We start from the raw sequence: 288,358 nt of genomic DNA on the forward strand, positions 1-288,358 counted from the left end.
TGTTCAGAGATACAGCGAGATAGACTGGTACATGGATAGGGTAGGTTTAAAGGGATATGGGCCAAAAGCAGGCAGGTAGGACTATTTTAGATGAGGCATGTTGGTCAGTATGGGCTAATTGGGCCAAAGGGCCTGTTTCCATGCAGTGTGACTCGATGATTCTAATACAGCTTGGAAACAGGCCCTTCGGCCCACTGAGTCAACGCTGAACATCGATCACCCATTCACACTAGTTCTACGTCTGTCTGATCAGTCTGAAAAAGGGTCTCGACCCGAAACGTAACTCATTCCTTCCCTCCAGAGATGCTGCCTGTCCTGCTGAGTTACTCCAGCATTTTGTGTCTACCTTCGATTTAAATCAGCATCTGTGCTGGGGGAACTCATCAGGTCAGGCAGCATCTGTGGAGGAAAATGGATGTGACATTAAACTCTAATTTAGACTCTAAACTCTAGCCTGAAGAAAGGACTCTACCAAATACATCACCTATGCAACTTGCCCACACGGCCAACATGTCCCAGCTACACTAGTCCCACCTACCTGCGTTTGGTCCATATCCCTCCAACCTGTCCTATCTATGTACCTATCTAAATGTTTCTTAAATGTTGTGATAGTCCCACCCTCAACTGCTTCCTCTGGCAACTTGTTCCATACATCCACCACCCTTTGTGTGAAAAAGATACCCCTCAGATTCCTATTAAATCTTTTCTCCTTCAGCAAGTACCTATGTCCTCTGGTTTTGATTCCCTCACTCTGGGCAAGAGATTCTGTGCATCTACCCGATTTATTCCTCATGATTTTATACATCTCTGTAAGATCACCCCTCATCATCCTGCGCTCCAAGGAATAGAGACCCTGCCTACTCATCCTCTCCCTATAACTCAGACCCTCTAGTCCTGACAACATCCTCGTAAATCTTCTCTGAACCTTTTCAAGCTTGACATTATATCTTCTATACTGTAACATGGTGCCCAGAACTGAACACACTACTCTAAATTCGGTCTCACCAACGTCTTATACAACTGTAACATGACCTCCCAACTTCCATACTCAATACCCTGACTGATGAAGGCTGATGTGCCAAAGGCCATTTGACCACCTTATCTACCTACAACTTGACCAAGGGAACCATGCACCTGGACTCCTAGATCCCTCTGCTCTTCAACACTCCCCAGAGGCCCACCATTCACTGTGAAGGTTCTTCCCTTGTTAGACGTCCCAAAATGCAACAACTCACATTTCTCTGTATGAAATCCCATCAACCATTCCTCAGCCCACCTTGCCAATCGATCCAGATCCTGCTGCAATCTTTCACAACCATCTTCACTATCTGCAAAACCACCCACTTTTGTATCATCAGTAAGCTTGCTAATCTTGCCCTGTATGTTCTCATCCAAATCATTAATGTAGATGACAAACATTAACGGGCCCAACACCGAACCCTGAGGCACACCACTAGTCACAAGGCCTCCAGTCCGAGAAGCAACCTTTTATCATCATCGACCTCTTCCTTCCATGAAGCCAATTTGCTATTGGCTTCATGGCCAAGCCATTCAGCTATCTCTCCTTGGTTCCCATGCGATCTAACCTTCCAGAGCAGCCTACCATGCGGAACCTTGTCGAACGCCTTACTGAAATCCATGTATACAACATCTACAGCTCTACCCTCATCGACCGTTTTTGTTACGTCTTCGAAAAACTCAATAAGATTTGTGAGACACGACCTTCCACATACAAACCCATGCCGACTATCTCTAATCGGCCCTTGCCCATCCAAATGCCTGTATAAACCTATCTCTCAGAATATTCTCTGGTAACATTCCAACTACAGATGTTAAGCTCACCGGCCTATAGTTCCCAGCATTTTCCCTGCAGCCCTTCTTGAATAGAGGCACAACATCTGCCACCCTCCAGTCTTCTGGCATCTCTCCTGTAGTTAAGGATGACTCGTAAATTTCAACGCAATTTCCTCTCTAGTTTCCCACAATGTCCTCGGGTGTATCTGATCAGGCCCTGGAGAATTGTCTACCTTCATACATGATAGTACCTTCAGTACTTCTTTGACAGTAACACTGACTGCTCTCAAGACACTTCCATTGACTGCCCCAAGTTCTTCCGTCCTACTGTCTTTCTCCTCGGTAAATACAGAGGAGAACATACTCATTGATTTTTACTATTCGTATTTACTACATTAAGGTTTAAAGGGATATGGGCCGGGGGCACTAGTACAGATGGGGCATGTTGGTAGGTGTGGGCAAGTTGGGCTGAAGGGCCTGTCTCCACGTTGTATGACTCTAATTAGTTTGTTCCTAATGCCATTAATTTTTCCACTGTTACTTCTTCTCCAAACGTAGACTTTAGACTTTAGAGAAACGGCACGGAAAAAAGGTCCTTGAGGCCCACCGCGTCCGTGCCGACCAGCAATGCCCCTGAACTAACACTACCCTACACACTCGGGACAAATTACAATTTACCGGAACCAATTAACCTACAAATCTGTGCGTCTTTGGAGTGCGGGTGGAAACCGGAGCACCCGGAGAAAACCCACACAGTCACAGGGAGAACGTACAAACTCCATGTAGACAGCACCTGTAGTCAGGGTTGAACCCGGGTCACTGGTAGCAACTCTACTGCTGTGCCACTGTGCCACCCTGAATTTTAAAATGTTTGTGCCTTCTACTGTGAAGACCGATCAATGTATTTCCATGCCTCTGCTCTGTCATTTCTTTATCCCTTCCAGAGATTGTTCATGCCAGTGCAAGGCTCCCACTTTAACATCCTCAATCTTTTTTCCATTTAAGATTTTACAATTTCCTGGTAGCTTATTCTCATTTCATCTTTACTCTTTCATCGTACATTGCTGGCTTCTAAAATCCAAAGTTGATTACTCTTGTGGTTTAAGATTATATACCTTCTCCTTAAATGTTATACTATCTTTAACTTGTTAGCCCACAGTTCAACTACTTGCTTGGACTTCTACTCCATAAGGAATTGTTTGTGAATTGTGAATAATTTATTATTTAAAAAAAAAAAGTGTGCTGTTAATTATCTGCCCTGATATGTTTTAACTTCAGTTTTTCAATCTACCCAACTGACTCATCTCTTCCAATCAGTATAATTGATTCAGACGTCAGACTGAGAGAATTCCTTGATAGCTAATCTAATATCCTTTTTTTAAATTTCGGAAACAAGGAACTGCAGATGCTAATTTGCAAAAAGAAAAGGACACAAGTACTGGAGTAACAGCAGATCCGCCAACATCCCTGGAGAAGTTGGATAGGTGATGTTTACGGTCGAGACCCTTCCTCAGATTGTGGGGGGGTGAGGGAGAAAAAGCTGGGAGAGAGGGAGAGATGAGGGTCAGGACAAAGTGTGGCAGGCGATAGGTGGACAAAGGTGAGACGGCGGGGGGGTTGATAGGAAGATGGTTGGAATGAAGGCCAGAGATTAAAACTGAAGCTGTGAGACAAAAGGATTGAAGAGTTCCGAATTGTGAAACCAGAGGAAGGAATGTGGGTGGAGGGGGAGAGGAAGGGGAGAAATAGATGTCAGCCCAGATGGGGTGTGGGGGAAGGGGTGGAAGGGGAGGACAGGTTATTATTCTGTTCACTTCAACACACCAAAGCATATTGTTCACCAGCAAAATCTTCCAAATTATATATTAAGCTTTTTTGGAGTATTTTTAACAAAAAGCACTTCCGACGGCTGGCATCAACCGCCTATGAAATATTTAAAATTAATTCAACTTTTTTTTTAACTCTTTGCTTTTTAGAAATCTACATAATGAAAGGTAGGTCAAAGCTGGCAGTGTTATCTTCCTGAGTCTGGCTACTTATTATGTAAACAGATGGGCTTTATTTCTAATAAAAGACTCAAAGTGCTGGAGTAACTCATCGGTTCAGGCAGTATCTCTGGAGAACATGGATAGGTGACGTTTCAGGTCAGGACACTTTTTCGGACTGATTGTAGGAGTTAGGGGAGTGAAACCTGGAAGAGAGGATGGGGTGGGACAAAGCCTGGCAGATGGTAGGTTAATGAGTTTGAAGAAGGGTCCCGACCTGAAAAGTCACCCATCCCTTTTCTCCAGAGATGCTGCCTGACCCGCTGAGTTACTCCAGCACTTTGTATCTAACTTTGGTAAGTAAATAAGTTTATTGGCCAAGTATTCACATGCAAGGAATTTGCCTTGGTGCTCCGCCCACAACTAACAACATGACATACAGTGACAGTTACGAATGACTCAGAAAACACTAAACATTAATAATAATAAAACCTTAATGATAAAACACCATTGATCAAGCATGTGAACCAACAAAATAGCAGATCAAAGGGAGGCTACAGATTTTTGGCTGTTGAGTAGAGCAACTACTCGTGGGTAAAAACTGTTTTTAAACCAGCATCTGCAGTTCTTTTCTATGCAGGTTGATATAGCTATCCACATTTAACTGACCTTTTTTCTCAACTTGGCTCAAGTCGGGCTTTCTCAATGATTTTGCTTACTCTTGTTGATGTGTGACTTTGACGTCCCCTGTAAATCTCTTCCCCTTATGTTTTATTTAAGTCATTCTGCACATCAACATTCAGTTCCGACGGGGAATGTCCCAACCCAATTCCACGTCCACATTTAATGACTCAATTCTCTCTTGATGTTTGATGTTCAGTGTCCATTTTACAATGCACTTCCACCCTGACATTTTAGCTTGGCTGCAGAACGATTGTTTACTTTGGTTTGGGGACTTTGGTTTACAGAAGTTTATTTATGCTTGTTTCCAATTTTGTGGCTTTATTCATAGTGTCAACATGTTTCATGGATTGCCAGCCTTCTTTGCATCCACCACCACTGCCTTTTCACCTTTCCACAACTTCCTCTGGCAGCTCATTCCAGATACGGACTATCCTCTGAGCATAAAATATGCTGTCCCCGAGGCCCCTCATAAATCACTCCCCTCTCACCTTAAACCTATGCCTTCTAGTACTAGCAAAGAAAAACGCTGCTGAAATCACCATGTACTGCCTTTTAAAGACTAAAGTCAGAGTGATACAGCGTGGAAACAGGCACTTTGGCCCAACTTGCCCACACCAGCCAACATGTCCCAGCTACACTAGTCCCACCTGCCAGCATTTGGTCGATGGGATATGATAGAATTTTATTTATCCCAGGAGGGAAATTGATCTGCCAACAGTCATAAAACACAAGATACATGAAACATGTCGAGTGGAAAGTTTGGGGATGTGCAACAGGGAGAAAGGATGTCCCTGTGGCGTTCTGTTCTGCATCTTGGTGGAACCAGTCTGGAACCATATCCCTCCAAACCTGTCCCATCCATGTACCTGTCTGACTGCTTCTTAAATGTTGGGATAGTCTCTGCCTCAACTACCTCCTCTGGCACCTTGTTCCATACACCCACTACCCATTGTGTGAAAAAAGTCAGGTTTGGTGTCACATGTACCGAGTTACAGTAGAGCAAAGGGGAAGATACAGAGTGCAGAATATAGTTCTCAGCATTTGTAGTACATCAGTTCCATAGACTAAGTTCACAATGGGATCGGGCAATATGTTTATTGAAGGACCCTATAACGGAGGGGAAGAAGCTATTCTGGAGTCCGGTGGTACACACTTTCAAGCTCCTGTACCTTCTGCCGGACAGGAGCAGGAAGAAGAAGGAATGACTGGGGTGGGAGAAGTCTTTGATTTTGTTGGTTGCTTTTCCAAGGCAGCATGAAGTGTAGATGGAGTCAATGGTGAGGATCAATGTGATGGACTGGGCAACGTCCACAACACTCTGCAATTTCTTGGGGTCTTTGCCAGAGCTGTTCCCAAACCAAGCTGCGATGCAACGTGACAGTGGGCTTTCATTTGTAAATCTAACCTGCTCATTCGACCGCCTTTGCAAATTCAGGGAAATTAAGAAGACATGGAGGAATTTTTCAATGGGGAATTGAACTGAAATGATCGACCTATAGGTGGGAATGGAAGGAGTTTTATAGCTCAGTGCATTATCTTAAGCTCACAACACAGGCAGACAACTATATCTCCAATCACCGTAAGATATGATCCACTCTATTTTATCTGATATTTTATTGGCGTAAGCTATAAAATCACATCTCAAGAGGCTATGTCAGAATGCAACGCAAAGAAGCAGTTATCCTCCTGAATCTGGGGGAATAAGAGGAAGCCTTCAGCTTTGCAGGCTGGTGTTAATGCATCAATGCCCTACACCGATTTGAAGGCTCCAATTACCTCTGCCCCAGCAGTGCTCAGATCTTGGTTTTATTATAGGGAAAGTGATCATGACTCGGGCTGATGCTGACAGGGTGACATCTTCCTAGAGAACGGATCAGAGTGTGATCAGATCAAAATGAAAACAGCAACAGAAAGCACACTTCAAGAACTCTTCATTGGCCATAAATCTCCTTTGAGGTTTCCTGGGATTATCAAGGAGTCATAGAATTGTCGAGCACAGAAACAAGCCCTTCGGCCCATCATTCATGCTAAGCTAATTGGCATACTGATCTAGTCCCATTTGCTTGCATTTATCACACATCCCTCTGAGCCCTTCCCATTCTTACATATGTCCAAATGTCTTAAAAGTCACCATTGTATCTGCTTCTATAGCTTGTATCTATAGATTCTCCTGGCATTCCAGATACAGACTACTCTCTGAAGAAGAAAAAAATCTCCCTGAGGTCCCTCCGAAAACTCTATCCTCTCATCTTAAGCCTCACCTCGCCTACCCTCTCACCTCTCTGCCCTGGGAAAAGAGTTTTGATTTATTACACCTCAATAAGGTCACCCCTCAGCCTTCTACGCGACAAAGAAAAAGTCCTAGCTGTCTAACCTCTCCCTATAATTCAAGCCCACAAGCCCAGGCAACATACTGAACCCATATAAATGTGATTTAGTTTTTCATATCATTCCTCATCTCCTCTTGGACACAAGTCAAGCATTGGACAAACAAAGTCAGTGGAATGAGGTCGAGGAACACATGCCTTGCATGAGAACTTCAAAATCAATTTGACAGTCACAGTTTAGCAGGATATGGGCAAAACGCTGATAGGTGGGACTCATGTAGATGGGGCATTTTGGCCAGTATGGGCAAGTTTTGCCAGTATGGGCAAGTTCGGCCAAAGGGCCTGTTTCCGTTCTGTATGATAGTACAACTTGGTGTCACCGCCAAACCTACAAACCAGCCCATCTATGTTTACATCCAAATCATTTATATATATCACACACCCAAAGAATTGTGGCTTTACAGGTTAATTAGCCTCTGTAAAATTACATTTAAGGTGTAGGGAGTGGATGATACAATGGGCGGCACGATGGCATAGCGGTAGAGCTGCTGCCTTACAGCACCAGAGACCTGGGTTTGATTCTGACTATGGGTACTGTCTATACGGAGTTTGTACGTTATCCCTGCGACCTCATGGGTTTTCTCTGGGTGCTCTGGTTTCCTCCCACACTCCGAAGACGTACAGGTTTGTAGGTTGATTGGCTTCAGTAAAATTGTAAATTTTCACTGGTGTGTGGGATAGTGTTGGTGTACGGGGTGATTGCTGGTTGGCACGGTGGGCCGAAGGGCCTGTTTCCGCATTGTATCTCTAAAGTCTAAAAGTCGAATGGTCTAGTGTGATCGATGGTCAGCTTGGGCTCAGTGGACCGAAGTGCTTATTTCCGTGCTGTATCTCTAAACATACTGCCAGCCATTTAATATCTCCTTAAATTATCTGCATTGAAGTCAAATAAATGAAATGGGAACCACGGGAGACATAATACCAGCTGCTGTCAGGCTCATAACTACCACTGTCACATTTAAACCCTTCCCCTATCAAATCATTTAAAATAATGCAGCAGCACAGTACACTTACAGTATTCACAGAACCGTTTATTATACATATTTTGTTTAAGGATTTTCATGGATCTATGTCAATTTACTTCAAACCTTACAGCTTTCAGTGGTTTGAAAAAAGTTATGGTGAATTCTTTACCTCTTTGAAAATCTCACTTGAAGATCGGTAGTTAAGCAAACCTTTATATTCAGCTTCATACAAATCACAAATTAAATGTTAGATCTGCTAACACCTGCACAGCTGATACGCAACATTTATATTGAATTGGCAGCTTACATTGTCTAAGTTTGCAATCACTAACAAACAATCAAATAGAGTAATAGAGTATCTGTCGTTAGCAGACTTTCAATATGGGTTTCGGTTTAAGTTCATTACTGCCACGTGTGTTGAGGTACAGTGAAAAGCTTGGTTTTGCATGCTGTCCAAACAGATCAGATAACACTATACATAAATACAATCAAGTCAAACTCAACTACAATAGGTAGAGCAAAGGGGAAGATACAGAGTGCAGAATATAGTTCTCAGCATTGTACTGCTTCAGTTCCAGGGACAAAGTCTAAAGCTGGCAATGGGGTAGAGGTGAATCGGACAGTGCCCCAGCTTATGGAAGGTAGGGTGCTGTCAGAAGCCTGATAACAGAGGGGGAGAAGCTGCTCCTGAGTTTGGTGGTGCACGTTTCATGCTTCTGTGCCTTCTGCCAGATGGGAGCAGGATGAAGCAGGAATGACCAGGGTGGGACAAGTCTTTGATTACGTTGGCTGCTTTTCCGAGGCAGCGTGAAGTGTAGATGGTGTCAATGGTGGTAATGGGGGTCTGCGTGCAGTTCTCAGCATGTAGCTCACCAGTTCCACAGATAAAGTCCAGTGCCTGCATTGGGATAGAGGTGAATTTGACAGTACCCTACCTTATGGAAGGAAGCCCTGCCTGTGTAGGGCTGTGCTCACCTTATGCTCTTCCTGCAAGGGTACAATCAGACTAAGGAATTGCCCAGTCTGTACCACCGCTCCTGGTCCAACGTTACCTCCCTGAGGGGAATATTCACAGCGCCCAGTAGAGTCTGCCTGCACCACACACTCAGCTGGATGACTCGGTTTGCTAGGTCTGTATTCCCAACGTACTCCAGCTGTAAACGGTAAAGATGACATGTGCCATTACGGTCCAATCCCACTCATTTCTAAATCTTCCAGATGTTTTGGCTCAGCGCGAGTTCTTGTCTGAAGAAGTAATTTGCTCTGTTCACCTGCTTTAAAGGTGTTTCGAGTTGGAGACACCAGCTGGAGCCTTGAGCAACACCCAAAATGCTGGAGAAACCCAGCGGCTCAGGACCCTTGCCTCATTAGCAAGGGGGTCAAAGGTCCTGGGGAGAAGGCAGGAGAATGGGGTTGAGAGGGAAAATGGGTCATCCATGATCATATGGTGGAGCAACCCGACGGGCCGAATGGCCTAATTATGTTCCTATGTCGTATGGTCTTGCGGTCTTCAGATTGATTTTAGCAAAGGGGACAAAGCTGGGAAAAGGGTGGGGTGGGAGAAACCTTGGCACGTGATAGGTGGGTACAGGTAAGGGGGGGGGTGGTCAAATTACATTTTGTGCCCAACCCTGGAATCAAGGTGAAGGGTCCCCACACATCCGGACAGAACCCTCAGCCCTGATGATACTTTCTGCATGAGCCATGTTTAGGAACTTGTTGATTATTGAGTAGTTTTCGTTTTTAGTTTTAGAGATACAGCGCGGAAACAAGCCCTCTGAGTCCACACTGACCAGCGATCGGCGCACACTTACACTACCCGACACACTAGGGACAATTTACAATTACATCAAGCCAATTAACCTACAAACCTGTACGTCTTTGGAGTGTGGGAGGAAACCGAGTGCGTGTAGGATAGGAGAAGTATGTGGGGATCACTGGTCGGTGCAGACTAGGTGGGCCAAAAGGCCTCAAAACTAAAAACTAAACAATGCAATAGTGTATCCAGCTAGAAGAAATGCATGGCATCTATAACTGGCTAGTTTGTGCATGCTAATTGTACCCAGAACATCAATTGATTCCTCCAGATATATTCAGTAGAAAATTGCTTGAAAACGGGAAAACAGCTGTAGCATCCTGACATTACCCACTGCTCTGGACAGGAAGGCTCTGCAGAGAGTAGTGCGTTCGGCTGAACGCACTATGGGAACTACACTCATCCCCCTGCAGGACCTATACACCAGGAGGTGCAGATCCAGAGCCATTAACATTATGGGGGACCCCTACCACCCCAGCAATGGACTGTTCCAGCTGCTATGGTCAGGCAAATGCCTCCGCTGTCATGCTGTGAAAACAGAGAGGATGAAACGGAGTTTCTTCCCACAGGCCATTAGGACTGTAAACTCTTATCTCACCAGGGACTAATTTACTGTACTCATTTACTGTTGTGTTGTGTCTTTTGTAAAACAATTATTTTCTAACATGTAAATACTGATTCTGTTCTATTCTGTTCTGTAGTTTTTGCACAAACCGCAGGCATTGCCACTTTCATTTCACTGCACAACTTGTGACAAATAAAGTTGACTTGACTTGATGACTTGTTTCATTTGGTTTCCTTCCCCATTAAGTCACAAGCTGAGGAGCAGCATAGGAGCTGAGGGGATTGGAATCCTAGAGGCAAACAGCATGGAAGCAGGGCCTTCAGCCCAACTAGTCCATTCGTCTGCATTTGGTCCATATCCCTCTAAACATTTCCTATTCACGTACCTGTCCAAGTGTCTTTTAAATGCTGTTCTGGTAACCTGCCTCAACTATCTCCTCTAGCAGCTCGTTCCATATACCCACCACCTTCTGAGTGCACAAATCTTTCCTATCCATGTACTTGTCCAAATCGACCTGACCTTTGTCTATCCGTCACAAACTTAAGGCCATGTAACACTGCCTTTGTTTCTTCTCACACCAGGTACTCTACTGCACCAATCTGACCGTCACCCCCCCTCCCCCCCACCGCTCCCTCCCCTCACCTGTATCTCACCTATCACTCACGAGGCTTTGTCCCACCCCCACCTCTCTTTTCCAGCCTTCTCCGCCTACTCCATAAATCCAAAGAAGGGTCCCAACCCAAACGTCACCTGTACATTTCCCAGCACAGATGCTGCCTGACCCACTGAGTTCCTCCAGCACTTGGTGTTTTGCTCGAGATTCCAGCATCTGCATCTCCTTGTGACAGATATGGAGAGACGAGGAGGAGTGAAATGTAAAGCTGGGGGAAGGGTTATAGGTGGACAGGGGGAGAGGCCAAGGGGGATACATGGGGAAATGAGGGATGTTACTTGGATAAGCAGCATGAGCAAGAACCTAGCCACACTCAGGTGATCAGAAAAGTTTTCTCCAACTTTGTAACGTGTTGGACTTCAACTGGTAGTAGTAGTCTTTAAGGTACTAAAATATACTCAAAATGACTTTAGGACATAGCCAAGGCTCCACTCTTCCTTGGTCATCTGTTGCCAGCCCCACTTTGTTCTGGCCTTTTTGTACCTCTAGTTCCCTCCTCCCTACTTTCAGTCTGAAGAAGAGCCCCCACCCGAAACATCGCCAATCCATGTTCTCCAGACATGCTGCCTGACCCGCTGAGTTACTCCAGCACTCTGCGTCCTTTTGTGTATTAACCAGCATCTGCAGTTCCTTGTATCCACCTCAAAATGACCACTTGTTTGGCAGAATTGGTGTATGGAAAACCAGTCACAATCGAGAGGGGTTTATAGGCTTGCGAGGCACCTGCAGTTGGCAGCTTTGCAGCGTCTACAGAGCAGTACTGCTACAATCCCCTCCAGCCAATTTGGCCGATCCAAATTTGCTGAGCCGGTAATCCAATAAACTCCGGCTGCAAATGCTAAACCCATTTCGTAGCAGCGCGGCTGATCTCCTGCCCCAGTCCATAAAAACGACTTACAAGAGATTTATTAATTTTACTCATGAACTCCGTGGACTTTGAGATTCACACTGTGTACAATGTAATTGTCTAGAATGGCAGCCAAGTGTACTAAAAATAGTTATGCACGGGGGAGTATGGAATAATCTATCTGATCGTTGTAATTTGAGCAATTTCAGAATTATGTCTTTAAGGATAATTTTTTTAATCTATCGTATAATTTTGTAACTCTTCCAAGGCACTTTTGTTTTGTTATTTATCAGTGAAGATTGATCATTAGGTCCAGGAGGACTGGATTTAAATGATCTTTAATATTTCTGCCGGCCTCCAACATGATGCTAAGTGTTAATAGCATATCAGAGGGAGCTTCAATGCTTTAACACAATGGGTATTCTTCTAAGTCAGTTGTTCTCCCGATAGTTTCCTCCAAAGATTTACCAGAATGATGCCTGGATTAAGAGGTTCAGTTCAGTTCAGTTCGGCGTAGTTAATTTAGCATGGAAACAGGCCCTCAGACTACTGAATCCGCACCGATCTGCGTTCCCCGCACATTAACATGGTCCTACACACACTAGTGACATTTTTACAATTTTACCAAAGCTTACAAACCTGCACGCCTTTGGAGTGTGGGAGGAAAACGGAGGATTTCGGAGAAAACCCACGCGGTCCCTGGGAGAATGGGAGGTGTTTCGGGTCAAGACTCTTGTCTGAAGAAGGGTCTCGACCCGAAAACGTCACCCATGGTTCTTTAACACATATTTTCTGGCTCTGTCCTCATATACAAATACACTGGTCTAAAATATTTAAGTGGTTTTCTGGGGTCTATGGAAAAGATATTCTCCCTGATCCAGAACTGGCACTTTTTGGATGCTCAGAGACTGCTTTGTACTTCACGTCTGAAGAACAACAAGCACTGATGCTTGGTATGGTGGCAGCCAAGAAAATGATCCTAACAGACTGGAAATCATCTACACCCCCCTGCTTCGAAAAATGGCTCAATGAAATGATAATAATCATACAGATGGAAAGGATACGCTTCTACAACTCCAAGGTACCAAACAACTTTTTAAGTGTTTGGGGACCATTTATCAACCATCTCAAAGTCCAATAATTTCATAATTTCATATTATCTGCAGTGATGTAGTCCTGTGACCTTTACTTCTGCTTTTGCAATGAATGACTGTGTAGCACCATGTGGATTGTACCAATACTGTTATGTCTGGCGGCTTTGTTTTATTTATTTATTTATTTATTTTTAAAAAAAAATTATAATTATTTGTTTTTCCTTCCTTTTTTGTTTTTCCTTCCTTTTTTTTTCCTGTTGTCTTTTTCAGTTTTTATTTATTTATTTATTTATTTTTGTTGTTTGTTTTGTTCTGTTTTGATAGTGGCATTTAAGAGGCTTTTGAAATGGCTTATGGATACACAGGGAACAGAGGAATATGGATCATGTGCCGGTAGATAAGAGATGGTCTTGGCATTATGTCCAGCACAGATATTATGGGCCGATGGGTCCGTTCTTTTGCTGTAATGTTCCATTTTCTATGTTATTTTCATTAATACTCGGCCCTGGTGAATAGTACGGGTGTCAGGGGTTATGGGGAGAAGGTAGGAGAATGGGGTTAGGAGGGAGAGATAGATCAGCCATGATTGAATGGCGGAGTAGACTTGATGGGACGAATGGCCTAATTCTACTCCTATCACTTGTGACATGCCCTTATGGTGCGGCACAGTTCGGGTGATTCTGCAACCCCGCGTTCCTTGTAGAAGATTCTTCAGTAGCAAGTGCTGGAGTCAGACCCACATCACTAAAGGCGTGACTCTATACTCTGAGCTGCGTCCACCTCTGACGCAGCTCAGAGCTGAGAGGAAGCACCCCAGTGTCAAAGACCCAACAAATAAAAATCACACTCTTTCCATTATATCAGACTACACATTCCCTCATAAATCATCACAGCCTCCAATAATTAGACCTCCACATTTTGCTGCAATTATGTTCATAAATGATAGGAGCGGAATTAGGCCATCCACCCATCAAGTCTACTCCACCATTCAATCATGGCTGATCTATCTCAAACCCATTCTCCTGCCTTCTCCTCCTAAGGTTTCAAGATGCCTTAGTTTAGTTTAAGTTTAGAGATACAGCATGGAAACTGGCCCTTTGGCCCGCCGAGTCCACGCCGACCAGTGGTCAGCAGTCAGCGGTCATCTAGCTCTATCGTACACACTAACCTACAAACCTGCATGTCTTTGGAGTGTAGGAGGAACCAGTGGAAACCTATGTGGTCACAGGGAAAACGTGCAAACTCCACACAAACAGTACCCGTGGTCAAGATCAAACCAGGGTCTCTGATCAAGGTCAGGATCAAACCAGGGTCCCCAGATGTGGGGAATCAACAGGTATATGGTCCTAAGATTATCATATTAAACATGGAAACATAGACAATAGGTGCAGGAGTAGGCCATTCGGCCCTTCGAGCCTGCACCGCCATTCAATATGATCATGGCTGATCATCCAACTCAGTATCCTGTACCTGCCTTCTGTGGCAGAGAATTCCAGAGATTCACCATTCTCTGTGTGAAAAATGTTTTTCTCATCTCGGTCCTAAAAGATTTCCCCCTTATCCTTAAACTGTGACCCCTAGCGAGTACAAACCGAGTCTATCCAGTCTTTCTTCCTATGAAAGTCCTGACATCCCAGGGATCAGTCTGGTGAATCTTCTCTGTACTCCCTCTATGGCAAGAATGTCTTTCCTCAGATTAGGAGACCAAAGCTGTACGCAATACTATTGAATGGTAGTGCTTAGTGATGGGCCGAGTGGCCTACTTCCATTCTTATTTTCCTGCTTCTACCCTAATACGTCACAAAGAATTATCTGCAGAGTACTTACAATCTGATTAAACGTTGGATTGCTGTTTTTTGGCACCACGTCTGTTTTCCTTTTGGTCACCCGCTCTGCATCTGGTAGGAGATAGATCTTTACATATGCATCTGGTGCAGAACCATCTGGCAAATACTAGAAGAGAGAGAGAACGGGTCAATTAAAATGCAAGTCACAAAGCCAAGCTTCCATCTTGCAGTACTTGAACTCGACAGTGGGAATATTCACTGGCTTCTAATATTGTCCACTTAACAACTCTATATTACAAGCTAGAAAAATATTCTGATTAAAATCCGTATTCTGGTTGAGCGGCACAGTGGGAGAGCTGCTGCCTCACAGTGCCAGAGACCCGGGTTTGACCCTGACTACGGGTGCTGTCTGTATGGAGATCGTACTTTCTCCCTGTCAGCGTGTGGGTTTTCTCCGGGTGTTCCAGTTTACTCCCACACTTCAAAAGCATGCAGGTTTGTAGGTTAATTAGCTTCCGTAAATTGTAAATTATTCCTAGTAGGATAGTGGCCAGTGAATGGGGTAATCGATAGCAGCGTGGAATCGGTGGGCCGAAGGGTGCTTCAGTTTCCTCCCACATTCCAAAGCCGTGCAGGTTTGTAAGTTAATCGGCCTCTGTAACTTGTCTCTCGTGTGTCGGTTGCGAAAGTGGGACAACAAAACTAATGTACAGCCGACCAATGGTCAGCGTGGACTCGATGGGCTGAAGGGCCTGTTACCACACTGTATCTCAAAACTAAACTAAAGCAGTTCATCAAATGCAATAGTGAATCCCAGATGTTAGGCAGCATCTCTGGAGGACATGGATAGGCGACGGTTTGGGTCGGGTGAATATCTTCTTTGAAATATCTGTTCTTATGATTAAAATGAAGGTGACCTGTATCCAAATGTAACAGTTTTATACACAATGAGTCCCTGAGATGATTACCTGTCAGATTAACCTGATCTTGACCAAATAGGTTTAGGTTTACGTGTAGGAAAGAACTGCAGATGCTGGTTTAAACTGAAGACAGATACAAAATGCTGGAGTAACCCAGCGGGTCAGGCAGCATCTCTGGAGAAGAGGAATAGGTGATGTTTCGGGTCGAGTGAATGACTGAATGAATGAGTTTTTTGGCCAAGTATTCACATACAAGGAATTTGCCTTGGTGCTCCGCCCGCAAGTGACAACATGACATACATTGGCAGTTAAGAATGATTTTTAAAACATTAAATATTAATAATAAAACATTATTGATTAAGCATGTGAATTAAATGAAATACCAGAGCAAAAGGAGGCTACAGATTTTTGGTTATTGAGTAGAGCTACTACTCGTGGAAAAAAGCTGTTTTCTCCACGAGTAGTAGAGTGAAGAAGAAGGGTCTCGACACGAAACGTCACCTATTCCTTTTCTCCAAGTTTAGGTTTATTATTGTCATGTGAAAAGGTTTGTTTTGCACACTATACAATTAGATCATCAGATCAGATATACGATACATAAATACAAACGAGCCAAACTCATTGTATTTATGTGTGGGATTATCTAATCTGTTTGGATAGCACACAATACAAAGCTTTTCACTGTACACATGACATTAATAAAACTAAACCTAAACGTAAAAAAAACATATTTTCATTTTCGAAGCTATTTGTTTTTAAAATTCCATCATACAACGGGCAGGTTGTTTACAGAATTAGCGCAGAATGTCAGATCCGGCAAACTGCAGAAATTGCTGGTGCAACAATTAGTTCCAATGTGTTGGCAACAGGGGTGTTGATGTTAGCAGGGGGAAGAGGTCTGCGCAAATAACAGCTGGTCTCAGCGTGAAGAGGGGCTGTAACACTGCAGGCAGCTGAGGGAGGATAATGCCCAGCTCTGAAGTCATTCGAAAGGTCATGGTTGGAGAATACACAGGAAATAAAAGACAGGGGATCAGTTTGGCTGGAGTACAGCAGGCGCGATTCAACGCAGCTATAAACCTCGCTGGCCGAGCAGCTCTGAAGTAAACATTGGAGAATAATAACCAGGTCTCTACGGCTCACTGCACTGCAGGATTACACAGCAACGTTCAATTCCTGCCCCGTCTGAACAGTATGAATGATTTAGCGTGATCTGCACCCATTCATCTTGTCTCACAGGGCTCGCTTAATTACTTCTGAGAAAACAATTCAGCCCATGAGCAGACGACATGGTTTCTGGGTGTGGTAAAGTGTTGGCTGTTTGTTTGCAGACACACAGTTGCTCCTTTGGCTGATTTATTGCCTCTGTCCAGCCTAACATACAACCCGAAATATTCCCAAATATATCCACAGTCAGTCTGAAATAAAAAAAAGACACAAAGCATTGGTGTAACTCAGCATTCAGGCAGCATCTCTGGGGAATATCAATAGGTTACATTTTAGTCACCCCCTACTACAATCAGCCTGAGGAAGGGTCCTGACCTGAAACGTCACCTCCCATCTTCTCCAGAGATGCTGCCTGACCCATTGAGTTACTCCAGCATTTTCGGTTTAAACCAGCATCTGCAGTTCCTTCCTGCACATAAGAAACATTTAGGCAGGTACATGGATAGGACAGGCTTAGTGTGATATGGGCCAAACGCAGGTAAGTGGGACTGGTGTTAATGGGGGCATGTTGGTTGATGTGGGCATGTTGGGTCGAAGGGCCTGTTTCCACACTGTATGATTCTATGATTCTCTGCAGGAACACAATGAAGTTGGGGGAAATGGGATCATTTTGTGCACCAATTCACAATCCATTGGCTAAATATAATTCCCTGCACTAAAGTACAAAAACCTGTACTGGGTTTAAAAAAATACTCTGGGCGTTAGAATCTGGCAGGCGTCAGAGTGCAGCTCTTGGCATGCTGTGAGAATCTGGCTGGGTTAGTTTAGAAAAGGAAGCCTGTGGCTTGACCCACAGGTGACTCCTACTCATATTGACATGGGTTTGTCTCGTAATTATCTTTAGATCAGTCTGGGAAAACAGAAGGCAGATCTGTAAAACTCTATCTACTGCAGTCTCCTGAAATGCTTCAGTATTAAACGCTTCTGCACATTCAATACTTTGTTGCTCTTATACCTGCCCAGTGCTTGTATTAATCCCTGATTCTGGCACAGATCATTCAACTACTGAATGTTATTCAGTGGTCACTGCTGACACGCACACCTCCAGATGCAGAGACAGTATCTTTCCGGCTGTTATCAGGCTACTGAACCATCCTATCACCAACTACAGAGCTGTCATAACCTCCCCTCTACCTCATCGGAGATCCCTGGACTGTCATTAATTGGACTTTATAGACTTCATCCTGCACTGAACATTATTTAACTAACCCTTTATTCTGCTTCTGTACACTTCGGACGGCTTGTTTGTAATCATGTATTGTCTTCTCACTGACTGGAAAGCACGCAACAAAAAGCTTTTCACTGTAACATGGTACACGTGACAATAAACTAAAATAAACCAATGGAATTCTAACAATAGAAAGCGAGACTCAGCGACCGTTTTGTCAAACACTTACACCTCAGGGTTCAGTGCTGGGCCCATTGCTGTTTGTCATCTATATACGAATGATTTGGATCAGAACCTGCAATGTTGTAGAGCAGAGAGATCAAGGAGTCCGGGTACATAGATCATTGAAAGTGGTGTCACGGGTAGATTGGTGGTCAAGAAGGCATTCGGCACATTGGCCTACATCAGTCAGAGTATTGAGTATAGAAGTTAGAAGGTCATGTTATAGCTGTACAAGATATTGGTGAGGCCACATTTCGTCTTTTGTTCAGTTGTGATCACTCTGTTGCAGGAAAGATGTTGTGAAACTGGAAAGGGTGCGGAGAAGATTTACAAGGATGCTGCCAGCCACGAGGGTCTGAGCTATAGGGAGAGGTTGAGCAAGCTAGGATTTTATTCCTTGGAGTGCAGGAGGATAGAGGATCTTTTTGAAATGTACGAGATCATGAGAGGACTAGATTGGATAGACGCATAGAGCCATTTACCCAGTGGAGGAATCAAGAACCAGAGGACATCGATTTAAGGTGAGGGTGGAAAGATTTACTAGGAGCCTGAGGGGTGACTATTTTATACAAAGGGTGGCACGAATATGCAATGAGCTTCTAGAAGAGGTAGTTGAAGCAGGTACACACAACATTTAAAAACATCCGGAGAGGTACATAGATAGGATAGGTTTGGAGAAATATGGGTCAAGTACAGACAAGTGGGACTAGTGTAGATGGGGCTTTTGGTCGACGAAGCCAAGTTGGATTGAAGGGCCTGTTTCCACGCTACATGAGTCTATGACATTATGAGGCAAATTGTAACAGCTATGCTGGTGATTACAGAGTGGTGAATTTCTGCTTCAATTCTGGTCACTTGTTGCCCCAATCATTCAACGAAGTGCAGAAAACAAGAATGCAGCAACAGTTTTTTTTATTCATACAATGCTCCAAGGCGCTTAAAAAGGCAGCGGTCTAAACACTTGGTGTAGTTGGTCTCTAGTGGACTGACATGTTGGATGTCAAAAAATGACACAAAGTGTTGGAGTAACTCAGTGGCTCAGGCAGCATTTCTGGAGGACATGGACAGTTGACGTTTCAGACCGGGAACCTTCTTCAGTCAGTCTGATTGGAGTTGGGAGGGGGGGGAGGAGAAAGGTGGAAGAGAGGAGGAGGCGGGACAAAGTCTGGCAAGCGATGGGTGACATCAGCCTGTCCCGACCTGAAACGTCACTTGTCCATGTTCACCAGAGATGCTGCCTGACCCGCTGATTTACTCCGGCACTTTGTGTCCTTAAGTGATAGGTGGATGCAGGTGATGGGAGGTTGATTGTCAATTGGAAGAACAAAGGCCAGAGATGACAAAACAAAAAAGTGTGAATCAAGAATAGAAGAGGTGCGAATTGTGAAGCCAGAGGAAGGAATATAGGTGGAAGGGAATGTGAGTGTGTGTGGGGGGGAGGGAAGATTGAATGCAAATCCATCTCCCTGCTACCTTCAGGTAGAAGGTACAGGAGCCTGAAGACTGCAATGACCAGGTTCAGGAATAGCTACTTCCCCACAGCCATCAGGCTATTAAACCTGACTCGGACAAAACATTGAACATTAATAGCCCATTATCTGTTATTTGCACTTTATCAGTTTATTTATCCATGTGTGTATTTACGTATATAATGGTATATGGACACACTGATCTGTTTTGTAGTCAATGCCTACTATGTTCTATTGTGCTGAAGCAAAGCAAGAATTTAATTGTCCTATCAGGGACACACAACAATAAACTCTCTTGACTTGACTTGACTTGAGGAGGGGAGGGAAAAAGGGGAGGGCACAAGAGAAGTGAGGTGGGAGTGTTTCTGTTCGTAGATCAGTTGCCCATGTTTTTACTGTTGGGTCGTGAACTATCCAGCCGGAGTATGAGGTGCTGTTTCTCCAGTTTATTTAGATGGCAAGTCAATTTACATTCCAGGGCCTCTTTTCAATGATACACCTGTTTTTCCTCTATATGTGAGACGCAGCAGATGAACATATTTAACGTAGTTTATCACTGCAGTTTAATCAAGCTGCCTTTGAGTTTTATGGAGGATATATGCGCTTGCTGTGCAGGATTGACGCATATGAAGACTTTGTACCAGGTTTGTTAATGTTTCCTGGGGCTAACGTGGGCTTGTTGCCAATGTCTGGGCGAGGAGGCAGACTGAAAGAAGAAAAGATTTACCACTTGTGGAGATGTTTTTGGCCCCGGCAGCCATTTGCATGGTGATCTTTTCACGGTCCTCCAATCGTTAATCAGCGCGGTGCTAGAATAGCTATTCATCCCCCCTTTTTCAAGCACAACAAAAGACCTAATCCTTCTCTTCGAAAATCTCAACCTCCTTTGTTATTTCATGGGTGGACAGGAGAACATTGTCACTGGTTCAGAATGAGTTGTGGCAGAGTTCTGTGTACACAGTGTGCCACAATTTCCGAGCAGTTGTTCCTATTTGTTCGCTGACTGTCTGACAGCCGTGACTCATATTGGATCACAGGCCGGCTTGGGAATGTTTACCGATGTTTTATGTGGCACCGGAGATTGTTCAGGAGGATTAGCTTTGCAGACATTTTAAATGAGATGAGGTTTTTTTTGTTTTTTTGTTTGGTGGGTGCCTGGAACGAGCAGCCGGGGGTGGTGGGGGAGATTAAAAGACTTTTCAGACCATCGCGCAAACCAACCTCCCTTCCATTGACTCCACCTGCACTTCAGGCTGCCTCGGCAAGGCCAGCAGCATAATCAAGGGCCAGTAGCACCCTGTTCACTCCCCACTTCTCTCTCCCATCAGGCAAGTGGTGTAGGTGTGTGAAAACACACACCTCCAGATTCAGGGAGAGTTTCTTCCCAGCCGTTACCTGGCAACTGAACCGTCTCACCAACTAGAGAGCGGTACTGAGCTACTATCTACCTCACTGGAGACCCTCGGACTAACATGAATCGTACTTTCCTGGGCTTTATCCTGTACTAAACGTTGCAGAGGGTGGTGAAAATTGCCCAACGCATCACCGGTTCCTCGCTCCCCTCCAATGAGTCTGTCCAAAGCAAGCGTTGTCTGCGAAGGGCGCTCAGCATCGCCAAGGACTGCTCTCACCCCAACCACAGACTGTTTACCCTCCTCCCATCCAGGAGGCGCTACAGGTCTCTCCATTGCCGGACCAGCAGGTCCAGGAACAGCTTCTTCCCTGCGGCTGTCACTCTACTCAACACTGTACCTCGGTGACTGCCAATCACCCCCCCCCCCCCCCCCCCGGACACTCCTCCCACAGGAAAAACACTATGACTGTATGCATGTAAATAGATTTATTTATTGAAATCATATTCTATGTCGCTCTTCCAGGGAGATGCTAACTGCATTTCGTTGTCTCTGTACTGTACAGTGACAATGACAATTGAATCTGAATCTGAATCTGAATCTGAATTTCCTTTATCCTGTACGGTACACTGTGGATGGCCTGATTGTAATCATGTATAGTCTTTCCGTCGACTGGATAGTGCACAACAAAATAGCTTTTCACTCGACCTTAGTACATATGACAATAAACTGAACTAAACTAAACCAGACAGGCATGTGGATATTTGTTCCACAGGTTATAAACCAGACAGGCACTTGTTCCTGTCTACAGAGGCACATGGATACGCATTGAATGGTGGGATATGGATTATATGCAAGCAGATAAGAGTTGGTCGTGGTATCATGTTGGCACAGACATTGTGGGCTGAAGGGCTTGTTCCTCTGCTGTACTGTTCTATGTTTTATGTTTAAGGTGAGAGGGGAAAGAATCAGTCGGAACCCGAGGGGCAGTTTTCACTCAGCGGGTCGTGGATATATGGGATAAACTACCAGAGGAGGTAGTTGAGGCAGGTACAATAACAACATTTAAAAGACAATTGGACAGGTACATGGATAGGAAAGGTTTAGAGGAATATAGGCCAAATGGGTCTAGCTTAGATGGGTCAGCAGGGGCGAGTTGGGCTGAAGGGCCTGTTTCTGTACTATACAACTGTGATTTTGCAGCTTTGTTTAGTTTAGTTTAGTGTCGAGCTACAGGGTGGGAATAGGCCCTTCAGCCCACCGTGCCAACCAGCGATCCCCGCACATTAACAGTATCCTAAGTACACTAGGGACAATTTACAATTTATACCGAGGCCAATGAGCCTGCAAACCTGTACGTCTTTGGATTGTGGGAGGAAACCGGGGCACCTGGAGAAAACCCACGCAGGCCATGGGGTGAACGTACAAACTCCATACAGATGGTACCTGCAGTTCGGATCAACCCCGGGTCTCTGGCGCTGTGAGGCAGCAACTTGGCTTTGTGTCTGATGGTAAAGGGATTTCTTGTACTAAACGTTGCAGAGGGTGGTGAAAATTGCCCAATTGTGTCTGATGGTACAGCACTTGTGGCAGGGATTTCATACCATCACTGACTACAAGCCCCTCCCCCTCCCCCGCTGCGGATATGCCAAAACGACCCCTCTCTACCAGATGAACTGAACGAGTTCTACGCACGGTTTGAAGTTAAAAACAGCACCCAGACACGTGCACTACTGCCATCTCCCAGTGACCAGTCGCTCAGGCTGTCCGCAGCCGGAGTTAAAAAGGCCTTTGCCAGCATCAACCCACGCAAAATTGCAGGGCCGGACAACATTCCTGGATGCGTTTTAAGAGACTGCGCCGAGCAACTGAAAGATGTCTTCACAGACATTTTTAACATCTCACTCAGCCAGGCAGTAGTACCCAACTGTCTTAAGAGTGCCATCATTGTCCCTGTCCCGAAGAAACCAAACCCAGCCTGCCATAATGACTTTCGACCAGTGGCCCTAACACCCATAGTCATGAATTGTTTTGAGCGACTGGTTATGCAGCATATCAAAAATAGTCTACCTGCCGACCTAGACTCACTGCAGTTCGCCTACAGAGCCAACCGATCCACAGAGGACGCAGTCTCAACAACACTGAACCTCGTACTGTCACACCTTGATCGGAAAAATACTTATGCCAGGATCCTCTTCATAGACTTCAGCTCTGCTTTTAACACAATCATTCCGTAGCAGCTGGTGGAGAAGTTGGAGCTATTGGGGGTTGATGCTGGCACATGTAACTGGGTCCTGAACTTTCTATCGCAACGGCAGCAGACAGTCAGGGTGGGCAGTAGGACATCAAAAACCATAGCCGTGAGCACTGGCTCACCCCAAGGCTGTGTCCTAAGCTCCCTGCTGTTTAGTCTGCTTACACACGACTGTACTGCTAGACTCAACAACAACTTCATCAACAAGTTCGCTGATGACACAACAGTAGTGGGTCTCATCAGTGACAATGATGAATCGGCGTACAGGATGGAGGTGGAGCTGCTCACAGGTTGGTGCAAATCCCACAACCTCATTCTTAACGTGGGAAAAACTAAGGAGATGGTGGTTGACTTCAGGAGGGCAGGAAAACAACACCATACACCTCTGCACATCGATGGAGCTGATGTGGAAAGGGTCAGCAGCGTGAAGTTCCTAGGACTCCACCTGTCAGATGACCTGACGTCCACGACCAACACCACAGCACTGGTCAAGAGAGCCCAGCAGCGACTACACCCTCTCCGAAGACTACGTAAAGCAGGTCTCCCCACTACACACCTACGAACTTTTTATAGGGGGACAATCGAGAGCACATTAACCTACGGCATCACTTCCTGGTTCGGGAGCTGCAAGGCTTACGAACGGCACCAACTAGACAGGATTGTGAAGGCCATCAGCAGGATTATTGGTGCTCCACTCCCTTTCCTGCTGGACATATACAGGAAGAGATGTATCAGCAGAGCCATCTCCATCATCAAAGACCCCTACCACCCATCGCATCACATATTCTCCATCCTGCCATCTGGGAAGAGGTACAGGAGCATTAGCTGCAAAACCAGCAGGATGCTCCTCGGCTTCTTCCCACAGGCTATAAGACTGATAAACGGACTTTGCGCCCTGCCAAAGTATCGCGCACCAACCATCAACCTGGACACACTGCAGCAGAGCCACTGTCGTGCCGCTGCCGATCGGAACGCCTGCTGATGTTTAGTAGAGAGTAGAGTGTTTAATTTGTTCATGATATATGTATTTTTATTTCTATTTATTTTTTACTGCACACTGAATGGACACTGGTTGAGTAATGTTTTTTTGTTTCCTCTGGGTATGTGAGTACTCAGGAAAATGAAAATAAAGATATACTATACTGTACTATACTATACTATAAGGTCAGCAGCATGGTGGCTTTGAATGTTCAGTGTGCGTGTGTGTGTGGGTGTATGTGTGAACTGTGTTCTTACAATATTTGTGACGTGCTTCACCATGACGGAGAGCTTGCCATTTTCCAAGGAGATGTGGAGCTGAGCGCTTGCTGGCAGCCTTGCAGGGTGAAGGACAGGCTCTGAAAAACAAACAGGTGCTTCAGATCATTCAACCCTGACTTCAAAGCATACACTGCTTCCTCGGGCATTTTCTCGTGTGTATTGCATGTAGCGAGCGGCAGTAAACGTGACGATGAACAGGAGTAGATGCTGCCCCAGTACCTGATGATGGCGAAGCAGAAGGCCTTTCATTGTTTGGAGAAGAATGAAAAAATGTGTAGACAAGATCACTCTGCAAAAGGTGGAAAAGAAACACGTGTTAGTTACAGTGGCGCAGCGGGTAGAGCCGCTGCCTCACAGCGCCAGAGACTCGGTTCAATCCCGACCTCGGGTGCTGTCTGTGTGTGGAGTTTGCATGTTCTCCCTGTAACCGTGTGTGTGTTTCCTCCGGGTGCTCCGGTTTCCTCTCACATTCCAAAGACGTGTGGGTTTGTAGGTTAATTGACCCTCTGCAAATTGCCCCTTAAAAGCCTCTTAAACGCCACCATCCTATCTGCCTCCATCCACCACCACCCCAGGCAGCGTGTTCCAGGTGGTGTAAAAAACTTGACCTGCATATCTCCTTGAAACTTTGTCACTCTTGTCTTTGACATTCCCACTCTGGGGGAAAAATAGATTTGAACCGTCTATCCCATCTGTTCCTCTCACAATTTTATATACTTCATCAGGTCTCCCCTCAGGCTTCGACAATCCGGAGTAAACAATCCAAGTCTGTCCAACCTCTCGTTATAAGTTTGTTCTCTCGTGTGTCAGACGACGCTGTTGGCTTCCGTCGTCGTCCAACTTGTCGATAGAAATGGTCGCCCGACACGTCACTGAGTGCATCGTGTCGTCGTTTCCGGGGATCGCCACAAGGAGGCTTCAGCCATGATCCCCTCCTGATAGGTAATACCCCCTAATCCTGGCAACATTCTGTTAAAACTCCTCACTACCCTTTCCAAAACCTCCTCATCCTTTCAGTGGTAGACAAAAGCGCTGGAGAAACTCAGCGGGTGCAGCAGCATCTTTGGAGCGAGTGAAATAGGCAACGTTTCGGGCTGATACCCTTCTTCAGACTGATGGAGGGTGAGGGGGGGGCGGGGGCAAGAAAGGGGGAAGAAAGGAAAAAGGAGGAGGAGGAGCCCGAGGGCTGAGGGAGAGGTAGGAATGGGAGGAGACAGCAAGGCCTAACGGAATTGGGAGAATATTCAATGTTTATACCACTAGGGTGCAGACTGCCCAAGTGGAATGTGAGGTGCTGTTCCTCCAATTTCCGGTGGTCCTCACTCTGGCCATGGAGGAGGCCCAGGACAGAGAGGTCGGATACGGAATGGGAGGGGGAGTTGAAGTGCTGAGCCACCAGTTTCACAACCTCCCCTCAAGTTCTCATCCTTTCAGTAATGGGTGACCAGAACTGCCTAGATACTGTATCTGGCCCAACCAAGGTTTTCTAAAGCTGCATCATGACTTTCTGACTTTTATACTTAATGCCTCGACCGTTGAAGACAAGCCTTCTTTACCACTCTATCTATTTGTGTTGCTGCTTTCAGGAAGCTATGGATGTGGACCCCAAAGTCTCTCTGTACACCAGTACTCAATCCACTGAGGAAATGACTCAGTCACTGGGATTTCTGAACAATCAGGTACTGGTTTATAGTTTTACTGCACTTGGCTCCTTAAATCAGGTATAAGGCCGTGTGACCCCAATTCCATTGGAGCCCGAGTCTCTTAGAAGCACAAAACTGATAGATTAGATCTGCGGCCCTACACTCTGCCCTGACCCACCTGGACAAGAACAACTCCTACATCAGGTTGTTGTTCATCGACTTCAGCTCCGCATTTAATACTGTCATCCCCGCCAGCTTGATCACCAAACTCAGCGGACTTGGCATCACCACCTCCCTCTGCAATTGGACACTGGATTTCCTCACCAACAGACCACAGTCTGTTAGGATCAACAACATCACCTCCTCCACTCTAACACTGAACACCGGCGTGCCACAGGGCTGTGTGCTCAGCCCTCTCCTCTACTGCCTCTTCACCCATGACTGAGTTCCATAGTATGGCTCCAACGCCATCATAAAATTTGCCGATGACACCACGGTGGTGGGGCTGATCAGGGACAACAATGAATCAGCCTATAGGGAGGAGGACCAGAACCTGGCAGCCTGGTGTCCCAATAATAACCTTGTCCTCAACTCTAAGAAGACGAAGGAAATCATCGTTGACTTCAGGAAGACCAGAGGTGGCAGACATACCGCCATCCACATAAACGGGACTGAGGTGCAGCGCGTCTCCAACTACAAATTCCACGGGGTACACATATCAGAGGATCTGTCCTGGTCCCTCAATACCACCAAACTGATCAAAAAGGCGCAGCAGCGCCTTTACTTTCTGAGGAGGCTTAAGAAAGCTCACCTGTCCCCCCAGATCCTGTCCAACTTCTACCGCTGTACCATCAAAAGCACCCTGACCACCTGCTTCACGATATGGTACAGCAGCTGCACCACAGCTGACAGGAAGGCACTGCAACGGGTGGTGAAAGCCGCTCAGCACATCATCGGTGCCCCGCTCCCTGCCATGGATGCCCTCCACCGCAAACGGTGTCTGAGACGGGCCGGGAAAATCATCAAGGACCCCTCTCACCCTAACCATGGACTATTTACCCTCCTCCCATCAGGGAGGCGGTACAGGAGCCTCAGGTCTCGCACAAGCAGGCTGAGGAACAGCTTTTTCAATAACACCATTACACTGCTGAACTCACAGTTCCGTCGCTAGCTATCTTTAGACTCTCCCATTTGTATACATTTATTGGCCTATGTACCAGTTTAATTCATCCACAGTCCACACAATGTTACCAGTATCTTTATTTCTACTATCTTGCATTATGACCAGACGCTAAACTGCATTTCGTTGTACCTGTACTCGTATTTGTGCAATGACAATAAAGTTGAATTGAATTGAATTGAATTGAATTGAATTAAGGAAATAATATCATAGGAGTTCTTGTGAGTCATTGTGAGTTTAAGAAAATATAAGATTTTCTTTGACTCATTTCTTTGACATTTTATATGAAATATGCACTCCAATTCCCAAATGTACCACATTCCTTGGAGTTAACTCTTTGATATGGTGATATGGAAAGGAAGATTGTGTTAGTGTAACCATACATAACCATAATCATACATGTACTCCAGTGCAGAGCCTTAGTGGTCTGACATACATCTTCCCTTGGTCGTTGCTAATTTTCTGTGGAAATTAAGCTGAATGCTCCTAGCAGTTTACACAGCCCAAATCACTGCAGATCTGGACTATTTTACATTGCAGAGAAAATTGAAATTGATTGAAAGATGCAGCATGGTCTCGACCCGAGGCGTCACCTATCCATGTTCTCCAAAGATGCTGCCTGACCCGCTGATTTATACAGAACTTTGTGTCTTTTTATGGAAACATGCACTTCGGCCTACCGAGTCCATGCCGACCATTGATCACCTGTTCTGTTCACAATAGTTGAATATTTGAAAGATCCAGCAGGGAAACAGGCCCTTCGGCCCACCGAGTCCATGCCGACCCATCGATCACCCGTTCACACTGGTTCTACGTTATCGCACTTCCGCATCCACCCCCGAAGCAGCAGGGGCAATTTACAGAGGGCCAATTAACCTACAAACCTTTGGGATGTGGAAGGAAACCGGAGCACCCAGAGGACACTCACTCGGTCACGGGGAGAATGTGTAAATCCTACACACACACACACACACACACACACACACACACACACACACACACACACACACACACACACACACACACACACACACACACACACACACACACACACACACACACACACACACACACACACACACACACACACACACACACACACACACACACACACACACAGCACCCAAGACCTGGATCTAAGCTAGTTTTAGTTTAGGGATAGAGCATGGAAACAGGCCCTTTGACCCACCGAGTTCACACTGACCATTGATCACCCGTTCACACTATTTCCATGCACATTCACTCCCTACACACTAGAGGCAATGGGGCAATTTGCAGAGGCTGATTAACCTACAAACCTGCACGCCTTTGGGATGTGAGAGGAAAGCAGAGTACATGGAGGAAATCCATGCGATCACAACGAGAACACGCAAACTCCATACAGACAGCGCCCAAGGTCAGGATTGAACCTGGGCCTCTGCCGCTGTGAGCCAGCGGCTCTATCAGCGGTGCCATGGACTTCATCACTGGTCAAAGAAACTAAACTCTGACTTATGTGATCTGAATAATGTCATCTCTGTTTTTCACCTATGAGGTGCGGACAAATGGACTCACGTACTGAGCATTAAGCTTAGTTTCTTTCTTGGAACACAAAGTGCTGGAGTAATTCAGCGGCTCAGGCATCATCTCTGGAGAAAATGAATAGGTGACGTTTTGGGTTGGGACCCTTCTTTAGTCTAATTGTGGGTGGGGGGGGTAGGAGGGGGGGTAGAGAGTGGGGCACAACTGGATACAAGAAAAGACCAGGACAAATCAAAGTTGGCAACTGATGACCTCAGGCAGGGAGGATCCCTTCTGGCCGATTGTTGGCTCGGGACAGTGTGATCCCAAGAAGGATTCTGTATATTGTTATGAAGTGTGGAACTGGTTAACAGACCTTTAGTGGAGGAAGTGGGGACAAGGCAGGGGGGCAAGGAAAGGGAGTGTTTGTAGAATATACCTAAAATTAGAGAATTCAACATTTATACAGTTGGGGTGTAAGTTTAGAATCTGAAGAAGGGTCTCGACCCGAAATGTCACCCATTCATTCTCTCCAGAGATGCTGCCTGTCCTGCTGCGTTACTCCAGCATTTTGTGTCTGACTTGGGTTGTAAGTTTGCCAGACTTGCAAAATTGCCAGTGTGAGGCCACACATAAATTGGATGAACCGCTCCTCATATTCAGCTTGGGTAGCTTACGTAGGTATGAGCGTTGAATTCTCTAATTGTAGGTAACTTCGACAAACACTCCCCTCCCCCTCCCCTCCCTCATCCCCCATCTTGCCTCCCCCTTCCTCCACTGGAAGTCGATTAACCAGTCCCTCAGTTTGCAATGATGCATCCCTCCCGGCATCACACCATTCTGAGTGTTCAAGACATCCATTGGGTGGTTGGCATGAGGCATAAACTATAATGCATTATTTTAGAGGCCAGGGAGTTGTAGAGTGCTGTTAAAAGTTAATTAGCATTGAGCCTACGTATCAAACTCTGAACATATGTTTATTCTGTACATATTATTCTAGTCTTGTTGGCCAGGAGCAATTTGTTTTGGATTGTTTTCTCCGGAATATCGAAGGCTGAGGGAGACCTGATGGATGTTTATATAATCATGAAAGATATAAGTAGGTAGATAGTCTGAATCTTTTACTTAGAGGGAAATATCAAAGACAAGAGGCCTTTAAAAGGTGAGAGGGACAAAGTTTGAAGGAGATGTGCAGGGCAAGTGGTGGTGGGTGCCTGGAACACATTGCCAGGTGTGATGTGAATGCGAATACAATAGAGCCATTTGAAGAGGCTTTTAGAAAGGCACGTGGATATGCAGTGAATGGAGGGATATGGATCACGGGTTTAAGAAGGAACTGCAGATGCTGGAAAATCGACGGTAGACAAAAGTGCTGGAAAAACTCAGCGGGTGCAGCAGCATCTATGGAGCCAAGGAAATAGGCAACGTTTCTGGCCAAAACCCTTCTTCAGATATGGATCACGTGCAGGCAGAGGAGGCTTGTTTATCGTGGCTGCTTGTTTGGTACAAACATTGTTCCTGTGTTGCACCATTCTTTATTCTTCTCTGACATATCTTCACTAGTAACGCTTTGAATAAAACTTTCACAGTTTTAGACTGTTAAAGGTAATTATAGCTGAAACATATTTGGATCAATATTAATACAGATGACATAATTTCAATTAAAGAGGTTAAAACTGCGAACAATGAAATCAATAAAGACAATGATTTTTTTTGTTAGTTACGCATTTGGATGTGATGAACAGGGACAAAGGTCATGCATCTAATTATAGGTAAATTGTGAAAGATTGTTTCCAAAGGCTGGTAAATTGTAAACTGGACACAAAAGATTGAGGATAATTATAAGGAGAATGACGTGGAAGATGAGATTTTCATCACAGGAGATTATTAGGGCATGAAATATATACGATGAGCAACTGTTGGAGCAGAGACTATTATAACTAGAAAGGGAATTATGTACATATTGTGTATGCAAGAAATTGTAGAGTTGTGGATGTAGCCCAGTCCATCACACAAACCAGACTTGCCACCATTGACTCCATCTGCACTTCACGTTGCCTCAGAAAAACAGCCAACATTATCAAAGACTTGTCCCAAAAGGACCCAAAGTGCAGGAATAGCTCAGTGGGACAAGCGGCATCTCTGGAGAACATGGATAGGTGACATTTCGGGTCATGCCCTTCTAAGACACGGAGAAAATTCCAGACCATAGATTGTCCCACCCCAGTCATTCCTCATTCTCTCTACTCCTGTTGAAAGTGCGCACCACCAGATTCAGGAACAGCTTCTTCCACTCTGTTGTCAGGCTTCTGAACGGTCCTTCCATAAGCTAGGCTACGGTCTGATTCACCTCTACTCCATTGCGTTCATTGGACTTTGTCTCTGGAACTGAAGCACTACAATGATGAGAACTATATTTGGCACTCTGTGTCTTCCCCTTTGCTTTACCTAGTGCACATGAGTTTGACTTGGTTGTATTTATGAATAGTATTATTTGATTTTGATTGGACACCATGCAAAATATAGCTTTTCACTGCACCTCGGTACACGTGCCTATAATAAACATAAACGTAAGGCGGGAATTCAGATGAAAATCGCAGACCAGACTTCCCATGTTTGACGTTGGAGGACGTAAAGGAATGTGTGATGGGACCGGGAGGGGTCACAACGTTTGACATGAAGATGTGATTGTCATTTACTCTGCTGTAATTTCCAGTTTGCTCCGCTACCATAGAAGATAGAACAGTACAGCATAGGAACAGGCCCTATGGCCCACAATGTCCATGCCGGACATGATGCCGGGTTAAACTAAACGTTTCTGCCTACAAGTGACCCATATCCCTCCATTCCCTGCATATCTATGCGCCTATCCAAAAGTTAAAGACCACTAAGGTTTCTGCCTCCACCACCACCCCTGGCAACGTGTTCAAGGGACACACCGCTATCTACGTAAAAAGCTTTCCACGCACATCTCCTTTAAACCTTGCCCTTTTCACCTTAAAGATGTGCCCTCTAGTATTTGATTTTTTTCCCCCATCCGGGCTAAAAGGTTCTGACTGTTTACCCTATCTATGCCTAAAATGATATGACCCCTCCCCCTCCCATCGTACATTCTTTCCTATCCTCCAACTTCATACATGGGAAGTCTGGCCTGAGTGATTTTCAGCTGAATTCCAGGTTTAGGTTTATTATAGTCACGTGTACTGAGGTACAGTGAAAAGCGAATGTTTTGCATGTTATATGATCAAAATAAAAATAATACTATTCACAATTAATTTTATACGGCTCATATATCCCTCCATTCCCTGCATATCTAAAAGCCTCTTAAATGCCACCGTTGTGTCTGTTTCCACTGCCTGTCAGCAATTTTCCAGGCATCCCCCACACTCTGTGACTTGCATATCTCCTTTAAACATTACCCCTCTCATTGTAAAGCTGTGCCCTTTTGTCTTTCCCACGCATCTCCGTTAAACATTGACACTCTCACCTTATCACTGATATTTTGCATGCCTCACCTTTGCAAGTTGAGGCGATCCATTCAGCAAATACCTCACGTACGTGTTCAGTTCATCCTTTCTCTTCCTCGCCAGTTCCCTCCCCGTTGACAGTCCCAGCAGAGGCTTGTGAGGAAATCTGGAACACAGACGTTTACATCGGTCATTCTTTAGTTTAGTTTAGTTTAGAAATACAGCGCGGAAGCAGGCCCTTCGGCCCACCGAGTCCGTGCCGACCAGCAATCCCCGCATACTAGCTGCGTCACTGTAGGAATAATTTACAATCCAAGCCATTACCTCGAAACCTTTCTTTGGAGTGTGGGAAAATGCATATTCTCTCACCCATGAAACATGTAGAGTGGAACACAGGCCTCTGGTGCTTGCAAAACTGTTGTGCCATCCTATTCGATTTTTTTCAAGATGCACATTCTACTGAAACATGTTAGTGGGAAGGCTTGCAAATGTTAATATAAGAACTGAAAATGCAGGAAATGGTATGTGGGTGAGATACCCAGTGAATTTAAGCAAATGATTTTTTATCAGAATGACGTCAGCATTTCAGTTTGAACAATACAGCAAAGGAACAGGCCCTTTGGCCCACAATGTCCATGCCGTAAATGATGCCAAGGTAAAGTATTCTCATCTGCCTGCATGTGATCACTACCCCTGCATACCCATGTGGGGATCTAAAAGCCCCTTAAACACCACTATCGTATCTGCCTCCACCACCACCTCTGGCAGCGCGTTCCAGGCATTCACCAGTCTCTGTCTAAAGAAACTTGCCCCACACATCTCCTTTTAACTTTGTCCCTCTCAACTTAAAGCTATGCCCTCTCATCTTTGACATTTCCACTCTGGGAAAAGGGTTCTGACTATTGTCCCTATCTCAGCCTGTCCCTGTCATCATTTTATATACTTCTATCAGTTCCCCGCTCAACCACTGGCAAGCTCAGAAAACAATCCAAGTCTGTCCAACCTCTCTTTGTAGCTAATACCCTCTAATCCAGGCATCATTCTGGTAAACCTCTTCTGAACCCTCTCCAAAGCCTCCACATCCTTCTTGTAATGGGGCGACCACAACTGCACGCAATACACTGTATGTGACCGAACCAAAGTCTTATAAGGTTGTTAGACACAAGATGTTGGAGTAACTCAGCAGGACAGGCAGCATCTCTGGAAAGAAGGAACGGGTGATGGGGAAACTAGAGGTATGAAAAAATACAGAACAAATCAGTGCCCACACCGATGACCCAGGAGCCCACAATGGTCCATTGTTGGCTGTGGAGAAGGTGCTGACGAAGAGACACGACGAACAGTGAAACTAGTAGAACGACTAGGGTGGAGAAGAGACCGAGAGAGAGGGAATGAAAATGCTACTTGAAATTAGAGATGTTGCATTTGACAGAGCAATTAATAGACTGCCAGGCAATGGAATGTTTACTTTAATTTAGAGACACAGCACAAAATCAGGGCCTTCAGCCCACCGAGTCCGCGCCAACCAGCGATCCCCGCACACTAACACTGTCCAACATACACTAGGGACAATTTACAGTGATACTGTTTATACCGATTAATCTAAACCTGCACGTCTTTGGAGTGTGGGAAGAAACTGGAGATCTCGGAGAAAACCCAGGCAGGTCATAGGGAGAACGTATAACCTCCATACAGACAGCACCCGTAGTCAAGATCGAACCCGGGTCTCTGACTACCGTGCCGCAGCTGAATGTGTTGAAAATAAAATAGGATTCATGTAAATGGGTTCTGGATGATTAGTAGGGGCTCGATGGGCCGAAAGGCCTGTTTCCATTCTGTATGGCTTCATGGCAATACAGAATTATTGTTATTTATTCATTGGGTATGGTGATGTGAACTCAGATGATCGTTTCTCCTTAATGATAATACGCGACAGGGAACTGCTACAGAATAACTACACAAACAATCACCACTGTGGCCTCCAAGTTATTACTAAATCATTAAAACTTGCAACGCAGATGTTGATCTTTAAGCCTGACTTGTTCGTGATTCATCCCACTTCCCCTGGGCCTAATGACGACGAGGGGCTCTGCTTCCAACATCGTTTCAGCCCACAAACAGCAAGCTGCTGGAGGTGCTCAGCTGTCCAGGCAGCATCTGTGGAGGAACGTGGACAGTCAAAGTTTTTGGGTTGGGACCCTCCAATATGGACTGCTTCATCTTGGTCCAGATGAAGGGTCATGACCAGAAACATCATCTGTCCATTGCCACCCCAGGTGCTGCCTGACCCACTGAGCAACAGAGTGTTACAGTGTGGAAACAGTCCCTTCGACCCACACTGACCAACATATCACACCTACATTAGTCCCACATGCCTGTGTTTGGTCCTACCCATGCACAGGCCTAAATGTTTCTTAAACATTGTAATAGTGCCTGCCTCAACTACCTCATTTCATACACCCACCACCCTTTGTGTGGAAATGTTACCCCCCAGATTCCTATTACAGTAAATCTTTCCCCTTCACCTTAAAAATATGTCCTCTGGTTCTCAATTTCCCTTCTCTGGGCAAGAGATTCGACCCGATCAATTCCTCTCGTGATTTTGTCCACCCCTATCAGATCACTCCTCATCCTCCTGCACGCCAAGGAATAGAGTCCAAGCCTGCTCCACCTCTCCCTATAACTCAGGCCCTAGAGTCCTGGAAACATCCTCGTAAATCTTCTCTGCACCCTTTCCAGCTTGAGTTACTCCAGCATTTTGTAACGTGGTTCTGATTCCAGCATCTGCAGTCTCTTGTGTTAGCCTTTCAGATAAATGCCCTGACACAATGGACCAGTGTGTCTATTCCAAGCAGCAAGCTTGCTGATGTCAGGAGGAAATGTGCTGAAATGTGGAATCATACTCTGGCTTTGTTCAGCCTCATTGCGGTGTAAGACGAAGGAGAATTCCACCTTGTTATCGTGGCTGGAATAGATCATGCACGTGAATCAATCAAAGGTAAAACCTCTTTGTCATCGATCTCTGCATGAGAGAAATTAATTATTTGACTGAAATTTATGTTTGCTTTGAGCAACATCACAAGCATTTGAACTGCGATTATCCCTCTTGAAATACAATCGTTTAGTTTGTAGATACAGCATGGAAAGTGGCTCATCGAGCCCATGCCGACCATCGATCACCCGTTCACACTAGTTCCATGTTATCACACTTTCCTCAAGTGCTGTCTGTGTGTGGAGTTTGCACGTTCTCCTTGTGACCACAGGGGTTTCCTCCGGGTGCTCTGGTTTCTTCCCACATCCCAAAGACGTGCGGGTTTGTAGGTTAATTGGCCCTCTGTAAATTGCCCCCTAGTGTGTAGGAGTGGACGCGAAAGTTGGATTACATGGAACGGGTGATCGATGGTCAGTGTGGACTCATTGGGCCGAAGGGCCTGTTTCCATGCTGTATTTCTAAAGTAAACTGATGTGAAGTGGGATAACTAGTGTGAGCAGGAGATCGATGGTCAGCATGGACACGATGGGCCGAAGGGCTTGATTCCATGCTGTATTTTTCAATCAATTCAGTCAATTCATTCTCAGGTCTGACCAGGCAGACCCCTGTAAATTACTGCCTAGTTCTGCAGGAACAGATCACACTATACCTGTAGTCTGTGTAGCAGCTGAGATTCTCACAAGAGTTGACCAAGGCACACATTCATCTCAATGATCCTTCTGTACACGCATGGATGCCTTGTCTACTAGTGCAGAAGACTGAGATACGAACCTCAACAACCAATGCAATAAATGCCACTGATGTTCTTGAAACAAATCTATCGAGTGGTGCATATAAATGTTGCAGTACATGAGAAAATGTATAGGTCAAGATGCTTACAACTACTCTGAGTTTTTCCTCAAGAGACTGATGGCAACCTATTTTTTTTAGTTTAGAGATACAGCGTGGAACCAAGTCCTTCGGTCCACCGAGTCCGCACCGACCATCGATCCCTGGACATTAACACTACCCTACACACTCTAGGGACAATTTTACACATACACCAAGCCAATTAACCTACAAACCTGTACGTCTTTGGAGTGTGAGAGGAAACCGAAGATCTTGGAGAAAATCCACGCAGGTCACGGAGAGAACGTAAAACTCTACATAGACAGCACACGTAGCCAGGGGCGCCGTGCGCGACCGCGCGTCACTGCCGACATCACCACGTCTCACCACGCGCCATGCACGAGTAATGCACGCCATGCGCATATCACGTGCGCGTAAATGATGCCGCATCGTGCGTCGTGACACGTAAATGATGCGCAAATAACACCCAAGTGGGACAGGCCCTTTAAACTCCTATTTCTGACCTGCTTCCTGCAAGGGTTGGGAAGCTTGAAACAGTTGCTTTGGATAACCATATTTTACTTTGCCAGTGGAGGTTTAGGTTTTCAAAACACGTTTAATTTGACCAAGAATTAGTTTATTTGTCTATTGACAGTGGGGCAGTATTTAGCTTAGGGATTGAGTGTGGAAACAGGCCCTTCGGCCTTCTGTGTCCGTACTGACCTACGATCATTCGTACACTTGATCTATCCTACACACTAGGGACAATTTACAGAGGCCAATTAACTTGCAAATCTTTGGAGTGTGGGAGGAAACCAGAGCAACCAGAGGAAACCCACGCAGTCACAGGGAGAATGTTCAAACTCCTTTCAGTCAGCACCTGAGGTCAGTATCAAACCCAGGTCTCTGGCGCTGTGAGGCAGCAACTCTACTATTGCGCCACTGTGCCTCCCCACATTTAATTTTTAGCAGGCCAGGTGGAGGTGGTGATTTAAGAACATTTGGAGTATTGAGTTCTGTTTTGGTCACTCCACTATAGGAAGGATATTATTAAGCTGGAAAGATTCCAGAGAAGATCTATGAAGATGTTGCCGGGACTCAGGAGCCTGAGATAAAGGGAGAGGTTGAGCAGGCTAGGACTTTATTCCTGGGAGCGCAGGAGGATGAGGGGTGTACATGAGAGGATATAGAGGTGTACAAAATCATGAGAAGAATAAATAGGGTAAATGCACAGAGTCCCTTGCCCAGAGTAGGGGAATTGTGAAGCAGAGGACATACTGTAGGTTTAAGGTGAGGGGGGAAAGATTTAATAGGAACTTGAAGGGCAACTATTTCACACAAAGGGTGGTCGTTGTATAGAACGAGCTGCCGGAGGATGTAGTTGAGGCAGGTACTATCACAACATTTAAGAAACATTTGGACAGGTACATGGATGGTACAGGTTTAAAGGGATGTGGGCCAAATGCAGACATGTGGTACTAGTCTAGATGAGGCATGTTGGTTGGCAAGGGCAAGTTGAGCCAAAGGTCATTTTTCTGTTACTCTATGAGGAGGAATCTTTTCACACAGAGGGTGGCGGGTATAAGGAAAAAGCTGCCAGAGGAGTTAGTGAGGCAAGTACACTTACTACATTTAAAATACATTTGATAGACAAAATGCTGGAGTAACTCAACGGGTCAGACAGCATCTCTGGAGAGAAGGAGTAGGTGACCTTTCGGGTTGAAACCCTTCTTCAGACCGAGACACTTGGGCAGGCACATGGATAGAAGTTTAGAGAGATATGGACCAAATGGGACTAGATCTTCTTCTTGCGTATGGCGTGCACAGCCTAAAGTTGTGGGACAACTTGTTCTATTTGATCATATTTCATTGTGCACGTCGAGTTGATTGCATTAGTCAAAAACAGGGCGGACCATGTGAAGGTTGCGATCTCCCACCCCAATGGGACTAGATTAGTTTGGGTATCTTGGTCGGCATGTACGACTTGGGTTGAAGGGCCTGTTTCTGTGCTGTGTGACTATGACAACACTAGCTTGCCCGTGTCACAGCCTTGAGTTCTCACAGACTGGAGAACTTGGCTGCAAATGGTCAAGCAGTGCCGGAGACCCAGAATGAATCCTGACCTCGGGTGCTGTCTGCGTGTCGTTTGCATGTTCTCCCTGTAGCAGCGCGAGTTTCCTTCGGGTGCCACAGTTTCCTCCAACATCCAAAGGACGTGCGGGTCAGTGGTTCAGTTCAGTTTAGTTTAGAGATACAGCACAGAAACAGGACCTTCAGCCCACCGAGTCTACGCTGACCAGCAATCCCCACACGCAAACACTATCGTACACTCACTGGGGACAATTACAATTATACCAAGCCAATTAACCTAAACCTATACGTCTTTGGAGTGTGGGAAGAAACTGTAGATCATGGAGAAAAAGTCACGTGGTCATGGGGAGAACTTACAAACTCTGTACAGACAGCACCCATAGTTGGGATCGAACCCAGGTCTCTGGCGCTGTAAGTGCTGTAAGGCAGCAATTCTACCGCTGCGCCATCGTGTTAAATTGCCTTCTGTTAATTGCCCCTAGAGTGCAGGAGTGTGGTAGAGTCCGTGGGGAGATGATGTGAATGAGGGGAGAATGAGGAAAGGATCAATGTAGAATTAGTGTAAATACATAGTTGATGGTCGGTATTGACTAGATGGGCCGAAGAACCTATTTCCGTGCTGCTTCACTGTGCTTTCCTTGTGGACAAAATGTGCTGTTGGCAAATCAATTAAAAGTGAAGTGCCATTTATCAGCAATTTTCTTTCCATCAATATACTTATGTTGCTGATACTTTAACTTGTAATATAATAGCTGAACTACACGTCTATATTAATAAATGTTCTACCTCATTTCCTTAAGGTGTCCATTAGCTAAGAATTATTAATTAATGTATGTGCTTATTAATCAAGACAATGGTGAGGCCACATTTGGAGTATTGATTACGAAAGAACTGCAGATGCTGGAAAAATCGAAGGTAGACAAAAATGCTGGAGAAACTCAGCGGGTGAGGCAGCATCTATGGAGCGAAGGAATAGGTGACGTTTCGGGTCGAGATCCATCTTCAGACTGAGTATTGTGTTCAGTTTTGGTCACCCTTCTATAGGAAAGAGGGTGTTCAGCTGGAAAGAGTGCAGAGAAGATTCATAAGGTTATTGCCAGAACTTGTGGAATTCCCTGCCACAGAGGGCAGTGGAGGCCAAATCACTGGATGGATTTAAGAGAGTTAGATAGAGCTCTAGGGCCTAGTGGAATCAAGGGATATGGGGAGAAGGCAGGCACGGGTTATTGATAGGGGACGATCAGCCATGATCACAATGAATGGCGGTGCTGGCTCGAAGGGCCGAATGGCCTCCTCCTGCACCTATTTTCCATGTTTCTATGAACTATAGGTCGAGGTTGAGCAGGCTAGAACGTTATTCTTTGGAGTGTAGGGGACTGAGGAGTGATCTTATAGAGGTGTATAAAATCATGAGGGGGATAGATAGGGTGAAGGCACAGAATCCTTTACTCAGAGAAGGGAAATGAAGAATGAGAGGACATAGGTTTAAGATGTGCGGGGAAAGATTTAATAGGAACCCGAGGAGCAACTTTTCCACCTGGAGGGTGGTGGGTATATGGAACGAGCTGCCAGAGGAGGTAGTTGAGGCAGATACTATAACAACATTTAAAAGACACTCAGACAGGTACAATGATAGGAAAGGTTTGGAGGGATATGGACCAAAGGTGGGAAGGTAGGGCTAGCGTAGATGGGGCATCTTAGTCAACATGGACAAGTTGTGCTGAAGGGCCTGTTTCCGTGTTGTAAGATTCTATGACTCTAGTTGTGAGTCCGTGGAATTCTCTGCCTCAGAGGGCAGTAGAGGCCGGTTCTCTGGATACTTTCAAGAGAGAGCTAGATAGGGCTCTTAAAGATAGCGGAGTCAGGGGATATGGGGTGATGGCAGGAACGGGGTTCTGATTGAGGATGATCAGCTACGATCACATTGAATGGCGGTGCTGGCTTGAAGGGCCAAATGGCCTACTCCTGCACGTATTGTCTATTGTCTATTGTCATACTAAAGGCACTGACCTGAACTTCATCTCAAGTTATCCCAGTGCTAGTGTCACTGTTCATATGCCTGGGCATTACATCCCCAGGTGGTGGTGGCCAGCATATTAAAGTGCTTCTTGGACAATTCCTGGATCTTATTTATATCCTAAACCTAAAATAATGTAGGTAATTCATGTGAAAGATGTTTCCGACATGGGCAGGAGATACTGTGTACTTACCGTTTCAACACTGGTTGGATTGACATTCCAACAGATAGTTGTTGCAACCCGACAGTATGAACATTGAATTCCCCAATTCCCCCCCAACCTCACTTTTACTCTCTTTCTTTCCGGTTTTCCCGCCATCAGTGGTTTCAACGGTGGTTGGATGGAAGTAGTTTAGATTAGTCTAGTTTAGAAATACAGCGTGGAAACAGGCTCTTTGGCTCACCGAGTCCACACCAATCAGACACACTAGTTCTATGCCCTCTACACCAGGGTCGATTTACGGAGATCAATTAATCTGGATGTTATCGGAATGTGGGAGGAAACCGGAGCACCCGGAGGAAACCCATGAGGTCACAGGGAGAACGTGCAAACTCCACGCAGAGAGGTCAGGGTCGAACCCGGGTCTCTGGTGCTGTGAGGAAACAGATCTACCAGCTGTACCTCATGACTCTTCATACACCTCTGTAAGATCACCCCTCTGCCCCCTTGCATTCCATCCAAGGAATTAAGCAAACATTTTTAGCTAGTGTTCAGTTTCTCTGTCAGCTAATTATACATTATAAAAAAGCAATAACTGGTTGGAAACCTGCATGGAAAACTTCCAATTAAGTGATGGCTTGAATTGTGTTTGAGTAATTAACTCCCACGTACTAACACTGCAAGTCAAAGGTGTCTCATTGACATCCCTGTCACAGTGGCAATCAAGAGAAAAGCTGGGGCCAAACCAGTTGGCTGTTAGGTCCATTAATTTAGAGTTTGAGTTAATTAACCTGTAAAAATGAAATATTAAAGTGGGAACCTTGCGCTAAGAAGTTGTCACATCAGATGGAGTAGGGCACACAGCCCTCCAAGCTGCCTACGCCTGTAAAATACGATCGAAGTGCTGCTGACATAAATGGAGAGCATCATTTCAGTTTATGATTTGTCTCACAGCTCGACCTCTGCATCAGTACAGACACTCAGAGCTCGAGGAAGATTCATAACCTTTTTTCATTCAGTTTCGGAGCAAACATTAGCCTGCTTCAATAGCTGGGATGGAAGCCAAGTGTAAGTGATGGGTGTATATATCTACGCCTTGTTCAAGAGACAAGCTGCCTGATAAGTCAACAGTGCCCTGGAGTACTGTAAAGTCGCCTGGCTTCGGCATTGGATTACCAAGGTTTCCATAGCACCAACACTGAGTAACTGTTTCTACGGCATGAAACCCACAATTAACCTGCGGAGAAGATTTGCAGCAGCTTCCGAAAGCAAACATCCCCTTTCCATTTCAGGAATGTGTGAAGACAACCCTTTCATCTTCCCTCCATGGGGGGAAGGAGGTTAAAGTGAGGACGAGGAATGGAGGCCCGGAGCTGAGGGGGAGTGTGGGCAACCGAGGATCAGCCGGTGATTGGAGCACAGGGAACGGAAACCCAATGAGTGATTGGATGGCGGGCTCGAGAGACACAGTGGGTGATTGGACGGTGGGAAATAGCACCCCGGTGTGTGATTGGACGGTGGGAAACAAGCTCAATGATTGGTCGGAGAGAACAGGCCCAGTGCCTGATTGGTTGGTGGGAAACAAGGTCAGTGCGTGATTGGTGGCGGTGGCGGCGCCACTTCCGGTGGCGCTGGTGCCAGCAGCCTCCACCTTCAGCCGGGTATCTTTTTGTTTTTTTGTTTTTTTAGTGATGTTGTGTGTTTTTTATGATTTTTTAAATGTCTTTATGTGGGGGAAGAGGGCACGGTGCGGGGGATACCGTCCTTCAGCCGCTTCCTGGTGAGGACGCGACTATTATTCGAGTCGCGTCCTCGCCCCCCACCCCCACCCCCCCCAGCGGCCTACCTATCTGAATTGGCGCGGCCTTTCCTGCCGGGATCGACCAGAGCTCCAGCAGCGGCGGGACAGCGCTGTAACATCGCGGGGTTGGCGATGCCTTACCGGGGGTTGCCGTCTGGAGCCCGGAGTGCTGGACCTGCTGCACCGACATCATGGAGCTGCGGTTTGCGGAGCTCCCAACGCGGGCGGCGCTGATCAACAACGCGGGGTCCTGTGACTCTGCCCGGCTCGACCTGCGGACTCGGGAGCTGCGGACTCCGGCTGCGGGAGGCGGCTGATCAGGAGGTCCGGGCCGCTAAGGAGGAGGATGTTCACTGTCGGGGATCGGCGTCGGCGTTCCACCAGCCCGGCGTGAGGGCCTGAACATCGGGCCAACCGGGACGGCGACTGCGGGTGCTCGGAAGGCCCCCGACCACGGATGAACATCTGGGAAGATCGGAGGGGAGGCTGGCTGGACTATGGTACCTTCCTCACCTTGGTGCCACTGTGTTGTGTTGTGTCGTGGACTTTCTGTGTTTGTGCTGTTTTTTTAATTTCTATTTTATTTTTTTAATATGTTTTAATATTTATTATTTATTTATTTTTAAGATACTGACTGTAAAGGGAAATTCATTTTGTTGTCTCTAATTGAGACAATGACAATAAATTTGAATGCAATACAATACAATTGGACTGTGTGACACGGAGCCCCTGTGCATGATTGGACAGTGAGACAAAAGCTCTGAGAATTTGACATGAACAAGGAGGCTGGGAATTAAACAGTTTCTTCAGTGTCACCAAAACAATAAACTATCAAAGCCCAGAGAGTGATAGGTGGATAGATGCAAAACGCTGGAGTAACTCAGCAGTTCAGGCAGCATCTCTGGAGTGAAGCAATAGGTGATGTTTTGGATTGAGACCCTTCTTCAGACTCAGAGTGATAGGTGGATACAGGTGAAGGTGGGGGGGGGGGGGGGGGGGGGGGGGGGGGGGGGGGGATAGGTACATGGTTGAACAAAGGCCAGAGATTAAGGGAAACAAAAGTGAGAAACGGATGGAAGAAGTGCAAATTGTGAAGCCAGAAGAAGGAATATAGGTGGAAGGGGAGGGGAAAGGGGACAAATGGGTGTGAATCCAGGTGTGGCAAAGGGAAAAGAGAAGGGGGGAAGGGAGGGGGGAGGGGGGGGAGGTGTTGGTTAGTTATAGGAATTTGGAGAATTCAATGTTCATACCGTTGGGTTGTAAGCTACCCAATCTACCCAATATGAGGAGATGTGCCTCCAGTTTGTGTGTGGCCTCACTCTGGCAATGCAGGAGGCCCAGGACAGAAAGGTCAGTGTAGGAATGGGGAGAGGAGTTGAAATGATTAGCAACTTTGAGATCCAGTAGGCCTTAGCTGGACCGAGCGTAAATGTTCGGCAAAATGGCCGCCAAGTCTAATGTTGATCTCGCCGATGTACGGGAGGCCACATTGAAAACACTGATGCAGTAGATGAGGTCTCACACGCACCTCCTCTAATCTCAGCCCTTCCCAAGTTGTATCACTCAACTAAATGAAACTAAAATTTAAATAATATATTACACATATGTTATCTGACCCAATGAGGTTGTTATGGGAATCTGAGATTTGGATAGGAGTAGAAATGGTTGCAAAGAGAAGTATTTGGATGACATTACTGTCCATTTTTCTTTAACCCCCCAGTTTTAAAATGAAGGTCCAGAGTACAGGTATTGATAAGATCCATAAATCTTTCAGAGAACAACACACAGCTATAGTGGTGCAGCGGTAGACATCCATATTCATTCCTGACCTCGGGTGCTGTCTGTATGTGGAGTTTGCACGTTCTCCCTGTGACCGCGTGGGTTTCCTCCAGGTGCTCCGGTTTCCTCCCACATCCCAAAGATGTGCGGGTTTACAGGTTAACTGGCCCTCGGCAAATTGCCCCTAGCGCGTAGGGAGTGGATGAGGAAGTGGGATAGCATAGAACTGGTGTGAACGGACGTGGACTCGATGGGCCGAAGGGCCTGTTTCCACGCCATATCTCTAAACTAACACTAAATAAAACTAAAACTACGAGACACTAATTGGAGAAATGAAAACAGACTAATATCGAGCACCATTTATTCTTTAAATGCTAAGAGGTTTAAAAGCGTGTTAATCTTGCTCAAAAAACTCTTCTCTTCTGTCGTATTTTCGCTATAAAATAAACGAATGTTTTGCTTTGCAAATTGTTCCTTCTCTGCACCACTTAGCTGTTTGTGCTTACTCATGGAAAAATAGAAGTCTCCAGATTGTAATGCTCACATACATCATTGCAAGCTCAGGAACACGAAATTAATTCAATATAAGCATTTCAATACACTGCCAAATAACTATTTGTATCCCGTAGGTTTTTTTAAATTTTGTGTTACAGAGTGGAAACATGCCGACCAGCAATCACCCCGTACACTAGCAATATCCTACGCACTGGGGACAATTTATAATTTACAGAAGCCAATTAACCCACAAACCTGTACGACTTTGGAGTGTGGGTGGAAACCGGAGCGCCTGGATAAAACCCACGCAGGTCACGGGGAGAACGTGCAAACTCCATACAGACAGCACCCATAGTCAGGATTGAACCCAGTTCTCCGGCGCTGTAAGGCTGCAATATTACCACTGTGCCTCCCCAAGAATTCCAAAGTCCAACCATACCAATGAAGGGTAAAAGGCACTGGAGATTTTATTGAGGCAGCACCTTTTGATTTAATGGTGGCACAGCCTCAGAATAAAGAGGCAGGTACTATAACAACATGTAGAACATAGAACAGTATTGATTAGTACAGGTGTCAAGGGTTATGGGGAAAAGGCAGGTGAATAGAATTATGAAGGAGAGATAGATCAGCCATGATTGAATGGTGGAGCAGACTTGATGGGGCGGATGGCCTAATTCTGCTCCTAACACTTATGACCTCTGATCTTAGTAACAGGGATATCCCTCCATTCTCTGAACATCATTGTCCCTACCCAAAAGTCCCATAAATGCCGCTGTCATATTTAAAAAACATGGATAGGCAAATTAATAGGAAAGGCTTAGAGGCAGCGTGGGTAGATTGGACTGACTTAGTTGGTGCAAATGGTCGGCATGGATGGGTTGGGCCGAATGGCCTGTTTCCGTGCTGTGTGACTCTGTGCCTCTATGTGACACACTGGAACAAAAAATAGTACTTGCCTCAACTACCTCCTCCGGCAGCTTGGTCCATACACCTACCACCCGTTGCGTGAAAAGATTACCCCTCAGGTTCCTATTAAATCTTTGGCCGCTCACCTTAAACATTCCTGTGGTCCTCGATTCCCCCTACTCTGGGCAAAAGACTCTGTGCATCTTCCCAATCTATTCCTCTCATGTCAGTTCTAGTGTCAGTGGAGTGGGAGGGAGCCCAATTGCAGGAAGGAAAGTCTGATATTTAAAGAGGTCCCCTCACCTTGGTATCTCTGACGCTGGAAAGCAGCAGTGAAGATGTTTGTTGAGTTCAACAAACTGGCTGTAACTCCTTTCCACAAAGGTCGACTCTGCCTGCCCTTCTCGTTCCACTTGCACCTTGTAAAACTGGAACGAGATCGGAAGCGTGAATAGCGGGAAAATCACATGGATTATTCCTGGAAATTTTCAAACGGAACAATTATGCAACAGGTGCCTTGCACTAAACATTCCAAGAGTCACAACACAATGCCCGTTACTGAATCTATAGCATATAACAAGCCGCAAACTTCCAGCTATTTAAAAGCTGATCAAATGCAACCTCCCAGGCCTTTGGCGTCTACCACAGAGTAATCAGCAGCTTCCAGCTTGCTGATTGAAGTTTCTTTGCAAAATAACTGCATTTCCAGGAACTTGCAGATATAACAAAGGCAAATCGCATTTGTGAGAACACTGCACTGGAGCATACAGCGCCTCATCTGCAGCTAATTAATTTACTGGATCAAATGGAAAACCAAGGCCAAAAGCTTTAAGATTTGCCTGCAGCGCAAAATAGGTCTTTTTATGAAATATTCAGAACGGTTCAATTAGAATATGCGATTATGTGAGTGGAATTAGTGTGCTTCAAGTCCGCTTACTTCAATCGTGTGGGGTTATAATATTGCCATACTAATCAGTATTAACTTTATCCCTGAAGGATTTGCAAAGAACTCGGGAGAAATCCAAAGAGAGCAAATTCCTTCAGAGCCAATTCAGTTGATTTTAACTGGTGTTCACACAGGTCAGTTTTCTCCCCCCCCCCCCCCCCCCCCCCCCCCCCCCCCCCCCCCCCCCCCATTTTTTTACCACTAATAAATCAATTTGTTTAAAGAAGATGGAGAGAGCATCTTATGAGTCGCTTGCAGTTTCTTCACGAAGTTAATTGTCACTTTGGGGCGATTTAAGGATCTTGGAAGGAATGCTATTCCACATGTGACCGTTCAAGGATATAAATTAGTAATGCATCAGATGCGGTGAATTATGCAGATTAAACGCTGCTCTGGGTTCGATTTGCAACCCAGGTTATGTTGGCTTGTTTCAGTGACAGCTATGGTGCACTCGCCTTCAGCGCTCCTTACTCAAACTCTATTCTCGGCATAAACTTGCCCCCGATAAAGTCACGGTGCAAAAATCAGCAGTGGCTAATTTGGGATAAGGGCCACTGGAATCTGCACTCTTACAGTGATTCAGTGTCCAAAGAACATAACTTCAAAATCCTTCTCAGTCCAGAAACTGATGCCAACCCACAAGCATAGTTTGAGGTGAGAGGGGCAAAATTTAAAAGGAGATGTGCGGGGCATGTTATTTTATACAGAGGCTGGGAAGTTCCCGGAACATGCTTCCAGGGGTAGTGGTTGAAGCAGATACATTGGTAGACTTTTGTATAGGCATATGGATATGCAGGAAATGGAAGGATATAGGCTATGTGCATGGAGATAGGTGATGGTCTTGGTATGTTCAGCACAGACATTGTGGGCTGAATGACCTGCTCTTGTGCTGTACTGTTCTATGTTCACTGTCACCTATCCATGTTCTCCAGAGATGCCGCCTGACCCGCTGAGTTACTCCAGCACTTTGTGTCAGTCTGATCCGAGGGGGAGCCGTCGAGTATGGCTGCCCAGCCTGCAGCTGTCCGTCTTTACCTGGTTGGAGATGCGGCTTTCCTCCGAGCCGCATCTTCGCCCCTTCCTCGCGGCCTACCAGCGGGACTGGAGCAGCGTTTCCTGCCGGGACCGGCCAGAACCTCAGCTTCGGCGGCGGCACAGCGCTGAAGCACCATCACGGAGCCGCCGATGCCTTATGGCCCTGTCCCACTTAGGAAACCTGAACGGAAACCTCTGGAGACTTTGCGCCCCACCCAAGGTTTCCGTGCGGTTCCCGGAGGTTTTTGTCAGTCTCCCTACCTGCTTCCACTACCTGCAACCTCCGGCAACCACCTGCAACCTCCGGGAACCGCCATCAGTTCTTGGACTGACCCGTAAAAACCCTAATCCTACCTCAAACAACAGAAAACAATGGACCATCCCTTGACCATTATTATCATAATCATAGTCATACAGTGTGGAAACAGGCCCTTTGGCCCAACTTGCCCACACCGACCGACATGTCCCATCTACACTAGTCCCAACTGTCTGCATTTGGCCCACATCCCTCTAAACCTCTCCTATTCATGTACCTGTCTAAACGTTTCTTGAACGTTGCAATATTACTTGCAAATTGACTATTTTGCTCTAATATCTTGATTTTTTGCACAGACACCTTTCTTTTGATTTGTATGTATAATTTGTTGTTGTGTGTTGTCTGAGTGTCTGTGCCTGGGATGCTGCTACAAGCAAGGTTTTCACAAGACCAGTATCTTACCATAAACATTCTTATGCTAATAAACTTGTACTTGAATTCTCAGAGTTGTCGTCCAAGATTCCAACCTTACTTAAGCCTTACATGGATACAAAGAACTGCAGATGCAGGTTTACAAAAAAATGACACAAAGTGCTGGAGTAACTCGGAGGGTGACATTGCTGGAGAACATGGATAGTTGATATTTTGGGCTGAGATCCTTCTTCAGACTGGTTGTAGTGGGGGGGGAGGAGAGAGGAGGGGCGAGACATAGCCTGGCAGGTGGCAGCTGGACAAAGGCCATAGATGAAAAGACGCAAGGTGTGAGACAAAAGGATTGAAAAATTGCAAATTATGAAGCTAGAAGAAGGAATGTAGGTGAAAGGGGAGAAATAGGTGTGAGTCCAGTTGAGGCACATGGGAGGAGGGAGAGTGGGAGGAGAGGGAGAGGAGGAGGGCTGTGTAGTTACCTCTTATTTTGCTTCCAAGATGGCGCCTATCCCAGACGACTATTTGCATGCTAGCCACAGAAGCAGATCTACAATCACTTATTACAACCGCTCCACACATTTATTCCCATTATCATGTATCTGTACACTGCGAATGGCTCAATTGTTATCATGCATTGTCTTTCTGCTGACTGGTTAGCCCACAACAAAAGCTTCTCACTGTACCTCGGCACACGTGACAATAAACTAATCGGACTGAACTTGATTTGTTCACTCTGTTTCAGTTTCCACAGATGCTGCCTGACCTGCTGTGTTTTTCCAGCATTTCTTTGTGTGTACATTCATACTTTTACTGAAAATTTGAGAATTCAATCTGTATAGTGGGTGTTGTTTGAATTGCCATCGTACTTACATACTCCTTATGAGGGGATACTTTCTTCTCAAAACCACACACCAACAAAGACCTTATCAGTCCCTCTGTCTGTAATGAGTATGTTTCTGATACAAAGGAGAGTCTTGGCTGGATTTGTGCACCTGCAACTTTCTTCTGTGCCATAATATGGGCGAAAAAATTAATTTTCACTGGTAGACTTTTGAGGCTTTCTTTTATAAGGCTGTAAAAAATAAAATCAATTTTACAGGTCAGTGTCAAAGGAAGCTAAACATGACAAACACCTTCAAGGCTACGGGAAGAACATTTCTCACAACAATGATTTACTTCCAAGCTTAACGTGTTTTGTCTTTAGTTCCGTTTTATATATTCTGTTCAATGTTGTCAATGGAAAATAAATATTGACCTTTTAGGTTGACCTCTGTGCAGAGAAAGGCTTTAAGTTGCACATGGCCTTCCATGGGCCATTATAAATCTGAAGAAGGATCTCAACCCATTCCTTCTCTCCAGAGATGCTGCCTGTCCCGCTGAGTTACTCCAGCTTTTGGTGTCTACCTTCGGTTTAAACCAGCATCTGCAGTTCCTTCTTACATAAATTGAATGCAGACAGTTGTTGTACTTGTTGTTGATCTTAATTCTCAGGCACAAGTTATGAGAAAGCTCAGGATAACACCACTTATTACAGTGGGAGGGTAATACAGCACAGAAACAGGCCCTTCGGCCCAAATCCCCATGCTGGCCAATATGCCCTATCTAAGCTAGTCCCGTTAGGCCTATATCCCTCTCAACCATTCCTATCCAAAGACGCAAAGCCTGGAAGGGTGTACCTGTCCCTGTGCCTATTAAGGGCTGTTTAGTTTAGAGATACAGCATGGAAACAGGCCCTTCGGACCACCGAGTTTGCGCCGATCAGCGATCACCCGTACACTAGTTCTATCCTGCACACTAGGATAAATTTACAGAAGCCATTTAACCAACAAACCAACACTCGAGGGCAGAGCATTAAGGTGAGAGGGGAAATGTTTAATGGAGATGTTCTGGGCAAGTCTTTCTACATGGAGAGTGTTGGAGACCTGGAACATGCTGCCAGGGGTGGTGGTGGAGGCAGATATGAATCGGCTTTTAAGAGGCATTTAAATAGATGCATGGAAATGCAGGGAATAAAGGGATATGGATCATGTATAGGCATATAACCCAACTGGGCATCATGTTTGGCACAGACATTGTGGACTGAAGGGCCCATTCCTGTGCTGCAGTGTTTTATGTAACTCATCGTGTCAGGCATCATCTCTTAGGAAAAATTTACAGAAGCCAATTAACACACAAACTTACAAATGAATAGGTGATGTTTCAGGTCGACACCCTTCTTTAGACCCGAATTGCCATCTATTCCTTTTCTCCAGAGTTACTGACTGACCCGCTGAGTTACTCCAGCATTCTGAGTCTATCTTCGGTGTAAACCATCATCTGCAGTTCCTTCCTATGTTCTAAATGAGCATTTCAGTTTGGGAAGAGTTACTAATAGTACCTCGCCCTGGCTCTTAAATAGATGGACATGTCCCCTGCAACGTACACCACATTAAAATGCATTGATCAGGACTGAAGCGCTGATGGGAATGTAACATTTAGCCTTGGGTTGTCAGTGTATTTTGGCTGTTTATTCTCAGGCAGAGGGCTCCACTTATTAACATAATGCTGCACATTCATTTATTGCACCTGAATTCCAATGAATCCGTTTTTGCCGAGTCAGTCCTCCATACCCAAAGCGAAGAATGATATTACAGAGACGGTGGCAATTTGTGCCATCTTTACCTCCGCAAGGTCAATTCATGCCACATTTCAGGCGAGGGGGGGAAAGATTGAATAGGAACTTGAGGGGAAACTTTTTGACACATAGGGTGATGGGTGGGTATTATCACAACTTTTTAACGAACATTAGGACAGGTGCATGGTTAGGACAGGTTTAAAGAGATATGGGCCAAATGCAGGCAGGTGGGACTAGTGTAGATGGGGCATCTTGGTCGGCATGGGCAACTTGAGCTGAAGGGCCTGTATCCACGCTGTATGACTCCACATTTTATTATTTTCACTTGGTTAACTTACACCCCAGTGGAATGGACATTAAATTCTCCAATTTTAGATAAATAACCTACGAGCAATTTACCTCACCTTCCCCCTTTTGGCTCTTCCCTCTGTCCCACCTGGATTCACACCCATTTCTCCCCCTCCCCCTGAGCCCTTTTCCTGTATTGCATCCCATACAGAGGAGGGAGAAAGGGAAGCTTGTTTACAGTTAGTTACCTAAAATTGGAGAATTCAATGTTCACACCATTAGGCTGTAAGCTACCCAAGCAGTAATATTGACGAAATTGATATTTATATCAAGAGGACTGAAATACAAAAACAGAGATGTAATGCTGACCCTCTCTAAGGCGCTGGTCAGGCCGCGTTTGGAGTACTGTGAGCAAATTTGGGCCCCATATCTGAGGAAGGATGTGCTGACTCTGGACAGGATCCAGAGGAGGTTTACAAGAATGATTTCAGGACTCAGTGGGTTAGCATATGAAGAGTGTTTGACAACATTGGGTCTCTACTCGCTGGAGTTTAGAAGTTTGAGGGGGGACCTCTTTGAAACATACAGAATAATGAAAGGCATAGATAGAGTGGATGTGGAAAGGAGGTCATAGCCCTAGAATTAAAGGGTGCTCTTTCAGAAAGAAGGTGAGGAGAAACTTTTTTTGTCAGAGGATAGTTAATCTGTGGAACTCATTGCCACAGAGGGCTGAGGAGGCCAAGTCACTTCAAGAGAGAGATAGACACATTCTTGATTAGAACGGGCGTCAAGGGTCATGGGGAGAAGGCAGGAAAATGGGGTTCGGAGCCACAGATCAGCCTTGATTGAATGGCGGAGTGGACCCGATGGGCCGAATGGCCTAATTCTACTCCTATAACTTGTGAACATGTGAACTTGTGACCTCGTGGGTGTAAGATGGCAGTAGTGGCCACCTCTGGAAAATAATTTTCATTTTGTGTATGGAGGACTGACTTGATAAAACTGATCAATTGGAATGTACCCGACAATCACAGCACTCTTGTACTTATGTATGATCGTGCTTATGTATCACATGATATTACTGGACTGTATGAAAAACAATGCATTTCACTGTATCCAGGTACGTGTGACAAAGTACTACAAGTTTAGTTTTGTTTAGCTTAGTTTAGAGATACAGCATTTCGGCCCATCGAGTAACAACCACTGGGGCCAAGTTACATTTACAGAAACCAAAATTAACCTACAACCTGTATGTGTACCTCACCCGGAGAAAACCCAGGTGGTCAAGGGGAGAACGTATAAACTCTGTACAGACAGCATCCATATTCAGGATCAAACCCAAGTCTCTGGTACTGTAAGGCAGCAATTCTACCGCTGTGCCACCGTGCTGCTCTAAACTATATAATTTGTAGGGATTTGTTGGAAGTGTTCAACTACTGCCTTTATCTATTTTTCTTTATTTATCTGTACTTTTTTGCATTAAAATTACAGTAGAGCATCTCCATAACTTCCTCAGAAGAAACTAATTTATTTAATGGTTCAGAATTTAGTTACAGGACACTGCAGTGGTTCAATGGCACAGCTGGTAGAACTGTGCCAGAGACACAGGTTTGAGAAAGTGGATAACATAGAACTAGTGTAAACTGGGGATCGATGGTCGGCATGGATTTGGTGGGCCAAAGGGTCTGTTTCCTTGCTGTGTCTCAAGCTACGGAGAGAAAATACTCAAACGGAAAAATAATTCAGAGCTTTAACCTTGTAAAGTATGAGGTGGCTTGTACATCAGAGTCCATTGGTCGCAGGTTGTTGTAGACATGCTTCAGGTCCTGGACCTCAGACAGCTCAGGAAGTCCGGCTGACAACATCTAAAGCAGACAAGGACGGGAGGTCTGTGATTATCAAGTTACAGCAGCAACCATAAGCACTAATTGCAGACAGACTGAGACACTCTTGTACGCACAGTGGACTGTGGGATGTTGGAGTTGAGCCACAATCTTCTCTCTCAGTTTGTTTGCCCCTTGATCCATTATTCCTATAACTCCTTGCGTTACAAACAATCTAAGATAAATAGACCCAAAGTGCTGGAAAGTATCCCGCGTCTCTGTGCTGGTGGTGACACACATGCTGTGAGTCTGGTTCGTGGCCACAAGCTGAGGACTTGACTTACTTTAGATGAGTTTTCCCACTCAGGGAAAATCCCACAAGTAAATGTCTTCAGAGTTTTTGTTTGGATGCTGACAAAGAAAAATATTACTGACACTCTTATAACTGAATGAGAACATTGTGATATGCGGGTGCTGAATGAAGAATAAGAAGCAAATGGTTCTTTCAATAGGGAGGCATTGATCACTGCTAAAGTCCAGAGGACATAGCTTTGTGAGAGTAACAAAGTTTGAAGGAGCTATAGTCATTGAGTCATAGAGCGTGAACAGGCTCTCCAGCCCAACTTGCTCACACCGACCAACATGCCCCTTCCACACTAGTCTCACTTGCTTGTATTTGACCCATATTCCTCTAAACCTACCCTGCCCATGTACCTGTCTAAATGTTTCTTACACATGATAGTACCAGCCTCAACTACTTCCTACGGCCACTCATTCTATACACCTACCACCCCTTGTGTAAAAAAAGTTGTCTTTCAGGGTCCCTTCTCTTCATAAACCTGTCTTCTGATTCTCAATTCCCCTACTCTTGTTAAAAGTCTCTGTGCATTTATGCTATCTATTCCCCCCATGAACTTGTACACCTCTATAAGATCCTGCACTCCAAGGAGTAAAGTCCTAGCCCACTCAACCTCTCCCTATACCTCAGGCCCTTGAGTCCTGGCACCATCCTCCTAAATCTTTCCTGCACCCTTCCCAGCTTAACAACATGAGAGATGTGTGCGGGGCAGGTTTTTTTGCACAGTGTGGTGGGTATCTGGCACCTGATCCATATCCCGAGTGATTAAAAGCCTCTTAAACTCCACTATCATATCTGCCTCCACCCCACCCCTGGCAGCACGATCCAAACACCCACCACCCTCAGTGCAAACAACTTGCCCCTTCTTCAAGCTATGTCCTCCAGTCTTTCACATTTCTACCCTGGTGAAAGATTCGGACTGTCTACTCTGTTTATGACAATAATCATATTTTCAACATGTGGAGATTTGATAACTTCATGAAGTCAACATGTCCAACTTACCAGTTCCATGAGATTCATCAGGAGTTGAGTGTGCTGGCGGATGATGTTGTAAGCCTGGCAGCTGAGGTCTACAAACCTGTGGAACTGAGCCCCATTTTTCCCACCTTCTGTGATGAAGTGCTCCATTTCAGCAGTAAATATAAACGGAACGCGATCCCTGGTCAAAGTCAAGGACATCCATTAATACAGGGCTTGGCTGCTGAGCCAAATATCTCTGTGGCCGAACACAAGACCTGGACTAAGTCTAAATCATTTAGATCTTCAGCCCACCGAGTCCACGCCGGCCATCGATCACCCGTTCACACTAGTTCTATGTAACCCCACTTCCTCATCCACTCCCTACACACTAGGGGCAATTTACAGAGGGCCAATTAACCTGCAACGCCGCTTGCCTTTGGGATGTGGGAGGAAACTGGAGCGCCCGGAGGAAACCCACGCGGTCACAGGGAGCACGTGCAAACTTGTACAGACAGCGGCCGAGGTCGGGATCGAACTCGGGCCCCTGGCCCTGTAAGGCAGCGACTCTAACACTGCCCCACTGTGCTAGCCCAGTATGAAATATTCAGTCCACACACTGCAATTTAAGAACACTGACCTCTTCATGTTCATGATCATCTGGGAGTGCCCCAAAAACTTTCCGAAGTCGATGTGGAACATGTGGCCAGTGGTTCTCAGCATGATGTTGTCATTGTGGCGATCGCAGATGCCCAGGACAAAGGTAGCCACACACCATCCAGCGCAGGAGTTGACAAAGTTCTCCACGGCCTAGTCATCAAATTAGAAGACACCAACTATATGACACAAGTAAAGGAAGCTGAACAATTCCCAATTGATGCAGGTACATTTCCTGTATGAGGTTCTTGCCTATCCATCCTCAGATCCCAATGCAGCTAGTCCCAATGTCACTTCACCCATGTTTAGTTTAGTTTATTTTAGAGATACAGCGTGGAAACAGGCCCTTCGATCCACTGAGTATATGCCGACTAGCGATCCACTCTACTACACACTAGGGACAATTTACAATCTTTACCAAAGCCAATAAACCTACAAGCCTGTAAGTCTTTGGAGTGCGAGAGGAAATCAGAGCAGCAGGGGGAGACCCATGCAGTCATGGGGAGAACGTACAGACATGACCCATAGTCAGGATCAAACCCGGGTCTCTGCACTTGCTTGTACTTCGGAAAAGCAGCCAACACTATCAAAGACTTGTCCCACCCCGGCCATTCTTTATTCTCTTTGTTCCCGTTGGGCAGAAGGTACAGAAGCTTGAAAGTGCGCATCACCAGACTCAGGAAAAAGCTTCTTCCCCTCTGTATCAGGCTTCTGAACGATCCTTCCATAACCTAGGGTACTGTCCGATTCACCTCTACCCTGTTGCAGACATTGGACTTTGTCTCTGGAACTGATGTGCTACAATGCTGAGAACTATGTTCTGCACTCTGTATCTTCCCCTTTGCTCTACCTATTGTACTTGAGTTTGACTTGATTGTATTTGTGTATAGAGTAATGGAGAGGAGAGTGTACGCAGCCTTGCACCTCCACAGAGTCATCTGTCAAGCTTCTCAAGTTTGCGGACGACACAACCCTGATTGGACTGATCCAGGATGGGGAGGAATCTGCCTACAGCCAGGAAGTGACACACCGAGCTAGCGTACTGGTGTCTTCATAACAACCTGGAGCTCAATGCTCTTAAGACAGTGGAATTGATAATAGACTTTAGGAGAGCTCCCCTCCCCCCACTCACCATCAACAACACCCCAGTCTCATCTGTGGAGTCTTTTAAGTTCCTTGGAACTATCATCTTCAAGGCCACCATCGACTCTACTGCGGCACGGTTTCGCAACGGTAGAATTGCTGCCATACAGCAAATGCAGCACCGGAGACCCGGGTTGGATCCTGCCTACGGGTGCTGTCTATACGGCAACTCCCACACTCCAGACGTCACACACTCCAGTCCGGGTATAGGGGGGGGGCCAACCTTCGGGGGACAGGGGTGGGAATGATAAGGGGGGGGAGCCTTTTTTCCCCCCCCATCCCCTGGGGGGGGGGGGGGGGGGGGGGGGGGGGGGGGGGGGGGGGGGGGGGGGGGGGGGGGGGGGGGGGGGGGGGGGGGGGGGGGGGGGGGGGGGGGGGGGGGGGGGGGACATGGCCGTGCAGCAAAATTAGGTGCCAGGAGTGGAGCCTCCTGATCTCCAACTCAGTAGGTGCTGTCTATACTATACGGAGTTTGTACGTTCTCCCTGTGACCTGCGTGGGTTTTCTCCGAGATCTTCGGTTTACTCCCACACTCCAGACGTACAGGTTTGTAGGTTAATTGGTTGGTAAATGTAGAAATTGTCCCTAGTGGGTATAGGATAGTGTTAATGTGCGGGGATCGCTGGTCGGCACGGACTCGGTGGGCCGAAAGGGCCTGTTTCCACGCTGTATCTCTAAACCAACCAAAACTTTAAAAAAGGCCCAACAGAGGATGTACTTCCTGCGGCAGCTGAGGAAATACAATCTGCCACAGGCAATGATGGTCCAATTCTATACGGCCAACCTTCCCCCCATTGAAGAACTGTACACTGCAAGGGCCAGGAAGCGAGCGGGCAAGATCATCTCTGACCCCTTTCACCCTGGCCACAAACTCTTTGAATCACTTCCCTCTGGAAGGCGACTCCGGACTGTCAAAGCCCCCACAGCCGGACATAAAAACAGATTTTTTTCCATCAGTAGGTCTACTCAATAACCAAAAGTCTGTAGCCTCCTTTTGCTTTGGTATTTTATTTTATTCACATGTTTAATCAATAATGTTTTATTATTAATTTTTAATGTTTTATGTGTCATTCTTAATTGCTGCTGTATGTCGTGTTGTTACTTGCGAGCGGAGCACCAAGGCAAATTCCTTGTATGTGTACATACTTGGCCAATAAACGTATTCATTCGCATAGTATTATCTGATCTGATTGGATTGCATGCAAAACAAAGCTCTTCACTGCACTTCAGTACATATGACAATAATAAACATAAAAGTAGACCAGGGGAGCAGAAGAAAATCACATTGGCCAGACTTCCCACCATTGACTCCATCTATGGAACAAAGCTTTTCACTGTGCCTCACTACACATGATAATAATAATAATAATAATAATGTGAATTTCCTTGCTTGCTCAACATCCAACAAATGGTAAGTTCAGAAGTTTATGTCGTAGGAGCAGAATTAGACCATTCTGCACATTGAGTCCACTCTGCCATTCAAACATGGGTGATCTATCTTTCCCTCTCAACCCACATTCTCCTGCCTTCTCCCCATTCCCAAGAGATGGAATGAGAGAGAAAGAGAGAGAGAGGGAGAGAGAGAGCGCAGTGGGGCGAGGCATTAGTGATCTGAGTGGATTGTGGCTGACTCTCTGATCCCTTGAGATATTATGGGAAGATACTTTGCAAAAAGTGAGGGAGATGGATTGATCCTTGCATGAGATGATGTTTTAGTTAAAGCTCACCTTCTCGTGCTGCTCCTTGGTTGGGTTGTGCTCTTGGAACCAGTTTGAGAGTGTGTTGTCCTTGAATGGCCCAGTGATACCATACTTCATGTGGATCTTGGCAAGAGTCGTAGCACCAGGTATTATCTCCACCATTCCTGTAAGAAGTCCCATGTCTTGAGTGAGGTTACACAAAAAAGCCATCAACATTTTGAATAACATTGAGGATATGTGAGAAGAGCCCAGACTCGAACATTTGTCTACCTACCTTCTCCAGAGATGCTGCCTGACCTGTTGAGTTATTCCAGCACTTTGTATCTTTTTTCGTAACCCAGCGTCTGCAGTTCCTTGTTTCTACTTTCAAATAACTTTAAGTGGATTGACTTCTACAAAATGGTAGTCAATTAAGGTAACATATTTCTATCATGGCTTTTCCTTTTAATTGACTCCACACCGAACGTCAATCACCCATTTACACGCGTTCTATGTTATCTCACTTTTTCATCTACTCCCTACGTATTAGATGCACTTTACAGAGGGCCAATTAGCATACACGTCTGCACGTCTTTAGGATGCAGGAGAAAACTGGAACACTTGGAGGAAACCCATGTGGTCACAGGGAGAACGTACAAACTCCCCACACAGTCAACACCCAAAGTCAGGATTGAAACCAGGTCTCTGGCACTATGAGGGAGCAGCTCTACCTGCTGTGCCACAGTGCCAATCATTTTATAATCGTTTTTTATTGCTTATGGAAAGATGGTACAGTCAATAAATAGTGGCTTATCTTCTTACACATAAACTTGATCTAAGCAACTTCAACCTTTTGGAATATAATGCTTAATATGTGTCCACTGTTGTATTCATTGCCTGATCTTTGGCTCCAATGTCCAACATGTGAGGTTGTGTCCAATCTGCCAATTTTTCTTTTGCAAACATTGAACACAAGCACAAGATGTTGCTGAGGTTACACTTGGAGCATTCCGTGTTCAGTTCTGTTCACCTGCTCTGTAGAATATGCCATTAAGCTGGAAAGGCTGCAGAGAAGATTTAGAACGGTGTTGCCATGGCTGAGCTACAGTATGGGGAGAGTTTGGGCAGACTATGACTTTATACTGATGCATGGACTTGATGGGCCGAAAGGCTTGTTTCCATGCTGTATCTTTCAATAAAACTAGTATGAATGTGATCGATGGTTGGTGCGGACTCAATGGGCCGGAAGGCCTGTTTCCATGCTGCGCCTTTCAGACATTCAAAACTGGATGGATGGAATGGTCTGCTATTCGTGTGAGAAGTATGATGTGGTGAATATGATATAACCTCTTCATCATTGTAACTTTGGGGGTTAAACTCTGAACATAATCCCTCGTGGTGGGAGGAGAGCACACAGTAGCACTGACCTCTCATTCCTCCGGTCGAGATGCACCTGTAGATGATCATGCTCATGTCCAGGCCCTCCTGGCACCAGATGCGGTCCATGAGTTTCACAATCTGCAGAACCAACATGTCCTGTCGTAGGTCATCTCCTGTCTGGCAAGAGGCAAAGGTCAAAACCAATTAGTTCAACAAACCATTAGAACTAGTGATCACCTTCCCCCATCCCCCACCCTCATCCCACCATGGGATTGTCCTTGGGGAAAACTTGCAAAAGTGTACATAAATAACAATACAGGTCATCAATAAGATCAGGAATGTGTTGTGGGACGGTTAGATTGCAGGGGATCCAGGGAGAGCTAGCCGACAGGCTTGAGAATTGGCTTCATGGAAGGCAGCAGGGGATAATGTTGGGGGGTTGGTTTTCAGACTGGAGGCCTGTGATGAGTGGCGTGCCTCAGTGATCGGTGTTAGGCCCATTGTTGTGTGTGGTGTATGTCAACAATTTGGATGAGGATGAACAAGGCATGATCAGTAGACCTTGTCTCCATGGACTTCAGCAAGACCTTTGATCAGGTTCGGCAAGGTCCGGCTTCTCTTGAAGGTTAGATCGCACGGCATCCAGGAAGTGTTAGCTTACTGTGTAGAGAATTGGCTTCTTGGTAGAAAGTGGAGGGTGATGGTGGAAGGTTGTTACTGGAAGTCTGTGACTAGTGGTGTGCCTTAGGGATCGGTCTGAGCCCATTGCTGTTTATGGTTTATATCAGCTTTCTGGATGAGAATGTACAATGTACAGCCATTATTGAATGGTGGAGTAGTCTTGATGGGCCGAATAGCCTAATTCTTGTGCTATCACGTATGACCTGGGGATCATGAATGTAGCCTTCTCGTGGTGATCCCTGGAAGCGACAACACGATGCACTCTGTGACGCGTCGGGCGACAATTCTGTCAACATGTTGGACGATGACAGAAGCCAACAGCGAGCTCCATCGTCTGACACACACGCGAACGAACTTATGACCTTAAGACCTTAAGACCTTATGACCATTACAGGAAAGATTTGGAGGCTTTGGGGAGGATGCAGAAGAGGTTTACCAGAACTGCAGATTCTGGTTTACACAAAAGATAGACATAAAGTACTAGAGTAACTCAGCGAGTCACCCATCCGTTTTCTCCAGAGATGCTGCCTGACCCGCTGAGCTACTCCATCATTTTGTGCCTACCTTTACCAGAGTGATGCTTGGATTGGAGAGTATTAGTTATAAGGGGTGATTGGACAAACTTGGATTGGTTTCTTTGGAATGTCAAAGGCTGAGGAAAGACCCGATAGCAGTATGTAAAATTATGAGAGGCGTTGATTAGGAAGGCAGTCAGAAGCACTCTTCCAGGGTGGAAATGACAAAGACTACAGGCCATAGCGTTAAGATGAGAGAGGCAAAGTTTAAAGAAGGTGTGTGTGGTACAAGTATTTTTTTATGCAGGTAGTGGGTGCCTTGAACGCGCTGCCAGGGCTGGTGGTTCAGGCAGATATGATAGTGGTATTGAGCAGGTTTTTCGATAGGCGCATGGATATGCAGGGAACGGAGATATGTGGATCACGTGCTGGCAGAGGCAATAGTTTACTTAGGCATTATGTTTAGCACAACCATTGTGGGCCGAAGGGCCTGTTCCTATTCTGCACTGTTCCATATTCTATGCTCTATGTTCTATGCTCTATCTTCTATGAAGTAGGTGTTACATCTGCAAGGAATGAACACTGGCTTCATAGCTTTACCTTTACAAGTAGATCTCTTGGTACACGAGTTGATGGAGATGCTATTTAGTCATAGAGTCATATAACGTGGAAACAGGCTCATCAGCTCAACTTGCCCACACCAACCAACGTATCGCATCTACACTAGTCTCACTAGCTTGTATTTGGCCCATATCCCTCTCAACCTGTCCTATCCATGTACCTGTCTAATTGCTTCTTAAACGTTGTGATAGTCCCAACATCAACCACTTCCTGCGGAAGCTTGTTCCGTACACCCACCATCCTTTGCGTGAATAAGTTACCCCTCAGATTCCGATAAAATCATTCCACCTTTACAAACCTATGCCCTCTGGTCCTCCATTTCCCCCTCTGGGCAAGAGTCTCTATGCGTCCACTCGATCTATTCCTCTCATGATGTTCTACATCTCTATAAGATCATCCCTCATTCTCCTGTGCTCCAGGGAATGGAGTCCCAACCTGCTCAATCTCTCCCTATAGCTCAGATTCTCAAGTCCTGGCAACATCTTTGTAAATCTTCTCTGCACCCTTTTCAACAATTTGGTTGCAATTAAGATGTTATTAGTCTTCAGATTAGCCCACAGTCCCATGAAATGAATGTCATACAGGGAATGTATGCAAACAGAAGAATTTTCTTGGTATTTTATATATTTAAAGGTTTCAAAGGTTTCAAAGGTCTTTCATTGTCATGTGTACCAATTAAGGTACAGCGATATTCGTATTACCATACAGCCATACTAAAAAAATCAACAAGACACACAACTACATAAAAGTTAACATCAACATCCACCACAGCAGATTCCCCACATTCCTCACTGTGATGGAATCTTCTTCGCTCATTTTTCTTCCGCGGTCGGGGCAGTCGAACCATCCGTTGAGGTGGTCGATGCTCCCGCAGCTGGCGGGAAGAAACCGGAGCACCCGGAGAAAACCCACGTGGTCACAGGGGAGAATGTAAAGCTTCCCGTAGTCAGGATCAAACCTGGGTCACGGGCGCTGTGAGGCAGCAGCTCTACCGCTGCGCCACCGTGACGCCCCATCATTCTAACCCACCCTCACACTTTGGGCCTGTTGCTGTGATCAACTTGCATAAATTGTCAGCAGAACAACACAGCTGTTATTTTACAACTAATTATCTTTGAATTAGTAGTTGTTTCAAATGTGGCATCATTAAAACTTAACGAACGCCATTCATGTCCTACCTTGCATATCACATTGATATTTTTCCCCAAAGGTTCGGCATTGATAAAAGAAATTTTCAAAGGAACAGCATTTGATGTGAAATACGAACAAACCTGTTCACAAACAAAAACAGGTGAGAATATTAATATTGCATGGAAAACTTGTTACAGATTAATTTTTGACGCTGTTGAAGGTATCATTTGGAAATAGAAAATATACCAGTGCTGGATTACTTTAACAACCAACTAAGATAAATTGTGTAGAACGGGACTGCAGATGCTGGTATATAACGAAGCTAGACACAAAATGCTGGAGTAACTCAGCGGGTCAGGTAGCATCCATGGGGAAAAAGGATGGGTGACTTTTCTGGTTGCGACCCTTCTTCAAAGGGAGAGATTGAAGAAGGTTATGGACCCGAAATATCACCCTTTAATCTCTCCCTGCACGGGAGACCCGACCTTTTCTTTGTCGGGTCTCCGTTGTCGTTGGGGCTGCAACGAGGAGCGGCCTCCAACAGGAGAAGACCGGGGGCTCTGGTGCCGACGACACACCTCACCGTCGCGGAGCTGGCCGAGTCCAGAGCGGTACTTGGAGCCTGCGGCCCACCCGCTTCGAGTTAACTGCGGCACCGGGAGCCCGCGGGTCCCTGGATTTTTTCAGGGCTCTCGCTACGATTCTCCCGCCCGAACGGGGTAAGAGCTCCTGGAGCGGGGCCTGACATCAGCCCCGGCGGCTTGGAATGGCCACGGGACTCTGCGAGCGCACGCCGGGGGCTCTAACATCAAGACCCGGTGTACGTTGCATCACCCATCGTGGCTTTAATGGCCGCGGGACAATCGCCATCGCCAGACGGGGCTTGACTTTGACTCTGACATCGCAGTGGAGATAAGTTTTTTGGCCTATCAAAGCGATGTGATGATGTTTTATGTAAATTATTGTTGTGTCTTGGGTCTATTTGTTTGTAATGTATGGCTGCAGAAACGTCATTTCGTTTGGACCTCAAGGGGTCCAAATGACAAATAAATTGAATCTAATCTAATCTAAACCACACATCTCTGTCCTCCTGTTCCTGCGGACTTCCGCCGCTGGAAGTATAGGATTTTGGTGTGTGTGCTTTATCATCATTCCTTACAATGCTGTGTATGACAGTGATCACAACTTCTACTGAAGTGTGGATGGCCGTTGGCTCGCTAGAAGCTCATCTGCTCTTTGACGGGTCTTGTTTTTGGTCCTGCTGGGGGTCCACAGCCCCCTCCTCACCTGACAAAGTAGGTGCGGGAGATGGTTTAGTCACCGACTATCCGACCATGGAGCAGGCAGCACAGGATTACATGGTACCTGTGTGAGGGGGAGCTCCCCCCGACCTGACCTGACCTAACACAATAATTAAATTGGTGTTATACCTCTTCCATCTAACTTAATAGCTCAGTGGTTTAAACTCTTGTCGGAGATAGTACTTTGAAGGGCCTGTCCCACTAGGCCGTCATTTGCGTGTAATTTACGTGACATCATTTACGCGTCACGACACACGACGCGCGCGATGTGACCTGCACGTGATGCGCGCACGGTGCACATTACGCACGCACGGAGCGCGATGAGATAGGCAGTGACGTGCGGCGTTGCAGGATTTTGTGATGTACAAAATCTTCGGGCACCATCTGCGTGCGACAGGCTCTTTACTCTCTCAGACAAGTGTTCTGCAAACCCTCTCTCCCTGCACCCCCTCTGCACTTTGTACCTTGTCATACCTCTAGTTTCCCCCTCCCCTAACTCCCAGTCTGAGGAAGGGTCTTTGACCCAAAACATCACCTATTCCTTTTCTGCAGAGATGCTGCCTGACAACGCTGAGTTACTCCAGCACATTGTGTCTATCTTGGTTTTATTTATCACTGCATCAAGTTAATCTCAAGTTAATCTCAGAAAAGGCACCTCATTTCACCCACTAACAAATTAATTCTAGCATCTCCTTTCAACTCAGCATCAAGAGCAAAGGCTGTGAAACTGAAGTAATTTTGTTTTAAGCTCGGCCTTAAAAGCTATTACAGTGTTATAATTTATTTCCCCTGTGACCTCTGCCAGACATCAGAGAATGTGAATCATTGCAATCACCGCACGCTGCAGTGGCTTTCGATGTATGTTTAGATTTATAAATTCAGCAATCAACTCCATGGAGTTAATATGGACACTTAACCCTTACGGTAAACAGAGTCATAGAGTCAAACAGTAATACAGTGTGGAAGCAGGCCCTCACGCCCAACCTGCTGACACCGGCCAACATGCCCCAGCTACAGTAGTCCCACCTGCCAGCATTTGTTCCATATCCCTCCTAACCTGTCCTATCCATGTGCCTGTCTAACTGCTTCTTAAATGTTGCGATAGTCCCTGCATCAACTACCTCCTCTGGCAGCTCGTTCCATAAGTGTGAAATAGTACTTTTGTTGCAATCATTTCCCATCTGTTGGGTTCCAGCGGGAGATTAGTTTAGTTTATTATTGTCACGTACAGCGACAAGCTTTTATTAGACGACACATGAATCCAATCTTGTCGTCCACGGTGCACAGATAAAGAATAAATGGGACAGCATTTAGTGCAAGATAAAGTCTAATAAAGTCTGATTAAAGATAGTTCAAAGGTTCTCTAATGAGTGTAGGTGGGAGGTCGGGGCCGCACTCTAGCTGAAGAGCGGACGGTTTAGTTGACTGATAGCAGCTTGGAAGAAACTGTCCCTGAATCAGGAGGTGTGAGTTTTCACATTTCTCTACATCTTGCCAGATGGGAGAGGGGAGAAGAGGGAGTGACCTGGATGAGATGAGCAGGGTCCTTGATTATGCTGGTGGCCTTGCCGAGGCAGCGCGAAGTGTAGATGGAGACAATGGAAGGGAGGTTGGTTTGCGTGATAGTCTGTGCTGCGTCTACAACTCCCTGCAATTTCTTGTGGTCTTGGATGGAGCTTTACCCAAGCCAGTGTGTGATGCATCCCGGTAAAATGCTTTCTACGGCATATCCGCAGAGGATGTCATTGCCCTTACTGCAGACCGGGAAGCTGGCAAGTTTTGATCCAGCTAAACTTTAGACAAATTGTAAAAAATGACTAGATCAAAGTAAGATAAATCTGTTCATTTTTAGCTTGGCTCATTTCATATTCCACTCGCCAGAGTCAGATAAGACTCAAATCCAAAATCTCTGGTGCTGATTTAATACAGTTCAGTGGGGTGCTACCTTGTTTTGGTTACAGACTCTCTTAATGCTGGTCCCAGAAGCAGATCTGCAATCAGTTATTACATTGCGGAATTATTGCCACCATGGAGGCCAAGTCAATTGATTTTTTAAAATGCAGAAATGGATAGATTATTGATTGATAAGGGTGTCAATGGTTATGGGGAGAAGGCAGGAGAATGGGGTTGAGAGGGAATGCCTGATCAGCCATGTGTGAATGGTGGAGTAGCTTTAATGGGCCAAATGGCCTCATTCTGATTCTATCACATATGTATTTACAATCACTCAACTCTTTTTTACAGGACTTTATCTTGCACTAAACATTATTCACTTTATTCTCTATCTGTGCACTGTGGACAGTTTGAGACTTTAGACTTTAACGATACTGAGCGGAACAGGCCTTTTGGCCCACTGAGTCCATGCCGACCAGTGATCACCTTGTACACTAGCCACCCCACACATTAGGGATATACAGGTTTGTAGGTTAATTGGCAATGGTAAAATTGTAATTACAATTCTACCAATGCCAATTAGCCTACAAACCTGTATATCCTTGTACTTTACTCTCTCAGACAAGTGTTCTGCAAACCCTCTCTCCCTGCACCCCCTCTGCACTTTGTACCTTGTCATACCTCTAGTTTCCCCCTCCCCAGACTCTCAGTCTGAAGAAGGGTCTCGACCCGAAATGTCACCTATTCCTTTTCTGCAGAGATGCTGCCTGACCACGCTGAGTTACTCCAGCACTTTGTGTCTATCTTGGTTTTATTTATCACTGCATCAAGTTAATCTCAAGTTAATCTCAGAAAAGGCACCTCATTTCACCCACTAACAAATTAATTCTAGCATCTCCTTTCAACTCAGCATCAAGAGCAAAGGCTGTGAAACTGAAGTAATTTTGTTTTAAGCTCGGCCTTAAAAGCTATTACAGTGTTATAATTTATTTCCCCTGTGACCTCTGCCAGACATCAGAGAATGTGAATCATTGCAATCACCGCACGCTGCAGTGGCTTTCGATGTATGTTTAGATTTATAAATTCAGCAATCAACTCCATGGAGTTAATATGGACACTTAACCCTTACGGTAAACAGAGTCATAGAGTCAAACAGTAATGCAGTGTGGAAACAGGCCCTCACACCCAACCTGCTGACACTGGCCAACATGCCCCAGCTACAGTAGTCCCACCTGCCAGCATTTGTTCCATATCCCTCCTAACCTGTCCTATCCATGTGCCTGTCTAACTGCTTCTTAAATGTTGTGATAGTCCCTGCATCAACTGCCTCCTCTGGCAGCTCGTTCCATAAGTGTGAAATAGTACTTTTGTTGCAATCATTTCCCATCTGTTGGGTTCCAGCGGGAGATTAGTTTAGTTTATTATTGTCACGTACAGCGACAAGCTTTTATTAGACGACACATGAATCCAATCTTGTCGTCCACGGTGCCCAGATAAAAAATAAATGGGACAGCATTTAGTGCAAGATAAAGTCTAATAAAGTCTGATTAAAGATAGTTCAAAGGTTCTCTAATGAGTGTAGGTGGGAGGTCGGGGCCGCACTCTAGCTGAAGAGCGGACGGTTTAGTTGACTGATAGCAGCTTGGAAGAAACTGTCCCTGAATCAGGAGGTGTGAGTTTTCACATTTCTCTACATCTTGCCAGATGGGAGAGGGGAGAAGAGGGAGTGGCCAGGATGAGATGAGCAGGGTCCTTGATTATGCTGGTGGCCTTGCCGAGGCAGCGCGAAGTGTAGATGGAGACAATGGAAGGGAAGTTGGTTTGCGTGATAGTCTGTGCTGCGTCTACAACTCCCTGCAATTTCTTGTGGTCTTGGATGGAGCTTTACCCAAACCAGTGTGTGATGCATCCCGGTAAAATGCTTTCTACGGCATATCCGCAGAGGATGTCATTGCCCTTACTGCAGACCGGGAAGCTGGCAAGTTTTGATCCAGCTAAACTTTAGACAAATTGCAAAAAACGACTAGATCAAAGTAAGATAAATCTGTTCATTTTTAGCTTGGCTCATTTCATATTCCACTCGCCAGAGTCAGATAAGACTCAAATCCAAAATCTCTGGTGCTGATTTAATACAGTTCAGTGGGGTGCTACCTTGTTTTGGTTACAGACTCTCTTAATGCTGGTCCCAGAAGCAGATCTGCAATCAGTTATTACATTGCGGAATTATTGCCACCATGGAGGCCAAGTCAATTGATTTTTTAAAATGCAGAAATGGATAGATTATTGATTGATAAGGGTGTCAATGGTTATGGGGAGAAGGCAGGAGAATGGGGTTGAGAGGGAATGCTTGATCAGCCATGTTTGAATGGTGGAGTAGCTTTAATGGGCGAAATGGCCTCATTCTGATTATGTCACATATGAATTTACAATCGCTCCACTCTTTTTTACAGGACTTTATCTTGCACTAAACATTATTCACTTTATTCTCTATCTGTGCACTGTGGACAGTTTGAGACTTTAGACTTTAACGATACTGAGCGGAAACAGGCCTTTTGGCCCACTGAGTCCATGCCGACCAGTGATCACCTTGTACACTAGCCACCCCACACATTAGGGATATACAGGTTTGTAGGTTAATTGGCAATGGTAAAATTGTAATTACAATTCTACCAATGCCAATTAGCCTACAAACCTGTATATCCTTGTAATGTGGAAGAGAAAAATCAGAGCTCCCAGAGAGAGCCTGCGATCTCCACACACAGTTCAAGATTGAACCCGGATCTCTGGCACTGTAAGGCATCAACTCTACCGCTGCACTCTTTAATCATGAACAGCCTTTCCGCTGACTGGACAGCACAAAACAAAAATGACTTTTCACATTATTTGGTACATGTGACAATAAACTAAACTAAATTAAACGTTGATAAATGCACAATGTAAATGATACCCGGTTAATTTGTAATAGTAATATTTGTAAAAAACACTGAATATTTTACATGGTTTCGTTTGGTTGGTGATGGAACATTGGAACGGTATCTTGGACAGCTTTTTTCTCCCCCTATTCATCTGAATTAGGAATTGAACTTGCCATCACACATCATGATCAGACAGTGCAACTTCCGGCAGCCCCTCACCCTAACTTTGCATCAGCCCATTTGGTGCAGCGAAACTCACAAGTGGTGGAGTCTTTTTTTTGTAAACCAGCATCTGCAGTTCCTTGTTTCTACATTCTGACTGCCCCAGTGCAAAATCTCCTCAAGGTATGCTCGCTTCGAAGACGTTCTCATCCTCTCTCTGACAGGAGTACTGTGAGACCCCCCTCTCACTGCTCCAACTACCAGCTGTCCAGCCTCTCCACTATACAAGCTTTCTCCCCTCTCCTCACCTCCCACAATCAGTCTGAAGAAGGGTCCCGACCCGAAACATCGCCTGTTCATTCCTTCTGCAGATGCTACCTGACCCCTTGTGCATGGTGCCCACCATTTTGTATTTAGTTCCAGATTCCAAAATCTGCAGTTCTTGTGCCTTAGCAGATGTCTATTCACTTCTGAATCGGCAGCCGTGAGTTCAAATCCCAACCCAGGACTTCAGTCGCTAAGCCAGGCCAATGTTTCAATGCAGTAATGAGTGAGGGTTGTATTGCCTGAGGGCTGGGTATGTTACAGCAGGAATCCCAATGTACAATTAACCTAGATGCACATAAAATTGATGCTGCAGCTTAATGATCATGCTACAATCTCCTGACTGCAGCAATCATGCTGTTTACTGTTTTGCTGAATGTCTACAGGGTTCAATTAAAGATGATCGTGTACTTGTGGCGTAGTGCTTTCTCAAATCCCACCGCCTGCTTCTCCCACAGTCTTTAGTGATTCACAAGTGTCAATTGGCATACACCTGCAGTGTTTCCAATCTTCCTTGTATATTTGGGCTAAGATGCAAAAGAATGAAGGGAAAGACAGCCCAGTTTAAATAAAGACATGTTCTCCAGGGACATATTATGTTTTGGTATATTTAACATTACAATGAGATATTCATTGTGATTGAATCGCACCCTGCTTTCACATTCACTCCTCTTCTTTCCCTGGCACCATTTTGTCTCCTTTACACCTCCAGTCTTTGTCACCTCATCTACCCATCTGTGAAACAAGACTACTCCCACCTGTATCCACCTATCACTTGCCAGGCTTTGGCTCGCCCCCACCTCTCTTCCAGCTTTCCTCCCCTCACTACGATCAGAATGAAGAAGAGTTTTGACCCAAAACATTGTCTATCCGTGTTCTCCAGATGTGCTGCCTGGCCCATTGAATTACTCCAGCGCTTTGTCTGTTTTGCTCACGATTCCAGCATCTGCAGTTCCTCGTGTCTCCAAATACTCAGTGTCTGGGTCAAACAATTGAATCAGTGATCTTGTCTCCCAGGAGACATGTGGAGCCTCTCTAACAACCCTTCCTTTTTCCAGTGGTCAGATATAGTATCTGCACTGGTCCAACCAACAACCAAAGACAAGTTATTGGGCAAAGAGAACACAAAAGTGCTGGAGTAACTCAGCGGGTTAGCCAGCATCCCTGGAGAACACGGATAGCTAACATTTCAAGTCGAGATCCTACTTCAGACTCAAAATCCAGGTTGGTCTGAACTGGGAGGTCTGGAACTGGAGCTGGAACCCATCAGGTACAACATACCCTGGCTGTGGAATCGCAGAGGGGGAGCAGTGAGCGAGGCTCTCACAGAGCCACCATCATGGGGAGGAGAGCTTCATAGGCATACGTTGACGAGATTGCACAGTAGAGCAGACAAAATGAAGGAACAAAGAACTGCAAATGCTGGTTTATACCATAGCTAGACCCAAAGTGCTGAAGGAACTCAGCAGGTCAGGCAACATCTCTGGAGAAAGACACAAAATACTGGAGAAACTCAACGGGACAGGCAGCATCTCTGGAGAGAAGGATTGGGTGACGATTCCGGTCGAGACCCTGCCTCGGGTAGGTTGATGTTTTTTGGGTCTGAAGAAGGGTCTCGATGCAAAGCATCACCTATCCACGATCTCCAGAGATGCTGCCTGACCCGCTGAGTTACCCCAGAGTTGTGTGTCCTTTTGTCCCAGCATCTGCAGCTCTTCATTTCTCCAAGTTAATGGCTGTCTGGTTTCTGATCTGATTTCCTGTTCCCGTAACATTCAAAAATAAGAAATTTAAAAGAACATGAGATATAGAAAGCGAAAGACCGTGCAGTTATTTCAAGGTTTCGACGACCACTGTTATCACTCTGAAGCAGCAGCGGTTTGTTAGCAAGAGAACGTACGCTAACATCAATTCCTTTCACGGCAAATGTAGGGTTCAATGGAAGATGACAAACTTGCTCTTGGTAGAAGAATTTCTCTATTTCTTCAAGTTCTTTTGCCAATACAGTCTGCAACGTAAGAAAGGAGATTTAAACATTTGTCATCCTTTTTATTTAAGGCTAAAGAAAAAAAAACGAAAAAAAAAAACGAATAGACACAATATGCTAAAGAAGTGCTGGAGTGACTCAACGGGTCAGGCATCATCTCTGGAGAACATGGACAGATGATGTTTCTGGTCATGACCCTTCTTCATTCTGTGAACAATCAATGTTCTCCAGAGGTCCTGGCCTGACCCACTGAGTTACTCCAGCATTTTTAGTTTAATTTAGAGATAAGGCATAGCAACAGGCCCTTCGGCCCAACGAGTCCACTCTGACCACCGATCACCCGTTCACACTAGTTTTATGTAATCCCACACACTAGGAACAATTTCGGAGGCCAATTAGCCTACAAGCCTGCATATCTTTGGGATGTGGAATGAAACCAGAACCCCCAGAGGAAACCCACGCAGTCACAGGGAGAAAGTGCAAACTTCACATCCAGGCGGCCCCTAGTTCCTGACCTCCCATCTTCCTTATTGGAGACCATCGAGCTATCTTTAATTGGACTTTACATCACACTAAACGTTATTCCCTTTATCCTGTATCTGTACACTGTGGATGGCTTCATGTATAGTCTTTCCACTGACTGGGTAGCGCGCAACAAAAACGCTTTTCACTGTACCTCAGTACACGTGATTATAAGGTAAACTAAATCAATCTGAGTTCAAGAACGAAGCTGGGTCTCTGTTGCTGTGAGTTCAGCGACTCTACCATTGTGTTTTGGTCAACCTTCCAGCATCTTCAGTTCCCATTGAAAATGGTTTCCTTGGTACATTACATTACAGAGGTAGAGTCAGCATTTACAAAAGATGTCATGTCACATATCCGCTTGCACTCACCATGCGTTTAGAAGGTTCCGCTGTCCGGACTTTATCAGCAACCTCCCCCAGCTTTGCAACGAGCTTGGTTTCTTTGTCAAATTCCTCTTGCATGGCCTGTCCCGAGCAATGGAGAACAGCTGCTAACAGCTGGCTGTACCTGCCCTTGAACTGAGAGTCGGCTAAGCCATCCTTCAGTAACCTGGAGAGAGACTTTAGACTTTAGAGATACAGCATGGAAACAGGCCCTTCGGCCCACCGAGTCCGCGCTGACCAGCGATCACCCCGTACACTAATACTATCCTACACACGCGGGATAATTTACATATCACAGAAGCCAACTAACCTACAAACCTTGTTCGGCTTTGGAGTGTGGGAAACCGGAGCACCCGGAGAAAACCCGCGCAGATCATGGGGAGAACATACAAACCCATGGTCAGGATCGAACCCGGGTATCTGGCACTGTAAGGCAGCAACTCTAATGCCCAGTGACACAGAGAACAATCTTAACGCAAAACTGCACCCGACCCGTTTCATTAATAGAATTACTCTGAAAATCAACCATACTGGAACATTGAACACAGAACAATACAGTATAAGACAGGCTCTTCGGCCCATAATGTCCATGATGAACATAATGCCATGACCAACTCTAATCTGCCTGCACATAATCATGTTCCCTGCACATCCACAAGCCTGTCCAAAAGCCTCTTAAACGGCACCATCATATCTGCCTCCACCACCACCCCTGGCAGCACATTCCAGGCACTCATCACCCTCTGTGTGTAAAGACCAGCTCTGTTCATCACCTTTAAGCTTTGCCCCTCTTTCCTTAAACGCTCCTTTCTAAAGCATCAGTACTGAACATTTGCTGCCAAATTTCATGATCGGCATTAAAATAAGATTGAACTCTCAAACACTTCAAAACAATGATCCCTAGAGTCACAGTCATACAGTATGGTAACAAGCCTTTCAGCCCAACTTGCCCATCCCAACCAAAACGCCCCATCTACACTAGTCCCAACCACCCGCATGTGGCCCATATCCTTCTAAACCTTTCCTAACCATGTCTCCAGCTTTCTCCCCCCATCACAATCACTATCACAATCACAAATGTCACTATCCATGTTCTCCAGAGATGCTGCCTGACCTGGTAGATTACTCCAGCACTTTGTGGCTGTTTTTGAAAAAACTGCATCCACAGTTCCTCATGTTTCCATCTTCAGAAATACAAGTAATTTTAATAATAACAACTACAAACAGGCTTCGCATTAACGCAGTGAAGCTGTGGACTAAATGCATTGCAAAAAACAAAGTGCCGCAGGAACTCAGCAGGACAGGCAGCATCTGGGGTAGGAATGGACAGATAACGTTTCACGCCAGGACACTTCTTCCCATACCCGAAATGTCGTCTGTCCATTCCCTCCACAGATGCTGCCTGACCCGCTGAGTTCCTCCAGCACTTTCTTTGTTGATCGGGATTCCAGCATCTGCAGTTTCTTGCGTCCTGACTAAATGCTATGTTTATTTTACAATGGTATTTAAAATCCTCTTTCAATCCTGCACCCTATTTAACTTCTCAACCCAAGCTATTCTGTAATTACACAGACAGGGTAGTTCAACTAAAGGCAATTACTCACACTAGGGATCATTGGCCTTTTATCAACAAGTAGCTGAAGGCTCAAAGAGACTTGGCACTAATAACAATGAGTAATTAAGATGACACATGGCCAATTGGCAGAATAACCCTTGAAAGGAAAAATTGAAAGTTGAAAGAATGACGAAGTGATTGCATCACCTAGTGTAAAGGTTAATTATGTTTTTGGACTGGTTTTCCGTTAAAATTCAACTTGTTGAAAATGCAGGGGTATTTAGTGAAACAAAAACTGTAAAAATCATCAGAGAGTCATAGAGTTGTACAACACGGAAACAGACCCTTTGGCCCAACTCGCCCATGCTGACCAAAGTGCAAAATCTAAGCTAGCCCCAACTGCCTATGTTTGGCCTATATCCCACTTGATTAGTAAGGGTCAGGGGTTATGGGGAGAGGGCAGGAGAATAGGGTTAGAGGGAAAGGTATATCAGCCACGATTGAATGGCGGTGCAGACATGATGGGCCAAATGGTCTCCTTCGAGAACCTATGAACTTACAAACTTGGATATTTTCTATCCATGTATCTGTCAAATGTATTTTAAATGGTGTTATAGTACCTGCCTCAACTACCTCCTCTGGTAGCTTGTTCTAAATACCCACTGAGTGTAAAAGTTGCCCCCCAGGTTCCTATTAAATCTCTTCCCCATCACCTTAAACCTGTGTCCTCTTGTTTTTGAAACCCATTCTCTGGATAAAAGATTTTACCAGCATCTGCAGTTCTTTCTTACTCCCTATGACCTTATTTGGGTTTGTGAATTAATTTTTTTCTACCTTCATCTAAAATTTAAGAAGTTCACCCCATCTATTCCTCTCATGATTTTATACATCTCCATAAGGTCACCCCATCAGCCTCCTACCCTCCGAGGAATAACATCCTAGCTTGGCCAAACTCTCCCCATAGCTCAGGCCCTCGAGTCCTGGCACCATCCTTGTAAATCCTCTCTGAATTCTTTCCACCGTAACAACTTCCTACCGCAGGGTGACCAAAACTGAACATAACACTCCAAATGTGGCTTGTGTAACAGTAACACCCCAACTTTTACGCCTTAGCCTCCTACGCTCCAAAGAATAAAGTCATAGCTTGCCCAACCGCTCCCTATATCACAGGCCCTGGAGTCCCGACAACATCCTCGTAAATCATCTCTGCACCCTTTCCAGCTTTCTGCTCAGACACCATCAGAGGAAGAGTTAATGTTTTGAGGTCTGTGATTATTTGTATTTGCTGAGTTATTTTCTGCACAGTGCAATCTGGGCAGGGTGCCATGTGTACAGTGGCAATCCAGGATGTACAGTGGCAAGCCAGGATGGCAATTCCTCAACTCTCACTGCACACGGATCCTCTCGAGTGGCATGGTTCGCACCTGTAGCTTTCAGCGCCAGCAAGACTTTAAAAGTCCTGGAGGACGAGGAAATTTGGCATGTCTCCAATGACTCTTACAAAAACCTCCACAGATGCATCATAGAGAGATTACTGTCTGATTCATCACAGTTTGGTTTTGGAACAGCTCTGCCCAAGACCGCAAGAAATTGCACTGAGTTGTGGATGTAGCCCAGTCCATCCCACAGAGCAGACTCCCCACCATCGACTCCGTCTACACTTCACGCTGCCTCGGGAAAGCAGCCAACATAATCAAAATCTTGTCCAACCCCAGTCATTCCTTCTTCACCCCGCTCCTGTGGGCAGAAGATACAGAAGCTTGAAACCGCCCACCACCAGACTCAGGAACAGTTTCTTGCCCCCTGTTATCAGGCTTCTGAACGGTCCTTACTTAAGCTAGGGTACTATCTAATTCACCTCTGCCCCATTTAGGGCATTGGACTTTGTCTCTGGAACTGATGCGCTACAATTCTGCACTCTGTTTCTTTCCCCTTTGCTCTACCTATTGTACTTGAGTTTGGTTTGGATTTTCCCACTACTCTCTGTGTAAAAATCTTGCCCCGCATTATCTTCCTTAGTAGAAACCTGAGAGGCAACTTTTTCACACAGGTGGGTATATAGAATGAGCTGCCAGAGGAGGTAGTTGAGGTAGGTACGCTAACAGTATTTTAACAAAATGCTTGGGCAGGTACATGGATAGTGAAGGTTTCGAGGGATTTGGGCTAAACATGGGCAGGTGGGACTAGTGTAGATGCAGCATCTTGGTCGGCATGGATAAAGTTGGTCAAAGGTGTCTCTGGGGTGCATGACTCTATGACTCTTTGAATAGAATATCTACCAAGTCCTGAGTCAGTCTGCAGAAGGGTTCTGACCCAAACATGGCCTGTACACTTCCATCCTAGATGCTGCCTGACCCGTTGAGTTCCTCTGGCACTTTGGGTTTTGTTGACGATTCTAGCATTTACCGTTCCATGTGTCTGCATCTTCCAAGACCCCCATATTGTAGAACCTGAGTGGTTATCTGTGACCTTCATTGGGAGAACGGACTGAACAAATGTCTGAGGTTTTGTCTGAAGAAAGATTTGCTTTTCTTAATCTTCCCTGCCTTATGTTCCTGTGCATCCAACAGGAGAATAAAATGATCTGTTGTGACAGATGACATTCCCACCCTTCTACTGATCTATCTGCTTCTGACAACGTCCAAACCCCAGTGAATAATGCCACACTACGTCATCTTAAAGAACCATCAGCATAGGGCGGCGCAGTGACGCAGCGGTAGAGTTGCTGCCTTACAGCGTCAGAGACCTGGGTTCGATCCTGGCTGCGGGTGCTGTCTGTATGGAGTTCGCACCTTCTCCCCGTGACCTGCGTGGGACCCCCACGCTCCAGAGATGCACGGGTTTGTACAGGTTTGTAGGCTAATTGTCTTCAGTAATGATGGTAAATTGTCCCTGCTGTTTGGGGATCGCTGGTCATCGCAGACTCGGCGGGCTGCAACTCTAAATATAGAATGACAATGTTGCCATTTCATCTGCATCCACTTTTCGCTTCTCTAACCATCTGCCCCTGCCTTTGTTTGAGTTATCTCCTTCCCTGCTGCTGCCTATCTTTGGGGATTCCCCCATTTTGGTCCTTCCCTTCTTTTTCCCAGATTAGGGAAAGCTACTGAACAGCACAGATCTTGTGTAAAAGTATAAATGTACGATGAGCGTTTGACGGCGCTGGGCCTGTACTCGCTGGAGTTTAGAAGGATGAAGGGGAACCTCATTGAAACTCGGAAAGTGAAAGGCCTGGATAGAGTGGATGTGGAGAGGATCTTATTGAAACATATAAGATGGTGAAGGGTTTGGACACGCTAGAGGCAGGAACCATGTTCCCAATGTTGGGGGAGTCCAGAACCAGGGGCCACAGTTTAAGAATAAGGGGTAAGCCATTGAGAACGGAGACGAGGAAACACTTTTTCTCACAGAGAGTTGTGAGTCTGTGGAATTCTCTACCTCAACACGCGATCTTAAAGAGGTGGAGGCCGGTTCTCTGGATACTTTCAAGAGAGAGCTAGATAGGGCTCTTAAAGATAGCAGAGTCAGGGGATATGGCAAGAAGGCAGGAACGGGGTACTGATTTGGGATGATCAGCCATGATCACATTGAATGGCGGTGTTAGTTCGCAGAGCCGAATGGCCTACTCCTGCACCTATTGTCTATTGTCAGTGGGAGTCTGAGACCAGAGGGCATAGCCTCAAAATAAAAGGAGGTACCTTTAGAAAGGAGATGAGGACGAATTTCTTTAGTTAGAGGGTGGTGAATCTGTGGAATTCATTGCCACAGATGGCTATGGAGGCCATTATTGTTTTTTTTTTGGCAGATTCTTGATTTAGGGTGTCAAGTGTTATGGAAGGGAGGCAGGAGATTGTGGTTGAGAGGGAAAGATAGATCTGCCATGATGGAATGGTGGAGTAAACTCGATAGGGCCAAATGGCCTACTCCTGCACTTATTAAAGGGATCAGGGGGTATGGAGAGAAAGCAGGTACAGGATACCGAGTTGGATGATCAGCCATGATCATATTGAATGGCGGTACAGGCTCGAAGGGCCGAATGGCCTACTCCTGCACCTATTTTCTGTTTCTATGTTTCTATGATAGGCTGAATGGCCTAATTCTGCTCCTATGAGTTATGTACTTATGAAAAGCAGAAACTGCTGGAAGTAGTCAGCAGCTCAGGCAGTGAATGTGCAGAGAGAACCAGGGCAATTTGTTTAGGTCAGTGGCCTTTCTTCATAAAGCAAATGTGCTGGAGTAACTCAGCAGGTCAGGCAGCATCTCTGGAGAAGGTGGAGAGGTGACGTTTGGGGTCGAGACACCTTCTTCAGACTGCCAGTGTTGTTTCCCCATTGATGCGCTGACTGTAGAATATAACTAAGCAAATGAAACAGCATCTGGGATCATTGCCAGCATAGAAACGAAATACAATTTTACTGTCTGGGATCTGTTACAAGCTGATGCAAAGCTCGGAAGCCAGTGGAGCAAATAGCACTGTGTTTTCCAAGTGTAAAGCACCCCAGTTTGCCAACTCAAGCCTGCACAGGCACAGTTTTGCTGCAGCAGTAAATAGAGACACAATGAACTGCAGATGCTGGAGTCTTGGGCAAAGCAGAAAGTGCTGGAAGAACTCAATGGATCAGGCAGCAACTCTACAGGTGACGTTTCAGAGGTACACAAAAAAGCTGGAGAAACTCAGCGGGTGCAGCAGCATCTATGGAGCGAAGGAAATAGGCAACGTTTCGGGCCGAAACCCTTCTTCAGTCTGAAGAAGGGTTTCGGCCCGAAACGTTGCCTATTTCCTTCGCTCCATAGATGCTGCTGCACCCGCTGAGTTTCTCAAGCTTTTTTGTGTACCTTCGATTCTCCAGCATCTGCAGTTCCTTCTTAAACACATGTGACATTTCAGGTTGGGAACCTTCTTCAGATTCGGATGCTAAACATTTTAACTCCCGTTCCCATTCCCACACTGACCTTTCTGTCCTGGGCCTCCTCCATTGTCAGAGTGAGGCCACACGCAAACTGGGGCAATAGCACCTTGTATTCGTGCTGGGGCAGCTAACAACCCAGCGGTATGAACGTTGAATTCTCCAAGTGTAGGTAACTTCTAACCCCTCCCCCAAACCTCCCCTCATTTCTCCCCACATGCCCCCACATTTCACCTATCCACGTTCTCCAGAGATGTTGCTTGACCGGCTGAGTAATCCCAGCAGTTTGTGTCCTTTTAGTCATTTGAGATGGGGAGCATTTGAGGTTTTTAGATTTTTTTATTTTTAGATTTTGGAGATACAGCATGGCAACAGGCCCTTCAGCCCACTGAGTCTGCGCTAACCAGCGATCACCACATACGCCAGCACAATCCTACAACTAGGGATAATTCATAATTAACAGAGGAACAATTAAACCTCTTAGTCTTTGGAGTATGGGAGGAAACCAGATGAAACCCATGTGGTAACAGGGAGAACAGGCAAACTCCATACAGACAGCTTCTGAGGGCAGGATCAAACCCGGGTCTCTTGCGCTGTGGGGCAGCAACTCTACCCGCTGTGCCACTGTGTCGTCCAGCATCTCTGGAGGACAAGGACAGGCAATGTTTTTGGTTGGGAGAAGGGGTCGGCATTTAGTGAGTGCAACACTTCCCTGTCGGCGGGTTTGACTAACACACCAGGTACTGAGGGACAAGTGTGCTCAGATCACACCTCACCCCAGACACTTTCCATTTGTGACCAGTCGATCGTGAAGCTATTTCTTTGTTATCTGGACTTGAATTTGACAGGATGAATTTTCGAAACTGTTCTAATTTTCAAATCTACCACAAACCTGTCTGTCACATTCTGCTGGCAGTCTGCTGATCTGGATGGTAATTTATGTGATACATGAGACTACATCTGCTGTGAGGATTTAGTAACCAGAAGAAAAAAATGCGCTTCATCTGTCTCATCTCGAATTCTACCAACGTTCACATAATCATCATTTGGAGGTGATTCCATTACATCTCCCAAACGACCATTACATTTGGGTTCGAGGATTAAATGACCAGATAAATTGGGTGATAATGAATAATTTGCTTTAGTTTAGTTTAGTTTAGTTTGGTTTAGTTTAGATATACAGCATGGAACAGGCCATTTGGCTCGCTGAGTCTGCGCCAACCAGCGGTCACCCTCCCACTAGTTTGTATCCTACACAATGGGAACAATATATAGAAATCAATTCACCTACAAACCAGAACATCATTGAAATGTGGGAGAAAACCGGAGCACCCGGAGTAAACCCACATGGTCACGGGGAGAACGTGCAAACTCCACACAGAGTTAGGATTGAACCCGGGTCACTGGCTCTGTGAGGCATGTCTTCCATTGATCTCAAAGCAAGTGGGAACTGAAGGAGATGCGTTACAGAGAATCGAGGAAGTGTAGGTACTGGAATCTTGAGCAAAACACAAAGTGCTGGAGGAACTCAGTGGGTCAGGCAGCATCTGTGGAGGGAATGGGCAGGTGATGTTTCCGGTCGTGACCCTAATTCAGACTCATGTGTGAAGCTGACAGGAGATGTCTACCATGCAGTCAGTTATCTTGGGTGGCCCAGTCCATCCAGAAGCAGTGCCGAGTTTATGATCTGCATGTATCTAGGCTGAAGTAGAATCCTGATCTGTGGTGTCCAGTTTGCAGCAGCATGCCCCTTCCCCCTCTCTCTAGGGGAATAGACAGAGGCGCAGCTTTAAATTAACATCAAGGTTCAGGAACAGCTTCTTCCCAGCAACCATCAAGCTCTCAAATACCACAAACACTAACTAAACTGCGAACAATGAACTGTCTTGGTTGCACAAGGGGCAGCACAGTGGCGCAGCGGTAGAGTTGCTGCCATACAGCGCCAGAGACCCAGATTCGATCCTGACTCTGGGTACTGTCTGTGTAGAGTTTGTACATTTCCCCTGTGACCTTGTGGGTTTGCTCCGGATGCTACGGTTTCCTCCCACACTCCAAAGACGTACAGGTTTGTAGGTTAATTGGTTTCAGTAAACTGTCCCAAGAGTGTAGGAAAGAACTAGTGTATGGGCTGATCACTGGTTGGTACGGAACAGTGAGTCAAACTCTAAAGTTCATAAGTCATAGGAGCGGGAGTAGTCGCGGTCAGGATCGAACCCGTATTTTTGGAGCTGTAAGGCAGCAACTCTACCGCTGTGCCACCATGCTGCCCTTCATGTCTACTCTAAAGTCTAAAGTCAAGTCAAGTTTATCCAATGCCCCCCCCATTTCAAAAGGTATCTAATAGCGAAAATCCAAATGATATGGGTAAAGAAACAGACTAATGTAGGACCAACCTCATTTGCTCGCTAGATGGGAGAACAGATAGCTGTGTTCCAGCAGAGTGTAACAACTCAAAATGTCTCGATGTCAAGTCAATGGCAATGATAACCCATTCAATGGCGTGTTACTGCCGAAATTAACTGGTCTTATTTCCCCTGTACATACTGAATAGAGGACAATTCTACTTGAGTTAATTCAAAATAAACTAATTCAATTAGTTGAATACTTTCTTTAGCATAATTGACAACTTTGTATTATCGCAAACAACATAATTCTACAATGCAACTGTGTTCGATAACCCTTACACTGCACTAACAAACCCATTTAAGCAATTGTGGCTACATAGAATCTTCAAAAGGACAATCTAATTACACCATTACTCACTTTTGTCTCTTTTAATGTATATCCGAATGACTTACAGTAGACTGGTTACAATTGCTACACAAATACAATCCACAGCCATCACAACAACGCAACATTTAATCAGGATCCCAACCAAACTTTTTTTGAAAAGTTGCAACGTGGAAACAGGCCCTTCGACTAACCGAGTCCACGCCGACCATATGTTATCCCACTTTCTCATCCACTCCCTGCACACTAGGGGGCAATTTGCAGCGGGCCAATTATCCCACAAACCTGCGCGCCTTTGGGACGTGGAAGGAGACTGGAGCACCTGGTGAAACCCACATGGTCACAAGAAGAACGTGCAAACTCCATACAGACAGCACTTAAAATCAGAATCAAAATGGGTCTCTGGCGCTGTGAGGCAGCATCTCCACCTGCTGTGCTGTTCTTACTAATTATTTAAATTTGAAATCTCTTTTGAAACTGATAACAGACCGATAGAATAATATGGCATGGCAACAAATCATTTGTTCTATATCTCTCTACATCAACTATATCTATTGTTTCCCTTTCCCCTGAAGAAGGCTGTCGACCCAAAACGTCACTCATTCCTTTTCACCAGAGATGCTGCCTGACCCGCGGAGTTACTCCAGCTTTTTGTGTCTATCTTCGGTTTAAACCAGCATCTGCAGTTCCTTCCTACACATTTGGCCCAACTTGCCTATGCTAAGCAGTGGATACCCTTTTCCATATTAACCCTATATTTCAACAATTGATCAATAGCCTTCCATGCCTCAGTGATTTAAGTGTAAGAGGAAAATCTACTATTAACAGCATTGATGTACAGTGAGATCTTGGGATCCAAGACCATAGCTCCTTGAAAGTTGCAGTACAAGTTAATAAAGTGGTAAAGAAGGCATATTGTCCACTTCGAAGATGGACACAAAATGCTGGAGTATCTCAGCGGGACAGCCAGCATCTCTGGCGAGAAGGAATGGGTCATAGATATTGTCTGCTTGCCTTCTTAAGTTGGGCATTGAGTATAAGAGTCAGGAAGTCTTGATGCAGCTTAAGAGGACATTGGTTAGGATGCATTTGGAGTATTGCATGCAGTTCTGGTCACCCTATTACAGGAAGGATGTGGAGGCTTCTGAAAGGGTGCAGAGGTGGTTTACTAGAATAATGCCTAGTTTAGGAAGTATAAGGATATCAGCTTCAGGAAGAGGTTAAACAGATTTGGATTGTTTCTCTGAAACACTGGAAGCTGAGGGAAAACCTGACAGAAGTATAGACAATTCTGGAAGTATAGATAGGGTAGACAGTCAGAACCAGAATGGAAATATCAAAAATTAGAGGACATATCTTTAAGGTGAGAGGGGAAAAGTTTAAAGGAGATGTGCGGGGCAAGTTCTTTACACAGAGGGTGCTAGGTGCTTGGAACGTGCTGATGAAAGGTGGTGATGGAGGCAGATACAATGGTGGTGTTTAAGAGGCTTTTGGATAGGCACATGGGACTAACGTAGCTGGAACTCTGGGTCAGCATTGATGAGTTGGGCTAAAGGGCATGTGTCGATGCTGTATGACTCCAGGACCCAATAAAGATCCCAGAGTGGGAAGAATATCACTGAAAGTGCCGAAGGATTTTAATGGTTAGTTTAGTATAGTTTAGAGATACAGTGCGGAAAAGGGCCCTTCGGCCCACCGACCAGCGATCCCCGCACAGTAACACTATCCTACGGACACCAGGGACAATTTTACCATTATACCAAGTCAAATAACCTATAAACCTGTCTGTCTTTGAAGTGTGGGAGGAAACTGAAGATCTTGGAGAAAACCCATGTGGTCACAGGGAGAATGTACAAACTCCATACAGGCAGCACATGTGGTCAGGATCAAACCTGGGTCTCTGACATTGTAAAGGGCCTGTCCCACTTGGGCGATTTTTTAGGCGACTGCCAGCGACTGTCATAGTTGTAGCAGGTCGCCGAAAAACTGGCGACTGGACCCCCATACGACAATGTCTACGACAAGCTATAACTACCTCCCATATAGCCGATGGCAAGCTACGGCAAGCTGCCGACAACCGGCGACCCGTTAGGACGTCCATCTACGACCACACCTGCGACAACCTACGACCACACAGGCGACAACCTATGACAACCGAAGTCAACCTGCGTCCACCCGTGACAAGCTACAACTAGCAGTGACCTTGTCGGCAACAACTAAAGACAACTGAAGACAATTCAGTCGCCGGTTGACGTACGTAGGTTGACGTAGGAAGTCGCAATGGAATTCACCGAAGTCAGCACCGGCGACAACCCACGTCACCCGCCGACAACCCACGACACCACCTACGTCAGGAGAAGTCAAGCTACGCCCATTGGGGTCAAGCCACTGTTGCCGAAAACTTTTTGAACATGTTGAAAATCCAGCTGCGACCAGAAAGACGCTACAAATGTTTGGGCGACTGAGAGGAATACTCACGACCATACAGGCGATACCCCGGCGACCATGTGGCGATAGCCTAATCGCCTGTAGTCGCCTAAAAAAATTGCCTAAGTGGGACAGACCCTTAAGGCAGCAACTCTACCGCTGCCCCACTGTGCCACCCTGTCTGGTTTAAAATTTGCGTCTGTACTTCTCTCGTGACCTTGCTCTGCTGAGAAGATGGAATTGATAACTTTGGACTTACCAACACAACTGATGGGCAACTCGTATGCTCCCGATTGCACGAACCAGTAAGAATTCTACGAGTGGGCTATTAAGGTGCCATTCAAACTTTATTGCCTATTGAAAATAAAACGGTCTTTTATAAGCGTTGAACAGGGAATTTATCTGCATACATTTCCATTTGTTCTATTACCACAACCCAATGCTATTAAATTTTATGATTCATTCTATGCATCTGTACAATAATTGAGTCCTACAGCATGGAAACAGGCCCTTCAGCCCACAGACAGATACAGTGCTTCCGCGCTGTAAACTAAAATAATGTTAAGAAGGTCAGATATGGATGTGCATGCAGACGTCAGTAAACTTTCAACAAGCATCTCAACAGAAATTATTCATACAGTCAACAAATTAAAAGATATTAAACTTAAAACACAACACTGGAGGCGACCTGTACAATTGTATTGAGGCATACATAGTCTTGTTATTGAACATCTAGTGCTGCTGGAAGACTTGATGTCATTCTGCATTTCCTGCATGGTAGCATTTGGTAGTGAATGCTAGCCTGATTCCCACTCTGCTTCAGTAGACATTGGCTTGATGGAATGTATGCTGGAGGCCCAAGGAACTGCAGGCGCTGGAATCATGATCAAAATACAATGTGCCGGAGGAACTCAGCAGGTCAGCCAGTTTCCATTGAGGGGATGGAAAGACAGATGACATTTCGGGTCAGGTCCCTTCTTTCGGCTTCACAAAGGGGGAGCAGTGAGAGGGGGTCTCAAAAAACTTCCGACAGAGTGAGGGAGGAGAACTATTTGAAAGTGGGAATACTTTGAGGAGAAAGAGACACAAAGTGCTGGAGTAACTTAGCAGCTCAGGCTGGGGAACATGAACATGTGATGTTTTGGGAGGACTCTTCGAGAGGTAACCATATAACCATATAACATATAACATATAACAATCACAGCACGGAAACAGGACATCTCGGCACTTCAAGTCCGTGCCGAACACTTATTTTCCCTTAGTCCCATCTACCTGTAACGTTTCAAGTCATGTCCCAAAGGGACCCAAACGGGTCCCGACCTGAAATGTCATCTCTCCGTGTTCTCCAAAGATGCTGCCTGACCTGCTCGTTACCCCGGCACTTTGTGTCTATTTTTTGTAGGCCAGTATCTGCAATTCCTTGTTTGTACTCTGTACTTTGAGGAGGTTTTGCAGTGGGGCAGTGAAGTGGAGACACAAGGAGCTGCAGGCGCTGGAATCTTGATCAAAATACAAAGCGCTGGAAGAACTCAGCAGGTCAGGCAGCATCTGTGGAGGGAATGGACTGGCAATGTTTTGGGTGGAGATGGTGTGGTGTAATACTTAATGTGTTTAAATGACTTTTATTTTGACAGATCCATATTCGGTAACAGCTCCATCCAAGACTACGAGAAATTTCAGAGAAAATAAAGAACCAAAGAACTAATGTAGAAACTGTAGCCCAGACCATCACGCAAACCAATGTCCCTTCCATTGACTCCATCTACACTAGGCAGCCTCATCAAGGCCACCAGCATAACCAAGGACTAGTCTCACCTCTTTCCTTCTTCTCCTCTCTCCCATCAGGCAACAGGCACAGAAGTGTGAAAGCTCACACCTCCAGATTCAGGGACAGTTTCTTCCCAGCTGTTATCAAGCAACTGAACCATCCCATCACCAACTAGAGTGCAGGCCTGATCTCCCTACTACTTCATTGGAGACCCTTGGACTATCTTTAATCGGAGTTTACTGGACTTTATCTTACACTAAACGTTAATTCCTTCATCCTGTGTCTGTACACTGTGGATGGCTCGATTGTAATCATGTATAGTCTTTCCACTGACTGGATAGCACACAACAAAAAAGCTTTTCACTGTCCCCCAGTACACGTGACAATAGTAAACTAAACTAAACTAAATTATATTGTTTCATTTTCCTAAATGACGTAGTCCATCCAAGACCACAAGAAATTTCAGAGAAAATAAAGAACCAAAGAACTGTGTCTACCTAGTCTTGTATCAAGGTACTTTTCCATCAAATGCTCACTGCCAGCAAAGCCAGCATCTATTGTCTCACCATGAATGAATGGGGAGATTCATTGATTAATCTCACTCATTGCCCTATGAAGGTGGTGGTCGTTCAGGACAAGAGGTTTTTTTGCACTGGGAGCTCCAAGATTTAGATGAACTACTGCCGATATACATACATATTTTAGATGTGCTCAGAAATCATGTACAAAATATAATCGCTGGAAGTTTTATTTTGCTTTAGGTCAATTTAGTTTTTATCATCAGGGCTTCTGGAAGATATTTTAATACCAATGAAAGCTTTGAATGTACTGTATCTGAGAGATGTTTTAATATCAGTGAGAGGTTGAATATATTGTTCTGCTGTTATGATGTATGTTCTCATCCTTCGTAAGTGTTGAAAGCAGCAGGACACACCATGAACTAAACACCTCCCTACCATGTCAAACAATGTTTGTGTAGGAAAAAACTGCAGATGTTGGCAGCAGCTTTGGATAGAAGGAATGGGTGACGTTTCGGGTCGAGACCTACAGACGGAACGTCAGGGAGAGGGAGACACAGAGATAAGGAAGTGTAAGAGGTCAAAAGAGATGCAGATTAAGGAAAATGCAGAATAGACCATTGTTAACTAGGAGAAGGTGACAACAAAGCAAACAGAGATACAATATAATCAGAGGGACAGTCAGACTGGTCGGAGAATATTTGTGCTCTCTGTGAGTGGGTCTATGGTTTTCACAGTGGTTACCTCAGAACCCACAAAACTGAGTGTGAGCAAGTTAACCTTGATCCCAAGTGACTGCTCATAAGAAGGTATTAATGTGATAAGTGCATAGAGTCATAAAGTCATAGAGTTTTGACTCTATAGAGTGTGAAAACAGGCCCTTCGGCCCAACTTGCCCACACTGGCCAACTTGCCTCATCTACACTAGTCCCACCTGCCTGCATTTGGCCCATAATCCTCTAAACATGTCCTATCCATGTACCTGTCTAAATGGTTCTTAAATATTGCGATAGTCCCTGCCTCCTCCAGCAGCTCGTTCTATACACCCACCACCCTTTGGGTGAAAAAGTTTGATTGACGAGTGGGGAATAGATGGAGACGGGAATAGGGAAGATGCACGTATTTAGAAATTCTTTGCGATTCTCAATGTTTCACATCGTAGTGGTGGCAGAGTGGTGCAGCGGGCAGAGCAATTGCCTCACAGCACCAGACACCCAGGGTTGATCCTAACCTTGGGTGCTGTCTGTGTGGAGTTTGCACGTTTTCCCCGTGACCGCGTGAGTTTCCTCCGGATGCTCCGGTTTCCTCCCACATCCCGAAGGTGTGCGGGTTTGCAGGTTAATTGGCCCTCTGTAAATTGCTGCTCGTGTGTAGGGAGTGGATGAGAAAGTGGGATAACATTACTAGTGTGAACAAGTGATTGATTGGTGGCCTGTGTGGATTCAGTGGCCCAAAATGTTTCCACGCTATATTGCCAAAATGAAAAAAAAAAAATTTTGCAGTTGGAATAAAAATAAACATATCTATGTTATAACCTTGCTTCAATTTTCAATTTACAAAGAGGGTCCCGACTGAAAAGTCACCTATCCATGTTCCCCACATATCCTGCATGGCCCGTTGAGTTACTCCAGAATTTCATGTCTTATTTTGTAAACCAGCATCTGCAGTTCCATGTGTCTTTAATTTATTCCTTGTCTTAAGGAAAACAACGGCACCATCCTGATTACGGCGTCATCAATGAATCGTGTCCCTCCGGAACATTCCATGGTGTCTGACTCATGACTAATTAATTCACGGCTGTAGATTTAGATATCAGCAAGACCAAGCGTAGACTAGGCGAGCCTTTAGCTGAAAATTTGCGCCGGGTCCACCAGGGCCTGCTGGATCACCCGGTTGCCAACCATTTTAACTCCCCTTCCCATTCCCACATTGACCTTTCTGTCATTGCGACACGCAAACTAGAGGAACAGCACCTTGTATTCTGACGGTATGAACATTAAATTCTCCATCTTTAGGTGATACTCCCAATTCCCCCCTCTCTTCCCCATGTATCCTGCAACCTCCTTGATAACCAATTCTCCCACTCTCCCGCTGCTCTCCCCCCCCCACACCCACACCCCCAAACACTACATCTCCTTCCACCAATATTCTTCCCTCTTGCTTTACATGTCACTCCCCTTCTCCTCTTATCTGACACCCTTTGTCTCCTTTTCATCTCTAGCCTCTTTCACATTCTACCCATCTACCAACCCCCCCTCACTTGCATCCAGCTACCACTTGCCAAGCTTAGTGCCCTTGCTCCCACCTCTTTCCATTTCTCTCCCCCCCCTCCAACCCCCAACTACGATGAATCTGAAGATGTGGTCCAACCTGAAAGGTGGCCCATCCATGTCCTCCAGCGATGCTGCCTGACCCCGTTGAGTTACCTTGGCACTTTGTATCTTGCTCAGGATCCCAGCATCTGCAGTTGCTGGTGTCTCCAGGCTTAGACTCGCTGCCCCTAAATTGTTTCTATTCAAGGCCACCTTTTCTGAGCCACATCTCCGCATCTTAGCACAATTATAGTTCTCCGACGGTGGTTCTTTAAAGTTGGCGGATAAGCTAAAAAAAATGGCACAAAGTGACAGAGTAACTCAGCCGGTCAGGCAGCATCTCGAGAAGAGGTGGATGGGTGATGTTTTGGGTTGGGACAATTCGGAATGATTGGGGGGGAGGGGAGGGGAGGTGGAGAAAGTTAGATGAGGGCAGGTTAAACGTGGCAGGTAATAAGTACGCACAGAAATTATTATTTTTTTTGATATGCTGATGGCTGGACAAATGCCAGAGATGACAAAGAAGGTGTGAGACAAAATAACTGCAGAGTTGCAAATTTGTTTTACACTTTTTTCTTCACTGGCCTTTGTCCAACTATCTGCCAATCAACCCCTTTGCCTGTGTTCACCTGCCCCACTTTGTCCTGCCTTTTCCAGCTTTCTTCCTCCCCTCTGACAATCAGACTAGAGAAGGGTCCCGTACCAAACGTCACCTATCCAAGTTCTCCGCTGATCCGCTGAGTTACTCCAGCACTTTGTGTCTTTCTTTGGTATAAACCAACATCTATTTTTTTGTAAGCCAGCATCTGCAGTTCTAGATAAGCTAAAAAAAAAAAAATAAGATTTGCAGGCAGGTTTAGCATTTCAGGTCCCCGGAGGCAGTAACAACGAGAGCTGGCTATAATTCTCTGCTTAATGCTATACTTTATCAAAGACTATTTACCTGAACCAGCTGTGGCAGATAGTCCAGCAATTCGTCATTGAGAATGGTTCCAATCTGGTGGACTGCAGCCCGGCGAAGCTCTTGATCTGAGAAACTTAACAAGTAGAAAACAAAAGGAACAGTGAGTGAACCCACTGGTGCAGGAGAATATTATAAAATATAGAACAGTACAGCACGGGCACAGGCCCTTCAGCCCACAATGTCTGTGCCAAACATGATGCCATGACCAACCCTTATCTGCCTGAACGTGATCCATATCCATATCCCTCCATTCCCTGTGCCTATCCAAACGCCTCTTAAATGCCACTATCGCATCTGGGCTCGGTTGTAATCATGTATTGTCTTTCTGCTGACTGGATAGCACGCAATAAAAGCTTTTCACTGTACCTCGGTACACGTGACAATGAACTAAACAGAACTGCCTCCACCACCAACCCCAGCAGCACGTTCCAGGCTCCCACCACTCTCTGTGTCAAAACGTGCCCGGCACATCTCCTATCAACTTTGCCCTCTTATCTTAAAGCTATGCCCCCTAGTATTTGATATTTGCAACCCAGGAAATAAGGGTTGTGACTGTTATGTTATAAGCAAATTTAATTCTATGAGGGAATTAATTTGAAAATACCAAGCATATCTACTATTCCAAATTAATCTGAACCATCCAACAATGTGAGAATGTTGAGTGGTTTGGAGGAGCAGCGGATCTTGGAATAATAAAGATGAATTTGTTGCCTGAAAGTGGTGTTGCAGGTAGATATGGTGGTGAAGAAGAATTTTGGCTCATGGGCCTTCATCAGTCAGGGAACTGAATATAGAATGTGTTTAAGAAGGAACTGCAGATGCTGGAAAACTCAGCGGGTGCATGCAGCAGCATCTATGGAGCGAAGGAAATAGGCAACGTTTCGGGCCAAAGCTGGTCTGAAGAAGGGTTTCGGCCCGAAACATTGCCTATTTCCTTCGCTCCATAGATGCTGCTGCACCCGCTGAGTTTCTCCAGCTTTTTTGTGTACCAACTGAATATAGAAGTTGGAACATTATGTGACAGTTGTATAAAACGTTGGTGAGGGGGAATGTGGAGCATTGTGCTGAGTTTTGGTCACCGTGCTTGGGAAGGATGCTATTAAGCTGGAAAGAGTGCAGAAAAGAATTACGAGGATGTTGCCTGGACCTGAGGGCCTGAGATAAAGGGAGAGGTTGGGCAGGCTAGGACTTTATTCCTTGGCATGAGGATGAGGGGTGATCTATAGAGGTGTATAAAATCATAAAGGAAATAGATTGTGTGTATAGAATCTTTTACCCAAGTTAGAGAAATCAAGAACAGGAGGACATACATTTAAGGGTGGCAAGATTTAACATGAACCTAAGGAGCAACCTTTTCACATGTAGCTTGGTGGGCATTTGGAATGATCTGCCAGAGGAGGTATCTGTAATTGAGGTAGGTACAATAACAACATTTAAAATATATTTGGACAGGAAAGATTTTGAAGAATATGGGCCAAATCCGGGCAAACGGGACTAGTTTAGATGGGGCATCTTGGTTAGCATAGAAGAGTTGGGCAGAAGGGCCTGTTTCTGTGCTGTACAACTCTATGACTAAAGTAGGACAGATCAAAAAGGACACAAAGTGCTAGTGTAACTCAGCAAGTCAGACAGTATCTCTGGACAACATGGATAGGTGACGTTTTGGGTCGGAAAACGTCACCTATCCATGTTCACAGATGCTGCCTGACCTGCTGGGTTACTCCGGCACATTGTGGCCTTTTGTATAATAACCAGCATCTGCAGTTCCATCTTTTTATAGGGCAGATCAATAAGACGGTTAAAAAAGGAATATAGGTATTTTCCTTTATTATCTGACACATTACATGTTGGAGCAGCAAGGTTGTTGTTCCATAACTATATATAATACTAAGTAGGTCAGTGCTAATGCACTGTGTACACTTCTGGTCATCAAACTGCAGAAAGAACAGGATTGCTCTAGGAAGGATGTCATGGGGATTTACAAGGATATTGCCTACGATTCAAAATATTGTGACAAATACAAAAGAGTGTATAATCAAGGTTTATTTCCTTTGGAACAGAGGAAGCTAAGAGAAATGTGCATGAAGTTATGGTGCCGGGGATCCATGAACCTGTCTTCATCGATGGGATGGTGGTGGGCAAAGTAAGCAGCCTCAGGTTCCTGGGCGTACATATCTCTGAAGATCTGTCCTGGGCCCAGCACATTGATACAATCGTAAAGAAAGCCTCTACTTCCTCAGAAGTTTGAGAAGATTCAGCATGATGCTGAATACTCATAAGCTTCTACTAGACATTTATGAGCAGCACGGTGGCGCAGTGGTAGAGTTCCTGCCTTACAGCGCCAGAGACTCAGGTTCGATCCTGATTATGGATGCTTGTCTGTACAGAGTATGGATGTTCTTCCTGTACCCTGCGTGAGTTTTCTCCGGGATCTCCGGTGTCCTCCCACACTCCAAAGACGTACAGGTTTGTAGGTTAATTGCCACGGTATATTTGTAAATTATCCATAGTGTGTGTAGGATAGCGTAAGTGTGCAGGGATCGCTGGTCGGCGTGGACAGGGTTGGCCGAAGGTTTTTGTTTCCGCGCTGTATCTCCGAACCAAACTAAACAAGATCATTGCAACTGGTTGCATCACAGGTAGCCAATACCATCACAGACCCACACCACACTGGCCACATTCTCATCTCACCAATACCATCGGGAAGAAGGTACAGGAGCCCGAGAAACGTGGATAGGTGACCGAGCCCGAGCTTTTTCTTCCAGGCAACCATCAGGCTCGTGAACCACCAACTTGACCTCAGCAACGATCTACTGTGGGCGTTGTTTAAGGCTGCTTTAAGTGTGCTTAAGTTTGCACTGCTATCGTCTGGTTACTCGGTATCACTGAAACTCTTATTGATTTGTTGATGATTGTGTATTTATTTGTTGTGTTGTTGCGTTACTGTGCCCGTAAAGGGCGGCACAGTGGTGTTGCGGTAGAGTTGCTGCCTTACTGCGCCAGAGACCCGGGTTCAATCCTGACCTGTCTCTACGGTTTGTACGCTCTCCCTGTGACTGTGTGGGTTTCCTCTGGTGCTCCGGTTTCCTCCCACATCCCAGACATGCAGGTTTGTAGGTTAATTGGCCACTGTAAATTGCTCCTAGTGTGTAGAGAGTGGACGAGAAAGTGGGATTTTCCAATAGACCAACAAACTATCTTTAATCGATGTTAGTGGACTTTACCTTGTACTAAACATTATTCCCTTTATCCTGTATCTGTACACTGTGGACGGCTTGATAGTAATAATCTCTAGTTTTTTCACTGACTAGATAGCACACAACAAAAAGCTTTTCACTGTACCTCAGTACATGTGACTATAATAAACGAAACTAAACTAGAGTGAACAGGTGATTGATGTGCAGTATGCACTCGGTGGGCCGAAGGGCCTGTTTCCATGCTGTATATTTAAACAGAACTAAACTAACTTAGCTGAAATATGATTTTGCTTAATTAAAACAAGTGATCTCATCTTTATGCAAATTTTTCACAAGTGCCAATCTAGATCCTGTTTCCTCCGCATTGCTTCTTCGCAGCTGGTTTTGTTGGCGTGGAGCCCCATAAGGGATAAGTTAGGTTGCATCTGTGAAGTGTTAAACCTGTTCGACTTGGTGTGGTTATACATTCATCTGCAAGCCAGAGACAACGGGGAAAAAGCTTTGATGGTAGAACATTGCCTGAAGTTGATTAGCCTGTGCTGACTGGATTCTCAAATTTCCATTGACAGACTTTAGAGATACAGCGCAGAAACAGGCCCTTTGTCCTACTGAGTCTGCGCCGACCAGCGATCACCCCGTACACCTGCACTATCCTAGACGCTAGACAATGAAGAATTTACAGAGGCCAATTAACCTTCAACTTGTACGCCTTTGGAGTGTGGGAGGAAATCGGAGCACCCGGAGAAAACCCATGCGGTCACAGGGAGAAGGTACAAACTCCATACAGACAACACCCGTATTCAGGATCAAACCCGGGACTGGTGCTCTAAGGTAGCAAATCTAATGCAGCACCACTGTGCTGCCCTATTGGGGCTCTATTTAGACAGGAATTTGAAAAGATAATCTCAGTTTTGTTCTGGAATTTTAGGACGCTCAGGAGTGAAGGAGTTAACAACAACTGGTGAACACAACCCGCCCGGTCCATCACAGCTACTGACCTTCTCACCATCAAAGGGATCTACAGGAGGCGCTGTCTCAAAAAGGCAAGCTAGCATCATCAAGAACCCACACCACACCACACTGGCCACGCTCTCGTTTCACTCCTTCCATCGGGAAGAAAACCATGACCACCAGGTTCATTAACAGTTCTTCCCAATAACGTTTAGGCTTTTGAACACTACAAACTGACTAAACCATGAACTGTCTTGGTTGGACTCAGGATTTTGCCCTTTTGATTTCCCCTAATATTGTTTTTTTTTTTTTTAAATATATCAAATTTTCCTTTGTTTACGGTGAGAGCTGTTATGTTTATTGTTCCGTTTTCAGTACGAATGACAATTAAACATCTTGGCTCTTATCTCATGACTTGATATTTGAGAGACTGCCTACTGAATCTTCCTTCCACACCCGTATCTGTTGGTGATGGTGATATATATTCCTGGACCATATTGGAAATTCACAAAAACCATACGGTAGGCGGCGCGGCTCTGGCCAGCAGCGGCCTCTGCAGCCTGCCCGCGTTTTATTATTTTTTTTGTCTGCGTTTTTATGTAGTTTTTGTTATTTTATGTTGGGGTGTGTGTGTGGGGGATGGGGGTGGGGTGGGAGGAGGGGGGGAAACTTTTGAATCTCTCCCTGCACTGGAGACCCGACCTTTTCTCGTCGGGTCTCAGGTGTCGTTGAGGCCGCAACGAGGAGCGGCCTCCAACGGGAAGAAGCCGGGGACTCTGGTGCCGACTCACCGTTGCCGTCGCGGAGCTGGCCGAGACCGGAGCGGGTGGAGCGGTGGAGGAGCGTTGCCGCTGCCGCTGCTGCTGCTGCGGCCCGACCGGAGAGTCGGAGGCCCCAACGACAGGTCTGTGGACGGCGGTACCGGGAGCCCGCGGCTCTCCGGAGGGAGACCGCTTTTCGGGGCTCCTGCAACGGCGAATTCTCCCGCCCGTGTTGCGGGGTTGAAGAACTCCTGGAGCGGGGCCTGACATCACTGCCCCGCGCGGCTGGAATGGCCGCGGGACTTTGCGAGCGCACGCCGGGGGCTCCAACACCAAGACCCGGTGTGCGACCTCGCACCACCCGGCGTGGCTTTAATGGCCGCGGGACAATCGCCATCGCCAGCCGGGGGCTTTGACTTTGACTCTGACATCGGGGGGGGGGGGGGGGGTGAGTGCAGTGGAGAGATAAGTTTTTTTGGCCTTCCATCACAGCTATGTGATGGATGTTTATGTAAAATGTAATTATGTTGTGTCTGGGGTCTATTTGTGTGTAATGTATGGCTGCAGAAACGGCATTTCGTTTGGACCTCCAGGGGTCCAAATGACAATTAAATTGACTCTTGACTCTTGACTCTTGACTCATAGTTACCAGTGGCAGGTTTACTTCTTTTTGTAGGTTCTTCGCTGCTGTTGTTGCGCTGGTGTCTGGATTTGTGGTTTGGTTGGCGTTGGAAGTCCGCGCATCTTCCAAGAAGGCCAGCCTGGGCCATGGCCTAAAAAAGACTCATGTTTTGAGTACCGGGCCTTCGAGCTTTCACCAGTCATTCTTGTTCTGCTGGTGGGTTCGTAGGGGTGCTGTCTTTGGCTGTAGTGGGTTTTTGATGGAGTCCCTATTATTAGTCCTAGGGTTTTTGCTTCCTCATCGAGCTCCTTGACTTGCTTCGATAGGTTGCCTCCAAATAATAGTATTGGTGGTTTTGTGGTGCCAGGTTTGCACAGTCCCGCGAATTTTGGGTTTAGTGTGGGTTGAATGGCACTCTTCCTGATGTTGTTTATCTCATGTTGAGTGTTGCAGAGTAGTGCCAGTGCATCTTGTTGGTCCTGGGACATGTCCTTGTCATCCACTGTGCGGGCAAATGCTGTTATCCCTGCTGTTAGGAGTTTCAGTACTTTTTGTAATTTGACGTCCATACTTCTGACTCCTATTCCAATGTGTTTCCATATACTGGTGTTTACTATTGGAACATTCAGGGATATGCAGTTGCCCGGTGCCAGGTGTCTTGATGTGGTGTCCAGTACAGCCTGTTCTTGTAACTGGTTTAGACACATGTAGTCTATACTGGCAGCTAGCTTTGGCTCCAGATTTTGACCAGTCTGGTCTGGCTGTATAAAATTGGACACCATGTCCAGTAGGTTCTCTCGTTCCTGCACCCCTTGCACACTTGTCTTTCCTTCTGCGGACCCCTCTTCCAGGTCAGCCCAGAACTGACCCGCAGTGCTCCCCTCTGATGAGGTAGAAGCACTGTGCAGCCCTTCAAGAGGTACTGCTGTGGGTTTATCATAGGGCCCACTGTGACCCGACTCCATCTCCCGGAGTCTGTCACGTTGGAGCAAATGCTCCCCACACCGCTCCATCCGGCTCCAGCGCTCACGGTCGCTGGCCGCCCGCGGTTGTTCAAAGTCGGACTCCTCTGAGTCCACAACCTTGTTTGTTTTTTGTCTAGCCTTACCGCCCGGCCGCGTGGATCTGGCCAGTGCGGAGGCGACATCGGGCGCAGCTGATCCCACTATCGGTGATCCAAGTGCCGCTGGCTGCTGCTGGCTGCCCGCTGCTCCGCGGTCCTCCCTCACCAGCTTTGTCGCAGACCTTGTCTTCTTTGCTTTGTCCATGTTCCCACCTGTAGCTGGAAATGGAAACAAAAAAGACCGCAGAGTAAACTCTTACCTGCAAGTTGCGGCTTTCAAACTGCCGCTGCGGGGGAACGTTGTTCCACCGCGTCTGACGTTTCGCAATGCGTGTAACGATATGACACGCATGCGTCCTGGCGGGCTTCTTCACGTAGTCACTCACGTGACTCCGAAATAAAATTAACAAGCAAATCACGGTGCAAACCACAAAGTGGAGGCTTCCGCCCACACGCCAAAGATTTGTAGTTTAATTGGCCTCTGTAAATTGTCCCTAGTGTGTAGGATAAAACTAGTGTACGGGTGATCGCTGGCCGATGCGGACTCAGAGGGTCGAATGGGCCTGTTTCCACACACTAAACTAAACTAAACTAAACTAAACTAAACTAAACTAAACTAAACTAAACTAAACTAAACTAAACTAAACTAAATACTGCCCCACTGCCAATAGACAAATAAACTCCTTCTTGGTCACGTTAAACGTGTTTTTGAAAACCTAAGCCTCCACTGGAAAACTAAAATATGGTATTCCAAAGCAGCTGTTTCAAGCTGGCCGACCCTTGCAGGAAGCGGGTTAGAAATAGGAGTTTAAAAATCTCAACTCTGAGAGAAATGGAGGAGCCCATGTCTTAAACAAACATTTATTTGTGTATCCAGTGTATCCAATCTCCTAGCTTATCTCAGCCCTGGATACATGCAGCCCTGGAGTCGATCCTGGCTACGGGTGCTGTCTGTATGGAGTTTGGATGTTATCTTTGTGACTTGCGTGGTTTTTTCCGAGATCATCAGTTTCCTCCCACATTCCAAGGACTAACAGGCTAGTAGGTTAATTGACTAGGGTTTGTATACATGGCATAAGTGTAAATTGTCCCTAGTGTGCGTGGGCTTGTGTTAATGTGCTGGGATCGCTGGTTAGTGCAGACTAGGTAGGCCGAAGGGCCTGTTTCCGCGCTGAATCGCTAAAGTCTAAAGTCTGCCAATGGAAATTTGAGAAGCCAGTCACAGCAAGCTAATCAACCAGGCAATGTTCTACCAGTAGGTCATGCTGCATCAGGAGTGAATGGACAGACAATGTTTTGGGTCAGGACCCTTCTTGACACTGGTTGGATTAGGGGGAAGAAAACTGGAAAAGGAGACAAAAGGGTTTCAGACAAGGAGAGAAGAGGAGGAGTGAAATGTTAAGCCAGACGGAGTGACATGGGTGGAAGGGGACATGGAACTTGTGAAGGAAGGAACTACAGATGCTGGGTTAAACCGAAGATAGACACAAAATGTAAGTCAGCGGGACAGGCAGCACCTCTGGAGGGAAGGAACGAGTGACACTTCAGGTCAAGACTCTTGTCTGAAGGAGGGTCTTGACCCGAAAAGTCACCCATTACTTGTCTCCAGAGATGCTGCCTGTCCCGCTGAGTTACTTCAGCATTTTGTGTCTGGCTAAGGGATTTGTAGCATAACAGTAGAGAGGATAGAGAGAGTTTTATAAAGGAGTAAAGAATAAGAGGACTGTGCCTTAAAATTGCAGTTTTGTTATTCAGGGTGTTGTCAGACAGAATGCTCTCTGACATAAGTGCAGTGGAACTTTAGAACTACTTTTCCAAAGTGTGAATGGTGCCAGGGCCTGTTAAAACTTTCAGAGCTGACGTGCGTCATCAAGGGTATTGAGGATTACATTACCAAAGTGAACAGAACGGGCAGAATCTAACTAGTGAAACAAAGGCTGGAGAGGTCTATTGCTGTTTCCAAGGGCAAAGTTTAAACAAAGGATCTAATTCATTTTCACGCTGACGTGCACAGGTCTTGCCGTTCTTTTTTGGAATTTATCCCTTATTGGTTACAGAGAAGATGGAACAGCATAGAAAAGGCCCACAATATGTATGTTGAACATGATTACAAGATAAACCAATCTCAGACAGTATCCGTGGTCAGGATCGAACCTGGGTCTCTGTTGCTGTAAGGCTGCGACATTACTGCTGCTCCATTTTGCTGCCCCTTCATCAGAATCTTTTCTTGTGTAGAGTGGCCCCAGGGTGGAAATGTCAAAGAAGAAAGGGCATAGGTATAAGGTGAGAGGGGCAAAGGTTAAAGGAGATGTACAGGGCAAGTTTTTTTCCCACAGAAGGCAGTGGGATCATGGAACTTGCTGCCTAGGGTGGTGGTGGAGGCAGATACGAAAGTGGCATTTAAGAAGCTTCTACATAGGCACATGGATTGGTAAGGGTGACAGGGGTGACGGGGCAAAGGCAGGAGAAATGGGTTGAGAGGGAAAGATAGAACAGCCATGATTGAATGGAGGAGTGGACTCAATGGGCTGAATGACCTTATTCTGCACCTAAAACATATAAATTGATGCAGGGGATTGAGGGATACAGATCCCGTGTAGGCGAAGGGATTAGTTTAATTTGGCATCCTGTCCGGCACAGACATTGCGGGCCGAACGGCCTGTCCCTGTGCTGTACCGTTCCTGGATCTATGAAATGGACCAAATGGGATTTGTGTTGTTGGGAATAAAATAGTTGGCATGGTCAAGACGGGCTGAATGGCCTGTTTCTGTGCTGTAGAACGCTTTGATTTTACTTCCCAGCTGAAAGCCTCTCCAGGTCGAGGTTCTTGCAAAACTCAAGGACTGTAGGCACAAATGTAAGTAAGCATAACGAGGTTAGATGTATGAGATTTGATGGGCTAATTGAGAAAGCTTGAGATCTGGGTGCTGCACAGTAGACTCACAGATCCAAATGATCAGCCTGTAACCAACTGCAAGGTCGACCTGGGCATAAAAGTTAACAGCCCTGCTCAAGGAAAATAAAATGGCAAAACGCAAAGCCTGTAGAGAAATCTGGGTGCTGCACAAAAATAGAAGTTAAAGAATTATCAAAATGATAAAATTTGAGGAGCTGTAATGGGCCAAATGAAAAGCTTTACTCAGATCTGAAACATATGATGGCAAAGTAAAAAAAAAAAAAAAATGCATGTGTTCAGGTCGACCTGGGCATAAAAGTTAACAGCCCTGCTCAAGGAAAATAAAATGGCAAAATGCAAAGCCTGTAGAAATGCCCCCCTCATAGAAATTATTGATGTGAGGAGCTGCATAAAACACTGAAAATATTAGATTAATATGAAGTTAAAGTAATCTAAAATTATCAAAAATATTCAATTATGAGATATAAAATTGTAAAGTTATGAGATGTAAAATTATGAGAGGCACAGGGAGGAGACAGTCAGAGCCTTTACTCAGTGTGGAAATGGGCAACACTAGAGGGCATACGTAGCTTTCAGGTGAGATGGGGGAAAATATAATGGAGATGTGCGGGCAGGTTTTATACACAAGAGTGGTGGGTGTTTGGAACCCACTGCCAGGGGTGGTGGTGAAGGCAGATATGATAGCGGCATGGAAGAGGCTTTTAGATAGACACAAGGATATGCAGGGAATGGAGGGATATGGATCATGTGCAGGCAGATGAGATCATAGAAACATAGAAAATAGGTGCAGGAGTAGGCCATTTGGTCCTTCGAGCCTGCACCGCCATTCAATATGATCATGGCTGATCATCGAACTCAGTATCCTGTACCTTGTATACTTGCATACTTTATATTCACTGTATGAAAATGCTTAATGCCTTTTGAAATTTTGTAATTAAAAAAAAAAAAGAAATCTTGAACTTACTGAGAGGGAGGAGGGTGGTAGCTTTTGGACTTCTCTCCATACCCCCTGATCCATTTAGCCACAAGGGCCACATCTAACTCCCTCTTAAATATAGCCAATGAACTGGCCTCAACTACCTTCTGTGGCAGAGAGTTTCAGGGATTCACCACTCTCTGTGTGAAAAATGTTTTTCTCATCTCGGTCCTAAAGGATTTCCCCTTTATCCTTAAACTGTGACCCCTTGTCCTGGACTTCCCCAACATCGGGAACAATCTTCCTGCATCTAGCCTGTCCAACCCCTTAAGAATTTTGTAAGTTTCTATAAGATCCCCCCTCAATCTTCTAAATTCTAGCGTGTACGAGCCGAGTCTATCCAGTCTTTCTTCATATGAAAGTCCTGACATCCCAGGAATCAGTCTGGTGAACCTTCTCTGTACTCCCTCTATGGCAAGAATGTCTTTCCACAGATTTGGAGACCAAAACTGTACACAATACTCCAGGTGTGGTCTCACCAATACCCTGTACAACTGCAGTAGAACCTCCCTGCTCCTATACTCAAAACCTTTTGCTATGAATGCTAACATACCATTCACTTTCTTCACTGCCTGCTGCACCTGCGTGCCTACTTTCAATGACTGGTGTACCATGGCACCCAGGTCTCGTTGCATCTCCCCTTTTCCTAATCGGCAACCATTCAGATAATAGTCTACTTTCCTGTTTTTGCCACCAAAGTGGATAACCTCACATTTATTCACATTATACTGCATCTGCCATGCATTTGCCCAATCATCCAGCCTATCCAAGTCACCTTGCAGCCTCCTAGCATCCTCCTCACAGCTAACACTGCCCCCAGCTTCATGTCATCCGCAAACTTGGAGATGCTGCATTCAATTCCCTCGTCCAAATCATTAATATATATTGTAAATAGCTGGGGTCCCAGCACTAAGCCTTGCGGTACCCCACTAGTCACTGCCTGCCATTGTGACAAGGACCCGTTTACTCCTACTCTTTGCTTCCTGTTTGCTAGCCAGTTCTCTATCCACATCAATACTGAACCCACAATGCCGTGTGCTTTAAGTTTGTATACTAATCTCTTATGTGGGACCTTGTCGAAAGCCTTCTGGAAGTCCAGATATAACACATCCACTGGTTCTCCCTTATCCACTCTACTAGTTACATCCTCAGATTAACTCAGCATCATGTTTGGCATGGACATTGTGGGCCGAAAGGCCGAACACCTGCATTGTACTGTTCTAGGTTTGTAAAATAATTTAAAATCTTTATTCTTACCTCCCGTGTCTTTGACCCTACAACCGCCATTGGAATCGGAGGGATTGTGAACTTAGCATTGTGTCGTCAGAAGCTTGGTCAGTGAGATGACACTGAGAGACAAACCTGCCGCTGGACTTCAGGAGACCTCTCACGACCATACAGGTGACCCCTGGCGACATGTCTCGGGGTGTCACCAGGGGGTCACCTGTATGGTTGTGAGGGGTCCCCTAGTCACCCAAAGAATTGTAGCGTCTTTCTGGTCACGCTGAATTTTCAACATGTTGAAAATTTTCAGCGACCTATGACGGCAAGCGGCAGTCGCCGAAAAGGTTGTGTAAGTGGGACAGATCAATCAATCAATGCTTGCCAGCTTTCTACAATTCAGAGTGCATGCATGAAAGCGTTGGACTCACACTGAATAACTGAATAGGAGATGGCAGAGAGTACAAGAGAGTGGCGGACACTGCCGTCCATCGCAGGTTCTGATCTCCCCGCCATCTTTTAATTTCCTGGGAACTATCATCTCCAAGGACCTTAAATGGGGGGCTACCATCGACTCCACAGTCAAAAAGGCACAACAGAGGAAGTACTTCCTGCGGCAGCTGAGGAAGCACAATCTGCCACAGGCAATGATGGGCCAATTCTATACGGCCATCGTAGAGTCTGTTCTCATCTTCTCCATCATGGTGTGGTTTGGCTCAGCCACCAAGCACGACATCCAGAGGCTGCAGCAAATCGTCCAATCAGCTGAGAAGGTTATTGGCTGTAACCTTCCCTCCATTGACGAACTGTACACTGCAAGGGCCAGGAAGATCATCTCTGACCCTTCTCACCCTGGCCACAAACTCTTTGAATCACTTCCCTCTGGAAGGCAACTCCGGACTGTCAAAGCTGCTACAGCCCGACATAAAAACAGCTTTTTTCCATGAGTAGTAGCTCTACTCAATAAACAAAAATCTGTAGCCTCCGTTTGCTCTGGTTTTTTATTTAATTCACTTGTTTAATCGATAGTGTTTTATTATTAATGTTTAATGTTTTATGTGTCATTCCTAACTGTCACTGTATGTCATGTTGCTACTTACGCGCGGAGCACCAAGGCAAATCCCTTGTATGTGAATACTTGGCCAATAAACGTATTCATTCATTCATCAAAGGGATCTATAGGAGGCTCTGCCTCAAACGCCAGCCAGCATCATCAAAGACCCACACAACTTCATTATGTTTGGCACAGACACTGTGGGCCGAAGGACCTGTTCCTGAGCTGTATTGTTCTATGAAAATTTGACTCCTACCATCGGGAAGAAGCAACAGGAGACTGAAATCCGTGACCACCAAGTTTAAGTACAGTTTTTTCCCCACAACCATCAAGCTCTTGAACACTACCCAACATTAACCTGAACTATGAACTTCTATGGAGTGTTTTTGGTTGCACCAAGGGACTTCAGATATTTTGCGCTAGTGTTACGGTTATTAATCTATTGATTTTTTGTGTTCATTACATCATCTCTGTGTATTTAATTTACTCTCCTGTTAAGTTGCTGCAAATACTAATTTCTTGTTCCATTGTTGATACATACAATACATCAATTAAATCTAGACTCTATTTACAACCACAAGACCCAGCTGACCTGGGTTGGTCTAATCAAAAGGATCATATGTTTATGTTACTCCAAGCATCAAACTGATGACGATAATCTAATGGATTTCATCGGTCGGGGCATTGACTGTAAGTGACAGGAAATCATGATGCAGCTCTATAGGACTTTGGTTCGGGTCATCATCATCATTTAAAACATTAACGACGCAGTGGTGCTGGTTTCCAACGGGAAAGGTGACGGACGCACCACACATCTCTGTCCTCCAGTTCCTGCGGACTTCCGCCGCTGGGAGTACAGGATTTTGGTGTGGGTGTGTGTGCTTTGTCATCATTCCTCACAATGCTGTGTACGACAGTGATCGCAACTTCAACTGAAGTGTGGATAGCCATTGGTTCGCTAGGAGCTCATCTGCCCTTTGACAGGTCTTGTTTTTGGTCCTGCTGGGGGTCCACAGCCCCCTTCCTCACCTGGCAAACTAGAGAAAGTTTAGTCGACGACCATCTGACCAAGGAGCAGGTAGCACGGGATTACATGGTACCCGTGGGCGGGGGGAACTCCCAACCTGACCTGATAGGCTGCATTTGAAGTATTGCGTGCAGTTCTAGTCGTCCCTTTACAGGAAGGATGTGGAGGCTTTGGAGAGGGTGCAGAGGAAGTTCACCAGAATGCTGCTTGATTTAGAGGTTATTAATGACAGGGAGAGGTTGGATTGTTTCTGTGGAACACTGGAGATTGAGGGGAGCGCTGGTAGAAGTATATAAAATTATGAGAGGCAGAGATACAGAAGGCCCAGAACCTCAGACCAAGCTTGAAGCTAAGGTGGGCAAAGTTTAAAGCAGATGTGTGGAGCAAGTTTTTACACAAAGGGTGGTGGGTGCCTGGAACGTGTTGCCAGTGTTGGCGGTCGAGGCAGATACGATAGTGATGTTTCAGAGACTTTACGATGGGCTCATAGATATGAAGGGAATGGATTATGTGCGGGCAGATAAGAGTTGATATTGGCATCATGCTCGGCACAGGCATTGTGGGCCGAAGGGGCTGTTCCTGTGCCGTTCTATGAAAATGCGTTTAAAATAAAGGCAAGCGGTTTGTGTAAGACGTCAACCCTTGCGGGAGGAAAATTCACCGGGAGGTACACCAGACCCCTACCTTGAAAGTAGCAGTCCCAGTGACTCCAATGGGTTTGCTGAGAAGCTCCACCTCTCGAGGACAGCATAGACCTCAGGCAGAGAGACCGTGCCCAGGCTAAGTCCGCTGCCCAGTAACAGAGGAAGGAAGCAGTTTGAGTTGTTGCAGAAGGAGCGCTTCGTCCAAAGCAAGTTCTTTTCACCTGCCCCAATCCTGGAAAACACAAATTGACATTTCTAACGTTCAAAATGTAGAAACATTTTCCAGCAGTGGTAAATGGTTCAAAGGTACTTTATGATTCAATAGTATCATAATTCAACAGACTATGTGGCCAAGAGGATAAGGCTTCAGACTGTAAATCCATTCCGCTTTGCACGCCTGGGTTTGAATCCCACCCTTGTGATTAAGCAACTTTTCATATATTGAGGTCAATACTGTGACCTTTTAGGGGCGACATGGTGGTGGAGTTGCTGCCTTACAGCGCTAGAGACTCCGGTTCGATCCTGACTATGTGTGCTGTCTGTACGGAGAACTGTACGTTCTCCTCGTGACCGTGTGGGTTTTCCCTGAGTGCCCCGGTTCCCTCCCACACTCCAAAGACGTACAGGTTTGTAATTTAATTGGTATCGGTAAAGATTGGAAATTATTCCTATTGTGTCGGATACTGCTCGTGTGTGGGGATCGCTGGTTGGGCCGAAGGGCCTGTTTCCTGCTGTGTCTCCAAAGAAACAAGCTAAACTACTTTATTGTCCATGTACCTAGGTAGAGTGAAATCTTTTTGGCATACAGTTCAGTAAAAATCTTACTATACATTGGCACAATCATACCTAAATACAAGGGTGTAAACGGCCTGTCCCGCTTTCACGACCTAATTCAAAACCTTTTTTACTCGTGGACATTTTTCATCAGGCTAGAAAAACGCCCCGACCTACTTGATGCCACGAGTACCTACGACTAGCATCACGACCTACCTCCTACGACCTCGTGATGACTATGCTGCGAGTATGAGTCAAGGGCAAACTTGGCAGAGGTCGTGAAGAATAGTAGATTACACTGAGGCAGTACACAAGAGTTGTCACATTTTTGGCGACATCTTGTACCCTTCAAGTTCAAAGTTGTTAAAAATGTTTGAGTCCTAACTTGGCCTTAGTGCATGTTGTCCTGACGATGGCATTGGGTCGGAGTTACAGGGGTCAGCCTGGCCTGGCGATGCTGTCGATGTTACGGATGACAACTGAAAACTTTCACTGACAGCGTAAAACTCAGTTGCACATTATCTTTCTTAGTTTAGTTTAGAGATACAGCACGGAAACAGGACCTTCAGACCAATGAGTCCCCACCGACCATTGATCTCCGTACATTAGCACAATCCTACACACTAAGGACAGTTTACATACCTACCGAAGCCAATTAACCTACAAACCTATACGTCTTTGGAGTGTGGGAGGAAACCTGGAGACAATCCACGTGGTCATGGGCAGAGCGTACAAACTCCGTACCCGTAGTCAGGATCGAACCCCGGTCTCCGGTGCTGAAAGGCAGCAACCGTGCCGTCCCTACAAAAAATAGTCTTCACAATCTAATTTTTCTGTGACGTACACAAGACCCCCACACGTGACTTCCAAAATCAAGCTCCAGAAACCTTTCAAATGCTATTGCTGCATCTACATCAACCACCACCACTCACAGTGTGTTCCAGACACTCACCACTCTCTGCTAAATCAACTTTTAGATGTTTGCCAGCATGTTGCCTGGATTGGAGGGCAATAGCTACAAGGGGTGACAAGCTTGGATTGTTTTCCCTGGAGCATCAAAGGCAGAGTGAAGGCCTAATTTAAGTTTTGGGTGGACAGTTAGAATCTTTTGTTCCCCAGAGAGGAAATGTCAAAGACTAGAGGGCATAGCTTTAAGGTGAGAGGGGTTAAGTTTAAAGGAGATGTGTGGGGCAGGTTTTGTAACACAGAGCGGGGTGGGTGCCTTGAACGTTCCACCAGGGGTGGTGGTGGAAACAGATACAATAGTGGCTTTTACGAGACTTTTGCATAGAGACATGGAGACCACCGGGTGGCGCCAGTAATGGCTGCCTCGCCAACAGTCTGCCTGTCTCTTCCTTCTTTGTGTTTTAATAGTGTGTGTTAAATGTATGTTTTTAGTATTATTTAGCTTGTTTTATGCAGGAGGGGAGTAGGGTTGGGGGAAATTTTTTCTAATCTCTTACCTCGACGGAGATGCAATTTTTATCCGTATCGTATCTCCGTCCGCACTGCGGCCTAACATCGAGGAGTTGGCGGCCTTTGCTGGAGACCGACTTTTGAGAGCTCCACCGCGGGTGCCTGTGGGAGTTTAACATCGTGGAGCCTGCGTTCCCTTTGCCAGGGATCGACCTCGGAGGTGCAACCATGGGTGCTTGTGGACTTAACATCACGGAGCTCATGGTATCTGGTCAGAGACCGACTGCTGGAACTCCTAACCGCGGGAGCTCCGACCTCCCCAACGCGGGAGCTTCGACCGTCCCGACGTGGGAGCATCGTACGCCCCAACTGCGGATGGTTTGACAGCCCAGACCACAGTAGAATAAAAGGGAAGAAGGTTGGACTTTTTTGCCTTCCATCACAGCGAGGAATGTGGGGAATCTGCTGTGGTGGATGTTTATGTTAACTTTTAAGTAGTTGTGTGTCTTGTTGCTTTTTTTTTCATATAGCTGTATGGTAATTCGCATATCACTGCACCTTAATTGGTACATGTCACATTAAAAGACCTGTGAAACATTTGAAATCTTTGATGTGCAGGGAATGGAGCGATATGGATCATGTGCAGGCAGAGATTGATTGATTTATCATGATATCATGTTCAGCATGGGCATTGTGGGCCAAAGGGCCTGTTCCTGTGCTGTACTGTTCCATGTTCTATGTTCCAAGATGACCACCTTCTTAGAGGCAACTAGGAAGTAAACACCAGTCTCAGCAACGAAAAAAGGCCTGCCCCTAGAATGTTTGGAATGAAATGAATTGTGTTCTGATCTGGGCAAAGTTTAACCTGTTCAGTGCCACCCCCAAGTATACTCTGGTCATGGCCAATAGTGAAAAAAAAAAAACTTGGCAGTGACAAGGTTGAAGGGGACGACCCTGTTTCTGATGGGATGATGTTACATTTATAACCCCTTTGACTTCCATGGAGGTTGTAGGCCAAAAAGACATGAGAGGTAAGGAGAGCTCTAAAATCAAGCTCATTTGATAATGTTTGAACATGTTTGACACTGGCATTGTGATTTTACTTTGGAGTCACGTGAGTGACTACGTGAAGAAGCCCGCCACGACGCATGCGTGTCATATCGCTTTCACGCTTGCAAAACGACAGGCGGGGTGGAGCGTTCCCCCGCAGCGGTAAGTTTGAAACCGCGACCTGCAGGTAAGTGATTTACTCTGCAATAGTGTATGTCCCCGCGCTGTTTTTACACAGGGAGGGAAGCTGGACAAAATAGTGTCCACAAGTGCTGCGAGTGAAGTTGGCTGAGGAGGACCGCGAAGTTGCGGGAGCCAGCAGCAGCTGAAGGCACAAGCCCCGTAAGGGATCAGCTTTGCCAAATTCTGATCCCGCGCCGGCCAGAACACCACGGCCGGGCGGGAGACTATTCAGAATGGGGCCGTCGACTTTTGACAAGTCGATAACGGCAGGAGGCGGGGTGGAACGACGTTCCCCCGTGGCGACAATTTAAACCAGGACCTGCAGGTAAGAACTGCGGTCTTTTTGTGTTTTCCCATGCTGATTACAGGTGGAGAAGACAAAGCTGCTGAGAGTGGACCGCGGAGCAGCGGGCAGCCTGCAGCAGCCAGCAGCACTTGGATCACCGATAGTGGGATCAGCTGTGCCCGATGTCGCCTCCGCACCGGCAAGATCCACGCGGCCCGGCGGTAAGGCTAGACACAAAAACAAACAAGGTCGTGGGCTCAGAGGAGTCCGACTTTGAACAACCGCGGGCAGCCAGCGACCGAGAGCGCTGGAGCCGGATGGAGCGGTGTATGGAGCATTTGCTCCAACGTGACAGACTCCGGGAGATGGAGTCGCGTCACTGTGGGCCCTATGATAAACCCACAGCAGTACCTCTTGAAGGGTTGCACAGTGCTTCTACCTCATCAGAGGGGAGCACTGCGGGTCAGTTCTGGGCTGACCTGGAAGAGGGGTCCGCAGAAGGATAGACAAGTGTGCAAGGGGTGCAGGAACGAGAGAACCTACTGGACTAATAAAATGGACTCCAGCAAAAACCCACTACAGCCAAAGACAGCACCCCTACGCACCCACCAGCAGAACTGGTGAAAGCTCGAAGGCCCGGTATTCAAAACATGAGTCTTTTTCAGGCCATGGCCCAGGCCGGCCTTCTTGGAAGATGCGGGGACTTCCAACGCCAACCAAACCGAAAATCCAGACACCAGCGCAACAACAGCAGCGAAGAACCTACAAAAAGAAGTAAATCTGCCACTGGTAACTATGGAGGTAGGTGGGTCTGGTTCCCTACAAAATACAAGGAGCATGGAGGTTGGGGGGAGATTACACTCTTTTCTGAATGCATGGAGCATGTTAACAACCGATACTTACATCTTAAGCAGTATCCAGGGATATACAATAGAGTTTATACACAAGTACAGCCCTCCAGTTCAACATATACCGAACCGAATGTTCGTGCTTTCTGATAAAGAAAAATCAGAAGCGCAAGCTGAACTGGAGCGGCTTTACGTAAAAGGTGTAATTGAGCAAACTCAACACAAACCATTAGAATTCGTGTCCAATATATTTACCAAAAACAAAAAAGATGGTGGTTGTCACATCATCATAGATCTGACAAAATTGAATACATTTGTACAATATATTCACGATGAGGGATTACGTGCCCTCCGCTCCCACCCTTGATCATATACTTAACTGGTATCTCTTCTCTAATCTTACTATGTTTAGTCATTACAGTTATCTGTGATTTCACACTGCTGCTTTGAAGAATGACACGCATGCGTCCTGGTGGGGTTCTTCACGTAATCCCTCATCGTAACTCCTCATAAAATACAGATCAAACTTCAAACTGGTAAGTTCTCGTTTAATCTTACTATTTTCTTTGGTAACTTTCCGGGAGTTTCTGGCACAGGACTAGAGCATTGCTTTTAAAACACCAGAGAAAGCAATAGGATTTGGATTAAGGCTCAGAATGGAGAGGTAAATGTTGTAAAACACCACTTGGGAAGGATTACATAAAGAAGCTGTTTCATTCAGTTAAAACCAATAATAATGCTTCAAAAGTACTGTGGATAATTGTCTGGAAATGTAATCCCAAAATGTTGTGTTTACAGTTGTTTTGCAGGATTTTTTAGAGAGACCGCATGAAAACAGGCCCTTCGGCCCAACCAGTCCATGCTGACCAGCGATCACCCTGTACACTAGTACCATCCTACACACTAGGGACAATTTACAAATTTAATGTAGCCAATTTACCTAAAAACCTATATCACTTTGTAGTGTGGGAAGAAACCGGAGCACCCAGAGAAAACACATGGGGTGATGGTGACAAAGTACAAACTCGGGACAGACTGCACCCATAGTCAGGATCGAACCTGGGTCTCTGGAGCTGTAAGGCAGTAACTCTACCACTGCGCCACCGTGCCGCCTAGTTGAGAACATTTTTCCGGAGTAAAATGCAACAACAATTCCAACTCCAATCAGACCTCACCACCAGCCACATCTTCCGCTCTTCCCCCCCCCCCCTCTCCCCCCACTCCACAGGGACCTCTTTTCCGTGACTCCCATCCTCTCCCACGTTACCCTGCAGCCATAGATGGTGTAACACTTACCCCAACACCTCCATTTTCACCAACATCCGGGGACCTAAGTGGCCATTCCACAACATTGAAAGCCCACCCATGTACATCAATTCCACCCTCTCCTTCTCTCTGAAACGGTCTCCTTGCAACACTTGTGGCAAACACTGTTGTATCTGCCTCATCCCCCACCCCTGGCAACACGTTCCTCTGTGTTACAAACTGACCCTGCACATCTCCTTTAAACTTAGCCCCTCTCACCTTAAAGCTGTGCCCTTTAGTCTTTGACATTTCCTCCTCGGGGAAGATGAGATTCTGACTGTCTATCCAACACTCCAGTCAGTTCTTCCCTCAGCCTTTGACGCTCCAAGGAAAATAATTACCCCTTCTACCTAATGCCCTCCAGTCCAGCAACATGCTGGCAAACTTCTAAAAGTTGATTTTGCAGGGAGGGGTGGGTGTCTGGAACGTGCTGCCGGGATTGGTGGTGGAGGTCCGACCCTTAATTATTCAGCCGATTCCGTTTGGAAAAGTTACTGTGGTAAGTGATAAAGTCAGCTCTCTCGGCAGTGTCTTTTTTACTGGCAGAGTCAGCTGTGCCTCTGCTCTCAAGCATGAGTTGGATATTGAAGAGCTCGGGTCCCAGCGCAGATGCTTGATAATAACTATTGAGCTGTTCCGCCAAGAACGATGTTGAGGGAGTACAGTGGTGGCAAACGTAACACCTTTCAACCAGGATGCTAAATGAAGTCCCTTCCTGTAATTCCAGCTGGAATAACAGGAGGGTCCTGAGATGGGCTACATGTCCCAGATCATATGCACCTCTACCAACCTGGTCTACTGCCCATAGAGCATCTGATGTGGCCTCCTCTATCTTGGTGCTATCAAGCGTAGACTGAGCATTTGTTATGTAGAGAGCCTCAGCTCTGCCCACAACGGTGATCTTGAGCTTCTGGTTATGTCCCATTACAACTCTCGTAACAATCCCACACTGATCTCTTTCTCTCCAGGCTTCTCCACCAAGACGGTGAGGCCTAATACAAACTAGAAGCACAACATGGTGGGTGGCATGGTGGGGCAGTGGTAGAGTTGCTGTTTTACAGAGCTTACAGCACCAGGGACCCAGGTTCATTCCCGACCATGGATGTTGGCTGCAAGGAGTTTGTAACGTTCCCCCCGTGACTGCGAGGGTTTTCTCCAATATCTTTGGTTTCCTCTCACACTCCAAAGACATACAGGTTGTAGGTTAATTGGCTTGTTATAATTGTAAATTGGCCCTAGTGTGTGAAGGACAAAGGATAGTGGGGATTGCTGGTCAGTGCGGACTCCGTGGGCTGACGGGTCTGTTTCTGCGCTGTATCTCTAAACTAAACTCATATTCTGCTTGGATAGCCTACAACTCAATTATGGTGACTTTTCTAATTTCAGCTGACCACTCCCTCTGTAGAAACAAGGAACTGCAAATGTTGGTTTTGGGTCAGTACCCTTCATCAGATGTTCCAATCCAAAATGACATGTATCCCCCATTCTCCAAAGATGCTGCCTGACCAACTGAGTTACTCCAGCACTTTGTATCTGTTTTTGCAAACCACTTCCCCTAGCTCTTAGGGCTAACGGAATCAAGGGATATGGGGAGAAAGCAGGAACGGGGTACTGATTTTGGATGATCAGCCATGATCACATTGAATGCTGGTGCTGGCTCGAAAGGCCAAATGGCCTACCGCTGCACTTATTTTCTATGATTCTGTTTCTAAAATCATGAGGGGCATAGATGTGGTAAATGCAATGTTTTTTTATCCAGAGTAGGAGACTCAGGAACCAAAGGGCATAGGTTTAAGGTGAGAGGGGAAAAATTGAATATGAAGTTTTTCACTCTCAGAGTGGAACAAACTACCAGAGGAAGTGTGGAACAGCATCCCGCTTCCCATCAGAACTGCCCCCTCCATCGACTCTTTTAAATCGAGACTTAAAACTCATCTTTACTCTCAAGCCTTTCTTGATGTCCTCTGAGTGAGGGTTTTATGTATGTATTTATGTATGTACTTAATCTATGAACCACTGTTATATAAACTTAGTACCTCCACCAATGTAAAGCACTTTGGTCAACGAGAGTTGTTTTTTAAATGTGCTATAGAAATAAAAGTGTCTAGACTTGACGTGACTAGTTAAAGCAGGTACAATAACACCATTTGAAAGACATTTGGACAGGTACATGGATAGTAAAGGGTTAGAGGGATATGGGCCATGCGGGCAGGTGGGACTAGCTTAGATGGAGCATCTTGGTCAGCATGGCCAAGTTGGGCTGAAGGGCCTGTTTCCATGCTGTATAACTCTATGACCCTAACTCAAACCTGCAAGCCCAGGTAACATCCTGGTGAATCTCTTCTGCACCATTTCCACTCCAGAAAAGAACACTGATTTTTAATTGCAATCTGCTTTAAGAAGCAACCTGACCAACAGTACCTGAATTTCTAGACGCAGTTCGTTTGATGCACGACTATTGTGTTAATCATCGCAGGGGCTCTCACACCTGTCACGTCTTTCTCTGACATGTCAGCTTTACAGAGTGAACAATCTGACCTGAATATCATTGCATTCAATTATCACCTTGGATATAATAATGATTCTTATCTCAAGCTTCCAACTATAAAGAAATATGAAGATGCTGAAAATATTCAGCAGATGAAGCAGTGCCGAGATTTACAGGAGACTCTGACCCTATCCTCAATTCCCCCTGATTTATCCATGTCAAGGAGTTATTCAGCACGGAAACAGGCCATTCAGCCCAACTCATCTATGCTGACCGAGATGCTCCATCCAGGCTAGTCCCTTTTGCCAGCATTTGGCCCATATGCCGCTGAACCTTTCCTATCCATGTACCTGTCCAAATGCGTTTTAAATGCTGCTATGGTGCCTGCCTCAACTAAATCCTCTGACATCTCATTCCATATACCCACCACCCTTAAACCTATGTTTTCTAGTCCTCGATTCACCTACTCTGAACAAGAGCCTCTGTGCGTCCACTGACCTATTCTTCTCATGAGTTTGCACACCTCAATAGGATCACCCCTCAACCTCCTGTCCTTTAAGGAATAAAGTCCTAGCCAAACCAACCTTTTCCTGTAGCTCAGGCCCTCAAGTCCTGGCAATATCCTCGTAAATCTTCTCCGTACTTTATCCAGCTTGATAACATCGTTTTATAGTAGGGTGACTTAAACTGAACACAATACTCCAAGTGCAGCTCACCAATGTCCCGTACAAGTGGAACATAATGTCCTAACTCCCGTACACAATTCCCTAACAGATGAAGGCCAGTCATTAAGCTTTCATGCAGATTCTGCGACTTAGTTTAGTTAGTTTGGTTTAGTTTAGATTAGAAACACAACATGGAAACAAGCCCTTCGGCCCATCGAGTTCACGCTGACCATCGATCACATGTTCATACTAGTTCTATATTATCCCAATTGCCCGCTCCCCACACAGTTTACAGAAGGCCAATTAACCAACAAACCTGCATGTCTTTGGGATGTGGGAGGAAACTGGAGCACCTGGAGGAATCCACCGCGCGGGGAGACGCCTGTATGGTCGTGAGTAGTCGCCCAAATAATGGTACCTTTTTCTGGCCGCCACTGGATTTTCAACATGTTGAACATTTTCGGCGACCTGCTGTGACCAGTCGCCGAAAATATCGGGTAAGTGGGACAGGCCCGTAAGGGACAATTTTTACACACAGAATGTTGATGGGTATGTGGAACGAGCTACCAGAAGAGGTAGTTGAGGAAGGTACTATAACAACATTTAAAAGGCATTTGAACACTTTAAATAGATACTTGTACAGGTTACATGGATAGGAAAGGTTTAGTGGGATATAGGCCAAATGTGGGCAGGTGGGACTAGCGTTTATGGGGCATCAGGGTCAACATGGGCAAGTTGGGCTGAAGGGCCTGTTTTCATGCCGTATAACTCCATGGCACTATGATTCAATTACTTAAGCACGCACCACCAGTCTCAGGAGGAGCCTCTTCCCCTCTGTTGTCAGGCTTATGAATGAATACTGTCCGATTCACCTCTACACCATTGCAGACATTGGACTTTGTCTCTGGAATTGATCACAATGTTGTGATCTATATTATGTACCCTGTTATACATGACAATAACAAACCTAAACTTGTTGTGCCTGGTTTTATCTAGCAGTGAATCTAAACCTAGAGCAATTTACAAATGATTCCTATGGAACTGATGCGCTACAATGCTGAGAACTACATTCTGCACTCTCTATCTTCCCCTTTGCTCGACCAGTTGTACTTGAGTTTGTATTGATTATATTTATGCATAGCATTATCTCATCTAATCGGATAGCTTGCAAAACAAAGCTTTTCACTGTACCTCGGTACGCGTGACGGTAATAAACCCAAACTACACCTAAAGCTAAGCCTGCTTCCATTTCTCACGTTCCACAATTCAAAACCTTTGCTACAATGAAACACATCCACAAGGCACCCAGTGTTGCATTGTTTTTGTGGAGTGAACTTTTCACCAGGCAGTCCTGAAACTTCTGCGAGAGATGAAGCCAGGAATGTGATGTTGGCACGTACTGAATGTTTCTGAAACAACATAGTAAACAGATGTTTTAACCCTCCACCCAAGAAACCTTGGGTGTTGTTACTACAGAGAGAGTATCTCATTACTAGGATTAATTGTGAGCTAAAACTGCGAATAAAAGCTGCACTGTGTCAGAACGTAATTATCTGGAGGTGTTGGCCACCACATGATTAAAAATGGACTAAAGATGCAGCCGTTTTGAATTACACTGCATGGAGCAGTTTTGGAGTGTAGGTTGGGTCTGATCTATCATGTAATCAAAAGGAGTCTAAATTCATAATGTAACAGAAAAGAACCGCAGATGCTGGTTTACACCGAAGATAGACACAAACTGCTTGAGTAACTCAGTGGATCAGGCAGCATCTCTGGAGAAAATAGTTAGGTGACGTTTCGGGTCGGACTGATTGTGGAGGGATGGAGAGATCACACAGTCTTTAGCCAACAATCAGCCTATCAGGGAATCACCTTGCCTGCGATCATCTGTTGCCGGCTTGCCGCCTCCCAAATATGTCCTGGTTTATTTCTCGGTTGCAGTTTCTCCCCTTCTCCTACCACCCCCACCCCACTACAATCAGTCTGAAGAACGGTCCCGACCCAAAACGTTGCCTATCCATTTCCCCCAGAGAAGCTGCCTAACCTGCTGAATTACTCCAGCATTAGGTGTCTATCTTGAGTTTAAATTTATATTTGTGAGGGCTTGCCAAAGTAAACTTCATTGACCTGTGACTTCCTCTTCATCAAATGTCAATAAATGTATATTTCATAGATGATGTAGCGGAGCCTACTGGCGCACGCAGGTATCGAACCTGGCGTTCGGAAGCCGCGGTCACGTGACTCAGGAGGGGCTGCTTGATTTCGCGCGGTTTTGCTTTCGCACGTGTGTTCAGCACTGACCACCGATGTGGCCAGACGTGTCGAGAGAACCTGTTTACTAAAAAGTGAATTTTCGAATAAAGATTTGTTTAAAAGTTCAGTTGTCGTTCTTCAGACTGCCAAAATGCCACGGTTTTTCTTATAATTACTTTCTTTGGTAAATCATTCCACATCTAACAACTGGTCGATGCCAGAGGCATAGATAGAGTAAACAGACAGAACCTTTATTTCATTGGATGGATATATCAAATACTTCAGAGCATGGCTTTAGACTTTAGACATTAGACTTGAGATGCAGCGCGGAAACAGGCCCTTCGGCACACTGAGACCGCGCCGACCAGTGATTACCTCTCACACGACTAACACTATCCTACACACTAGGGACAATTTACAATTTTACCAAATCCAATTAACCTACAACATTGCATGCCTTTGAATTGTGGGAGGAGACGGGAGCACCCGGAGAAAACCCACGCGGTCAAGGGGGGAACGTGCAAACTCTGTACAGACAGCACCCATGGTCAGGATCGAACCTGGGTCTCTGGCGCTGTGTAGGGCCTGTCCCACTTTCATGACCTAATTCATGACCTCTGCCGAGTTTGCCCTTGACTCATACTCGCAGCATGGTCGTCACGAGGTCGTAGGAGGTCGTAGATAGGTTGTGATGTTAGTCGTAGGTACTCGTGGCATTGAGTAGGTTGGGCTGTTTTTCTAGCCTGATGAAAAATGTCCACGAGTAAAAAAAGTTGTGAATTAGGTCGTGAAAGTGGGACTGGACCTTAAGGCAGCAACTCTACAGCTGCACCACCGTGCCGCCCTTCAGGATAGAGGGGCAAAGTTTAAAGGAGGTGTGAAGGGCAACGGTTTTTACACAGAAGGGTGATGGGTGTCTGGAACGCGCTGCCACAGATGGTGGCGGGGGCAGATACGATAGTGACGTTTATGAGAGGTTTGGATAGGTACATGGATGTGCTGGGTTTGGAGGGATATAGATCATAGGCAGTCAGATAAGAGTTGGCCTTGGTATTATGTTCGCCACAGACATTGTGTTCCTGTGGTGTACGGTTTTCTGTTAACTTCCTGTGACAACTATTGACAATATTCCTCAGCCTGGCAAAGCTGTCCTTCTGACATTCTCCCTTCACCTTGCACGGTTCAAGAAAAAAAAATATTCCCTGATAGTCTCCTCAGTTTAGTAAAAAATGGGCCTCATTTAGCTCACTGCTATTACTTCTGCTATCATTTCATTGAATCTGCAGCATATGGTTGCAAAGGTCCAGTTGCCTTATCTACGACTGATAATTAAAATCCATTGCATCTGCCCTACACCTATTGACTTTTTAAAAATGTATTGACAACTCTTTGCTCCTCTGTGTTCAAATCCACATTTTGTCGGCCAACTTTTTTGCTTGATCAACTTCATTGAAAAAAAAAATTCCACCTCTTTCTCTGAAGAACAGCAGACGCTAGAGCCTTGCGCTATAAACACTCTTGGTGGAAGTACACAGGTGATGTTTTGGGTCGGCATTCTTCTTTAGAATCAGAGTGTCTCTCCCCTCCTTTCTCCCCCTCCCCCCCCCACTCTCTCTGCCTCACCCCTCCTCTCTTCTCCTCCCTCTTTATAATTCACTATCTCCCTTCTTTACCCCTGCCGCGCCCCTCTCCACCTCTCCCCCTCTCTGTCACCCTCTTCCCTCCTCTCTCACTTGAGGGGAATAGATTGGGTGAATGCACAGTATTTTGCCCAACCTAGTGGGATCAAGAATCAGAGGGCATAGATTTAAGGTGAGAGGAGCAAGATTTAATCACTCAGAGGGTGGTACTTACAAAAGTAGGGAATGTTTTTGCTGAATGTTCGCAATCTGTTTCCTGGAAACTTCATCCAAAAAGTTGACATACTGGCTGTTTGCTGCCAGAACAGGTCGAGTAAATCTGACCAGGTGAGTGTCTGGGAAATCTATCTGCAATTAAAATAAAACCAGTTGTGCTTACCATACTCTGTGCCGTCAAACCAAAATGACAATAAATTGTTTTGACGTTCAATGCTATTGTCTTACTGCAAAGGAAAATAGTTTAGTTGAATAAACAGTAACACGTACAGATATGTGCGGAGTAATTAGTTCATTTCAGTACAATACAAAGAGACTCAGGCGGACAGGCGGCATCTATGGAGGGGATGGACAGATGACATTTCGGGTCAGGATGGTGGCACGGTGGTGCAGCGGTAGAGTTGCTGCCTAACAACGCCAGGCTATGGGTGCTGTCTGTACGGAGTTTGTACATGTTCTCTGTGACTGTGTGGGTTTTCTCCAGGAGCTCCGGTTTCCTACCAAACTCCAAAGATGTACAGGTTTGTAGGCTAATTGGCTTTGGTTAAATTGTAAATTGCCACCAGTGTGTGCAGGGTAGTGTTAATGTGCGGGGATCGCCGGTTGGCGCGGACTTGGTGGGCCGAATGCCCGGTTTCCACGTTGTATCTCTAAACCATTCATTCAGAAGTTTGGACGTTTTCTCAGCAGTTGCTGCCTGACCCACTGAGTTCCTCCAGCACTTTGTGCTTTACTCAGGACTCCAGCAACTGCAGTTCCTTGTGTCACCACTCTTCCTGACAGTTATTTTCCATTGGGTTGGGTATTATCAAGTGTTCCCCCTCCTGGGCACAACAGTTGGTGAAGTCCATTTTGTTATCTAATAACAAAGACATGCAGATGCTGGTTTATACCAAAGTTGGACGCAAAATGCTGGAGTTACTCCGTGGATCAGGCAGCATCTCTGGAGAGCAAGATAGGTGATGTCTTGGGTTGGGACTCTTCTTCAGATGAATGCAGGGGGGCGAAAGAAATGGGGGGTGAGAGGTGAGGCAGGATCAAGCATAGATGGGAATAGATGAACACAGGCGTGGGGGGGAGAGGGGGGGGGGGTTTGAATGGCAGCTTGTTGGACAAAGGCCAGGAATGAAAAGATGGGTGTGAGGCCGAGATGATAAAGAATTATGAAACGCGAGCGCAGAAAAGTTGGGAATTGTGTAGCCATTGGAAGGGTTGGAGATGGAGGTGGAAGGGGGAAGGAGGAGGGGAGAAACTCCCCTTTAGTCAACAAAATAGAGAGAGTGCAGAGGAGATTTACTAGAATGTTGCCTGGGTTTCAACAACTAAGTTACAGAGATAGGTTGAATAAGTTAGGTCTTTATTCTCTGGAGCGCAGAAGGTTAAGGGGGGACCTGATAGAGGTCTTTAAAATGATGAGAGGGATGGACAGAGTTGATGTGGACAAGCTTTCCCCTTTGAGAATAGGGAAGATTCAAACAAGAGGACATGACTTCAGAATTAAGGGACAGAAGTTTAGGGGTAATATGAGGGGGAACTTCTTTACGCAGAGAGTGGTAGCAGTGTGGAATGAGCTCCCAGTGGAACTGGTGGAGGCAGGTTCATTGGTATCATTTAAAAATAAATTGGATAGGCATATGGGTGAGAAGGGAATGGAGGGTTATGGCATGAGTGCAGGCAGGTGGGACTAAGGGGAAAAAAAATGTGTTCGGCACGGACTTGTAGGGCCAAGATGGCCTGTTTCCGTGCTGTAATTGTTATATGGTTAAACTGGCACATGGTCATCAAGAAATCTGAGGAAGGACATTCTTGCCATAGAGAGAGTACAGAGAAGGTTCACCAGACTGATTCCTGGGATGTCAGGACTTTCATATGAAGAAAGACTGGATAGACTCGGTTTGTACTCGCTAGAATTTAGAAGATTGAGGGGGGATCTTATAGAAACTTACAAAATTCTTAAGGGGTTGGACAGGCTAGATGCAGGAAGATTGTTCCCGATGTTGGGGAAGTCCAGAACAAGGGGTCACAGTTTAAGGATAAGGGGGAAATCTTTTTTAGGACCGAGATGAGAAAAAACATTTTTCACCCAGAGAGTGGTAAATCTCTGGAATTCTCTGCCACAGAAGGTAGTTGAGGCCAGTTCATTGGCAATATTTAAGAGGGAGTTAGATGTGGCCCTTGTGGCTAAAGGTATCAAGGGGTATGGAGAGAAGGCAGGTACAGGATACCGAGTTGGATGATCAGCCATGATCATATTGAATGGTGGTGCAGGCTCGAAGGGCCGAATGGCCTACTCCTGCTCCTGTTTTCTATGTTTCTATGTTTCTAAGGGTTCGAGGGAGGAGTGGGGAAGTGGGATGAACAAAGGGGGGGGGGGACTTCAGGGAGAAAGGGGTGAGAGGGCTGTTTATAGGTTAGGTTAGTTTTGAGATACATCATGGAAACCCGTTCTCAAGCAGTTAAAGGCTCTTTAAATAAACTAACCCCGTCAATTCTAGACTAACCCCATCAATCAACCCCATCGATAAGTGAAAGGCCTGGATAGAGTGGATGTGACAAGGATGTTTCCACTAGTGGGAGTGTCTAGGACCAGAGGTCATATTCTCCGAATTAAAGGACGTTCCTTTAGGAAGGAGATGAGAAGGAATTTCTTTAGTCAGAGGGTGGTGAATCTGTAGAATTCTTTGCCACAGAAGGCTGTGGAGGCCTCTTTTTGTCGACTCTTGCATACGTACTATGTGCAATCAAAAAATCTCACCAAGTACACGTGACACTAAAATATCAATCAATCATCCATCCATTTTGGCTCGTTGCCAATTGATGCAGACAACATTACAGAACATTTAAAATTGGTAAAGAGTTCAGATTAACCACGCTTGTTATTTAATCGTTTAAGACCACATGTGCACTGCCCAAACCTTGAATACAGTCACTATCTAAAATGCAAAGGAAGCTTCAAAGATCCCAATGTGACAAGATCCTTTTCAACATCACTAGCCTAGCAATATGTTGCATTATGTGATCTAGCACTGTTACAACTTGATATTTGATTGTACTTGGTGCTAGGCTGCTTACCTGTAAGACTAATGTATCTGGTTTGCTGGTATTAACGGGACAAAGGCAGAGTAGTTTTGTACCATGGACCAATATTCTGTTTTGAAATGAAGAACATGTCATTTTTAGTAGTTGTATCGAACAAACACAAGTCATGTTTTATTCTGTATAAAGCAATTTGATTTAATGAAGGATAAGCATGGAAACAGGCCCTTCGGCCCACCAATTGATTGTATTTGTTCTATGTTTCCCCACTTTCTCATCCACTCCCTATAAACTGGGGGCAATTTACAGAGGGCCAATTAACCTACAAACCTACATGTCTTTGGGATGTGGGAGGAAACCAGGGCACCTGATCACAGAGAGAACGTACAAACTCCAGGTACACACAGCACCCGAGGTCAGGATCGAACCCGGGTCTCTGGCGCTGTAAGGCAGCAAAGCTGCCGCCGTGTCACACTGCCACCCTGGGGAAAAAGGTTCTGATTGTCTACCCTATCGATGCCTTTCATAATTTTATATATTTCTATCAAGTCTCCCCTCAAACTCCGACTCAGCCATGATCATATTGAATGGCGGTGCTGGCTCGAAGGGCTGAATGGCCTACTCTTGCACCTATTTTCTATGTCTATGTTTCTATCTTCCAGACGAGCTAATTTGCTCAGACATTATGCCAAGAATATATCCTCAACAGAAAGGAAAATGAGTCAAAGATGTGACTCACTTACCTGTGGGTTGAATGTCAAGTGTTTCTGTCTCATGCATTGAACTACTGGTTAGGAGTCCAGAATCACTAAGTGTCAGCATATTTAGCTTTCGGTAGGTACAATGAAAAGCTTTGTTTTACCTGCTATCCACCTGTTCAGATGATATTATCCATCAACACAATCAAGTGGAAACTCAAGTAGAACAGGTGGAGCAAAGGGGGAGATACGGAGTACAGAATATAGTTCTCAGAATTGTAGCGCAGCAGTCCAATGTCCACAATGGTGGTAGTGGTGAATGGGACAGTACCCTAGCTTATGGCAGGACCGTTCAGAAGCCTGGTAACAGAAGGGGAAAAAGCTGTTCCTGAGTCTTTCAAAGATAGACACGGGAATAGCGTGAGTCTGAAGAGGGGTCTCGACCCGAAACGTCACCCATTCCCTCACTCCAGAGATGCTACCTGTGCCCCTGAGTTACTCCAGCATTTTGTGCCTATCCCCGTTTTAAACAGCATCCAGCATTCTGCCCACTTGTCCACCCTGAGTCCTGGTTCGAGTTTCTGAGAGTAAAATTTTGTCTTTTCGCTAGGTTCTTATTGACTCTTGTTAGCCGAAGTTAAATCCTCAACAGAAAGGAAAATGAGTCAAAGATGTGACTCACTTACCTGTGGGTTGAATGTCAAGTGTTTCTGTCTCATGCATTGAACTACTGGTTAGGAGTCCAGAATCACTAAGTGTCAGCATATTTAGCTTTCGGTAGGTACAATGAAAAGCTTTGTTTTACCTGCTATCCACCTGTTCAGATGATATTATCCATCAACACAATCAAGTGGAAACTCAAGTAGAACAGGTGGAGCAAAGGGGGAGATACGGAGTACAGAATATAGTTCTCAGAGTTGTAGCGCATCAGTCCAATGTCCACAATGGTGGTAGTGGTGAATGGGACAGTACCCTAGCTTATGGCAGGACCGTTCAGAAGCCTGGTAACAGAAGGGGAAAAAGCTGTTCCTGAGTCTTTCAAAGATAGACACGGGAATAGCGTGAGTCTGAAGAGGGGTCTCGACCCGAAACGTCACCCATTCCCTCACTCCAGAGATGCTACCTGTGCCCCTGAGTTACTCCAGCATTTTGTGCCTATCCCCGGTTTAAACCAGCATCTGCAGCTCCTTCATACACACCCTGAGTCTTTCGAGTTAGATTGAAACATTTTGTTTTAGGCTGCTTTTCTTTGGCGAAAATCTTGTTTACAAAGTTAAATCGTGTTTTGAAATAAATCGATGGTGATTACTGGGAGTTTCTAAGAGGATATTTTCTGACCGCCAGGGTGGTTGGAAGCAGATTAAATAATTGAAAAGAGGGTCAGATATCTACTTGGAAAGGAAGAGGTTGCAGGGCGAGCATGCCTTTACCCATCCGTGTAAACATCAAGCAGATTACTTAAATGTGGAAGATTTAGTAATCGCATTATATTATTGTGATGTGGTAATAGTGAAAATAATTAACTATGACGCCATTAAATCAAGTAGGGAGTAATTATTTTGGCAAAGGCAAGTGTCCCAGAAATTGAACTCCACCCTGGGATATTGTTATGAGACAGAATATGAGGAAACAATTACTTGTGCAACTCAAAAATAAATCTCAGCATTGGAGTCATAGCCATTTAGTATGGAAACAGGCCCTTTGGTCCAACTTGTCTATGCCGACCAAGATGGCCCCATTTACCCACATTTGGCCCATATCTCTCCAAACTTTTCCTATCCATCTACCTCTTCAAGTATCTTTTAAATATTGTTGGAGAATCTGACTCAACTACCTCCTCTGGCAGCTCGGCCCATTTACCCAGTGAAGAAGTTGTCCCTCAGATTCCTATCAAATCTCTCCCCTTAAACCTATGTCCACTGGTTTTTCATTCCCCTCCCCTGGGAATAAGACTCTGCGTATTCACCCTATCTGCTTAAATTGTCGATAGGAACAACTGCAGTTGCTGGTTGATACACAGAAGAACACAAAGTGCCAGAGTAACACAGCGGGTCAAGCAACATATCTGGAGAACGTGGATAGATGATGTTTCAGGTCGAGACCCTTCTGCAGACTCTCAGTTCGAAACTGGGCCTGGAATAGAGGTGAGCTGACAGGTCCTGGGCTGCTGGGGGCCGGGGCAGAGGTGGGGATCGGCGGAGTCGATGGTCGCGGCCCGCGGGCGGCTGGAGTGGAGGCGAGGGTCCGGTGGCGGCGGTGGCTGGCGCGGCCTGGAAGTGACCGAGGAGCCGGTGACAATGGAGTGGCGGTAGAGGGTCCTGTCTGGGAGGTGAAGGTCGGTGAGTCCATCCGCTATAACCAAAATCCGTTATAAGGAGGTTTGAAAAACCAGCCTCTGTCTGATATGTGTGTCTGAACTGACAGGAACATTGTAATAATACTGAACACCTAACCTACGAATGGATACAACCCACAGTGCATCCTAATCATCCTCCATTTTGGTGAACTTACTGTTGTGAGCTGTAGAGAGCCATGGACACACTTGCTAAGGTGTCAGTGTCCATGGATTGCCTGCTGCTGCCGTCAGGATGGTTGCCACTGGTTGTGTGATGTCCATGCAACTCCAGGCTCAGTGTCACCTCACAAGGCAATCGCCTCACCTCGATGGGCATGTGTATTCTGAAACAGAGAGAGCTCCTTGTTCAGCCCACATCAGAACATCAGTTTCAGGGAATGTGTCTTCCCAGCTGTTATCAGGCAACTGAACCGTCCTATCAATAACTAGACCTCCCATTGGAGACCCTTGGACTATCTTTAATTGGACTTTCCTGGACTTTATCTGGCACTAAACGTTATTCCCATTATCCTGTATCAGTACACTGTGGACGGCTCGATTATAAGCATATATAGTCTGTTAGCTTTAGTGTTGTCTTGTGTACAGAGCTTTGACAATGGTTTAATGGCTCAAAGGTTCAATGTTGCTTTTATGTGAGAAGTGCAAAAGCACAGTGAAATTATTTTTCTTACAAACAGTCCAGTCGAGTATTCTTAAGCTAGAACTGTTCCCAAACCAAGCTGTGATGCAATCCGGTAGTATGGTGCATCTGTAGAAGTTTGTGATGAGCCTGTCCCACTTCGGCGATTTTTCAGCGGACTGCCAGTGACTGTCAAGTTGCTGGCAGTCGTCTGAAAAACTGGGAACTGGAACCGTGACTGTCAGAGTGGAACACACACACACACACACACACACACACACACACACACACACACACACACACACACACACACACACACACACACACACACACACACACACACACACACACACACACACACACACACACACACACACACACACACACACACACACACACATGATAAAGATGGGGACCAGGGCAAGCGGGGGGTAGCGCTGTCTGAAATTCACACGGTGCAAAGCCAAGGTGATATAGACACACACCGCGATGAACAGGAAGGTTGGCGCTACCATTAAGACGGCTAGCACAGTGTACGGTAAGTCGTTTAAAAGAGGGGGTGAGAGGGGGAAGAAGGGGGGAGAGGGGGGAGAAGGAGTGGAGACAACTTTTAAGAAACCAGACAACTTTTAAGAAGTCAGAGATACACAGCTGTGAAGTTTGGCAGACATTTAAAATTACCGGTCGGTTATCCTTGGTTCTGAAAACACCTGCTCACGTTTTTTTTCCCCCAATGAGCCAATGAAATTCACCGGTCAGCAAAGGCGATTAACTAAAACTACCTACGACTACCTTCACTACCCATAACTACATGGCGACCCCACTACAACTGCACCTATGACTACAGGATTATCGATTATCTCCATGGCGACCAATTTTTGGTCGCAGAAAATGTTTCAACATGTTAAAAAATTTGCCGCGACCATATTGAGGCCGCGACTAGTTCCCAGAATGCGGGAACCCCTCGCGACCATGAAGGAGAATCACCAGAGACCACCAGCGAACATATGGTAGGTATGTTACAAAACCTACCTGAATCGTGGCTGAGCATCTGCCCTACCCCGTGTGCGCGATTTTGCCGCTGTTTAGAGGGGGTGGGTTTAAAATGCGATTTTTACTAGGCTGTTCCAATCGAAAATGTTCAGCTTAGTAAATCATTAACGGAAAATCGCTGAAAGACCCCGTCGCAAAAGGTATTATTAGTTTTTATGGCCTTGTATAATAGTTATAGTAGTTTAAAAATCACTCTCTAATCCCGCGACCTCTAGCAGCCCCAGGGTTTTATAAAGCAAACAATTAAAGATATGTACCTTATTTTTACATGAAATGGGGCTTGTATATAACCCTGTGTATAAAATTTTCTATAGCGAGTAGTTCATTTTGGGCTCTTTATATCCCGCAGTATTTTTCTGGGCACTTGAGGGCACAAATCCAGCGCAATGTGAACATTCTAAACCAGCGCATTCACAGGAACCCACTAGAAAGCTGATTTAAATTGACTTTAATTTACAGCAATTGAACACTAAATTCCTCCCATTTGGCCTATAAATTGATGTAAATGAGATTTTAAAATCATGTTTTATTGTGAATTATTTGTGAATATTATTTGGACACTTGGGCTATTTAAAAATGTTAATCATTTATTAAGAAATGGATAGGTGTTTAGATCTAGTAATTGAAGTTTGAAATTAGCTACATGTGGTAACTAACTAATTATATGCTTTAATTTCAGGTCATCCAAGTAAGATTATTTTATATTTGTTTCAGAATGCTTCAATCTATGATAACTGAAAATTTCATTCAGTTCTCTTAATTTTTAAGAAGGTTATGGGCTTTTGACTGTCCACGATCACAGCTTTTTTGTTATGTCCATAGAAAATCAATAGGGAACAAGATGCTAAATTCCGAGTATGAAAATGGCCATAACTTTTTTATTACTTGAGATATGAAAGTGAATTAGGTGTCAAATTAAACTTATTGTTATGCTGGGATAAATTGCAGACTTGATTTTTTAAATCTCAAAATTTTGTAACATTGCTACATATGGCGACTATGTGGCGAGCACAGAGTCTCCTGCACTCACCTAATAAGTCGCCTAAGTGAGACAGGCCCATAAGAGTCATTGAGGACATGCTGAAATTCCTCAGTCTCCTGACGAAGTCGAGGTGTTGGTGTCCCATCTTGGCTGCTGTATAATTGTGGTTAATCCACGACAGATCATTGGTAACGTTAACACCAAGAAACTTGAACCTCTCTCAACCATTTCTACTTGAATGCAAGTGCTCAGGCTGCCACTTGTAAGGATGTAGAGATTCATCATCTATTACCTACCTCTGGTTCCATCTGGCCAAGTGGAAAAGGGAAGGTTTTGTGATGCCTATTTCCCCCGTCTTAACCGGTGAACACAACTCCTCCCCTCCGTACTTTAGTGAGCAAGATACAGAGAGGTTTTCATAGCTGCATCGGGAGAGACAAACAAAATGTGAGTCCAAGAGATCTCTGATTTGGCAATTTACCAAAATTCAACTGTCATCGGCAATAACTCAATTAAATTAAGGATGAAAAATATTAAGGCCAAGTGCATTAAGGAACCCGACATTGTGATTGACAGTGTTGACAGCATCAGTGCACATTTCACATTAAATCACAGATTAAATATTGAAGATGGTTTTCCATATCCATGGAAAATAATAGGCTCTCGTAGAATATGGGCCAAACATGGGCAAATGGAACTATTGTAGATGGAGCATCTTGGTACAGCATGGACAAATTATGCCAAGTGGCCTGTTTCTGTGCTGTATGAATCTGTGATAATAATATTTTGGACTGGCTTTAAATACAAATGCAAGAAGAAAGGCAAAAAGATTAACTGAGAATGTTAGAAACACTCAGCAGGCCAGGCAGCATCTGTGGGATTGAGAGGCTGGTAATGTTCCAGATCTGGGTCCATGAAGGATCGTGGAATTGAGATGTTAAGTCCGTTTCTCCTTCCACAGATGCTGCCCGACCTGCTGTGTTTTGTAAATCAGATTTCCAGCATCTGCAGTTTTAGTTTGGTTTACAGATAGAGCATGGGAACAGGCCCATGGGCCCACCAAGTCCACACCGACCATCGATCACCCGTTCACACTAGTTTGATGTTTTTCCCACATTTCTCATCCACTCCTTCACACACTAAGTGCAATTTACAGAGGGCCAATTAACCTACAAACCCGCAGTTCTTTGGGAGGTGGGAGGAAACCAGAGCACCCGGAAGAAGCTGAACGCGGTCACAGGGAGAATGAGTAAACTCCACACACAGACAGGACCCCGAGGTTCAGATTCCTGACCCTGGACGTTACAGTTTTCAGGCTCCTATATATCTTCTTCCCGGAGACAGGAGTGAAATGAGTGGGTGGCCAGGGTGGTGCTCTGATGATGCTAGCTACCTTTTTTTGAGGCAACGACGCAAAAACGTTATTCCCATTATCCTGTATCATGTACACTGTGGACGGTTTGATTGTAATCATGTTTGGTCTTTTCACTGACTGGATGGCACGCAACAAAAAAGCTTTTCACTGTCTCCATGTGACAATAATGAGCAACCCAGTGGTACGAATATTGATTTCTATAACTTCAAGTGACCCTTGCACCCCCTATCTCTCCGTCCCTCCCCTGCCCTAGTCGCCATGCTAGTTTCACTGTCATAGTGTTGAGTTTCACTGTCTGTGTAGCTCATTATCACATGGCCCAAGCCGACAATGTGGGCTCTATCTTTTCTTGATCATCGCTACTTTTTACATATCTTTCATCCGTTTGTTCCATACAGTATATCTCTCTTGCTATTACTGTCTCTATCGCACGTTTCTCTTTCCCCTGACTCTCAGTCTAAAGAAGGGTCTCGACACGAAACATCACCTATTCCTTTTCTTCAGAGATGCTGCCTGATCCGCTGAGTTGCTCCAGTTTTTTGTGTCTATCTTCTAAAAGTAAACCATAGACAGCTCCAACTCACCTCCCAGCCCAGAGCCCAGGGACTCCGTGCATGGCATAAATATTGAAGCTGAAGCTCTCATGGACGAGCTGGGCCTGAACTTCTGGCGCAGATTCTGTGTCATCTACATCAGCAACTTGGTAATCAATGTCAAAGTTGTTGCAGTAGATGTGTATCTGTCGGGAAATGGCAGCCGTCAATGCATTGATTGCTGTTGTAAGCAAATCTGTTGGAATGAAGAAGAAACCTCATTTAAAATACTTATTTGTTAAGATGCAAGCCTCACTAGAAATGGATGCATTACCTACCGGATAATGAAATGCCTAGATAGAGCGGACATGGAATGGTTTCCAATAGTGGGAGAGTTTCGAACCAGTGGGCACAGCATCAGAATAAAAGGACGTACCCTTACAAAGGAGGTGAGGAGGAATTTCTTTAGCCCCAGCGTGGTGAATCTGTGGAATTAATTGCCACAGACGGCGGTGGAGGCAAAGTCCTTGGGTACTTTTAAAGCGGACATTGACAGGTTCATGTTTAGTAAAGGCATTAAGAGTTATGGGGAGAAGGCAGGAGAATTGGGTTGAGAGGAAAAAATAGATCAGCCATAATTGGATGGGCCGAATGGCTTAATTCTGCTCCTATGACTTGTGGTTTTATGGATTTATTTATCGTCCATTGCTTAGGTTTATGTTTACGTTTAGAGATACATTGTGGAAACAGGCCCTTCAGCCCACTGAGTCCACACCAACCAGTGATCCACGCATATTCACACTATCCAACACACATTAGGGACAATAAAAAAAAAACATTTTATACCAAGCCAAATAACCTACAACACTGTACGTCATTGAACTATGGGAGGAAACTGAAGATCTCGGAGAAACCCATGCAGATCACGGGGAGAAAGTAATACTCTGTACAGACAGCACCCATAGTCAGGATTGAACACGGCTCTCTGGTGCTGTAAGCGCTCAAAGGCAGCAACTCTACCACTGCACCACCGTGCCACCCCACAGAGCTGACTAATTCGCTTTGATGAAATTAAGAAGACTGACTGGTCATTTCAGAGGGCAATTACGTGGTAGTGACATCAGTGAGGGATTGGAGTCTCATACAGGCCATGGGTAGTTCAGGCTTCCTGCCCCGAACAACATTGTGAACCAGAAGGGTCTTTTACCTGTGATAAACCATCATTTTTTACTGATCTAAACTGAAGTTCACAATCACCATGAACACAAAGTGTGGATTTACTCAGCAGGTCAGGCAGCATCAGTGGAGTCATAACCTCATAGAGTCGTGCAGCACGGAAATAGGCCCTACAGCCCAACTTGCCCATGCTGACCAAGATGCCACTTCTACACTCTATTTATCCGTCTGAAGAAGGTTCCGACATGAAACATGACCTATTCCTTTGCTCCAGAGTTGCTGCCTGACCCGCTGAGTTATTCCAGCATTTTGTGTCCAGCCCCATTTGCACTAGTCCCACCTGCCCATGTTTGGCCATATCTCCTCTAAACCTTTCTTATACATGTACCGGTCCAAATGTTCTTTAAATGTTGTTATTGTACCTACTAAGTTGTTCTATACTCATCAGCCTCTGTGCAAATAAGTTTCACCCTCATGTTCCCATTACATCTTTACCCTCTCACTTGATACCTATACTATCAACTTTTTGATTCCACTTCCATGGGAAAAAAGAGTTGTTATAATACCTGCCTCAACTACCTCCTCTGGCAGCTTGTTCCATACACCCACCAGCCTCCGTGTGAAAAAGTTGCCCCTCAGGTTCCCGTTACATTGTTCCCCTCTCAACTTAAGACTATGTCTTCTCTTAAGTTCTTGATTCCCCAACCTCGGGTAAAAGACTCTATAGAAACATAGAAAATAGGTGCAGGAGGAGGCCATTCGGCCCTTCAAGCCAGCACCACCATTCATTGTGATCATGGCTGATTGTCCCCAATCAATTACCTGTGCCTGCCTTCTCCCCATATCCCTTGATTCCACTAGCCCCTAGAGCTCTATCTAACTCTCTCTTAATTCCATCCAGTGATTTGGCCTCCACTGCCCTCTGTGGCAGGGAATTCCACAAATTCACAACTTTCTGTGTGAAAAGGTTTTTAAATGGCCCCCACTTTATTCTAAGACTGGTTCTGGACTTGCCCAACATTGGGAACATTTTTCCTGCTTGTCCCGTCCTTTTATAATTTTATATGTTTCTATAAGATCCTCTAGCAATTGCCTTTATGATATTATACATCTCTATATGATCACCCCTCAGCATCCTGTGGTCCAAACTCCTAGTCTGCTCCCTATAGATCAGGCCATTGGGTCCTAGTAACATCCTCGTAAATCTTCTCTGCACTCTTTCCAGCCCAATGACATTGAAAAGTCCTGACCCAAAACGTGGCCTATCCATAATAATAATAATAAATTTAATAACAATAAATTTTATTTGCGGGCGCCTTTCAAAGTCTCAAGGACACCTTACAGAAATTAACAAGAGTTTAAAAAAAAACATACAGTCGGAGTAAAATAAATAATAAGGACATCACCAATACACAAATTAAAGACACAATTCGCTCCAAAGACAAAAAAATCAAAAACACAATGTGAAGAGAGAGCAGCGGCAGCTAAAACACGCCAGCGTACTCTCTCCCTTCCGGCAGCCATCATGGACACAAACTAATATATTCACTTACACACAAAAAATCATCCCCCCACAATGGTTACCACTGTGGGGGAAGGCACAATGTCCTCCTGAGATGCTATCTGACCCGTTGAGTTACTCCAGTACTTTGTGTTTTTGCTCATGATTCCAGCATCTACAGTGTTTTATGTCTCCATTTTACTGCTCCACTGCATACTCTCCTCACCATATGCTTACTTTGAAGAAGTCCTCCTCCTCCCTCTGATGGGAGTTCTGTGAGACCCTCATTCACTGCTCCCCCTCTGTGATTCCGGCTGCTCTCCTGCCATTTGACCATGTTCTCACCCTTACAGAAGGATCCTGACCCGAAGTGTCACGTATCCATGTTCTCCAGAGATAGAGTCATAGAGTCATCCACTTCTCCGTGGATTGTCACCTTGTTGTGGTGGAGAAGCTTGTGTGGTCCTGAGATCCTGAGAGCGATGCCGTCTGGAGCTGTGCTCCTGGTGGGGCCACCCATGGTGGTAAGGTCTCTGACAAAGAGCAATCCAACCAAGACCTCAACGGTGGAACAGGCGGAGGATGATGGCTGACCTTAGTGGAGCATCACAACGGCTGAGAAGGCGGATGAAGGCTGCAGCAGAAACGGGTCTCCGATCGTCTTCGACTCCATGCCACTGGTTCCTGACCCAGATCTGTCAAGGACAATGTGGTGGCTGTCTGTCTCTCCAAGTTAAATAAAGTCACGCACAGGCGTCCTCCATGAGAAGACAGTCATACTCGTTTCGAGTGACTGCCGATGATAATGATGAGAGTCATACAGTGTTGAAACAGGTCCTTTGGCCCAACTTGCCTACACTGGCCAATATGTCCCATCTACACTCGTCCCACCTTCCTATATCTCTAAACCTGTCCCATCATGTACCTCACTAAATCTTTATTAAACATTGCGATAGACTCTGCTTCAACTACCTCCTCTGGCAGCTCGTTCCATACGACCGCCACCCTTTGCGTGAAAAAGTTACGGATGCTGCCTAATCTACTGAATTACTCCAGCACTTTGTGTTCCATGCAAGACTGTAGCATCTGCTGTTCATTCTGTCTCTGCACAACTGCCATGGTGGGTAGTGAATCCAATTCCTCTTGGAATGTTGGATCAGACCGCTGGTTTACTAATTCAGTAACATAAATTATAATTAATAAGGGCTGTCAGCTTCATGCTGTCAGAAATGTAACAGTGGTTGGCTTTAGAGAATGGACTGTCTGAATGAATTAGTTTTAGTTTAGTTTAGTTTAGAGATACAGTGCGGAAACAGGCCCTGCAGCCCACCGAGTCTGTGCCGACCAATGTGAAAAATATACATCTTCTCGATGCGCTGGGACGTATCCTCAGTGACGTGATCTGGGGTCATCGGGAGTTTCGGGTCTCACAACATCAGACAGCCTCGCCCAGGCAACCCAGCCGGGGTTGATCAGGCCCCGACTTGCGTCCCAGCGGCTTTTAGATAGACACGTGATTACGTAGGGAATGGAGGGATATGGCTCACGTGCAGGCTGGGGAAATTAGTTTAAGCTGGCATCATGTTCGGCACAGACATTGTGGGCTGAAAGATCTGGTCCTGTGCTGTATGTAGTGTCTATGTACTATGCAAATGTTCAGTTTTGTTGCTGCAATAGTTTTATGGAATGAAAATAATCTTGGAACCACTTGCACAAATTGCAGCCTGGCATGTTATCAGCAGTTTGATTGATATGAGACTACGACGTGTTTTACATGCTGGGTAAAAACAGTATTAAGTTGTCTTTGTGGACTTTTCTTCTCAACGTGAACAAACTATCTTCAGGAGACACAGCAAGAAAATGAACCAATGCAGGTAATCACCCCACCCAACATTGACCCTCATCAGAAATCTCTGCAAGGAAACAGCAAGTTTGCAGACATCCAACAAGAGATATTGACAGGTTAATGCTTGGTATCGAATTCACATTAAGGATTAATTCCTCTCCGCCATTTCCAGCTGCTGATTTTACTGTTTACTCTGCTTTTAATGGTTTAGAGTTTGAAGATGCAGCATGAAAACAGACCGTCTATGCCGACTATCAATCATGCACGGTGGCGCGGCGGTAGATTTTCAGCCTTACAGCGCCAGACCCAGGTTCGATCCTGACTACGGGTGCTTTTCTGTACGGAGATTGTACGTTCTCCCCATGATCTGCGTGGGTTTTCTCTGGGATCTCCGTTTTCCTCCCATGCTCCAAAGGCGTACAGGTATGTAGGTTAATTGGCTTGGTATAATTGTAAATTGTCCCTAGTGTGTGTAGGACCAGCATTAGTGTGCGGGGATCGCTGGCCAGCGCGGACTCGGTGGTATCTCTAAACTAAACTAAACTCAATTCTTTGGGATGTGGTAGGAAACCGGAGCACCCGGAGGAAACCCACACAGTCATGGAGACCGTGCAAACACTACGCAGACAACACCCGAGGTCTGGATCGAACCCGGGTCTCTGGCGCCGCGAGGCAGCGGCTCTACCAGCCATCCCTGCAATGTTTGTTTATCTTGTTTAGGATATTTGTAGGTTAAACATGCAGAATACCAAAGGAGACTTTCTAATTACAACTATAGTAAGAAGTGTCAAGCTGAATGAATGATGTATTAAAGATCAAATTGACTGTATAACCTTGCTGCCAAACCTAGACATGTCCTTGAAGAACCTGGAACAAGCTTCTAATTTACTTAGAAATAGTGTGAAGTCAGAGAAAGGAAAGGAGAAAATGTAATTTACTATATCTCCGAAAATAGCAGCGTTGGCTAAGCTCAACTGGTCAAACAGCTTTTGTGGAGAACATGGACAGGTGGCGTTTTGTGCCTGGACCCTTCTTCAGACAGATTGTAGCAGGGGGAGAAAGCTGGAAAAGAGAGGTTGGGGCTGTGCTAAGTCTGGCAAGTGATGGGTGGATACAGGTGAGGAGGGGAGGTTCGATTGGCAGATGGGTGAGGAATCCATCAGTGAATGTTGCCGACTGGCCAGCTCCAAACAGCAGGAGTACGTGCTGAGGGATGCATTGAAGCTCGGTGCAGCCAAGGCCAAGCCTCTGTGGGGCAGGACCACAGTCTAGCCTCCTTCTGCTGTTGGACATTGAGGGGCACCCACAAGCAAGGGACGGGATATCACCTCACGGGGCCACATGAATGGTAAGAGTGCATTGTTTAAAGGAGATACAAAGAAATACATATGCTGGTTTACAAAAAAAAATTCTTGGGCCTCCTCCATTGCCAGAGTAAGGCCACACCCAAAACAGCACCAGTAGGTTACAACCCAACAGTATGAACATTGTATTCTCGAATTTTAGGTAACTAACTTACAAACAAACCCCTTTTCCTCCTCTCTTCCCTGTGCCTCAACTGGACTTGCACTTATTTCTCCCTTTCTCCCTCCCCCTCCAACTATATTTCTTCATCTGGTTCCACAATTTTCTCCTCTTATTTCCTTATCTTACACATTTGTCCTGTCATCGCTGGCCTTGGTGCAACCCGAGCTGTGGTTTTGGAACAGCTCCAACCAAGACTGCAAGGAATTGCAGAGAATTGTGGACGCAGCCCAGACCATCACACAAACCAACCTCCCTTCCATTGACTCCATCTAAACTTCACGCTGCCTCGGCAAGGCCAGCAGCATAATCAAGGATGAGGCACACCCTGGCTCCCACTTCTCCCCTCTCCCATCAGGCAAAATGTATAAAAGTGTGAAAGCACACACCTTCAGATTCAGGGACAGTTTATTTCCAGCTGTTATCAGGCAACTGAACCATCCTACCAATAACTCGAGATCAGTCCTGAGTTACTATCTTCCTCAATGTAGACTCTTGGACTGTCTATGATCGGACTTTACTAGACTTTATCTTGCATTAAACGTTATTCATTTTATTCCCTTTATCCCACCCTACTGTCATAAGTTTGAAGATGTCTCCACCACAAATGACACCTATCCATGCTCTCCAGAGATGCTTTCTGATGAAAGAATTACTCCAGCACTTTGTCTTTTGATCAAAAATAAGTGTGAACACACTATGCATGACACTAGTTAACGTATTGAGGATTAAGTTTTTTTGCACAGATTTTGATTTGTATCTATTTTTTATTTTGAAAATTTTTGAATAGAATTAAAAATGAATTTTAATTTCGAATAAACTAAAAATATCCCGTGAAAAACTAAAAGCCCAACAGAGTCCTACTCAGGTAAGTAAGATGTAGTTTACAGCTGCTAATTTTTCTCTTTGCTCTGCTTTTAATGCCGATTATAGTTTAGAGTTTAGTGTTTAGATAGAGCATGGAAACCGACCCTTGGGCCCACTGAGTCCAGAGCGACCATCGATCACACTAATTCAATGTTTTCCCATTATCTCATCTACTCCCTATACAGTCGGGCCATTTTCAGAAGGCCAGTTAACCTACAAACCCGCAGTTTTTGGATATGGGAGGAAACCAGAGCACCCGGTGGAAACCCACGCGGACACAGGGAGAACATGCAAACTCCACGCAGACAGCACCAAAGGTCAGGATCAAACCTGGGTCTCTGGCACTGTGAGGCTACAGCTCTACTAGCTGCGCCACCATGCCATCCATGCAAGGTGTGTTTTTCTTCTAGAGGATATCTGTTAAACATGCAGAATAGCAAAGGTGACATTCTAATCACAACTACACTGAGAACTGTCAAGCTGAATGAGTGATACATTAAAGATCAAATAGACTGTACATCCTAGTTTAGTTTCGTTTAGTTGAGAGATAGAGTGTGGAAAAAGGCCCTCGGCCCACCGAGTCTGCACCGACCAACGATCTCCCATGCACCAGTTTTATCCAGCACACTGGGGACAATTTACAAAAGCTAATTAATCTATAATCCTGCACATCTTCAGGCTGTGGGGGGAAACCAGAGCACCCGGAGGAAACCCACGCGGTCTCAGGGAGAACGTACAAATGCCTCTAAGACGGCACCCGTAGCCAGGATCGAACCCGGGTCTCTGGTGCTGTGAGGCAGCAACTCTGCCGTTTTTTTAGATGCCAGTTCACACATTCAATGAACCATGTTTTTACCTTGTGGCTTCGGCAATTGCGAAGATCGCCGTGAAGTCTGAAAGTAGAAAAACATAACATCTAATTAGTCACTGCAAAAATAAATCAATTTTCAATTAATTAAAACATTTTGTTTAGAATTTCGCTTCTAAAAATTTAGACTAATTCATGAACCCACTGCAGGTGATGTCTGGTTGAATATCTTGTTGTCTCGTTAATTGATGTCCTGATCAACTTTTTAAATTAGATTTCACTTTATACGCATCGTTTTTAAAAATGATCAGATTAATCCGCAAGTGGTTTCATTGACCAAGCAAAATACAGTCTCAGAAAAAAAATCGTTAATAAAGTGCAGTGAACATTATCACTCAAGGGGCAGATAAGGCATCTCTATAAACCTTTCTGCCAGATGAAAAATGTCCCTTGTGGAATGGAACGGAACGGATGTAGATTGTAAATTAATTTGATATTCACCCATTAGGCCCGCAAGTGTTTCTGCCCCTTTGTGGGGAGTGTTCACAATTTCTCCCTGGTTACGCACCCCACTCTAATGGGACTGCCGATTGGTTCCCCGGTGAATCGGACAAAAGCACTAATTTGTCATTCTACACCAGATATTCTTGTTATTCCAAATGCCATATTTACTTAGCATCAGGCCATGATGTAAGCAGGAGCTGGTGCTTTAATGTCTCAAGTGATTTATAAAAAAAACAATCTTTATGTAAGTTGGCATTTAACCCAGTGCCGGCGTAGTTCTGTACCTGGTAACATCCTCTAGGCAAAATTACTCCCCCACGCCCCATCCCCCACCCCACTACATTAGTCTGACTTAAAAATAGCTCAGACCCAAAATTCAAATGATCTGAGCTGTTTAGCCACGTGCCGCCTGAGAATCAAACAGAGCATGAAATAGAACATGGGGTCTGGATGGAGTGGATGTGGAGAGGATGTTTCCACTAGTGGGAGAGTCCAGGACCAGAGGCCACAGCCTCAGACTAAAATGACGTGCCTTTAGAAAGGAGATGAGGAAGAATTTCTTTAGTCAGAGGGTGGTGAATCTGTGGAATTCATAGCCACAGAACGCTGTGGAGGCTGTCATTGCACATTTTGAAGGCGGAGGGTTATATTGTCACAATTGACAGATCCTTGATTAGTGCGGGTGTCAGGGGTTGTGGGGAGAAGGTAGGAGAATGGTGTTGAGAGGGAGAGATAGATCAGCCATTATTGAATGGCGGAGTAGACTTGATGGGCCAAATGGCCTGATTCTGCCCCGATAACCTATGACCTTATGAATATAGGGTCCTTCAGCCCACAATGTCTGTGCTGAGCATGATGTCAGTTAAACTAATCTCCTCAAGCCTGCACATGATCCATATCCCTCCATTGCCTGATGGTGTTTACTTCCCAATCACCTCTGAGAATGTGGTCATCTTGGAACATAGGACATGGAACATTAAGGCACAGGAACAGGTCCTTCGGCCCACAGCATCATGATATAATTTTATATAATAAATCTTCTCAACCTCTGGCAAAGAGTTTGATTATATTGAACCAGAAACACACACTAGCAATACCCATCCTCATCAGGTAAAGGAATATGGACTTTGTTATTTTTAACCTTGTTGCAAATACTTCCACATTTAGACAAAACATGATTGGGATCCTCACGAATAATCATTAAAGTCATCACTTTGTAATCGGCCTACAACTTTTGTCTGAAAAAAATATTCCACTTTCCCGGGGCGGCAGGGTGGCACGGCAGTAGAGTTGCTGCCTTGCAGCGCCAGAGACCCAGGTTCAATCCTGACTACAGGCGCTTTCTGTACGGAGTTTGTACGTTCTCCCTGCGATAGCATGGGTTTTCTCCGGGTGTGCCGGTTCCTTTCCAAAGATGTACAGGTTTTTCGGTTAATTGTGTTCGGTAAAATTGTAAATTGTCCCTAGTGTGTAAGATAGTGCTAGTGTACAGGGTGATCACGGGTTGGCATGGACACAGTGGGCTGAAGGGCCTGTTTCCTTGCTGTATCTCTAAAGACTAAAGTCTAAATTCATTGGACTTGTGAATTGAATCCCCACATGTGATTACAGAGATATCATCTTCAATTTCTAAGGAGAAATTTACATTTATAGATGGAGGATATTTATCTGACCGGCCTCAAGGCCTGCTCTCCAAGTGGGCTTATCTACCAAGATTTCACATCCGACTGGATTTCTTGAATCATTTTTTAAATACTTCCTTTTAAAATATTTATCCTATCAAATTTGAAAATGATGTTATAATCTTTGCTTTAGTGTAATCTCTGTGGTAAGGAGTCCAAATTCTAATAACAGTCCATAAATTCCTCATTTCCTCTTTCATTCACTTGGTAGAAACCCATCTGGAAATTCTCAAGCATGACAAAGAACTGCCTTCAAATCGCATAATGTCTTTAAAAGTGCCTATATCAGGATCTCTCTCTCTCTCTCGAAGATATTGGTGGATGGTCTGCATAATAAACTAATCAAGCACTTTATTAAAATTCATAGTCACAGACAGCACAGAAACAGGCCCTTCAGCCCAACATAACCATGCCGACCACAATGCCAATATACGTTAGTGCCCCCTGCCCGCGTTTGGCCCATATCCCTCTACACCTTTCCGATCCATGTACCTGTCCTAATGTGTTTTAAATATTGTGATAGTACTTGCCTTAATTACCTCCTCTGGCTGCTCGTTCCATACACTCACCGCCCTCTGGGAAAAATGTTCAGTGGTTCAATGGTTCGATGGTTCTTTATTATCATGTATGCACAGCACTGTGAAATTCCTTTGCACAACCCACAAATCCAATCAAATCACATAAGATACAGCGTGCAGAATATAGCTCTCAGTATTGTAGCACTTCAGTTGCAGAGACAAAGTCCAATGTCCACAATGGGATAGAGGTGAATCAGACTGCTCCTAGCTTATGGAAGGACCGTTCAAAAGTCCGATAACAGAGGGGAAGAAAGTGTTCCCAGATCTGGTGGTGCGCACTTTGAAGCTTTTGTGCTTGCTTTGTATTTTACCCTTTGTCTTAGCCTTGGTCAGTACTGTGTTTGCCGATTTTGAAGACACACTATGTTTAAATGAATGCAAACTATAAAATGGTAGCTCAGTGGTAATGTTGCTGCCTTACAGCGCCAAAGACCCAGGTTTGACCTCGATTGCAGTTGCTGTCTGAACGGAGTTTGTACGTTCTCCCTGTGGTTTGCGTGGGTAACTTCAGGATCTCAGTTTTCCCCCCACAATCCAAAGACAGGTAGGTTTGTAGATTAATTGGTGTGGTATAAGTGTAAATTAACATATAATATATAACATATAACAATTACAGCACGGAAACAGGCCATCCTGGCCCTACAAGTCCGTGCCGAACAATTATTTTCCCTTAGTCCCACCTGCCTGCACTCATACCATAACCCTCCATTCCCTTCTCATCCATATGCCTATCCAATTTATTTTTTAATTATACCAACGAACCTGCCTCCACCACTTCCACTGGAAGCTCATTCCACACAGCTACCACTCTCTGAAACACTCTCAAAAGAAGTTTCCCCTGTATTAAGATATATGTGTTGTGTAAGATTGTAATTTACCGTACTTCTAATAAAAATAAAATAAAAAAATAAATAAATAATAAAAAAATAAAAAATAAAAAGAAGTTTCCCCTCATGTTACCCCTAAACTTCTGTCCCTTAATTCTGAAGTCATGTCCTCTTGTTTGAATCTTCCCTATTCTCAAAGTTGTCCACATCAGCTCTGTCTATCCCTCTCATCATTTTAAAGACCTCTATCAAGTCCCCCTTAACCTTCTGCGCTCCAGAGAATAAATACCTAACTTATTCAACCTTTCTCTGTAACTTAATTGTTGAAACCCAGGCAACATTCTAGTAAATCTCCTCTGTACTCTCTCTATTTTGTTGAAATCCATGTTGACTGTTCCTAATCAGACCCTGTTTATCCAGATGCTTATATATATTATCTCTAAGTATCTTTTCCATTAATTTGTCCACCACTGAAGTCAAACTAACAGGTCTATAATTGCTAGGTTTACTCTTAGAACCCTTTTTAAACAATGGAACAACATGCACAGTATGCCAATCCTCGGGGACTATTCCCGTTTCTAATGACATTTGAAATATTTCTGTCATAGCCCCGGCTATTTCTACACTAACTTCCCTCAATGTCCTAGGGAATATCCTGTCAGGACCTGGAGACTTATCCACTTTTATATTTTTCAAAAGTGTCAGTACTTCTTTTACTTTGAAACTCATAGTATCCATAGCTACTCTACTAGTTTCTCTTACCTCACATAATTTAATATCCTTCTCCTTGGTGAATACCGAAGAAAATAAATTGTTCAATATCTCCCCCATCTATTTTGGTTCTGCAGATAGCTGTCCACTCTGTCTCTCCAATGGACCAATTTTATCCCTCGTTATCCTTTTGCTATTAATATAGCTGTAAAAACCCTTTGGATTTACTTTCACCTTACTTGCCAAAGCAACATCATGTCTTCTGTTAGCTTCTCTAATTTCTTTCTTAAGATTCTTTTTACATTCCTTATACTCCTCAAGCACCTCATTTACTTCATGCTGTCTATAATTATTGTAGATCTCCCTCTTTTTCCAAACAAGATGTCCAATTTCCCTTGAAAACCAGGGCTCTTTCCAATTTTTACTGTTTCCTTTCAACCAAACAGGAACATAAAGATTCTGTACTCTTAAAATTTCCCCTTTAAATGTCCTCCATTTCTCTTCTACATCTTTCCCATAACAAAATGTCCCAGTTCACTCCTTTTAAATCATTTCGCATCTCATCAAAGTTAGCCTTTCTCCAATCAAAAATCTCAACCCTAGGTCCAGTTCTGACCCTCTCCATAATTATATTGAAACTAATGGTATTGTGATCACTGGACCTGAAGTGCTCCCCAACGCATACCTCTGCCACCTGTCCCGTCTCATTTCCTAACAGGAGGTCCAGCACTGCCCCTCCTCTAGTAGGTACCTCTATGTATTGCTGCAAAAAACTACCCTGCACACATTTTACAAACTCCAAACCATCCAGCCCATTTACAGAATGTGTTTCCCAGTCTATGTGTGGAAAGTTGAAATCTCCCACAATCACTACCTTGTGCTTACTACTAATATCTGCTATCTCCTTACATATTTGCTCTTCCAATTCTCGATCCCCATTTGGTGGTCTATAATACACCCCTATAAGTGTTGCTACACCTTTCCCACTTCTCAGTTCCTCCCAAATAGCCTCCCTAGATGAGCCCTCCAATCTATCCTGCCAAAGCACTGCTGTAATATCTTCCCTGACTAGCAATGCAACACCTCCACCTCTTGCCCCTCCAATTCTATCACACCTGAAGCTACGAAATCCTGGAATATTTAGTTTCCAATCACACCCCTCCTGCAACCATGTTTCACTGATCGCCACAACATCATACTTCCAGGTGTCTATCCAGACTCTAAGCTCATCCACCTTTCTTACAATGCTCCTAGCATTAAAATATGCCCATTTAAGAAACCCCCCGCCTCTTATTCTCTGTTTATTTCCTTTTTCTTCTTTCTCCTCTTGTGTCCGAGTGCTTCCCTTTTCTGCTTCCTGCCTCCCATTCTGTCTACTAGCTTTCTTTATTTGAGTCCCTCGCCCCAACCATTCTAGTTTAAAGTCTCCCCAGTAGCCTTTGCAAATTTCCCCGCCAGGATATTAGTTCCCCTTCGGGTTCAAGTGCAACCCATCCTTTCTGTACAGGTCCCACCTTCCCCAAAAGAAGTCCAAACGATCCAGAAACTTGAATCCCTGCCCTCTGCACCAGTCTTTCAGCCACGCATTTATCCTCCACCTCGCTCCATTCCTACTCTCACTGTCGCGTGGCACAGGCAGTAATCCTGAGATTGTTACCTTTTGGGCCCTTTTCCTTAACTCTCCTCCCAACTCCCTAAATCCTCCCTTCAGGACCTCTTCCCTTTTTTTACCTATGTCATTTGTACCTATTTGTACCACGACCTCAGGCTCCTCTCCCTCTGATTTCAGGATATCTTGGACGCGTTGAGACATGTCCGAGACCTTGGCACCAGGGAGGCAGACCACCATCCTGGTCTCCCGACTGCATCCACAGAATCGCCTATCCGACCCCCTAACAATAGAGTCCCCAATTACTATTGCCCTCTTCTTTTTGTCCCTACCTTTTGGAGCAACAGGACCAGTCTCTGTGCTGGAGGCCCGTCCGCTGTCACTACCCCCGGGGTAGGCTGTCACCCCCATCCGTACTCAAACAGGAGTACTTATTTGCAAGGTGTACCGACATTGGAGTACTCACTCGTCCCTGCCTCTGCCCCTTGCCCTTCCCTAGCGTGACCCACATGTCTCTCTCCCGTGGTTTTGGAATGACCACCTCCCTATAACTCCTCTCTATGACCTCCTCACTCTCCCTGACCAGACAGAGGTCATTGAGCTGCTGCTCCAGGATCCTAATACGGTCCCTAGGAGCCCCATCTCGATGCATCTGGTGCAGATGTGGACGTCTGGAGGGCCATCCGACACCATGACCTCCCACATCTGACATCCAGAACAGTACACTGCTCTGACTGTCATTCTCCCGCCTTACCCTGGATCCGATACAAGTACAGTACAATGGAAACTGCTGGGAGAAATCAGCAGGTATCTGACTCACAACAGCTGCTCCCTCTTGACCTTTAAACTGTACCTTTATTATATAAACAAAAAGCACTGTACCTTTACTAAAGCACTGTACCCTTAGCCCACTGTACCTTTACTAAAGCACTGTACCCTTAGCTCACTGTACCTTTACTAAAGCACTGTACCTTTACTAAAGCACTGTACCTTTAGCCCACTGTACCCTTAGCTCACTGTACCTTTACTAAAGCTCACTGTACCTTTACTAAAGCACTGTACCTTTAACCAGAAAGCAGAAATGCTAACCTGAGGTTGCACCCAATCAGCTGCTTCCTCTAGTCTGCTTCCACCAATCAGCGGCTTCCACCAGAACCCTCCCTATGGAGTGTGGAACGTTACAGATTTCAGATGCCCTGACCCTCCTCCACTCGCTCCAACGGTTCCCGGGCCTCTATTGTCCCTATTGTGTGTAGATTAGCATTGATGTGCGGGAATCGTTGGTTTGGGCAGACTCGGTGGGCTGAAGGGCCTGTTTCCGTGCTGTACAGCATCTCGAAAAAAACTATAAATTCTGCAGGGTTGGAATTTCACACTGGTATGCTGAATAAAGAATGGCTTTTCCTACTGGATATTTTGGGTATTCATTTCAACTTGAAACAGTTAAAACTGAAAGCTTTAAGACTCAGCGTATTGGGATATCCATATTCTGTGAAGGAGACAACAAAAATGCTAGACTTTCTGGGTGTACAATTGGTGAGAGTGATCCGTACAGATTAGGACATTGATTTCATGTCAGGCTTGCTTTGGCGGAGAGATTGTCATTGGTGCAGGGCTGAAATGCACTGATTAACAGGCTGGTTTAGTCGTTAAGTGGGAAGATTGCAACCCTCGGCAAGTTTTAAAGTTGTAGATGATGCCGGTGGACATCCATCTCCTGACATGACACGCAAGCAGGAAATACCACCAGGTGCCTTCCACAGAGGTGGCATCTGATATAGACCGCTTCTGTAGACACTCGGTGGCATCAAAGCAGAAACAACGGGAATTTATGTGGACACAAGGAACTGCAGAAGCTTGAATTTTGCGCAGAACACAAAGTGCAGGACTAATTCAGCGGGTCAGGCAGCATCTCTGGAGGAAAGGAATACGTGACGTTTCAGTCTGAAGAAATGTCTCGACCCGAAACATCACCTTTTCCTTTGCTCTAGAGACCCTGCCTGTCTGACTGAGTTACTCCAGCTTTTTTGTGTCAATCTTTGGTTTAAACCAGCATCTGCTGTTCCTTTCTGCACATCTCTGGAGGACATGGGTAAGTGATGCTAGAGGTCGGACTGGAATTATGTAACAACTCTGCACAATACCCTTCAATTCAGTACACACACAAGATAGATTAACTTGGAAACTGAACTGCATAAAGCTAGCTTTTTATTTTATCTTATGTGATTAAGATTTGACTTTGCCAAGCGCAGACTAAAGGGCCTGTCCCACTTGCCGATATTTTCGGCGACTGCCGGCATCATTGACTGACGTATCTGGTCACCGAAATATACGCGGTGCGTTGACGTATGACGCGGTGGTGACGCACGGTGTTTTTTCAAGTGTCGCAACATTTTTGTTTGTCACGGCTGGATTTTGAAATGTTCAAAACCTTTTGCCGGCGTCATATCAGTGTCGCCTTGAGCTCTTGGTTGATGCCATTTCACCCCCTTCCCAGTCTCACACTGACCTATCTGTCCTCGGCCTCCTCCACTGCCAGAGTCAAACCCAATGCAAAGTCGAAGAACAACACTTCATATTCCACCTGGGTAGTCCACAACCAAGTAAGAATGTCATTGTTCGGTCTGGGACATATGACAATAAAACACTCTTGACTCTTGAATCTCATCATTTAATTTTCCCCAGGTTACCCTTACCTCTGATGCTCCCCCATCCCCTCTCTCTCTCTCTCTCTCTCTCTCTCTCTCTCTCTCTCTTTTCTCTCCCCTTCTGATCCGCCACTGGCCCTGACATTGCCGTTCCATAAGACAAATGTCATAGGAGCAGAATTAGGCCATTCGCCCCATCAAGTCCATTCTGCCATTCAAACATGGCTGATCTAATTTTCCATCTCAACCCCATTCTCCAGCCTTTCCCCCGTAACCTTTGACACCCTTATTAATCATGAACCTATCATTCTCCGCTTTAAAAATACCCAATGACTTGGCCTCCAAAGCCATCTGCGGCATTTAATTCCACAGATTCACCAGCCTCTGACTCATCTCCATTGTAAAGGTACGGGTACATCTTATTATTACTCTCCCACGACTGGAAACATCCTCCTCACATCACTCAATCTGGGCCTGTAATTATTCAGTTGGTTTCTATGAGATCCCCTCCTCACCCCTCTAAACTGCAGCAAATAAAGACCCAGCGATGTCCAAATGCCCCTCGTTCATTAATCCAACAATTCCCGGCATTATTCTCCCCTTCCCATATCTCCTCCACTACAGCCCACCACCCAATGCCCACCACCACCCTATAAACCATTTTCATCCCGTTCACCTGCCTGTTTGCATCCAGTTACCACACACTTCACCCACTGAATCCCCTTCTCCATCTGCTTCCATCTGTCCTTCACCTCTCACAGAATATCAAACAGCATATCACAGGGACAGGCCCTTCAGCCCACAATGTCCGAGCCGGACTTGATGCCAAGTTAAACTAATCACTTCCGCCTGCACGTATTCCCTATCCCTTCATTCCCTGCATATCCATGTGCCTACCTAAAAGACTTTTAAACACCACTTATCGTATCTGCCTCCAGCACTACCCCAGCAGTGGGTTCCAGGCACCCACCACCCTCTGTGCAAAAAAACTTGTCCCGCACATCACCTTTAAACTTAAAGCTATGCCCTCTAGTCTTTGACATTTCCACCCTGGGAAAAAGGTTCTGAGTGTCTACCCTACGTATGCCTCTCAACTTTTTATACACTTCCATCAGGTCTCCCTCTCCCTGACTCTCAGTCTGAAAAAGGGTCTTGACCTGAAACGTCACCTGTTCCTTTTCTCTAGAGATGCGGCCTGACCCGCTGAGTTACTCCAGCATTTTGTGTCGATCATTGAGCCAAAACCAATTTGCTCCCTCCCATATCTTGTCTGATCAGCATCTGCAGATGCCGGTTTACAAAAAGGACACAAAGTGCTGGAGCAGCAAGTCAGGCAGCATCTCTGGAGAACATGGATAGGTGACGTTTTGGGTTGGGACCCTTCTTCAAACTGATTATAGTATAGGGGAGAAGAATGGAAGAGACAAGGAGGTGGAGTAAACCCTGGTGTGTGATAGGTGGATACAATTTAATTTAGTTTACTTTAGTTTAAGAGATACAGCGTGGAAACAGGACCTTCGGCCCACCGAGTCCAAACCAACCAGCGATCCCCGAACATTAACACTATCCTACCCACACACTAGGGATAATTTGCAATTTAAGCTAATTAACCCAAGCTAATTAACCTACTAACCTATACATCTTTGCAGTGTGGGGGGGAAACGAGAGCACCGGGAAAAAACCCTCGCAGGTCACGACGAGGAATGTGCAAACTCTGCACAGACAGCACCCTTAGTCAGGATCGAACACAGATCTTGGCTTTGTAAGGCAGCAACTCTACCACTGTGCCACTGTGGGGATTGAGTGGGTTGTAAATCATTCTGGTTAAATTCCTCTGGTTGTAAATTAATCTGTGTATCTGACACGGTGTCAAGCGGTGAGAGGGTAACGTTGCAGCAGTCTGCTCTAGTGCAGGCACATTCAGACATGTTAGTGGTGGGGTGAGCCTCCGGTGTCTCTCACACATCCTGCCGCTCCTTCAGGTTCACCGACACACCTCCCCAGTGTAGCCAAATCGAGCAATGTTTACTCATTGAAGTGGAGAAGGCGAGACAAAGACAAGACAGCAGTCATTTGTAATAGCACTGTCCCACGGTGCGAGTTCATTCCAAGAGCTCTCCCAAGTTTAAAAAAAATCAAACTAGTGGTAAGCACGGAGAATGAACATAGCAGGCACGTCAGAGCTCGGGGACGTCTCTTAGCGCTAACGGCAGGTACTCGGGAAGACTCGCTAACGGCAGGTCAGCATGGGAAGACTCGTGAAGATTTTTCAACATGATGAAAAATGTCCACGAGAGCCCCGAGTACCGACGAGTGGCCATTACCGTAAATCTCCAAGTTCGAATCAGGGCTAAACTCGGGAGAACTTGGAATGAACTCGTACTGTGAGACAGGGATTTAAGGGTCCAGACCCGAAACATTGCTGGTCTGAAGAAGGGTTCAATCCCCAAAGGTCACCAGCCTGAAGAAGGATGCTCCCCTGAAACATCATTAGTCCAAGCAAGGATCCCAAGCCAAAATGCCGTTAATCTGAATCCCAACCCGAAACATAACCAGTCTGAAGAAGGGTCCTGACGCACAACATCAACAGTCTGAAGAAGGGTCCTGACCTCAAACCGCCAATCTGAAGCAGATATCAGGATAAGCTGGTAGGCACCTGGAATCCACCATCTGAAGATTTCCTTCCAAGGTACAAATCATTTAAGGGCGGCACAACTAGTAAAGTTGCTGCCTCACAGAGCCAGAGACCCGGGTTCAATCTTGACCTCGGGCGCTCTCTGTGTGTGGAGTTTGCACGTTCTCCCTGTGAATGCGTGGGTTTCCTCCGGGTGCTCCGGTTTGCTCCCACATCCCAAAGACGTGTGGGTTTGTAGGTCAATTGGCCCTCTGTAAATTGCCCCCTTGTGTGTAGGGAGTGGATGAGGAAGTGGGATAACATAGAACTATTGTGAACGGGAGATTGGTGGCCAGCACGATCATGGTGGGCCGAAGGGCCCTGTTCCATGCTTTATCTCTAAATCGATCAAAAATATATAAATGCAGATCACCATCTGGTGGCTACACTGAGATGTTCATGCATAAAATTATCTGCCATTTTGACTTAATTTAGTTGACTAATCATTATCTGTCAAGTTGCAGCAGGCCAGTCCATGCAGGAGAATATTTGACAATAGTCTTTTGTTAATCGTATTTGTAACTACTTTACAGGCATGTGTCATGTATAAGTCACTATTACAGTTAAGAAACAATACTGAAACAAAACACAAAGTGCTGAAGGAACTACGTGAGTCAGGCAGCATCAGTGGATGGAATGGACTGATGCCATTTTGGGTCAGGACCCTTCTTTAGACTTCAATCTGACTTTAAACGTTGTTGGTCTATTCCTTGTCTCCTGACCTGTTGTGTTACTCTAGCACTTTGTGGTTTTTGATGAATCACTCAAACACCTGCAGTTTCTTCAAATCCCACTATCCCCATCCACTCCTTACAAACCTGCGTCAATTCGCATTTTACTGGTCCCTTGCGAAATCTCCTCATAGTCTGCCTCAAGTATTGTGACACCCTTGCTCACTGCTCCCCCTCTGTGATTCCAGCTGCCCCCCCCCCCCCCCCCCGCCCTTTGGCCATGTTCCTTGTGTCAGCCACCCACTCCCCATCTGACAACAGAGGTCGGGCATTTCTCTTTGCAGAGGAGATCTACCAGAATGCTGCATGGATTATTAGGAGGCCTTTAGCTATAGGGAATTTATGGAAGAATAGTGAAACTAGGAAGATTTAGCGTCTTCATCCAAACCATTCCGGCTTTCTTGGTTGGTTGTACCTCCCCCCCAAAGGGCACCCGGTGTACTGTCTCGACCATGATTCTTTGACGTCACTTGAAACATGTTTCCCTCCAGAGATGCTGCCTGACCTGCTGAGTTACTCCAGCACTTGGCGTTTTTGCTCTGGACAAACATAAGATTGTTTTCTATGGAGTGTCGGAGGTCGAGAGAGGACCTGACAGGAGTATATCACATTATGAGATGCATGGATAGGGTAGACAACCGGAACCTGCTTCTTCAGGGTGGAAATCTCAAGGACTGAAGGGCAACAGAAGGTGAGTGAAATAAAGTTTACATAGACACAAAAGGCTGGAGTAACTCAGCGGGACATGCAGCATCTCTAGAGAGAAGGAATTGGTGACCCAGTCGAGTGCCTTGACCCAAAACGTCACCCATTCCTTCTCTCCCGAGATGCTGCCTGTCCTGCCGAGTTACTCCAGCATTTTGTGTCCACCTTTGGTTTAAACCAGCATCTGCAGTTCCTTCCTACACTTAAAGTTAAAAGCAGAGACGTGGGGGGTAAGTCTTTTATACAGGTGGTGGGTGCGTGGAACGTGCTATTCCTGGGGTGGTGGTAGAAGCAGGCAGGATAATGCCATTTTAGAGGATTTTAAGTAGAGTGGTGGGTGTCTGGAATGCATTTTGATCGGCACATGGATATGCAGGGTTCCTGTGCTGCACTGACTATAATTTGCGGAGCTAATGGAGTTCCGTGGGGCAGGACTCATCTTCACCTCCAGGAAACCTCAGGTCTGTCGACATAGAGAATTGACAAAGAATACTTGATAAGAGCTGCCAGAAGAAGCGGTGGAGGCTGAGACAAATATAGTGTCCAAAGACAACATGGACTGGGATTTGGATGGGAAAGGTGTGGAGGATGTGGACCTAATATTGGCAAATAGGATTAACGTTGATAGGCAAAGTGGTCAGCATGGATGGATTTAGTTTAGTGTATTGTCAAGTCTACCGCAGGCTTTTGTTGCGCGCTAACCAGTCAACGGAAATATTATACACGATTACCATTGCGCCATCCAGGTTCAGCTACAGGATAAAGGGAATAACGTTTGGAGCAAGATATAGTCTGATTATTAAAAATAGTCCGAGGGTCTCCAGAGAGGAGATGGTAGCTCAGGGCTGCTCTCTTGTTGTTGATAGGTTGGTTAAGTTCAGCCAAAGGGCTTGTTTCTGTGCAATGCAACTCTGTAATAATGCAATAGTTAATAGCTCCAAAATACTCGCAATTCTTTAACAGCCCTCTAAAGCACCCGTACTGCTGCATTTATTAAATAGTTCATGCCAGATCTGCAGTACAGGCCATCAACACAGATTAAGCCGTCTTCTCGAGTCTTCTAAAGACAGCTTTACCTGCAGGGTGCAGAAGGCTTCGGGGATCCTCTGAGAAAAATATGAAGACGCTCATGTTTGTTGCTCCTTGTTACATCTCTTGCTCCAACCCAGACAGTGCATTGGTTGGTGCATGGATGTGTCAATGGCTTTAAGGGCCTGTCCCACTTGGGTGTCATTTGCGTGTCATTTACACAACATCATTTAAGCATTACGAGGCACGACGCATGCATTGCGCGCGTGGTGGTGTATGCAGTGACGCGCAGTAGCCCGCGGTGCCCCAGGATTTTGGGATTATCAAAATCCTCACGCGCTACCTGTGTGACACGCAAATGACGCCCAGGTGGGACACATTAGGTGCAGTACTGGTTCATTTCAATGTGGGGAAAGTGTAACATTCCTCAGTGGTTTAGATTCCACTAGCGCAGCTGGTAGACCTAGTGCCTCACAGCACCACTCCTCTCTCTCACCGACACCCTCGTATAGCTCCCGCACATTCCATCTCTCTCCTTCTCACTGGGACTATTTCTCTCACGCGCTCCATCTCTCTCTCGCTGACTCACCATCTCTCTCTCTCTCTCTCTCTCTCTCACAGTGACACCATCTATCACTCACATACACCATTCTCTCACCATCTCTCGCTTTCACACCATTGGCTCCATTTCCCATTACTGCTGCTCTGCACCGATTCACCATTACTGGTGCTCTCGCCTAAGTCCCCATTAGCCCCTTTATTAAAGTTTATCTCCTTTAAACTGCTCCTCTTAAAGCTAAGCCCTCCTCCAGTCTTTGATTTTCCACCCTGGGAAACTATGGGTGACTTTCAGATCAGCTCAGTCAGATTTGAAGACCTGCTTTGTTTTCACTTTGCCAGAATGCTATTGAACCAGATTTATATTTTGACTCGTTACATGCCAGAGTCACTGATACATTGGGAAGTGTGGAGGAAACCGGAGCACCCGGACATCCATGCGATCACAGGGAGAACATACGAACTCCACATGGACAGCACCCGAGGTCGGGATCGAACCGGGGTCTCTGGCGCTGGAGGTAGCGGCTCTACCAGCTGTGCCACCTGTTGCTACCAGCTGCTGCAACTGTGCTGTCATTTTATCACCGTGCTTTGACCCAATAAAGATTTACGATGGAGTTGGGACTTAGTGACGTCGGATCCTAGCCACTACAATACACTTTGATCTGTTCTCTCTCCCTCTGTACCTGTTGCTGTGGTGAGACAAGCGAATTCAGGTGCTGGATGGCAGTTGTTATCTCCCTGGTTTCTACTGACAGAAGCAAGTAGCAAATGGCTTTAACCTCCTCCACAAGGCGACACGTACTTTTCTGTAAAAGACCAACAGAGAGAGAGAGAGAGAGAGAGAGAGAGATGCTTTTAAACGTTCTGTCTTCAGGCATTACCACAAAGCTCATAAATAGTCAGGACATAAACATTTAGAGAGGCCCATGGAAAGGACACTTTTACTGGGATATTGACCAAATGCAGGCAATGGGATTGTCTTAGATGAGCTATCTTGGTTGCAATGGACAAGTTAAACAAGATGCAGCAGCATCTATGGAGCGAAGGAAATAGGCAACGTTTCGGGCCGAAACCCTTTCAACTCGACCATGTCGACCAAGATACCCCATCTAAGCCCATTCCAGCAGAGAAACAGGCTGTTCAGTCCCATTGCTGTATGACTCTATGACTCTACCAACTGAGAAAATTTGAGATGTGTGGGGCAGGTTTTTTAAACAGATCGATGAGTGCCCGGAGCATGCTGCCAGGGGTGGTGGTGGAGGCAGATATGATAGTTTCATGGCATGATGTGATAGATTCAGGGGCAGTTTCTTCCCAGCTTTTATCAAGCAATGGAACAGTCCTCTCACCATCTAGACTGTGGTCCTGGCCTCCCATCTACCTCAGTGAAGACTCTTTGAACTATCTTGAATGTAATCACGGATAGTCTTTTCTCTGACTGGATGGCACGCGATAAAATATTTTCACTGTACCTCGCTACATGTGACAATAATAAACTAAACTAGTAATAAACTAGAGGCATTTAAGGGGCTTTTAGATAAACTCATGGATATGCAAGGAATAGAGGGATGTGGACCACGTATAGGCAGAGGGCGTTAATTTAACGTGGCATCATGTTCAGCACAGACATTGTATGGTAAAGGGCCTGTTCCTGTGTTGTGCTCTTCCATATTAAATTGTGCTTGTAAACGAACAAAAACCAGATTCCCAATAGATGTGCTCACTTCGCATTTCTGATTCATCCCAATATTTTCAATGAAAACTCTGAATTTTTATATTACATACCACATAACACAAACCATTTTAGAATGCACTATTCTTTCAGATATTTAAACTTTAGACTTTAGAGATACAGCATGGAAATAGGCCATTTGGGCCACCGAATCCTCAGCCACTTACACTATCCTACACAGCAGGGACAACTTTACAATTACAGAAGCCAATTAACCTACAAACCCGCACGTCTTTGGGGTGTAGGAGGAAACCGGAGCACCCGGAGAGAACATACAAACTAAAGCAAACAGCGCCCATGGTCAGGATTGAACCCAGGTCCCTGGCGCTGAAAGGTAGAAAACTTTACTGCTGTGCCACTGTGCAGCCACAAAAAGTAGTCTATTTTTAATTCCTGTCGGAAAGTTACTAGCGTTGTGATCTCTGCTGATTGCTACTTATATTAACGATTTGGATGAGAAGATAGGTGGCAAGGTTTACAGATACGACATGTATACATACCGACATCCGTGTCCATGCCGACCATCGCACAACTGTTTACACCAGTTCTATATTATACCATATTTTCATCCATTCCCGACACACTAGGAGCAATTTACAGAAGCCAATTAACCTACAGTACATGCCCGCATGCCTCCGGGGTGTGGGAGAAAACTGGAACACCCGGAGGAAACCCACTCGTTCACAGGGAGATGGTGCAAATTCCACACACAGACAACACCCGGGTGGTGTGAAGCAGCAGCTCTGTGCCTCTGTGCTGCCCCTGGATGGAGGTTAAATCGTACACTCTCTAGCAGCTTAATGTTCAATCAGAATAAAAAGGCTGTCGATCAAGTTATGGTCTCCATTACCCAGGGGCAACAGGCTTTCCAAAGAGCTTGGTTTGACGTTAAGATGTTTGTGTCTGAATAGAACAGACCATCCACTTCACAGTATTAATCTCCTACACCAATTGACTCTTTAGTCTCACACCAGCACACCTCACTGACTGGCCGGTCCCAGGCTTAGGTGAATAATGCTGTTCGAGCAAGCGTGAAGTGAAAAAGACCTAGTTAACTTCTTGTGTGGGAAGTGAACTGCAGATGCTGGTTTAAACCGAAGATAGACACTAAATGTTGGGGTAGTCAGCGGGACAGGCAGCATCTCTGGATAGAAGATAGAGGAATGGATGATGTTTCTGAAGGAAAGGTCTCGACCCGAAACGTCACCCATTCCTTCACTCCAGAAATGCTGCCTGTCCCGCTGAGTTACTCCAGCTTTTTGTGTCTATCTTTGGTTAGCTTCATATTTCCCCTCACACACTCCATTAACTTTTAGCTTGCCCCCTATCTCATACAGATTTGGAACTCCCCATATCAAGACAATGGGGTCAAATAGAATTTGCAACGTTTTTTTAATTATTGACGTAGGAATCCGGATCCATTCAGATCGGGGTGAGGCCACCCTCAAACGTGGGCTGGGTATTGGCCCCAGGAGGGGGCGCTGCCCCAGGTATAGATTAATTCCGTGAACCACAACTTGAACATGTCAGTTCACCTGCTGCCTCATAGCGTACAGTGGTCATTTGTGTGTGAGCAAAATGCAACGCAGAGTGAAAATACACTGAAATATTGGGTGCATTCGGCCGAGTCAGTACTAAATTGAAATTAAGCCTTGCCCACTCCTTAACCTTCAAGGTGCTGCAGCCGCTTAAATGTCAGTATCTTCTAGGGAGTGGATATTTGTATTTGAGTCTCCGTATATGCTAATTCTAGGTTCCCTGCATTACTTTGACCGACCATTTCATTAGATGCTAGATTATTCCTAATGGATACAATGAGGGAAGAATCCTGTTTCATAGAACATAGAACAGGGAGCAGGACAGCACAGGAACAGGCCCTTCAGCCCACAATGTCTGTGTCGAACATGATGCCGGTTTAAAATAATCTCTTCCACCTGCACGTGATTCATATCCCTCTCATTCCATTCCCTGCATGTACACGTGCCCCTCTGAAAACCTCTGAAACACCACTATCATATATCTGCCTCCACCACCACTCCCAGGCACCCTCCACCCTCTGTGTAAAGAACTTTCTCCGCACATCTCCTTTAAACTTTGCTGCGAAATAGGTTCTGAGTGTCTACCCTATCTATGACTCTCCTGGTTTGAATCGTGAATCTTTTCCATACATTGCATTCCCTGGAACATCAGGTGTTTCCTCGTCCTCTGATGTTGCAGGGAATGCAATCCAAGCTTGTCCATCCTCTCCTTATTATAGCTAATACCCTCTAATCCAGGCAGCATTCTGGTAAACCTCATCTTCATGCTCTTCAAAACCTCCACATCCTTGAACATCGCTCCTTGATGTTTCCACCTAAGGAAGCTGGGTCTGGCTGTCTATTTCATTGACCACAGAACAGAAACAGGCCTTTCGGCCCATAATATCCATGTGGAACATCGGGCGAGTTTAAACTATTGTTTCTGCCTGCACATGATCCATGTCCCTAATCCCTCCATTCCCTGCATGTCCATGTGCCTTTCCGAAAGCCTCTTAAACACCACTATCAAGATGTGTTGAATTGTGACTTCAATGGGGTTGGAGATTGCAACCTTCACGTGGTCCGCCCTGTTTCGACGAATGCAATCAACCTGACATGCACAATCAAATAAGATCAAATAGAACAAGTTGTCCTACAACTTTAGGCTGTGCACGCCACACACAAGAAGAAGAAGAAGTGACTTTAATTTCAGGGTTACCACAAATCATTTTAGCAACTGCAGATTAAATTTTATTTGCACATTTCACCACCTTACCTGACTGGATAATAAATTCCTCACTTCATCATGATAACTGTTAAGTTTTGCATTCAGAACTTTTCTGTGGAATTAAAATTTGGGTCGTTAAACAGAGCAAACTGAGGACATTTTATTAAATCCCATTAAATCTAAATTTCTTAATATTAAGAAAAAGAGTCTCCACAAAATATTAGATATAAAATAGCTGCTGAACCTTTTAATCATGACGTGTGGGGTTTGTAGGGTAAATGGCCTCTCTAAATTGCCCCTAGTGCGTAGGGATGCAAAAGGGAGATAACATAGAACTGGTCTGAACGGGTGATCGATGGTCAGCGTGGACTCGCTGGGCCGAAGGGCCTGTTTCCATGCTGTATCTTTGAACTGAATTAAATACAATGTGTATGTTCATGAGAAACAGGGGGCTTTGTAGTGACATGAAACCTCAAACTCCCCCTCTCCTCATTCCCCCTCTCTTCCCTGAACCCATTCCCCCTTCCCCCCAATCCCCATCCCCTTCCACCTATATTCTTCCCTCTGACTCTTCACGACACTTTAATCCTTATCTCCTTATCTCATACTTTTCGACATAGAGTCAGGTAGCATGGAAACAGGCCCTTCAGCCCAACTTTCCCATGCTGACCAAGATGCCCCATCTATGCTAGAACCATTAGCCCGTTTATCTTCTGTATAAATCAGCATCTTCAGTTCCTTCCCACATACGATGAAAGTAAGCATACCATCTGCCTTCATTACCAATCTATCTGAAGAAGGGTTTTGGCCCCAAACGTTGCCTTTTTCCTACGCTCCATAGATGCTGCCTCACCCGCTGAGTTTCTCCAGCAATTTTGTCTATCTACTTGTATTGCCACTCTCAGGGAGCTATGGACTTGGACCCCAAGATCCCTCTGTACATCAATGCTATCAAGCAGCTTGCCATTAAATATAGATTGGAAAGGGAGAGAAAGGAAAAGTTCATAATCCTGCTTTTAACCTTCTCTCCAAAGGCATTGTCAAGTCTCCACCTCAATGTGCCAGTGTTCAGAATTTCATCTCCATCTTTCCTGGGCATTGATTTAAACTCTGATTTCTCACCTACATTGCGAGGAGGATCTATCGTCATCAGATCCAATCACCCTACTCTTTTAAATCACTTTTCCGCTGGTAAATCTGGCACTATTTCTAAAGGTGCAAAGTGCTGGAGTAACTCAGCAGGTCATCTCCAGAGAACATGGATAGGCAACGTTTTGAGTCGGACGTTTTTGAGGACTAATTGAAGTGGGGAGAGAAAGCTGGGAAAGAGGTGGAAGTGGGTCAAAGCCTGGCGAGTGATGGGTGGATACAGGTGGGGGAGGGTTGATTGGCAAATGGGTCAACATAGACTAGAGAAGAAAAAACAAAAGGTTTTGCATAAGATCATTAAGGGCCTGTCCCACTTTCACGACCTAATTCACGACCTTTTTTACTCGTACTTTTATCATCAGGCTAGAAAAACGCCCCAACCTACTTGATGCCACGAGTACCTACGACTAGTATCACGGCCTGGTACGACCTGCCTATGATCTCCTGACGACCATGCTGAGAGTTTGAGTCAAGCGCAAACTCGGCAGAGGTCGTGAATTAGGTCGTGAAAGTGACACAGGCCCTTAAGTGCAATAGATAGGGTGAATGCACAGATTCTTTTGCCCAGAGTAGGGGAATCACGAACCAGAGGACATAGGTTAAGGGTGAAAAGGGAAAGGTTTATTAGGAATCTGAGGGTGTATGGAACAAGTTGCCAGAGGAGGTAGTTGAGGCAGGTACTATAACAACATTTAAAAGACATGGATTGCAACATGGATAAGTTTTAGAGGGATATGGGTCAAACGCGGGCAGATAGGACTCATGTAGATGGGGAATCTTGATCAGCATGGAGGTGTTGGGCTGAAGGGCCTGTTTCCATGCTGTACGACATAGATTGACTCCATGGTGCCAATCCAGAAAAACAGAAGTACAAATCAGCTACCAATGTATTTATCACAATATTTTGGACATCGTGCTGCAAATTGAGGATTCACATTTCGACTAAGGGACAGAGTTTTCATGCATCACCTCATACCTGGACAGGCCCACTCTACGTACACCGGTATCCATGACAACAGATTGGAGAGCCGTTAAATCCTGGTCATCCTTAATCTGTGGAGTAATTTGTAGGGTGTGGTTACATTGGAGCCAATTGTCCCTATTAGACACAAGGAACTGTAGAAGCTGGTTTACAAAAAAAGACACAAAGTGCTGGAATAACTCAGCGGCTCAGGCAGCATCCCTGGAGAACATGGATGGGTGACGTTTAGGGTTGTGACCCTTCTACAGGCTCATTCGACTAGGGTGGAGAAAGCTGGAAAGAGTGGTGGGAGCGGGGCAAAGCCTGCCAAGTGATAGGTGGATACAGGTGAGGGAAGGTTTCTTAGACAGATGGGTGGAATAAGTGACTCAATCAGTACAAACTGTACCACCATCAAATTAATCGAAAGGAAAAAAATCCTACATATGCCAGTCTGAAAAAGGGTCCCAACCCGAAATGTCACCTATCCATGTTTAAGAAAGAACTGCAGATGCTGGAAAAATGGAGGTAGATAAAAAATGCTGGAGAACCTCAGCGGGTGAGGCAGCATCTACGGAGAGAAGGAATTGGCAACGTTTCGGGTCGAGACCCTTCTTCAGACTCTTCAGTCGACCGAAACGTCACCAATTCCTTCTCTCCATAGATGCTGCCTCACCCGCTAAGTTTCTCCAGCATTTTTTGTCACCTATCCATGTTCTCCAGAGATGCCTGAGTCACTGTTACTCCAGCACTTTGTGTCTTTTTTTTTGTCAATCAGCATCTGTAGTTCCTTGTGTTTACATTAAACTAACCTCCTCTGCCTACAGATGATTCATTACCCCTCTGCTCTCTCCATATCCTGGCATATGAGAGATGGGGACACAAGGAACTGCAGATACTGATTACAACTAAAAAAGTGCATGTGTTGGAGTAACTCAATGGGCCAGCATCTCTGGAGAACATTTATAGGTGACATTTCAGGTCGGAGTTTGAGACTGATTATAGTAGGGTAGAGAAAGTTGGAAACAATGTTGGGGCAGGCCAACGCCTGCCAAGTAATACGTGAATACAGATGAGGGATACATCAATCAATACCCTCCTCACCTGTATCCACCTATCACTCGTCAGACTTTATCGCGCCTCACCTCTTTTCCAGCTTTCTTCCCTCTAGTCCATCAGTCTGAAGATGGGTCCCGACCCAAAATGTTGTCTATTCACGTTCTACAGAGATGCTGCCTGACCCTGCTGAGTTACTCCAGCACGTTGTGCCTTTCTCTGGTCATATGAGGGTGGGTTATTCCATCACATTCTGGGTATTAATCTCAAAGTAATGTGCATAAAGTGCAGAATAAAATCGTCACTCACAGTTCGAATCCACACTCGTTGAAGGTCCTTCTGTCGAATGAGTTGAAGCCTGATATCGTTTCCAAGTTTCAGGTAATACTGTAGACTCTCGTGACTTCCTAAAGTACAGGCACTGCAACAACAAGGTTACACTATGTACAGTCACCACACACTCTCATCAGAACAAAAGAGGCCATTCAATCACACAAATCCCTGAAGCTACTGGCAATATGAGCCCAACAACACTACTTTCCCAATCAGAAGGTGGAATGTTGAATGTTCCAATTCCAAATAAACATTTGATTGAAAACACACAGTCACTTTATTTTAGTGTTGCAGCCAAACACTAAGAACTCGTAGGATGCTCATATATTTTTAAAGATACAGCATGGAAACAGGCCCTTCAGCGCAACGAGCCTACACCGACCACCGATCACCTGTCCCACCTCACCAGTATCCACCTATCACTTATCAGGTTTTGACCCGCCCACCCCTTTCTTCCAGCTTTCTCAATCACAATCAGTCTGAGGATGAGAGTATGGAGGAGGAGAGGGAGGCAGGCTAACTGGAGGTGGGGGTTGAAAAACGATGGGAGAGATGGGGGGGGGGGGCACTGTTTTGGAGGGGGAGGGAAAGGTGGCGTGAGAAAGGAGGGTGAGGGGGGTATTCTTTGAAGTTGGAGAATTCAATGTTCATACCGTTTGCTTGTAAGCTACCCAAGCGGGATACAAGGTGCTATTCTTCCAGTTTGCATGTGGCCTCACACTGGCAATGAAGGAGGCCCAGGACAGTGGCACAGCGGTAGAGTTGCTGCCTTACAGCGCCAGAGACGCAGGTTCGATCCTGACTACGGTTGTTATCTGTACGTTCACCCTGTGACTGCGTGGGTTTTACTCCGGGTGCATCGGTTTCCTCCCACATTGCAGTGACGTGTCGTCTGAAGAAGGGTTCCGACCCAAAACATCACCTATTCTTATCCTCCAGAGATGTTGTCTGATCCGCTGAGTTACTCCAGCATTTTGTGCCTATCTTCGAGTTTGTAGGTTAGTTGGCTTCTGTCCCTAGTGTGTAGGATAGAAGTAGGGTAGGGGGTGATCACTGATTAGTGCAGACTCAGTGGGCTGAAGGGCCTGTTTCCATGCTGTATCTCTAAGCCAAACTAAACCAAATGAAGATAGACACAAAGTGCTGGAGTAACTCAGTGGGACAGGCAACATCTCTGGAGATTTGGAATGGGTGACGTTTCGGGTCGAGGGCCTTCCTCTGACTCCTTGGCTTAAACCAGCATCTGCAGTTCCATCATAAACTAAAGTAGGCCTGTTTACGAATGGGAAGGGGAGTTAAATCTTGTGCAAAGCTTGAAGTGCCGCCAGATAGTGGCTGAGCAAGCCACTTGGTTGTACCCTCGCATGGAATAACCGCTGGCCTTGTTAGTGAAAAACACAGCTTGAAAATAAATTATCAGGAGCATTTTGGAAAGCTGCACTTGTCGAAACCACAAAATTAAACGAGCTCCAATAAACCAAATCCAGGATTAATCCGGCAGGGGAGGAGAGAAAGCAATAAAACTTGATAGTTTCACACGTGGTTCTTGCTTCATAGAAATGATCAATTCACAAACACAAACCACTCTGCTATACGTTGTTCCCTGGAGTCCAAACACAAATCACTGCAGGTCAGAAATATTGGACTTGAATTATCTTTGATAATTTTGGGATCTTTGAGCTTCATCCCAAATTAGACGCAACACCTTTCCAACTAGATTTACGGGTAACTTAGTTAGAGGTTTGTGCAACTGGAAAATGAAATGTTAATTGGATCAGGCAATGAGGCATTGGTTCATGGTCTTTCAAGTTCTACAGGTGCAGTAACTAGTTTGCAGATTCAAGATGCAGACAGCGCACTGTTTAATCTCATCAATTTCGAGTTTCTTGCCTGCATGGGACCATTTGCCTTACTTGCCTCTGTACTGTAACTCATTATCCCCGGTCTCTGATATAATCCATTGGTCTCGGTCTAAAAAATTCCCAATCCATCCATTACATTGGGTACATTGTTTTAACTCTCCTCTATGGGAATGTCAGACCGACATGCATATCCATTTTCTTTGGTTCAGTTTAGTTCAGTTTAGTTTATTGACACGAGTACCGAGGTACAGTGAAATGCCTTTGTTGCGTGCTAACCAGTCAGCAGAAAGACAATACGTGATTACAATCGATCCATTTACAGTGTGTAGATACACGATAAGGGAATAACATTTAGTGCAAGGTAAGGCCAGCAAGGTAAGGCCATTCAAGGATAGTCCGAGGGCCACCAAAGAGGCAGATAGTAGTTTGGGATTGCTCTCTGGTTGTGGGAGGATGATTCAGTTGCCTGACACCAGCTGGGAAGAAACTTTCATTTTAGTTTAGAGATACATCGCAGAGGCAGGACCTTCGGTCCGCACCGACCAGCTATCCCCACACATTAACTCTATCCTACACACACTAGGGACCATTTATACTTGACACTTATTCCAATTTACACTTATTCCAATTAACCTACAAACCTGTACATCTTTGGACTGTGGGATGAAACCGTACAAACTCTGTTCGGACAGCACCCGTAGTCGGGATCGAACCCGGGTCTCCGGCGCTGCACGTGCTGTAATGCGGCAACTCTACTGCTGCGCCACCGTGTCGCCCTGTCCATGAATTTTATTTTATACTTTAATTCATTCGGCAAAAACAAATCAATTCCAATCAACTTACTTCTGCAAAACTTCCTTAGTATCGCAGAGCTTTAAAACATAATCGTTGCTGTCCTCAGCACTTTGTTGGGCATCGCACAGCGTGGCACGAATCAGTTCCTCGACCGTAGAGCCAGCTGGAAAGATTAAAGAGGATCAACGTGTTTAAAAGCTTCTCAGTTTTTGGCAGTACTCTCAACCATTGATACAAATCATTATTATAAAGTCAACCGAAGAAAGAAAATAAGCAGCTGGAGGAGGAATTCAGTGGGTCAGGCAGCAGGTGGAGGGAACAGACGTCCCGACCCGAAACGTCACCTATCCATGTTCTCCAAAGATAAACACAAAATGCTGGAGTAACTCAGCGGGTCAGGCATCATCGCTGGAGAAAAGGAATAGATGACGTTTTGGGCCCCATTTTCTGCCTGACCCGCTGAGTTACCCCAGGATTTTGTGTCTATCTTCAGTGTAAACCAGCATCTGCAGTTCCTTCGTACACATGTTCTCCAGAGGTGCTGCCTGACCTGCTGCGTTACTCCAGCAATTTCTGTCACTTTGTGCATTAACCAGCCTCTGCTGTTCTTTGTTTCCACAGTCAGATGATGTTTCAGCTTGGGATCCTTCTTCAGACTGTATCTACCACCAATGCAGTTTGTTTCCTGCTTAAGATTTCAGCATCTGCTGCCGTTTGTGTCTCCAACAAAATTATGGACATGCACACCCACTATCTTTCCCCTACCCTCCATCCCTTTCCACCTGGCATGGAAACAGACCCTTTGGCCCACCGAGTCCACACCGACAATCGATTACCCGTTCACACAAATTCTATGTTATCCCACTTTCACATCCACTCCCTACACAGTCGGGGTGAATTCACAGAGGTAAATTAACCTACAAATTCAGACGTCTTTGGGATGTGTGTGGCAATATCCCTGAAACTTATGCATATGAGCTGTGCTCATTCTCGCACATGCTCAGTAAATCAGTCAGTGACCTTTGACTTGGAAATAAATCATTCCTGTGTTTGATTCCAACACAAGTGTGTGCGCAGCCATCTTTCTCTGTACATTATGTACTAGCTTACTTATTTTATAAGCAGACAGATATCAAAACAGTGTGGGAGGAAACCGGAGCGCCCGGAGGAAACCCACGCGGTTGCAGGGAGAACGTGTAAACTCCACAGAGATCAGGATCAAACACGGGTCTATGATGCTGTGAGGTAGCAGCTCTACCATCTGCAACACTGCGATGAGGTAGTTGAGACAGGTGCAGTAACAATATTTATAAGTCTTTGACAGGTACATGTATACAAATCTAAACCTAGGGCTTAGATAGGACATTTTGATCAGCATGGGCGAGTTGGGCTGAAGGGCCAGTTTCCATGCTGTAATAGTGGAAATACATTTACTTTTGAGATACCGCGTGGAACCAGGCCCTTTGGCCCACTAAGTCCTCGCCAACTGGCGATCACCCCCATAAACTAGCCCTCTCCGTCTCACCAGGGCCAATTTGCAATTTTACAGATGTCCATTAACCTACAAACCTGTACGTCATTGGAATGTGGAAGGAAACCAGAGCACCCGAAGAAAACCCACATGACCACGGGGAGAACGTGCAAACTCCCCACGGGCAGGTCAGGATCGAACCCGGGTCTGTGGCCCTGTGAGGTAACAGCTCTACCCGCTGCACCATTGGGCCATCCTATTCCTATTCACTTCAAGCTGAAGTGGGATTTGAAGACCAGCTGCGGTCAAACAATTCACCACGCACGTTGAAACGTCAGATCGATTTTAAATTAACATTGTGAGAGGGCTGAAAATACACACGTTAATTTTTAGCTCAAAATGAACGACAGTATTGGGCCACTAACGCTGAAATAGCATCCCATGGGAAGGTCATTTCTTCACACTTAATTGCCTTCTGCACAGTGTTCTATTTATAACTCACTTGCTGGGCCAGAGCAAAGAGAATTTGCTTTGCATTTGGCCTGCTTTAGGGGTTCTTACTTTAATATATGTGTCGGCTCAACTGAGGTAGCTACATGCTTGTCTAACAGAAAGTGCAGCTCAGGAACAGGCCCTTCACCCCGCTAAGGGGTTTACCAGAATGCTGAAACAAGGAACTCCAGATGCTGTTATACCCAAAAATACACAAAGTGCAGGAGTAACTCATCTGGTCAGGCAGTATCTCTGGAGAACATGGATAGGTGACATTCTTCAGTCTTGATATAGTTCCGTGTCTCTGGATATGCTGTCTGACCTGCCGAGTGACTCCAGCAATTTGTGTCCTTTTGTGTAATAAACAGCATCTGCAGTTCTTTGTGTCTCCAATAGATTTGTCTAAATAGTTTAAATAGTTACTCCAGCATTTTATGCCCTTTACCAGAATGCTGCCTGGAATAAAGGGCATTAGATAGGGACTTTGTTTTTGATGTTTTTGTATTTATTGAACATTTTTTTTAACTATATCATCTATTAAGTACTGTGTTACTGTGTTTTCAGATCTGTTGGGCTGCTGCAAATAAGAACTTCATTGTTCCATTTAGGTACATCATATCATATACTTATTAAAACGCTGATCTTGTGTACATGTGTGTTTCTTTACATCTTCACGAAAACACTACACGGTAACGATAACATTTTTACATAGTCCGGTTGACATTTTTCCCGTCGAGGCCGGAATCACCTTATCTGAACATTTCATGCTTTATTACTCGACATAACTGAAAATGTTTCAAAATATCAAAAGACTTTGAATTTAAAACCATTTTTACTGTTAAAATCATTCCTCACAGCTTCCAACACACTTTGATACAAAATTGCAAGACAGGAACACTCTGAACTTTTCAGCTCAATGGCATATCACAGCAAGTGCACCTGACATTTGCAACAATGTTGCCATCATAGCTCCTGGCAGAACAGGAGGGGGAGGGTCAATTGGTATTGCAATTGGGGAAGTGCAAGTGAGATTTTTTTTCCAAGTCCAGTGCTGGGGGAGGCAGGTGAATGCTGGAATCTTATGTTTGGCAATGGGTTGAGTTGTGGGACCACTTCTCCCGTGGGGGCTACGGGTAGGGAATGGATGCGTTGGGAGCAGACTCAACGGGTCTGCACTGGGTCTAGTATGACAGTAAAACACTCTTGACTAGTTGTATGGAGAGGTTGGACAAACTTGGATTCTTTTCCCCTGTAGTTTCAGATGTTGAGGGGAGACCTGATGGAAGTATCCAGATTTATGAGAGGCATAGATAGGCTAGACGTTCAGAACCTTTTTCCCAGGCAAAAATGTCCAACACGAGAAGGCATAAATTAAAAATGGGAGGGGCCAAGTTTAAAGGAGATGGGACTTGTTGGTTGGTGTGGACAAGTTGGGCCAAAGGTTCAGTTTACATGCTGTATGACTATGACTATGAGATTTGCAGGACGTTTTTTTACACAGAGGATGTTGGGTGCCTGGAACATGCTGCCTGGGGTGGAGACAGATACGATAGTGGTGTTTAAGAGGCTTTTGGATAGGCGCATCATAAGTGAATCTGTAAAATTCTTTGCCACAGAAGGCTGTGTAGGCCAAGTCAATGGATATTTTTACCGCAGAGATTGAAAGATTCTTGATTAGCACGGGTGTCAGGGGTTATGGAGAGAAGGCAGAAGAATGGGGTTATAAGGGAGAGATAGATCAGCCATGATTGAATGGCGGTGTAGATGTGATGGGCCGAATGGGCTAATACTGCTCCTTTCACTTGTGACCTTATGTTCTATAAGAGAGTATGGCCTTTGGCGTTTGTAAAATAAGATTAATTGTATGTAAAACAGGCACCAACCGTATGGGAATGCTTGCATTGGCTCTGTAAAAGCCTCTGACACGATGGTTAGGGGGATACCGCAGACCCAGAGTAGCTCGTCGCGAAATGGGGAGATAATGCTGGGCATCAGACCGGAGTTGGACTGGGTCTCGGAACTCGGGTATTTAGCCGCCAACCTGAGCAAGAAAAAACACAACAATAAATACGAGAAAGAGAGACAGAGGAAAACCTGAATTTGTTGTCATTCAACCAGTAAAATACTTGAAAAGACACAAGGTGCTGGGGTAACTGAACGGGTCAGGCAGCTTCTCTGGAGAACATGGATAGGTGACGTTTCGGGTCGGTTCCCTAAAGAAGAGTCCCAACCCGAAATATTGCAACCCAATTTATTGAAGAAAGGTACACAAAAAAGCTGGAGAACCTCAGCGGGTGCAGCAGCATCTATGGAGCGATGGAAATAGGCAACGTTTCGGGCCGAAACCCTTCTTCAGACTGATCGGGGTGGGGGGAGGCGGGGAGAAGAAAGGAAAAAGGAGGAGGAGCCCGAAGGCTGGGGGATGGGTGGAGACAGCAGGAGGGCTGAGGAAGGGGAGGACGCAGCAAGGACTAACAAAATTGGGAGAATTCAATGTTCATGCCCCCAGGATGCAGACTCCCTAAGTTCCTCCAATTTCCGGTGTTACTCGCTCTGGCCATGGAGGAGACCCAGGACAGAGAGGTCGGATACGAAGTGGGAGGGGGAGTTGAGTGCTGAGCCACCGGGAGGTCATGTTGAAGAAATTATTGAAGAAAGGTCCTGGGCCGAAACTCCCTTCTATCCACGTTTTCCAGAGATGTTGCCCGACCCACATAGTTACTCCAGCACTTTGTGTCTTTCTTTGTAAACCAGCATCGACTGTTCCTTGTGTCCTCAATAAAATACTTGACTCTGTTTTGTGGCCCACTAACTATGTCAAAGAAATAAACCAGATATTTAAACAAAAGATAAACATGACTTAGGTTTATTATTGTCAAGTGTCCGGAGTTACGATGTAAAGCTTTGCTGTACGAGCTATGTAATCAGATCAGAAATACATGACATACATGAATACAATGAAGCCTAACGCAAAACAGGTCGAGTGAAGGGAAAGATACAGAGTGTCAAATATAGTTTTCAGCATTGTAGTGCATGTGTTCCTGAAAAAAAGGCCAATGTCAATCAGATAGACTGGAGCATCAGGACAGTACCCTAGTTTACAGGAAAGACAGTTCAGAAGCCTGATAACAGGGGGGAAGAAGCTGCTCCTGAATCTGCCGGACTCTGGTGGCACATTTCAAGCCTCTGTATCTTTAGTTTAGTTCAGAGATACATCATGGTTGCAGGCCCTTCGAACTGCCGTGTCCGCGCCGACCATCGATCACCCGTTCACACTAGTTCTATGTTGTCCCACTTCCACAAAGAGTCCCTACACAAATTTACAGAGACCAAATTAAACGACGAACCCTGATTTCATTGGGATGTCGGGGGAAAGCAGTGCACTCGGAGGAAACCCACACGGCCACAGAGAGAAGGTGCAAACTCCACACACACGGACAGACAGACAGCGCCTGAGGTCAGGATCGAACCCATGTCTCTGGCGCTGTGAGGCAGCGGCTCTACCAGCTGCGCTACTGTGCAGCGCCAACAGATTTGTTTGAAGCGCTGTCTTTTGCAGATTCCTTTCACCTTGTCCAACATGGGACAACATTGGTTTGTAGTTTCAGTTTAGTTTAGAGATAAAGCCAGGAGACAGGCTCTTCGGCCCACCGAGCCCGTGCTACCCATCTTCTGTGTGACGGGAGTGGGGAGAAGGAAAAGTACGACAGAGTTAACAGTATCGGTAAAATGAAAAGACTGGACATCTTTCATAGCTTTCATAACCGGAGAAACTTGGCAGCTGCTCAGATGGAAGATCAGTGGCCAGAAATGTCAGCTCGGTTCTCCTGTCCACAGATGGTATCTAATCTCCCTGGTGACCTCAGCATTTTCAATATTTACTCCTGATTTTCAGCAACTGCAATTTTTTTTTTTTGATTTTTAAATATGTTCATGGTTATCTTTTCTGAGAACTGCAAGCCACCTGGACAGGCTCTGAGGTCAGTACTGAGCACAGCTCAATAAGGCTTTCATGCGTTAAAAGCCTCTTGAATCAATCCATTTGACTGAAAGGTTTTAAGTGCTGATCCACGTGATTAGGTTTTGCTGACTTTGTAACGATTTCTCCCCAATTTAGGTTAGTTTAGTTTAGAGATACAGCACAGAAACAGGCCCTTCGGCCCACTGTGTCCATGCTGACCATTCCACATCCCAAGGACATGCAGGTTAGTGAGTTATTTCACCTAGTCATAGATTCACACAGCATGGAAATAGGCCCTTTGCTGCCATCAAGTCCATGCCGACCATTGATCACCCATTCACATGAGTTCTCTGTTATCCCACTTTCTCATCCACTCCCTACTCATACTGATGGCAGGAAAGGTTTAGAGGGATATTGGCCAAATATAGGAAGGATGTCAACAAAATAGAGGGAGTACAGAGGAGATTTACTAGAATGTTGCCTGGGTTTCAACAACTAAGTTACAGAGATAGGTTGAATAAGTTAGGTCTTTGTTCTCTGGAGCGCAGAAGGTTAAGGGGGGACTTGATAGAACTTTAAAATGATGAGAGGGATAGACAGAGTTGATGTGGACAAGCTTTTCCCTTTGAGAATAGGGAAGATTCAAACAAGAGGACATGACTTCAGAATTAAGGGACAGAAGTTTACTGGTAATATGAGGGGGAACTTCTTTACTCAGAGAGTGGTAGCGGTGTGGAATGAGCTTCCAGTGGAAGTGGTGGAGGCAGGTTCATTGGTATCATTTAAAAATAAATTGGATAGGCATATGGATGAGAAGGGAATGGAGGGTTATGGTATGAGTGCAGGCAGGTGGGACTAAGGGGAAAAAAAAGTTGTTCGGCACGGACTTGTAGGGCCGAGATGGCCTGTTTCCATGCTGTAATTGTTATATGGTTATATGGTTATAAATACAGGTGGGACTAGTGTAGAGGAGGCATTTTACTCAGCGTGGACCAGTGGGGCCATGGGGCAAGACTGCGTGACTGTGTGACTCCAGGCCAAATACCCTGCCAACTTGTACGCCTCAGGGATGTGGGAGAAAACTGGATCACCCAGAGGAATCCCACATGGCCACAACGTGTAAACTCCACACACTGACAGCACCGGAGGTCAGGGTTGAACCCAGGATCTCTGGCACGGTGAGGCAGCGGCTCTACCAGCTGCATCGGATGTGTTTGAAGAACAATCCTTTGAAGATTCCTTTCCCCTTCCCCTGTGCAACTTATGAACAAAGTTAGACAATATTGGTTTGTAGTTTTAGTATCGTTAAGAGACAGAGCGTAGAAACAGGCCCTTCGGCCAACCGAGTCCGCACCAGCCAGCGATCACCCTTTCAATAGTTCTATCCTACACACTAGGGACAATTTACAGAAGCCAATTAACCTTCAAACCTGTACGTCTTTGGAACGTGGAAGGAATCCGGAGCACCCTGAGAAAACCCAGGCAGTCACAGGGAGAACGCACAAAGTCCATGCAGACTGCTCCCGTAGTCTATGACCTTGAGTATTCCTGAACTGGAGGGATGAATCCTGGAAATCTATTCCCGAGAGAGCAGAATGCTGGGGAGAGGATGAAGATTGGAGTGAAACGGATATACATTAAATGCTCGCAATAACGGACCTTTATATAGTGGACAAAATGTGTAGGAAAGAACTGCACATGCTGCTTTAAATCAAAGGCAAACACAAAATGCTGGAGTAACTCAGCGGGACAGGCTGCATCTCTGGAGAGAAGGAATGGGTGACGTTTCATGTCAGGTCTGAAGAAGGGTCTCGACCCGAAACGACACCCATTCCTTCTCTCCAGAGATGTTGCCTGTCCCGCTGAGTTACTCCAGCATTTTGTGTCTACCTTTATACTGTATATAGCGAATTTCAATTATAGCGGACCGAGGCTCCCGTTTGCACCCCCTCTCCACTTCCCCTACCACCGCTAGTTCCCCAGTGAGCTGGTGCCGCGCGGTGGGAGCCACCTGTTGTGGGGCGGGAGAGAGGGAGTGGCATGAAGATGGCGTGAGTACCGGGCCCGTCCCTGGTGCATCGCGTGTGGTGCCGGGGACTCTGCGGCCCACCGGATGTGAATCCCCCCCCTGGGTTAACCCATCACTACACTTCTTCCCTTGGGTTAAACTGTATCCCAAGCGACTGCGGGTGCTCAGAAGGCCCCGACCACGGATGAACACGGAGGGGAGGCTGGCTGGACTATGGTGCCATCCTCACCTTGGTGCCATTTATGTTATGTTGTGTCGTGGACTTTCTGTGTATGTGCTTTTTTTTTTTTTTTTTTTTTTATTCAATTTCAATTTTATTTTTAATATGTTTTTTATTATTTATTATTATTATTTTTATTTTTTTTGTGATTTTTTTTATGATACTGCCTGTAAGGGAAATTCATTTCGTTGTCTCAAATTGAGACAATGACAATAAATTTGAATACAATACAATACAAAACAATACATTATCCCCCCCCCCCCCCCCCCTTCTTCCCCCCTCACTCAGTTACAGTGGACAATTGATAATAATGGGCACTTCCTCCACCCGTGATCTAATGACAAATCTTGTGGCTTGGCCTCACAGCTCATTGAAAATAGAGGACAGAATCTTCCCAAGGTGGAGTGAATGATGAAGATCATTTGCAGACTGATTGAAAGTGAACAAGCAAAGCAAAATAATAGATAGCTGCGAACACTTCGGTAAACATGGACCAGGATAGTAAATGCTGAAACAGCTTAAAGCACTCAAAGAAACATATAAACAAGGCCAGGAAATGAGAGCAGAGGGTCATTAACAAAACTAAATTAAATTTAAAGATTTCTTGATTGGTGGCGATTAGCTGCCGGAGTTGAGATTAGGATAGATTTTACAAACTAGTGCTCCTGAGTTGTGCTAATATATGCAGAGGTCAGCTAATCCTTTCGTTCTGGAGGTACTCATTTATAAAATCTACCCAGCGCATATACCTGGCCTGATGGCAGTGTTCAAAACTCTGAATGCTTTGTCCATTAATCCAATGATATTTTTTAAGTTAAATTATTTTATTGCCTAGGATAAACACAAAATGCTGGAGTAAACCAGCGGGACAGGCAGCATCTCTGGAGAGATGGGATAGGTGATGTTTTGGGTCGTGATTCTTCTTCAGACTGAAGAACAAAAGAAGGGTCTCGACCTGAAATGTCATCCATTCCTTCTCTCCAGAGATGCTGCCTGTCTCGCTGGGTTACTCCAGCTTTTTTCTGTCCGTCTTCGGTTTAATCCAGCATCTGCAGTTCCTTCCTACATGCTTATTGAATTGCCTGTTTGTGGAACGGGGTTCTCCTGTGGTAATAGTGAGGAGGGGCAACAACACCTCCTCCACAGTAATTCTCAACACCACAAGGATGCATTCTCAGTCCACGACTGTACTCCCTAACACACTCACGACTGTGCAGTCAACGTCTCCTCTAACCCCATCTACATGTTTGAGGACGACACCACTGTGGCGGGCCGGATCACGAACAACAGCGAGGCAGGAATACACAAGAGAAATAGAGAGCATAGTGACATGGTGTCAGGACCACACTGTATTACTTTATGACTCCAAAGGAAATGGTTGAGAACTTGGTATTAATATTACCAACGATCTATCGTGGACCCACCACATAGATGCCACATCCAGCAAAGTACACAAATGCCTCTACTTTCTCAGGAGACTGAGGAAATTCAGCATGTCTCCAATGAGTCTTACAAACTTCTACAGATGCACCATTGAAAGTATACAGTCCAGTTGTATCACAACTTGGAACAGCTCTGCCCAAGACCACAAGAAATTGCAGAATGCTTTGGATGTAGCCCAGTCCATCACCCGTACCAGACGCCCCACCATCGACTCCATCTACACTTCACGCTACCAAGCACCAAACGAAGACTTGTCACAGCCAGGTCATTCCTTCTTTTTCCCCGCTCCCAACGAGCAGAAGATACAGAAGCATGATAGTGCATGCCACCAGACTCAGCAATAGCTTCTTCCCTTCAGTGACCGGGCTTCTGAATGGTCCTTCCATAAACTAGGGTACTGTCCGATTCACCTCTACCCCTTTGGGAACATTGGACTTTGTCTCTGGAACTGATGCGCTACAATGTTGAGAACTATATTCAGTAGTGTATCTTCTCCTTTGCTCTACCTATTGTACTTGAGTTTGACTATTTATGCATGGTTATATCAGATTTGATTGGATAGCATGCAAAACAAAGGTTGTGACATAATAAACCTATGCGTGAACCATTATACAATTATTATGCAATTTATTTATTGTCATTTGACCCTCAAATGAAGTTCAAACGAAATTTGGTTTCTGCAGTCATACAACAAGAAAAGAACCAAGACACACAACCACACAATTAACACCAACATCCATCTCAGTGGATCTCCTCCTCACTGTGATGGAAGGCAAAGTCTTTTCTCTCCCCTGTGTTCAATTCTTCTCCCGAGTATTGATATATAAAGGGTATGCTTAAAGATCAGAGAGTTAAAAAAACGGAAATGGAACCCAATGAGGAAACTGTGAGATGGAATTCACGAGATAGCCCCTCAAATAACTCAGCCTCAGAATAAAAGGTGAATGTGTGGAATTCATTGCCACAGCCGGCTGTGGAGGCTGTCATTGGGTATTTTTCAAGCGGAGATTGATCGGTCCTTGATTTGTACGGGTGTCAAAGGTTATGGGGAGAAGGCAGGAGAATGTGGTTGAGAGGGCAAAATAGGTCAACCATGATTGAATGGCGGAGCAGACTCGATGGGCCGAATTGCCTAATGGTCTTATGGTCTTATATCCCCATTTAAGTCTCGATGTTCAAAGAAACAAGATGCGTCACAATTTCTGTTCTTGTCAACATAATGTAAAGTATTTATTGTCTGGTATTTATCCCTATCCAGTAATGTTCACGTTTAGACAACTGAACTCAAGGAAGGTCTAACATACAGGTACACCACCACTTTTACAGCAACTTAGTGGTCTGGCCCTCTCTTTGAACCGAACAAAATCCCCCCTCCCCCCCCTTTCCCACTCCCCCCTCCCCCCACAGAAATCCCTCCAAAAATGCAGTGCCTAGGCAGGGTAAGCCCGTTGATCTCGACCTCATCGGAACTTCTGCTCTGATCGCCATGTCGAATTTGCTGCCTACAACTGGGGCTCTGGAGTTCCAGCCTGGCTGGAGCCGGCAGGTCTGTTCTGATAGCCGACTTCCGCGGTCGATCGGCGGGGTCAATACCTCAAACCCTCCCCCCCCCCCCCAGGCCGTGACCTCTGTTGATCCAACAAAACAGATAATCCAGAAAGGCCCTGGAACCAAGGGTGCCGGAAAATCGATGGTGGACCTGTACTTCCCGAGGAGGCCTTCCTGAGGTGTCACTCCCGCGGTGCCCGCCCGGAAGGTTCATCGGTCAACGGGACCAAGAACCCGCCCGAAGGCTTGGTGGTCGGCGTAACAGGGAGGGGGCTAAAGTCGTCGGATGTGAGGAACATGGGTCGGCGGGAAGGTGATCCGGAGTAATGCCTCCAGTACCTTCAAGGTCGACTGTCGGAGGCGCCCCCGGGACACAAAGATGGCCGGATGGGCCGACCAGACTTTGGACTTTGAATAATGGCGCCATAAATGCCAGTGCCCACGTGTGCAATACATGCAAAAAGAGTTTCACTGTACAGTGTATGTGATAAATATAGCACTATTGACTTTGTATAACTAACAGCGTGGGATTCGAGGACCGGAGCCTAGGGTGTCATATCCCCGCCGAACATCATCATCTCCATCATCATCAGCCATCACTCATCATCGTGGGATTGTCCTCCTGGTGGGTCCTCTCTGTCGGTCCAGAAACAGCTGAAGAGGCCGATCCTGGAGCCATGCACTTTATCAGACTGCGGGCGGGCATGGCTGGGCGGTGTGGGTGGTGGGATGTGGTTGGGCATTCAAGACTTACAGCTTTATGAAGTCGCAGAAGATGGCAGACTCCTTGTTGCTCCCCTCGTGTTTGTGCAGCAGCGACACCTGGCGACACTTTGAAGCCTCGTCTTTCGAATCGAAGGAAGTAGAGGACTGTGAGCAGGAATAAAGGACAACATGGAATTAGTGACAAAGACAGACCCAAAGTGCTGGGGTAACTCAGCTGGTCAGGCAGCTTCCCCGGAGATAAAGGATGGGTGATGTTTCGGGTCAACCGTCTCAAGACCCAGAAAAAGGTGCCACCAGGAGGACAATCACACTCCACTGCGTGATGGCCGATGATGTTGGTGTTCGGGAGGGGTGTGACGAACCCAACAGGCTACATGTACGGGGAAGGAATCTCAAGAAGGGTCTCGAACTGAAACGTTGCCTGTCCATACCCCTCCACAGATGCTGCCTGACCAGCTGAGTTACTCCAGCAGTTTGTGTCTTGCTCAAGATTCCAGCATCTGCAGTTCCTTGTGACTCCAGTTATACATATATGCTAGAACTTCCTTGAGTTTAGTTATGCTATCCAGAACATTATTGAACAAGTGTAACTACACGTTGAAATACTATTACTTAATGTCCACCAAAGGATTAGAGATATTAGACAATTTACAGAAGCCAATTAACCTACAAACCTGTACGTCTTTGGAGCGTGGGAGGAATCCGGAGCACCCTGAGAAAACCCATGCAGTCACAGGGAGAACGCACAAACTCCATGCATCTATGGAGCGAAGAAAATAGGCAACGTTTCGGATCAAAACCCTTCTTCAGACTGAAAGCAAACATGGCTGTGGTATCGGGTCTGGGTTAGGATGTAGTCGTAGATTTGGAGGGAAGGGGGAATCACAGAGGGGGGGGGCAGTGAGAGAGGAGGTTGTTAAACTGTCTTCGGAGAGAGGAGACAGAGTAGGCATACCTTGAGGAGATTTCGCAGTGGAGTAGACAAAATGTTTAAGAAAGAACTGCAGATGCTGGAAAATCGAAGGTAGACAAAAATGCTGGAGAAGCTCAGCGGGTGAGGCAGCATCTATGGAGCGAAGGAAATAGGGAACGTTTTGGGTTGAAACCCTTCTTCAGATATATATGTTCTCCAGATTAGAGAGATGGAGACACAAGTAACTGCAGATGCTGGGGTCTTGAGCAAAACACAAAGTGCTGGAGGAACTCAGGGGGTCAGGCAGCATCTGTACACGTAATGAACAGACAAAGTTTTGGCTCGGGGCCATTCTCCAGACTGATTGTAGTGGGGGGGGACGAAAGTTGGAAAAGAGAGGTGGGGGAGTGAGAAAGCCTGGTAAGTGATAGGTGGATACAGGTGAGGCAGGGGTTTAGTTGGCTTGTGAATAGAAGATTGGCTCTTTAAAAACTAAAAAAACGTCATTATTGGTGAAGTCAGCATCGTAAAGATTGCAATAACCGTCTCTGTTAGTTAATTACACCTTTCAAGCAGGATTAAAATCGGGGAGGAGGGATTGGGAGGCGTTTGGGTAGCAACGAAGAAAGGTCCTGACCAAAAGCTTCTGTTATCCATGTTCTCCACAGATGCTGCCTGACCCGCCGAGTTACTCCAGCACTCTGTGTCTTTTTTAACCAGCGTCGCTGGTTAATTTGGTCCACATCGCTGCCTCATCCTATGGAGGATAATCCAGCCCAACAAATCACTGGCTCAATAGCACCGCTTGTTCACATTGTCAACACTTTCATGTTACTGCACGGACTAGAGAGATAACCAAAGATTTTGGATGGGGTCTGTGTTTCCACGGTAACACAGAGTGCCTCAAGCCTAAAATCCCACGTATCAACCTTGTTTTCAACACGCTTTCTCTCAACCATCTCTCTGTACTTCACTTGCTAATCAGTTTCATTTGCAGGCTGCATTCATCAGAGCATCCACACTGATTTCATAATGATCTTGTCATCAAGCCATGTGTATCCGTGCTCCTCGCTCCTATTCGCCCCTCTCCTCCCTTCCTCTCTCCTCCTCTACCCTCACCTCCCCTCTCCTCTCCTCCCCTACCCTCTCCTTCTTCCCTCTCATCTCCTCCCCTTTCCCCCCTCCACTCCCCTCCTCTCCTCTCCACTCCCCTCCCAGCTCCTCCCATCTCCTCTCCTCACTTCCTCTCCTCTCTCCCCTTTCCCTCTTCTCTCCTTTCCTCCTCTCCTCTCTTCTCTCCTCTCTGCTTCCTCACCTCTCTCTCCTTTCCTCTCTTCCCTCCCCTCCCCGCCTACCATCTCCTCTCCTCCCCTCTCCTTCCCTCCCCTCCCCTCCCATACCCTCCGCTCCTTCCCTCTCCTCCACTTCCCCCCCTCCCCTCCCATCCTCTCCTCACCTCTCCCCCTCCTCTCCCATCTCCTCCCATCTCCTCTCCTCACTTCCCCTCCTCTCCTCTCTCCCCTTCCCTCCTCACCTCTCTCCCTTCCCCTCTTGTCTCCTTTCCTCCTCTTCTCTCTTCTCTTCTCTCCCCTTCCCTCCTCACCTCTCTCTCCCTTCCCCTCTTCCCTCTCCTCCCCCCTCCTCTCCTGCCCTCTTCTCTCCTCTCTGTTTCCTCTCCTCTCTGTTTCCTCTCCTTTCCTCTCCTCCGCTCTCCCCTCCTCTCTCCTCCTGTGCTCTCCTCTCTCCTCTCCCCTCTATTCTCCTATCATCTCCTGCTAGTACTCCCCCCCACTAGCTACTCAGCTCCTTCGTTCCCTCCTGTGCCAATGGTCATTGTCGAGCTGCTCTCTCTTTATTCTGCTCGCCGCAGTGAAGCAAGGCTCCAGATTCAGTCCCCCAGTGAAGTATTCATCTTGCAAGTCACCCCTTCAGTACACTGGCCATCATTAGAAGTACAGTGGCGTATTGTGCCCAATTAATCTACTTTATGGACACATTATGGTGTTTGGGTTTTAATAAAAGTGCAAATGAAAAATGTATTACAAAGCGGAATAATTTGTTATCTTCCCTTGCCCAGTTGATGCTGTTTGACTTATCTACAAGAGAGGCCCGTTTAGAATTTAAAGCTGGAAATTTATTTTTCAGTCCCAACTTTCCCAGCTGAAACTATTTGAGTACACAGAGCATAGAACATAGAACAGTGCTGCACAGGAATGGGCCATTCGGCCCTCAATGTCCGTACAATTTACAATTGTTACCAAAGCCAATTAAACTGCACACCTGTACATATTTGGTGTGGGAGGAAACCTGAGCACCTGGAGAAAACCCATGCAGGTCACAGGGAAAACGTACAAAGTCCATACAGACAGCACCCGTAGTCAGGATTGAACCAGGTACTCTGGTGCTGTAAAGCAGCAACTCTACCGCTGTGCCACTGTTTGTTTACATTGATGCCAAGCTAGACGATTCTCATCTGCCTGCCTTTGATCCATGTCCCCCCACTGCCTGCATATCCATGTGCCGATCTAAAAGCCTCTTAAGCGCCTCTATAGTATCTGCCTCCACCATCACCCGTGGCAACGTGTTCCAGGCACCCTCCACCCTCTGTGTAAAACATTTTCCCCATGCATCTCCTTCCAACATTGGTATTCACACCTTAAAGCTATGCCTTCTGGTCTTTGACATTTCCACTCTGGGGAGAGGAGTTCTGACTGTCTAGCCTATTTCTGGATCTCTAGATAGTAGGAGAAGCAGTGATTGATTTTAATACATATGGATTTCAATTCAACATCACCATCTTGTTCTTGGAGACCCAAGACACTGCAAATATTGTAATCAAGAGCAACAAACAGCGACACAATGATATTACTCTTTCTCTCCACAGATGCTGCCTGACCCGATGAGTTTCTTCTATTTAAACCAGCATCAGCAGTTCTATCCTACACAACGTTCCCACACTAACTGTTTTCTAACTACACTGTTATACATCTTTGTCAGATCAATGGAATAGTGTTAATTGCAGCTGAACAATCAAGGACTTGCAAAAAATCAGTATTTGCAGCATCTCTCTGACAATACAGATATCTAACAGGATTGATAAAACTTCCACTTCCAGACTATTACCATATCACCATTACCAAAGCATTGATAAAACCTACTGCAGACACAAGGAACCTCTGATGCTGGTTTACAAAAAAAAGACACAAAGTGCTGAAGTTACTCAGCGGGTCAGGCTGCATCCCTGGAGAACATAGATAGGTGACATTTTGAAGTCTGAAGAAGGTCCCCTACCTGAGACGTCACCTATCTCCCAGAAATGCTGCCTGACCCGCTGAGTGACTCTAGCACTTTGTGTCAGTTTCCGATGAAACCTCCACTTCCAGATTGATAACATTCCCATTCCCATACATTACTTACTGTGATTTTTCTGGGTGGCGGCGATGATTTGTGGTTGGAGATGGGAGAGACTGGGATTGTTGGCTCCGTCCGAACATCCGGCTGAGGAAAATTCATGGATGAGGCCGGTGGAAATAGCCCCCAGGCCTCATTCAAAGTAGGATCTGTTTTGTGAGTATTTGGTGGTTCAGGGAACGATGTAGTGCCTGAGCTTTGGTCACTGATGTTTGTGCCTAATTGTCCCAGTGTCTCAAAACCAATCGGTATCTGTGGAGGATCAGGGGAGATGCAACCTTCATCAGTTTTTGGTGTTTGTATGAAAGGGTTAAACATACTTTCTGTCTGTATTTGATGTTCTGGTTCTTTACTTGGGCCCATTTTAGAAGTTGCAGGAGATTGTTTGGGTGAATGAGGGCCGGCTGGGATGACATCTTGAAGCTGAGGAGTAAACTCTTGCTGATAACCACCTGCCTGTTGCTGGAGATCAGAGTTGAAGCGATGAGCATCGCCTGGAGTCGGGAAAGGTTCTGCCACAACGGGTGGCATTGGCTGGTCGAACGAGAACCAGTGAGAATCAAGACTCGTCAAGGGACCTATTTTTCCCAAGGAAGGCCTCGATGGAGTTGGCATTTGAAGAGCAGCATTCATTGGGTTTGGGGATAATACTTGCTGGGGACTAAGTGGATAGGGGGCAGCTTTGGTGCCTGGTGTTTGCATGGCAGCCAGGTCTCGTGGACCTCCCACTACCATTGCTGCAGCACGTTCAACTTCAGGATCCATCTGAAAACTGGAAGGGTCTTGTCCATAGTGGTGACTTTGGTTTGATGGGAGGTTCCAACCAACAGGATTTTCCTGCAGATATGTTGTACCCCAAGCATCTCGTGCACTGGGGGACACAAACAATTCCTGATTCACTTTGCCTTGTTGCCCAAAGTCAAATCCATGACCGGCAGTCCCTGGTGTATGATGGGCTTGCTGACACTCCAGATACAATGGTGGGTAAGATGGCGAAACCATTTCATAATTAGGCAGCGGAATCATTGCATTCTCAGCGTCTGGGCTCCGTTGAATGTGGCCTGGTCTGGGCATTGTCCGAGGCCATGCTGTTGGTGCACCACTTTCTACTTCCATGCAATCCAATTGCCATCCATACGGAGCCTGGGCTGGTGGGTAAAGAGAGGGACTCTGTGGAGAGGGATGATCACCTGGTAACCTCCAAGCATCCATCTTAATTGCTCCTGTCCAAGGAATAGGGTTGGGGCAGTCAAATCAGAGCACTCTGAAAAACAAGAAAGTGTGTCAAAAGGGGTAACAGATAAGGAGAGAAGGGAAGTAAAATATGAAGCCAGAGGGAAGGATATGGGTGGAAGGGGTCAGGGAGAGGTGAAAGACGGGGAGACAAAAGGGGAAATGGAGGATTTGGGGATGGGAGGCGAGTGTATAGAGGAGCAGAAAGGAGTAACTGGGGAATAGGTGGGAGAAATGGAGTCGGGGGGGTGGGGGCATGGGAATGAGTTTACTCATCGATGATATAGAACATTCCACAATATATGAAACTCTGAATACTGCCCCAAACTGGCACCGTGCACGCAACGTTGAACAAAGAGTTTTGGATCTAAATGAAGTCTATCGTGGTTTAATCTGGTTGTTAAGTGAACTATGTGGGCGGGGAGGGGCATTCGGCTGCTTGACTCGTTTAACCAAAGCTTCAAGCATTTTGTTTCCTCGTTTGTCTGGAGGCAGCAAGTTGTTCATCAACTTGTTGCCTTATCACTTACAGGAACAAAATGACCAACAGACACAGGAAAGTTGAGCAAAAATCAAAGTATTGGAGGCACTCTGGAACTTCAATAAGAGGTCCTGAACCAAAATGTCGTCTGCCCATTCCCTCCGCAGAGGGAAGATTGGATGTGGGGGAAATGCTTCTATGTGAGAGAGACAAGACTGTAAAATACTCATGGAATCATAGAGTCCTGCAGCATGGAAACAGGCCCTTTGACCCAATGTTCATACTGACCAAGATGCCCTGTCTAATCTAGTCTCATTTGGCTGTGTTTGGCCCATAGCCCTCTAAACCTTTTCTATCCACGTGTGTGTGTGTGTGTGTGTGTGTGTGTGTGTGTGTGTGTGTGTGTGTGTGTGTGTGTGTGTGTGTGTGTGTGTGTGTGTGTGTGTGTGTGTGTGTGATGTTGTGTGTGTGTGTGTGTGTGTGTGTGTGTGTGTGTGTGTGTGTGTGTGTGTGTGTGTGTGTGTGTGTGTGTGTGTGTGTGTGTGTGTGTGTGTGTGTGTGTGTGTGTGTGTGTGTGTGTGTGTGTGTGTGTGTGTGTGTGTGTGTGTGTGTGTGTGTGTGTGTGTGTGTGTGTGTGTGTGTGTGTGTGTGTGTGTGTGTCTGTGTGTGTGTGAGTGTGATTGTTTGTGTGTGTGTGTGTGTGTGTTTGTGTGTGTGTGGTTGTGTATGTGTGTGTGTGTGTGTGTGTGTGTGTTGTGTATGTGGTGGGGGTGTGTTGTGTGTGTGGTGTGTGTATGGCTTCTGTGTATTGTGCATATTTATGTGTGCAGTGTGTGTGTGTATGGCTTGTGTACACAGTGTGTGTTATGGTTGTGTGTGTGCGATGTATGAGAGTGTGGATATGTAATGTTAGTGTGATGTGCATGCATGTGTGGTATGTGTGTGTGTGTGTGTGTTTCCATGTTTTATACTGTATGCATCTAAATGTACAAAACTGTCTCATATTTAAGTTGCCCTTTTCTGTTCCATTGAAATTGCCCCAGACACTGGCACAGCGGTAGAGTTGCTGCCTTACAACGCTTGCAGCGCTGGAGACCCGGGTTCCATCCCGACTACGGGTTCTGTCTGTACGCAGTTTGTACGTTCTCCCCGTGATCCATGTGGGTTTTCTCCAAGATCTTCAGTTTCCTCCCACACTCCAAAGATGTACAGGTATGTAGGTTAATTGGCTTGGTGTATGTGTAAATTGTCCCTAGTGTGTGTGGGATACTGTTAACATGTGGGCACCGTTGGTCGGCGTGGACCCAGTGGGCTGAAGGGCCTGTTTCCACGTGGTATCTCTAAAACTAAAATATAAAACTAAAACACTAAAATGCTTTCACAGACAATGAGGGACATTTTGGCAACTTTTGGTAAAGACACTTGGATGGGATGGGATGGGAAGGTACATGGATGGGAAGATTTAGAGGGATACGGCCCAAGCCTGGGCAGGCGGGACTAGTGTAGATGGGGCACCTTGGTTAACATGGACAAGTTGGCCCAAAGAGCATGTTTCCCTGCTGCACAACTCTATGACACAAAGTACTGTTGAAGTGTGGTCACTGCTGCAATGTAAGCAGCCAACTTGTACTGAGCAAGTTCCCACAACGTAATGTGAAGAGATGAAAACCCAGCAGCTCATGCAGCATCTCTGGAGAACATGAATCAGGTATGTTTCTGGCCGGGACCCTTTTCGAGACTGAAGCATCGCCTATCAAATTCCTCCAGGGATGCTGCTTCACCCACTGAGTTACTCCAGCACTTAGTGTCTTTTTTTTTGTAAACTAGCATCTGCAGTTCCTTGTGTCTACAATACGAGGGAGCATTGGGAACACAGAGCACAGATACTAACATTTGTAAAGGGGAAAAGAGGTGAGCTACAGCATTTTTGGGAAGACATTTTAGTCAGAAATAAAAACTGCAATGTGAGCACTTAACGAAGGTGCAAAACAGAAGGAACGAAAACTAGAGATACAAGGAACTGCAGATGCTGGAACATTGAGTAAAATACAAAGTGCTGGAGTAACTCAGCGGGTCAGGAATCATCTGTGGAGGAATGAACAGGCGACTTTTTGAGTCTGGACACTTCTTCAAATGTACACTGAAAACCGTAACGACCTTGGTAAGGCCATCAAAAAGGCCAAAATGGACTTCTGCAAGCTGGAGGATGAAATCGATGTTCGGCAACTGTGGTGGGGTTTGAATGCTATCACCTCCTACAAGGCGAAATCAGGAGGCAGCACAAATGTCATCGAAGCGTCACTCCCTGATGAGCTCAATGCGTTTTACACACGCTTTGATAGGGAGAATAATGATGTGCCTTCCCGAGCCCCCATTTGCCGTGATGGTATTTCATTCACAGTCACATAGGCCAACGTCAGACGATACGTCAGGGGAGTGAACCCTCGGAAAGCGCCTGGACCTGATGGTATATCCGGTCGTGTTCTAAAAATCTGTGCGGACCAACTGGCTGGAGTTTTTACGGACATTTTCAACCTCTCACCTCTGAAGTCTGAGGTTCCCACCTGCTTTAAAAGAGCATCAATAATACCGGTGCCCAAGAAGAGCAATGTCTGTGGCGATGAAATGCTTTGAGAGGTTGATTATGGAGATAATCAACTCCTACCTCGACAAGAACCTGGACCCACTGCAGTTCACTTACCGCCACAACAGATCAATGGTGGATGTGATCTCACTGGTTCTCCACTTTTGCTCTGGACCACTTGGACAACAAAAACTCATATGTCAGGTTGTTATTCATTGACTACAGCTCGGCGTTTAATACCATCATCCCCTCCCAGCTGGTTACCAAACTCTCAGATCTGGGTCTCTGGCCATCCCTCACCAATTGGATCCTCGACTTCCTCATCCACAGACCACAGTCTGTCCGTATTGGTGGAAATGTGTCATCCTCGATAACAATCAGCATGGGAGCAGCTCAAGGCTGCGTGTTCAGCCCCCTGCTGTACTCATTCTATACTCAGGACTGTGTAGCTGGACACAGTGCGAACTCCATCTTCAAGTTCGCTGACGACACCACTATTGTGGGACGAATCACTGTTGCTGACGAGTCAGAGTATAGAAGTGAGATCGACCGACTGACCAAATGGTGCCAGCACAATAACCTGGCTCTCAACACCAGCAAAACCAAGGAACTGATTGTGGGCTTTGGAAGGGGTAGGATAGGGACCCACAGTCCCGTTTATATCAACAGGTCGATGGTGGAAAGGGTCAAGAACTTCAAATTCCTGGGCATGAATATTTCAAAAGACCTTTCCTGTTCCCAGCACACTGATGCTATTATAAAGAAAGCACGTCTGCGTCTCTACTTCCTGAGAAGATTACGGAGAGTCGGTATGTCAAAGAGGACTCTCTCGAACTTCCCTCAGGTGCACAGTAGAGAGCACACGGTTGCATCGTGGCCTGGTTCGGCAACTTGAACGTCCAGGAGCGGAAAAGAATGCAGAAAGTTGTGACCACTGCCCAGTCCATCATCGGCTCTGACCTCCCCACCATCGAAGGGATCTATCGCAGTCACTGCCTCAAAAAGGCTGCCAACATCATCAAGAACCCACACCATCCTGGTCACACACTCATCTCTCCGTTGCCATCGGGAAGAAGGTACAGGAGCCTGAAATCTGTAACATCCAGATTCAGGAACAGCTTCTTCCCCACAGCCATCAGGCTACTAAACACAACATCACACAAACTCTGAACTATAACAGCCTATTGCACTTTATCTGTTTATTTATGTGTATATATATTATCTATGGTATGTACATAGACACACTGTTCTATATTATGCCTACAATATGCTGTTGTGCTGCAGCAAGCAAGAATGTCATTGTCCTGTCTGGGACACATGATAATAAACTCTCTTGACTCTTGACGAACTATAAATCACTGAAAACTTTAACTGTAATGGTCAAAACAATAAGCAAAGAGGGAAGAGAGGTGATTATCTCAGGGAAGAGATGATATTAGTGGAGAAACAAAAAACTCAAAGGAAAAGTGGAGAAAGATTTTTCTCATTTTCACAAATGAGAGACAGCATCTAAATGGGTGGCGCGTAGACTTTTTTTACAAAATGTAGACACAAGGAACTGCAGAAGTCTCGAGAAAAACACAAAGTGCTGGAGGAACTCAGCGGGTCAGGCAACATCTGCGGAAGGAATGAACACACTGATCAGGAAGGCTGGGGGCGGAGTTGGATCCATGGGAGGTGATCTTGGAGGGGAGGATGCTCCTCAAACTGCGGAGCATCCCGGATAATATAGCTCACCCCCTCCATGACACACTGGTCGTCCTGAGGAGTACATTCAACAAAAGACTGTTTCCACCAAGATGCAGCACAGAACGCCACTGGAGATCCTTCGTCCCTGCGGCTATCAAACTGTACAACTCCTCTCCCTTCTGTCATGGGATGGACTGACCCCTGCACACTAGCACCACCCTACGAGTGACAGGTTTTACAATTTTAACGGAGCCAATTATCCTACATCTTTGGAGCGTGGGAGGAAACCGGACCTCCCGGGGAAACCCCACGCAGGTTACAGGGAGAACATACAAACTCCATACTGACAGCATCCACAGTCACGAACCTGGGTCTCTGGCGCTGTAAGGCAGCAATTCTACTGCTGCGCCAGCATGCCATCAGTTACTCCAGCATTCTCTACTTCTACAATATTTGGTAATTGACTGACAAACAAACACCCCCTCCCCTTTTCATTTTTATTTTATCCATCTTCCCCTCTCTACCCTGTGTCCCACCCGGACTCACACCCATTTCTCCTCTCCCTCCTACATTCCTTCCTCTGGCTTCACAATTCACTCCTCTTCCATCCTTGTCTCACATCTTTCTTCTTTTCATCTCTGCCCACCCATCCGCCTATCAAAAATCTCCCTCATATGTATCCACCCATCACTCGCCCGACTTTGTCCTGCCCCCACCTCTCTTCCAGCTTTCTCCCTCCACCCACATCACAATCAGTCTGAAGAAAGGTCTCGATCCGAGACATCACCTATCCACATTCTCCAGAGATGCTGCCTGACCCACCGAGGCCGAGGTAATCCACGACATTGTGTCTTTTTTTTTGCAAAACCAGCACCTGCAGTTCCTTGCGTCTACAAGGAAATCTGCTTATCCAGCAGTTTACATTCCTGGTAAAATCGTACTTTGATTGACTGGTTTTATCCTTCTGATACTTCCGATTTATTTTTGGAACGAGAAGAATTCCCAGTTATAGATGTCGGAGAGAAGGCTGAATTTCAACCTGTCATTTAGCTGACAGCACAGGAAGTCTCTCTGCCCCGTTTACACAATTGGGACATCAACTATCATCCCTTTAATAGTCCTGCTCTTTCAACCAATTACCCAATCCTCTCCTGCACGATTCATAACCTCTGCATCGACGGCCACTTTCAATGTGAGATTTTTATATTCCTAATCAATCCAATGATGAAAAAATGAACCATTTCCGCACTTATTATTACACTACCACCTTATACATTTCCCAATTAGTGGCCCAAAGATTAAAGTCATATTTACTCCGTGTGGCTGAACCATCCAGAGAGCAAGTGATCTCCCAGGCCTCGATACAAGAGTCTTTTTGTGTCACCACTTGTGGCTCAACTCATCTCCCTCAGTCAAAAATACTTAATGGACGAATTAATTCACCACTGCCCAGAAACATTATTTAATTTAACCTTCAGAAGAGCAGCATAAGCTCAAGAGAGAGCAGTTTTAGCTGTGTTAGTTTTACCCGTTCTTCAAAGATACCTGAAGATATTTGATGTGTTGTCAATTGATCTGGGAGACAGAATCCAGAAATCCCATGGTGGTGGATTACAGGAGCCTCAAGGCAGAGAGAGATTCCCTCAGTCCTGGAGTTAAACTGAGCTGGAGGAACAACTCCCTGGGATCAGTTGAATCCACAATGGCCGTGCCTCCTCAGTCGACCCAAGCTGCCGTCTGCTAGACTGTTTACACTGGCACGGTCAAGGTGATCACATGACAAACTGGAGAGCAGTGAGCAGGGGTTTTGGTTTCAATATCACTGCTCTTGTTTAATCCCAAGATGGCTGTGATACCATTTTGCTACTGCTGTGACTGAGTAGTTTAGGTTCACTCAATTCGACTGTTATCTGAATGTACATTTAAAAACAGGCTTGTTAAACAATCAGGACGTCACTGAGGCACAGCTGGTAGAGCAGCTGCCTCACAGCACCAAAGGCCCGGGTTCAATCCTGACCTCCGGGTGCTGCCTGTCGGTGTGTAAAGTTGGCACTGTCTCCCTGTGACCACTACGGTTTCCTCCTGGTGCTCCGGTTTCCTCCCACATCCCAAAGACACGTGGGTTTTCAGGTTAATTGTCCTCTGTAAACTGTCCTTGGTGTGTAGGGTGTGGATGAGAATGCGGATTGATAACGTAGAACGGGCTCGCGTGGTCGTGCGCGAGGATGCCGTATTTCAATTCAAAATTCAATGTTATTGTTCATTTGGACCCTTTGAGTCCAAACAAAATTTTCTGCAGCATACAACAAACAAATAGAAACATAATTTACATTTTACCTAAACATCCATCACATTGCTGTGATGGAAAGCCAAAAAAAACTTATCTCTCCACTGCACTCTCCCCCCCCCCCACCCCCCCCCCCCCCGATGTCCCCCCCCGAGTCAAAGTCGTAGAACGAGCGATCGGTGGTCGGTGCGGACTTGTTGGGGTGAAGGGCCTGTTTTCATGCCGTATTTGTAAACTGAACACGCTCTCCTTTGCCTATTTCCACAGTAATACATAAACATATTATAACACAAAGAACTGCAGGCGTTGGTTTACAAAAAAAGACACAAGATGCTGGTAAGATCTGGCTGCATCACTGGAGAACATGGATAAGTGATGTTTCAGGGTAGGGCCTTTCTTCAGGCTGATTGTGGTGGGGGGGAGGGGGGGGGGAGAAAGTTGGCAGAGAGAAGGGGCAGGGTAATGCTTGGCAGGTGATAGGTGGATACAGGTGAGAGAGGTTTATGATGGGCAGATTGTTTGGCAAAGGCTAGAGATGAAAAGACAAAAGGTGTGAGATAAGAAAAGAAGAGGTGAAAATTCAACTGTCCTACCTCTCCCTGGAGCTAATACCCTCCACTCTGTAGATCAGTCGCTCTATTCCTTGTCCATGTATATTCCTGTATTCCTAGCCCCCAGCAGAGGCTTTGTCTGTATCTGGATGCCTCACGGCCATGAAACTTTATATGAAGTTAAACTGCTTGCCGTTATTAACACAACTTCATACACACTGCAGGCAGCATTCTGGTAAATCTCTTCTGCACTCTCTCCAGAGCCTTCACATCGTTCCTGTAATGGGGCAACCACAACCGCTGCAATACTCCAAATGCGGCTTTAACCATAGTCCTCCGAAACTGAAACATGACTTCCCGACTCGTATGCCCAATGTTTGTAATGTATGGCTGCAGAAACGGCATTTCGTATGGACATCAAGGGGTCCAAATGACAATTAAATGTATCTTGTATCTTGTATCTTGTATGTCCCGACCAACGAAAGCAAGCATTTACTATAAGCCCTCTTTACCACTCTGTCCACATGTGTTGCCACTTTCAGGGAGCTATGAATTTGGACCCCAAGTTCTCTCTGTCTTGATAGTCTCTATACTTTCCCTTTACATTCGACCTCTCAAAGATGCTTTTTATCATTCAACTGTACTTTAATTCTGCCTCTCATTTCCCAATTATTTTATCTTGCTATTTAACCTGCTTAATGCAGGGTTGAAACTTCACCGCTCCTTTGTGAAAAATATCTCAGGAATGCATATATAGTTAAAATATTCATGATTATTGTAGATCCTGATTTAATACCATACCTTAAACCAAGTAAAAAAAAACATAACCCATGTCTATTAAATCTCCTTTCTAAAATCAATTTCAAGCATATTGCAGATTGCACCTTTAAGTATTCTATGCAAAAGTTCACAGTTGAATTCCTCCTGCTATTGATGTATGGATTAGAAGCCTCATATCCGTAGTTAACTGGCACTTTACAACTGATAACTTGCCTCCAATTAATGATTAAACTGTGACTCAAGTACATGAAACACACCACTGCCGTTCTTATAGAAAGTTCTATCAATGTTGATTTGATTTGATTTGAATACGTTTACCTTTTCAAGTTGAGAGCAGTCAGGTTTCTCTTAACTTCCAGCGAACTTTCAAAAACAGAAAGTAAAAGAGGAGCACATTTCTATATGTGCAGATTGCAACACTTGAGTGGTTTAAGTAATGTTAGCAAACCAGATATGCAGCCCAGAACAAGACGGAAAATACTCTGTTCCAGTAATAAACCCTGGCTGGGAAATGGACAAAACAGGTTTAGATTCTGTAACACACGGAACTGCATTTGTAGTTTACAGAAAATAGGTGCTTTACAGAAAAAGGTGTACAGAAAATAGGTGCCATTCGGCCCTTCGAGCCAGCAGCGCCATTCAATATGATCATGGCTGATCATCCAGAATCAGTACCCCGTTCCTGCTTTTTCCCCATATCCCTTTATTCCATTAGCCCTAAGAGTTAAATCTAAAGGGGCTGTCCCACTGTACGAGTTAATTCAAGAGCTCTCCCGAGTTTAAAAAAAAATCAAACTCGTGGTAAGCACGGAGAATGTACGTAGCAGGTACGTCGGAGCTAGGGACGCCTCTTAGCGGCTTGTAACGCTAACAGCAGGTAAGCTCGTGAAGACTCGTGAAGATTTTTCAACATGTTGAAAAATGTCCACGAGAGCCCCGAGTACCTACGAGCGGCAATTACCATAATTCTCCGAGTTCGAATCAGGGGAAACTCGGGAGAACTCTTGATTTACCTCGTACAGTGGGACAGCCCCTTAACTCTCTCTTGAATACATACAGTGAATCGGCCTCCACTGCCTTATGTGGCTGATAATTCCACAGATTTACAACCCTCTGGGTGAAAAAGGCTTTTTGTCATCTCAGTCCTAAATGGCCTACCCCTTATTCTTAAACTGGTTCTGGACTCCCCCAATATCGGAATTTTTTTTCCTGCATCTAGTCTGTTCCAATCCCTTAAGAATTGTATATGTTTCTACAAGATTTCCTCTCATCCTTCTAAATTCCAGTGAATATAAGCCCAGTTGATCCATTCTTTCATCATATGGCAGTCCCGCCACCCCGGAAATTAACCTAGTGAACCTACGCTGCACTCCCTCAATAGCAAGAATGTCCTTCCTCAAATTAAGAGACCAAAACTACACACAATACTCCATGTGGTCTCACCATGGCCCTGTGCAACTGCAGTAAGACCTCCTTGCCCCTAAACTCAAATCCTCTTGCTATGAAGGCCAACATGCCAACGTTCTCTTCACTGCCTGCTGTACCTGCATGCTTACTTTCAGTGACTGATGTACAAGGAGTAATGTGTTGGAGTCATTCTACGCACCAGGCAGCATCTCTGTAGAACATGGATAGGTGATGTTTTGGGTTACTGATTGTGGTGGTGGAGAGGGAGAAGAAAGCTGGAAGTGAGGGTGGTTAGGTCAAAGCCTGGTGAATGATAGGTGGAAGAAGGAACTGCAGAGTCTGATTTAAACTGAAGATAGACACAAAATGCTAGAGTAACTCATCTGGGCAGGCAGCATTTCTGGAGAAAAGGGATGGTTGATGTTTCAGTTCGAGACTCTTCTTCAGTCTGAAGGAGGGTTTCGACCTGAAACATCAACCATTCCTTCTCTCCAGAGATGCTGCCTGTCCCGCTGAGTTACTTTGTGACTGAAGTCTGAAGAAGGGCCTCAACCCGAAACGTCACCCATTCCTTCTCTCCAGAGACATTCCCAGTCCCGCTGAGTTACTCCAGCTTTTTGTGTCTATCTTCCAATGATAGGTGGGTATAGATGAAGGAGGTTTTCTGATAGGCAAATGGTTGTACAAAGACTAGAGATGAAAAGACAATAGGTGTGAGATGAGGAAAGAAGAGGTAGTGAATCATGAAGCCAGAGGTAGGTGGAAGGGGAAGGGAATGGGGGGGGGGACATTGGTATCTCCAGTTAGAGCACAAGAAAGAGAGGGGGAGGGAAAGGGTGAGAAGAAGGAGGGAGGGGTTGGAGCAGTATTCCTGACCTCAGGTGCTGTCTAGGCGTGGAGTTTGCACGTTCCCCCTGTGACCACGTGGGTTTCCTCTGGGTTCTCCGGTTTCAGCCCACATTCCAAAAAACGTACGGGTTTGTTGGTTAATTGGCTTCTGTAAATCGTTCCGAGTGTGTCGGGAGTGGATGAGAAAGTGGGATAGCATAATGTGTGAACTTAGTGTGAACGGGTGATCGATGGTCAACATGGACTCAGTGGGCCAAAGGGCCTGTTTCCTTGCTGTTTCTTTCAATCAGTTAAAATTAAGGAGTTGCCCTTGGACTTTCGCATGTAACTAGTCAAAATATAAATCTGGTTCTATAGCATTCTGGCAAAGTGACAACAAACCAGGCCTTCAAGCCTGACTGAGCAATAAAAGTTACCCCAGGTTTTTTTTGGAATTGATTAGCCGTTTTATTTATCTCACAAGGCGGGACACCTTATCTCTATTCATTTGTTTCTCTCTCAGTCCACTGTTTTGTTGGAAGGAGGCAGAGAACATTCCTTATCCCGTACACCCAGTTACACCACAATAGATCCTGAGGTGGCTGCTTTTTTCATTTGAGGCGCCACTTCAAAAATAAGGCCAGTGTCATAAGAGACCCACACACCACCCCGGCCAAGCTCTCATTTAACTCCAACTGTCGGGAAGAAGGTACAGGATCCTGAAAACCATGACCACCAGGTTCACGAACAGCTTCTTCCCCACAACCATCAGGCTCTTGAACGCTGCACAACAATAACCACAACCTCGGCCACTATGGTCTTCTCTGTTCTTTGTCATTGTTGCACTATAGACGTCAGTTTGCAATATTGCAGTTACCTGGTATCAGGGTTATTAAGCTTTGGTCTAAAGATGGGTCCCAACCCAAAATGTCACACATCCTCTCTCTCCAGAGACGCTGAGTTATTCCAGCACATTGTGTCTATCTTCCTTATCAATATCTTGTATTGTTGATTATTATATATTAATGTAATTGGATTTACAGGGTTGTTCAGTTGCAACAAGTAAAATGTCATTGTTCTTTCGCTGGTACAGAGGGTAGTCGAGGCCAGTTCATTGGCTATATTTAAGAGGGAGTTAGATGTGGCCCTTGTGGTTAAGGGGATCAGAGGGTATGGAGAGAAGGCAGGTACGGGATACTGAGTTGGATGATCAGCCATGATCATATTGAATGGCGGTGCAGGCTCGAAGGGCCGAATGGCCTACTCCTGCACCTAATTTCTATGTTTCTATGTTTCTATGTGACAAATATTACAAATATCCCCCTTATTCCAATCAGTCTGTAGAATAATCCTGACACAAAACGTCTCCTACCCTTGTTCTCCAGAGATGCAACTTGACCCACTGAGTTACTCCAGCACTTTGTGTCTTTTTTTGACAATTATCCAAATTAAGCCAAATTGGGCCAAATGAAAGCCCTAGATAGTGGATATGAAGAGAATGTTTCCATTAGTGGGAGAGTCCAGGACCAGAGGGCAAAGCCTCAGAATAAAAGGATGTACCTTTCGAATGGAGATAAGGAGGAATTGTATGAGCCAACGGGTGGTGAATCTGTGGAATTCATTGCCGCAGACGGCTGTAGAGGACGTCATTGGGTATTTTTAAAGTAGAGATTGATCGGTTCTTGATTAGTAAGGGCGTCAAAAATTACAGGGAGAAACCAGGAGAATGGGGTTGAGAGGGAAAAAATAGATCAGCCATAATTGAATAGCAGAGCAGACTCGATGGGCCAAATGGCCTAATTCTGCCGTAATGACTTAATGAATTTATTATGAAGAGATCGAGAGAGAAGGGGGAAGGGGAGTGGGAGAAACAGATGTACAAAGCTGACGATAGTGCGGTGTCCCTCCGTTTCTTATTCTACATTGCTTTCCGAGCTTTAACAATTTCACTGTAGTTATCAGGACAAGTGGAATTGGCAGCTCTCCAAGGAAAAGTAATTCCATTTCCCGTATTTCTTTTTTTTTACACAATCTGTCTGAACCCTGTCATGTCTATCAGACTCTCCTTCACAAAAGAAGCCTTTTGTTCCGCTTGGCTGGCTCAGCACCCAATGGCGTGAACACTGAAGCCTGCAATTTCAGGTAATATATCCATCCGCTATCCCATGCCCGCCTTTCCCATTCCCCCGTCCTTTTCCACTGAAATCCCGACCTCTGGTTTCACATCTCACTATCTCCTCTCCATACCCCACGCCCTTTTTCCCCTTCTCATCTCTGGCCTTTGTCCACTCACCTGTTATTCAAAGCCCCTCTCACCTGTATCCACCTATCACTTGCCGGACTTTGTCCTGCCCCCACCTCTCTTTAACAGCTTTCTCCACCCTCCCCCCCCCCCCCCCCCCCCCCCCCCCCCCCCCCCCCCCCTACAATCAGTCTGATTGAGGACACAAAGTGCTGGAGTAATTCAACGGGACCTCTGGAGAACATGGAGAGGTGACTTTTCGGAAAAATGTTCCCCATGTTGGGGGAGTCCAGAGCAAGGGGTCACAGTTTAAGAATAAGGGGTAGGCCATTTAGGACTGAGATGAGAAAAACTTTTTCAGTCAGAGAGTTGTGAATCTGTGGAATTCTCTGCCACAGAAGGCAATGGAGGCTAATTCACTGGATGTATTCATGAGAGAGTTAGATTTAGCTCTTGGGGCTAACAAAATCAAGGGATATGGGAAGAAAGCAGGAACGGGGTACTGATTCTGGATGATCAGCCATGATCTCATTGAATGGCGGTGCTGGCTCCAAGGGCCGTATGGCCTACTCCTGCACCTATTTTCTATGTTTCTATGCTGCATGACCCCTTGAATTACATAGACACAAAATGCTGGAGTAATTCAGTGGGACGGGCAGCATTTCTGGAGAGAAAGAATGGGTGACGTTTCGGGTTGAGACCCCTTTTCAGGATGTTAAGGATAATTAGTAGATAGTTTCACAAGGGACATATTGTGCAAAGGAGAAAAGAGTCATGTTAGGAAAAACAAAAGTTTATGCAGGACGTGGTTAGAATCCTGAACTCACCCTTTAGCGGTGGTAGAGGTGGGGTTTTGATAGAGAATGGAGGAGTTCCTGAGAGAGAGAATAATTTGCAGGGATAAGGAACGGGGAGATGGAAATGACAGGCTTGCTTACCCAGAAGCTAGCATTGACATGAAGGGATGAATGGTCTCATTGTGGTTGTGATAAATCCCAGCAACATTATAGATGTCATAGAATCATCGAGTCACCGGGTCATACAGAAACAGGTCCTTCGGCCCAACACCAAGATGTCCCATCCAAACGCATCTCATTCCCCTGCATTCTGGAACACATTTCTCTCAACATTTTGCATTGGTATCTATACTTGTCTTGTTTAACTTTTCCCCTGTACCTTTTCTGTTTCCTTATAATAGTTTGGATTAGTGTCAAGGAGTCATACAGTACGGTAAAAGGCCCTTCGGCCCAACTCGTCCATGCCGACCAAGGTGCCCCATCCAAGCTAGTCCCATTCAGCTGTGTTTGGCTCATATCCCTCTAAACCTTTCCTATCCATGTACCTGTTGAATTGTCTTGTAAAAGCTGTTATAGTACCTGCCTCAACCACCTCCACAGGAAGCTCCATAAACCCACCACCCTCAGAGTGAAAAGGTTACCCCTCAGGTTCTTCTTATATTTTTCCCTCTCAGTTTAAACCTATGTCCTCTGGTTCTTGATTCCCCTACCCTGGGTGACAGACTGTGCATTCATCCTATCTATTCCCCTCATGATTTTACCCCTCACCCCATAAGATCACCTCAGCCTCTGTGCTCCAAGGAATAAAGTCCAAGCCTGCCCAACCTCTCCCTATAGCTCAGGCCCTTAAATCCTGGCAAAATCCCCATTAAACTTCTCTACAGAAGCTTTCCTCAGTATTAAACTCAGTATTCTGAAGAAGGGTCTCTACCGAAAATGTCACCCATATCTTCTCTCCAGAGATGCTGCCTGACCCGTTTGAATTACTCCAGAATTTTGTGTCTATTCTCAGAGTTCCAACTGTGGTCCCACCGATGTGTTGTTACTGAGTTTTCCTCTGAGTTTGTTAGTGAGTTTTCTTGTGAAATCCCAAGTCTCACCATTGCCACTGACTCCATCTACACTTTGTGCTGAGTCATAAAGAAAAGATGTCCCACCCCGGCCATTCCTTCTTCTCCCCACTCCCGTCATGCTGAAGGCACAGAAGCTTGAAAGCCCGCACCACCAGAATATCCCCTCTGTTATCAGGCTTCTGAATGGTCATTCCATAAACTAGGGTACTGCCCGATTCACCTCTACCCCATTGCGGACATTGGACTTTGTCTCTGGAACTGATGCGCTACAATGCTAAGAACTGTTTGATGCACTCTGTATCTTCCCCTTTGCTTGACCTATTGTACTTGAGTTTGACTTGATTGTATTTATGTATAGTATTGTCTGACCTGTTTGGACAGCGGGCAAAACAAAGCTTTCCACTGAATCTTTCATGTGGCCATAATAAACTTAAACCTAAACCTAAACCTTGGGGTGTCACGCGTAAATTATGTTGTGTAAATGGCGCTAATAACGCCCAAGTAGGACAGGCCCTTAACAGTGTGAAGGGACTTTCTCACATATATCTTACTATGAGAAGTATGACACCATTCTTTGTCTTACAGCGAGATCATATTTTGCACTCTTAAAATGGAGCAGCTAATGCTCACAATTACAAAACATTTAAATCAATAATGAAGGGCAGGAGATTTCAGAATATTTTCAGGTTTTTCTTTCCGCACGGAATCTGGATTTTATTCAAACCTATTGGAACTGGTGGTGAAAAGTATGAATTTATCATGAAACTGGCCACATAAAAGATGAAGAGTGTTTACAAAAACTGGATTGTACCCAACAATTTTCCATTTGATTGTCAGACGAAGCCTAAGGTGGTGTTGGTTCACACACACACCATATGATCCAATTAATCTTCAGGGGAGACACAAACGCTTATTTGTAAGAGATATATTTTCTGTGAAAATCATTTTAATCACATCTAGTGAAAGTTAAATGCAGCAGGACGCTCTCCTGTTCAGATTCGTATTGTAACGCTCGTTTATCTTAACCTGTCTTGTTTGAATCTTTCCCTGCACCTTTCCTGCCTCCATGTAAAAGTTCAGATTAGAGTCATAGGGTCATACAGCACGGGAACAGGCCCTTCGGCCCAACTCGCCCATGCTAACTAAGATGCTCCAGCCGAGCTTGCCTCATTTGATTACATTTAGCCCATAAACCTTTCCTATCCATGTACCTGTCCAAATATATTTAAATGCCACTATAGTGCCTGCCTCAACTACCTCCTCTGGCAACTTGCCCCATACACCTACCACCCTCTATATGGAAAACGTTGTCCCTCAGGTTCCTATTAAATCTTCCCTCTCTCCACCTATCACCTCAGGGGAGATGCAATCGTAGCACCTGAAAATGGGCTTAAACATGAAAACACTTGAGCTAAAACAGAGAGGGCTGGAAACATCAACCCAAAAAGTCACCTAGCCATGCTCTCCAGAGATACTGCATGTCCCACTTACTCCAGCACTTTGTCTTTATCGATACAAGGCAGAAACAGGCCCTATGGCCCACCGAGTCCACACTGACCGGCGATTACCCCATACACTATCCTTCCTACCTACAAGGGACAATTTTACAATTTTTGCCGAAGCCAATTAACCTAGAAGCACGTACGTCTTTGGGATGTGTGAGTTAACTGGAGCACCTGGAGAAATCCCATGCGGTCATGGGGAGAATGTACAAGCTCCATACAGACAAACGTCCGTAGTCAGGATCGAACTCAGGTCTCTGACGCTGTCGGGCAGCAACTCTACCGCTGCGCCACCGTGCTGCCACTGTGTCCTGTTAACCGAGGCATGGAAATACCTGTTGTTGTCAGGCAGCACCTGTGTGTGCAGAGAGAGACGGTTATTTATTCAGCAGAGTGATCAAAGGGTCAAACGGGACCCGCTGGAGATCATGGAAGAGTTAATCATGGATCAAAGTGCTCCTGCGTTGGAAATCAATGGCTGCGTGGTGTCGAGTGGGCTTCAGCAAGGTTCTTGCATCGAATATTACTCAAGGCAACAGGGGACTCGTCCGAATCACGTTCCAGAGCCCAGTGAGCAAAACCAAACACTGTGATCAATAAGTGTCATGATTCAGAGATTTTCAAGCACTGTAGCCCTCAAACTAATCAAAAGTGCAACAGCAACTCAATCGATAAGGTCCGAATTCCCCAAATGAGCAAAGAAAATCACATTTACTTCAGCACAGCTTGACGCCTACATAAAGCGCTGACTCGAATCATTTGTATCCCACAGACGATTGAATTAAAGGCAACTCGGATGGCAGTACGGACTGTGCAGTGTTGTTGGCTGGGGAGGTGGAAGATACCCTATTCAGTGTATGCTGGGAGGAACTGCACATGCTGGTTTACACCGAAGACAGACACAAAATGCTGGAGTAACTCAGCGGGATAGGCAGCATCTCTGGAGAGAAGGAATGGGTGAAGTATTGGGTCGAGACCCTCCTTCAGACCTTCTCTCCGGAGAAGCTGCCTGTCTCGCTGAGTTACTCCAGTTCGTGTGTGTGTGTGCTGCTGATGCTGGTGTGATGGCGGGGAATGAATGCACGAGTGACGAAGATGAAGATAGACAATAGACAATGGACAATAGGTGCAGGAGTAGGCCATACGGCTCTTCAAGCCAGCACCGCCATTCAATGCGATCATGGCTGATCATCCACAATCAATACTCAGTTTCTGCCTTCTCCCCATATCCCCTGACTCTGCTATCTTCAAGAGCCCTATCTAGCTCTCTCTTGAGAACAGGGTTCCACCACCCTCGGAGGCAAAGAATTCCACAGAGTCACAATGAGCTAAATGCAAGTATGGGCTAAATATGGCCTAAATGCAGGCTAATGGGATAAACTTGGTTGGGGCACCTTGGTCGGCGTGGATGGATCCTGTTTAGTATGACTATGACTCTAATCTAAGGCAGCAGAAAAGGTGCAGGGAAAGGGTCAATCAAGACAGATGAAGACAAATGAGCAATACAATACGAATCTGAACTGGAGAGCAACCTGCTGCATTTAACTTTCACTAGATGTGAATAAAATAGTTTCACAGAAAATAAATCCACAGCCCGTATTACATCGGATTAAAATCATGAGGGGAATAGATGGAACATTATTCCTTGGAGCACAGGAGGCTGAGGGGTGATCTTATAGAGGTGTATAAAATCACGAGGGGAAAAGATAAAGTGAAAAGAGATAGGGGAAAATATGTCTCTTACAAATAAGCGCTTGTGTTGCCCCTGAAGTTTAATTGGATCATATGGTGTGTGCGTGTGAACCAACACCACCTTAGGCCTTGTCTGACAATCAATGGAATATTGTTGGGTATTGCGGACATTGGACTTTGTCTCTGGAACTGATGCGCTGCAATGCTAAGAACTGTTTGATGCACTCTGTATCTTCCCCTTTGCTTGACCTATTGTACTTGAGTTTGATGACTTGATTGTATTTATGTATACTATTGTCTGACCTGTTTGGACAGCGGGCAAAACAAAGCTTTTCACTGAATCTTTCATGTGGCCATAATAAACTAAACCTAAACCTAAAGCTCCAAACCTAACCTTGGGGTGTCACGCGTAAATTATGTTGGGTAAATTATGGCGCTAATAACCCCCAAAGTAGGACAGGCCCTTAACAGTGTGAAGGGACTTTCTCACATATATCTTACTATGAGAAGTATGGCTCCATTCTTTGTCTTACAGCGAGATCATATTTTGCACTTAGTATGGAGCAGATAATGCTCACAATTACAAAACATTTAAATCAATAATGAAGGGCAGGAGATTTCAGAATATTTTCAGGTTTTTCTTTCCGCACGGAATCTGGATTTTATTCAAACCTATTGGAACTGGTGGTGAAAAGTATGAATTTATCATGAAACTGGCCACATAAAAGCTGAAGAGTGTTTACAAAAACTGGATTGTACCCAACAATTTTCCATTTGATTGTCAGACGAAGCCTAAGGTGGTGTTGGTTCACACACACACCATATGATCCAATTAATCTTCAGGGGAGACACAAACGCTTATTTGTAAGAGATATATTTTCTGTGAAAATCATTTTAATCACATCTGGTGAAAGTTAAATGCAGCAGGACGCTCTCCTGTTCAGATTCGTATTGTAACGCTCGTTTATCTTAACCTGTCTTGTTTGAATCTTTCCCTGCACCTTTCCTGCCTCCGTATAAAAGTTCAGATTAGAGTCATAGGGTCATACTGCACGGAAACAGGCCCTTCGGCCCAACTCGCCCATGCTGACTAAGATGCTCCAGCCGAGCTTGCCTCATTTGATTACATTTGGCCCATAAACCTTTCCTATCCATGTACCTGTCCAAATATATTTAAATGCCACTATAGTGCCTGCCTCAACTACCTCCTCTGGCAACTTGCTCCATACACCTACCACCCTCTATATGGAAAACGTTGCCCCTCAGGTTCCTATTAAATCTTCCCTCTCTCCACCTATCACCTCAGGGGAGATGCAATCGTAGCACCTGAAAATGGGCTTAAACATGAAAACACTTGGGCTAAAACAGAGAGGGCTGGAAACATCAACCCAAAAAGTCACCTAGCCATGCTCTCCAGAGATACTGCATGTCCCACTTACTCCAGTACTTTGTCCTTAGCGATACAAGGCAGAAACAGGCCCTTTGGCCCACCGAGTCCACACTGACCGGCGATTACCCCATACACTATCCTTCCTACCTACAAGGGACAATTTACAATTTTTGCCGAAGCCAATTAACCTAGAAGCACGTACGTCTTTGGGATGTGTGAGTTAACTGGAGCACCTGGAGAAATCCCATGCGGTCATGGGGAGAATGTACAAGCTCCATACAGACAAACATCCGTAGTCAGGATCGAACTCAGGTCTCTGACGCTGTCGGGCAGCAACTCTACCGCTGCGCCACCGTGCTGCCACTGTGTCCTGTTAACCGAGGCATAGAAATACCTGTTGTTGTCAGGCAGCACCTGTGTGTGCAGAGAGAGACGGTTATTTATTCAGCAGAGTGATCAAAGGGTCAAACGGGACCCGCTGGAGATCATGGAAGAGTTAATCATGGATCAAAGTGCTCCTGCGTTGGAAATCAATGGCTGCGTGGTGTCGAGTGGGCTTCAGCAAGGTTCTTGCATCGAATATTACTCAAGGCAACAGGGGACTCGTCCGAATCACATTCCAGAGACCAGTGAGCAAAACCAAACACTGTGATCAATAAGTGTCATGATTCAGAGATTTTCAAGCACTGTAGCCCTCAAACTAATCAAAAGTGCAACAGCAACTCAATCGATAAGGTCCGAATTCCCCAAATGAGCAAAGAAAATCACATTTACTTCAGCACAGCTTGACGTCTACATAAAGCGCTGACTCGAATCATTTGTATCCCACAGACGATTGAATTAAAGGCAACTCGGATGGCAGTACGGACTGTGCAGTGTTGTTGGCTGGGGAGGTGGAAGATACCCTATTCAGTGTATGCTGGGAGGAACTGCACATGCTGGTTTACACCGAAGACAGACACAAAATGCTGGAGTAACTCAGCGGGATAGGCAGCATCTCTGGAGAGAAGGAATGGGTGAAGTATTGGGTCGAGACCCTCCTTCAGACCTTCTCTCCGGAGAAGCTGCCTGTCTCGCTGAGTTACTCCAGTTCGTGTGTGTGTGCTGCTGATGCTGGTGTGATGGCGGGGAATTAATGCACGAGTGACGAAGATGAAGATAGACAATAGACAATGGACAATAGGTGCAGGAGTAGGCCATACGGCTCTTCAAGCCAGCACCGCCATTCAATGCGATCATGGCTGATCATCCACAATCAATACTCAGTTTCTGCCTTCTCCCCATATCCCCTGACTCTGCTATCTTCAAGAGCCCTATCTAGCTCTCTCTTGAGAACAGGATTCCACCACCCTCGGAGGCAAAGAATTCCACAGACTCACAATGAGCTAAATGCAAGTATGGGCTAAATATGGCCTAAATGCAGGCTAATGGGATAAACTTGGTTGGGGCACCTTAGTCGGCGTGGATGGATCCTGTTTAGTATGACTATGACTCTAATCTAAGGCAGCAGAAAAGGTGCAGGGAAAGGGTCAATCAAGACAGATGAAGACAAATGAGCAATGCAATACGAATCTGAACTGGAGAGCAACCTGCTGCATTTAACTTTCACTAGGTGTGAATAACATAGTTTCACAGAAAATAAATCCACAGCCCATATTACATCGGATTCAAATCATGAGGGGAATAGATGGAACATTATTCCTTGGATCACAGGAGGCTGAGGGGTGATCTTATAGAGGTGTATAAAATCACGAGGGGAAAAGATAAGGTGAAAAGAGATAGGGGAAAATATGTCTCTTGCAAATAAGCGCTTGTGTTGCCCCTGAAGTTTAATTGGATCATATGGTGTGTGCGTGTGAACCAACACCACCTTAGGCCTTGTCTGACAATCAATGGAATATTGTTGGGTACAATCCAGCTATTGTAAACACTCTTCAGCTTGGACGTGACCAGTTTCATGATAAATTCATGATTTTCATCACCAGTTCCAATAGGTTTGAATAACATCCAGGTTTTGTGTGGAAAAATTACAACAGGAAATATTCTGAGTCCTCCAGCCATTCACTATTGATTTAATTGCTTTTTAATTGCGAGCATTAACAGCTGCAATTACCTCGGAGTGCAAAATAAGATTTCGCTGCAAGGCAAAGACTAGTTTTAAATTTCTCACGGGCACAAGAAACTGCAGACAATGACTTACAAAAAGAGACACCAAGTGCCGGAGTAACTCAACGGCGTGAGGCAGAATCCCCGTAGAACATGGATAGGTGATGGTACACAAATTATTTCCTTCGCTCCATAGATGCTGCTGCACCCGCTGAGTTTCTCCAGCATTTATGTGTACCTTCGATTTTCCAGCATTTGCAGTTCCTTCTTAAACACAACGATAGGTGATGTATTGGGTCCGGGCACTGATTGTAGTAGAGGGGAGAAAGCTGGAAGAGAGGTGGAGGCAGGAGACAAGTGATAGTGGGGAGGGGGTTTAGATTGGCTGGTTGGTGGAGTAAGTGACAAAGGCTGGAGGTGAAAAGGAGACAAAAGTGTGTCAGATCAGGAAAGAAGAGGAGGAGTGAAATGTAAAGATGGAGGGAGGGATGTGAGTGGAAGGGGATGGGGGAGAAGGGGAAAGAGGAGTGGGATAGCGAGGGAAATGGGTGCACAAAGCTGACTATGGTGGGGTCTCTCTCTGCTTCTTATCTCTACATTTCTTTCCGAACTTGAACAATTTTACAATAGTTCTCAGTTTAAGTGGAAGCCTTCGCTCACTACGAAGAAGTAAGTTTATTTCCTGTGTTTTCCATTCCTTCTATCCAGTGATGCTGCCTGTCCCGCTGAGTTACTCCAACATATTGTGTCTACCTTTGATTTAAACCAGTTCTCTCCTACACATTCGGTATTTACTGTTTACAGATTCTGTCTTAACTCTGCTATCTGCATCACACTCTCTGTCAGAGATGAACACGTGAGGTTTACCCCGACCTGAAATATTGTCCGTCCATTCCCTCCACAGATGCTGCCTGACCCGCTGAGTTCCTCCAACACTTTGTGTTTTGCTCAGGATTCCAGCATCTGCAGTCAGTTTTGTTTGCAAGGTACTATAGTAACATTTGATGGCTTCTGTTGTTTTAGCTGTTAAAGGAAGGATGATATAAATCTGCAGCTCAAGTGATTTTTACAAACATTTTTTCCACGAGCTTAAAGGCTGAATACAGGTGGTGCTTCTGTTTTTTTCTAATTCAGGCAGAATAATTGAGACACAAGGAACTGCTGATGCTGGGACCTTGCATTGAACACAAAGTGCTGGAGTAACTCAGCAGGTCAGGCAACATCAATGGAGGACATGGACAGGCGACCTTTCAGGTCAAGTTGGGAAAAGGGGAAGTACAACGGGATCTGGGGGTCCTTGTTCGTCAATCTATGAAAGTAAGCTTGCAGGTACAGCAGGCAGTGAAGAAAATGAATGGCATGTTGGCCTTCATAACAAGAGTAGTATAGGAGCAAAGAGGTCCTTCTGTAGTTGTATAGGGCCCTAGTGAGGCCACACCTGGAGTATTGTGTGCAGTTTTAGTCCCCTAATTTGAGGAAGGCCATTCTTGCTATTGAGGGAGTAAACCAGCGTAGGTTTACAAGGTTAATTCCCGGGATGGCGGAACTGTCATATGCAGAGAGAATGTAGTGGCTGGGCTTGTATATTCTGTAGTTTAGGAAGATGAAAGGGGATCTTATTGAAACATATAAGATTATTAAGGGTTTGAACACGCTAGAGGCAGGAAACATGTTCCCAATGTTGGGGGAGTCCAGAACCAGGGGCCACTGTTCAAGAATAAGGGGTAAGCCATTTAGAACAGAGATGAGGAAACACTTTTTCACACAGAGAGTGGTGAGTCTGTGGAATTCTCTGCCTCAGAAGGCGGTGGAGGCCGGCTCCCTGGATACTTTCAAGTGAGAGCTAGATAGGGCTCTTAAAGATAGCGGAGTCAGGGGATGTGGAGAGAAGGCAGGAACGGGGTATTGATTGGGGATGATCAGCCATGATCACATTGAATGGCGGTGCTGGCTCGAAGGGCTGAATGGCCTACTCCTGCACCTATTGTCTATTGGCCCTTCCTCACTGATTGGAGGGGGAGTAAGCTAGAAAAAAGGAGATAAGGGAAAGATAAAGCCTGGCAAGTGATGGGGTGGATACAAGTAAGATTAGGGGGAGTTGGGACGGGGACAAAGGCTGGAGGTAAAAAAAAACGCAAGGGTGTCAAATAGGGAGAGAAAAGGGATGAAATGTAAAGGCACCATGATGTAGATGGAAAGGGTCAGGTCGGAAAGGTGTGGCAGGATGGTTGGGGGATTGCATGTGCAATGGATGGGGGTGGACACAGGGAAGAGAGGGTAGGGGAGAGAAAACGGAGAGTGTTACCCTGGGGGAGAGTTCAATATTGATTGCGTTGGGTTGTAATCTACCCAAGCGGGATACGAAGTACTGTTTCTCCAATTTGTATGTGGCCTCGTTCTATTGGAGATACAGCATGGAAACAGGCCCTTCGGCCCACCGAGTCCACGTCGACCATCGATCACCCGTTCACACTCGTTCTACCTTCTCCCGCTTTCTTATCCACAATAGGGGCAATTTACAGAGGGTCAATTAACCTAGAAACCCGCACGTCCTTGGGATGTGGGAGGAGACAGAAGCACCCTGGAGGCAACCCACACAGTCACAGGGGGAACGGGCAAGTTCCACACACAGACAGAATCAAAGGTCAGGACCGAACCCTGGTCTCTGGCGCTGTGTGGCAGCAGCTCCACCAATTATTCTGATCTGCTTAATGCCAACCACTGTACCCTTTCCCACTGAATAACCTCAAGGTCATCTTCTGTACTAAGCTGGGCCAATGTGAATGGACCTTTGTAAATAACTCTGTTCCAACACCATTCTGCTGCAAATACTATTCCATTAATCTTAGCAATGCCAAGAATGAGATGTTATGCAGATTAAATAGTTTATTGTCAACTGCCAGTACAGGATCAAAACCTGTTTGGTCTGTTTCCCAGCCAGGGTTTATTTACTGAAATAGAGTATTTTCCGTCTTGTTCTGGGCTGCGTATCTGGTTCGCTAACGTTACTTAAACCACTCCCGTCTTGCAATCTGCACAGGCAAAGAAAGATATGCTCCACTTCCAGTCCCTGGTTTCGTTTGCTGGAAGTTAAGAGAAAACTGACAAGTTGCAGACTGCTCTCAACTTGCAAAGGTAAATTTATTCAAATCAAATCAACATTGATAGAACTTTCTATAGGAGCGGCAGTGGTGTGTTTCATGCACTTGAGTCACAGTTTAATCATTAATTGGAGGTAAGTTCTCAGTTGTAAAGTGCCAGTTAACTACGGATATGAGGCTTCTAATCCATACATCAATATTAAGAGGATTTGAACTGTGAACATTTGCATAGAATACTTCGAGTGCAATCTGCAATATGCTTGAAATTGATTTTAGAAAGGGGATTTCACAGCCATGGACTATGGTTTGACTTGGTTCAAGGTATGGTATTAAATCAGGCTCTACAATAATCACGGATATTTAAACTATATATACGTCCCTGAGATACTTATCACAAAGGAGCAGTGAAATGTAAAACCCTGCATTAAGGAGATTAAATAGCAAGATAAAAGGGTCGGGGAGCACAGTTGAACTATAGAAAGCATCTTTGTGAGGTTGAATTTGAAGGGAAGATATAGAGTTAATGTCAAGACCCTTAACAGCAGGTACCGAGGGACCTTGGGCTTCCTGAAAGTAACAAAATAAGTAGATAAAGTGGTAAAGAAGACATATAGTAATGCTTGCCTTCATCAAGTGGGGCATTGAGTATGTCAGGAAGTCATGATGTTTCAACGTTATAGGAGTTTAGGTTGCATTTGGAGTATTGCATGCAGTTCTGGTCGTCCCATTACAGGAAGCATGTGGAGAATTTTGAATATCTGTATTGTTCTATGTTCCAAAATATTTTTTTAAATGTATCGATTAAGAAATGATTTTGTGGTGTAGATTCAGAGAGACAGACCTCAATCCTTCTGAAGGGTACCAACCCAAAATGTCACCTGTCCATTCCCTCCACAGATGCTGCCTGACCTGCTGAGTTCTTCCACCACTTTCTATTTTGCCGTTGAGCTCAATCCGTATTTCATCTGAATGGTTTATATTTTATGCTCCTTGCCTTTGAAGGATTATTTCCGCAAATGTAATTTGATTCCTGCTTGCTGGGAACTACTCGTGATTAAGCAAAAAACATTCTGAAATCCATTTAACGCACAAAGTGCTGGAGGAACTTAGCGGGTCAGGCAGCATTAGTGGAGGGAATGGACCTAGAAGTTTTGGGTCAGAACCTTTCCTCACAGAGTGCGTGGCGGGGGGGGGGGGGGGGGGGGGGGAGGGGAAATGCTGGAAAACAGAGGTGGGGGGGGGGGGGGGGGGGGGGGGGTGGGCAAAGTCTACTAAGTGATAGGTGGATTCAGAGAGTCAAGATCGGAAATGTCATCCATCCATGTATCTCCACAGATGCTGGCTGACCACTGAGTTCCTACAGCATTAAGCTCATAAGTTCATAAATCATAGGAGCAGAACTATTCATAGAACATCGAAACATATAAATTATTTGCAGGAGGAGGCCATTCGGCCCTTCGTGCCAGCACCGCCATTCATTGTGATCATGGCTGATCGTCCCCAATCATTATCCCGTGCCTGCCTTCTCCCCATATCCCTTGATTCCACCAGTCCGTAGAGCTCTATCTAACTCGGTCCATCAAGTCTACTCCGCCATTCAATCATGGTTGATCTATCTTTCCCCCTTAACCCCATTCTTTCGCCTTCTCCCCATAACCCTTGACACCCGTACTAATCGCAAATCTATACATTTCTACCTTAAAAATATCCATTGACTTGGTCTCCACAGCCTTAGTGTTTTACTCATTCTAGTATCTGCAGTTCCTTGTGTCTCTGAATTGATTCTATTGATTACATATCTCAAGATTCCCCAGTGATCCTGCCTGACCCGCTGAGTTACTCCAGCAATTTGTATCCTTTTTTTTGTAATGCAACATCATTGTTTCTACATTCTGGTAAACCTCCTCTGCTCCTTCTTCAAAGCCACCATAACCTTCCTGTAATGGGACGACCAGAACCATGGGCGGAAATCCCGGGGGGGACGGAGGGGGTGGGGGGCACATGCCCCCCATGTTTTCAGAGGTGGGGGACAATCCCCCCATGTTTTGTAATCCGGACTTTATCAGACGCTTTCTAAGGGCTGAATCGGCCCGTTCACGGGGCCTTTCAGCGACCGGCGCGGCTTAAAATCAAACTGCTGCATCGAGGTGATTGAGGCTCCCGATGTTGTAGCCCCCTCCTGCTGATTCGGACACCAAACCAGGTCAGCTCCCGATGTTACCGTCCACAGGGCCCACAACCGAAGCCTCACGTGAATGCGCATGCGCGCGCGCGCGCCCGTCAAGAAATCATGTGTCCCCCATGTTTTGATAGCGATTTCCGTGCCTGACCAGAACTGTACACAATACTCTAAATGTGGCCTCACCAAAGTCCTCTCCAGCTGCATCTTGACTTCCTGACTTATGCCCATGCCCTGACCAACGAAGGCAAGCATACCACACACCAAATATGAGAGTTAATGGACTTATTGAGGCAGATATTTCTGAGACAAACTACGGAATATTGTAAATTGTGGTGCCGATAATTCCCCCTCCTTCACGGTCAAAGTGAGCTTGAAAACTGGAAAATATGATGATAATATAAAAATTATTTGAAAGTAAACCTGAAAATTCATGGGGACAGGGACATCTTGTTTAGTTTAAAAGTTCAGCATGGAAACTGACCCTTCAGCCCATCGAGTCCATGCTGACCATCGATCACCCATCCACATTAGTTGTATGTTGTCGCACTATCTCATCCACTCCCTATGCACTAGGGGCAATTTACAGTGGGCAAATTAATGAACAAACCCGCACGTCTTTGGAATATGGGAGGAAACTGGAGCACCCGGAGGAAACCCACGCGGGAAAACGTGAAAATTCCGCACACAAATAGACAGCACACGGAGGTCAAGATTGAACCCGGGTCTCTGGTGCTATGATGTAGCAAATCTACCCGCTGTGCCATTGTGCCATCCTGATTGCTTAACAAGATTGTGTAAGAAGGAACTGGAGATGTTGGTTTAAACCGAAGATAGACACGCAAAGTGGGAGTGTCTCAGCGGGACAGGCAGCATCTCTGGAGGGAAGAAGGGTCTCGTCCCGAAACGTCACCCATTCCTTCCCACTAGAGATGCTGCCTGTCCCGCTGGATTACTCCAGCATTTTGTATTAAATATTCATTCAGGTAACAGTAGAATTGAGTGAACCTAAACTACTCAGTCACACCAGCAGCAAAATGGTATTACAGCCATCTTGGGATGAAATAAGAGCAGTGAAATTGAAACCAAAAACCCCTGCTCACAGCTCTCCAGTTTGTCACGTGGTCACCTTGACCGTGCCAGTGTAAACAGTCTAGCAGACGGCAGCTTGGGTCGACTGAGGAGGCACGGCCATTGTGGATTCAACTGATCCCAGGGAGTTGTTCCTCCAGCTCAGTTTAACTCCAGGACTGAGGGAATCTCTCTCTGCCTTGAGGCTCCAGTAATCAACCACCATGGGATTTCTGGATTCTGTCTCCCAGATCAACTGACAACACATCAAATATCTTCAGGTATCTTTGAAGAACGGGTAAAACTAACACAGCTAAAACAGCTCTCTCTTGAGCTTATGCTGCTCTTCTGAAGGTTAAATTAAATAATGTTTCTGGGTAGTGGTGAATTAATTCATCCATTAAGTATTTTTGACTGAGGGAGATGAGTTGAGCCACAAGTGGTGACACAAAAAGACTCTTGTATCGAGGCCTGGGAGATCACTTGCTCTCTGGATGGTTCAGCCACACGGAGTAAATATGACTTTAATCTTTGGGCCACTAATTGGGAAATGTATAAGGCGGTAGTGTAATAATAAGTGCGGAAATGCTTCATTTTTTCATCATTGGATTGATTAGGAATATAAAAATCTCACATTGAAAGTGGCCGTCGATGCAGAGGTTATGAATCGTGCAGGAGAGGATTGGGTAATTGGTTGAAAAAGCCGGACTATTAAAGGGATGATAGTTGATGTCCCAATTGTGTAAACGGGGCACAGAGACTTCCTGTGCTGTCAGCGAAATGACAGGTTGAAATTCAGCCTTCTCTCCGACATCTATAACTGGGAATTCTTCTCGTTCCAAAAATAAATCGGAAGTATCAGAAGGATAAAACCAGTCAATCAAAGTACGATTTTACCAGGAATGTAAACTGCTGGATAAGTAGATTTCCTTGTAGACACATGGAACTGCAGATGCTGGCTTTGCAAAAAAAAAAAAAAAAGACCCAAAGTCCTGGAGTATCTCAGTGGGTCAGGCAGCATCTCCATAGAACATGATAGGTGATGTTTGAATATGAAGGGTCCCGACCCAAAATGTCACCTATTCATGTTCTCCAGAGATGCTGCCTGAGCCGCTGAGTTACTCCAGCACTTTGCAGCTCCCCTGCTTTGAGCAGCCTTGCCATCTCTTCACATTTACTTTGTTTACTTTGCTGTAGTGACCACACTTCAACAGTACTTTGCGTCAAAGGGTTGTGCAGCACGGAAACATGCCCTTTGGGCCAACTAGTCCATGTTGACCAAGGTGCCCCATCTACACTAGTCCCACCTGCCCGGGTTTGGCCCATAGTCCTCTAAATCTTTCCATCCATGTACCAGTCCAAGTGTCTTTATCAAAAGTAGCCAAAAGCTACCTCATTGTTTGTGAACGCATTTTACTGTATGGGACAATTTAAAATGGACGAGCACACACATATGCACAAATGTGCACATGGACACACACACAAACATGTGCACACACACACATACATGGCATGCTCTTACGCTGACATGAAAACACACATGCACGCATATGCACGTACACACATGCACCACGTCTACACCTATACATGCACACACACACATGTACACATATACACCTACACATGCACTACTTATACACCTACACATGCATGCGCACACATGCACCACATATACAACTACACATGCATGCACACATATATATACACACACACCCATACACACACGCACATGTGCACTCATAGATACACACACCCATGCACAGACACATGCACATAAACCATGCGCATGTGCACACACACACACACACAGACAGATGCCTCTTCTCTCCATATCTCCTGATCTCCACTTTTTATCCTTCCACCTCTGGCCTTTGTCCACCCGTCTGTTAATCCAACCCTTTCATCTGTATCCACCTAGCACTTGCTTGGATTTGTCCCACCCCTATTTCTCTTCCACCTTTCTCCCTGCTACTCCATTCAGTCTGCAGAAGGGTCCCGACCCGAAACGTCACCTGTTCATGTTCTCCAGAGATGCTGCCTGACCTGCTGAGTTACTCCAGCACATTGTGTCTCTCAATGAACAGTGAAGTCCAGGGTAGTGTTGTAGAGCAGATGCATTCAGGAGTACAAGGCCATAATTCTCTGAAAGTAGCAGCGCAGGGAGATAGGGCGGTGAAAAATGCTTTCAGCACGCTGGCCATTAGTCAGGAATTGAGTGCAGAAGTAGAAACAAGGAACTTCAGGTGCTGGTTTACAAAAAAAGACATAAAGTGCTGGAGTAACTTGACAGGACATGTTGCCTGATCCAATTGAGTATAGAAGTTGCAGATGTACAGATGTTGGTGTGACCCCACTTGAAATATTGTCACCCTACTACAGGCAAGTTGAAAAATAGCACAGAGAAATGTTACGAGGATGTTGCCAAGACTCGAGGAGCCTGAGCTATAGGGAGAAGTTGGGCAGGCCAGGTTTTCATTTCTTGGAGGTCAGGAGGCTAAGAGATGATCTTATAGAGGCAGGGCCGGATTTACATATAAGCTTCATAAGCTTAAGCTTATGGCCTTGAGATCTAGGGGGGCATCGGCAGGGCCGGATTTACCTATAGGCTTCATAGGCTGATTGTGAGGGGCCTTACATAGGGGATTGGGAGGGACCTCACAAGTGGAATAGCCTAGGGCCTCTCTTCATCTAAATCCGGCCCTGTATAGAGGTATATAAAATCAAGGGATACAGATAGGGTGAATGCACTTAGTGTTTTATCCAGGGTAAGGGAATCAGGAAGCAGAAGACATAAATTTAAGGTGAGCGGGGCAAAATTTCAAAGGAACCTGAGGAGCAACTTTTTTTTCAGAGGGTGGTGTGTATATGGAATAAGCTGCCAGAGGAAGTAGTTGCGGCAGGTACTATTTAAAATTAAAAATGTTAAAGCATTTAAAAGACATTTGGACAGATACATAGACAGAAAAGGTTTAGAGGGATATGGGCAGGTGGGACTAGCATAAACGAGACATCTTGGTCAGCATGGGCAAGTTGGGCTGGAGTGCCTGTTTCCATGCTGAGGCAATGGAGTGGCATGGATTACTGAAGCTGAGTTGAACTTGCCCAGTTTGGTTCCTTGTGTTTGCATAAGGCATAGAATATATCAGACTCAAAGTGCCAGAGGAACTCGGTTGGTCATGCAGCATCTGCGGAGGGAATGGACAAACTACGTTTGAGCTTGGGGCCTTTCTTCAGGAGGTTTCAGAGTTCCTCCAGCATTTTGTTTTTTGCTCCAGTTTCCTGTGTCTGTGTGGAACACATCAAGATGACCACAAGTGGTACTTTAGATTGTAGACTCGCGAGAATGCAGATGCTGGAATCTTGAGCAAAATACAATGAGCTGGAGGTCTTTAACAGGCATTTGAACATGGGTTAAATTATATCGAAAACATGAAATTGTGTTCATTATTACTGTGAATGACGTGGCAGAGGGTGAAAGGTGACCATTTTGTTCCTGTAAGTGATAAAGCAACAAGTTGATGAACAACTTCCTGCCTCCAGACAAACAAGGAAACAAAATGCTTGAATCTCTGGTTAAACGCGTTGAGCAGCCTAATGTCCCTCCCCGCCCACATAGTTCACTTAACAACCAGATTAAACCATGATAGACTTCATTTACGGCCAAAACTATTTGTTCAACGTTACAAGTTTGGAACAGTATTCAGAATTTCATATGTTGTGGAGTGTTCAAGAAGATCATCGATGAGTAAACTGAAAGTAGGCTCCTCAGTTTGGGGAAAGTGAATTTTAAGCAGATATTTGGTGTCTTGCAGAGAGGAGTGGGGGAATTAGACCGTTGGCTACTTCCTTCAAAATGGTCAAAACACTTCAGAACGGGTGAAAAACGACACCATGCTTACCCTTTAAACTAATTTTTATTTTGTTTTTTTTTCCTTCTTAGAGGCAGCACAGTGGCTTAGCCAGTAGAGCCGCTGCCTCGCAGCACCAGAGACCCAGGTTTGATCCTGACCTTGGATGCTGTCTGTGTGGTGTTTGCATGTTCTCCCATGTTCTGTGTGGATTTCCTCCTGGTTGCCCCACTGCAGAAAGAATGGGGAGGCTTTGAGAGGATGCAGGTTTACCAGGATGCTACATGGATTAGAGCCTATTAGGAGAGGTCAGATAGACTTAAATTGCTTGCACTAAAGTGGTGGAAGTTGAGGGGAGACCAGAAGATGGCGGCGCGCACAGTCGCAGCGGCCCCTCGAGAGATAGTCGGAGTATTAAAAAGTATGCTCCGGTATTCCCTGGGAAACGTCTTCTCATTTTGCACTGTACAACTGTTGCTTTGCAAGATGACGATAAAGGTTGATTTGATTTGATTTGATTTGATTTAGATAGATGTATGTAGAATTAGGAGAGGCATAGATAAGGTATACAGTCAAAACCGTTTTCCGAGGATGGAAATGTCAAAGACCAGAGGGCTTTAAGGTGAGAAGGGCAATGTTTAAATGAGATGTGTTTTTTACACGGAGCTTGGTGGGTGCCTGGAATGTGCTGGTGGTAGAGGCAGATACAACAGTGATGTTTAAGAGGCTTTTAGATAGGCACATGGAAATGCAGAGAATGGAGGAACATGGATCACATGCAGGCAGAGGAGATTAGATTCCTGTGCTGGACTGTTCTGTGTTCTATGTTATAGGTTCCATAATTGTGCCTCCTAATGTGCTCTGTTGCTTCTAAATCACAATCCCTTTTCCTACCCTTCCCCACTGATATAACCAAGTGTACCCTATAAGTATTTTCCAGATCCCGCAATGAAAATGATCTCCTTCTATTGTGACCTCCCCACCTTCCTTACATCCTCAGAGGATTTTTTGGCACAAAAGTTAAACTTTAAAAAATTTAAATGCAAGCCATTACACGTTAACTTATAATTGTTGTTGAAGGTCTCAAGGTTTCAAGGTTTCAAGGTCAGTTTATTGTCACGTGTGCCAATTAAGGTGCGGTGAAATTTGAGTTACCATACAGCCATACTAAGTGAAGAGCAACAAGGCACACAGCCACATAAAATAAAGGTTAACATAAACACCACATTCCTCACTGTGATGGAAGGTTATAAACTCCAATCTTCTCCTTCTTTATTCTCCCGCGGTTGGGGCTGTCGAACCATCCGCAGTCGGGGCGATCAAAGCTCCCGCAGCCGGCGTTCCGCAGCCCTCGTGTGATCGAAACCCCCGCGTCGGGACGGTTGAAACTCTCCGTGGCTTGGAGTTCCCGAATCGGTTTCTAATCAGAGGCCGCGGGATCCTCGATGTTAAAGTCCACAGGCCCACGGTTGGAGCTCTCCACAGTCGTTCCCCGGCAAAGGGATCGCAAACTCTGCGATAGTAAATCTGTGGCACGCCAATGGTCGAAGTGCCGGGCCGGTCTCCAAGAAAGGCCGCGCCGCTCCAAAACGTTAGGCTGCTGTGGGGACGGAGATACGATACGGGGGGAAAAAATCGCATCCCAGCCCCCCATCGCCACCCCCCACATAAAACAAGCCAAGGAACACTAAAACACACTCTTTAACACGTACTTAAAATAACAAAACAGAGGAAAGGACAGACAGACTGTTGGCGAGGCAGCCATTGCTGGCGCCACCCGGTGGTTCAGTGGAACGTATTCACAAACTGGCAGCTTACAACCCCACGGTATGAACATTGGATTCTCCAATGCCAAAGAATATACCCCCAGACCCGATCCTCTCTCTTTCCTATGCCCATCCTGAACACAGTGTGCACATATTTCTCCTACCTATTCCCATTCCCCATTAGTCACTCTGCTCCTTTGCTCTCCTGCATACATTCATCTCCCATTCCCAAGTTGCCTATTCCCCTTCTATTCCCATCCCATCCCCCCCCCCCCCCCCCCCCCCCCCCCCCCCCCTCCCTGGCTTTACATCTCACTCCTCCTTCTTCTCTCCCATACCCTTTTGTCTCCTTTTCACTCCTAGCCTTTGTCACTTATTCCACTCACCTACCAATCAAATGCTCCCTCGCATGTATCCACCTATCACCTGCCTGACTTTGTCCCAACACCACCTCTCCTTTCCAGCTTTCTACCCCTACACCATCCGTCTGAAGAAGGTTCCCCCAGCCCGAAACATTGATTGTCCCCTATCTCCACAGATGGTGCCTGGCCCGTTGAGTTCCTCCAGCACTTTGTATTTTGCTGAAAATTCCAGCATCTGCAGTTCCTCATATATCCATTTCATAAACTTCTTGTTTTTCAGATTGTTCTGATCGGACTGGCATAACCCTGTTCCCTGGACAAGAACAATTAAGATGGAAGCTGAGAAGAAGGAATTACCAGCAGATGAACTCCCTCCACGTCAACAGAGTCCCTCTCCCAGCCTACCAGCTCCGTATGGATGGCAATTGGATTGCATGGAAGTAGAAAGTGGTGCACCAACAGCATGCCCTCGGACAATGCCCAGACCAGGCCACATTCAACAGAGCCCAGACGCTGAGAATGCAATGAATCCGCTGCCTAATAATGAAATGGTTTCGCCACCTTACCCACCATTGTATCTGGAGTGTCAGCAAGCCCATCATACACCAGAGACTGCCGGTCATGGAGTTGACTTTGGGCAACAAGGCAAAGTGAATCAGGAATCATTTGTGTCCCCCAGTGAGCAAGATGCTGGGTGTACAACGGATCTGCAGGAAAACCCTGTAGGTTCGAACCTCCCATCAAACCGAAGTCCCCGTTTTCAGATGGATCCTGAAGTTGAACGTCCTGCAGCAATGGTAGCGGGAGGTCCACGAGACCTGGCTGCCGTGCAAACACCAGGCACCAAAGCTGCCCCCTATCCACTTAGTCCCCAGCAAGTGTTATCCCCAAACCCAATGAATGCTGCTCTTCAAATGCCAACTCCACCGAGGCCTTCCTTGGGAAAAATAGGTCCCTTGATGAGTTTTAATTCTGACTGGTTCTCATTCAACCAGCCAATGCCACCCGTTGAGGCAGAACCTTTCCCGACTCCAGGCGATGCTCATCGCTTCAACTCTGATCTCCAGCAACAGGCAGGTGGTTATCAGCAAGAGGTTACTCCTCAGCTTCAAGATGTCATCCCAGCCAGCCCTCATTCACCCAAACAATCTCCAGCAACTTCTAAAATTGGCCCAAGTAAAGAACCAGAACATCAAATACAGACAGAAAGTATGTTTAACCCTTTCATACAAACACCAAAAACTGATGAAGGTTGCAGCTCCCCTGATCCTCCACAGATGCCGATTGGTTTTGAGACACTGGGACAATCAGTGACAAACATCAGTGACCAAAGCGCAGGCACTACATCGTTCCCTGAACCACCAAATACTTACAAAACAGATCCTACTTTGAAAGAGCCCTGGGGGCTTTTTCCGCCGGCCTCTTCCGTGAATTTTCCTCAGCCTGATGTTCGGACGGAGCCACCAATCCCAATCTCTCCCATCTCCAACCACAAATCATCGGCACCTCCCAGAAAAATCACTGTAAGTAATGAATGGGAATGGGAACGTTATCAATCTGGAAGTGGAGGTTTCATCATAAAATGATACAAAGTGTTGGAGTAACGTGGATAGATGACCTCTTGGGTCAGGAACCTTCTGCAGACTTCAAAATATTCCATGCTCTCCAAAGATGAACTGACGTTGAGTTACTCCAGCACTTTGTGTCTTTTTTTCGTAAACCAGCATCTGTTGTTCCTTGTGTCTACAGCAGTTTTATCAATCCTGTAAGTAATGCTTTGTGAATGGTGATATTATCAGTCTAGAAGTAGCAGTTTGATCAATCCTGTTAGATATCTGCACTGCCAGAGAGATGTTGTAAATACTGAATTTCAGTAAGGAATTAAATGTTCAGCTGCATTTAACACTGCTCTAATGATCTGATAAAGATTTACAGTGTAGATAGAAAACAGTCAGCCAGGGGAAAGTGCCTAGCAGAGGAGATGGAGGGAAATGGATAAGAGGTGTATAAAATCATTAGGGGAATGGATAGGATGAATGCATCAAATATTTTACTCATTATAGGGGAATTACTGTAAGAACCAGAGCATTGGTTTAATATGAAAGGGAAAAGATTTAATAGGAACATGAGGGGAAACTGTGAGACTACTATCTATGTGGTGTTTGCAAGTACTCCTCGTGACAGCGTGGGTTTCCTCCGGACACTCCAGTTTCCTCCCACATCCCAAAGACATGCGGGTTTGTAGGTTAATTGGCACTCTGTAAAATTGCCCCCAGCAGGTAGACAAGTGGATGAGAAAGTGGGATAACATAGAACTAGTGTGAATGGGTGATACATTGGGAAATATGAGCACTTGGAACCGCTACAGATAGGATCGACACTGCTCAGGTCCAGGAAACACCACATGCACATCCAAATCTTGCTCATGAAACCATTTCGCTATTTTACTGCAGAACCTGGATTGGTGACGTTTCAGGCCGGGGCCTTTCGTCAGTCTGAATAAAGGTCCTGACAGGAAACGTCACATATCCACGTTCTCCAGAGATGCTGCACTTTGTGCCTTGTTTCTACAGTTCCTTGATTTTCTAGCTAGTTTACTGTTTGTTTTAAATATATGGCTGTGACAGCACGTAAAATGCCAATTGATAGCATGTGTCATTTGAGTAGAGGAACATAGCAAAGACTTGCTTCGTTACAATTCAATCAACGCTTTTGAAAGCTGCAGCAAGCAGAGTGTTAAAGTTTGGAAAGACACCAAGCGCTGGATCAGACAGCACTTGTGGAGGAAATGGATTGGCAATGTTTTGGGTTAAAATCCATCGTCAGACTGGTTGTTGTACGGGGGGAGGGGGGGGTGGGGGGACAAAACCTTGTGAGTGATAGGTGGATACAGGTGAGGTGGGTTGATTGGCGACAGTTGGACTAAGCCACAAAGGCTAGAGGCGAAAAGGAGACAAAAAGGGCGTCAGATAAGGAGTGAAATGTAAGAGAACCAGAAGACATAAGTTTAAAGCAAGAGGGGCAAATTTTAATAGGAAGCCGAGGGGCAACATTTTCAGAGAGTGGTGGGTATATGGAATAAGCTGCTAGAAGTGGTAGCTAAGGCAGGTACAATAGTAGCATGTAACAGAGACTTGGTCAGGTATATAGATTGGAAAGGTTTAGGGGGATATGGACTAAACATGGGCAATGGGACTAACAGATGGGGTATCTTCATTGGCATAGACAGGTTTGTTCCATGCTGTCTGGCTCTGGGACTAGGAAAAAAACTGGGCTTTTTTTACCTGGAACACAGGAGGATGAGTGGTGACATTATAGATAAAGTCATGAGGGGCTTAGATAAGGTGAATAGCCACATGTTATCACCTCCAGGGTGGGGAAATCAAATGCTAGTGGGTGTGGGTTTAAAGTGGGAGGGTATTTAAAAAGGATCTGAGGGGCACCTTTCTCGTACAGAGAGAGGTGCGTGCATGGAACGACCTTCCAGAGGAAACGGAAGAGGTGGGTACAATTACAACATTTAAATGACACCTGGACAGGTACAGGGAGAGGAAAGGTTTGGAGGGAGATGGGCCAGGTGCAGGCAAATGGTACTAAATAGGTGCCACTAACCTGGTCGGCATGGAGTGTTGGGCCAATGGGCCTGTTTCTGTGCTGTATAATTCTATGACTCTACAAATACTCAACACTATACTTCCACCGTGCAGCAGTAAAGAGGTTGGGGTCACTCATTGATACTCTCAGAAATGACATTACTGCAAACCACATGGATTCCTTCCACAATCCACACCCACTCCTTAATCCTATTTTCAGCAAATAAAAACAAGATCAGGCAGCATCTGTGGAGGCAAAGGGACGGTCAACGTTTCAGGTTGAGAGACCCTGCATCAACTCGACCCGTTGAGTTCCTCCAGCAGTTTGTTTTTTTACTCCAGAATCTCTGCAGATTCCAGCATCTGCGGTGCTTTCATCTCCAAGAACAAGATGGTGATGTTGAATTCACATCCAGGTCCATTCAAAACAATCACTGTTTCTACTACATGGAGAGGCATTGATAGGGTTGACAGTCAGATCCTTTTCCCAGGGTGGAAATATCAAAGAGTAGAGGGCTTAGCTTTAAGATGAGCCTTGCCACTCAGCCTCCTGTAGCCCAGGTGAAGGAAAGCCCCGTCTTAGAATCCTACCGTAATAGAGACAGCACAGAAACATGCCCTTTGAGCCAGCAGGTCTTTGCCAACCAAGATACCCATTCAAGTATGTATTCTAGAGAGAGTTCGATACAGCTCTTAGATCTAATGGAATCAAGGGATATGTAGAGAAACCAGGAATGGGGTACTGATTTCGGATGATCAGCCGTGATCATATTGAATGGCAGTGCTGGCTTGAAGGGCCGAATGGCCTACTCCTGCATCTATTTTCTGTTTCTATGTTTCTATATCCAATCTGTTAGTCCCATTTGCCTGTGTCTTTTACACAGAGGGTGGTGGGTTCCTGCTAAGATAATCTCAAGTGCCTTCACCTGATCCATTCCATGCACATCCATGTGCCTATCTAACATCCTCTTAAATGCTACTATTGCATCTGCCTCCACCACCACCCCGGGCAGTGCATTCCACGCCCAAACCACCATCTGTATAAAAAACTAGCCCCGCATATTTCCTTGGAACTTTGTTCTGCTCACTTTATAGCAAGGCCCTCCGGACTTGGTTATTTCCACCTTGGGTCAAAAGTTCTGACTGTCTACCCTATCTGCACCTCTCATAATTTTATATACTTCCAACAGGGAGCTAATGCACTCTTAATTAAGACAGCATTATGGTAAACCACTTCTGCAACCTCCCCAAAGCCTCCACTGTAATGGGGTGACCAGAACTGCACGCAATACGCCAAAAGCGGGCCGGCGCAAAGACCAAATGATTGAACATGGTAGATGTTGTATTGTTACCGTCACTGCATTAACCCACAACTCTCTCCTTTTCCTGTTCAAAGAGCGACCAGCCACAAGAGGAGCCAAGCGCGAGCAGTCACACTGAGAATGATTGTACTGAACCAAAGGAAATGAAACTGATGCCACATCCCACCCTGAGGTAATCGCCACCATACCTGCACATCAAGTGGTTCTGATGCTGGAGCACTGCTCCCAACTCAAGACTGTTTTATTGATCCAGTATACTGGCTGCTCTTTTGATCTTAAAATAACTTACTTTGGTCGAAAGGTGATATGAAATATTCTCCAATATTAAGTAACATCCTGCTTTTATCCCCCTCTCTCCCCTGTGTTGCACCCAGGTGCAAATCTGTTTCCCCAACTCTTTGCCACCTCTTTTCTCTTCCTTTCCGACCCCCGTTCCCTTCACCCATATACATTCCTCTGGCTTCACATTTCACTCCTCTGCTCTCCTTCTCTTACACCCTCTTGTCTCTATTTCACCACCAGCCTTCATCACTTACCTCACCCCTCTGCCAACCAAAAACCCTTCCCCACCAGCATCCTGTCTCCTTCCATCCACACACCCCTCCCTCCGGCTTTACATTTCACTCCTCTCCTCTCCATATCTGACGCCCTTTGGTCCACTTCTCACCTCCAGCCTTTGTCTCTTAATCCACCCCTCTGCCAAAACCCCCCACTCACCTGTATCCACCTATCACTCGCCAGGCTTTGTCCCACCCCCACCTCTCTTTTCCAGCTTTCTTCTCTCCCCCTCCCCACTACAATCAGTCTGAAGAAGGGTCCCGAACCAAAACGTCACCTGTCCATGTTATCCAGAGATGCTGCCTGATCCGCTGAGTTATTCCAGCACTTGTTTTTTTTTTGTCTAAATCGTAAATAGTTAACTTCTATTCTGTACTTTGCTGGTAATGCTACAAAGTGACCCTACAAAGTCCACGCATCTGAATTTGACGTTATTTAAGAATGATAGAACAGGCCAGTCCTCAGATTTTTAGAATGCGGTACTTTTGCCCTGGTTGTGTACAATGTGTTTGTCCACCACCCGATTCATCTCCTCAGAACCTGTCAGAGGAGGTAGTCGAGGCAGGTACAATAACAACATTTACAGAACACTTGAACAGGTACCTTACATGGATAGGAATTGTTTGGAGAGATGTGGGCCAAACAAGGGCAATTCTACCAGAATGCTGCCTGAACTACAGCATATTAGAGAGTCTTACAAGCTTGTTTTAAGTTCACAGACAGATGTCCATTCTGTACAAAATGGAGTCATTTGAAAACAAAATGGAGTCAGTTGTCCTCCCAAAATGGACGCTGTACTGATGCTGTGCCAAGATTTGAGAATAAGGCTGCCATTGCAAAGTTTACCAATAACTTGTTATTGGTTTCAATTATAGATGGGTCCAGCCTCCATTGTTTCCCTTAGGCTACGGATCTTTCAGTCAGATTTAGAAGGTGTGTTTATTGATAAGAAATCATTGTATAATTGTACTAACTTTTCTTTGTTCGAAGAGTTGTGCGACAGGGAAGCTAAGGTGTATAGCTTCCAGCACACTCCCGCTAATGAATAAAATAATCTTGCCTTACTTTGTCTTTGACTTGTCTGTAATTACTTATCAATGTTGGAGGGGTTGGACCAACATAGATTGTTTTATCCGGAGCGTAGGAGGTTGAAGGCAGACCTGATAGAAGTATAAAAATTATATGAGGCATAGATGGAGTAGACTGTCACAACCTTTTTCCCAGGTGAAAAGGTCAAAGACAATCGGACATACTGTAGGTTTAATATGAGGGGGTCAAAATTGAAAGGAGATGTACGGAACAGGCGTTTTTTACACAGAGAGTGGTGGGAGCAGATACGATAGTGGTGTTGAAGAGGCTTTTGGATAAGCACATGGAAATGTGGGGAATAGAGAGATGTGGATCGTCTGCGGGCTGAGTGGATTAGATTAACTGTGCATCAGTAGAGGCACAGATATTGTGGGTCAAAGGGCATGTTCCTTTGCTGTACTGTTCCCGGTTGTTATTTCTACAACCCTCCCAACTTCTGCGGACGAGAATCTGACCCCAGTGTGAGCGACAGGCCAAGTTTTAAGTTGAAAGGTTCAAGGACGGCACGGTGGCGCAGCGGTAGAGTTGCTGCCTCACAGATCCAGAGACCCGGGTTTGATCCTGACGATGGAGTTTGTACGTTCTCCCTGCGACCTGCCTGGGTTTTCTCCGGATGCTCCGGTTTCCTCCCACACTCCACAGACGTACAGGTTTGTAGGTAGATTGGCTTGGTACAATTGTAAATTGCCCCCAGTGTGTGTAGGATAGTGTTAGTGTGCGGGGACCACTGGTCGACGTGGACTCAGTCAGCCGAAGGGCCTGTTTCTGTACTGTATCTCTAAACTAAACTAATGTAAACTCTAGAATGCCCAGGTTGCTTTTACAAACATGAATCCTCTCGACAGAACCGCACTGGTGAGGCACTAAACTCCTCATCACCTCACCCTCCATGGAATTTATCAGGCTCTGAGCCACGTAAGTTCAAGAGAAGATGGAGAACAAGTAGAGGCAACTCCAAAGTCCAGCCTTGCTCTGGACTTTCCCTCCAGCTCAGCGGTGGATAACAGGTCACTTATTATTACTGATTTGACCCATGTCTGGCTTTGCTGTTGCTCACCCAATCCGAAATCCAGTTCGGGTTTCCACTACACCATCTGGTGGTGTGTGACTAGCAGTTCTCAGCAAAGATTATATCTTTGGTTCTCAGTTTGATCTAGGACTCAGAGCCCACAACAGCTTATGTAATGCTGTCTCTATGTGATGTTATTATGAAGTTAAACGACTCAGTGTTACCAGTACTTCATACATGGTGTCAGAAGTGAGATCAAGGCTGTGGTCAGACATCAACATTACATAGGCCAAGGCCACTATTCATTGGACTGCGCCCATCTGCACTGTGGAAGTAATAAGTGTTTGAAGGCACCAGGAACTGCAGGTGCTGGAATCCTGAGCAAAACATAAGTGCTGGAGGAACTCAGTGGGTCAAGCAACATCTGTGGAGGGAATGGACAGATGACATTTCTGGTCGGGACCCAATAGAAATTGGAATTGCTTACTTGAAAGAATTTGACATTATGGCCAAACTCCAGTGTCAGCTGCACAGTAATCACACACAATATCAACATCAATAATATCTAATCAAGATGGGTCACAACCTGAAGCGTCACAAATCCATGTGCTCCAGAGGTGCTGCATGGGTTTCCCCCTTTTGCTCCGGTTTCCTCCCACATCCCAAAGACGTGCGGGTTTTTAGGTTAATTGGCCCTTTGTAAATGACCCCTAGTATGTAGGGAGTGGATGCAAAGTGGGATAACATAGAACAAGTGTGTGTGGGTGATCGATGGTCAGCATGGACTCAGTGGACCGAAGGGCCTGTTTCCATGCTATATTAATAAAAAATAAAAAATATATATCACCCTTAAATTTTATTCCAAGTGTATAAATTGTTTAAAAAAGTGTGAAGTTAAATTGATTTTTGTTTGTTTGCAGAAAACAAAGGAAAAAAATATTTTCATTGGTTGAGTGGGTGGTTTTGCTAGATATTGGCCCGTGGTTAGTTGACATTCTCTTTGAAATGTTTAATAATTCTCCCCGTTCCCCCATCTCCTCAAACAGTTACATAATAACCTCTGCAAACTACCTGCTGTTCAGACATGATATTTTTAATACGATCTGCATCTCCGTTCAGCCATATTCACCCAACTCGCTTTTATTTTTAGGCATGTGGTGGAATCGATTTTTAAATGCAAATTGCACAAAAAATTACAATCAAGGACAGCTTTAAATTGCCAATAAAATACCATTTAGGGACAGCTTTAAATTGCACAGGTTGCTTCAATGGGGTTCTGAGTTTAGATGATCAGCCATGATCATATTGCATGGCAGTGCTGGCTCGAAGGGACGAATGGCCTACGCCTGCACCTATTTTTCTATGTTTCTAATGATGCCACAGTTTGTACACAACTGTGAATGGTGAGTGTTCCTGCTTCTGTTACAAACTGTAGTGGATCGAAATTGCACGTGTGTTTTGTGTCAAACTATTTTTATTACTATTAAATCTCGCTCATAAATGTATTTCTTTGAAATGCTTTCCAATCTTCTGTAATCAAAAGCGACCGTATAGAATCTTTGTTAGACGTGCAATGTTGTGAAGTCAAGGTGATTGCAACGCTAAGTGGCAGTACGGTGGCTCAGCGGGTAGTGCCACTGCCTCGCAGAGCCAGAGACCCCGGTTCGATCCTGACCTTGGGTGCTGTCTGTGTGTAGAGATTCCACCTTCTTCCTGTGACTATTTGACTATTTGGGTTTTTCCAGGTGCTCCAGTTTCCTCCCACATCCCAAAGACGTGCGGGTTTGTAGATTAATTGTCCTTTTCCTATCCACGGAGTTCCTCGAGTGCTCCAGTCTCCAACAGTGTCTACCTTAGTTCCCACTATCCAACATTTGCATCATATTCTCTTCAATGCTCACCTCTGCCCCCCCCCCCCCCCCCCCCCCCCCCCCCCCCCCCCCCCCCCAAGTTTGAGATTCAATATTTGAATATAAGCAAATTTCCCAAATAATGCCTCAGCAGGAGAGACTGTGAAGGTCTGATCTACCTACAAAAGTCAAATTTCCCTCAGCATTGAACTGATCTTGATCTATGGAATATGTAGGAAGGAACTGCAGATGCTGGTTTAAGCCAAAGATAGACACTAAATGATGGAGTAACTCAGCAGGACAGGCAACATCTCTGGAGAGAAAATCTGAAGTAGGGTGTCGACCCGAAACCATTCCTTCTCTCCAGGGGATGCTGCCTGTCTTTGATCCATGGAATAAAGTTTTAGTTTAGTTTAGTTTACTTTCATTTAGTTTACTTAAGTTTAGTTTAATTTATTTCTGTTTAGTCTTGTTTCGATTACTATTCTCATGTGTATCAATGAACAGTGAAATGTTTTTTATATAGTTTAGTTTAATTTAGTTTAGTTTTGAGATACAGTGAGGAAACAGGCCCTTCAGCCCACCGGGTCCGCGCCAACCATTAACATTATCCTACACCATGGCCAATTTTTACATTTACCAAGCCAATTAACCTGCAAACCTGTACGTCTTTGGAGTGTGGGAGGAAACCGAAGATCTCAGAGAAAATCCACGCAGGTCACGGGGAGAACGTGCAAATTCCGTACCGGTAGTTAGGATCGAACCCGGGTCTCTGGCGCTGCATTTGCTGTGAGGCAGCAACTCTGCCACTGCGCCACGGTGTCTGCTATCCAGTCAGCGAAAAGACTATACATGATTGCAATCAAGCAGTCTACATTGTACCGATACAGGATCAAGGGTATAACGTTTAGTGCAAGATAAAGTCCGGTAACGTCCGATTAAAAATAGTCCGCAGGTCTCCAATGGGGTAGGTGGGAGATCAAGACTGTTCTCTAGCTGGTGAGCAGACGGTTCAGTTGCTTGATAACTGCTGGGAATTGTCCCTGAATCTTAGCTCACACACGCATGGGTGTATGAGCTAAGATCTTTGTGTATGAGTGTACGCATGCGCGCGCGGCCGACAAAAGATTGTGTCCCCCGTCCCCCCCATGTTTTGATAGCAAGTTCCGCCCTTGAAAGCACGGGCACTGAGTTATATATTATTGGGAGAAATATTATTGACAATAATGCCTTCTCCATCCAAAACCTACCAATGAAAGACATGAGTTCCCTTGGCTCAGTTAGAACCTAACTTGGATAACAATGTTGTAAGCTCCAGGCTTCCTTAGCTAATGGAGCACTGCTGCAAATTCATCCCACGAGTTCTCTATATTAACACTTCAGAGAACGCAGGAGAATGGAGTTGAGAGGATAAAATAGATCAGCCATGATTGAATGGCGGTACAGACTCGATGGGCCAGGTTGACTAATTCTGCATCTATGTCTTGTGAACTAATGATCTTATGATCTAGAGATTTCCACCAAGTGACTCCCAGTGAGATGTTGTTTCTTTTCCAAGTGCTCCGGTTTCCTCCCACATCCCAAAGATGTGCGGGTTTGTAAGTTAATTAGGTGTGGACTCGGTGATCAGAAGGGCCTGTTGCCATGCTGTATCTCTACACTAAACTAAACCATATTCGCCGCGTTAATATTTCAGTGCTGAAATGCCAAAGTACCGATTTCTACCAAGAGGTTCCCAGTGAGATGTTGTTTCACTCCCGTTATAAACCTGAATCATTCACCAACGGCTGCTCCAGAGTCCCTCCAGTCCTTTGAGACTCTACATTGACCAATGTCCCAACTCTCTCCTAACACACACACACTGCTCAACTTTGTGCTCTGAGCTTCGTAAATGCATTTTCTGATTAAAATTGACTGAACACAAAGGCACCAGAGGCACACACAGAAATTACCATTTTGTTCTTATAAGATCACAGCAGCGTGAGATTGCTTGCGGGAAGTATTGAGAGCTGGCGAGAATTTCTTCCTCATATTGTGGCGGATTTGTGTTGTAATGAGATGTGTTTCTCAGCTGTGTGACTGTGAAACTGCCGGCCCATTTGACAATTCCTACTTTGGAACCATTTATTCTATCCTTGCATTTGCTTTCTGCCTCTTGACAAAACTCCCCCTGTAGTGCGAGTTATTCCAAAGCGATGTTTACAGAGAACTTGGAACATACAAGGAGAGATTGGAGAGATATGGATTGTATTCTCTGGAATGCCAGAGGTTGAGGTCCGGACAGCAAGAACCTATTTCCCTGGATGGAAAAAACAAATACCAGAGGGCATAGCTTTAAGGTCAGAGGGGCAAAGTTTAAAGGCTATCTAGAGGGCAAGTATTTTATGCTGAGAGTGGTGGGTGCCTGGAACATGCAACTTGGTGTGGTGGTGGAGGCAGACCTAATTGTGGTGTTTAAGGGGCTTTTGGATAGGCACATGGATATGCAGGGAATGCAGGGATATTGATCACCTGTAGGCTTAGGAGATTAGTTTTAGTTTTAGTTTTAGAGATACTGCACGGAAACAGGCCCTTCGGCCCACCAGGTCCACACTGACCAGTGATCCCCTCACATAACACTATCCGACACACACTAGGGATAATTTTACATTTATACCAATTCAATCAACCTAAAAACCGAAGATCACGGAGAAAACCCACACTGGTCACAGGGGAGAACGTACAAACTACACACAGACAAGCACTCATAGTCAGGATCAAACCCAGGTCTCTGGCGCTGTAAGGCAGTAGCTCTACTGCTATGCCACCGTGCCACCCTAAAGTTAAACTTAGCATCATGTTTGGCACGGACACAGGGGCAATCTCATTCTTTCAGGGAATATGTTTTCTATTTTACATCACTCTGGTTCTCTTATCATATGATATAATTCCTCAGCAACCACATGTTGTAGAAAGATAGGATATAGCAGAACAGGCTGTCATTACCTTCAGAGCAAGATTTAAATAGGTTTTCCTGATTGCAATCACAATTTCACTAAGTTGTGGTCCCGAATCTATCAATCGCCTTATAACCAATTCATGTTGTGGAAACACACATTTTAGTGAAATGACTACAGTCAAGGCTAGTTTTATTGTCTGTTGTTTAAATCCCTCGTTAGTTTGCCTTCATACTTCATTTTCTACCTGTATATCCGGTAGGCGGCGCGACTCTCGTCAGCAGCGGCCTCTGCAGCCTGTCCGCGTTTTTATTATTTTTTGTCTATGTTTATATGTAGTTTTTGTTATTTTTTGTTGGGGTGTGTGTGTGGGGGGGTGGGGTGGGATGGGAGGGAGGGGGGGGAAACTTTTAAATCTCTCCCTGCACTGGAGACCCGACCTTTTCTTGTCGGGTCTCAGTTGTCGTTGGGGCTGCAATGAGGAGCGGCCTCCAACAGAAGAAGCCGGGGACTCTGGTGCCGACTCACCTCACCGTCGCGGAGCTGGCCGAGTCCAGAGTCCAGAGCGGGTGGAGCGGTGGTGGAGCGCTGCGCTGCTGCTGCTGCTGCTGCTGCTGCTGCTGATTCGGAGGCTGCAACTGCGGGTCTGCGGACGGCGGCACCGGGAGCCCGCGGGTCCCTGGAAGGAGACCGCTTTTGAGGGCTCCTGCAACGGCGACTCCTCCCGCCCGAGTGGCGGGGTCGAAGAGCTCCTGGAGCGGGGCCTACACCACTGCCCCGCGCGGCTTGGAATGGCCGCGGGACTCTGCGAGCGCACGCCGGGGGCTCCAACATCAAGACCCGGTGTGCGACCTCGCACCACCCGGCGTGGCTTTAATGGCCGCGGGACAATCACCATCGCCAGCCGGGGGCTTTGACTTTGACTCTGACATCGGGGGGGGGGGGGGGGGGGGGGGGGGGGGGGGGGGGGGAGAGTGCAGTGGAGAGATAAGTTTTTTTTGGCCTTCCATCACAGCTATGTGATGGAGGTTTATGTAAAATGTAAATTATGTTGTGTCTGGGGTCTATTTATTTGTAATGTATGGCTGCAGAAACGGCATTTCGTTTGGACCTCCAGGGGTCCAAATGACAATTAAATTGACTATTGACTATTTATTATTCTCTTTTGCTGGATTATTTACTGGTAACTTCTCGTATGTTTTCTCTTTCAACTTCAGGTCCGCCCTAAATTCCCTAATCACCCCTCACAATCTTTCCTCCACCTTGTGATATATTTTTGTTAAAAGTCACAATTTATCTCCAAAAACGACAACTCCTATAGATATCTGGACTACACTTCTTCCCACCCTGCTTCCTGCAAAGACTCCATCCCCTAATCCCAATTCCTCCATCTACGCCGCATCTGCACCCAGGATGAAGTATTCCAGACCAGGGCATCAGGGATGTCCTCGTTCTTTAGGGAATGGGGATTCCCGTCTTCTATTATAGATGAGGCTCTCACCAGGGTCTCCTCTATATCCCACAGCTCCGCTCTTACTCCCCATCCCCCCCACTCATAACAAGGACAGAATCCCCCTTGTCCCCAACCTTCCACCCTATCAGCCGTCGCATACAACATATAATTCTCTGACATTTTCGCTACCTCCAATGGGATCCCATCACTGGCCACATCTTCCCATCTCCTCCCCTTTCTGCTTTCCACAGAGACCGTTCCCTCCGTAACTCCCTGGTCAATTTGTCCCTTCCCACCCAAACCACCCCCTCCCCGGGTACTTTCCCTTGCAACCGCAGGAAATGCTACACTGGTCGCTTTACCTCCCCCCTTGACTCCATCCAAGGACCTAAGCAGTCTTTCCAGGTGAGGCACAGGTTCACCTACACCTCCTCAAATCACATCTATTGCATCCGCTGCTCTAGGTGTCAACATCTCTACATCAGGGAGACCAAGCACAGGCTCGCGATCGTGTCACCCAACACCTCCGCTCAGTTTGCACTAACCAACCTGATCTCCCGGTGGCTCAGCACTTCAACTCCCCCTCCCATTCCAACCTTTCTGTCCTGGGCCTCCTCCAATGCAGAGTGAGGCCCAGCGCAAATTGGAGGAACAGCACCTTATATTTCGCTTGTGTAGTTTACACCCTAGCGGTATCAACATTGACCTGCAACTTCAGTTAGTCCTTGCTTTACCCTCCTTCCCCTCTCCTTACCAGCTCTCCCACAGCCTTCTGTCTCCACCTCTTCCTTTCTTTCCCCCCCACCTCCCCCCGACATCAGTCTGAAGAGGGGTCACGACCTAAAACATCGCCTATTCCTTCGCTCCACAGAGGCTGCCTCACCCGCCGAGTTCCTCCAGCATTTTTGTCTACCTTCGATTTTTCCAGCATCCTTCTTAAACAAACTGCTCTTTAAAATGTTTTTCCTGCTTTTCTTTCAGCCAATTTCACTCGATTCCTCTTCCACTGTGATTCCTTTTATTTAAGCTAAACACTGTTGTCTCCATGGAGACACGAGGTTCTGCAGGTGCTGGAATCATGTGCAAAGCACAAAGTGTTGGAGGAACTCAGCGAGCCCGGCAGCATCTGTGGTGGGAATGGACAGATGACATTTCGGGGCAGGATCCTTCCTTGTTTCAACCCTTAATTTAACCCTTGAATAAATATAACATTCTACCGTTCCTCTTTGATAATCTCCTCTAAGTTCACTTAATAAATTTGCAGCATTATTTTCATCTAGGTTTAAGTTTAGGTTTATTATTAACATGGTATGGCGAAAATCTTTTTGTTTTGCATGCTATCGAAACAGATCAGATAAAAGTGTGCGGACTAGAGTCCAGGAGATGCATGTTCCTGTTATAGTGAAGGGCAAGGCAAGTGGGCTTAAGGAAGCTTGGATGACGAGAGAAATTCAGGCTCTGGTTAAGACTAAAAAGGAAGCAGAGGGATCTTGGCCAGTATTTTCCTGTTAAAATTACTATCTAGCCATATGCGCTATCTGGCCCATCAGGCTTTGGGTCGGTGATAAGCCAAAACTAATATCTTTGGTCAGTTCAAACTCATCCCATCATAGTAAACTCAATCAAGGGCCTCATTAATATTAAAAAGAATTCTCTCTTGAACATTTGTTCATTCCTTCAGCTCCAGAATATTTTATCAAATAAATTTCAAAGATTAAATATTGGCGATGAATAATTGATACAAGTAACTGCAGATGTTGGTTTGCAAAAAAAAGTAAGTAGGTTTATTGGCCAAGTATTCACATACAAGGAATTTGCCTTGGTGCTCCGTCCACAAGTAACAACATGACATACTGTGACAGTTACGAATGACTCCGAAAACAGTAAACATTAATAACAATAAAACATTTATGATAAAAGAGCTCAAAGAGCTGGAGTAACTCAGCTGGTCAGGCAGCATCTCTGAAGAACATGGGTAGGCGACGTTTTGGGTCAGGGCCCTCCTCAGACTGATTCGAGTGGGGAGGGGGGAGAAAATGGGAAAAGAGACGTGGGGCAGGATAATGTCTGGTATGTGATAGGTGGAAACAAAAGACACAAAGTGCTGGGGTAACTTCAGTTTCATGTCGGGACCCTTCTTCAGTTTGATTGTAGTAGGGGGAGAAAGCTGGAAAAGATATGGGGGCGGGACAAAGCCTGGCAAGTGATAGGTTGATACAGGTGAGGGATACATCCACAAATCAAAACCCATCTGTATCCACCTATCAGTTACCAGAAGATAGACACAAAGTGCTGGGGTAATGCAGCAGGTCAGGCAGCATCTCTGGAGAAAAGAAACAGGTGACATTTCAGCCCGTCTTCGAATTGAGAACTTCAGACACTCTCATTCTGAAGAAGGGTCTCGACCTGAAACGTTGCCCATCCTGGTCCTCCAGAGATGCTGCCTGACCCGTTGCCTGACTTTGTGCCTTTTCCCCCAGTTGAATGATTAGTGACATTGAGGTTCTGAGAGGATTTTTTTTTTCCCTGTGCGTTTTACTTATTGATATTCCCTTTTGACCGCTGATGGCATTGTTAGAAAAGTGCATCCCATAAGCTGCGGAGTGAAAGAATGTCATGTTGCTGAACTAATTCACGGATGTGACATGGCACAGGCACTGAAGCAACCAGGAGATCTACAAAAACATAAACTTAATCCCCCGCCATAATTAGAAACCAACTTCCATGCAAATCCCTCCCATGTTTCATCAATGGTTCTCACTGAATACAAATAAATATGAATAAGTCTTTAGCCATTGCTTCAAATGATGGCACAACAATTTACACTTTGTGCATCCATGCAAGGATTTAATGTCCTGCGTGCTTTATGTGCTCAGGTGTGTGGGTTCTTTGGCAAGAACATCGATTGATAAACTGAAATTTTATCTGTTGATAAACTTCAGGATAATGATACCCTGAATAAAATAAATGCTATCCATAAAGCTCTAGCCCAATAGTGCACATTTAAAAAAAAAGTTAAATATTATGTGCAGTTGTTTGTGCCATTACAGGAAGAACATGGATGGTTTGGCGAGTACAGAGGAGCTTCATATTATATATTAAATATATATATACTAGACCAAGTGGGACCCGTTGGGTCCCTGTCACATGGGAGGCCTGGGATCGCGACCCGTTCCCCCATCACAATATTCCACCACTCACCCATAGCCCCCACGGGAGGCCTATTCCACCACACACACATTTCCTCAACGCAACCCGTTCCCCCAATGCAATATATTCCACCACTCACCCATAGGCCCCAACTGTGCAGGGGTGGCTCATTTCCCCTTATTCACCCTCCCTCATTTTAAACTTTAAAAAAATGCTGCCAGGAAAATAAATTAGATTTCACTTGCTGCCAGGACTCAGTGTCCTGTGATTGCAACATTATTGCGGGCAGGGCCAGCAAGGATTTGGATTTTTGACACTGAAAGTTAAATGAAAAGTAACATTTTAAAAGTTTTAAATGTGAATAACTAGTAACGGTTATCATAAATCTGATCAAAACTTGATACACCACACTACAGGGCAATGGTGAGTAAAGTGGTCCAAAAATTGTAGTGCTATCGTGTATGGTTTTAGCGTAATTTAGGGCATGAATTGCATGCACGGGCACACACATGATGAGAGTTTTAGTAATATATAGATATAAATATATATACGTGTGTGTATATGCATGTATATACATATTTATATCATGTATTATTTATTTATTCAGAATATATATTCAATTATACATTGAACTTATTCAGAAGCAAATGGGACAGTTGTTGGCATTAAGCAGATCAAAATAATTAGTAAAGCTGTTGGCTCACTGAGCCAGATAACAGGGTTCCGATCCTGACCTGGTGCTGTCTGTGTGAGTGAAGTTTTCACATTTTCCCTGGGACTGTTAGGGTTTCCTGTGGGTGCTCCAGTTTCCTCTCATATCCCAAAGACGTGAGAATTTGTAAGTTAAGTGGCTCCTAGTGTGAAGGGAGTGGATGAGAAAGTGGGATAGCGTAGGACTAGTGTAACCTGGTGGTCGATGGTTAGCATGGACTGTGGGCCGAAGGGCTTGTTTCCATACTGAACCTTTCAATCAATCAATAACATAGAAGTTACCAAAATTAGCTTGTGTTTTGCACAAAGAGTCATAGTCATAGAGCCATACAGCATGGAAACAGGCCCTTTGGCCCAACTCGTCCATGCCGACCAACATGCTCCATCTACACTGGTCCCACCTGCCCACCTTTGCTCCTTATCCCTTGACACCTTTCCTGTCCATACACTGTCAAGTGTGTTGTAAATGCTGTTACAGTACCTGCCCAAACTATTTCATCTGGCACCTCATTCCATATACCTATCGCCCTGAGTGTGATAAAGTTGCCCCTCAGGTTCCTATTAAATCTTTCCCATATCAACTGAAACCTTTGACCTCTAGTTCTTGTTTCCTCTACCCTGGAAAAAACATTGTATTATCCTGTCTATTCCTCTGATGATTTTATACACTTATACCAAATCACCCCTCAGTTTTGTTTTGTTTAGTTTAGTTTAGTTTAGAGATACAGCACGGAAACTTGTATTCACTGGAGTTTAGAAGGATGAAACATATAAAATGATAAAAGGACTTGACAAGCTAGATGCAGGAAAAATGTTCCCAATGTTGGGCGAGTCCAGAACCAGGGGCCGCAGTATTAGAATAAAGGCGAGGTCATTTAAGACTGAGGTGAGAAAAAAACGTTTTCACCCAGAGAGTTGTGAATTTATGGAATTCCCCGCCACAGAGGGCAGTGGAGGCCAGGTCACTGGATGGATTTAACAGAGAGTTAGATAGAGCTCTAGGGGCTAGTGGAGTCAAGGGATATGGGGAGAAGGCAGGCACCGGTTATTGATTGGGGACGATCAGCCATGATCACAATGAATGGCGGTGCTGGCTCGAAGGGCCAAATGGCCTCCTTCTGCACTTATTTTCTATGTTTCTATGTTTCTATGTTCTAAACAGGCCCTTCGTCCCACCAAGGCCTCACCGACCAGTGATCCCTGCATATTAACACTATCCTAAACACACTAAGGCCAATTTAATTGCATGCCAAGCCAATTAACCTACAAGCATTAACCTACAAACCTGTACATCTTTGGAGTGTGGGAGGAAACCAAAGATCTCAGAGAAAACCCACGCAGGTCACGGGGAGATCTACAAACTCCGAACAGGCAGCACGCGTAGTCAGGATTGAACACAGGACCCGGGGCTCTGGCGTTGTAAGGCAGAACTCTACTGCTGCACCACAGTGCCACCCATCAGTCTTCTGGTGCTGATGCTTTGGTCTTCAAGATGAAACATTATATTCTCTGGTGAATATGACGTAATTCATAGAGTCACAGGGTCATACAGTGTGGGAACAGGCCCTTCGGCCCAAATCGGGCAACATGTCCTATCTACACTAGTTCCACCTGCCTGTGTTTATCCCATATCCCTATAAACCTATCCTATCGATGTACCTGTCGAAATATCTCTTAAACATTGGGATAGTACCTGCCTCTACTCATGTGCGGACGGGGCGTCGAAGGACGAGAAGCCGAATGAACTCCACGCCGATAGGACAATACGCAGAACGAACATGACGTCGAAAAACCGCCAAACGGAAATGACGTCTCCGGGGACAGGATTTGTCGGAGACCTTGTCAGCGATTGGTCCAGACCCCTGCGTCCATCACATCACTGGCCGGGGAAGACGGGAACGAGGGGGAATTTTTAATTTTCCATCGCAGCTTTTGGACATCTCCTGAATATAAAATCAAATCCCGTGTGATTGGAACTTTTGGTTGATTTAACAAAATGATAATCCAAATTGGACCTGAAACATGACATATTCATGTTCTCCAATGATGCTGCCTGGCTTGCGGAGTTACTCCAGCATTCAGTGTCTTTTTTGACATATTGTGCTATTTACTGGTAACCAATTAGCCTTGAGGCATAGACCAAGATCCAGAGATTGACTCACAACTCAATGCCTGAGCCTAGATCAGATACTGCACTGCAGACAAACCAACTTATGATTTCAAACACGTGCTCCGTATTCAAGCTAATGTGAGAAGATTAGCCTGAGAACACTGGTGTTAAATTAAACAGGTGTTAAATTGCATTTTCGCTCAGTGTTGTCTGTATCTGGAAGGAGCTGCTAACGGAAGCTATAGAAGCGAATATAATTAAGACATTGAAAAGACATTTGGACAAATATATGGATGGGTTGGCCAAATGCAAGCAAATGGGTCCAGGCCAATGTGCCAACTTGGCTGGAATGGACTAATTGGGTTGAAGGACCTGTTTTTTTGTTGTGCAGCTCGATGACCCTTAACCCCATCCACACAACTACCCATAGATTGGTTACAGCATGTTGCATCGACTAAGCTAAATTTCTCGGCAAAACGTAGTCCTCTTGGCTCTGGTCTCATTGCTGTGCAACTCTGCTGCCTATTGCACCTATGGTACAAAGCTGAAGGTTCAATGGGCCTACCCATCATGTTGTACAATCCTGGCAATGCCCATGTCCTCCAGTGATGCTTCTTGACCCGCTGAGTTACTCCAGCACTTAGTACAGAAACGTACAACATTCTTAAGGGATCGGACAGGCTAGATGCAAGACAAATGTTCCCCATGATGGGGGAATCCAGAACCAGGGGTCACAGTTGAAGATTAAGGGGTAGGCCATTTAGGACTGAGATGAGAAAAAACATTTTCAATCAGAGAGTTGTGAATCTGTGGAATTCTCTCCCACAGAAGGCATTGGGGGCCAATTCACTGGATGGAGTTAGATTTCGCTCTTTAGGGCTAATGGTATCAAGGGATATGGGGAAAAAGCAGGAACGGGTTACTGATTTTAGATGATCAGCCATGATTGTATTGAATGGCGGTGCTGGCTCGAAGGGCCGAATAGCCTACACCTGCACCTATTTTCTATGTATCTATGTTTCTATGTATCTATTTTTGTAAACCAGCATTTGCCGTCCCTTGTATCTGCTAGAAATAAAAGCAAGGGGCGTACAGTTCTGGTCGCCCCATTACAGGAAGGATGAAGAAGCTTTGGAGAGAGCCGAGAGGAGCTTGACCAGAACGCTGGCGGGATTCGAGTGTTTCAGCGACAGGGAGAAGTTGGGCAGACTTGGATTGTTTCCTCTGGAATGTCAGAGGTGGAGGGGAGATGAGAGAAGTTTATAAAGTTATGATAGGGTAGACAGTCGGAACCTTTTTCACAGGGTGGAAATGTCGAATATTAGAAGGCATGGCTATCAGGTGACAGGGGAAAAGTTTCATGGAGTTGTGGGGGGCAGGTGTTTTGCACGTAGAGTGGTGGGGGCCGGCAAGGCATTGCCTGGGGTGGTGGTGGAGGCAGATACCATAGTGGTGTTTAGGAGACTTTTAGGCAGATTAGACTCTTGCAGGGCATGGAAGGATATGGATCACGTGTAGGCAGAGAAGATTAGTTTAACTTGGCATCATGTTCAGCGCAGACATTGTGGGCCGAAGTGCCTGTTCCTGTAATGTACTGTTCTGCAGTATGTTCCAAGTTCTCTGTAAACATCGCTTTGGAATAACTCTTGCACTACAGGGGGAGTTTTGTCAACAGCCAGAAAGCAAATGCAAGGATAAAATAAATGGTTCCAAAGTAGGAATTGTCAAATGGGCCGGCAGTTTCACAGTCACGCAGCTGAGAAACGCATCTCATTTTAACTCAAATCTGCCACATTATGAGGAAGAAATTCTCTCCAGCTCTCAATACTTCCCGCAAGCAATCACACACTGCCGTGATCTTATGAACAAAATGGTAATTTCTGTGTGTGCCTCTGGTGCCGTTGTGTTCAGTCAATTTTAATCAGAAAATGCATCTAAGAAGCTCAGAGCACAAAGTTGAGCAGTGTGTGTGTGGCCAGGAGAGAGTTGGGACATTGGTCAATGTAGAGTCTCAAAGGAGGGACTCTGGAGCAGCCGTTGGTGAATGATTCAGGTTTATAACGGGAGAGAAACAACATCTCACTGGGAACCTCTTGGTGGAAATCTGTACTTTGGCATTCCTGCACTCTGAAATATTAATGTGGTGAACGTGGTTTAATTTAGTGTAGAGATGCAGCGTGGCAACAGGCCCTTCTGATCACCGGGTCCACACCGACCATTGGTCACCCGTTCACCGATCTGTTATCCCGTTTCCTCATCCAGTCTCTGCACTCCAGGGGCAATTTATAGAGGCCAATTAACCTACAAACACGCATGTCTTTGGGATGTGGGAGGAAATCGGAGCACCCGGAGCAAACCCACGTGGTCACAAGGAGAATGTGAAAAAAACTCCACACAGACAGACAGCGCCGGAGGTCGGAATCGAACCCGGGTCTCTGACGCTGTGGGGCAGCGGCTTTACCAGCTGCGGCACTGTGCCGCCCAGCAACATTGATGCTGAAACAAATTTCGATGGGACGAGTAATGGGTGGAGGATGGTGGGTGGATGGAACTAGGCTGCACAGGGAGAGGGCTGGAGATGAGAGACGGGAGATCAAAGGAACCGCACCGGAGCAAGGAAGGCCAGTAGTGTCGGACAGCACGATACCCAGCACGGTGGCACAGCGGTAGAGTTGCTGCCTCGCAGCGGCAGAGACCTGGGTTTGAACCTGACTATGGGCGTTGTCTGTATGGAGTTTGTACGTTCTCCCTGTGACCACGTGCATGTTCTCCAGGAGCCCCTGTCCTCTTCCACACTCTAAAGACATACAGGTTTGTCGGCCAATTGGCTTCTGTCAATTGTAAATTGTCCCGAGTGTGTCGGATAGTGTTAGTGTACGGCGATCGCTGGTCGGCACGGACTTGATGGGCCGAAGGACCTGTTTCCGACCCGAAACGTCACACATCCTTCTCTCCAAAGATGCTGCCTGTCCCGCTGAGTTACCCCAGCATTTTGTGTCGATCTTCGTTTAAACTAGTATCTGCACAGTTCCTTCCTAAACTATGCAAGCGTCTGTTTCCATGCTGGACATCTCTGTGACTCTCTGACCAATTGTTTCGTTGATGCGAATCCCACCAGAAATGGGAGGGAGGAAATTGGCAAAGGAGAAGGGGTGTGGGCACGTGCCACATACACATGGAGGAGGCTATGCTGAGATCAGTGGGATGTAGGGCCACTGAGACACAAGGCACCTCCACTACTAGTGCTTGCAGCTGTCTCCCACGTATCCCCTCACCCCAACAATGCTCCTCCAGGGTATCGCATCCCCTTACATTTCATCCACCCACCTGTACTATTATAGATGCAGCTCTATTAGTAAGTGGAGTATTGTACGCAGTTCTGGTTGCCCATTACAGGAAGGTTGTGGAGGCTTTGGAGAGGGTGCAGAAGAGATTTAACAGAACGCTGCCTAGATTAGGGGGAATCAGCTACAAGGGGAGGTTAGATTGATTTCCCTGGAACGTCGGAGGTTATGAGAGGCATAGATTGGGTATAAATCAGAACCTTTTTCCCAAGGTGGAAATGTCAATGACTAGAGGGCGTAACGTTAAGGTGAGAGGGGCAAAGGTTAAAGGAGATGTGCGGGACAAGTTTGTTTTACGCAGAGAGTGGGGGGTGCCTTGAATGCGTTGCCAGGGGTGGTGGCGGAGGCATGGTAACATTTAAGAGGTTTTTAGATAGGAACGTGGATTTGCAGGTACAATACCAAGCACTTGGACAGGTAAAAGGACAGGAAACATTTTGAGAGATATGGGCCAAATGCAGGCAAATTGGATGAGTTTAGATGGGGTCTTTTGGTCAGCATGGATAAGTTGTGATGAAAGGCCTGTTTCTGTGCGACAATACTCCGTGACTAGGATATGCAGGGAATGGAGGGATTTGGATAACGTGCAGACCGAGGACACTAGTTTCACTCGCACCATGCTCAGCACGGACATTGTGGGCCGAAGGGCCTGTTCCTGTGCTGTCCTGTTCTATGTTCTATTAGCATCATCTGCATTGCCTGAATTGTTAGAAATTGAAGCAGTCATTCTATCTGCCATGATCAAATTCCCACGATCGCTCTGATTTTCAGTGAAACATTGCCAATATCCTTACAGAAGGACATTTTGTCCTTTAAGAAATTGCTTTTGTTAAGCAATATCTTTTCAAACCACAAATATTCGACACCATACAAAGTAATCACCAGGGAGATGGCACTTGCTTAGTGAATCTCACCGCAACATACATAGGAGTAAATTGCAAAGCCTACAGGAGATAGCACAATCTCACCATCATCCATTTGTTCATGAGGGTAATATATTATATAGCAATTTCTTCAATATTTTATCATCAGTTACAATTGAAGGATTAGGCAATTTCCAATGAAGGATTTGTTCCAACATGGCACAAGGGCACCCTCTCCTGGATATCGTGGGATTGCAAGTAAATCAGTCCAATTTATTTCGCGGTGGTGCAGCTGGTAGAACTGCTGCCTCGCAGCGCCAGAGACCCAGGTTCCATCCTGACCTTCGGTGCTGTCTGTTTGTGGAGTTTGCACGTTCTCCCTGTGACCACGTGCTTGGGTTTCCTTCGGGTGGTCCGGTTTCCTCCCACATCCTAAAGACGCGTGGGTTTGTGTGTTAATTGGTCCTCTGTAAAATTGTCCCTAGTGTGTGGGGAGTGGATGAGAAAGTGGGATACCATAGAACTAGTGTGACCGGGGTCAGCACAGACTCGGTGGGCCGATGGGCCTGCTTCCATGCTGTGTATCCTTAAACTAAACTAAGCTAAACTAAACTTCTGAGGGAAGAGTCTCAGTTCATTTTAGTTTATTGTCACGTGTACCGAGGTACAGTGAAAAGCAAAGATCCTCTGCTATCGGATCTTTGGTGAAAAGCTTTTGTTGTGTGCTAACCAGTCAGCAGAAAGACAATACATGATTACAATCAATGCATTTACAATGCATAGATGCATAATAAGGGAATATTGTTTAGTGCAAGGTAAAGCCAGCAAAATCCAATCTGGGATTGTCCGAGGATCATCAAAGAGGTAGATAGTAGTTCAGCACTGTTCTCTGGTTGTGATTCAGTTGCCTGACAATAGCTGGGAAGAAACTTCCACATTTTCCACACTTCTATACCTTTTGCCTGATGGGAGAGGGGAGAAGAGAGAATGGCCAGAGTGCGACTCGTCCTTGATTGTGCTGCTGGCGTGAGGTATTGAATCAATGGAAGGGAGGTTGGTTTGTGCGATGACCTGTGCTGCATCCACAAGTCGCTGCATTTTCTTGCGGTCCTGGATGGAGACTGAATCCCTTGTCAAAGTGGCACAATAATTGACCTCAATGCCAGATGGGTACAGAGTCATACAGCACAGAAACAGACCCTTCAGCCCAACTTGTCCATGCCGACCAAGATGCCCCATCTACACTAGCCCCGTTTGCCTGCGTTTGGCTCGTTTCCCCCTAAATCCTCCCTGGCCTTTTTTAAAGAGATTCGAATTTTAGTTTATAGATACAGCATGCAAACAGGCCCTTCGGCCCAACGAGTCCACACTGACCATCGAGTACCTGAAAATAGTTTAAAGGTTTATAGCATACCATATTTAACAATATATAATACTTGTATTTATGGATATCTGTTTTAGGTGCTAATTCTGTTAATTCTAAACATAAGATGGCAAAGATTTTTGATAGAAAGTTAGCACGTGGAAACAGGCTCTTCGACCTATTGAGTCCACGCCGACCATCGATCACCCGTTTCCCACTAGTTCTATGTTATCCCACTTCCACATCCACAAACTGGAGCACAAGGGGCAATTCCCAGAGGGATGGTGAACCTACAAACCCTCACGTCTGTGGGATGCGGGAAGAAATCGGAGCACCCGGAGGAAACCCATGTGGTCGCAAAGAGAACGTGCAAACTCCACACACAGACAGCACCTGAGGCCAGGACAGGGTCGAACCCAGATCTCTGGTGCTGTGAGGCAGCAGCTCTACCAGTCCTGCCTTAAATTGTAATCAAATCGCTAGGCAAGGTAAGTTAAGGATCCTGCTCTCTTCGTGGGATGATTGAAACATCGAGAAGACAGGGACTACAGAGGCTGGAATCTAGAGCACAAAGCATACAGTAACTCAGGGGGTCAGGCAGTATCTCCACAGGGAAATGGACAGGTGATGTTTCTGGTCAGGACCCTTCTTCAGCCTCTGGAACATTCTACTGCTTCACCTGGTTTTGCTGACCATCACCTTTTCTCTCCCTATAAGGAATACTTCATGAACCTTTACCCATCTTTGATGGCACGCTCTTCTTCGCATGGTCAAGCTTTTCTGTTCTCTGTTTGAGTTGGGAATCGCCATTATGAGATGTAAAGTACCAACCGATATCTACACCTAGCTGTGTAGGAAGGAACTGCAGATGCTAGTTGATGCCAAAGATAGACATGAAAATGTTGTACACATGATCGGCAACAGATGACCTCAGGAAGGGTGGAGTCCATAATGGGATGATGTGCTAACGAGAGGGATACAAGGATGTAAATAATGGAACTAGTAGGTTGACTAGGATGGGGGGGGGGGGGGGGGGGGGGGGGGGGAGGGGGGAGGGAATGCGGGAGTTACTTAAATTTAGAGAAATCAACGTTCTATCACCAGGCAGCTTACAATCCAATGGTATGAAGGGTTTCGAACTGAAACACCACCTGTCCTATTCTGCAGAGATGCTGCCTGACCCGCTAAGTTACTCCAGCGTTTTGCGTCTATCTACACCTAACTCGCGGAATCTCACGGCTATATTAATTACAGATCGTAATTTTATTAAGGGTGGCACAGTGGTGCAGCTGGTAGAGCTGCTGCCTCTCAGCGCCAGGGACCAGGGTTCCATCCTGACCTCGGGTTCTGTCCGTGTGGGTGCTCCGTTTCTTCCCACATCCCAAAGACGTGCGGGTTTGCCGTCTGTTAATTGCCCCTAATTTGTATGGAGTGGGTGAAAAAGTGGGATAACATAGAACTAGTTATCAATGATCGATGGTCAGCATGTGCTCAGTGGGCCGAAGGGCCTGTTTCCATGCTGTATCTGAGTTGGATGATCAGCCATGATCATATTGAATGGCGGTGCAGGCTCGAAGGGCCGAATGGCCTACTCTTGCACCTAATTTCTATGTTTCTATCTTTCAAGAAATTACTCCATTGCTTTTCCTGTTAACTGCACAGATCCATCTAATTCTTCCAGTTTCTCCAGTTCTGATGTATCTCTTCTGATTATGCTGCCTTCCAAACCGTTGCTTCCAATATATGTCCTCTTTGTTTATCGCTTGAAGATTTACCACCACCATCTATCCCATTCCTCAAACTATTTTCGCTCTAAACTCTTAGCTCATGACCATTGCTCCCATTTTTCAGCTATTAATAATTATTTTACTTTGCTCTTCCTATTGTACTTGTTACACATGATTGAATTTATGTATAGTATTATCTGATCTGATTGAGTAGCATGCAAAACAAAGCTTTTCACTGTACCTCAGTATCTAAACCTAAACTCAAATCAGATTCTACCATTCAATTGCAACAATTAATGGTGGTGTATTAAGCTACCTGTTTAACCGATCAGTCTAAGGATCAAGATCTGAACTGTCATCTGCCTATTCCCTGCATTGATGCTGTCTGACCTGCTGTTCCTCCAGCACTTTGTGTTTTGCTCAAGATTCCAGCATCTGCACTTCCTCGTGTCTCTCTAGATTGGTATTTTTGTGATACTAACTAGTTGGTATCTTTATTAATCCCGTTACTATCCTTGTTTCTCATGTTCGCTCATCCAATTTCACCCTTCCTTAAGATCGAACATAGAACATAGAATAGTGCAGCACAGGAACATGCCCTTAGAAACATAGAAACATAGAACATAGAAATTAGGTGCAGGAGTAGGCCATTCGGCCCTTCGAGCCTGCACCGCCATTCAATATGATCATGCCTGATCATCCAACTCAGTATCCCGTACCTGCCTTCTCTCCATACCCCTGATCCCCTTAGCCACAAGGGCCACATCTAACTCGCTCTTAAATATAGCCAATGAACTGGCCTCAACTACCCTCTGTGGCAGAGAGTTCCAGAGATTAACCACTCTCTGTGTGAAAAAAGTTCTTCGCATCTCGGTTTTAAAGGATTTCCCCCTTATCCTTAAGCTGTGACCCATTGTCCTGGACTTCCCCAACATCGGGAACAATCTTCCTGCAACTAGCCTGTCCAACCCCTTCTGTCCACAATGTTTGTGTCGAACATGATGTCAAGTTAAACTGATTCATATTTCCTACATTTCCATGTAACTATCTATAAGCCTCTTAATCGCACTGTCGTCTCCGTCTCCACCACCACCCCTGGAAAGATGGCATCAAAACCAGGCCACTCTTTGCATGTTGGTCCAGGAAAGTGGATCTGCTATCAATTGGGAGCTGGCACAGTGGCACAGTGGTAGAGTTGCTGCCTTAAAGAGCCAGAGCCCCGGGTTTGATCCTGCTCTCGGGTGCTGTCTGTAGAAAATGTGTACATTCTCCCCATGACTACATGGGTTTTCTCCAGGTGCTACAGTTTCTTCCCACACTGCAAAGACGTACAGGTTTGCAGGTTAATTGGCCCGAGTGTGTAGATATTGCTAGTGTATGGGGATCGCAGGTCGGCGTGGACTCGGTGGGCCGGAGAGCCTTTTTCTGTGCTGTATCTCTAAACTAAACTAAACCTAAGCATTTATTACAATCGCTCCCCTCTTTTGAATCTTTATTTATTCCCTTTATCCTGTATCTGTACACTGTGGAAGGCTTGATTGTAATTATGAGTAGTGCGCTGGACCTCGGTACATGTGACAATACTAAACTAAACTAAACTAAAACAAAACAATGTGTTCCAGGCCCCACCACTCTCTGTGTAAAAGACTTGCCCCACACATCTCCATTAAACTTTCTCCTCTCATCTTCATGGTATGCCCTCTAGTGTTGGACATTTCTACCCTGGCAAAAATCCTCTGACTGTCTTCAAGCCCATGAAAGATATACATAGTTTAATTTAGAACTACAGCATGGAAACAGGCCCTTCGGCCCACCAAGTCAGCACCGACCCTTGATCACCGCATACACCAGGAGCAATTTATAGAAGCAAAATAATCCACAATCTTTGGACTGGGGGAGGAAACCGGAGCACCCGGAGGAAACACAAGTGGTCACAGGGAGAACGTGCAAACTCGGTACAGACAGCACCTGTAGTCAGGATTGAACCCGGTTTTGAGTGCTGTAAGGCCCGCAACTGTACCACTGCGCCACCATGCTGCATATTCTTTTGTTCGTTGCTGCTTTGACTGTATCCCTCTACATCCTGTCTCTATGCTAGCTAGATTAATGCCATCGCATCAGTGACATATTCTAAATGTGGTGACTCCTTACTGACTGAGTGCTTACAGCATTCTTTATATTTTTTTAAACTATTATCAGCCAAATAATGGAGTGCTTAACGCTCTCTTCCATTGGGATTTATGCCGAAGATGAATGAGCCTCGCGGGTGTGGTGACGTTCATGGAGCCACATGAAGACCAGAGTTGCAGACAAAACTCTTTTATTCCGCACAGACAGACACACCGAGGAAACCCGATGATAGAATCTCCTGGAGGAGTCTCTGCTGAACTCAAAGTACATCGAGCTATTACATTCTTATGCACAAAGGTCGCTATCGGTGGCGCCATGACCAGGTGCTCAGGGTGGTTGCTGAGAGCATAACCACCGCCATCAGTAACAGCAAACACCACCACGCCCCAAAGAAATCAATCACTTTTGTCAAAGCTGGAGAGAAGCCCCGACCATAAGCAGAAACAAGGACGGGCCTCCTCTACACAGCCACTGACTGGCAGCTGCACGTCGATCTGGGCAAACAGCTGAAATTTACACAGCAACATCACTCCGGCCAGACATGATAATCTTCTCCGAAGGGACAAAACAGCTGATCATTCTGGAGCCGACAGTGCCCTGGGAAGAGCGTATTGAAGAGGCTAACGCGCAAAGTACCAGGAACGGGTGGAGATGTGCCAGGACAGCGACTGGGAGACATACAATGAGCCCATAGAGGTGGGTGTAGAGGCTTTACAGGACACTCACTCTGCAAAGTCCTCAACGAGTTGGGCATTACGGGGCTGGCAAAGAAGAGGGCCATTCAATCCGCAAGCGAAGCCGCAGAGAAAGCCACTAGGTGGCGTTGGATTACGAGGGCTGATCCGTGGGCGGTTGCTGCTGGGACGCAAGTCGGGGCTTGATCAACCCCGGCTGGGTCGCCTGGGCGAGGGTGTCTGATGTTGTGAGACCCAAAACACCCGATGACCCCAGGTCACATCACTGAGGATGGAAGTCCCAGCGCATCTAGAAAATGTATCTTTCACACTCACACAGTTGGATAGTAAATATACATATTACTATAGTTAAATTGCACAGATTAGTTCAATGGTTTGGTTGTAAGCAGTGATCTTACTTTACTTTAGTACTTCAGAGAAACAGCGTGGAAACAGCCCCTTCGGCCCACCGAGTCTGCACCGGCCAGTGATCGGATCCAGTACACCAGTTCCATCCTGCACACTAGGGACAATTTATAGAAGCCAATTAGCTGTCAAACCTTACGTGGGAGGAAACTGGACCAACTAGAGAAACCCCATGAGGTCACAGGGAGAACTCTGTACAGACAGCACCCGGAGGATCAAACTCGGGTCTTTGGCGCTGTAAAGGGCCTGTCCCACTTTCCCGAGTTATTCACAAATTCTCCCGAGTTTTCAAACTCGCAGAATGCTCGTGACAGGTCTGTAGGAGTCCGTGGATATATTGTAGTGGTCCGATATGCCAGCCTTAGGTACTCGGGGCTATTTTTTTTACATATGGACATTTTTCATCATGCTGAAAAAACTTCCCAACTTACCTGATGCCCGAGTACCTACGGCTGGCATAACGAGCCGCTACGATCCCGATGTGCAAACTAGCGTGTCCAAACCCTGAACAATCTTATATGTTTCAATAAGATATCCTCTCATCCTTCTAAACTCCAGAGTGGACAAGCCCGGCTGTTCCATTCTCTCAGCATATGACAGTCCCGACATCCCGGGATTTAATCTTGTAAACCTACGCTGCACTCCCTCAATAGCAAGAATGTCCTTCCTCAAATTAGGGGACCAAAACTGCCCACAATACTCCAGGTGTGGTCTCACTAGGGCTCTGCACAACTGCAGAAGGACCTCTTTGCTCCTATACTCGACTCCTCTTGTTTTAAAGGCCAACATGCCATTCGCTTTCTTCACTGCCTGCTGTACCTGCATGCTTACTTTCATAGACTGATGAACTAGGACCTCCAGATCCCATTGTAACTCCCCTTTTCCCAACTTGACACCATTCAGATAGTAATCTGCCTTCCTGTTTTTGATACCAAAGTGGATAACCTCACATTTATCCACATTAAACTTAATCTGCCATGCATCTGCCCACTCCCCCAACCTCTCCAAGTCACCCTGCATTCTCATAGCATCCTCCTCACAGTTCACACTGCCACCCAGCTTTGTATCATCTGCAAATTTGCTAATGTTACTAATGTTTTGAATCCCTTCATCCAAATCATTGATGTATATTGTAAATAGCTGCGGTCCCAGCACCGAGCCTTGCGGTACCCCACTAGTCACTGCCTGCCATTCTGAAAGGGACCCGTTAATCCCTACTCTTTGTTTCCTGTCTGCCAACCAATTTTCTATCCATGTCAGCACTCTACCCCCAATACCATGTGTCCTAATTTTGCCCACTAATCTCCTATGTGGGACCTTATCAAATGCTTTCTGAAAGTCCAGGTACACTACATCCGCTGGCTCTCCCTTGTCCATTTTCCTAGTTACAGCTTCAAAAAATTCCAGAAGATTAGTCAAGCATGATTTCCCCTTTGTAAATCCATGCTGACTCGAACTGATCCTGTTACTGCTATCCAAATGTGTGGCTTTCATCTTTTATAATTGAGTCCCCACCACGGATGTCAGGCTAACTGGTCTATAATTCCCTGTTTTCTCTCTCCCGCCTTTCTTAAAAAGTGGGATAACATTAGCTACCCTCCAATCCACAGGAACTGATCCTGAGTCTATAGAACATTGGAAAATTATCACCAATGCATCCACGATTTCTAGAGCCACTTCCTTAAGTACCCTGGGATGCAGACCATCAGGCCCTGGGGATTTATCAGCCTTCAGTCCCATCAGTCTACCCAACACCATTTCCTGCCTAGTGTGGATTTCCTTCAGTTCCTCCGTCACCCCAGCTCCTCTGGCCACTACTATATCAGTAAGATTGTTTGTGTCCTCCTTAGTGAAGACGGATCCAGAGTACCTATTCAACTCATCTGCCATTTCCTTGTTCCCCATAATAAATTCACCTTTTCGGTCTTCAAGGGTCCAACTTTGGTCTTAACTATTTTTTTCCTCTTCACGTACCTAAAGAAGCTTTTACTATCCTGCTTTATATTCTTGGCTAGCTTACCTTCGTACCTCATCTTTTCTCCCCGTATTGTCTTTTTGGTTAAATTCTGTTGTTCTTTATACATTACCCAATCCTCTTGCTTCCCGCTCTTTTTGCTACGTTGTACTGCTTCTTTATTATTTTTATACTGTCCCTGACACCCCTTGTCAGCCACGGTCGCCCCTTACTCCCCTTGGAATCTTTCTTCCTCCTTGGAATGAACTGATCCTGCACCTTCTGTATTATTCCTAGAAATACCTGCCATTGTTGTTCCACTGTCATCCCTGCTAGTGTATCTTTCCAGTCAACTTTGGCCAGCTCCTCCCCTCATGGCCCCATAGTCCCCTTTATTCAACTGTAACACAGACACCTCTGATCTACCCTTCTCCCTCTCCAATTGTAGATTAAACCTGACCATATTATGGTCGCTACCTCCTAATGGCTCATTAACCTCAAGTTCCTTTATCAAATCCGGTTCATTACATAACACTAAATCCAGAATTGCCTTCTCCCTGGTAGGCTCCAATACAAGCTGCTCTAAGAATCCATCACGAAGGCACTCTACAAAGTCCCTTTCTTGGGGTCCAGTACCAACCTGATTTTCCCAGTCTACCTGCATGTTGAAATCTCCCATAACAACCACAGCATTACCTTTGCTACATGCCAATTTTAACTCCTGATTCAACTTACACCCTATATCCAGGCTACTGTTTGGGGGCCTGTAGATAAGTCCCATTAGGGTATTTTTACCCTTACAATTCCTTGGTTCTATCCATACTGACTCCATATCTCCTTTTTCAATGTCACCCCTTGCAAGGGACAGAATTTCATTCCTCACCAACAGAGCTACCCACCCCCTCTGCCCACCAGTCTGTTTTTTCGATAGGAGGTATACCCTTGGATATTCAGTTCCCAGCCCCAGCCCTCTTGCAGCCATGTCTCTGTAATTCCCACAACATCATACTTGCCAATTTCTAACTGAGCCTCAAGCTCGTCCACTTTATTTCTTATACTTCGTGCATTCATATACAACACTTTGACCTCCGTATTCACGTCCCCCTCGCGCTGCTCGCAATTGGCCCTGACCTTACTCTTTTATCCCTTCTCGAACTTTCCTTCCCATTAATTCGAGAATCTTTTGTATTATTTCCTGTACTCACCTCCCCTTTAACTCCATCTTTATACTCCCAATTTGTCAATCCCTCCCCTCCCCCCCTCCCCCCCCACCTTATTATTTAGTTTAAACCCACACATGTAGCCCTAGCAAACCTGCCTGCCAGAATGTCGGTCCCCCTCCAGTTAAGGTGTAACCCGTCCCTTTTGTACAGGTCACCCCTACCCCAGAAGAGATCCCAGTGAACTATAAATCTAAATCCCTGCTCCCTGCACCAGCCCCTCAGCCACACATTCAGATCCCCTATCTCCCTGTTCCTGTCCTCACTAGCACAAGGTACTGGAAGCAATCCAGAGGTAACCACCCTAGAAGTCCTGCTTTTCAGTCTTCTTCCTAACTCTCTGAACTTACGTTGGAGAATCTCCTTCCTCTCCTTCCTGATGTCATTTGTGCCCACGTGCACAACTACTGCCGGCTGTTCACCTTCTCTCTCGAGGATGTTCTGAATTCGGCTCGTGACATCCCGAACCCTGACACCAGGGAGGCAACAGACCATCCTCGCGTCTCGTCTGCCGCCACAGAATCTCCTGCCTGATCCTCGGACAATGGAGTCACCCACCACGATGGCACGATTATTACCTTAAAATAATTGAACAAGTGGAATATCTATAAAGAAAACATTTCAAGTTGGTGCTCAGGAAACTTACCGCATTTGATTCAGAAAAGCTACTAATTGCATAATTATGGCAAGTGAAGCAGAACTGAAGTTTTATGATTTTGGACATTCTCCCAGTATTTTCATAATGTGCTCTGGGCAAAGTGACAAGTTTCCATAAGGAGAACGAGCCTGTTGCAAATTGAAAATGTCATCCTCATGTGTGATTCGAATGTGATAACAAGCCACAGGAGGAATAATTACCCTTTAACTAACTGTTATCCAAAACTATCATGGTTGTGTACCAGGCTACACTGCATGCCTCACCTTCCTTCATCAAAGCCAAAGAGTATCACCTTCCCCAACTCTGGTGGGTTCAGGTTAAAACTAACAGTGTTTTTTTACAAATTAGATGATTAAAATAAATGAAATAACTATTTTTAGTTTAGTTTGATTCAGTTTAGTTTTGAGATACAGCAGGGAAACAGGCCCTTCGGCCCACCGAGTCCCCGCCGACCCATGATCCCCATACACTAACACTATATACAACACACTAGGGACAATTTACAATCTTTACTGATGCCAATTAACCTACTAACCTGTACATCTTTGGTGTGGGAGGGGGCTGGAGTACCCGGGAAAACCCAAACGGCAACGATGAGAATGTACAAACTCCGTACAGACAGCACTCGTAGTCAGGATCGAACCCAGGTCACTGGCGCTATAAGGCAGAAACTCAGATTGATTGATTGAAAAATACAGCAATGAAATAGGCCCTTCAACCCACCAAGTCCATGCTGACCCATTCGATGAATTCCATGGTATCCCACTTTCTCATCCACTCCCTATGATCTAGGGGTCATTTACAGAAGGCCAATTAACCTTCAAACCCTCACGTCTTTCAGATGTGGGAGGAAACTAGAGCACCTGGAGGAGACCCATGCGGTCACAGGGAGAACATGCAAACTCTGCACAGACAGCATTCAAGGTCAAGATCGAACCCGGGTCTCCAGCGATGTGAGCAGCTGCTCTACCAGCTGTGCCACTGTGCATGAGGACAAAAGACCCCTCTATATCAAAATGTCTTCAGTTCTGTCAATTTTAGATACAAGGAACTGCAGATGCTGGTTTATTTTTTTTTAAAGATTCAATTATTCTATTGAATCATTATTTTGCAACAGTTTTTAGGATTTGAGGATTTGATAGGATTTTACTGTAACACCATTTAGAAGACATTTGGACAGGTATGTGGATAGGAAAGGTTTAGAGGGACAAGGGCCAAATGCTGGAAGGTGGGACTAGTGTAAATTGAGCATGTTGGTCGACATGGGCAAGTTGGGCCGAAGGGCCTGTATCCGTGCTGTGTCACTCTATGACTATTAGATTTGATTAACATGGTAGCTCAGGGAGACATGAGGTTCCATTAAACTTTAACCGTTGCCCTCAATCTGGGATGTGATGAATGCAAAGATTATTTCACCACATTTATACCATGGGAAGTGAGATGAGCTGAACTTTAATTTCAGTTTGAATGCTGCAGACAGATTTTAAGCTTTTGTAATGCATTGCCCCAGCATTTCCCTTTAATTACAGCATGAGGGAGTCAGTGTCACAGCTGAGGAACAAGAGAGATAGCGGCAGATTAAATTTCAGACAGATCATACAGACAGATGCTCATAAATATCAGTTCCAAGCAATGAAACATAACTTCCCTTCACACTGAACTTGGAGCAAGAAAGGCATCACACTTGTTGTGAAAATCTTATTACCATTTGGGAAAGTATTTCCATTTTTGCATTTAATAGTTTATCAGTGTTGGCAGTATCAGTGGAAATTAAGGAGCCGTTTTGGCCCGGAATCCAGAGCCACTGCCTCTTAGTACCAGAGACCCCGGTTCGATCCTGACCTCGGGTGCTGCCTGTGTGGAGTTTGCACGTTCTCCCTGTGACTGCATGTTTGGGTTTCCTCTGGGTGCTCAGTTTCCTCCCACATCCCAAAGATTTGCGGGTTTGTAGGTTAATTGGCCCTCTGTAAGTTGCCCCAAGTGTGTCGGGAGTGGATGGGAAAGTGGGATAACATAGAACTAGTGTGAACTGGTGATCACTGTTGGGTGTGGACCCGGTGGGCAGAAGGGCCTGTTTCCATGCTGTATCTTTCAAACGATCAAAAGGGAGGCTACTGCAGTATATATCATTTAACATGGACTTGCGTTCAGCTTTGGTCACCATTTTACAGGAAAAATGTTGTCAAGCTGGAAAGGCTGCAGAGAAGATTTACGAGAATGTTGCTAGGACTCGAAGGGCCTGAGATACAGGAAGAGGTTGAGCAGGCGAGGACTTAAGTCCTTGGAGCACAGGAGGATGAGGAGTGATCTTACAGAGGTAAACAAATCATGAGAGGAATAGATCGGTAAAATGCACAGTCTTTTGCCCAGAGTATGGGAATCGAGAACCAGAGGACATAGGTTGAAGTTGAGGGGGGAAAGATGTAATTGGAACTTAGGGGCAACCTTTTTTGACACAAAGCGTGGAGGGTTTATGGAACGAGCAGCCAGAGGAGGTAGTTGATGGGTACTATCGAGATGTACCATTTATATAGGTACATGGATAGGATAGGTTTAGAGGGATATGGGCCAAACACAGCAGACAATGTACATGGGGCATGATGGTCGGCGTGGGTAAATCGGGCCAAAGAGTCTATGACTACGACTAAACTATGAATCTATGACTGTCACCACTGATCCTTGAACTGATGAACCCAGAGGCAATAGTGAAAGTGAAGGACAAAGGGCCTGTTTCAATCGATCATTCTGTAGTGAGAAATAATGTTGAGAGTGTTCGCCACTGCAAAGTGCGAACTGAGAGTAATTTCTGCAGTACACAGACCATAATGTCAAAAGACACAGGAGCAGAATCGGGCCATTCGCCCCATCAAGTCTGTCCACCTTTCCATCATGGCTGATCTAACTTCCTCTCTCAACCCCATTCTCCGTCCTTTTCCCTGTGCAACCTGTTGTTCTGCAGTTAAAATGAAATCTCAACACCGACAGCCTCCTTTTATTGAAGAAGCACTGTTTTGCAACGGAGGTTACACAAAAAAAGATGGAGAAACTCAGCGGGTGCAGCAGCATCTATGGAGCGAAGGAAATAGGCAACGTTTCGGGCCGAAACCCTTCTTCATACTGATCGGGGGCGGGGGTGGGCGGGGACAAGAAAGGAAAAAGGAGGAGGAGCCCGAAGGCTGGGGGATGGGAGGAGACAGCAGGGGGACTGAGGAAGGAGAGGAGACAGCAAGGACTAACAAAATTGGGAGAATTCGATGTTCATGCCCCCAGGATGCAGACTCCCCAAACGGAATATGAGGTGCAATGAACTGTTTTGCAACGTTCACCAATGTAGTCAGTGTTTATGTATGAATGGACAGGGCGTGAAAGTGGCATAACTGTAGAGTTGCTGCCTTACTGTGCCAGAGACCCGGGTTCGATCCTGACTCGTTAGGTGCTGTCTGTACGGAGTTTGTACGTTCTCCCCATGACCTGCATGGGTTTTCTCCAAGATCTTCGTTTTTCCTCACACACTCCAAAGACGCACAGGCTTGTCGGTTAATTGGCTCACTATAAAAATGTAAAATTGTTCCTAGTGTGTGCAGGGTAGTGTTAATGTACTGGTCGGTGCAGACTCAGTTGTTTTCGCACTGTATCTCTAAACTAAATGAAACTAAACTGAGTCTCAGGTGCCTGACGTATCTCTGTTGTGAAAGTCCAGGGATGCTGCAGGCTGACGTTGAGACTGTCCCCGCGACCAACTTGATGAGCCAGGAATGCACGAGTTTGAGGTGGGGACTAAACCAAACCAGAATCGAGGCGATGAACTGATAGAGCGGACATGACAGATCATAAGTCCAAAGAAGGGTCTTGGCCCGAAACGTCACCCATTCCTTCTCTCCAGAGATGCTGCCTGTCCTGCTGAGTTACTCCAGCATTTTGTGTCTATCGTCGATTTAAACCATCATCTGTCATTCTCTCCTAAACATGATAGGTCAGGATCCAGTATCAACGCTAACAGAGGCAGGGCCCAGACCCAAGCGATAAAGAATGTTACAGACACAATGTTACTATCGCAACATTAAAGAAACAAATAGACAGGTACATTGATAAGCAGGCTTGGAGGGATATGAACCAAACACATGCAGATGGGACTTGTGTAGATGGGGAATGTTGGCCGGTGTGGGACAAAGGGCCTGTTTCCACGCTGTATGACTCTGACACAAGAATAGTGAGACTTTCACATGTGCAAAAGAGACATTTTCAATGGAATAAACGCCATATCCAGAGACGCGTTGGAACATTCGTTTCACAGGATGATGTGTAAATACATTTTGTTTGATAAGGGAGGGATGTCATGGTAGCATGGTCTGAAGAAGGGTCTCAACCCGAAACATCACCCATTCCTTCTCTCTCGAGATGCTGCCTGTCCCACTGAGTTACTCCAGCTTTTTGTGTCTATCATAGAAACATAGAAACATAGAAATTAGGTGCAGGAGTAGGCCATTCGGCCCTTCGAGCCTGCACCGCCATTCAATATGATCATGGCTGATCATCCAACTCAGTATCCCGTACCTGCCTTCTCTCCATACCCCCTGATCCCCTTAGCCACAAGGGCCACATCTAACTCCCTCTTAAATATAGCCAATGAACTGGCCTCAACTACCCTCTGTGGCAGAGAGTTCCAGAGATTCACCACTCTCTGTGTGAAAAAAGTTCTTCCCATCTCGGTTTTAAAGGATTTCCCCTTTATCCTTAAGCTGTGACCCCTTGTCCTGGAACTGGGACCTGCTTATAGACACAAAAAACTGATGTGGTATTGAAATGTATCACATGTTACACTGAGTCAGAAAGGTCACAAAAGTAAAGGGCCTGTCCCACTTAGCATTTTTTCTGCGACTGCCGGCATTATTGACTGACATATTAGGTCATTGAAAAATTTGCGCCATGATGTGGTATGATGCGGCGTGATGGCGTATTGGCGCGCGGGGTTTTTTCAGGTGTCGCAACATTTTTTTTGCCGCTGTTGGATTTTTTGCACCATGCGCATATCACGTGCGTGTCATGATGCGTCGTGACGCGTAAATGATGTCGCGTAAATTACGCGCAAATGACGGCCAAGTGGGACAGGCCCTTTACTGTATGATGATGTTCACACCCTATTAACGCATAAAAGGAAAACAAACCAGATAAGAATGTAGGCAGGATGTACAAGGAAGTGCAGATGCTGGATTACAAAAAAAAAGATGCAAAGTGCTGGAGTAACTCAGTGGGTCATTGAACATAGAACAGTACAGCACAGGAACAGGCCATCATCCTACAATGTCAGTGCCAAATATGATGCCAGGTTAAACTGATCTCCAGCCTGTGTATGATCCATATCCCTCTATTCCTTGTACTTCCATGTGCCTATCTAAAAGCCTCTTAAACACAGCATCTCTGAAGAACATGGGCAAGTTTGGGGTCGGTCTGAAGAAAGGTCCTAATCCGAAACGTTGCCTAAACGTGTTCTCAGGAGATGCTGCCTGACCCGTTAAGTTATTCCACAACTTTGTGTCTAGGAATATTGAAATGAAATCCTAACTGTTTTGGAAACATAGAAAATAGGTGCAGGAGTAGGCCATTCGGTCCTTCGAGCCAGCACCGCCATTCAATGTAATCATGGCTGATCATCCACAATAAGTACCCCGTTCCTGCCTTCTCCCCAAATTCCTTGATTCCGCCAGGCCTAGGAGCTCTATCTAACTCTCTTTTGAACGCATTCAGTGAATCGGCCTCCACTGACTTCTGAGGCAGAAAATTCCACAAATTCACAATTGTCTGGGTGAATTTTTTTTTGACATCTCAGTTCTAAATGGCCTTTCCCTTATTCTTAAACATTTTAAAATGAGAGAGTCTGGTTTCTACTGCTTAAAAATGTTGGTTGCTTCTATCATGATGTCCTTTGAATAAGAATGCATTGTTAATACCTCTGCAAAATTGTATTTCAACTTTATCTTCCATATTTTCTTTCTCATTCTGCCAGGACTCAAAGCCACTTCCTTCGTTATAAATGTGCACAGAATAATTCTCCGAGATGTTATCAAATTGAAATTGTTGCAGATGGTAAGGGGAAATCAGTAGCTAGTGCAGAAGTCAAACTGGCAATCAGCATTGTGTTTCTTGAACCATTTCCACTCTTTAATTTAACATTAACATTTAGATGAAATAATGCAAGGTGTCATCTCCTTTGCATGATGATATTGTCAAGTCAAAGCCTTCGGAAATCCAAGGTATGTGCTCATCTCTGGCTAACGCTGTATAATTATTTTGATAACATCACACGTCCTGTTTGCATCTGATACAATTCAGAGGCACAATGTTACTCCCATAACAATTATTTTGTTTCTTACAAAACCATTTGGCCTTCCAACCCAATGTTATGAACAGGGAACTGCAGATGCCTGTTTACAAAAAAAAACAGAGGCCAAGGGCTGGAGTAACTCAACAGGTCAGGCAGCATCTCTGGAGGAAATGTGTAGGCGGTGTTTCTGGTTGGGATCCTTCCTCCGATTGATTGCAGTGGAGAGGGTGGGATTGATTGTAGTGAGAGGTGGAGCGGTACCCTGAACCCACATCTCTAAACGGGGGGAGAGAAACTGATGAACGCAGTGGCAGGCAAGCGGACATGCAGAAAGGAGCGCAGCAACCTCAACAGACCACAGACCACACACACAAATGTGACCTTTGCCACAGAGACTGTCACTCCCGCATTGGTCTCTTCAGCCACAAGGGGCGCTGCTCTAGCCGAGGTTTGCAGCAAGCAGCCAACAACTAGGATGCATCTCCCATGGTCAGTCATGACTGAGGGGGGCCTACAGGGTGGGGGGAGAAAGCTGGAAGACAGGAGAGTTCACAAGTTCACACTTTATAGGAGTAGAATTAGGCCATTCGGCCCATCGAGTCGAGTCTGCCTTTCAATCATGCCTGATCCCTGCCTCCTAATCCTATTTTCCTGCCTTCTCCCCATAACCCTGACACCAGTCCAAATCAAGAATTTGTCTATCTCTGCCTTAAAAATATCCACTGACTTGGCCTCCATGGCCCTCTGTGGCAATGAGTTCCACAGATTAACTACCCTCTGACTAAAGAAGTTCCTCCTCACCTCCTTTCCAAAAGAGCGCCTTTGAATTCTGAGGCTATGACCTCTGGTCCTAGACTCTCCCACCAGTGGAACCATCCTTTCCACATCCACTCTATCTACTATGCCTTTCATTATTCTGTAAGTTTCAATGAGGTCCGCCCTCAACCTTGTAAACTCCAGCAAGAGGCGGGACACAGTGAGGCAGGTAATAGATGAACACAGGTAAGGCAGGTGAAGTAACTAACAAACAACCCCATCCCCCTGATTATTGCCCCCCTTCCCTGTGCCCCATCCAGAGGTACATTCATTTCTCCCTTGCCCCTTCCATCTAGTCTATAACGTCACCTATCCATGTTCTCCAGCGATGCTGCCTGACTCACTGAGTTGCTCCAGCACTTTGTGTTTTTTTTATGGTGAACTAGCACCTGCAGTTCCTTTTATCACCTATATTCTTTCCTCTGTCTTCTCTGGTCCAACACCTCCTCTCTCCATCTCTCACTATCTTTTGTCTTGTCATCTCTGGCCATTGTCCACCCATCCACCAAGTTAAGCCCCCCTCGCCTGTATCCACCTTTCACTGCCAAGCTTTGCCATGTTGCCATCTCTCTTTTCCAGCTTTCTCCACCTCAATTCATCAATCTGAAGAAGGGTCCTGATCTGAAATATCATCTCTCCATGGAGGATCCAAGGGGCCTTGGCCTGGATTTGACAACTTGAATGCCCAGGACCGAAGAAGGCTGCAAAAAGTGGGGAACACTGCCCAGTCTATCACAGGTACTCACCTCCACACCATCGAAGGGATCTACAAGAGTCGCTGCCTCAATAAGGCAGCTAGCACCACCGGAGACCTGGCCATTTTTATTTCACTACTGCCATCGGGAAGAAGGTACAGCAGCCTTAAAACTGTAACGTCCAGGTTCAGGAACAGCTTCTTTCCTACAACCATTGAACACTACAACCTCCAAATAGGCTGCAAACTGCATACACATGGAGACTTTGATTTTGTCTTTACACCACTATTTTCTATTTATTTATCTTTTTTTTAAATACTGAACTTTTGTTGTTGTTAATTATGGTCTTTATGCAGCACTCTGTTTAAATATCTGTTGTGCTGCTGCATGAAATAATCTCATGGTTCTGTTTGGGACATATGACAATAAAACACTCTTGACTCTTGTCTCTTGGCCTAAAACGTTGTCTATTCATGTCCTCCAGAGATGCTGCCTGACCCACTGAGTTACTCCACCCATGTCAGCGTGGGTTTCCTCCGGAAGCTCCGCTTTCCTCCCACATCCCAATGACTTGCGGGCTTGCAGGTTACTTGGGTAAATTGCTCCCTAGTGCGTGTGGGGAGTGGATCTTCTTATCGAGTCCACGCACAAGATTAGAATTTGTTCAGCCAGAACTGAACACAAGTCTCGGCATCTGCACACAATGGTGTCTGTCTTGCACTTCTTGTGCTTGGTGGTGGAAAGATTGGTGGAAAAAAACGGGGCTGGGACGTCAACGTTCGTTCCTTGACCCCTGGGGAGTGAATGAGAAAGTGGGATAACGTAGAACTCGGGTGATCGATGGTCGGCGAGGACTCGATGGGCCGAAGGGCCTGTTTTCATGCTGTGTCTCTAAACTAAACCAAACAGAAGGCTGGAGATGGAGTTAAAGCATAAACGTTGATGCTTCATGTTGGATGATGTAAAGCAATGCGCCGCCTAATAAATAAGCCGTCAGGCATTCTATGTCAAAGAAGACCAGCTGGCTGCAAGGCATAAATAACTGCGGAAAGAGATTGTTGCTTTAGCACTTGACATGAAGATCACTAAAACCCCAGGACTGTCAAGATGAATGCGTTAACTAGCAATCTGTTTCATGTGGTGCAGCTTCTTTTTAGAAAACGGCTACGTAAATTACAACCAATACTTCACAGAACAAGGGACAGCACAACACAGGTTCAAACATGGTGCCAAGTTAAATGATCTCATCTGCCTGTACCTGATCCACGTCCCTCCATTCCCTGCGTAGTCATCGAAAAGCCTCAAACGCCACTGTCATATCTGCCTCCATCACCACCCTTGGCAAAGCATTCCAGCCCCCCACCACCCTCACTATAAAAACAACTTGCCCTCCACATCTGCATTTAATGATCCCCCCTCTCACCTTATAGCTCTGCCCTCTGGTGTTGGACTTTTCCACCCTTGGTGAAAGGCTCTGACTGTCTACCCCATCTATTGCCCTCATCATTTTACATACCTCTATCAATTCTCCTCTCGACATCTGATGTTCCAGCGAACACAAACCCTGTCTATCCAACCTCTCCCTGTAGCTGAAACTCTCTCATCCAGGTCCTCACATCCTTCCGGTAATGGGGCAACCAGAACTGCACGTAACACTCCAAATGTAACTTAACCAAAGTCTTACAGAGCTGCATCTAGACTCCCTGGAATAAACATGGCTAATCATTGCATCATGAGCATGGATGATAGTATTTCTCCGGAGTCAATCTACAGAATATAGTCAGTTATACACCACAGAAACAGGCCCTTTGGCCCGACTCGCCCATGACGACCATGATGCCCCATCTACACCCGTCACCTTAATGCCTTATTCCACCTTTCTTCCAATCAAAGTTTCATGTGATTCCTCCCCCTCACCAGTATCCATCTATCACTTGCCAGACTTTGTCCCACCTCCACCTCTCTTCCAGCTTCCTTCCCCCCCCTACTATTATCAGCCTGAACAAGGGTCCTGACATGAAATATTGTTTGACAACCCCCTCCACAGGTGCTGCCGGACCCGTTAAGTTCCTCCAGCACTTTGTGTATTGCTCAAGATTCAACATCAGCAGTTCCTTGTATCTCCAGTATACTGTAGCTTATAGTAAGGATAACTGGTTTAATGGCCCATTGGTTCACTATTGGCATTCTGCCAGTTGAAATTATAGATATTTCTAGATAATAGAATTGAATATCCAACTACTGGGATTTAAGGCATTGTTGTTTTTTACACATATAATCTGTTTTGTCAAGGCCTTATCATATAATCCATTTTCTCTACTTGTCAACCATTGAGCCCACTGCTTCCATCATAGTGATGACAACTGATCATCTTCCACAGAGAGTCTTTGTCCAAGAACTATTTCAGCGCCAATGAAATGTCCTCTTGAAGCTCCAAAAATAAAGAGGAGACGCGGGAGTGTATTGATGTCAAATGCAGTTCATAACTTCATTGACGCATAATTGAATGGTATTATAGATAGATAGAGGATAGGCGCAAAATGCTGGAATAACTCAGCAGGAGAAGCAGCATCTCTGGAGAGATGGAATGGGTGATGTTTCGGGTCGAGACCCCTCTTCAGCCTGATATCTGGGGAGAGGGAGGTGCATAGTAGATAAGGAAGTGTAAGGTGAGAATGCAGTACAAAGGGAATGGAGATCAGGGAAAATGTAGAACAGATCATTGTTAGTTGGGAGAAGGTAACACCAAAGCAAACAGAGATCAAATGTAGTCGGAGACAGTAAGATTGGTCGGAGAACTGGGAAGGGGGAGGGATGGAGAGAGAGGGAAAGAAAAGTTTACTTGAAGTTAGAGAAGTCAATATTCATTCCACTAGGGTGCAAGTTGCCCAAGCGAAATACAGTAGGAGGTGTTGTTCCTCCAATTTGTACTGGGCCTCACTCTGACAATGGAGGAGGCCCAGGAAGAGAAAGGTCCGTGTGGGAATGGGAGGGTGAGTTCAAGTAAGATTAATAAGCAGGTAAGTGTTATAAGAAGCACTGTTGATTTGAACAGTCAATTTTCTGTAAAGATACAGCATGGAAACAGGCCCTTCGGCCCATCGAGTCCATGCTGACCTATGGCCGGGACTAACCTGAGGGCTCCAGTCGTGGAGCCTGCAGACCTGACATCGCGGAGCCGGCCATCTTCGGAGCGGGAAGAGCTGTCGTGGCGCGCGGCTGCAATCCGACTTCGGAGCTTCGGAGGTTCCGGCCGCAGGCCCGTTGGACAGGAACATCGGTAGCTCGCAGGTCCCTGGTGGGAGACCGCTTTTCGGAGCTCCCGCAAAGGCAACTTCCCCCACTGGAATCGCGGGGTTTAAAGGACTCGGAGAGGGGCCTTAAATCGCCCGATTTACCGCTGCCCGCCGGGGGCTTTAACATCGTGATCCCCAGTTCGCCTCGACCTTGCAGTTGGACCGCTGGACCGCGGGAGAAGAACAAGGGAAGAGATAAGACTTTTGCCTTCCATCACAATGAGGAGGTGCTGGAGATTCACTGTGATGGATGTTTGTGTAAATTGTGTTAAGTGTGTGTCTTGGGTTTTTTTGCAATGTAAGACTGTAGAAAATGCAATTTCGTTCAAACCAAGCTGTTTGAATGACAATTAAAGGCATTCTACTTCTATTCTATTCTATTCTATTGTATTATATTCTGTGTAGAAATGTCAAAGACCAGATGTCATAGCTTTAAAGTGAGGGGGGCAAGTTTTTTTACACAGAGGGTGGTGGGTGCCTGGAACGAGCTGCCAGAGGTGTTGGTGTAGGCAGATACAATAGTGGTGTTTAAAAGGCTTTTGGATGGGCACATGGATATGCAGGGAATGGAGAGATATGGATCATGTGCTGGCAGAGGAGATTAGTTTAACACCATCATGTTAAGCATGGACAAGGTGGGCCGAAGGGCCTGTTCCTGCGCTGTACTGTTCAAAGTTCTACGAAATGCAGTATATTTGATGAACTGAGAACAAATTAAACCCTAAGATTGGCTGATGGCAGCAGACATTGAAATACAAGTCTTTTACCTATTAACTTAAGTCACATTGCTAATTATTCTGAGTATTTAATTTCACCGCTACACATAGGACACTGCATTTAACTAATTTTCTTTGACAGAACATAGCAAACCATCACCAATGGCTGTAACTTCAGCTTGTAAGATTTTATTCTCCCTCTTTTCATGAAGAATTAAATGATCTTAAAAGGAAATCTCGAAAGGAGAGCCACATCCCAGAGGATCCACAAGTTTTAATCTACGTCAATTATTGCGCTGTAGTTATCTCTCAAGGACGAAATCTAATGTGAACTGTTATTGCAGTTATTATATTAGTCGTGATTTATTCACCATCTGAGTCGTTTGTCAAATTAAATTTGGGGTGATATAAAAAGATGGAAATCTGCTTACTCCATTAATAAGGCGATACACTGATTTGCTGCTCCGGGAATGTTTTGATATCAGATTAGTATAATATCCTTACTATTTGGACAAATTAATTGCTACGGCCCTTAGACGAACATGCTGTTACTTCTTTGCAGTACAGATTCTATTCAGGTGGATTTAAGATTCTCAGTGACTCTGCGCTGATCCATATTTTGCAATGGTGAGCAGCTTAGACAGCATTTATTGGTGTGGTCCATGGGAGGACATACTAACTCGTCAGTGCAACAGCAGTTTTGATTAGGGAAGTCATACAGCACAAAATCAGGCCCTTCGGACTAACTTGTTTTTTTATTTTTATTTTTTATTTTTGTTAGAAGCAATTGTACAAAAAGAAAATGAACGACAGAACAGTTATACAATTTTCGTACTGCTTCAGTTTTAACATTTTACGAACTAATAACTACATTGGGGAAAAAGAAAAAGGTAAATAGGGAAAGAAAGAAGAAAAGAAAAAATGTCAAGAAAAACAAGAAAAAGAATAAAGGAAAACACCAGCACTAACGCAGGTGTAAACGAAGCGGAGATATATCCCACCACCCTTCCATACGCTCGCTCACCCGACCCCAGCATCGGTTTTGAGTTTGTGTTCAACCATTGTGTTGTTGAAGAAATTCAATAAAAGGAGACCATATTTTTGAGAATTGATCTGGTTTGTCAGTCAAGACAAGCCTTATTTTTTTCTAGATGTAGTGTCTCGGTCATTCCCTTCGGCCTAACATGCCCATGCCAACCAAGATGCCCCATCCACACTAGTCCCACCTCTGCCCATGTTTATCCCACATCCCACTAACCCTTTCTTATCTATCTAGATTGAGAGGGGATCTTATAGAAACTTACAAAATTCTTAAGGGGTTGGACAGGCTAGATGCAGGAAGATTGTTCCCGATGTTGGGGAAGTCCAGGACAAGGGGTCACAGCTTAAGGATAAGGGGGAAATCCTTTAAAACCGAGATGAGAAGAACTTTTTTCACACAGAGAGTGGTGAATCTCTGGAACTCTCTGCCACAGAGGGTAGTTGAGGCCAGTTCATTGGCTATATTTAAGAGGGAGTTAGATGTGGCCCTTGTGGCTAAGGGGATCAGGGGGTATGGGAGAGAAGGCATGTACGGGATACTGAGTTGGATGATCAGCCATGATCATATTGAATGGCGGTGCAGGCTCGAAGGGCCGAATGGCCTACTCCTGCACCTAATTTCTATGTTTCTATCTGAACAAATGTCTTTTAAGTGTTGTTATAGTAGCTGCCTTAACTACTTCCTCTGGCATCTCATTCCATGTGCCCACCTTCCTCTGTGTGAAAAAGATACCTCTCAGATTCCTGTTAAATCTTTCCATTGGCAGCGTAGTTTTTTTTATCTCAGGGTCTTGGTTCCCCCCACCCTGGGTAAAAGACTCAGTGCATTCACCCTAACTATTCCCCTCATGATTTTATACACCTCCATTAGATCATCTCTCATCCTCCTGCGCTCCAAAGAATAAAGTCCTAGCCTGCCCAACCACTACCTGTAGCTCAGGCCCTCAAGCCCTGGCACCATCTTCAAAAATCTTCTCTGCACTCTTCCAGCTAATGACATGCTTCCCATAGTAATGTGATCAAAACTGAATACAACTGACGCCATTACAAATAATGCTACCTTACCTTGCAATTTTTCTTTAGGTTGCCTACTTGAAGGAATGCATTTTTTTAGTTTGGATATATAACATGGAAACAGGCCCTTCAGCCCGCTGAGTCCATGCCATCCATCGATCACCCATTCACAGTAGTTCTATGTTATCCCTCTTTCTCATCCACTCCCTGCACACCAGAGGGCAATTTACAGAGGGACAATTAACCTGCAAACCCGCACGTCTCTGGGTTGTGGGAGGAAACCCGGAAGGAAACCCATGGGGTCTCAGGGAGAACGTGCAAACTCCACACACACACAGACAGCACCCGAGGTCAGGATTGAACCTGGGTTTCTGGCATTGAGAGGCAGGGGCTCTACCAGCGGCGCCACTATGCCACTCTATAAAATGAAAGGAACGCCATTGATATAGTTTACCTCTTGGTTGCTTAGGGACTGGTTTTAGCAATGATACATTGTCTCTGTGGGAGAGGTGAACATTTAAATGATTGGCGCCTTCCAGACGGTTGTTGGCGACAACACTTAGGGAAGAAACAGTCTGTTTCCACCATCCTGCAGATGCCCGCTCTTCCAATGAGTTTCACTTAGAAACAGATACCAAAGTCACTTATGACCAAATTGATTTTCATTTATAATTGTTTGTCTGCCAGTGTATAACGGAGAATGATCACGTGTGTGCTTAGATATTACAGTGTCTGCCATTTGCTTCCTCTGGGTAGAGTTTGACACTTTTCTTGGAGAAACAAGAAACTGCAGATGCCGGATTACACTAAAAAAAAAACACAAAGTGCTGGAGTAACTCAGCGCGTCAGGCAGCATCTCCGGAGAACATCGACAGGTGCAGTATCGGATTTTAAGCATTGCTGTTAAAAACAAAGTTAGCAATTAGCAGTGAGCCTGAAGAAGGGTCCTGACCTGAAACATCACCTATCCATGATCTCTGGAGAGGTTGCCTGACCTGCTGAGTTACTTCAGCACTTTGAGTCTTTTTCTGATACTTCCTAATCGCTCCATTTTCAGAGTTGCCTCCTCCTATTTGGCTAATTAGCAAATTTAGTAAATATATATCCTTGCATTCCTTCCCACACCTCCTGGCCATCTGACTGCTAAATTTTAACATGAAACACAAATTAGGTCAGCAAGTGAGGCAGCATCTGTGGAGGGAATGGACGGGTGACGTTTCGGGTCAAGACCCTTGTTGAAACTCTCACTGATAATTTCCAACATTTTTTATTACTGCGTTGCTTAAAATCTACAATAAATCAAGGAAGAGGTTATATATACCCTTATGCCCCTGTCCCACTTAGAAAACCTGAACGGAAACCTCTGGAGACTTTGCGCCCCACCCAAGGTTTCCGTGCGGTTCCCGGAGGAGGTTGCAGGAGGTTGCAGGAAGTGGAAGCAGGTAGGGAGACTGACAAAAACCTCCAGGAACCTCCGGGAACCGCATGGAAACCTTGGGTGGGGCGCAAAGTCTCCTGAGGTTTCCGTTCAGGTTTCCTAAGTGGGACGGGGCATAACTAACTCTCAGCTCAATGCCTTTCATTCCATGTACCCACAGAATTATTGGATGAGCTTTGCTAATTATTCTGTACACCCACCATTCAATCATAGGTGATCATAGCTGATCTATCTCTCCCTCTTAACCCCATTCTCTCCTGCCTTCTCCCCATTACCCCCGACACCCGTACCAATCAAGAATCTATTTATCTCTGCCTTAAAAATATCCATTGACTTGGCCTCCACAGCCTTCTGCGGAAGATTCCACAGATTCACCACCCTCTGACTAAAGAGTGTGCTTTGTCATATTATATTTTGAATGCATAAAAACACTGTTATGCTTGATTGACACCCTTGACTCTACAAATGACAACAAACATTGATGACTAAAGTAAATAAAAGTCCACAATCAAACCCTTAACAGTAGAAACTTTTATGAAGTTTGGAGCAGTCTTCTCTGTTTTTAAGGACAAGAATTAATTTTGTTTGACAGATACTTAATAGAATGACATTGTTATTCGAAATAAAATGATGTATTGCATTTCCTCACAGTTCCAATGTGACTATGAGCAGGGATGCGCTGACATGAACAATAAACTTTTAGTTTAGTTTAGAGATACAGCGTGGAGGCAGGGCTAATCTCACTTGTATCCACCTATCGCTTGCCAGGGCAAGATGGATAAGTAACTTTTCGGGTAGGGACTCTTCCTCAGAAATTTCTCCTGTCTGAAGAAGCTTCCCGACCTGAGACATCACCTGTCAATGTTTTCCAGAGATGCTGCCTGACCCGCTCACTGCACGTTACAAGAGCTTTGGGGAATGGATGAAAAATTCCTCTCTCAGCCCCATCATTCTCCCTCTCACACCTTTACATCAAGGAGTGAGTTACGCCAACACTTTGTGTCTTTTGTTTTGTAAACCAGCTTCTGCAGTGCCTTGTTTCTCCTCGCTGCCAGGCTTTGTTCTGCCCCCACCTCTCTTTTGGCTTTCTTCCACCGACTACAATCAGTCCAGACCCAAAACGTTGCCCGAAGCAGAACGGCGACTTCTCCAGCCCGAGTTGCGGGATTGAAAATTACCTGGAGCGGGGCCTTACATCGCCCGGCGCGGCTTTAAATGGCCGCGGGACTTGCTAGCGCCCGCTGGGGGCTCCAACACCAAGATCCGGAGCGCGGCCTTGCATCGCCCGGCGCGGCCTTAATGGCCGCGGGACACTTACCATTGCCCGCCGGGGGCTTTGACTCTGACATTGGGAGGAGAACGAGGAGTGCAGGGGAGAGATAAGACTTTGCCTTCCATCACAGTGAGGAGGAGATTCACTGTGATGGATGTTTGTGTAAATTGTGTTGTGTCTTGGTTCTTTTTCTTTTGTGTATGACTGCAGAAACCAAATTTCGTTTGAACCTCAATGGGGTTCAAAGGACACAAATAAATTGTATTGTATTGTATTGTATTGTATTGATAGAGTTGGCAAAAACTCATCAGAGACCACCATCATGAACACCAGGGTCCCACAGGGATGTGAGCTGAGCCCTCTGTTGTTCACGCTGATGACACATGACTGTTGTGCCAAACACAATTCGAACCACATCATCAAGTTCGCTGATGACACAACAGTGGGGGGCCTCATCAGCCACGATGACGACTCTGCCTACAGAGAGGAGGTACAACAACTCATTAACTGGTGTGACATCAATAACCTTCAACTCAATGTTAATAAAACAAAATAAATAACTGTGGACTTCAGGAAGAAACAGACAGCACACACCCCACTCACCATCAATGGTAGTGCAGTGGAGTCTGTGAAAAGCACCAAGTTCCTGGGAGTGCACATCACAGATGATCAGACATGGTCCACCAATACCATCTCCCTAGTCAAGAAAGCTCAGCAACGCCTCCACTTCCTTCGACGGATGAGGAGAGCCGACCTCCCCCCTTCTGCCCTCACCACTTTTTACAGGGGTGCCATTGAGAGCATTCTTACCAGCAGTCTCTCAGTCTGGTATGGCAGTTGCTGACCAGAAGGCACTACAGAGGGTGGTGAGGGCAGCGGAGAAGATCACCAGATCACCCAACCTGCAATCCAGGACTTATACCCATCTCGCTGTCGGAAGAGAGCAACCAATATCATCAAAGCCACCACCCACCCAGCACACAAACTGTTCACTCTCCTACCATCTGGCAAGCGCTACCGCAGCATGCGGAGCAAAACCACCAGATTCAAAAACAGATTTTTCTCTCAGGCCATCAGATTACTCAACACACTCAAGAAAATTCCATGAACATTTAACTTTAACTCAATGTCTGTAGTATGCTATTTGCACTTTTCTATATTGCACCTTTATTATTGCACTTTAATAACATACCTCAACATTTTACTACAGTCTGGCACACTGAATATTTTAAATAATGTATATTGTCTATCTTATTGGTATATTGTCTGCCTGTGTTATAAATATTACTTGCACATTTGGAGTATGGGGAAACGCAATTTCAATCCAATTTATTTGAATTGACTAAAGTTTACTTTGAACTTTGAACTTTGAGGTTCTTGATTGGTAAGGGCATCAAAGATTATGGAGGAGGAAGCAGGAGAATGGGGTTGAGTTGCGCAGCGGTAGAGTTGATGCCTCACCGCACCAGTGACCAGGGTATGATCAGAACCTCAGAAGCTGTCTGCATGGAGTGAGTGAATCTTTCAAGATTCAATCAAAAAGAGCCAATTTCATTCATTATATTTAGAGGATCTTTCTTGCAGCAGTTGTCAATTTAGAAGACGTATTCATTTTGAGGGTAGCTCTGCAATCTAAAGCGTTCAGGAGTAAATTGAATATATCTTTGTATCTACAAATCTGTGGTAATAAAGCTCCAGCTGTACCCAACAGTATTTATCTTGAAAGATACCATCTCAAAGAGCAGAAGCACAAAATAAAGGAACAGCCACAGAAAGAGAAGTAAAGTCTAGCATAGTGGGGCGACACGGCGGCGCAGCGGTACTTACTGCCTTCCAGCTCCTGAGACCCGGGTTCAATCTTGACTACGGGTGATGTCTGTACGGAATTTGTACGTTCTCCCCGTGACCGTATGGGTTTTCCCCTGGGTGCTCTGGTTTCCTCCCACACGCCAAAGATGTACAGGTTTGTAGGTTAATTAGCTTTGGTAAACATTGTAAATTGTCCCTAGTGTGTTGGATAGTGTTTGTGCATGGTGTTTGCTGGTCGGCAAGGACTCGATGGGCCGAAGGGCCTCTCCCCGCACTGTATCTCAAAACTAAACTAAACAAGAGACTCAGTAATGATGCTGGCCACTCAATGTTGATGGAACTGAGATCTAGTGGTGTGGTGAGGGAAGAAGTTCACGTATCATCATTCGAAAACAGAGAATCTATCCATATCCTCCACAGATGCTGCCTGACCCATTGAGATATTCCAGCACTTTTTAAAACCAGCATCTGCAGTTCCTTAAGTCTATATTATTTGTAGTATTGCGCGCAGTTCTGGTCATCCCATTAAAGGAAACATGTGGAGGCTTTGGAGAGGGTGCAGAGGAGGTTCGCCAGAATGATTCTTAAGGGGTTGGACAGGCTAGATGCAGGAAGATTGTTCCCGATGTTGGGGAAGTCCAGAACAAGGGGTCACAGTTTAAGGATAAGGGGGAAATCTTTTAGGACCGAGATGAGGAAAACATTTTTGACACAGAGAGTGGTGAATCTGTGGAATTCTCTGCCACAGAAGGTAGTTGAGGCCACAGTTCATTGGCTATATTTAAGAGGGAGTTAGATGTGGCCCTTGTGGCTAAAGGGATCAGGGGGTATGGAGAGAAGTCAGGTACAGGATACTGAGTTGGATAATCAGCCATGATCATATCGAATGGCAGTGCAGGCTCGAAGGGCCGAAAGGCCTACTCCTGCACCTATTTTCTATGTTTCTATGTTTCTATGATGCCTAGATTAGAAGGTTTCAGCTACAGGGAGAGGATGAACAGATGGATTTTTTTATTTTCTGGAACATCAGAAACCTAATAGAAGTATATAAAATGATGAAAGGCATAGATGGGGTAGACAGTCAGGACCTTTCTCCCAGGGTGGGAATGTCCAACACTAGAGGGCAGAGTTATAATGTGAGAGGGGGAAAGTTTAAAGGAGATGTGTGGGGCAAGTTTTTTATACAAAGAGTGGTGGGTGTCTAGAATAGGGTGGCGGTGGAGGCACATATGGTGGTGACATTCAAGAGGTATCGCAGGGTATAGAGGGATATGGAACATGTGCAGGTAGATGAGATCAGTTTAACAGCATCATGTTTAGCACAAATATTGTGGGCTGAAGAGCCCGTTCCTGTGCTAAGTTCATGTACATAGGTTATCTGAGTAGAATTAGGCTGCATTCTGTGTTCAATGTGTAGTTGGGTGGCGCGACTCACGTCGCAGCGGCCTCTGCAGTCCGTTTGTCTTTTTGTTATTTTATGTCCCGTTTTAAAGTAGTTTTTATTATTTTTTTGATGGGGTATGTGTGTGTGTGTGTGGGGGGGGGGGCTTTTAAAATCTTTCCCCTGCACGGAGAACCCGACCTTTTCCTTGTCAGGTCTCCGTTGTCGTTGGGGCTGCACCGTGGAGCGGCCTCCAGCAGGAGCGACCTGGGGCTTCAGTCACGGACCTGCGGAGCTACTCACCATCCTGGAGCTGGCCGAGTCCGGAGCGGGTGGAGCTGTGGTGGCGCGCTGCTGTGACCCGACCCCCGGAGATTCGGAGGCTTACCGCAGGTCTGGTGGACAGTAATATCGGGAGCCCGCGGGTCCCTGCTGGGAGACCGCTTTTCGAGACTTCTGCAACGGCGACTTCACCCGCCCGAGTTGCGGGGCCGAGGAGTGCCTGGAGCGGGGCCTTACATCATCGCCCGGCGCGGCTTCAACGGCTGTGGGACTTTGCTAGTGCCCGCCGGGGGCTCCAACAACAAGACCCGGGGGCTTTGACTCTGACATCGGGAGGGGAATGGGGAGTGCAGGGGAGAGATAAGTTTTTTTGCCTTCCATCACAGCGAGGAGGAGATGCGTTGTGATGGATGTCTGTGTAAATTGCAGACCCTGCGGACTTACCATCACAGAGCTGGCTGACTTTGGAGGCTGTGGTGGCTCTGCGGCTGCGACCCGACTTCGGAACTTCGGAGGCTTCGGCCGCGGGCCGTGTGGATGGTAACATCGGGAGCTCGCAGGTCCCTGGTAGGAGACCAATTTTCAGGAGCTCCTGCAATGGCAGCTTCCTCCGCCCCGAATCACGGGGTTTGAATCAGCCCGTCGCAGGGCCTTTCATCGCCCGGCGCGGCTTAATCAGCCATGGGATTTATCATCGCCCGCCGGGGGCTTTAACATCAAGAGCCTCGATCACCTCGACGCAGCAGTTTGACTGCCTGACCGCGGGAGAAGAAACAGGGAAAAGATAAGACTTTTTGCCTTCCATCACAGTAAGGAGGTGCCTGGAGATTCACTGTGATGGATGTTTGTGTTAAACTGTGTTAATTGTGTGTTTTGTTATTTTTGCTGTCATGATTGCATGGAACAAAATTTCATTCAAACTTTTGTTTGAATGACAATAAAGGAAATTCTATTCTAATTCTATTCTATTCTATGTTCAATGTGCTATGTTCTATGTTCTGCTCCATGTCCTATATTCTATATTCTATGTTCTATGATCTATGTTGTATGATCTCTGCTCTAAGCTGCTATATAAGAACTTCAAATAGAGACTTTCAGTAACCTGCACTGTCTGACTAGTGTGCAGTTACATGAGGGAACTGGGCAGTGCTATGTTTTACAGAAGCTTTCACTAATCATGTTCACAGTTTTTAAAAAGAGCTAGGGGTAGTTATTTTAACACTGAAACCATGAAGCAGGTGGAAGTCTGGGAAAGGATCTTTGAGAAGTTGGCTCAGCATTTAACGTACACCTTCCCTCTCCCCTGCATGTCCCAGTCAGCCTGGATCCAGAAGCTGAAAGGGTCAGCTGGAAGATCATCACTTTCCCTTCTCTCCAATCTCACAGCTGACTGCGCTTGTCAACATCGCAAAACCGCAGATAAGAAAACACTGCACAGAACCGGTGGCAGTAAACCGAGGTGAACCTGTTTCACTGGGTAACAGATGACAAGGAAACTCTTCACATCTGACTCTCCAAATGAAATCCGCTCTGATAGTGGAGGAGATAAGTTATTGGATGATCCAACCGTACCAAAGCCATATGCTCACACTGCAATTGACTTCAACATATCATTCAACAGCTCAACAGAACGCGCTATGCTGGGAACAGGGTTGTCAAAACAAAATCCTGATGTGCCATTTACTGTTATTATATTTACTGTTTAATATTCCTGTAGAAAATGGGGTTATTTATATCTTGGCCCTCATGGAAAGAGCAGCATAACAGGGCAGTAGAAACAAGGAACTGCAGATGCTGGTTCATTCACGAAAGGGCATAAAGTGCTGGAGTAATTCAGCAGGTCAGGCAGCATTTCTGGAGAACATGGATAGGTGATGTTTAGGTGACTGCCTCATAGCGCCTTACAACCGGGTTTAATCCTGACCTCCAGTGCTGTGTGTGTGTGTGTGTGTGTGTGTGTGTGTGTGTGTGTGTGTGTGTGTGTTGTGTGTGTGTGTGTGTGTGGTGTGTGTGTGTGTGTGTGTGTGTGTGTGTGTGTGTGTGTGTGTGTGTGTGTGTGTGTGTGTGTCGGCGGAGTTTGTACATCTCACTGGGACCATGTGGGGTTTCCTGGGTGCTCCAATTTCCCCACTTGCGTGTTTGTAGGTTATTTGGCCCTCTGTAAATTGCATCCTAGTGCGTAGGGACTGGATGAGTGAGTGGGTCAATATAGAGCTAGTGTGAATTAGGGAATGACTGGGGTGGGACAATTATTTAATACATTCTAGGGGGACAATGTACAATGGTTTGCATTGTGTACTAGGTCTACGCAAAGGACAGTGACAATAATAAACCTAAACGCAAACCTAGAGGTTCAAGAGAATAGAAACAAGGAATTGCAGAAGCTGGTTTACATAGTGCTGGAGTAACTCAGCAGGTCAGACTGCCCTCCCATTCCGAATTCAACCTTCCTGTCCTCGGCCTCCTCCATGGCCAGAGTGACACCACCGTAAACTGGAGGAGCAGCATCATGTGAGACAGTGAGAAATTTCACATCAGTGACAATGCAGATATGATTATGTCTCCCGCACCACTGTATGTCTGCCATAAATTCGGAAGTTTAATCCATATAGAATCACACAGCACTAGAACACGCCCTTCGGCTCCTAGTCCATGCTGACCAAGATGTCCCATCTACGCTAGTCCCATTTTCTTATGTTTTGTCCATACCACTTTAAACCATCCCTATCCATGTACCTGTCCAAATGTCTTTTAAATGCTGTTATCGTACCTGCCTCAACTACATCCTCTGGCAGCTCATTCCATCTACTCACCACCCTTGAGTGAAAAAGTTGCCCCTCGGATCAATCTTAAATCCTTCCCCTCTCACTTTAAACCGATGTCCTCTGGTTATTGTTACCCCTGTCCTGGGTAAAGGACTCTGTGCATTCACCCTATCTATTCCCCTCATGATTTTATACACCTTTATAAGAACACTCCTCAGTGCCCTGTGCTTCAAGGAAATAATGTCCTAGCCTGCCCAACCTCCCACTGTAGCTCAGGCCCTCAAGTCCTAACACCATCCTCGTAAATCATATCTGCACTCTTTCTAACTTAATGAGATACTTCCTATAGCCTGTCAGATTCCTGCATTGCAAGGAATAAAGTCCTATCCTGACCAACTTCCCCCTATGACTCAGGCTCTCAAGTCCTGGCAACATCCTCACAAATTTTCTTTGCACTCTCTCCAGCTTAAAGTTTATTTCTGGGAAACAAATATCTGCTATGTTTTGTTTGACCCAGTGGACTAATCATTCTCCTTTTTAATTAGGGAGCCTGAACTGGTGTCATGAGATGAAAATGTTCTTTAGGTATCCAAGTGAAACTAATTGGCACCGGAGGGCAAAAGTAACTTTGATTATTTTATTAAACCGTCATTTATTCTGCCTAAGTGAAAAAACACCCCAAATTGTCATTTTTAACCGGAGGCTATGTGGCAATTGGAATATGGAGGGGAATTGCAAATCTAATGAGGTAGAGGACTAATATATTGTTCTGCAACTGATGCACAGGAGAGTTTGTGCCTTGGAAATAAAGCATCTCCTGCCTGTATGTTTTCTACTACACAAATCCTATTCCAGCGCTGATTTTCTCCCCCAAAAATAGCCAGAGTAACCCAGCGGGTCAGGCAGCATCTCTGGAGAAAGGGACTAGATGACGTTTCGGGCCGGAACTCTTCTTTAGACTGAAAGATAGAGAAGGACACATCATAGCAGGGCAGGCAACAGAAGACCTCAGGAAGGGTGGAGGTTGAAGAAGGGTTCTGACTTGAACCGTCTGTTCTCGCCTTCTCCATCTTTCAGTCTGAAGAATGGGTTCCCACCCGAAACGTTGCATCCTTCATCCTGCCAAGGAACTGTCATGGCTTCAATGGAACATAGAACAATGCAGCACAGGGACATGCACTACGTCCCATAATGTCTGTGCCGACCGATGCAACCCTCCCAATTAACCCCTACAAACCCGCACGTCTTTGGGAGTGTGCGAGGAAATTGGAGCACCCGGAGGAAACCCACACGTTCCCAGGGAGAAAGTACAAACTAAACACACAGACTGCATTCGAGGTCAGGATTGAACCTGGGACTCTGGCGCTGTGAGGCAGCAGCTCTACCCGCTGTACCACAGTGCCGCCATATATATTCACCCTATCATTGTTGGGCAAAGTTGACAATGATTGCCGAAAATAGTAACCAAGCAACCGGATTACAATAACACACATCAAATAAACTATTTACACTGACAGAATCCCTCAGTAACTCAGGAAGTGCATTGTACGGGACGCAATGATTGTAGGATAATATGATCGGACTATCTGACTGCATCTTAATCATTGCCAGTTTTTGTGGAGTGTATCAGTAAATCAACACTTAAAATGTGACTGCAACAGTTGCTTGTGATCAGAGCTGATAACAACTGAATTCACAGCATGAAATCGTTCATAAGCTCCATGGGACATTAGAGAAAGAAGTAACAAATGTTACGTATGTCTACTTTGAAGAAGTTCTCCTCCTCCCCTCTCGCTGATCCCCCTCTGTGATTCCTCCCAAAGGTACTAGAGCATCTTTGATTCCTCCTGCTCTCCAAATCTTTCTCTAACTTCAGGTAGCCCTGGCATTCCCTCTCTCTCTAGCCCTCCCCCGCCCAAGTCACACTAGCTTCTCGTCTTTTGCATCTTTCATTCATTGTTCTTTATCTCTCTACATCATCGCCTATATCTCTCATTTTCCTTATCCCTAACCAGTGTGAAGAGGGGTCTCGGCCCGAAACGTCACCCATTCCTTCTCTCCAGAGATGCTTCCAGTCCCGCTGAGTTCCTCCAGCAATTTGTGTCCGTCATCCGTGTAAATCAGCACCTGCAGTTCCTTCCTACATTCATGTACCACTTTGGTCTATTCCAGCATGTTTTCGTGTTTCCACACGCACAATATCCCACCTAAACCCGCATCCCTGGGAGTTTTCAAATCACCAGCCTAGTCACGGCATCTGAATGCCTACTCCCTCATGCAGGCAGATTGGCAGGTCTGACTCCCTTCAGCAAGAAATGGGCAGCAATGGAGACAAGCATTTACATGAATAAATGTTAAACAACAGCCTGCCAGGATAATGGCACTCCCAGGGAAATCACTCAATCTCTGCAATGAATTAATTCACCGTTGGGACACATAAGATCGACTGATATCCTCTCCGCATTTTGTTACGATTCCATGGCACAATTGCACAACTACCAACGTTCAGAAATGTTTTCTTCTAAAAATCCTCCTTCTTTTCTCGTAGCAGATGTGACCGGGCAACTAATGTTCTTGAAAAATAACACGTTACGATCGATTAGACCGCAAGGAACTGCAGATGCTGGGATCCTGCGTAGAACACACACAAAGTGCTGGAGTAACTCAGCGGGTCAGGCAGCATCTGTGGAGGGAATGGACAGGTGACGCTTCGGGTCGGGCCCCTTCTTCGGACAAAGGCGAGGGATGAAAAGGAGACAAAAGGGTAACAAAAGAAGATTAAAAAAAGGAGATATAGGTGGAAGGCGGTGGTGAAGGGGGGCAGGATCATGGGAGAAATGGGTGCAAATCGGCACAGCGGGCTGGTGCAAATGATAAGGGTGGAGGGGGGGGAGGAGTGAGGGGAAGGGGGGAATGGAGCATTACCTTAACTTGCAGAATTCAATGTTCATACCGTTGGGTTGTAAGCTACACAAGTGGAATATGAGGCGCTGTTCCTCCAGTTTGTGTTTGGCCTCACTCTGGCAATGGAGGAGGCCCAGGGCAGAAAGGTCAGTGTGGGAATGGGAAGGGGAGTTGAAATGGTTGGCAACCCGGGAGATCCAGCAGGGCTTGGCGGACCGAGCGCAAGAGTTTGGCGAAATGCTCGCCGAGTCTCGATTACTCCCATACTTCTGTTTCGGAAGTGATTACAGTTTTCATTGATTGCACAAGTGAGGATTTTGTTTGTACTTCATGCGGCCGTGTGGGTTTTTTCCCAGGCAGTTCGTTCCCCAGCTACATTGTAAAAAGGTCAATTGCCTGCAGTTTCTGTGGGTGACGGGATAATAGGGGGAGTTGATGGAAATGTGAGTGCGTTACAGTGGATTAATTGGGAGGTTGGCTGGATTGTTCTAGGGCTGGTGTACACTAGACAGGCAGAATAGCCTTCTTGTATGTTGTAAGCAAATATGCCAAATGAGAGAAAATTGCTCAGACCGAAACATTTTTCTACTTTGTAAATGAACAACTATAATGAAACACTCAAGGGTCTTGGTGCCATTGAGTAATACAGCATAGAAACAGGCCCTTCAGCCCAACTTGTCCATGCCGACCAAGATACCCCATCTAAGGTGGTCCCACCTCCCCACGTTTGGCCCATATCCCCCCATATCTTTCCTGTCCAGAAAAAGTTATTATTCTCTTTAAAGTCTTGGAAGGGAGGCAACGTTGATGAAAAAAAACTCGACTTGTTATTTAAAGTCTGGCAGACAAGACAAATGGGTGCACCATATCTGCAAATCAAACCGAGAAGGCTCATTTCTGTAAATAACCCCGTCATGCTGGAATCTTGCCATTACTTGTCAGATACAGTAGATTATCGTCGAAAGCTTGCAGATAACGTGGCCTGCCTCTTCCATCAGCGATGAGATGACGAAGCAACTGTCGTCTGGCTTTGTCTGTGACAGGAAGGACATTATTGCCATAGAGGGAGTGCAGAGAACTATGATTCCTGGGAGTCAAGTAGAAGAAAGAGGGACTTGGTAATGAAGGCGAAGATTGAGTGGGGATCTTGCCTTACAAAATTCTTATTGGTCATGGGAAGATTGTTCCCGATGAAGTCCAGGACAAGGGGTCACAGCTTAAGGATAAGGGGGAAATCCTTTAAAACCGAGATGAGAAGTTTTTCACACAGAGAGTAGTGAATCAGGAACTCTCTGCCACAGACATTTGACTTTTCATTGCTAGAGGGAGTACATTTTGGAGTGTTGCATGCAGTTACGGGATACTGGTTGGACAGCCCATTAATGGCGGTGCAGGCTCGAAGGATGGCCTAGAGGTAATTTCTATGTTTCTATGGAGCGCTAAACCAGGAGAGGTAGATCGAACAGACCTAGATTGTGTTCTCCATTGGTTTTGAGGAGACTCAGGATCAAGATGCAGTACATAAGGCTACACTTGGATGAGCAGTTCTGGTCACCCCCATTACATATGGGGTGGGAGCGACAGTCAACAACCTATTTTTGTTCTCCATTGTTTAGAAATATCAAAACGATAAATGTTGAGACATAGGGGTGGGTCAGAGGGGTTGGAAATATCAAAGATAAGTTTAAGGTGAGAGGGACAAAGTTTATGAGATGTGCAGGGCAAGAGTTTTCCACAGATGGATTTTTCCACCATTTTTCACTTGGGAGCCTGGATCGTGCTGCCAAGGGTGATGGTGAAGGTAGAGACAATAGTGTTTAAGAGGCTTTTAGATAGTCACGTGGATATGCAGGGAACAGGGGGACAATGGATCACGTACAGGCAGAGATTAGTTTAACTTGGCATTTTGTGCAGCATGGACATTGTGGGCTGAAGGGCCTGTTCCTGAATTGTTCTATGGTCTAGAATAGGTGAATGGTAGAATTTTTAGGAATGTGACGTGAAGGTGGCATGGTGGCGCAGCGGTAGAGTTGCTGCCTTGCAACGTCAGAGACCCGGGTTCGATCCCGACTACAGGTGCTGTCTGCACAAAGTTTGTATGTTCTACCTGTGACCTGCGTGGGTTCTCCCAGGGTGCTCCTGATTCCTCCAACACTCCAAAGACGTACACGCTTGTCGGTTAATTGGCTTCGGTAAAATTATAATTTGTCCCTAGTGTGTGTAGGATAGTGTTAATGTGCGGGGATCGCTGGTCGGAGCTGCTCGGTGAGCCGAAGGGCCTGTTTCTGTGCTGTATCTCTAATCTAAACAGATTAGTGGGGAAATAATTGGGTAGTGTGCTTGCATGGGCTCAAAGGGCCAATTAGCCTTTGTTACACTGAAATCTGAGAGGGAAGTTCTTCCTGGTGGCCAGTGCACTGTAGCGCAGCGGTAGAGTTGCTGCCTTATAACGCCAGAGACCCGGGTTCAATCCTGACCACGGGTGCTGCCTGTACGGAGTTTGTACATTCTCCCTATGACCGCCTGGGTTTTCTCCGGGTGCTCCAGTTTCCCCCCACACTGTGCAGAGGATGTTTGTAGGTTAATTGGCTTCTGTAACTTGTCCCTAGTGTGTAAGGTAGTGCGATTGTACGGGGTGATTGCTGGTCGGAGCAGATTCGGTGGGACAAATGGGCTGTTTAACATTAAGTCTAAATTAAAGATGTTTCAAATATTACCCCAACTCAAAAAGAACGATAGTAGAATTTTGAAAAAAGCTTTCTGTGCAGCCAAACTATTTCAGACAGATCAACCTTTAATATTCACAGGTAATCTCTGCCACAATATTACTTAAATAGATATCAAAATATATGACAATCAGATCTGACTGCACAATTCGACTTGAAACAATAATATCAATATGTTTAAAAGATGATATATCAGAATATCACAGACAGTCACTTTTTAAAATCATTTCTGGTCACTCCATTACAGGAAGGATGTGGACCCATTGGAGAGGGTACAGATGTGGTTTACCAGAATGATGACTGGATTGGAGGGTATTAGCTACAGGGAGAGGTTGTTTTCTCTGGAATGCCGGAGGTTGAGGGGAGACCCGATAGAAGTATATAAAATTATGAGCAGCGTAGATAGGGTAGATAGTAAAGGGCCTGTCCCACTTAGGTACATTTTTTAGAAGACTGCCAATGACTAGGACAATGGAATTCACTGAACTCAGCACCAGCGACCAGCTACGTTACCTGGCGACAACCTACCACAGCCCAAATTGTCGCCACTGTCTCCGAAAGCCTGTAGTCGCCTAAGTGGGACAGGCCCAACAGTACCATTTCCCAGAATTGAAATATAACATACAAGAGGGTATAGCTTTAAGTTGAGAGGGGCAACGTTTAAAGTGGAGGGTGCCTGGAACACACTGGCAGTGATGGTGGTGGAGGCACATACGATGGTGGTGTTTATGACAGTTTTGGATAGGCAGTGGATATGTAGGGAATGGAGGGATATGGATCAAATGCAGGCAGCGAAGAGGTGGACTCAGCATCACGTTCGGCAAAGATATGGGTAGAAGGGCCTGTTCCTGTTCTAGTCTATGTTATAGTGACTCCTGGGGTAGGAGGTGGGATAGACCAATGAGCAACAGCTCATTTAAGATAGACACAAAATGCTGGAGTAGCACAACGAGACAGGCAGCATCTCTGTAGAGAAGGAATGGGTGACGTTTCCCATTCCTTCGTTCCAGAGATGCTGCCTGTTCCACTGAGTTACTCCAGCATTTTGTGTCTATTGTTGGTGTAAACCAGCATCTGCAGTTCCTTCCCACACAGCTCTTCATTAAACCAGTTTTAAGGCTCCATTATTCTCTCCTCACAGATGTAGGTCAGGAATGCCAATCAGACCAATCCTTCTGTTTAGAGCCCTACGGCCAAACTCGGCAGGCAGACCAAGATGCCCCATATACACTAGTCCCATCTTCCCAGCTTGGCCCATATCCATCTAAATGTTATACCTATCCAAGTGTCTTTTAAATATTTAGTTTAGTTTAAACATACGGCATATTTCTATAATGAATGTTGTTATAGTACCTGCCAGAACTACCTCCCGTGAGAGCTTGTTCCATATACCCACCACCCTCACAGTGAAAAGGTTGCCCCTCAGGTTCTTAATAAATCTTTCCCCTCATCTTAAACCTATGTCCTCTGGTTCTTGATTCCCCTTCTCTGGGTAAAGGACTGTGAATTCACCCTATTTATTCCCCTCATGATTTCATACACCTCTATAAAACACCCTGCGCTCCAAGGAATAAAGCACAAACTCTTCATCTAAAAAGAGACATCAAGTAATGTTAATGCTGGCCAAATTGCAGAGGCCCGGACACCAAAACTGAGTAAGGGCTTCTGGGCTGCTAGGCCATTTGGTCAATTTAAATATGCCTTCTGCAGAAATAGGACAAGCTGTAGATTAGTGCCACTTTGTCTAGAGCCTAGATAAGAACTGCAGGAAGAGAATGAAACATCTGCAGATCCTGACAATTAGGTGCAAATTGCATGGAATGGATTGGTTGAATGCAAACCAGACATACACATTGTATGTAATGTTGGAAAGCTTTAGTTTGCTAGATGTTGATTGGATTAATTATTGAGCCTTGTCTGGTTTTCTTGAATGTCAAGGCACATGTTGCGATGTTTGCTTCCTTTCAGAAACATCGTTTGAATACATTGTATTAGTCACTGTATTATTGGGTTTGGGAAAGTTTATCATGTACTGGGTTAATCGATATCTGTTATTGAACAGTAAAGAGACAACCCCTATGTGGTTCGGGCACCTATAAAAGACTGCTCACACGAGGTCCTGTGTCGATCATCTGGGAGAATGCTTAGGACTACGTGACCTTCTGGAGTGTCTCTGCTTGAGCAAGGCTAAAGAGGGCTTGATCAGGCAGACACAAGGATCAAACCTGTGGTGGTTAGGTATAGTAGTGGAACTGCAATTGTGTTTTGCCAAAATATAGTTTAGATGCTTGACTCAGTGATTTTTGACTGAAACTAGACTGGGGGGAAGCTTAGAGCTATTTACAGTAAGAGTATTGACTTCTCTGTTGATGTAGAATGATCAGAAAGGTTGGAGTCACCAGGTATTATTGCAGGCTGTACACTTGTCCCAACATAAGCAACAAGGTTGACACAAAAGCTGGAGTAACTCAACGGGTCAGACAGCATCTCTGGAGAAAAGGAGTAGGTGACGTTTCGGGTTGAGACACTTCTTCTTCAGAAGAAGAAATCTGAAGAAGGGACTCGACCCGAAACGTCACCTATTCCTTGTCTCCAGAGATGCTATCTGACCCGCTGAATCACTCCAGCTTTTTGTGTGTATCTTCGGTTTAAACCAGCATCCGCAGTTCTTTCCGACACATAATCAACAAGGTGGTTTACGTGGAGCTACACGGACTTTCTTCTTTTACCGAACACATTGTTGATGAGCTTGGCCATCGACTTTGAGCCACTGGGTCTCCTCCTGCGATTCCCACTTGCGTTCCTGATGGCCTTTGAAAACATCGTCCCGACCTCCTGCCGATCTTCAGCTGCCGACAGCTCGCTAAAGTGGCATTTGTTTTCTCCGGCGAAGAGCATTCCTTCTTCCTTCCTCACCTCTCTCACGTGACACAGGTCTTGCTTATTGCCAACCAAAACTATCACTGACGTAACATCTCTGTGCAAATTGAAGGCAAATTTCAGTTTGAAAGTCCAAGAGTGTTTTACTGTCACATGTCCCAAACAGAACAATCTTACTTGCAGCAGCACAACAGAATATGTAAACATAGTGATCAACATTATCAACAAAAAGTTCACAGTATATATATATATATGAATATAGGAGAATAGGAGAGAGTAATGGGCGTGTGAGTGAGAAGATTTTATGCCCCTGTCCCACTTAGGTGATTTTTAGGCAACTACGTCACATGGTCGCTGGGGTGTCGCCTGTATGTTCGCGAGTAGTCTCCTCAGTCGCGCAAAGAATCGTAGCGTTTTTCTGGTGGCCGCTGGATTTTGAAATGTTTAAAACTTTTCGTTGACAGCCGGCTTGATGCTAACGAGCATAGCTTGACCTCCTGACGTAGGTTGTCTCCAGGATGGCGTAGGTTGTCGTCGGTGCTGACTTCAGTGAATTCCATTGGTGACTACCTACGTCAACCGGCGACAGGTACCGGCGACTGAATGGTCTTACCTTGCCGTAGTTTGTCGTGGGTGGACGTAGGTTGTCATAGGTGGGACATCATAATGGGTCGCCGGTTGTCGGTAGCTTGCCGTAGCTGGACGTCGACTAGGTAGTAGGTTGTTGTAGACATTGTCGTAGACATTGTTGTTGGGGGGGTCGAGTCGATGTTTTTTCGGTGACCTTCTACGACTATCACAGTCGCCGAAAAAAATCGCCTAAGTGGGACAGGCCCGTCACAGGGAAACGTAGGGGGAATATGGCGCATATATGTTGAGAACCAAGATAGATTTTGGCCTTCTCATCATTGAAAACAATAGACATATGGATATGAACAACAACGCAAATCCTATCTAGCATTGGGGCGGCCCAGTGGCGCAGCGGGTAGAGTCGCTGCCTCACAGCGCCAGAGACCCATGTTCGATCCTGGCCTCGGGAACATGTGGGGTTTTCATGTGTGGGTTTTTTACATGCGTTATTCTACCACCGTGACACTATCTTTGACAGAGGCTGGAGGTGAAAAGGAAACTAAAGGTTGTCGGGTAAGAAGAATGGTGTCATGAAATGTGAAGGCAGAGAGAGAGATCGAGGGGGAAGAGGACAGGAGGGAGGGGAAAGAGGCAGGGGGGATAACAGGGAAATGGGGACTGACAAGATAGAGGGGAATGGAGCAGGGTAACTGATGCTTGCTCAAATCCAGCATCTGCAGTTTCTTGCGTCTCCCTATGAAATTAATCTCTGGAGTGTGGTTACAGTTTGTGCACTGTGGCTGTTCGACAAAAATACAAATTAAAGAGAGTTATTTATCAGGGAGGGATATGGAGCAAGCGCAGGCAGGTGGGACTAATGTAGATGGGACATGTTGGCCGGTGTGGGCAAGTTTGGCCGAAGGGCTTGTTTCCACACTGTATCACTCTATGACTCCAAGAGACTGCAGATGCTGGAATCTTGAGTAAAACAAGAAGTGCTGGAGTAAGTCAGCGGCTCAGGCGGCATGTGTGGAGAATATGGACAAGTGGCGTTTCGGGTCGGGACACTTCCTCAGAATAATACACTTACCTTTTGTAAATTTCACTGTTCGTTTCTCGTAGTTGTTTAATGAGAGTTCTTGCTGAGATAAAGGAGGTTCGGTCACCAATATCATACACCACAACAAACCCGTCAGCCCAGTTCACCTGATCATTTAGTAACGACTTATTCTCTAAATTCTAGAAGAAAAAGGACACGTTACAAAAGAAGCGCATTTTTAACCATGCCGTCAATGTGTTAATATTCAATTTGTTAATAATTAATTCTGATCGATTTGTTGCAGTTCCAAAGTTATTTCATTGAATACGTTCTAATTCCCGGGATGGCGGGACTGTCATATGCTGAGAGAATGGAGCAGCTGGGCTTGTACACTCTGGAGTTTCGAAGGAAGAGAGGGGATTTTATTGAAACATATAAGATTGTTAAGGGCTTGGCCACGCTAGAGGCAAGAAACATGTTCCCGATGTTGGGGGGAGTCCAGTTTAAGAATAAGGAGTAAGCCATTTAGAACGGAGACGAGGAGGAAACACTTTTTCTCACAGAGTGGTGAGTCTGTGGAATTCTCTGCCTCAGAGGGTGGTGGAAGCAGGTTCTCTGGATGCTTTCAAGAGAGAGCTAGATAGGGCTCTTAAAAATATCGGAGTCTGGGGATATGGGGAGAAGGCAGGAACGGAGTACTGATTGGGGATGATCAGCAATGATCACATTGAATGGCGGTGCTGGCTCAAAGGGCCGAATGGCCTACTCCTGCACCTATTGTCTATTGTCTATAATAAAGTGCAAACTCAAGTCATGTGGGTGACATGGAAACAAGAAGGCTAAAGCATTTGCCAATTAACGTACAAGTAGAATATATAATGAGGCTTTGGAATCCATTGAGTAAAACTGAAATACTATTGACATTAACAATATGTACGTATTTGATTAATTGAAAGATACAGCATGGAAACAAACTCTTCCGCCCACCGGGTCCACGATGACCGTCGATCACCCTTACACACTCATTTTGTTATCCCACCTTCTCATCCACTCCCTACACACCAGGGGTCAATTAACCTGCAACACCCACACATTATTGAGATGCAGGAGTAAACCGGAGCACCCCGAGAACAAGGAGAACGTGCAAACTCTACACAGACAGCCCACAAGGTCAGGGTCAAACCTGGGTCTCTGGTGCTGTGAGGCAGCGGCTCTACAATTGCACCTCTGAAACATTTCAGCTACAAGAGGAGGTCGAATAAACTTGGGATTGTTTTATCTGGAACATCAGAGGCTGAGGGAAGACCTGATATGAAGTACATGCATTTATGAGAGGCATAGATAAGGTAGACAGTCTGAACCTTTATCCCCGGTTGGAAATGTCAAAGAGGGTATAGCTTTAAGGTGAGAGGGGGTGTGTTTGTGATGTGGGGGTTGTTTTTTTTTACAGAGTAGTGGGGGCCAGGAACATGCTGCCAGGGGTGGTGGTGGAGGCAAATGCTACAGTGGTGTTCAATGGGTTTTTGGATAGGCACATGGATATGCAGCTAATGGTGGGATATGGATCACTGCAGGCAGAGGAGATTAGTTTAACTTGGCATCATGTTCGGTACAGACATTGTGGGCTGAGCAAGCTGAGTTAATGGTGCTTCCAGTTTATGAACAGAATATGGATTGCTTATTTTAGAACAATTTACAGTAGCAACATACCCAGAGGCCATGTAACCATTCTGATACAATACAAGACAAAGTGTCTTTACTGCCATCAGAGTAATGTCCTCTGTTCCATAAGACACATGTTGTCACAGTGACGCAGCCGGTAGAGCTGTTACCTCACATCGCTAGAGACCCGGGCTCGATCCTGACCTCAGGCGCTGTCTGTCTGCATGTAGAGTTTGCACGTTCTCCCTGTGACCACGTGGGTTTCCTCCGGGTGCTCCGGTTTCCTCCCACATCACAAAGACATGGGGATTTGCAGGTTCATTGGCCCTCTGTAAACTGCCCCCCTAGTGTGTGCGGAGTGGATGAGAGAGTGGGGTAACAGAACTAGTGTGAATGGGCGATCGATTGTGGACCGGTGGACCGAAGGGCCAGTCTCTACACAGTATTTCTGAACTTAAACTCCAACTCCAAAGCAAGACTTACTTGGGAACATGGATCAAATATTTCTAAATTAATTTGCCGTCCATCCACAGATAAACGCTTTTTGTAGATGCACTCTGCAAAAATAATGAGTTTAATAACATTATTACACAGCCATATTTCAACTCCTGCCCCCGAACAAAGTCGGGTGAACAATACCACACGCAGTTCAAGATGTAAACACTGTGAGCTGTAACCCTGTAACCCATTCGATCCTGAACTTCAACATACAGTCACATAGATATTTCACTTTTATTATGTGCAATTTCAAACTTGTACCTTCATACTGCATTTCAATAATTTTTCATAAATAAACAACATAGATAATAAATTTATGAAAAATCTTTATTCTCATTTTTTAAATAAATATTTCAATTTTATTAGCAATTCAAAACTTGTATCTGCATATTTTTTTCAATGTTTTTTATATAAATACCAAAAATCAAAAATAAATACTTCTCAATAACGTTTTCATCTTTCAATTTTATTGGCTGCATTATGAAACTTGTATTTATGTCTTTTCAGTCTTTTTTGTGAATAAACTAATATTTTTTTTAAATATTTAAATTTAATTTGCAATATAAATCCATAGATTTGTTAATAATTTTTTTCATTTTTTTTTCATAAATCAATTTGGTTCATAAATATGTTTTTTTTTCCATGAATGATTATCCCTCCTCATTCTGCTATAGTGGATAATTGGCAATAACAGACACCAACCTCCCCTCCGTGGTCCGTTATTGTGAGAGTATATTGCATTTAGTTTAAGGGTACAGTGTGTAAACAGGCCCTTCGGCACGCCCAGTCCACTTCATCTGTCGATTACCCGTTCACATCAGTTCTATGTTATCCCACTTTCTCATCCACTCCCTCCACACTAGGGGCAATTTCCAGAGGGCTAATTAACCTACAAACCCACACGTCTTTGGGATGTGGGAGGAAACCGGAGCACCCGGAGGAAACCCACGCGGTCACAGGAAGACGGGCAAACTCTACACTCAGACAGCACTCGAGGTCAGGATCGGACCAGAGTCTCTGTTGCTGAGGCAGCAACTCTACCAGCTGTGCCACACATTTGATTTAATGAAGTTATCCCACACATCTCCTTTAAACTTTGCTCCTCTCACCTTAAAGCTATGCCCTCCAGTATAGATCGGGTTGACAGTCACAATGTGCAAATGTCAACGACTAGAGGACACAGCTTTAAGGTTAGAGCGGCAAAGTTTAAGGGAGATGCGCGGGGCAAGTTCTATTTCTACAGAGGGTGCTGGGTGCTAGGGGTGGTGGTGGAGGCAGATACAATGAAGGCAAGCATATCGTATGCCTTCTTCACCACACTATTTACTAGTTTTGTGTATTTAGGTGGATATGGGCCAAAAGCGGGCAAATGGGACTAGTTTGATGGGGCATTTTGGTTGGCATGGAGAAATATGGGCAGAACATTATAGACTTCAAGTGTTCAAGAAGGAACTGCAGATGCTGGAAAATCGAAGGTACACAAAAATGCTGGAGAAACTCAGCGGGTGCAGCAGCATCTATGGAGCGAAGGAGAGAGGTAACGTTTTGGGCCGAAACTCTTCTTCAGACTGATTATAGACTTCAAGATCCCTTTGTACATCAACTTCCAGCATCTACAATTTTTTTTTTAATGTATTCCTTACCAAACTATCTGCAGTTCATAGTAGTCAACTACCCTTTAATGACATTCCAGGAAGCATTTTGCATGCTTTCAAAAACATAAATGGATTTAAATGTCTAAATATTAAGACACATCCCACAATTTATTTTCTTGCTAGTAGGGTTCACTTTGAAACAAATCCCTCCAGCTCTTGCAACCCGCACATTAATGCATGAGTTTTTCAAACCGAGCTGATATTTGCAAGAACATATTTCCTGCAAGCTGATATTTGCTCTAAATGACCTCCCAGCTTACCTGAATTGGACGCATACTCGCCAATAAAACGCTTGGTTAGGAAACGCACGATTAGCGCTGCAAACAAACAAAAACACGCGAAAATCTTGTTACAGTCACGAATGCAGAGTGTGCTCTTGCAGAAATGTAACTTAATGTATGAGGGTTGTTTGCAATGCAATGTTTGCCTACCTGACTTCCCGACCCCTTCTGATCCCAACACAGCGAGTTTGATCTCATTCATGCTTCCGACGCTGTGAGTTGCAGTCAGCCTTGAATCGCTTGCAGGGAGCTCTTACACATTAGCGCTCTCTCTGCATGGACAGAGCCACCGCATGCATGTACGCCAGACCCTTTTGAGGGAGCGCACCGCCTTGCGTCACATGCGCCTGTCGATCATCTCTCCCGGGGCTGCGACCTACTTTATTGCATTTGAAAATCTTGCATCTTTGCATTCCCTTGAGGGGCTGGATAGATCCTAACTTCTGCATCTGCAATGGAAACAAAATAAAGGAACCAAAAATAATCAGAGATAAGACTTTTTCCATGCAGTATCTTTCAATCAATTCAGAGACTTTTCTTAAAATAAAAGAACATATAAAGACATTTCAGATCTAAATTATCACTGACACTGCTGTACCTTCCAATTAATTCAAAGTTTTTCTTAAATAAACACAGAATTATACAAAGGAACTGCAGATCACTCAGCATTATCACTGGCACTGCAGTATCTTTCGATCGATTCAAATTCATTTTTTTATTAATAAATATGAAGTGAAATATGTAAAGAAATTGCAGATCACTCTGAATGATCACTGAATTTGTGCTGAATGAATCCTGGGCTGGATAAAGAAAATAAGGCGATTGACAGTAACACGTGGGGATATAAAAACAAAACGCTGGTGTGGTTTCTTGGTTTCTTGGTTTCTTGGTCCTCCAAAATATTCCAAATGGAATTTACACTGGAGGTGGTGGAGGGCAGACTTAAGCCAGAAAGGGTTTTTGGGAAGAAAGAGCTACCTTAAATTTAGTTGCATCTGGTTGTGTAACTATGGTAGGGTGAAGATTATTCCATGCTTTAATTGTGCGGGGGAAGAACGCATTGCTGTACACATCTATCTTGGTAGCTGGAATCACAAATTGGATCAAATGCCCTCGTCTGCTCCTAATTGGTTTGGGTTTGGTATAGGTCTTGTAATCTATATCGAGCTGACCATTTAAAAATTTTGTAAAAACAGGTCAAACGGTGAGCTTCACGTCTGTCTTGGAGAGGGTTCTACCCCAGAGAATTCAGAAGTTTGGTAACACTCGCTTCTCTCTCATAGGTGTTAGTAACAAATCGAGCTGCCTGTCTTTGGACACGTTCGATGAAAGAATTGTTTTTGTTTGTGTATGGGTCCCATGCTGCAACTGCATAGTCCAAATGAGGTCTAACGAGTGTGGTGTGCAAAAAAAAAGCAGAAAGACTGGAATAACTGCAGAATGGAAAGCTGACGGGGGGCGATACTAGAATACTTTAGATGCTAAGAGAAAAGTATTATGTGTACATTGAAAGACGTGATCAAGGCAAAGATGGCATGGGATATGACAGATAACTCATGAGAGAAGAGTCCACTAGGTTTCCATATCAATATTGTTATTGTACATTAGCGTTAGATAACAACCAGAATAGTTTGAACTGGAGAAATTATGTACTGGGCCATGAAAGGAATGTAGAGGTTAAATGCACAGTCTTTTACCCAGAGTAGTTCAGTTTAGAGATAGGCCCTTCGGCCCATCGAGACCGCACCGACCAGCGATCACCCTGTACTTTAGCTCTCTTCTACACACTAGGGATAGTTTTTACCAAAGGCAATTAACCTGCACATCGTTGGAGAGTGGGAGAAAATTGGAGCACCTGGAGAAAACCTAAGAGGTCACAGGGAGACCGTACAAACTCCCTACAGACAACGCCCTCAGTCAGGATCGAACACTGGTCTCTGGCGCTGTAAGGCAGTAACTCTACCACTGCGCCACAATGCCGCGCTAGGGGAGAAGGGGAATCAAGACCCAGACCATATAGGTTTGTGAGGGGGAAAGATTCAAGGCAAACCTAACCCAGGCACTGCCTTTTGAAGCCTGAAATTGCAGCTAGATTTGAATAAAGGTGTCAATGAACCACTCGTTGCCTGTTATTCTTTCTGAATGCCGCCTCTCCTTTAATTTTTCCATTGTATCTCCCGCTTCATTCTAAATATGTCCAAAGTCCTGGTAGCTTTCCATTCAGGAAGGCTGATGTAACGTGTCAATTGCACCTATTTTGTCGTACAAAGTTGGCAGCAACTCAAAGATCGCAATTTATTATGCCGGCTTACACCAATTTGTCTTATAATGCTACAATTTTATAGGTAAGGTTTCAGATGTCAAAGAATAAATTGCATTCTCTGTCAGATAGAATTTTACTGAAGCCATTTTACACTCTAATGGGGTAATAAGATTGCAGTTTCTTCCATCTCTTTCGCACGGATAAAATGTGTTTATCAAGCATGATAATACCACGCCAGCACTGTTATTTATTACATAAAAGGAATGAGTCATGATGTGAATGCGGTGGGTGATGTCGATCAGGATAAACTCACTGCAGTCACGGTGAATTTCTTCAATGAGGGGGAGTCCAAGAGGAGAGGGTCCGTTGGAGATTGGAGAAGTGGGGGTGAGGACTCCTTCCCATGGAAAGAAGCTTGAATGCGGAGGCTACTGAAGAAGAGCTTCACATCGTGGCGGACATGGAACTGAAGAAGGGTCTCGACCCAAAACGTCGCCTATTCCTGAAGAAGGGGGATGTTGGGGAAGTCCAGAACAAGGGGTCACAGTTTAAAAGGATAAGAGGAAAACCTTTTAGAACTGAGATGAGAAAAACATTTTTCACACAGAGAGTGGTGAATCTCTGGAATTCTCTGCCACAGAAGGTAGTTGAGGCCAGTTCATTGGCTATATTTAAGATGGAGTTAGATGTGGCCCTTGTGGCTAAAACGATCAGGGGGTATGGAGAGAAGGCAGGTACAGGATACTGAGTAGGATGATCAGCCATGATCATATTGAATGGCGGTGCAGGCTCGAAGGGCCGGGTGGCCTACTCCTGCACCTTTTTTCTATGTAAGGGTCTCGACCCGAAACGTCGCCTGTTCCTTCTCTCCATAGATGCTGCCTCACCCGCTGAGGTTCACCAGCATTTTAGTCTACCTGCTGTCATAGTGAAAGTGCCTTCCCTTGAAGGCAAAAGTTGCAGGACAAGAAATACTTGTCTCTTGGTCAAAGTCGCCTGTTCCTTCTCTCCATAGATGTTGCTTCACCCGCTGAGTTTCACCAGCATTTTTGTCTACCTGCTGTCATAGTGAAAGTGCCTTCCCTTGAAGGCAAAAGTCGCAGGACAAGAAATACCTGTCTCTTGGTCAAAGTTGCTGTTTGAGTAGAACACCATTGTCTTACATTTTTAGAATCAGTGCAAACCCGTCAATGATTTTTAAGCGCGGCACAGTGGTACAGCAGTGGAGCTGCTGCCTTACAGCGCTGGAGACCCTGACCTTGGGTGTTGTCAGTACGGTGTTTGTACTTTCTCCCTGTGACTGCGTGGGTTTTCTCCGGGTGCTCCGGTTTTCTCCCACAAAGACGTACAGGTTTGTAGGTTAATTGGCTTTGGGTGAAATTGTAAATTGTCCCTGGAGTGTGGGATAGAGTAAGGGGTTCACTGGTCGGCGTGGATTCGGAGGACCAAAGGGCCTGTTTCCATGCCGTGTCTCTAAAGTCTAAAGTAATGTCTAAGCCTAAAGTCTAGATTTGAGCAAAGGAAATGTTATTCACAGCAGGGGTGGCACAGTGGAGCTGGTAATGGAAAAACTGTATCTTTCCCTTCACTCTATCTATAGTACTTGAGTTTGAACTGATTGTATCTATGTACAGTATTATCTGATCTGCTTGGACGACATGCAAAACTAAGGTTTCACTGTACCTCAGTACATGTGACAATAATATACCTAAACCTAAGTCAATTGTTTCTCAGGAAGAGAAGTGTATTTGGTGTCACATGCACCAAGAATGTTCTGGTTCGCCTCCCCAAAAATCCGTCATCAGTCTTGTCAAAGTGCCATTGTTTATGGGGACTCAAATAGAGCCCTAGATTCACGCAGCATGGAGACAGGTCCTTCGACCCGACTCACTCATGCTGACTCATTCACCCTCATTTTAAGGTGAGAGGGGAAAGATGGGGGCTAACTTTTTTGCAGCAAGGGTGGTGGGTGTATGGTTGAGCTGCCAGAGGGGGTAGGTGAGGCAGGTTCTATCGCAACGTTTAAGAAATATTTAGACAGTTACATGGATAGGACAGGTTTCAAGGGATATGGGCCAATCACAGGTGGGTGGAACAAACATGGGACATGTTGATCAGTGAGTTCAAGTTGGGCCGAAGGACCTGTTTTCTGTATTGTATGAGTTTATAACCCTATTACTAAGATGCCCACTCTTGTTATATGTTGTTATAGCATCCAGAGGCAACCAACGCAGTCAATGGGAGAACATACAAACTCCGTACTGACAGCACCCGCAGTCAGGATCGAACTTGTGTCTCCGACACTGCAAGGCAGCAACTCTACCGCCGCGCTGATTGTGTATATGCAGAGTATATCTGCTCTGTTTGGATCGCATGCAAAACAAATGCTTTACAATGTATCGCGGTACACGCAACAACAACAAACCTAAACCTAAAGACAGAGTCTGTGAATAACCTGATTGAAAAGCCTAACACAGACACATCTCAGCGTAACTCAGTGGGTTGGACAGCATCTCTGGGGAAAAGGAATATGTGACGTTTCGAGTCGAGACCCTTCTTCAGACTGAGAGTCAGGGGAAAGGGAAACGAGAGATATGGACGGTGATATAGAGAGATATAGAACAATGAAATATGCAAAGAAGTAAAGATGATAACGGAAACAGACCATTGTTAGCCGTGCACTAGGTGAAAATGAGTTACAGCCAATGAAGCTCAACAAGACGACTGAAGCCCGTACGATATGGGTGGGGGAGGGATAGAAAGAGAGGGGATGCAAGGGTTACTCGAAGATGAAGAAATCAATATTCAGACCGCTGGGTTGTAGGCTGCCCAAGAGAAATATGAGGTGCTGTTCCTCCAATTTGCATTTGGCCTAATGTTTGGTTTTAATAAGGAGAGAAGCTCCATTTTTTGCTGTGCTCTGATATGCATTGATGAACATGTATTTCCTGAGGCAGTTTATGCTGCTCAATTTGCTTTCTATGTGAGTGTATGTACATTTATTTTCTCTGCAATGTGGAACAGACTCACTTTGTAGCAACTTACATATGTGATTTATCAAGTATGTTTCAGCAACGTCACTCTAACCCCCAGAGAGAGCTTTCGATGACTCAGAAACATTGTGCGCAATGCTTGAATGTCTTTAATTAATCTAATCGCGGTTGGATTAATCATGTTGCAAGCATTTGCATAAACCATAAACTAGAAACCAATGCTTAAAATGAAGTTAGTATGTGAGATATAAAACGCAAAGTGACGGAAGAACTTTAGCGGGTCAGGCTGCATCTGTGGCGGACATGAATGAGTGACATTTTAGGTCGGGACCCTTCTTCAGACAGGTGTAGTAGTGGGGCAGAAAGCTGGAGAAGAGAGGTGGGAGCAGGACAAAGCCTGGCAAGCGATAGGTGGATACAGGTGAGGGTGGTTTGAAGTGTAGATGGGTGGAGTAAGCGACAAACACTGGAGGCAAAAAGGAGACAAAATGAGGCCAGATAGGGAGAGGAGAGGAATGAAATGCAAAGAGAGAGGAGGGATGTGGGTGAGCGGGGAGGAGGGAGAGAAGAGCTGGGGGAGGGGGGGGTATGGGGGAAAGCAAAATGAGGGACTCAGGGATGGGAGATCAGTCTACAGAGGAGGGGAAAGGAACAGATTGACTAGGGGGAACAAATGAATGAATAGGAACCTACGTGGGCTCTGCACACAATCTCAACTCAGTTTTAACTGATTCAAACAACTCTTCCTCAGATAGACGCAAAAAGTTGGAGTAACTCAGCAGGACAGGCAGCATCTCTAGAGAGAAGGAATGGGTGATGCTTCAGGTCGAGACCCTTCGAGGGTCCCAAACTGAAACACTGATGAAGAAGGAAGGCTGAAGAAGGGTCTCAACATGAAACATCACCCATTCATTCTCTCCAGAGATGCTGCCTGTCCCGCTGAGTTACTCCAGCATTTTGTGTCTATCTTCATTTTAAACCAGCATCTGCAGTTCTTTCATCCGCTTAATTCTTCCTCAGCCTGATTGTTGCACGCTAATCCATAAAACACTTCTGACTGAAACTTCTTCAGAGGAAGGGTGCCGACCCGAAACGCCACCTATCCATGTTGTCCAGGGATGCAGCCTGACCTGCTGAGTTAAGCCAGCATTTGGATGGGGTTTTTTGTAAACCAGCATCTGCAGTTCCTTGGTTATCTTTATGAATGGCGGCTTGCCGTTCTGTCATCTCTGACGGTGGCTGGTGGTGGCGACTGTCTATATACTACAAGAAACCAGCATCTGCAGTTCCTTCCTGCACATTCTATATTCCACAGTGTGGCTTCGCTGATCGCCTCACAGCCACTGATTAATCCTATTTGTCACATTAAGGAGGCACATAG

At 45.6% G+C, this 288,358-nt stretch overlaps 3 protein-coding genes and 2 long non-coding RNA genes across 9 annotated transcripts; 3 read left to right on the top strand and 2 right to left on the bottom strand.

Moving 5' to 3' along the window:
• Window positions 1–7,798: 7,798 nt before the first annotated feature.
• LOC129707687 (phosphatidylinositol 4-phosphate 3-kinase C2 domain-containing subunit beta-like) lies at window positions 7,799–185,666 on the bottom strand. 2 transcript variants are annotated; one of them, XM_055652882.1, is made up of 33 exons: window positions 185,473–185,666; window positions 175,556–176,813; window positions 171,254–171,369; window positions 163,182–163,339; window positions 159,384–159,498; window positions 156,655–156,766; window positions 155,305–155,381; window positions 153,228–153,291; window positions 149,386–149,508; window positions 134,492–134,528; window positions 126,773–126,977; window positions 125,110–125,235; window positions 122,315–122,482; window positions 119,142–119,217; window positions 116,068–116,201; window positions 102,986–103,177; window positions 88,492–88,585; window positions 83,210–83,304; window positions 71,317–71,497; window positions 70,337–70,444; window positions 61,889–61,981; window positions 58,941–59,070; window positions 57,562–57,698; window positions 54,675–54,844; window positions 54,080–54,236; window positions 52,652–52,761; window positions 48,865–49,066; window positions 45,632–45,756; window positions 32,308–32,425; window positions 24,689–24,758; window positions 24,446–24,546; window positions 14,638–14,763; window positions 7,799–8,969 (listed from the first exon to the last, which is right to left on the bottom strand). In XM_055652882.1, exons 2-33 carry the CDS (start codon window positions 176,759–176,761, stop codon window positions 8,817–8,819), a joined length of 5,079 nt encoding a protein of 1,692 aa, XP_055508857.1. In that variant the 5' UTR covers window positions 176,762–176,813; window positions 185,473–185,666; the 3' UTR covers window positions 7,799–8,816. The 2 variants fall into 2 exon arrangements, with proteins under 2 accessions (XP_055508857.1, XP_055508858.1); XM_055652883.1 differs by lacking the exon at window positions 185,473–185,666 and adding an exon at window positions 183,082–183,546.
• On the top strand, window positions 146,964–149,316 carry LOC129707690 (uncharacterized). Of its 2 annotated transcripts, none has more exons than XR_008725218.1 (2): window positions 146,964–147,098; window positions 149,042–149,316. It is a non-coding gene; the product is annotated as an uncharacterized LOC129707690 (long non-coding RNA). The 2 variants fall into 2 exon arrangements; XR_008725217.1 differs by having other exon boundaries at window positions 149,086–149,316.
• Window positions 185,667–201,155: 15,489 nt separating the features above from the next.
• LOC129707689 (uncharacterized) lies at window positions 201,156–217,055 on the top strand. 3 transcript variants are annotated; one of them, XM_055652886.1, is made up of 3 exons: window positions 201,156–201,426; window positions 210,799–212,041; window positions 215,508–217,055. In XM_055652886.1, the coding sequence occupies exons 2-3, from the start codon at window positions 210,851–210,853 to the stop codon at window positions 215,607–215,609; spliced, it is 1,293 nt and encodes a 430-aa protein (XP_055508861.1). In that variant the 5' UTR covers window positions 201,156–201,426; window positions 210,799–210,850; the 3' UTR covers window positions 215,610–217,055. The 3 variants fall into 3 exon arrangements, with proteins under 3 accessions (XP_055508861.1, XP_055508860.1, XP_055508862.1); XM_055652885.1 differs by having other exon boundaries at window positions 201,156–201,326; XM_055652887.1 differs by lacking the exon at window positions 201,156–201,426 and adding an exon at window positions 204,646–204,823.
• Window positions 217,056–245,141: 28,086 nt separating this feature from the next.
• Window positions 245,142–253,088, top strand: LOC129707691 (uncharacterized). The gene is made up of 3 exons (XR_008725219.1): window positions 245,142–246,975; window positions 250,663–250,742; window positions 252,376–253,088. It is a non-coding gene; the product is annotated as an uncharacterized LOC129707691 (long non-coding RNA).
• Window positions 253,089–273,186: 20,098 nt separating this feature from the next.
• Window positions 273,187–283,043, bottom strand: rergla (RERG/RAS-like a). The gene is made up of 5 exons (XM_055652889.1): window positions 281,872–283,043; window positions 281,701–281,757; window positions 279,771–279,844; window positions 277,677–277,825; window positions 273,187–276,113 (listed from the first exon to the last, which is right to left on the bottom strand). Exons 1-5 carry the CDS (start codon window positions 281,921–281,923, stop codon window positions 275,843–275,845), a joined length of 603 nt encoding a protein of 200 aa, XP_055508864.1. The 5' UTR covers window positions 281,924–283,043; the 3' UTR covers window positions 273,187–275,842.
• Window positions 283,044–288,358: the final 5,315 nt, after the last annotated feature.

Source organism: Leucoraja erinacea, chromosome 22 (genome assembly GCF_028641065.1).
Source record: "Leucoraja erinacea ecotype New England chromosome 22, Leri_hhj_1, whole genome shotgun sequence".
NCBI lineage: Eukaryota > Metazoa > Chordata > Chondrichthyes > Rajiformes > Rajidae > Leucoraja > Leucoraja erinaceus.

What these genes read in the sequence shown, in the direction of transcription:
- rergla (XM_055652889.1), bottom strand. Translation starts at nt 281,923, where the DNA reads ATGAATGAGATCAAACTCGCTGTGTTGGGATCAGAAGGGGTCGGGAAG. An exon ending in CGAGTATGCGTCCAATTCAG is followed by an intron (nt 279,845 to 281,700) that starts GTAAGCTGGGAG and finishes TTATTTTTGCAG; the next exon opens with AGTGCATCTACAAAAAGCGT. An exon ending in TATTTGATCCATGTTCCCAA is followed by an intron (nt 277,826 to 279,770) that starts GTAAGTCTTGCT and finishes TTTTTCTTCTAG; the next exon opens with AATTTAGAGAATAAGTCGTT.
- LOC129707687 (XM_055652882.1), bottom strand. Translation starts at nt 176,761, where the DNA reads ATGGATGCTTGGAGGTTACCAGGTGATCATCCCTCTCCACAGAGTCCC. An exon ending in GGAATTTATTATCCAGTCAG is followed by an intron (nt 149,509 to 153,227) that starts GTAAGGTGGTGA and finishes GGTCTTTTACAG; the next exon opens with AAAAGTACGTGTCGCCTTGT. An exon ending in CAAAAACATTCCCTACTTTT is followed by an intron (nt 103,178 to 116,067) that starts GTAAGTACCACC and finishes TGTGTTTTCCAG; the next exon opens with GATTGGGGCAGGTGAAAAGA.
- LOC129707689 (XM_055652886.1), top strand. Translation starts at nt 210,851, where the DNA reads ATGGAAGCTGAGAAGAAGGAATTACCAGCAGATGAACTCCCTCCACGT. An exon ending in CACCTCCCAGAAAAATCACT is followed by an intron (nt 212,042 to 215,507) that starts GTAAGTAATGAA and finishes TCCTGTTCAAAG; the next exon opens with AGCGACCAGCCACAAGAGGA.